Raw genomic sequence first — 288,358 nt, forward strand, 5'->3', positions numbered from 1 at the left:
ATGCTCCTCCCTTCTTAGGAGATCTTCATCATGAGCTATGTCTGGTCTGCCTTGGTAACCCAGACAGTTCATTTTCCTACGTGAAGATCCTTAATCGCATCTGTGATGTTCTGCTATAAGGGAAGGTAACATGTTTGTCCCATGTTCTTTGTCACATGGCCTTCAGAGTTGAACACAGATGGTTGGAGTTGTAAGTGTGTGTGTGTGGGGGGGTGGTAATTACTCTATGCACCAGAGAACTATTGTTCAAAAACATCAGCACCATAAAAGCCAGCAATACTAAAGATCATAAAAGACCGAGGAACCATGACAACTGGATGCACGATCTATTTTTAGGTTCCTTTCTGGAGGGAAGGAAGAGGACCCCCATCCTGACATCTACTGACCAAATGATGGTGTATTCTGATAAAGCGTTAAGATACACTTATAAATTTGATAAATGTACTTTTATGAGGTATGTCTACCAGAGACCTCTACACAGACGCTCTTAGAGTCGGCAGGAAAGACTGTGTGGCCGGCCAGCTGCTGCGCAGGGAACTTGCCCAAGTCATGCTGCCCCGAGTCTTACAGCCCTTTGTCTTCCATGCACAAAACCCCCATCCTGCTTGTCACACTTCAGTTAGCAAGAAGCAGAACTACAGAAGCAGAAAAGCAAGGTTAGTACATTTAAAGGCTTTCTTGGAACTCTAGGCTAGGTCTTGGATGGATTAGGTAAAGACCTGGTTCTGGTTCGGCAGGGGTTGTGGCCTATGTGTTGGGCTCTCAGTCCAGAACTGTGCTACTAATATAGCCTTAGTGGTGCTAAGAGCTGGGGGCCGGTTACGTTCCCAACGGTTTTATGGGCATGAGGCAAATAGTGAACTCATCTTAGGGCAGGAGTTTATCATGCCCTCAACATTAATGCCTTAACAGAATTTACTCTTTGTTTTACATAGTTAGGCACGCAGTTGAGTAGGCAGAGTCCTGTAGTGAGGGCTATGAACAGAAGGATTAATGACCCAGCAATGGAAGAAGTAGACCAGTTTACCAGGGGAACAAGAGTTGATACCAGCTGCCAGGTTAGTTTTGTGTTCTTTCCTTTTTAAAGATTACTTTTGACCATGGCCAAACTTTCTTTGATTATCCCTGACTGATCAGCCTAGAAGCAACAAGTTTTTCCCAGTGTAATGTAGGTACCTTCTCGCTTCATGAAGGGGAGGTCCAGCCCTCTGGGATTCTCAGGACAAGCTCAGCTAAGGAGTCTACTAGGGCTTTCAGAAGGGAAATAGACTCCCCACGTCCTGCTGGTTTCCCAATGATAACCTACTTCCTGTCAGTCCCTAACCTTTGTAGATATGGGATTGTATTGCCTGAGATCACAGGTAGGTTGTGAAGGTTTCCTTTCAAGGGCTGTGAAGGAGTCACCATGCCCCCAGGAAGATTTGATTTTGCAACCTCTCGGAGAACAATGATATTTGCCTGGCTCTTGGTGGCTCGGGGTGCCGTCAGAAGGTCAGGCATATTATTGGGTAGACTGGAGCCCCTTTTCTTCAATAGTGGACTCACAGCTCCAGGAACGGACTCCTTTGTGGCCCCTTTTCCAGGTTACCTTTGGATGTGATATTTTACAGAAATCTACTGGAAGGTAGATTGGGTCTCAGTGGATACATTGGCGACAAGCTCCCCTGTTTTGGTCTTTCTTTTCATACCAAGGGGCTTGGCTCTTGGGGGTGATGGGCCTTTACCATCGGGAAACAAAGAAGACCAAATACGATAATCACAGTCATAGGGGCTGTGTCATTCTATTTTTAGTACGGCGGAAGACCTGGTAATGACCCATCTAACATTTTCCCCTGTAGTCTCCTTTCGCTGGGCATCATGGACCCACTTGGTGGCACTGGTGACCTTCATTGTTTTAGGGATGATGAAGACCACAGGGTATGTATTGACTCCAGGCTCTGGGTCAGGATGCTCCTGATCTTATGTGTAAAGTTGGAACTTGTGGGCAGGATCAGGCATGGGCAAGGGTGTGGCCTCCCAAATCCTCTGATGAACGGTCTTCTGGGCTTGTTGCAGGGCCTGTAAGGACTTGAGATAGAACGGTTAGTAATCCCCACCTATGAACATCTCTTGGCTTGTGGAGGGGGAGTCTCCCAAATATAATTTCAAATGGGGTGAAACCTTCCTGATATGGGTGTACCTGGACCTTAGGCAAAGAGCAGGAGGTTGACCCAATTTTCACCAGTCTCGAGGACATATTTAGTTACGGTTCGCCCTAAGGTATTTTCCACTCTTTCCATTTGTGGCCAATAGGCCCAAAGTGGTTTCTGATTTAGGACCTTTGCCAGATTTGGGAAACTTTGGTGATGAAGGTCTGGTCATTGTCAGACCCCAGAGAGAATGGCAATCCAAACCTAGGAATCAATGTTTGGGATTTTCTTGGTGACCATTGAGGCTGTCTCCGTTTGGGTAGGGCAGGCTTCCACCCATCTATGAAGAAAAGGTATCTATGAAAATTAACAAGTATTTAAACTCAGGAACCATGCATTTTTATCTCTGTAAATTTCATTTTCCAATTATTTCTGAGGGTGCTTCCTTAGGCACAAATTCCTTCCTGGACTCTCCACCCCCTCCTTTGGGATGGGCCCAAGTGTTTCATCTGAACACAATGTCTTTGACAAAAATGTTTAGTTGAGGGATGCAATCCCTGGGCCTGAGTAACTCAGACGATTTGGATGTCCCTAGATGGGTGGCCTGATAGAGTTTGGTGGCCATCTGTCTTCTGATAGCAGCAGGCAGTATGGGTCCCTGTAAGGCAGGAGCCACCATCCATTGTCCTTCTCTTTGCTATCTTTCCCTTTCTGCCTCCTTTGTTTTTTCCAGAGACATCAGGGTTTAGGCAAGGTAGCCAAGATCTGGAGAAGCCTTTCTGGTTCAAGGGCTGCCTTCCAAGGGGCCAAGTCTGCAGACCTGTTCCTTTGCGTCCCCTTTTTGATGCTCTTGGTAGTGGACAATGATCACCTCTTTTGGCAGCCATATGGCTTTTAGCAGGGCCAGGAGCTTTTTTTTTTTTTTTTTTTTTTTTTTTTTTTGGGTTTTTCGAGACAGGGTTTCTCTGTGGTTTTGGAGCCTGTCCTGGAACTAGCTCTTGTAGACCAGGCTGGTCTCGAACTCACAGAGATCCGCCTGCCTCTGCCTCCCGAGTGCTGGGATTAAAGGCGTGCGCCACCACCGCCCGGCCAGGAGCTTTGTTTGTTTGTATTTCATTTCTGGTTAAGGTGAGGAGTCCCCTGTCTTGACAGAGGGCCCATGGACACGGGCTGTGGAAAACGCATATCAACAGTCTACATACACAGTGATGGCTTTACCATTTCCCCAGCAATGTGCCTGGATTAATGCCAGAAGCTCAGCCCTTTGTGTTGAAGTCCCTCAGCTGAGAGACTGGGCCCACATTGCCGTATCCAAGGTGACAACTATGACCCTGGCATACCTGATTCCATTCTGAACAGAACAGCTCCCGTTGGTGTTCAGTGCCTCTTCTGCTTCTCATAGCCAGACATCTGTTAGGTCAGGGCTGGTGAACTGACATACACCAGTCACTTCTAGGCAATGATGGAGGGGTTGGTTATTGTCTGGCAGTATGCTGTCTGGGTTTATGCCTGAAGTTTTACAGCATCAGATATGGGGTTTGTCTAGAAGTGTTTGATAATGAGTTATCACATGGGGTGTTTCACACCCTAAAATCTTGCTCTACCCTCCACTTGGTGACCATTGATTTTTTTTGCTTCCAGCTTTGTCTTTTCACGAAGTCACATGCCACCACACAGTACATGGCCTTTTTTTATTGACTTCATTTCCTTAGTACCATGCCACCGAGTGTCTTCTCATGGCTTGATTGATTCGAATATATATATATATATTGGCACCGGACAATCCCTCATCATCCGCTCCTGTAATCATTCATTTACTAAAAGCCATACTGGTGACTTCTGAGCCGCCCTAAGGATCTGCATGTAGGTTCTTGCATAGACATACATTCTCAGCCCATTCGAGTCTGACAGCACAAATCATCTTAGTCCCATCTGCTCTCCAATGAATCTGCGCCATTCAGCACTTCCTCATCGGTAAACGAGAGCTCCGGTTGCTCTGCATCCTAGCCAGCATTTGGTGCTGTCTCTCCTGGAGTTTGGCTGCTCCGGTGAGTGTGTAGTGGTATCTCACTGTTTTAATCTGCATTCATTTTCCTCTTGACACCAGTGTGGAACATCTTCTCATCGGCTTTTCTTTAGAGAGGTGTCTAGGTCTTTGGTTCACTTTTAAAAGCAGGTGTTTGTGATTGTTGAGTTTTAAAGGTTCTTTGCTCATCTTGGGTAGTATTCCTTAATCTGGTGTCAGTCAGAAAGATGCCCTACTCGTCTATGGCTTGTATTTTCATTCTCTTGACTGTTTTCAGAGAACAGAATTTTGTTTTCCTCACTTCCCTTTTCCTTCCTGCCCCTTCTTTTTTTGAGGTGCTGGGGCCTGACTCATGGCCTGCTGCATGCTCAGTGAGAGCCCCACCACTGACTTGGCTGGATATCCAATCCAGAAACCTCTACAGAGTTTGGGTTATCACTTCTTTCTTTCATAGACTGTGTCTTTACAGGTCGTCAGAGCTAAACTCGAGCCAGACTTTCTTCCATCTCATCTCCAGGTTTTTCTTAGTTCTGGTTTGCATTGGACATTTGATCTTTTTTTCTTTAGGATGCATCTTGGGCTGTTCCTTGTCTGTGCATGTTCACTGCATTATGTGACCTCTGCTCCCGCTGTCCAGAGATCAGCTGACTATATTTAAGTGGCTCCATGTCTGGGCTTCCTACTCGCAGACATCTTCCAGGTTCTAGTTTTGATTTCCTTCAATACTGCGTTGGCTATTTAGGGGTCTCTGGTCTCTTCCAGTGTGTCCAACCCTGTTGTGATGCATTCGGCACATGAGGGCTAATGAATGTGGTTTAACACGCAAAAAAATCACACGTTTACTGAAAACATTACTATTTTTTCTTCTAACAAGACTGCACAGTTTTTGATCACAGAGTTGGTAAATGACATTATAGAAAATGTCAATATTGGGCATGTTCAATAGACTTTAGATACAGTTAGTCGACAAGCACAGAGTAAATTATTGGATTTCTGTTAAGATTTCATCAAATCTATCACTCAGGCTGAGAAGCATTGATAATTCTGAGTTTTCCTAGCTGCAAACATGAAATATCTTAGCTTTTGGTTTTCCAGTTTCTTCCATGGGTTTCATTTCCCTCCTCTAGATCTCAGACATTTTGTTAGATCTGTGCCTATAGGCTATATTTCATTTTGAGAGATGCTTAGATGAATGGGGTTTTATTTGATTTTCAAACTCTGCTTGTTTATTGCTGGTACATAGGGAAATGGCTGACTTATGTGTATTATTAACTTGGCGTCCTGCAGTATGGCTTCCATTAAAAATACTCCCTTTCCTTCACGTATTTTTTGGAAACCTTGTCCAGCATCCTCTCTGGGCACTCCCTCTGATCCTAGAGGGCACTGACTAGCCCAAGCCGATCAGAATTAGGAAGTTTCTCTACCCTGGAGGCTGGGGCGAGAACATTAATATAAATGTTATATTATATTATAATATAATATAAATGTCACAAGGGATTGCTGATTTTTTTTTTTTTTTTTGCCACAAAAAGGTCCAACATGACCCTAATCAGTATAAAAGAGCTGGGGAGTAGCACTGAAAATTAGTGTTACAGACTGACCCACTTCCCTTCCTCCTCCTAGAGAAAGAAGCAGATGCAGGGAGGTAGAGAGAACTAATTAACACAAGTATTGAGTATGACTGTCCTCTGAACCAAGCAGCTACCATCTTGGAGTCAGCTGAGCCCAAAAGAATCATCCCAGCTGGGTTGGTTGACTGTTTACACCCACGAGAGGTGGAGGTGAGGGTGGCGGTCACAAGACCCTCCCCTGGGCATCCAGCCTGCTCCCCACTACCTGCTTAGGCAACACAGTCTCAATTGCAAGCGGCAGGGTTGATGAGGCATCAGAATATATAGGCTGGGGGAGACTAGGGAAGGGGCTTCATCAATGGAAACAAGAGGAAGCCCTCATCTCTGCTGGGTAAAGGCTTTCCAGGTGCAGTCTTTTAGGAGAGGTGTAAGCACACCTCTGTAAGCAATCCCTCACCCATACTCTGTAAGGAAGCCCAAGGCACCCGTTGATTCTCCAGTGTGAATGTTACCAGGATGGTACCCCAGTTTATCCTTCCAACTTTAGTAGAAGAAGTAAATGCTGCTTATGGTGCCCCCTGAGAAGAAATTTTAACAAGTAATATGAACAACCCCCTCCCTTTAGGAACCATTTATTTCTTCTGAAAACCTAAAACCCATCAAAGTTTGACAGAAATACAGATCTCACTGTTAGACTGAGGCTGAGGCAGGATGATTAGGACAACTGAATCTGAGACCTGAACTCATCTATGTAAGAGTGGGTGACACAGTGAGACCTTCTCAGAACAAAATCAACAACAGAGAAAGCAACCTTTGTCTGCCAGGCCTGTGCCCATGTTTGTTTGATACCATGGAAACAGTTGATAAAAAACACAGTGGTAAAGCCATGCCAGGGAAGAGATCAAAGGGCAGGCCAGGCATTTTCTTCACTGTCCAGATTATTTCAAAAACATTTTATGTGTATGGGTAAATTTTGCCTCCGAGTCTCAGGCTGCCTACCACATGTGTGCATGGTACCTGAAGAGGCCAGAAGTGAGTGTTGGATCCTCTGGAAAACTGGTGTTTCTGATAGCTAAGTCACTGTTGGGTGCTGGTTATTGAACCCAGATCTTCTGCAAGAGCAAGTGTTCCAACCACTGTGGAATCTCTCAAGCCCCAATATGTATATCATCAGTACTTCTTTTTGTGAGTGTTTATTTTCTAGTTTAGATACCCAGATGCAGAATTACTGGTTCCTCTGCAATACGTACTCTTAACCACTGAGCTATCTGTCTTGCCCTCTCAACAAAATTTTAGCCTTAAGTGAAACTCACATTATTAGGAAGGAGCACACAGAGATGTAACATAATGTAAACGCCAGAGTTAATGAGCCGAACTTAGAGTCCTGCCTCCCTTATCCCAAACACCCCAAAGTTTGTGTTTATTCAGCTACCTGTCTAGGAGCTGCTCAGCCTTCAGAGTTTTCTGTGTTCTCTACCCAACAGAAACTCCCAAAAGTTGTCCCTTCCAGAACCTGTCATTTGGAATGACTATGATCAAACCAATGTGCCAATCTTTCTGGAAAGATGGCTCTACCTGGAAAACAGGGACTGGAGTTAAGATCCCCCAGCACAGGGCAGGTGCTGTGATGGCCTACAATCCCAGCACCCAGGAGGCAGAAATAAGGGATTCCCGGAACAAACTAGCAAGTTAGACTAGTCAGAACCAGGGAGCTGGAATTGGCATGCTCTGAGTTCAACAAGAGACTGAATTGCCCCAGTAAGGTGGGAATACACCAGTGTCAACTTCAGGACTCCATGTGTATGCACATATAAGTACAAACAAGCTTGTTCACACAACATGTGAACATGTGATACCCAATTTACTGCATATGAACCCACATCAGGCTGTAGAAAAGGGGTCAAGTTCTAGATGGAGCACATGATGTCACTCTGCTAGAAGTGATCATATCCCCAGCTACTGCTACAGTTGGGTAAGTAAGGCCAAACTGACTATAATGATCTAAGGCCTTCACAGTTTGCCATGTCCCTATCCATACATTGAGGGCAAGCAAGGCTCCGTTCTGGACGTAGCTCCACACTCACAGAGATAGGAGGCAAGGGTGTGCTCGCTTTGCAAGACAGGCTGTCTGACATGCAGATGCTTGTCCTGTCTGAACACTGGCTGCAGAGAACAGGTTTGGGTATATGCAGTTGTCCGGTAACTTAACAACCAAAACTGACGCAGTTATCAGAACACTAAATCTATTCCAAAGATCAGAAAAGTCAGGGTTCGGAGGGCTTGAGAGTTGCTTGCCTTCAAACTGGATTGAGGTGAAAGGCGACTAGCAGGGAGCCTCTGCATTCCAGGATGTTACTTCTGCTACCCTGGTGGTGTTTCTTGTACTAATACACACCAGGACCGCCTCCCGACGGGAAGGGGTAGATCCTGCAGACTGGCATTCCAGCACACCTAACTCAGAAGTGTAGGTGTGCCACATAGACCAAGTAAACACAAAGAGGCAGCAACATAGTCTGGACACACGAAACGCAGCGACAATAGGAAATTACATTCCTTTAGCTCTGGCACGAACACCTTTAAAAATACATTATACTTCTGACCCACTGATTTGCAACATTTAAATTCAATGGTGGAATGCTCTAAGAAGTTTGATGATGCTATTTTAATAATTCATAGAAAACACATGTGTACACCCAATGAAGTCATCTTTATTGCATATTGCTATTTTTAAAAATGTACAGTCTCATAACACACATGACATCTTTTTTTCTTGGTTCTGTAACAACAGTCTTGCACCTAAAGACTAGGTGGTTCCAACTACTAAGCTAAGAAGATACGAGACATTTAATTAAGTTTAAAAATTATAATGCTTTTGCTTTTTGGCATTATTAAAAAAAATCTTTAAAATACATACTCAAGAGAGAAAAGTGGCTACTTACACCAGCACCAGTCTAAAAAGTAGATTTTGTTTGTTTGTAACAATGGCACATGGAATTAACTGCACACAGTTTTTAGGAAAACCAAAACTGAGAATGGCGAAGAAGGCCTACCAGGATGGCCACACCCAAGTGAGGATGACTTTAAACAGGGCAAGGGGACATGCTACAAAAACTTGCTCTCTGTGCCGAGTCTCTTCCCACAGTTCCAAAACTGAGCAGAGCCAAACTTTTCCTGCTATGAAAAGAAAAGATTCTACACAGAGGCACTTACTTAATCAGGGACAGAGAAAGCCACCATTCCTTCCCACTCCTCCTCCCCTCCCAGCTGGCCGAGCCAAGTTTCCCTCAGCAGCACCGCGGCCGTGCCGTGTTTGCAGACTGCGTGGCTCGGGGCTGGGAGGTAGCTCTGCTTTGTACCTGCGACTGCTTTACTGAAAAGCCATTCACTTCCACAGAAGGTAGAAAGTCGCTATGTTTGCAATGAAGGAAAAGGAAAAGGAAAGAGCCACGGCTCGTGACAATTCTTAGGGCACTGTTTCACAGCTTTTACACAGCGCAGATCCTCGCCATCCGCACTGAGCATCTAGTTCATGTGAATTATTTTAAATAGCACGACCCTTGTATACTATGCACATTGGTATTCTAGCGTCCCTGAAAACCCCGTTAAAATGTGAACTCCTGGACGGGCAGAGACTCTGTCTTGCTTAGCACTACAGCTCTACTATGCCTGGTACATAGTAAGTGCTTAATAAATATTTGATACTTGACTGAAAAACTCAATTTAGGGAGTAAATAATATTCTAGTGCAATAGGAAAAACTACTCTCTCCACAGGAAACCCAACCGCAAAAGGATAGGTGGAAAACACAGAGAAAACAGCAGTCCCTCCCCACACTCGAGTACAAATAAATAAAGCAAAAGAAAAAACGAGTAACAGTCCTCTTTACATATCATATAATTTAAGGATACTAAGAGTTGGCAGGTGAGTGGTAAGCATCTATATTTTATTTTCTAATGCTCATTGTTTCATTTCTCCCTGAGAGCTTTAGTTTTTTGGACTGAAGTTGTACAGGTAGCATCAGTGACACACAATTTAAAATGACAACACGTAACAGCAATCGCTTCAAATATTCTTTGAGATAAATAGATCTGAGCATCCCTGTAGATACTATTGACATTTTGTGTCCACTGTAAGTGTCCTTTATCCCAAGACATGCAGCATGGCCTACACAGGAGACAGAAGACACCCCACAAAGCACCCCATATGCCTTCATAAAGAATCTTCAGAGAGTTCTTCCACTAAGTCTTAGGTGGGAAATTTCATTTTCCAGATTTACATATCTGTATTGTTAGATCAACAAGAAGGTTCTGGCAATTCTGGTCTTTAGCCAGGATGCAGGTGGCATTATTGAGAAAGCGTGTTTTCAAAAAAGGGAAGAAGAAAGAAAGAAAGAAAGAAAGAAAGAAAGAAAGAAAGAAAGAAATCAAGAGCCCTTGGCAGGAAAATGGATGAAACGAGAGAAACCTGGCGTTTATGTTTAAACATACAGAAGAATCGTGATTGACACTCTACATGATATGAATGTGTGCAAGATGTTCTCAACAGACATCTGTGGACTGTATCCTGGCAGCAGCATCGGGACGCGAGGCTGTTCTTCCACGTTAGTCACTGATGCAGGCAGCAGGGGTCGCACCAGCAGCCACCAAACTCATCCAAATCTGTATTTCCAACTCCGTTTCTACCAGTGAAAACCGTCTCACTACACCAACCTTGGAAACCAAAATACTTCACAAGACAAGCCTTTTCTTTTTTTGACTTCCTGTTTTCTTCTGTTTCTTTTTTTTTTTTTTTTTCTTTTTTTCTTTTTTAATGTTAAGGAATGTCTGTTATCTGTTTCAGGAGAGAGTATTGTGCTTCTGAACAGCCATGGTGTTCAGGCAAAGAAAATGAGTCCCACTCAATATGAATGTATACACAGAGAGTTTCTGAGCACACACATTAACATAAACTTTTTAAGCATACACAGAGGTCCATGGACAACACGCAGACTTCTATATACATTTTCACATATATACACATACATTTACACACACACACATTCACACTTCACTCACAGGTGAGAGAAGAAATTGCCACTGTCTGGATTGCAAGGCAGTGTAAAGTTCTAGTCACGCCAAAGGCTGCTACTGCACTTTCTAGAAAAGGATGCAAGAAAATTAAAAATTCAGTTTTGTGATTGGTCGCTCCCTGCTACCGTCCGTCACCTGGTTGGAAATGCGTTTGCGGTTCCGTTTGAGTTTGGAAAGGTCTTTGTCAAATACTTCTCCCGAGCGTAAAGCTGAGACCAGGTCATCAAACTCTCCGCTTTCTTCACTGTTCTCCTTGGCCTTTCTCATCTTACGTTCCCGTTCCCGCTGTTCTTTGAGCTGCACATAGAAAGAATCCTCTTAGGGTTAAAGAGTATTTTGTTTTCAGTATAGAAGAATTCTGTGCCACATGGGAGGGAGTGAATCTCTTCCATGCATCCATGTTTCAGCCATGGCTACTAACCTGTGTGGGATGTGAGGGCTAACTGTAAAGGCAATGGACAATCAAAGAAAAAGCTCCCTTACCAATTTCTAGGTAAGTCACTATAGTTTCTCTCTTTGCATCTGAGGCAGTTCATAGGTAATTTAGGGCAATTATAAAGGACACAAATGTCCTCTTGAAATCTTATAATCATTTCTTAAAGTAATTTCTAAGGCTATCCATTCATGGGATGCTGACAGGCTTTTCCAGTCTTTGGAGTAACTGCCAAATGGCTCAAGAGAAATGTGATACGGATCTAAGCTGTCTGAGTCACTCTAGACTGCACAGGTATCCTGTCCGTGACAGTGCAGCACAGGGCTGGGGGACAAAGGGCCTGGGTCTGGGTCAGAGCTGAGTGCCGGAGCAGAGCCCCTGTCTATCCTGCGGCCCTGGCTTTGGTCCCCAGGAGCACAGAGAACAGGGCTGTGGCGAGGGCTTCTGGGAGGACCTGCGGAGTGAGCCTCCTCTCTCTCTCACCTGAGCTTCCATGCGAGCCCGTCTCTCCTCCTCCTCTTTCCTTTTCCTCATGTTCTCGTTCTCCTGTTTCGCTTCTGCCACGGCTTGAAGAAACTGATCGAAAATCCCAAAGAACTCATCTGGCTGGATTTTGCCAGCCTCTTCCCCAAAGTGCTTCACTGCTTTAGTGAACTGGAGAAAAAGATTTGGAAAAAAAAGACCTCAGTGTTCCAAGAGAACTGATTTCCGCCGTCCAACTGAATTCTCCTAAGAAGGCTGAAGCGCAGCTCTAACTGGTGGATTTAGCCAGCCTATTTACCTTCAGTTGCTGAGCGCACCTCCCCATCATTTCCCAAGCGGGAAACTGAATATCCCTGACTTCTGAAGCCATGGCCCCGTCCCATCATCTCAGCTCCACCTATGACTTCCTCCTATGACTCTGTATTAACTAAACAGCAGTAAACACGAGACGGCAGAACACTGCAGACCAGGACACCCAAGACCCAGAGACCAACAGCAAGCACAGCGGGGGTTGGAAATCTTGTGCTTTAAGCTGTCCTTTGAAGGGGTTTAATGCCATTTATTGGGGCCATATGGTGAATATGGAAAACAAATGGGACCCGGGACTTGTCAGCTGCTTTTTCTTATCCATAAATAATGCTAATATTGTCTTTAGGCTCCCCCAGCTCTAATTAGGGAACAATAACTGGCTGTGGAGTCATTCACGCCGTCCCAAGTTTCTGCCTGAGATTACTTTAGGCCAATCCTACAATGTCTCAGAAATCCATTTAACGTCTCTTCGAAGCTGACAAGTGCAAAGTTAGGGATAATTTTTAAAATTTACACAAAATATACAGAAACAAAATATTATGTGCAGCTTCTTTTCCAACCTCTTAACAGTTTCTGCTTTAGCTCTGAGGGCTTTCCTTAATAACCTGGAGAGTCTGCCATCCCAAGTTTCAGCATTAGCGTCATCAACATCACCATCAGCTCTGAGCTCCCATGCTGGGAAGGGCCCCAGGTGCTGGCCCTGTGCAGCCTAGCTCAGAGACCAGGCTCCAGAGTCAACTGAATTCTCTTTTCCTGTGCTACTCAACTGCTTCCTGATAAGACCTTCTATTTTCTTCATATTCAGATCATGGCAAGCTTGTATCATCTTTAATTCCATAGTTTCTAACTGATTTGATTTTTCTTGCATTACCTATACTGTCAAAGCTTCTGATATTTTAGTAATATTATGACATTAAAGAAGATGTTTTCCATGTTCCTATATATGACAGTTTTGACTAGGATATGCATGTTTGTACACATTTCATAATTACTTTATTATTTTAAACTTAGTTATTGTGTGTGCACACATGTAAGTGTGCAGGTACATGTGTGCCATGGTGCCCACATTGAGATGGGAGGACAGCTTTTAGAGTCACTTCTGCCCTTTGGGTGGGAGGTCATCGGGTCATCAGGTTTGCATGGAAGTGGCTTCACTCAATGAAGCAGTTCACTGGCCTATTTTAAAATATATTTTCGGCCATTTTCTCTTAATGTGGAACTAGTCTCAAAGTTTTACTTATTTGGAAATGTCCTGTTACAAAGCAGAACTCTTCAGGGAAACATAGCATCCCTCTCACTCCACATTAGAGCAGTCAACTTGATTCATGGTTTTATAAGCTGATTTCTAAAAGTTCTGGAATGAATAAACTGTCTACAGCTGAGCTTCTAAAATATTCAAGTTCATGCACTTTAAGCCATCACGGATGATCTTTTTATCTAGGAATTCTAGTGATGATGAAGTCATGTATATTTTAGCTTTAGAAATCTGAAGGAACCTTGGGCCAGATTAATGTTCCCACACACAAAATCACAGAGTTCTCTGTATGTGTGTTTCAATAAGTAAATAAAAATAACTCAGTTGATTCTGTATTTTAGCTCCTTGATGAGGTAGGTCACCTGTTAGGACTCCAGAGTAGGGATTCCCGTTTTTTACAAACACAAGAGTGAGTTTGGACCACACCCATGCTGCTTGTCCTATTCCCAATGTGCTATGCCAGAGGTGGACCCCGAATGGCAGCCGTGTGGCACATCTGTCTCCTTATTGATTTGGTGCAGCGGGAAGGTAGCACTGATATTAGCTGATGTTTGTGAACACAGCCTCTGATCTTGAGATCGGTAAACCACACAGAAGAGTTCAATCTGATCCCTACTACTCAAGCTTGAAAGAGAGACTGAAGAGAACGGAGTAGGGTGGTGGCCGAAAGCTGTGCTGTAGTTTTTGTCAACCAGACACACCTGGGAGGAGTGGAAAGTCAGCTGAGAAACTGCCTACAATAGACTGGCCTGTGGGCAAGTCTGGGGGGCCATTTTCTTGATTAATGATTGATATTGGAGGGCTCAGCCCTCTATGGGCGGTGTCACTTTGGTGGTCCTGGGTTGAGTGAGGAAGCAAGCTGTGGGGAGCAAGTCAGTAAGCAGCATTCCTCCATGTCTTCCACTTCAGCTCCTGCCTTGAGCTCCTTCCCTGACTCCCCTTCATGATGGACTGTGATTGGGGCACGTAAGCCAAATAAACCCTTTCCTCTCCAGCTGCTTTAGGTCATTTTAGCACAGCAACAACAATGCACACTCAGAGGTGGACAGTGTAGAACTCTGTGGTAGAGAATGGGCTTAATACCACCTATGAATAGTAAGATGGTACCTAAGGGAAGATTTACCAAGGGAGCAAGCTTAGAAGTCTTGGTTATTATCTAACAAAAGGTTATTAGGAAACAAATAGGAAGAATCACAAAAGAGTGTCTCACTAAAATAACATCCCTTTTTAGTGATGTTGTGAAGTAAAAGGCATCTGTTAGCCCGCTCTGGAGGCTCTGACTCAGATGAGCATCCTACACAGAGATATGTGACCTTGGTCACATCTGCTCCCCAAACTCATCACATACTCTGCTTTCAGAGATGAGTATATCAATCCAGTGGAAACCAAGGGAAAGTGCCACCATCCCAAACCTTCAAAGTCTTGCATAGGCAAAAGGTAACACAGGGCTAAGACACTAAGGGCTGCCCTGGGGATAAAAATACCACTGCTCCATGCGACAGCAGAACCTGGAAAACAGTTATCTGCTGCTGTACTTCCTTGGCTGCGATGGTCTAATACTACTCCTCCTTTCCCAAACAGGCTGCTGACTTTAAGCAGCACACGGGAGCTCGGGCCTGAAGGACCACACAAGTGCACAGGGCACAGGGAAATTTACCAGCTCCTTAGCTTCTGCCAGCAGATCTTCAACATCCGAGAAGCTGAAGCTAGCCAAAGTGATGAACTGGCTGACAACAGACACGAACTTGTCTCCAGGCTGGGGGGGCTGAGACTTCTGATATTCCAACTCCTGAAAATAGGAAGCAGATGCTGATGGAGTAGGTTTCATAAGCACATACACTTTGTCTCCTATTCCACAGGACTCAAGTTAAACAACTCAGACAGCAAACAGATCTGAAAGCTCTCATGTTATTCCACTTCCCCATCCTTCCCCTCTCCACACCAAGTTCATGCCATGTGCACAGAAATACTGAAAACAGTTACTGAATTTTCTGAGTATTATACCGGGGTGATTTCTCACTCTGGATTTAGAAGCAAGTTAACATTTAGTTCAAATCAACAGAGCCCAAACAAACAGTAGGAGCACATTGGATTCAAAGGATTTATGAAGGAAAGGCTGATGTTTTGGTGCAGAATTCTGGTGTCTTGGTTCCCCACCTCCCCACTTCTCCCAATTCTATTCACTTCCTAAACCATGGTATCTCGGTCAGCAGAACTGCAGCTACAGCATCTGGCAACGTAACCACCCTCTCCCTTCTTCCTGTCCACACCAATAGGATTTGGTGAATAGACAGGTAGGGAAATGAACCTTCTGTTACTATTCCATTTTCTCCATGGTGAGGATCACATAGATGACTGAAGTCCAGCCATTTTGAGACACACATTCTGAATAGCCACAGTACCCAGCATCACTATCCCCACTGCACAGACACACAGAACTTAGAGGAAATTAATTCTTTGCTCAAAGCCAAGGAGCTGATCAATGACAGAGGCAGAATTTGAGCTCAGTCTGCCTGCCCCAATTGTGGCAATAACTATGCTCAGCGCCACCTGACTGGCTGACGGGCACACGTTTTTCCTGCCCCGTCTGTGGCAAACACTATTCAGCAGGAGTGTTGTGCCCAAGGGCTATGGGCTCTGACTCAGCCTACCACTGGCCCTGCTCTTGATGGCAGACAACTCTGGACCTTGCTGCTTTTCACTGTGAAAGAAGGGCACTGCCCATGTGACCCTGACAATCAATGACAGGATAAGCAAAAGCCCATAACAGTTCTGACGGGAAGACATCACCACAGTTTCAGTAATTTGGCCTAGCAGAGAGAGAGAGTGTGTGTGTGTGTATTGGTGCACGGATGGTGAAGTATCTTGAAGGGTGTCATTATCCAATCACTATCTGATTTCTCTCTGATACTTCACACAGCATCACTGACTAGGACAAGGAACAATTAGGATACACAAATATTTGGATGAGTTGAGCTCTGTTGCCTACTAATGTGTCCAGTTGAAGCTAGATAGTTCAGCTGCCAGGGAAAGAGAAAGCCTACCCTAGTTGGTGGTTTTGTACACTGGATACAAGCTGGGGTCATCTGGGAAGAGGGAATCACAGTTGAGAAAATGTCCCCACTGGACTGGCCTGTAGACATGTCTTTAGGGTGTTTTCTTGACTAATGAGCAATATGAGAGGGCCTAGCTCTTTGTAGACTGTGAGACCCCTGGGCAGATGATTCTGGGTGGTGTAAGGAAGCAGGCTGAGCAAGCCATAAGGGGCAAGTCAGCAAGCAGTATTCTTCTATGGTCTCTGCTTCAGCTCCTGCCTCCAGGTTCCTGTCTTGAGTTCTTGACTCCTGCTGATGAGTTGTGGTATGGAAATATAAGTGACATAATCCTTCTCCCCCTGAGTGGCTTTTGGTCATGTATAAAGCACAGAAAGAAACCCTATGACGGCTTCTGCATCCCTTTCCTAGTAAGAGCATGGTGCTACCATGTGCCCCCCAGGAGATGCAGCGCAGCTATGCTTTAGCGAGCAAAGACACGGCACATCCCTGGGACACCACCCTGACTGGGTCTTGGTCTGTGCTAACTCAGACACAGGGCTCAAGAGTGACCACCACCTGTCTTAGGGATGGCACAACCGCCACTTGAGTCTCAAGAAAGTCTACCTGATAAGGAAAAGGTGACCAAAATGCCCTGGGAAAGCTGGGCCTTCTGAGATCTGTGGAGGGATGTCCAGGTAGTCATAACACAATTCTTTTTATCTCCCTTTAGTCCCTAACCCCTCAAAAACATGCTCCTAAATCTTATGGGGGGGAGGGAGAAAATAAACTGTTATCAGTACTGTCTTTAATGAACTCAATAGTGTCTAGGTCTGTGGTTAAAACAAGAGCAATGGGGGAGCCACGGCATTTAGTGATAAATGACTCACAAGGTATTTAGGGACGGGAAATTTCCGCTTGCCTCTGAATCAGTAACCTCACCCAGTATAGACCCAGCCAGGCGGGGCTGTGAGTGGCGGCTCTCAGCCCTGGACTTGCTCTCTGGCAGGCGGCTAAATTCATGTGGCACTCCCAAGGTGGTGTCCTAGCACAGCCCTGCTACATTCTGACTCCTCTCTGTCTTCTGACACATTCCTGTGGTTCCTTTTCATCTTCTGCACCTGGGCAGCCTCCCTCCTGTGTACCATCTCACAGCACCCTGCTTCTAAGCCATAACTGGAGTCCACCTCCTCCAGTAGGAGCACGTCCCCCAGGACATGCCAGTCGATCACAGGCCTCCGGTACATTCAGTCTCTCCAGCCCTTCCATCACGCTCCTCTTTGATCACTATGCTTATCTAGACAGGGCCCTGCTGAGGGAACTGGCCTGCAGCATCAAATGCAGGGACTCTGGGTCACTGTGACCTAGTGCCTTGGGCACAGTATGTCAGAGTGCATGTTTGGTAAAGACTCCCCAAAGAGCCAGTTCAAAAGCAACAGAGAAGTTACATCAGTCTTCAAAAAGTCAACATCAAACAGTAACAGAACATGGAAATTGAGAGGGTCTTTGAAATGGCCTCACCCGGCCCACTCGTTCTAGGGAGCCCTACTTCCCAGGTGAACCGGTGGCCCCCCAGGCCCACTTCCATTTCTGACTGTGGTCAGTCACTCAGGACATTTGGCTGCAAAGAACTAATTTGCCACACTGGTTCTTGGTGGTTATTCTATCTTATGGAACCAGGTTTATCCTGGGCAGGTCACAGGCCAAGGGGGCATGCTCAAGATCAGAAGTCCAGCAGGATGGTGAAGAGGTTGGTGGTTACCATGGGAAGCAGGATGGTGAAGAGGTTGGTGGTTACCATGGGAAGCAGGACGGTGAAGAGGTTGGTGGTTACTATGGGAAGCAGGTACTCACCATCTCTACAGCTTTCAGGCCGCTTCTCAAGGTGCTTATCTCTTTGTCCAGCTCAGTCATGCTGTTGAAAAGGGCAACATTTCAGCAGGCAGCATGAAGCTTACAGGAGTAATACACTGTGGCTCGAGAGAGTTCATGCTTGGATTGGTGTGTGTGTGTGTGTGTGTGTGTTTAGCTTAAATGTTTAGAAATCCAGGGACAGTGAGATGGCTCAGTAGGCAAAGGTACTTAGTGCCAACCAAGCTTGATTACCTCAGTTTACTCCTCAGGACCCACACAGTGAAAGGAGAGAATAGACTCCACAGTTGTTAGGACTTCCAAAGACTTGTCAAGGCACATGCTTATACACACACACACACACACACACACAAACACACACACACACAAATAAAATGGAAAAAAAAATTCTCTTTTATTCTCAGGTCCCATAAAAGGCTTATCATTAAAAAAATATGGAACTTATATGTATAATTTTTTGTACATTTTTTTCCTCAGACAGCAGGTATATTTTACAGGTTAAAAATAGAAGAAAAATGTTTCCCATGTGCACAAAAATATCTGATGCTTGAATCACAGGGCCTGTGCTTCAGCACACTGCTGCGCAGAAATGAGCAGCAGCCACACAGGGTCTCTAACGGTCTCACCCTGAGCCCCTCCAGTCCAGATGCTGCTGCTCACCACAGCTGCAGCAGAGCGGACAACACTTAGCCTCAGTCCACAGGCATTTTTCTGGGAGCTGTCCTGGCTACTTTTCATTTTCATTGCCTTCTTTGCTCTTAGTGGAGAAAGACTCTATATTTCATGCTTTTAAACATTAAAGATTAAAACTCAATTCTTACAGACAATTCCCACCATACCGAAGAACTCACCAATACTTCATTATCACAGGTTAATTTCTTGTGTTACCGACTGTTCTTCCTGCCACGTTCTATAGAGGGAGATAATTAGCCTGCTCCTTCTAGGCTGTAAATTCACTGCAAAAGGCCAGCTTAAGTACATGTGTATCAAAAAGAGGGGGAGGAAACAGCAAGGAAAGCTGCCTGTTTCCATCTCTGAATAGCACAGGATTTGTGGGGAAAGTCTGGCGACATTCCATTTTATTTTTAGCTTCTTGATTTGCATAAAGACTGCTTCCCATTAAAGGGCCGCTTGGTTCCAAGGAGTGTGTGTATCTGTGACAATGACTGGCGGCTCCCGCACATGAAGACGTCTATCTGCTTCGCCACACGTCCTCCCTAGCTCAGGGCTACCTGTGTCAACAGGGCTGCTGTTAAAAGCATTAGTGAGACTGAATCTTTGGCCTTGCATGCTATTCAAGTTCTGCCACTTGGCCACATCCGCAACCTTCATTTTACTTTTTCGTTTTGTTTTGTTTTTTGAGACAGGGTTTCTCAGTGGCTTTGGAGCCTGTCCTGGAACTAGCTCTTGTAGACCAGGCTGGCCTTGAACTCACAGAGATCCGCCTGCCTCTGCCTCCCGAGTGCTGGAATTAAAGGCGTGCACCACCACTCTCATTTTACTTTTGTTGAGCCAGTTTCGCTCAGTTGTCTAGGCCAGTCTTGACCTCCCTTTGTAGCCCAGGCGGGCACCAAACTTGCAGCCCTCCTGTCTGTCTTCTGAGTTGGAGAAGCTGGGATTACAGGTCAGAGCCAACAGGCCTGGCTGCTTATGCACTGGTTACTAAAAAAAGCAAGTTTTATAGGATGGGGTAGTGAGTATTCCAAAGGACCCTGAACAAATATACATCCTTTAACACATTTGAATAACTTGGATGTGACTCAAACTTTCTCTCATACAGTGTCCAGAGGGAAGGGAAGAGAAGGACCACTTCACGCGATCGCACTTCAAGGCGGTCCAGCTGGTCAAAGGAAGCTGTCACTGTACTTACTTGACTTTCGCTGCCTGAGGAATATCCCGCAATTCTTCATGTAAATTGAGGACCTTGGGGTACTTATTCTCCACAATAGTTATTAGATAGTGCAAAAGGGTAATGTTCCTAAAATTAAAGCAAAGGAGAACACTCAACATGATTAATCTGCGGATGATGTATATACTCACGGGCAGGAACCAAAATACATTAAGGACTGGTAGAGTGGCGTAGGAACAGTTGTTTAACCCATTAAGGAGCAGCTGTTTAGATGGCTACAAGTACTTTGCAAGGCTAGGACGGCTCGTTGTTGTAGTCACTGGTGACACTCCCTTCCAGTTCATCGGAGAGTGGTCGGACAGAAAGTCCCTATTTCAGAGCTAATGCGGGAAGCGGATTGAGACTGTGACAGCACATACAAAATGTCTCTGCAGCTGTGAGGCCACTTCTAATTTTAGCAGGTTCTTCAGCTCTTGACTGCATGACCCTTAGTAGTTCTAACAGCTGTTGCTGCATTTCCCTGTCTGGTGCGGCAGAGCTGAACCTTGACTGACCTTGATTGGGAAGGGGGACTTTGACAAAGCTATCAGGCAAAGCTGTGCTAGTCTGATCCTGCTGTCACCAGTTCTACAGCACATTACAGGTTACAGTCACCTGGGCTCCAGATGCCTGGGCCCACACCAGAGACCCATTTAACTGGGATGAGGTGGGGGCCAGGCATGGTTATTTGTTAAAATTCCCTGGCTAGTCTAGCTTAGCTGAAGAACTACTAATCTACCAATGCTGATACAGTTAGGAGTATACTAATAATTTTCAGTAGCATTTCCATAATTAGGCAGTTTGCTAATTCTCAAGGCTAAGTCACAATCTCCCACCCCACCTAGACCAAAGTGAAACAGAGCTGCCTAGCAAATTTCCATAATAATGTAGAGCATTTTCGGTACCCGTGGCTTTACCCCGACAATACAATCCTATTCCCAAGTCAAGGGCTCAGATACATTCTTCTCTTTATTTTTGTTCCTGTCAGTAATTAGGAAGCAATTTCCACCAAAGCAAAACAGAGGTTGGTATTCTAGTTGCTCAGGTGATGGAGGAAGGTCATTGGTTAAAAAAATAAAGAAACTGCTTGGCCCTCATAGGTTAGAACATAGGTGGGTGGAGTAAACAGAACAGAATGCTGGGAGGAAGAGGAAGTGAGCTCAGATGCCACGCCGCTGCTCTCCAGGGCAGACGCGATGAAGCAAGCCGTGATGAAGCAAGCCGCCAGGTCAGACATGCTGAATCTTTCCTGGTAAGACTGGTGCTACACAGATTATTAGAGATGGGTTGATCGGGATATGAGAATTAGCCAGTAAGGGCTAGAGCTAATGGGCTAAGCAGTGTTTAAAAGAATACAGTTTGTGTGTTGTTATTCTGGGGCATGAGCTAACCAGGCTACCAGGAGCTGGGGCGGCAGGAAGACAGCCCGCAGCTCCCACTACACTCAGGCCTCTATGAGCTAGCTCCATTTTATTGTTCAAGGCCTGCCTGCCCTGGACTTCTCTCCTAAGGGGTGGGGGAGGGAGGAAAATGCCAGCAACTATCACATGAATGCTATTTTCATTATTTTAGAGACATGCTTCTTTATCTAGAGAAATTTCCATGAACTCAATTGGACTGTATGTGTTTATAAGAATTAAAGCCAGTCTAGGCTTCCACATTTGTTTGCTATCCATGTAACACCGCATTTACCCAACACGACTGAACAGCCATGCGTCAGACTAGTCCTGGTGGCTACTGAACCAGCCCCTTGGTGCTGACTGCACTGCCACTTAGTTCAACTTAAGTGAACAAGCAGCTGCTCACCGGCCAACCACTCCACCAGGCAACTGTGGCTCTATATGTAGTGGAGCTACATTTGGGGACCACCTTCAGAAGCAGACTGAAGAGGGAAGAGATCAGAAATAGTTTTTATTTATTCTTCTGAAAGAGCTTGTATATGTAAATCCTGTAGTCATTTTAATAGGCAGATGACAATGTAAGTACCAAGTCATCAGAAGGCCTGGGGATGGGCAGACGTTTGATTTTGCATGTGTCTGTGTATGTGCAAGCAAGGGTTGAAGGGATGGCATCCTTTCAAAGACAGCTGCTCTTTATATGCAAATAAGAGGCTGCAGGTCCCCACTACAACAACAAGACCCATCTATGCTCAAAGAACAGCACTGTGCAGGTGGGCAGGAGCGGTGGGGGATTAAGCCACTTGACATTGCCTCAATTTTCTTATCTAACAACATGTGCTCAGTACCTTGGTCTATGTACTGACAAGCTATTGTGGCATACGTGAAAGGCTCTGAAAGAGACCGGGATGCCCATGAAAATGAGGATGGCAGGGTTTTATCTAACACAACAGAGCTCGTCACTCTGTCTCTAGGATGCAAAAACAACAGCTTAACACAGGGCTTGTTTCTTTTTTACAATGACTGAGGGCTGTTATACACCATGCTTCACTAACCCTATAGAAAATATAGGGTAAAAAGTCTCATTAGCCAGGAGTAATTGGGGAGAACAATTCGTCATGCTAAAAGGATTTGGTTCTGAGGAGCGTACCTTAGGAAGACTGTACCAGTTCCTTTGAAGCCAGTGAGAACCTCAGAGAAACAAAGCTCTTAGGAAAATCCGAGTTAATGCGCGTGATGACCCTACCTGCTAAGGACACAGGAGCTGGCACCTCAGAGCCTCTAGCCAGACTCTGTTACCTCGGCGGCAGCACTGCACACTTCCTAGGACACATTTTAATGAGCTTTGGCCGTGCAGCTGAAGATTAGCAGGCAAATGCATTCATTCATGTGGCTGTTAGCACCAGCCTGAGCCTGTCAGTGTTTTCCTTTCTCCAAAGTGTAGTTCTCTCTGTGTGTATGACTAGAGAGGTCATGAGACATCCGGAACTGGTGGGCTGGGTATTGGTTTGGGTTGTATAGAGGGCCAACAAGCTCTATCTTTATGACCAATGACTTTTCTTTAGTATATTACACTATACTTAGAAGTAAACATTTTTAGATTTATTGACTTATTTGTGTATCTATGCACGTGTGTACGCACATGTGAAATGGCATGTTGGTTTGGGTCGGAAGACAAGTTGTGGGAGTCAGTTTTCTCCTTCTGCCAGGTGGTTCCACAGACCGAGCTCAGGTCCTCAGTCTTTTTTTTTTTTTTTTTGGTTTTTCGAGACAGGGTTTCTCTGTGGTTTTGGAGCCTGTCCTGGAACTAGCTCTTGTAGACCAGGCTGGTCTCAAACTCACAGAGATCCACCTGCCTCTGCCTCCCGAGTGCTGGGATTAAAGGCGTGCGCCACCTCCGCCTGGCTCAGGTCCTCAGTCTTGTGGCAAGCATCCTTACCCACCGAAGCATCACACCAGCCCCATGAGTTATTTATTCATTTACTCATTTTAAAGACAGCCAACAATAAAAACCCTTGGCAGAGATCAGTGACCCTCAACCTATGAGTTGCAACCCTTTTGGGGGGGTTTAACAACCCTTTTACCTAAAACTATATAAGCACAGATATTTACATTATGATTCAAATATAGTAGTCGAATTATGGTTATGAAGTAGCATCAGAAATAATTTTAGGTTGGGTCACCACAATGTGAAGAACTGTATTAAGGGGTGTCAGCGTTAGGAAGGTTTACGGAGTCGCTATGCATTGATGAAGGATAAAGGACGACCCCTGGGAACTGAGGGTTGCGAGAGAAATAGGAGGGAATGGAAGAGCAGGCACGTGCCCTGAATGCCCAAGACTGTGGTGTCCGGGTAGGCACCATAAAAGTCACGTTCTATAAAACCCCCCAGGTGCGCCAAGTGCTGGAGGCCCCGCACTTACTTGTCAATACTGGATTTCGTGTCTGCAATCTTGTTGAGGCTGGAGATCTTGAATCCATATGCGTTGCCTCTTTGTCCTTTATTCATGTAATTTCCAAAAGCCAAAACCACCTCTAGGAGCTGCTTGAGGGCGCTGCTCCTGAACACCTCCTCGGAGCCAGAACGGATCGCTTTAGAGCAAAACACACCAAGTACAATGGTTACAGCCAAGCTTTCACCTATGCTTGTCCTGAACCCAATATCCTCACAGACAATGTGTGTCTCTGGTGTGTCCCTGGTCTGTGACTGAGCACTCTGAAAACATGCAAACGAGAAGCACAGGTAACAGCTAACACGTAAGAGGTCCACAGAGGACAGCAGGACTCCTCTCCTCTCTCGGCTCTTCTCAGGACTGACTCACCAGCCTTAAGCATTTAGGAATACAACACACAACATGAAACTCCACTCACTTCCAGTATTCCTTTGCCACCCTCCCTTGCCTCAGTGCGCCAATTCTGCTGATGGAGAACTGGCTGTTTGTTACACTGATGGCTTGCGGGTACTAAACCAGAGATGGGGACTCTCTGCTGCACATTCTGTAACTGTGTTCTTTAGTGCCACCCACATCGCAAATGTCTGTAAACATAACAGCCTAAAAACCTACCCTTAGACCCTAGGAAGGCACTGATGTGGGAACGCTAAACATAGGTTCAGTGCTAGGAATGGCAAGTTCGTCCCTTGGCCACATGCATGTGGTCAAAACAGTGGCCCCTGGGGAAGCTCAGGAGGTGTGCAGGAGCTCCAGGGCCTAGGCCAGGCCAAAGTGGGCCAGGTGCAGACCTTATACGACCACCCACTGGAATTTCAGCAGATTTCAGCTAAACACCACCAAAGCCATTCTGTTTACTTTGTGCACTTGGCTCAAAGTTGTACCTGGCACTTAAGACAAACACTATTTCCTGCTGAGTGCCTGGGCTTTACCTTCCACTTTGGGCTTCACTTCTGCCACACGCTCCGCAAACTTCTTTTTGAAGTACAATGATTGCAGTCTTTGCTGGTAATGATTAATCCTGTAAGAGCAAGGTGGGTTGATTAACACTCAGGATGAGAGACCATTTCTCTAGAGCCTGCATGGAGTATTTGGGTGACTGCCTGGTGCCCTTCACTTCAAACTTCGTTCCCAATACCCACAGCTCTTGTGAAAACGGAAGAGATAAAAAGGCGTGAAAATGTGAACTCTTCAGTTTCCCCCACTCCTCTCAAGACTCTTAACTTTTCATGAAGTTTGGCCTTTGGCAAGACTACAAAGACTTGCGTCTGTCATACACTCCTCGGACCCACTCCCAGACCTTTCTGTCTTGCCATCAGCTCCCTAAGCCAGTCTCCTGAAGGCAGGCAACCATAGCGCCTACAGGGTGCAGGGAACCTCTTGGTCTCTGATCTACGCCTAAACTACAAGATTCTTGCTGCTGCTAGTGGGGGTCACAGTGCCTTTGCATGAAGCTTCTGAGACATGTTTAACAAGCTCATGAGAGAAGTTTCAGTAGAGTGTCCCGAGATCAGCCCCTTCTCTAAAACCATTCTGTTTCCCCCAGTAGACCTAGGTTTGTAGTCCGGACATGCCCCTTATTAGGTGATCTTGAGAAAGGTCCACCTGAGTCTCCTTTTCCCTGAGGGTAAAAGAAGAGAAGACCTCTCTCCTGGAAGCCCCTAAGGCAGGGCTGCTAGGAAGGTTACATGCGAGAACACTTGGAAAGATCTGGGCATGCTTGAGAAGCAACAGTTATTTCCGGTGGTCACTAGCTTGTCTACACTGAGGGCTGCAGGGTGTAGCTTCAAAATTCCAAAGTTATCCTTTGTTTAACAGTAGCCTCCAACATGGCACGTTATGAGGGATAACAGAAGTAAATCTAGCCACAGCACGAATGCAGAATGAGAGCCAGCTCTAAGCTGCTGGCACAGAGGGGAAGGGGTCTGCCCCAGGGGCTACAGGATTTCAGACCCCTGGCCCTTCTCTAGCATGGAATCAGTTCATCTCTAGACCTGAAATGGCAAAGAGACGAAGCTCATACACCAAACCCAATTACAGAGCAGGGCTGCTCCAGGGGGTTCCTGGAAAAGTGTTCAGAGTACCGTGACTGATAGTGATGTTTGCCTATGTCTTATTCATTGTGGGGGCTCAATGTTGACATTGCCAGAGTCTGTCATCCCCTCCCCTCTAACTTTTTAACAAACCTGAGATGTCATGGTATTAGGATGCTGAGCTATTATCCTAAGACATCAAAGGGTTAGTGAGAAAGACCGAGAGAACTTCACAACACAATAAAGACAGAGCACATGAGCCCACGGGCCCCAAGGACAGCTGCGAAGACACTCAGACACTGGCTCACCCAGGGCAAGAACTCCCCACAAGCAAAGAACACATTCCATACAGCTCCAATTTGGAAAGATTTTAGAACTAAACCATGCTGTAACTGGGCCAAGCTGTTTATCTTGAACTGAAGTTTAGAAGTAAATTCCTTACTCAGGCAAAGGGCATCTTTCATTTCCAGGGTCTTCCAACTCACCTGCTCATCTCAAACAGGAAACGATCAGCCTTGGCCATCCTGTCCAGCTCGTGTTTATGCTCCTCTAGAAGGTCAATGTCACTTTTCTCAGGAACGAATTTCAAAAGCTAAAAGTGCAAGCATGTATTAAAGGGTTATAAAGAAATCTTGGCAGTAGGTTTTTATCCTTTCAGCTAATTTGCTACAAGATGAAACTCTAACATTTTCTGAGTTTACAAGCCCTGCTAGCTGGGGATCAAGGCATAAGGAACGGCTATTTACATGCTGACTTGATAGCAGCTTTAAGTTGGCCCAGGAAGCATTTTCTATTCTCTAGAGCCTTCCAAGTAAGAACTGTTGACATTTCCCACCAGGATGCTGAGCAGGGCCCTTGGGAGTCAACCCTCTCACCAGAAGGCCAGAAAACTGAGTCTCTGTGGAGAGAGAGTCAGCCCGCAGCCTGCATTACAGAGCACGTGCACATAATTGTCAGGGAAAGAACCCAGGTCACTGACTCCCAGAGTCCTACACATTTTTTTCCTGTTATATCATGGTGGAATGAATAATTACATTTGTTTTTTTCATTCAATTTGCTTATTTTTCTGTTCCTCTAATTCCACCTTCTTTATTGTTTCAGGTAGAGTTCAGTGAGGGAGACGGTGGGAATATTATATATTTATTTCATATTTTACTTTGGAGGATGAGAATGAGAAATGGGAGAAAAAACAACAATATGGGAAGCTGAGTTACTAGCCTGTGTGTCTGATTGCTGTTCAAAGCACACACATTTGCAGGGTTGTGTTTGTTGGGCAGATGTGCATGCAGGCTGGTTTCTAGATCAGATCCCCCCGCCCCCACAATCAAAACGAGATCCTCCCCATAACGTGATATGACTTGAGGGCCTCATTTGATAGGCTTTCAGATGTGAGCTGGAACTCACATCAACTAGACAGTTGATCTAGGAGCTGCCTGCAGAAAAGGAGAATTGGCATTACAGAGAAGAAGGCGTTGCTGGGAGGCGATACTCGACTGAGAATATGTTCAGGGCGGAGGAAAACCCGTACTCAAAGGATGAGGACAAGGGGAGGAGGAGCCTGGAAAGGAGGCAACAGAGGTTCAGTTGGAGAAGCTATGTGGAATCACATGTCTGTCTAAGACAATGCTTACTATGGAGTAAGTGGCATTCATGTCGGACATCAGCAAGAAACCAGTGAAGAAAGGAGCTGCCAAGCGTCCTCAGGCTTGGGCGACAGAGAAGCTGCAATGTCCTCAGCAATTGCAGTTTAAGGGAGGTGAAGAAGACGAACAACAGTGGACTGAGTACCAGGAAGAGAGAGACAGCAGCACTGTGTGTGCACTCACTAAAGATGAAGAGCTGAGAGGGGGAGCTAGCACCCAATCCAGATGGGCTCCTGACTAGAAGGAATGGATGTTCAGGGCATTAGGAAGGACAGCTCCCCTGCCCTAAAGGGGCAGAGGGGCGATAAATGAAAGCAGATGCCAGGTATGTTTCTAGGCATTTCTGTTTCCAGGCTCAAATGGTGACACCAAACAGGGCATAGCTTCTTGTTCTTCCACTGCACAGGGAAGGCTGTAGCACAAGGAGAAAAAAGATGAAGGGGTGTTTCTTTTCCCTTAGTTTGGGGTTTTGTCTTCTGAGCTAGGGACCTCACTTCTGGTTTAGACACCCTTCTCCCCTTTGCCAGGCTTCCCGCTGGTCTATGATTAGGGAAACACCATCACTCCATGTCTTCTGTGACTTTCAAGAGTACAGGAGGGGCATGTGGAAAGCTCAGCCCTTTGCCAAGCAGAAGCAAGTGACACACTGACGGGAGTGTTTTCCCGGGGACAGAGCTAGGGAGCACCTGGAAATGGGAATATGCATTCTGAGAAGAGAAGAGCACTGACCTCAGTCATGGCCTAAACACGGCAGCCACCAGCAGTACGTAGCATGGAATGCCTGTGGCCCTCATGTGTGCCCCATGCAAAGGTAGCACGCAGCATGGAATGCATGTGGCCCTCATGCAGGCCCCATGCAACAGCAGCATGAAAGATGAAATGCATGTGGCCTTCATGCAGTCCCTACACAAAAGCAGCATGCAGCAGGGAATGCATGTGGCCCTCATGCGAGCCCTACACAAAGGCAGCATGCAGCATGGATTGCCTGTGGAACCTCTTTGCAGGTTCCATGCAAAGGTAAAGAAAAGCTGGGATAGACATCGGTCTCGAAGAAAGGCACGTGGAAGAACACCAGGCAGAAACATTATAAAGAGGAGGGAAGGAAAGAGCGTGGGAGCGGAGCAGAGAGCAAAAAGCTCACAGAATTATCAGGAGAGACCAGGTCAAAAATGTCCTTGGCCAGATGCTGCATCAGTGGACAGACTGTCTCCCTTGTTTATTTGGAGTATGTCTTATTTGCACCGCAAGCCCTTTTGGCAGAGTTTTGCAATCCTTTCCCTCAAGGAAGAATTTTGCTGGATGCAGTTTCACAGTAAACAGATCCTGTAGAATTTTAAGCATATGGTCTTGTCATAGAGGCCAAGGCAGAAGGACCAAAGCAGCTTTGCACACAGTTCTTCACTCCTAGAAGTGACTTGAAGGTGGGGTCCCCTGGAAGCTGGGGCAGCTGTGTGGTGAGAGGAGGAAGAACAGGGATCTGGAGACACCTCTGAATTGGGGGCAGGGGTACTTTAAACTGTGCATTCACACGAAATCACAGGACACATGAGGAAAGAGTCATTAATTATTTTGAAAATTAAATAAAAAATTTAAACAGCAGCCTGATAAGTTGCTCTACTGCCAAGTGTGAGGGTCTCACTCGGGACAACTCCAGCGGCGGTTCTATCCTGTTCTGAGTCTGTTGTCTTCCATGATTTCAGTGGCAAAATGCACACAAAGACAGAAGGACAATCCACGAAGAGTGTCTCACCACTCCAGACACAAGACAGCCTAGACTCTCAGAGCTGAGTATGTACACGGTTGCTATGGTCAGCCTGTAGTCATGGTTGCTGGTACCCACAAATGACCTTCAGTGAACCTGGCTCTGACAAACACAGACCTTAGACCCGATCACTCAAAATCCAATTGTGTCCCAAGGACGAGAGACAGAAAGGAAGACTATCCTTACAGCCATTGGTTACCACAAAACTCAGACACTTTCAAGTTCTGAGGGACCAGGCAGACAGAGACAGATAAAAATTCTTGGAATATGATATAGTCAGACACACATGGCTAAGCAGAAATGCAGCAGAACAAATCACCCATTAAACTGGGTAAGATTTCTATCCAGGGACACATGATGTGAGCTACCTATGTGTACCACAGGCTAGCCCTGGAGTTGTGATTTACTGCCATTTATGACACAAGATGCCACATATGAAAGAGATATGACTTAGCTTCAGGAAACAACTCGGTCCCCATAGGGCAGGTGTGACTGTGCAGAACAGGTGTGACTGCGTAGAAAAGGTGTGACTGTGTAGAACAGGTGTGGCTGCACAGAATAGGTGTGACTGTGTAGAACAGATGTGACTGCGCAGAACAGGTGTGACTGCCTAGAACAGGTGTGACTGTGTAGAACAGGTGGCTATGATAGGGATTTAATAGAGGCTTTTGTGCTTGTGAAAATGATGAGCCAAAATGCAAATTTAGTAACTAATAGTTCTCAGAGTAGTTTTTGATCTCAGAGTACTCATGAAATCTTCAACACTCCGTTGAAACACATTTTCCTACTAACCCCAGCAGATTTTTTATGAGATATTAAGACAATAATTTAAATGAAGCTTAAGGGACAGACTCTAACATCGTGGATCCCGAGTATTTGGCAGACTTGTTCAGGATCTTGTTTTATTTTTACTTTCAAGAGTGAGATAGAGTGGGGACTGGCATGCCACATGGGAGCCTTCAGACACCAGAAAAGGGTGTTGGGTCTCCTTCAGCTGGAGTTACAGGTAACTGTGACTTAGTCACTCAATGTAGATGCTGGGAACTCAGGTCCTTAAAAGAGCAGCAAGAGCTCTTAATCTCTGAGCTATCTCTCTATCCCCATTTTACAACCTGCAAACTTCTTTCTCAACTATCATTCTGGGGAACAATGAGAGAATAAAGACCCTTTAAGGCAATGCATGGGGGTCAGGTTTGGCCTTCCCAACTCAGAGATGAGACAATAATCTATTAGTAACAACAGATTCTCTCAGTATCTTCTTGGCAGCTGATAGTATTATTTAGGCTCTGAAAGCTGTCTGGCAGCTCACCTGTTCTAACATGTCCTTGGGCAGATCCTCCTGTTCATCCATTGTTAGAATTGCCCGCTTGATTTCATCATTGGATAACTTCAACCTGGAGAAAGCATATTTTATTCTGTTAATAACATGGTTGTGATTGTTACAATTTAATACAAGACAACTCACTCCTCTACACCAGCTGCCGATTTTCAAGTATGGTTTTTCTCAAAATCTCAGCCAAGGCTTATTTCTTGACAACAGAGGGAACTAAAAAAGGATTCTGAAACAGCTTCAACATTCTTTCAGGGCTCTTTAATGTTCTGCTGACACAGGGACAAGCTGCCACGTTCTATCGTCTGCCACGGGGACAAGCTGCCATGTTCTATCACTAGTTTCCTTAGGGAAGGCTGGAGGTGGGGAAAGTGGGAATAATGGTCTTACATCCAGCACCCACAAACTGGGGGTAAGAGGAGAGAATTCAGCCTCTGACCTCACTGCATGTCAGGGGAGTTCCAGGGGTGCTGCCAGATGAAAAATAGATTTTGATACATTTGGAAACCATACACGTGCTTATAGAGTTGAGTGTATTATATATAAAATGAAGTTTGTGATCACTTCATTTTTTTTGTTTGTTCTAATTAGATAAACAGGCTCAAGGTGGCCAGTGATTTGCTCAGGGTCAGACAGGAATTGATGGTATCAGTGGCCAGTGAGATGGCTCAGCAGGCAAAAAGCAAGCAAGCTCAAGCCTGCTGATCTGAACTAAATGCCTGGAACCTGGGTAAAGGTGGAAGGGGAGAACTGACTCCACAAAGTTGTCTTCTGACCACTACAGGTGTGCCACAGACATACCATATTCGCTCCACATTACATATAAAAATGCAAGTGACGTGTCAACATCACATAGCTGCCTTACAACACAAATGCCTTCTCCTAGTTAGCACCTTACACCAAAGGACCGATGTTGAAACACGAAACTGTTTTCTGTTTTTGGTTTTATCTGCCCATAAATTCAAATGATTTATAATAATTTAATTAGGAATTTGTATTTTAAGTCAGGATAAGAAACAACTCACTTTAAAACACAACCGTGGTGAAATTTAAACATAAAGAATGTTTTTATTCAATATAAGAAGAGTCATAACTGGGGCAAAATGCTTCTCTAGGTTGGAACAACAGAATCTGGAATTGTCTGTTCTATCTGTACACATTACTGCCACATGTCTTTCTCCTCCAACCTAACACAGGTGAGGGAATGTGGGGTATTCAGAGAAACAATCCACGGAAGGCTCTCAGTGGAGTTCTTGGGCACAGCAGGGGCTCAAGGGTACTCTACAAGGCAGACCTCTATCCTGAAGAAATTCTAAAAAGTGATACTTTTTGTAACCCTAACACGCACATGCCGTGAGTAGATCATTTAAGCAGTCCTCTGTGTGGTCACTGTCACTTCCTGATTCGTATCCACGTTATTCCACCAAAGTTTCATCCTTATACATGACAGAATGAGGCCCAAGGGAACTGAAAAAGAACCGGAATATGTATCCCTATCTCCAAGGTGATTATAACTTTTGGGAGGACTGGGATATGACCAGCAAAACTCTTATGACACAAGGCACACACTCCACCCATCTCACAAACGACCTGCAAGCTGAGGGAACGGATGGAGGCCTCTCAGGCAGAAGGATAAAGACCCGGTCCTAATTAAAACTCCCGCCCTGCCACGCCAGCTACACTTGCTGCACGCACTGATGAGCCCTAAACAGAGAACAAATTTGGGGTGCTACTGTTCAAACAGCATTGTCTTCCATCTCATTCTCTCAAATCAAAATACATCATCTAGGCAAAACTACCAACTGTCCATTTGACAAATACAATTCACCTAACCCCCTACCCAAAATCTGGGCTGTGGTGCCATCTTCACCCCGTGCTGAATACAGGCAGGCTGGCCCTGGCAAAATCCTTCAGCCTGTTTCCGCCCATCCTGGGACAGTCACTGCCTCACGAGCATGCTCACCAGAATAACATGATAGAAAATCTACACCAGTGAAGTGGAACAACTGAGCTAAGCTGGTCTGAGTGAAGAAAACCAAGGAAACACAGCAGCAGCAGCACCAGCTCTTCGCCATCAAGGCGCTGGGTAGCCCTGGGTTTAGGACATTACAGGCTCTTCGTCAGTTTAAGCTCTGGTACCATAGTGCGGCCACACAAGGCAAAGGAAAGGGCAGTAACTCGAGACTAAAATTGCCACCACTAAAAACCAGCTAGCTGGAAACCACCAGAAGGTCCTTGCTTCTTATGACTTCATTGCTTCACCCCTGGGCTCGTGCGTGCATACGTGCCACAGCGCATGCGTGGAGGTCAGAGGACAGCTGTGGGTCCCCTCGCCGTGTGGGTCCCCGGGACTGAATGCTCGTTCGTAGGCTTGGAGACCCCAATGGGGCTCCAATCCAGCTCATAGAAGAAAACTAAATGAGCTCTGTGTCTTTTCACACCAGGTTGAAGAAATTATTTTGAGCCTTTCTGCTTTGCATTTAAAAACAAAGGGGTTGAAACCCAGAGTGCGAGCGAGAGTCAAAGCGCGGGGTTTGACTTTCACTAGCTGCTCTGATGGAGGGGCTTGTCTTTGAAATTGTATATATTTATGCTTATCAATTTCCAGAGGCTGTCTGGACGAAACTTTCTCTTCATGTGGCCCACAAAGAGACTTGAGACTTTAATGAACCGCACTTAGAAAATTTACCTGTTAACAGAACACCATGCACGTGGCCTGCTGAATCAGACAGAGAAACCCTACCTCGGGAGTAAGGGGAGGGGAGTGCCTGCCCTCCAGTGTGGCTCTACAGCCTTTGAAGTTCTTGGTGTCATCTGTCACCCTCAGAATGAGCCTTTAATCTCTGTAATTCAAGGACCCCGTGGATTCTAGCCCTGACGTTGCTCTAAGAGCTGGGCAGTGCTCTTGGTGTGTGGCAGGGTGACAACTTTTTTAGACATTGACTTCCACTGTTCTTCAAGGCAGGGAATAAAGCAGCCACCTTAAAATCGTATTTAACTTGGCTTGTTCTGCTCGGGGATTTAAAAACTTGCTCAGAGAATTGGACCATTCAGAGATACTTATAACAAGCTAGGGATGGAAGGCTAGGTCAGCCTCGGCTCTTTTTCAGAGGGTTTAAGGCAGACCCTCCTAGTTAATAAAGTAACTCTGTGGTTTATGACCCCCTGGTTGCCATGTCAAGAGAGGAACTGGGAAACAACAACAGCTGCACTCGGGAAGAGGTCATTTTGTAATACAGACCTGCCTCTGAGTTTCTTTTTCCCCTGGTGTGGGAGGGTCTACTCCACCCACCTATGTTCTGACCTATCAGGCCAAGCAGTTTCTTTATTAATTAACCAATGAAAGCAACAGATAGACATATGACCTTCCCACATCACTCTATTTAAAGGCATCTCTTCCTTCTGTCCCTAAGAGCTTCAAGTGACCTTGGGAAAACCTACTTAGCAGGCACAACACAGGAGTCACCTGCTTTGGGCTCTAAGCCAGGGGGTAGCAGGCTCCTTTACCTAACTTTTGTAGCTCATAAAGAAGTCATAAAGGATATCTAAAGTGGGCATATATTTGAAAATACAGCACATGGAATAAGCCAGAGCCCTTCACTGCCATAGACATTGGTATAATGATTGTTGAGAAACAAATCCCCATCGGCAAGAGAGTAGATGGACGGAGCCTTCAACACTATTGAGATTCAGAGTGATGTCTCTCTTTGTCAAGCTGTGTTGAAAGTACTCCAGACAGCAACACACAAGGTATACAGAGATATTCAGATCAAAACAAAACAACAACAACAACAACAAGTTGGGGCTGGAGAGATGGTTCAGCAGTTAAGAGCACTGGCTGCTCTTGCAGAGAACCCACGATTGCTTCTCAGCACCGGCATGGTGACTCTCAACCACTCAATCCCAGTTCAAGATCTGACACTCTTTTCTGACCTCAATGGGCACCAGGCCTGCATATGGTGCACAGACATGCATGCAGGCAAAACACTGAAACACATAAAATAAATCTTAACAACAAAAACCTTTTCCCAACTCTTCACTTAATTTTCCAATCAGGAATGGTATTTGGGTAACAATGGTAACAAAATAAATTATATGCACTATGAAGAAAATAAGCAGCCCTTGCAGTGGAGCTGTCTTAAAGCAGATACTTCATCTAACTTAAGCATGGTTCACAGAGCCCAAGTGAGGATAAACACAAAGCCCAGCCATGTCTATAGCTTCCAGCCAGAGCAGAGATGAAATGCTAACGGGGTGGCTCAAGTTACCTTACAAGTTGCATTAAAATTCAGGGATCTCATGAAGGCTCAATTTCTCTTCCACTAAAGGAAACATTTGCTCCTTAAAGTAATAGATGCCTGGCCAACAATCGGGCTTCTATGCTGTTCCAAGCCGTGGCTCTCTGTGTTCAAAGCCTCAGTGTATGGCCTGTTAAGTAACAGGACTACTCTTGGTCTTAGCGCCCTCCGAGAGAGTCACCTTACACCAGCCTCAATGCACACATAACATTTTTCTTAGTCTGCAGCTCGTCCTTTTAGCTCCCAATACCAGCACCCTTTACACCTTCCTACACCTCAACAGCATTAGTTATCTTTGCCTAACTACATACCAAAAAGCTACTCGGCAGTACGGAATGACCTAAAAACATTGCCGGAAGTTGCAATCATAATTAAGGCCCCCAATTTCCTTTTCTCATTTCAAGTTTTAAGGTCTTAAAATTTATAAGTTATAAGAAGGATTTCTGAACAAGCCTGAATTGGCTAAGTTAATATCTTGCGGAGACTTCAGATTTACATATCTTTATAAAACAAAAACACTCAAAAATGAACTCGAGTAATGTTAAAATATAAAAAGGTGACGTTACAGAGCAAAACAGGAAAGCATCAAACAGCTCCTGACTCTGTGTGAGTGCGACTTGAGGATTATACTGTCTCCACAATTAGGATATATCAATGCCTGTCAGTTCACTTCTTAGGCTTCTGGAAAGGAAACACCAAGGTTGGCATCCAGCCCGAGAGACCTCACCAGGAAAAGTAACACCAAGAAGTGTCGCTCCCCCTTTAACAGCGCTGCTTCAATGACCAGTACTTCAGTACAAAGTGAATAAGGCGAAACCACAAACGCGTGGTTCTGAGCGAGGAGAAAAGCTGGTCCTACCAGTAATGTTTATTCAGCACCAACAGTACCTCGACAGAAGGATGTTGCAATTCTGAGCTCTCCGACCATCAATCACTGACAGTTCTTTGACTTTAAGTTTGGAACTCAGTGTGTCATCTATGGCATCTGTTTCTTTCTGGAAAGAACACGAGAGAAATCCATTAGAGTCAAACAGGGACACTCAGATTTGAGACGCATACTTTTCGTCCCCATTTCTGTTCCCGCACACACAATGCTCACATACACATATGGGTTGAGCTGAGATGATGAGGCAACGCTGGGAAGGTGGTGCAACCAAAACAAAGGCTACTCTCTTCCCAACAAAGAAAATAAGTAAAGCTGACCACCCACATTTGAAAGAGCATTATTTGGAAGAACAAAATGCTTCCAAGTTGAAGTTGTTAACCATGCATAAATTATCAGTGAGGGATGCTGTCCCTTTGTTCCTCAAATCTCTATGGACAGCAGACAAGAGAACTGTCACAATGAATAAAGTTCAGCAGAGTCTTGTTATTTCTGGTCCGGTCATTTGCAGGGCCCATTCACCCCAGAACCATTTGCAATCCTTAGCAGCCAAGAAAGCTGAGCAATAAAACCCTCAAACACCTTCACGTGTAACAGGCGTTTCCAAAGGCCAAACATACCTCGTAATTCCCAAGCCTGACAGAAGGACAATGAAGAGGGGGGCTTTTTGTTCAGTTATCTGAATTAACAATCAAACACTACTTGCATATTTTATTTGCATATTCATTCATGATGGCCAGACATAACTAAGTGAAACAGGTATAAAACAATGCAAAATAAATGTGAATGTATCAAATTAATGGAAAGTTCAAGGTGAAAATAGACTAACTTGGTAAGTAGCCAACTTATTTCATTAGTAGTTAGGGACTTTTTAAAAAATGCATTATGACATTTAAAAATATAAAGAAACCAGAAAGATTTTGAACTGTATAACAGTTTAGGAAGCAAAGGCAATTTGGACAAATAATGGAGCACCATGGGGCTAAACAGCAAAGGTCTCTTGTGCTCAGATTTCAGGCATACTTCTAGACAGTCCAGTACGAGTCGAATCCCAAAGATGTATTACCCAGGTATTGAATTATACTATCTAACAAGATAACCAGGGGATTTCAAGCTTACAGTGAGCCAAGGAGTTATGTTAAGTAAGGGTTACAAAGTAGCTTACTCACCTGCTTGGAGTTATTGTTCACAAAGAACTCCTACAGCCATGGCAGAGGCATAGAAAAGCAAATCAGATACATGCAGTTCAGAAACAACAGCAGCAAACAGGGAAAGTCAGGGCAGTCAAGGAATTGGTGGTGCAGGCTAAGAGAGCAAGGAGACATTTCCTGCCTTGCAGTCACAAACACAAGTGAGCTGGGCTGAAGATACAGGGGAAGATCCCAGAACAAGACATTGTGTAAAGAAACACAGCAGATGGCATTTGTTATATACCAATTCAAGTGGTAGCAAATCAAATTCAGAAAAGAAAAGGGCTTAGAAGGACAAGTCAGGAATACAACAAGTCCTCCTTAAAACAACCACCAAGGTCCCAGTCACCACGTTGAAGTTTTACTTGAAGCAGAAGATTGTCAATTAAATTAATCAGCATGATCAAACAGTTGCTACTGCTATAGAACGTGTGTTTTCCTTTTGGTGGAAATGACCTGTCTTCTTGTATCATAAGGAAGAGTTGAGAAAAGCAAGTGGAACAACCTAAGTAAGACTAACTCGAGTACCTTAGAGGGTTCAAACCATGGCAGCAGGTGCTGTGGGAGGCATGGGGAAAAGCCCAGCACATGCCGTCAAGAAGCTGCTGGTGCAGCTATTGGTAGGCGTGACTCAGCGGTCTCTGGGCTGGTCAAGCACACAAGGCCATCAGCTTCTTCTTGAAGGAGCTTTAGAAAGTCTTAGAGTGACAATGAGAAGGAAGAGCTAATGGTATGTTACAAGAAAGCAGCAGCTTTTCTTCCGTGCTTTTACGGGGCAGGAATGCAAAGTTTTGGTGTGCAAAACACGTCGCAGCTTTCGGGCCAACTGTGTGTACACTAGCATTTGCTCAGCAGATTCCTTAAGGTCTCCCTGGTCTCGGCAGCACTGCCAAGGTTGATTTTATACAGATGAACTGTTTTGCTTAATTCTTCTAGTGGGAAGCAGAAGGCATGCTCCCCTTGGTCTGCCCACACTAGGACTACTTCTCTGGAAAGGCATTTAAGAAGTAAGTTGATAACCGCAAGAACCTTTCTTCTGCCTGATATCCCAGTTCTCTTTTGCCCTTGTTATGAGTCAGATTTTCTACTCTGAAGCTCTTTAGGATTCTTCCAGTAAAAGCAGTTTTAGGGGCAGAAGGCTATGGTAAAATGAACTCTATAAAGTCAACTTAACCAAAGGGAGAAGTACTACTTTTGATTAGATACTGCTCTTATTGTCTATTCTGCAAAAAAGAAAATTTTACGAAGCTTCTGGCAACTCGTGTTCTACGTTAAATTCATTCATACTGTTGGGAAATGACATCTGACCTCTGGTCCAACAATCTATGGAGTCATTAGCTGAGTCTATGCGGAACTGGTCTACCCATCTGTTACTATTGTGATGGTAAAAGTGATAGTGAAGTTAAATTTCCTATGCAGTACCTGATACATCTCTACGAGCCCCAAATCTAGAAGCAAACATAAGACACAATGATGTTAGCTTTAGACCTGACAAGTCACTTCCCCAGTCTGCTCTTCTGGCGGAGTGGTAGGGTAGCTGGTCTGGATCTTCCATTTGTAACCATGAGCAGCAATAAGCATGGCAGCTAATAGCTAAGTGATGCAGCTCATCTTTCCAGAGAGGCTGAGGAACACCATATGAGGGCTTGGTAACTGTTGGCCTGAAGACAACACTTCTTTGAAGACCCAGCAATCAGCATATTACCAACTAAAATCACAAACAGGATGGGTTTCACTAGGCGCAGCCCACTGGAAATAATGACACTCCCAGGTTCACTTCAAGTATGGCAAGATTCTGTTTAAAACCTTGCTCCCTCAGAAATCAAAGGGTAATATAAATGATGTTGAAATATAAGTAGGAAGTTTCTATTTGCATTTTCAGAGACCAGTGCTTGTAAACTACTATAAATGGCTTCACAAAGAAATGATGGCTCAGCCCTGCACAGGTAATGACCCTTACATGAATGGGTCTTAATCCTTTCAAGTTGAAAAATATGCTAATATTTACATACAATCTTGTACTTGATAATTCTTACCATAGAACAGGTATAGACCCTCAAACTACACTTAAACATTATGTTTGTTTCTTTATTTTTGTGTATGTGTACACACATGTGTGCGTGCGTGCGTGGGTAGACCCATGCATAGCATATGCATAGAGTAAGAAGGTAACTGAGCAAGTCTGCTCTCCCCTTCTACCATATGGGTCCCGGGTTTGAACTCAGGTCATTGGGGTTGGTAGTAAGTTACTTTACCTGTTGAACCATCTCTCCAGCACTACAGTTTTTTTTTTATTTATTTATTTTTTTTATAAAAAACCCAACAACACTAGTCACAGACTTTCTTGTCTTTAAGTTCTAACAGTTGTGATGGCTGGGAGCTGGTGCTATAGCTCAGTGGTGGAGCACTTGCTTAGTATGTATGTATGTACATATGTATGAAGGCCTAGATTCTATCTCCAGTACTGCAACGCCAAGGCAAAATGAGAAAACTGACATTGTTGAAGAAAAAATTACATTTTTTAATGTGAAAATTAGATGCAGATTAACTTAACTTTAAAAAATAAAAATAGAAAGGAAAAGTTCTTTGATCATTCATAAGGAATCTGTAGATCACCTGATTGTTCCAAATGAGACCCTGAAGGACTTACAGTACCATACTCTATCAGTAGCTGGAGAATGGAGAACAGAGCCTGGGTCCGTAGCTTTCCTTTGTTCCCTAAATCAAAGGATGGAGGCTTTGAAATGCTACACTAAGTGGTGAACATAGGCTCCTAAAAGAAGAGCTGTCCTCAGGCAAGGGCAAGGAGGAGGGAGACACTGTGAGTGGGGGCTAGAGAGCAATACTACTTTTAGGCAAATGCAGTATCTTTAGCTCATTTTCCCTCTATCCAACTGCACAGACATGAATTGATAGCATGTCAGGATGAAAATTTCCCTTTACAGATGTGAGGACATTGAACTGTATCTTAATAAAACTATTACACAGCATCCAATGTAAGGTATTAAAACCTAGTCTCTTGTGGCTGACCTGGAGATCATGTTTAATGTAGTTCCAATGAGGAAAAGGTCTTGAGATATAAGGAATTGACTTTCAAATGAACTTGCGGAATGTGCACAGGGGAATAGCCGCATGCTATTAAACTCCATTTCATGGGAGGCATAAGCTTACATAATCAGCTCTCTACACTTTTAATGCATACACTTAAAGAAAAAAACCCACTCTTCCCAGTCTGGCAGTGGTAATGAATAAACCACAGATTAGAGAACAAAGGGAAACCGAGAACTCTGCACTCTGCACCCGAGTGTCACCTGTTGGGATACCGACTACATACTAAGTCCTATTTTCAGTTTCTGTAATGTAAGAGTGTTATGTCTCTCCTAGAGCTGGGGTGAGAACTGAATAAGAAGAGAAGGACAGAAGCTCCTTGAGCACTGAATTTTAGAGTTGATATGATTAAGAACTGTTTATATCATACCCAGTGCCAGAAACATAGTCAGGTTTCAATAGTGACCACCATCTTGGTCCCTATGACAGTAACAATTTTCTCCATCTCTGCTTTATACTATAATTATATTGTGGGCCTATGAAAAGGTTGAATGCATTGAAGCATTTGAATCCATTGACACAGTTCATACATAAAGGAGACAAACTAAACACTAATTTTTAATAATAATAATTTTCAAATCAAATTGACACATTTTGTATGTACATATATAGTCAAATTTATATATTTATTTAGATTGTGTTTATATATACATGCATGTATACATTCCCAAAGTGTTATTCCTTATTTAAGTGATGCTAATTTGATACTGCTGAGTTATCTTAAAATTAGGCTCTGAGGGTCTTAGGTATTGATGTTTGTGTGTTCCTATGCCTGCCTGAAAGATTCACCTATACAAACAAGTAGCTGAAGTCCAGAATTTGACCAGTTCCACAGCTTTATAAAAAGGAAAGAGATGCCACAGAAAAAGATGGGTTCTCGGTATTGACTTGGTACTAAAAGTAACAGCAGTTTAAATGTGGCGGTAATTGCACGACGTGTTGCCATGCCTGGAATGAGCATGCGCAGGTCTTTGATGCTGCTGTTCTGGGATGAGGGAATGGTCCAGTGACAGGCATTCGAACCTATTTACTCTGATCTACATACTACAATTAAAATGCCTATAGCTTTTCATTTTCTGACTCTCAACAATGCAAATGCAATGAAACTGCTCAAGTTACCCTCATTTGAAAAATATAGCGATGGTTTATCTTTTATTTTTATAGCAGGAGGGAACATTTAAAATTCTCAAGTAGAGTGGTGTGTTGCTGGAAATGGTGATGCCCTATCCTCTTCACCAGTCTAGTCATGTTAAGAAGAACTGAAACCTTCTGGTCCATCCTGTCAGGGATGACTACTGACTACTTAAACAGTAGTGGTTGCTAGGAGACAGTTACTTGGCTACAGAGCTTTCTGCAATTGTGTCTCCCAGAACTCTTGAAAACTGTCCACATATTTGTCCCAGAGCATTTGGCAGCATCTTTCTGTACGTTCTGCTGAAAGCCAGTTAATTACGAGGCTTGTGAACTCGGATCTTTCAAGCACCTGCCTCCCTCACAAATGCAACCGACGTGCTCAGACTTGAGTTGCCTGTGTGGAATACTTGCTGCTTTCCCTCCACCTCACCCGCTTTTCTGAGTCTCCAAACCTTCACCTCAGACAGCCTGAAGTGCAAAAGAAATGGGACTAGTGCTCAGATTGGAGGATTACTTGAATTATTTGAAAATTTGCTAAAATTTTATGCCAAGATGCAGGGGTCTCCATCCAAGGACATCAGAGAGAGAGAAGAGGCACACAACAGCCAATCAGGGACAACTATGGGCAGAGTGGCTACAGGACAAGGGCTCTCAACACACCTTCATTTGTTCTTTGAACTGTTCTCCTCTGAACAACCCCTCACCTCCCTTTTCGTCACCTCCTCTTAACCTTGTGCATACAGCACTCAGCATGGCGGCTTTTTACTTATGAAGGAGCCGGCTGAGGGCTTTGGCTCTAGGCTCCATTAACACCATGGCAGGCAACTGACTTTACTTCCCTGCTCAGACGCTCGTCCTCTCTTCCAGCAGAGTCCTCTAGTGAATAACACCCCACCTCCCAGGAAGATACACCAGGAACCATCTTGAGAAGAATCCCAGTCTTGTTTCTCTCTAGCCTCTGTCCATCTCCTTGGTGCCTAGCACTTCTTTGAGACAGTCTTTCTGAGGGTCTGAGCCAAGAGAGCCAATCAGGAAGTCTTCGGTCTGTTTAAGGATGTTCCACCCTGCTCGTGATTCATGCAGGAGTCAGGCTGCCAGGGGAGCCCTCAGGAAACCCCTGTGCAGATGCCAAGCCCTTGTGTTTGTCCATCTGAATGCAGTGTGCACTGTTCACAGGTCCTCTAGTCTGGCTTAAGAATCTCTTTCTTCATACTCCCGGGCTAAATTTTCCCTGGTCTGGAACTCTGATTGATTTTGCCGTATCTTTTCTTTGTTCCCCTGAACTCTCTATATCTAGCTACCATGTCCTAACTTTTGGACTATACTTTAGACCTTTGGAGGAAGCCCTCTAGAGCAACAAGCGAGTCCATATGGATGTGACCAAGGCTCATACAAGGAAGCTACCCACGAGGCCTCATCAGTGGGTGTAGGCAGGGGCACCACACCGCATGTTCTCGCTGTCGTTATGGAGTGTTAGTAGCAGCTTTTCTGGCTCTACCGGTATCGTTGACATTTCTACACTTGTTCAGCTTGTGAAGCCCTACTAGCAAATCTATAATGTTTATGATGTTTGGTTAAAATGCCTCTGTAGATTCTATTTAGCTGCCAAATTATAGTTTTTACAAAACCCTATACTGCTAAAGAGTCCATCTGGTCCAAAAGCATTTTGGTTCTGAGACTAGCCATTTGATATTAACTCAGCCCAGAATAGTTTCAGAAACAAACACACTATTTCCCTAGGTTCACACGCACTGATGGGCCACTGGACACACACAGGGACATGTAGTCATGCTGCTTTGTAGGAACACACTAGGGGACACCAAACAGCACGAGCACTGACGTGCTCATGTGTCATGGTTCCGGCAGACGGCCCAGGGACCATGCATAAGGACACAGAACTTTGGGGCATCTGGAAGGCATGTTACCTGCTGTCTTTGGTAGGCAGAGAAAGTTCTTTCTAGGTCTTCAAGGTCTAGAATTTTGAAGACTTTGGTATCATCGATTTCGGTCCATACTGTTCCTTCCAATTTGTTCTAGAAACATCAAGTTCACAAGGTCTATGATTGGCAGTCATACAGAAAAACAGTTTTTTTTAAAGTACTACTACTATTCCAAATTTTTAATTCTACAGGATGCTTCAGTGAACTGGTTTGAAACCATGTGTAATTATTTCAGAGACATTACCGACAAGCCCAGGAGCTGGGGAGAATACAAGATGGTCAGGCTATCCAGCAGCAGGGTCACACACACACACACACACACACACACACACACACCCCATGAGGACACTGAGTTGCAGGTGCTATTCACTGACCCATTTAATGGGAGATGCGGACAAATGGCTTTACCTCGGGCAGCTTCGACCAGTTGAAGGACTTCAGCGCGTTGGTGGGCTGGGGAATGTTTTTCTTTTTGAGTGTCAGGCTTATAGGAGCACCAGGAGGTGGCAGGATTCCCCCTAAGGGAGGCGGCCCTGGGGGAGGTGGAGGACCCCCAGGAGGGAGGGGAGGTGGTGGGGGAGGAAGTGCCCCACCAGGAAGGAGTGGGGGTGGTGGGGGAGGGAGAAGAGATCCCAGGCCAGAGGAAGGAAAGGGTCCTCCTGGGGCTCCAGGTGAGGGTCCTCCGGGGACTGAAGCACAGACAGCTCTCTGGAAAGAGAAGATCAAGAAGAATCAACGAGAGAAGAAAATATATCGAATGACTTTCAGAATCTAATCTCACTAAGAAACATGTAACAGAGCACCCGTATTTCTCAGAAGGTGGGTTTCAAGGGTGGGTACGCCACACGGACTTTCCTGGGCCCTCATGCCTTTTGACACAGTGCATATTTGTGGTCTCTCTCTCTCTCTCTCTCTCTCTCTCTCTCTCTCTCTCTCTCTCTCTCTCTCTCTCTCTCTCTCTCCATGGCAGCCCTTTTCTAACAAGCTAATGTGGTTTCCTTTGTTCTTAGGACAGGACTCATGGTCAAAAGTCAACCCCAAACCACCTCTGCTGCCTAAGCCACAGAATGTTGGTGGTTCGAGTCCACTACTGAGATCAACTGAGAAACATTACAGAGCTCTTTCCTACATTCTACTTCAGGGCAACAGAGACCCCCAGGAGAAAAGGGGTAGACAGGAGGCCAGGTCTCAGCCCTCGCTCACCCTGTTGAGCTCATGGAGCTGCGCCGTGAGATCTGCCACCTGCTGCTTGACTTGCTTGTGCTCGGTCGTCTCCTTCTCAAGCTTCTCTTTCATCTTATTCAAGGTCTGCATCATTTCTTCCTTCTCTTGGGTCTTCGCGTCACATTCTCTCTCTTTCTTCTCAAGTTTCTGCTGCAGCTCATTGTGCTCTACACAAAAAAACAGGACATGAAAACGGTCCTCAGAGATGGAGCATTTCCTTTAAAACATTAAAAAAAATGGGCTGAGGATGATGAAGAGATTGTGGGTCAGTCTGCCCTAGGCATCAATGTTCTTCCCCAGGGAGGGGCAACTCAAGGGTGAAACAGTGCTCACGCTGGGAAAAGGCCTCGTACAACGAAGTTAGTAACAGACATTTTGGTAAAGACTAAAGAAGAGGCTCTAAAGTCATGGTTCTAAAAATGGAGGAAAAAAGAGTGTGAGCAACTTCTCACGGAGAATGGTATCTTAAGTATGAGTCCTGACACAGAGGTGGTCTAACAGCCATGCTAGGGGAACTGGCTATTAAGAGAAAGCCCCTTCTCACAAATTAGAAATGGGTCAGGGTGAATGAACTTTGCCAGCTTGTGTCCCGCTAGCAGGAGAGATTCTGCGCTTGCAGACAGCTGGGGGAGGCCTGGTGTGCACTCTGAAGCTGAGTGATGTCTCCCTGCCCCGTTGGAAGGCTATCAGAAGTACTTGATGCTTCTGACAATCAATTATCAAAACTAATCGAAGCCAGTGTTACTGTCTCTGTATTCAGTATCTTAAGGGTGGCAGTGCTGTTTAGGCATGAGGGCCACAGGGCCGAGAGGGCATAAAGCAGCTCTTGGCTGTTATTGCTGATTTCCCCAGGTGTGGTATCATGGAACAGAGGCATTTAATTCAGTGTAATGATGTTCATCTTGCCAGTGAATACAAGCCTGTTGGCAGGAGTGATGGGCTTCGCACAAGAGAAATGATGAAGTCTAGGCTGCAGATTTTTATTTCAAATACTTGCCCTCAATGTCTCTTTTTCTATCAACACATGCACTGGGGATACAGCCCACTGGGACTGTGCCGTGCACAGCTGGTCTCTACTTCTGAACTTGATAGCACATTCAAACCCTTACTGTCTCTTTTGGACCCTCCCTCTTCTGTGGCTCCCCAAATTGGAACTTGCAGGAAGGTGTGAGCCATTAAAAACCTTGCATTTTGTCAGCTTCCAAATAAAAGAAGACAAACCTTCAATCACAATCACTACTCCCCTGATACCTGACTTCCAGCCCACATCTAGAATAACCTATGTGCTCCACTTCCCCTCTTCTATCTCCATTTCATTCATCACTGGGAATGAAGAGATTTGGAACGTTCCTTCCCCTTTTTTGTCACTAGGCTTTGACAAATCTGGCTATGCCTCAGATTCAGTGAGAGGTCATAACATCTCAAGATCACTGTCCAAAGCCCTCTGCAAGCAGTCTATACTTGGGGGCAGGGCTTAGGTTACAATGGGCTCCCTGATGATCCTGAGGCGAGGGCAAGTCTGGGAATCGCCAGCCTGAAAACTGTCTCCCAAAGTGACATCATTTACTATCCATTCACTGAGTATTGACATCTTCCCAGAGTCTTGTGCTCCACAGACTTCTCCCTCAAATATTCTTCCACTTTTAGGTCCAACCAACTTCCTATCTCCTATCTCCTCCTTTGAAATTGTCTAAGATTCGATCTAACATTGCCAGCTGAAGCTTCCAGAAGAGAACTCATTTTACCTATAATTTCTCTTCTCTTCTGTTGTATGGTGACTTCACTCATCACCCCATTCTTCCCATCGGCCTTGAATACTTTTTCCCATGGCACCCTACCACCCAACCTGCAATGGCTTCTATCATCTGCTATGTAATTAATATGTGCCCGACACTATGCTAATTTTGTTTCTTTTCAATTTAATCTTCACAGCAACCCGTGAGTAAGGTTCATTGCCCATGCTGTGGAAGAGGGGATCACCAAAGGGGAGGAGAGGAGATGTCACTGCTCACAGGTAGGGGGCTGGAGTTCAGACTCTCACTGAGAAGCCAGCACAGTTCAAAACAACAGAGATGCTCAGGTGTCCCCTAAATGATATGGCTGGACAAGTCAAAAGCTCATGTCCTGAGTGCCCTTGACCGTAAACCCACACACTCTAGAGTGCATTCTTAACCATCTACTCACTGACTGCTCCCATCTGCTTTTGGTAGCTGGGGTAAAGAACATGTCCAAAAGCATCCTATGGGGGAAAGGGTGCATTCTATCTTATATTCCAGGTCACAATCGATGAGTGAGCTTGAAGTGCAAACCACAAAACACTGCTTGCTGGCTCTCTCAGGCTCACAATCAGCTGTGTTTCTTATACAGCTCAGGCCTACCTGCCTACGGATGGCACCACCCACAGTGGGCCGGGCCCGTCCATATCAATTTTCATCAAGAAACCACCTCAAAGACATGCCCACAGGCCAATCTGATGGAATCAACCCCCAAACTGAGTCTGCCTCAGATAATGCTGGGCTGTGTCAGGTTGGCAGCTGAAGCTGACTAGAAGGCGGATGGTGCTCTCTTTAGCTTAATCACTCTTTTTTATCTTAGTCTTAGTCAGTACTTCTCTTCTTTCCATCCATAGTGGGTTCTGGGATGTAGTATAAAGATTGTCTGAGAGCAATGTGGGTAAATATGCACAGGGGGCAAAGCGACCCTTGACTCCCCTGGTGGCTCTGAGGAAATGCAGTTGACACCTGGTTCGGAACATTGATGCTGGGTGAACGTGGCTGTATGCCACTGGCTGTGACTGAATGACTGATGGGAAGAAGAATCCATCATCCAGTACGGTGAGGAGTGGGGGAGGGTGATTTTAATTTGCTAAGATTCTGAAGGAGGAGGGAAGCTGCATGCTTCTGCAAGTGGCTGGCACCAGGAAGAACACAGCGTCTCTCCCGTCAGAGACGGAGGGATAGCAGCGAAGGCATATTCCAATACAATGGGTGGCTGGCCTGTTAAGGTGCATCACGTATTTCCACCACGGCTACTGATTTTCCACATGATGTCTCTTTCTAGGACTGGCCACCTTAGAGCCACGAAGAGAAGAGAACTGCCAATACCAAGTTGCCTGGGCTTTTGTGCTGAGTCTGAAGAAATCCCAGGCTTCTTGTTGTATTTATTCAGACCCAAGTGAAGTGCAGCTGTTGGGTGGGGGCTTGCATGCTCAGTAGCTTTTAAAGAATCTTGATCTAATGAATTCTTTTTAAAAATTATACTTTGTGTGTGTGTGTGTGTGTGTGTGTGTGTGTGTGTGTGTACTTTCCTTCTACGATGTAGGTCCCAGAGATCAAACTCAGCTGCCAGGCTTGGTGGCAGCACCTTTACCCACCGAGCTACCGTGGGGCTCTTATAAAAATGACAATAACAAAACCTCCCACGCTCTGTTTTCAACTAATGAATCTGAAACAGCAGATGCTACAATCTTTTCTAAAATACTTACGGGGATAATAAAAGGATGAAGTACCTGGGAAACAGCAAGAAAACTAAATGGTTGGATTTGAAAAAGTCGATACAAATGCCCTAAGGTGTGAAAAAGGGAAGTGAACTGAAACCGTGATGCCAACTCCCCCAAGCCCAGGCCACCTAAGCAGAACCACACCTGCCAGGGCCTTGCCGTTTACCTTTTCTCATTTTCTCTGCCTGCTCTTTCCACTGCTTAACTTCATTTTCATTAACCAACCTGTAGAATAGTTAAAGGGATACTCGTTACAAAGAACAAAACGTGTCCATTGCCAAACGTGTTCTCCTTGGGCTCACAAATAGCGCACTGCACAAAATCCTCAGTGAAACCCAGGTGTAATTTAGTCATATTTCATGTGCTTATTTGTAACTCATTTGGACCCCAGGACATTCCATCTGTTTCATCATCATTCTGATGCAGGACAAAGTGAGTATCTCGCATTGCCATCACGATCTCACAGACACCAAGATGAGAAGAGACTTACATTCTGACGACGTTCTTAATGTTAAAGTTTTCCAAAGGTGTGGAGTCGGGGTCCTGTCCTTTGTCGTTCTGGATAACTATTTGCTGTATGATTCTGTCTAGCAGCAGCCAGTACTGAACTGTGTTACCACTTCTCTTGTCTAAACGGAAAAGAGGGAGAGAGACTATCTTCAAGCTCTGTAAATTAGGGTGAGCAGTTTTCAGCTGTGGGCACCTTGTAGCCCAGGTTTGATCAAGAGGCGCTCTCCATACTCCCTTTCCACACTGTTGTGAGGCATCCATTTATTTTGAAATTAAAGTAAATTATATGTCATTTCATTCTGAGGATTTCATGACTGCCCCTGATCTGTGAGGAAACAACACTGGGAAACCACAAAGCTGAAGCTTAGGGTCCCTGGTATGCACCCAGTCTAGTTAGTGCTGTGGACAAGACAGAGCCCTTTGGATGCTGCCCTCACTCTCCACAGTGCCCACAGTCCCTGCACTCACAAGGCATCTGGAGGCAATGGTGCAGGATGGACATGAAGTGAGGGTAGGCTTCGCTGTGAGTCAGCCGCTTCCTGGTCAGCTCAAACATCTGAGTTGCACTTTTTGTGTCTATGTGAACCTAGTTTATAGGAAAAACAAATCTGAATTAGACATCAATTTCTTAATTCCCCTGACACAGGAGGAGCGCACGCCATGCAGATACAAGTGGATCCTGCTCCTTAGGTAGCAAGCACAGGGCTTTGACTCTGCTCGCAAGCTGCACTGGTCCACACCAACATAGAGCATACATTTCAAGAGGCAAACCCTATGATCTGAGTAGTCGCAGCAGAATAATTATAAGAATACATACCAGTTCAAATCTTTTGGCAAATTCTAGTTCATCTTCATTTCGGAGCATTTCAAAAAAGTCTAAATGCCTGAAAGGTAATTGAACAAAAATTAGTAAAAGTGGAACATCTCACAAACACAAGCACAATGGACTCAGCATGTTCAAGTACAGGCCCAGACACACAGTGGTGGTGTACTGACGTAATGCCATCACTGGGGTAGATACAGGAGCAGCCCCAGTTCAACCAAGCTTGGGCTGCAGAGTGAGGGCTGGTCTCAGAAACAAAGGCAGGGGATGTAGAACAATAGGGAGTAATTGCCATGTAATTAAGGCAATTAACATGTAAGGTCCTGGGCTTGACCCTTAGCCCAGCAAAAAAAAAAAAAAAAAAAAAAAAAAAAACTTAAAAAGGCCCTTCCTGATTTTTAGAGCTGTCTACAAAAGAAACATGGTAACAAAACTTGAATGCCTTTGCTTAATCATGTTCCTTCTAAGGAAAAGATAAAACAAAACAGGAGTTAAATAGATCATAGTAAGAGAAAAAAAATCGAAAACTTAGGGTGCATAGCACATAGTAGGCAATTATCAAATGAATAAATGCTTATCAAATCTAAAAAATGTCCAGATTCCACTAGCTGACTCCTTCATGGAAAAACAAGCCCACTCCTGCACACTTGACTTGCTGTTGAGTTACAGATCAGAAAATATTCGTGTCATCCACTTTTGTGTGCGTTTTGATTAACCTCCTACTCTGTGTTCTGCTCTCCAGGGATGATGCAGTCCATGAGCACAAACACGTAATGGTTAGGGGACAGGAGACACAGAGAAGAGACTAGAACTGCTCAGAAGGGGGTGCTCTGCAGAGTAAGGGAACAAGGGGTCAGAACATCTGTGAAAGGTGTTCAAAGCCAAAGAAACACTAAGTACAAGGGTCCGAGGTAAGCAGGTCTGGGCACCTCCAATGACTGTCAAGGAGAAGAGCATGCTGGGGTGTGTGGATAAGGGAGGGAGCTGCACAGCAAGCATCTGCAAGCTGGTGGGGGTGCCCTAGAAGTGGTAACAAGTGAACAGTGGTTGAATACTGGCACTCACAGAATGCCTACTAAAGTTACTAAGTGACTCACAGGCAGTTCTTAGGATAGAACTAGAGTTCAGCTGTCATCACCACTATTACCACTTTTTATAGAAATTAAAAGTAGTAAAGTTCAGAAGCAGTGTATAACTTGAGCAGAATACAGAGGAGGCAAGGCTATATATAGCAGGGCAGATTTGGGCCACAGGAAGCTCTCTGTACACCATGCTGCTTCTCTCATTGACGAAGTTTACTGGCAGGCTGTGTAAGCCCTGGTGTGACAGGCAGGCTGGAAGCAGCCCATGGCACGTCACCTGCCACTGAGTCAATAGTGGACACTGCATGGGCCCTGTCCAGCTGTAACCGTATGGCTTACCTATCTAACGTTGAATTCTCATGTTCCCTTAATTTATCTATAACAGGCTGGATTCCTAACATCAGAAATTCATAGCGAAGATGGAGTCTAAAGTCCAGACTCTCCTGAAAATAAAAGGGGCACAAAAACAAAATTTATAGCTTTTTAACTTTATATAAAGTCCCCACAGCGGCAAAGCGCTTTCTAGTGCTGTCTGTCAAACTGCAGGGCAGTTCTTACCACTCCGGCTCCTTGGCTTAGCACTGCATTGATGAAGGACATGATGGCAGTCTTGAGACTCACTTCATCCCGGTAACGCCCCGTGCTTTTGTCCAAGTCATTAATTAATGTCTGCCAATTTATAAAAATAGAAAAATAGGGTCTAAAACATTAACAACCCCACCTATGCCCATTTTAGAACTTTTTGTAATGCTTGGAATTAATTTTTAAAATCTCACTTAGTCAGAATTACACTGATTCACAGAAGCCTCCTTCATAACTCAGGACTGGGGTTATGAACACTTTGCCAGATGTGTTCACGGCAAGTGTACATAAAATAGAAAAAAAACTTGCTTTGTCTCTACCTGCTTTTTACTTTTAAGTAAAAATAAGATGATATAATCTTATTATTAACTTTGATCCTAAATAAAGAAGAATGACCTATAAAGTTTCCAGAGAACATTCCATTCAGTGGATTAAAAAAATACGGGCTATGTAATACACAGGATACAGTCACAGTTTTTTTAGTTTAGAATTTATTTTATTAAATGCATTTTTTTTATTTCATGTATGAGTATTTTGCCTGCATATAAGCATGTGCACTATATGTGTGCTTGGTGCCCACAGAGGTCAGGAGAAGTCATCAGAGCTCCTGCAACTGGAGTTCTGGATGGTTGTGAATCACCCTGTGGGCACTGAAAACTGAACCCGGGCCCTCTGTAGGAGCAACACAGACTCCAGCCCAGGGTCACAGTTTTGAGTTCAGTTTATCTTAGACCCCAGAAGGACCAACAGTGGGAAGCATAGTCTGTTTTCGGGTTCTTGAACCTCAGAGAAAGGGAGTGTTTGAAGACAAAGGTGAGGACTGGCAGGCAGGAAGGGCACTGTTTGTGTAAGAGCGGGGTGAGTGAGAAAGCCCGCGGGAAGCACCTACCTGGAAGCGGGTTCTCTCACTGGCATACTTCTGATAGTGCAGCATAGCCTGCAGAACTTTCTTGTGACCCCCAGGAACCAGGCACACGGCGCCCAGGATCTCCAGTACGGCCACCTTTGTTTTAATGTTCTCTGTGCTCAGACTCTGAGCAATTACATTAATACTCTCAGAGTGAGCCAGGACGTGGGCCCGGCCTTGAGAGTTGTTCATTAGTGCCTTTATACAACCGATGAGGGAGGTATGTATCCGAGACTCAGAGGTCTCGTAGTCCATCGTCTTCAGAAAATTGAGAATACATGACAGGCCATCCAAATCGATGAATCTAGTTACAAACCTGTCAGGAAGAGAAGCGATTAGATTCATCCCTTTGTGCTTTCGGAACCACCGTTAATAGAAAAGCCCAGGGGAAAGGAAGTCGCCTTACTTCCTGAAGAACCCAAAGGCTTACATTAATGAGGTCTTTGTAAGTCTTTGCCTCTTCCATGGCACAGACCCAATGGTCAGTCTAAGTCAGACTGTGAAAAAAAAATATCTCCAACTGAGGCAAGCTTACCTCAGCCGGTACAAAGAATCAACAGGACTAGCAGTCACTTAGGGTACGCATTTCCACCCCTCAAATTCTCTGCCATTGAGCTATAGTTCCATCCCTACGATATCTGTCCTGTGCTAGGTTAAAAGTTATTTGCTGATCTGAGTGACTGCAGCATCCAGTTCCTATGTGGTGTGTGCTGGCCCTGTGCATGGTCCATACACGTCAAAGAGCGGCATCCTTCAGTATGCTGCCTATCAGACAAATGACAGGGCTTATTGCTAGGGTGTTTATAACAAAACCCTTCTTTTACATAGCACTCTATAGGAAATCCTAATATACAAACAGATAAGAGCGAAGGTTTATTATTGTGAATTAATTTTATCAATATTTATAACCTTTGCTGTTAAGGACGGCAATTCACAATGTGTGTGTGCTATGAAAGCTGACTGGCCCACATAGAACCACCTATTTATCTGACTACGCTGGGACCTCTGATACCTCAGCTCAGAGTTCACAACAGACTGAGAAGCGAGTAGTTTGTCCCCATGGTCTGGACGACCCGTATCAAACATTTGCATAGTGCTTTTTATGCGTCAATACTTTTTTTTAAGTTTGTATTTTCTTACTCAATAAAGATAATTATTTCTATTATTATCTTAGCCATCCCACCAACCACATCACCCTTCACGCATGGCACTGGTGCTAATGAGGTGCACAGTAAGGACCTCAGCACCTCACCAACTTCTGGAGGGAAGCCTTAGTGGAAGGTGATGGTGGAAGAGGGGCAGAGTGGAAATGCTTACTAGAGAGAACTCATTCCTTGCCAGAAAGTCAACCCATCTTTATTTTTAATAATAGTTTTACTTACATATAATTCACATGCCATAAAATTAATTGATTTAAAGAGCATAAATATGGTCAAACAATAGCCTACATTTTAGGTCTCCATTTGCCAGTTGGATAAGGGTTTTTTTCTACTTAAAACAATGACAACAAAACTATTTGGGATAATGCTGATAATGAACATTTGTGCACAAGTGTTTGGGAGTCGATCTTTATTTCCCTCCTCTATATACCTAGGAGGACAGCTTTTGGGTCTTATGGTGACATTATGTTTCACACTGTGAGGAACTAGCTGCCCTGCTACATTCCCAGATGGCTCACTGACATTACCAAGAACAATGAAAAATGGTCTGGCCATCCTTGTGCTCCAGCATTCTCTCTCTCTTTCTCTCTCCTTCCTCCTTTTCTCTTTAAAAATGTCGTCTATCTTAGTCACTGTCTGCCTCTCTTTTAAAGCTAGGAAAACATTTACTAAGTACTCAGAGATAAAAGTAGCTACTCAGGGTTCAGTTACAAGTTTTTAATGTCAGAGTCCCTGGATGGTTTGAGCACTGCAGCAAACAGGAGGGAGAAAGAGAAAGAGAGGGAGGATGGAGAAGGAGAGGGAGGATGGAGAAGGAGGACGGAGAAGGAGGACAGAAAGATGGGGAAGGACAGGGAGGACAGGGAAGGACAGGGAATATGGGGAAGACAAGGAAGGAGAGGAAGGGCAAGGAAGGAGAAGACAGGCAGGCAAAGAGAGGGTGGTCATGCTGCCCCAGGCGAGCACCTCATGGGCTTTGTCCTCAGTGCCGTCTTTAGACTCTCGATGGTTTTGCTCCTCTCCTCCTCTTCTTCCTTCTCTAAAGCCAGTAGAGATTTTCTCTACAAGAGAAAACAGAAGTTGCCTTTTTATTACTGCATTTTAAATATTGTAAATAATTTCTACAAAATATCAGTGTATCTGTGATTAAGATTTAGTACCAGCAAAAACATAGAATGCCACCAAGAATTCAGTAAAGTTTCGTCTGTATTGCAAGTTAGACTTTCAAACTATAAATGACATTTTAATAAAATGTTTAGAGATTTTAGAAGAGGTTAAGTTGCACAAATGTTTGTACAATTATTGTATCGCACACTCTGATGCAGGTAACACCATTTGTATTTGACAGAGAAGGAGCTGGGCCTTTAGCTGGGAGCAATTTTCTGGCAACTAAAGGTAAAACTATTACAGGGCCAGGTGACACCCACAGCCACTTCCCCATGTGATCATTAGAACTAGCAGAAACTGGAATCAAGATGAAAGGGCTTTCTTTACATCAAATATTTTTTTAAGTACCAATTAAACTGAATCTGATACCAAGATGATCTCTACTCTCAGAGAAAATGCGAGTTCTTAATTATGACTCAATCTTACTTAGAAACTGCGGTATGGAAGGCAGGGAAGGGAGAGAGAGACCAAGACATGGCAGGAAGCAGACACACACACACACACACACACACACACACACACACACACACACACACACTGCAGAGCTTCTCCAGCTGACTGTCTAGGCAACTCCGAGGAAGCTTGAGATTTCCTACAGAACTTTCCAGGCAATGCTGATGCTGCAGAGCAAGGCTCTAGCAAGCAGATCTCAGGGCCATTAGTTATTTACTTAATGCTTGTGTGAGTGCGAAACTGTGTGCATGGATGTGGGTGGCAGGCGCCGTGAACCTAGGGGAGAATAACTGTTGAGCATCCTGCTTTGTAACACTATCATATTCTCTCTTTTTAAAAGTTATTTATTTTCATTTTTATGTGTATGGTTCTTTTACCTGCATATATGCATGCCATGTGTGTACAATACCTGAGGAAGCCAGGAAAAGGCATTTGATCCCTTGGAACTGGAATTATGTATAGTTGTGAACCACCATGTGGCTGCTGGGAATCGAACCTGGGTCCTCTGGCAGAGCAGCTAGCAGTTGCCATATTCTCATGAGAGGGTCTATCACTGTCTCTGAAGGTTGTATGTGATATGTTCTGTGTCTGTGGTGGGTACTGTTAAATGTCAATACGACAGGATTTATAATCACCTGGGAGATGGTCTCTGGGCACGCCTGTGGGAGATTGTCTTGATTATAATCACTGATAAGAGTGGGGTGGTCTCCTGGGCAGGATATCCTGGACTGTCAATGGGGAAAGCGAGCTGGGAACTGGCAGGCACTGTTCTCTGCTCCTAACTGAGGCTGTCATGTGACCAGCTGTTTCAAATCCGACTGCCTTGACTTCCCTACCCTGACAGCCTGAACCCTTGGGTTGTGAGTGACAATAAATATGTTCTATGTTAAGTTGCTTTTCTCAGAAAATGTATCATAGCAACTGGGAAAGAAGCTAAAGTACCCTCTCCTGAGTCCTTAGGTGACATAAAATCACCATAGCCACAAGGGTTATCGTCTTTTCATTTCCTTACATCCATGATCACCTAGCTGTGCCAAAACAGCCCTCCTATCCCTTGTCTAGCCCAGAAGCCTTCGTCCACCGAGGAGCTGCTGGCCCTTTCCTTCACTTGCTCTGAATGCATATTCCTGTCTCCTTGGCCTTATCAGTTACCAACTCTGTAAAAGTTGGCAAAACAGCGAGGTGGTTCCAGAGAGAGAGAAAAACTGACCCTAACCCACGGGTCTCAATGACCTAGTATTTCCTTTTATCTCAGACTCGCAAAGCATCATGGGGGACTTTACTATTATTTGCTAAATCAATAGCACCAACATGAAGTAACTGAATGTTAATTAAAACCCTGTTTGACCTTTTGATGAGAAAGAAGTGTAAAGCCTAAAACAAATGCATAAGCAAAGTCTTTTGTGGCAGCTGGGGCAGGAAGGAGTAGGATCTTCTTCTTTTTAAGTTGTTATTGTTCTGATAAAGCTGTCCTTTTGTTGGTAGTGTGCCTCAACAGCTGTCACCAGAGGATAGTAGATGAAGCAGCTATGCACAGAAATAGCCAAAGAATTCCTCCAGATCGTCACGAAAGCCATCCTGTGGAAAACTCGGTGTCTATCCAGTGAGGGGCATTCGGTCATTGTGGCAGCTGAATTCCTCTAGAGTTTCAGCAGTTATTTCGAATCTGTAGCTCCAAATCAGGCCTTTGCCCTGAGGATCACTCCTTGTTTTGGAGACTAACTTCATAAGGCCGTCCTGAACTCAAACAATACATTTTACAGTGTGTCACCGACACTAGGTGAAGATCTGTATACTTAGCACTTGAGTAGTCATGGAGAAGGCTTCTGAACACAAGAGATGGCGGTACGTCTCTGCCTTTCTTAGAGTCGGGATATTCACGAGGTGCTACAGAAAACTGCATTGGACTCCCTTTCCCGGTGCAGGGGACTCCCCCAGAACAGGAGGACCACAATCATTCCTTAATGAGAAACCATCAGATTTGGATCTGAGGTTGCATCTGTGTGACAGAAATGAACCTGCTATCCTAACGCTGCTTTTCATAGAGAGACTCAAGTGTCCGGGCTTTAGAAGTTTCCTTTGCAACTTAAAGCAGAAAAGAAAGATAAGCCGACATTTCTAGTGCCAATCTCCAAGCCACAAGTAGTATGCACTGGTGCACAAACAGGATGGGCCTTGTGATAGCCATAAGCATCTGCTCACATAATAAGCCAGCAGAAGTCAAAGTGTACCTTGGCAAGAACCTTATGGGGGAAGCTGCTGGGGTGCACACTGAGACACAGTGCACTGGACCAGAACCGCTCTGGTCTGAAACAATTCCTTAGTGTGAACTGGGTAAAATGAATGTCACCTCCCATCTTCCCCCAAAGCTCCAGTCCTAAGACCTATGAGGTCATTCTCCTGCATCATATAGTTTTTTTGACTTTTAAAAGCCAACACAAATAACTCAGAAATCCTTTAAAGAACAAAGCGTTCTCAGTATGAGGCTTACATAAAGTAACTTAACTTGTTCCACAAAAGGCTGGTTTCATAGCAAGTGTGGCTGTTCTCAACCTGGACTATTTCATGAGACTCTAGAGGCATTAAAGAAAGCAGAAGCCTTCCCTCTCCCCAAACAGCCCACACTGTAGACAGTGTCCAATCCCTGGGCCTCTTTCAGGTACCACATGTGAGATTTCAAAAGCAAGAGTGAAAGTCTATTTGCAAGATATCTTTGGGCACAGCCAGATGGTTTAAATTCCCAATTAGATGACTACTTCTCAATTTGATGACCTTGGGCAAGGTAACTTCCCTCCAGACAGACTCTGTCTATGAATAGCAGAGGCACTACATCACGACTGTCAGGATTTGAATGTACTGCCTGTCACATGAGGCACATTTACTAGTAGTAGCTGCCACTGATGATGCAGATGACAGATGATGACAAGGTGGACAAATGCCCCTTCAACAGACATCTGCCTAAATAGCCAGCCAGAATCCTGCTCCTGGGACAGTGAAGGGTTTGGAGGAACTCTGTACCAGCCCCGTCCCAGGGGAAAATGTCTCAGGGTTTCTGCCGAGTTCTGTGGGGGAGTCTCTAGCATACACGTCAACCAGAACTATGCAAGAACTAGCAGCAACCAGGATGGAGATACAGCATGCAGCACAGTTTATGCTGTTACTGGGCTCCTGCTTCTTTAAGGATGCCAAAGTTTTGAGACCTGGCTAACACATGGACAGTTGACACCCTTCTTCTTTGACCCTAGGAAAAGAATGGCTCAGGCCTAAAGGAAGAAATATTCAAGACTTTGTTAGGCGTCTGATATAGAAAGGGCAGTGAAGTCACAAATCTAATGGCCTTGTGATGTCCTGGGGAAGACTTTGGGCTAGAAACCAAACAGTTAAAGTGTAGACCACTCAATAATGCTCCAAAAAGATATCCAGGGGACAGGAGGAAGAAGGGACTTTGAAGAAGAACCACACCCTGGATTATCAAGGACCCTATACCTCAAGGATAAGCCCAGAGGTGGCAGAAAAAAAAGTCACTAAAGGACAAATTAATAAAACTTCCTAACATCTAAGGAAAGAAAAAATCCACAATATAGAGAACTCTTTCATTCAGGGCAGGGAATTCATTAACTAAGTATATCTCTTATTACACATCAAACAATGCCAACTTAATTACACCCAGAGACTGTATGCCTGACACTTCCTCTTTCCCAGTAGTCAGGAACAAGAACTCATAAACAACCTCTGCATGCAAGAAATAATAAATGGCTCCAAGTTATTACTGCTTGGGTGGATGCACAGAAAAAATCCTGGTGGTCATCAGAAATCTGCAGTTTTGCTGGCATATCCACACAGAAAGGCTGAGGTCACCTTTTCCTCATCTCTGGTGCAGTATACAGTGTATGGAATGGGGTTTGGTGGTTATTTTCTTTTCTTATGTTTTGCTGCGAGGCAAAAGCTAATGTGATTTCCTCTATAATTTATACAGCCCTAAGCACATCTACTGGGCTGTTTATTATTCAAGACAGAACAGTGAATAAGAAAGAAATGGGGAAGAAGAGGAAGAGGCTGAAAGTGAAAGACCTTCAGGGCTTAAAGAAGAGCAGGCAACACATGGATTTCGGTTGGTTTCTAATGTTTTCAGGGGAAGCATACTAAAGGGCTTGCTTGGAGTAGTAAGAAGAGAATTCTTTGCAAGGCAAGGCAGGAAAGAGGTGGAGTATTCTGGGAGCTCTCTCTTATTTGATATTATAAACTTAAAGTTGGATACAAACAATTCTTAAAATCATGGGTGTGCCTATGGAGGCAAACTGGTCAGCCTTCAAGTTTCATCAACAGCAATGTGATTAAAGCTGGTGAGACTCAAAGACAGGTGGTTTATTTTCTGTTGTGAATTTTAGCTATGATTAATAGGTGATCTTCAAGCTGACTGGAATGCTAACATCTCAGAGACAAGAATTCAGACACTGGGAATGCATTTGAACTGATAGCTTAACCCCAAAGCCATGGACCAATGCTTTCCCTACAACACATGACTACTATACTACTTCACCAAATCATTGTGACACTTTATTTTTATGGGAAAGAACCACTGTTTCCAGGGAGAAGGCAAGTTCCCAGTGAGAAAGACATTGACAGGGGCATAACATGGGGACAATCCAGTCACACGACTTTTAGATGGGTCTCCCTTCCACCACAGGGAAGGGAGACCCACCACTCTGGACACTTAGCCACAGCAACAGCAAGTTCAAGTTGAATACATGCCATGTTTCAAATGCTATTTCATCTTGTAACATTAAAATCAATCATATTTTAGTATGTGTAGATTCTATTCAAAACATGCTAGAAGAATCACTTTGCTAAGCAACATTTCAGCCTCCTTATCCCCAACACCTCAAACATGGAGTGTTGGGAATGGAGTTTGGAAAGGTAACGGCATTCAGAAGGTCTTACTCAATCAAACTCATTGTGCAACTGTGTACTCTGTACTAGCTTTTAACTGTCATGGATGTGAATTACACTTACAGCAGCCATGGAATTGAGCTGATCAATGTAGAACTCAGGCCAACTTGTTGCTCCCTTGTTTTCTTCCTGGTCCTATAAAAAAAAAAAGTCAGAAACAACAAAAACATTGCAAAGGTCCACACATAGCAATAAATCTGGTGTGCCATGCATCAGGACAGTGGTCTGCAAAGCCACCAGAATATAGAAGTTTATTTTTAATATTGGGTCATCTACTTGACTAGGATGGTCTTCCAAATCTAACAAGAAAGAGAGAGAGGGAGAGGGAGAACGAGGGAGAGAGGAAGAGAGAGAGAGAGAGAGAGAGGGAGGGAGGGAGGGAGGGAGGGAGGGAGGGAGGGAGAGACACACACACACAGGAGGATTGCTACAAATTTGCCCACTCTGGGCAACCTATAGAGTTCCAGGTTAGTCTGAAAACCATAATAAGATCCTGCCTCTACAAAGAAGTAAGCACTAAGAGTAGTTTATTTTGGTATGTGTGTGTGTGTGTGTGTGTGTGTGTGTGTGAGAGAGAGAGAGAGAGAGAGAGAGAGAGAGAGAGAGAACTAAAGTTCTAAAGTCTCAAGTATGACTAGAGGATATGTTCTAACCCATGGAGGAAAGGAGTTTAGATGGGAGTTGAGTTACATCAGGGTATAGTTATTTTTTTCCCCCTTTAGGGGCATAATGACACTGAGAAGGGCATTCTAGGTCCCATGTCACACTGAGGACTATACTGGACTTCATATCTGTATAAAATTCAAGAGTGAAGGAAATTTCCCTTAACACTGCAGACAAGGCCAGTTGGTGACCAGACTTTTTCAGCGTTTCTCAGAGTCCAGCAGACATTGAAGATTTTGAAGTAGGATTTCATTTGATGTGGCCTAAAATAGGCTACTGACATTGGGAGGAGGTAATGAATGAAAAGAATACATGCTGGTCCCAGGCACAGCTCTCCTGCTGAACTAGCTCAGAAGTTTTCGTAGAAAATAGACTGTGTTTCTGATATATATATATATAAAAAAAAAACACCAGAAACCCACTCCCAAAACACTTCAACTAGTTGTGTCTCCCAAACTAATGACCTGGAGCCAGAGCAGGCGGGGCATGGATGGATGGGGTCACTGACAAGCCTGAATGAAACCCCCAGAAACATCTGCCCACTGTAGCCTCTGTTGTAGATATATCACACTCACCCAAGAGGTACACTGTGCGCCGTTTCTACGCATCTCTGCACACCTTTGTGTCTGTGAGATGTGTGTGTCAACAGGGCTGAGAAGTTGCACAGAGGCTCCTTCTCTTCACATTCGGATAGCTCCCAATACAAGGGTTAGCCCTGTGTCCTTGGAGCAGATGCTGCCATGTGCTGCTTACGTGGCTACCACCTACTTCAGTGTTCTTAATCTCAGCAACCCATAGAGACACATGCGCACATACTGGTTCTTGGGAGAGTGATATTTAGGTAGAGCTCTTAATTTCAGTCTTGGACTTTATCTTTAAAAACCTTTCCCTCTCTCCCTGTCTCTGTAGCCCAACTTTAGAGTAATCCTCCAGTCTAAGTTTCCCAAATGCAGAGATTACACCTAACAACCCCCATCCCCCTACCCCCCACCCTTCCAAGTGGGTCTACTTAGGTGTGATAAAAAACGATAAAAATATAAATCAAAACTATTTTCAAGTTGTCATAACACGAGGGCAGGTGGTTGTCTACAGGGCCACCCGAGCAGGTAGTAAGGGATGAGGGCCAAGGAAGGTGACAGCAGTGACCCTGAGGTTGGGCTGGATTACACTCTTGGGACTTAAAACATCCAGGAAGTCTGATGAGTTTTTAGAACAGCTCTTGGTTCTCATTTAACGTCTTAATAAAAGAGCTTTGGTGGCGGCATAAATGCTGAACCCAGCTTTCCTCTTTAAAGGAGCATTAAAATTAGCAAAACCGTGCTGTTACCAATGTATTTAACAAGCCAAAACCCACAGTGATATTCAATGGTATTTGAACCTATAAAATGAAGTAGAAGGTGCCAGATCTTTCTATTCTCTCCAAACTAGGGCACATTTCCAAAGCAAACAAAAATCAAGTCCCATGTCCAAGGTTCCACAAGAGCCTGTCTGTTGTAAGCATAGTCCTGGATACAAAACAGAGATTATTTTAGAAACTGAAGACTAGTGACTAGAAAGAAGACTGTGCACTTTTGAAATGTTTTAGTAATACTAGCAGTTAGAGTAGATCTTATAGTCAAAATGGGGCTCTTTTCACTCCACATGCTTCAGTGCTGAGAAAAGCACACATGTCATGTGTGTGCATGCACTGCTGGGCACTACTGCTCTGGCAGCAGGAGGCACCGGGATTCTCAGAGCTCTTCCCTTTGGCCATGCATCTTGAGCTGCCTGTGGAGCCCTGTCCTTACAGACAGAAGTATGCAGCAGTAGCCAGATGAAACACAAGTCCGGTCAGTGCTCTCCTCTCCTTCTAGTGTGAGCAATTGTTAAAAGACTACAGCTCTCACTGAGCAATCAGAAAGAAGCTAGCCTACTCTTCTGGGGGGAGGGGCATCCTAGAAAGAGCCAGGACATCAAGGAAAAGACACTTCTGAGGCGTACAGTCTTCCTAATGACACATGTGTCCTTGTGAAGAGAAGGTATGTCCTGTGCCTCTGACATGAATTATTCTTTGGACCGCCTACCTCAGCTCTATTATCTTACTCCAGGGACGTGGGTAAGACAGTCAGGATGGTACAGATGCAGCAAATGTGACAGAAGCGACAACACCCAGCACTTACACAGCTTGTTACCAGACAGACCTTGTGCTAAACATTACATTTCCTCCGGTCTGCTTCATGATTCATATTACATGTTGTCACATCATGGAAGAGGAAAAGAGGCAAGGAAAGACTCAGCCACGCTGCTGAAGGAGTGGAAAAGAGGCACTGGGGAAAGGTCAGGGCACACTGTCCTAAGATTAGACCTAGAAGGGCTCGTGCGCCATGGACGACAAATATAAGGCAGCCTTTCAGTTTTAACCATTTCACTGTAAGAGAACTGGGATGCGGCCAGCAGAAAAAACAGTTCACCTTTCCTCAAACTTCACGGCAATTTCTGCCATGCTGATTCTAAGGTCTGATGTCCTGCCCAGACTACCTCTACTCGGCCCTCTGTACACGTTTTGAAAGGCTCCTTAGTCCCTCACCACGCCTTATGTATCCATATTTGTGCTCAGAGAACAGCTAGAAAGCTTTCCTCTAACCTTTCTGTCTGTAACCGCCCCCACCCCCACAAATACAGAGGGGATTCTCTATAAAACTTAAAATTAGCTCTAAGTCATGCAGCTCTGGACACTGGTACTGCAGACAAGCACCTTTGTCAATCACTCAGCTGGCCTTATTTTTGCCACCTTCTTTGTCAATCCCATTACAACGTTTATCTAAGCAAGAATATTAGCTTATTATGGCCTGAAAAAAAGATTTTTTTCCTGTCTTAAGATAGATTATTGTAGCACTGTAGATCAAACCCTTAACGCTAGTACTTGGGAGACTGAAACAAGAAGATCCTGAGTTTGAAGTTAGTCTGAGAACTGCAGCAAGGTCTGTTTCAAAAACAAAATAGGTCCCCCAAAATAGATTATTGACCACAGCTCATGCCACTAAGAAAAGTAGTCTTACGTAAATACAAATTCTAGATTCATATTAAATGTTCTTTCTATGCAGCCAAGGGCACCTTGCGCCCCTCACCTGGTGCAGGCATTAACCCCACAGGCTGTGTTGGTCACATGCTAACAGTACCTCTCTGTTCTGTGTTTCCTGTTACGCTTCTGTTGTGATAGGAAGAGAGAGAGAGTCCACCATTCTCAAAAATGTCTGTTTGATACAGTCAATGTTGCCAATAAAATGTTTAATGAAAATAAAAATTTAAAAAATGTTCTTTCTAGTCTACCCAAAGAAGAGACAACTCACACTAAAATTTAGTTTTGTGTTCTAGATTGCTTTAGCTGTCAACTTGACACAATCTAGAACTCTCCTGAGAACTTGAGTTGAGCAATTCCCTATTATCAAACTGGCCTGTGAAATGTCTGTGGAGATTGCCTGGGTTGTTAATTGATACCCGAGGGCTCAGCCCACCATGGGCAGTACGTTTTTTTGAGCAAGTGGTCCTGGGCTATACAAGGAAACTAGCTGAGAATGTGCTATCAGGCAGCATTCCGCTATGGTTCCTGCTGTACCTTTGTGATGGCTAACGTTACGTTTGAAGTTAAAATTACAAAAATGCCTCTAACCTGTAAGCTTCACTTGCCCCCGGACAGATAACTTCCTGGAACGCTGGGGGCTGTTGTTCATGAATGATGACAAACCGTGTGTTTTTGTGTCTGTAAACAGGCTTGGTTGCCCCAGCTGCACAGGATGTGCGCTTGATCACAGTAGGCGGGAAGTGCGGAGACTGGTGAGGTTTGCCTCGATAAGCCCCTGACTAATGTAATTCAGCACATAATCTTCAGTCCTGGTTATGGCCCTGGACGGTATCTAATAAAGCCTCTTATTTATTAAAATTTACCCAGGGTCATAGTGAATCTCTGAGCAACCCCAGACCCATCACACGCCTCTGCCTCTAAAGTGAGTTTCTGGGTCAGAGGTAAGGCTGTGTGGATGGCAGGCAAGCCGGCCTCCAAGTTCCTGCTTGAGTTCTTGCCTTGACTACCCTCACTGCAGGACTGTGATCTGTAAACCGAGACAAACCTTTCCTCCCCAAAGCTGCATTCTGCCCTGGTATGTGACACACCAGGACGAAAGCAGGTCATTTCTTCCTGGAAATTTTTACCCCCATTTAAGTTTATGGGAATTATCTTCAGGTCTGCTAGATAATTAGATCAGAAATAAGTGTCTGAATTTATTAATTTCTCTGCTTTTTTTTGTTTTTTTATAGAATATGTACATATGCCACTAACTTTTAGAGATATGGTATGATGGGAAGGCCACCAATTCAGCCACTTAAAAATGGGATTCTAGAACCTTCCTTTTTATTCACTCAGCTGGCAGTTTGGGTTAAGAGTGAATATATCTGGAGTATTTTCCTTTTCTCCGAAACAGGAGAGTGGGGTCAAAATGTTTCTGAAGTTCCTACACAACCTCCACTGTACTTAACTTCTAACACCAATAACTTGTAAAAATTTACTTTGTCCAGTGATTCAGTTGTAGAACTATTCGTTTTCAAAAGTTACTTCAACAGTCATTCAGTGGCCACCCAAGTGTTGGCTACCTTGTGATTTCTTTAATCCAGTTCTTCCTGTCTCACTGGGAGGCCTTCAGACATTAACAGCAGAGTAATGATGGCTGAGATTTCCTGCTGGACATAACTCACCTCCGAGACTTTGCCTCCAGCCTGCATCGACTATTGTTCAACCTATTGTTCTTATTGCCCTAAGTGTGTGTGTGTGTGTGGTAAAATCCAGATTCCTTAGGGGGTAAAGCCGTCCTTTCCAGTCTTACATCATCTCCAAGTGGTACATTTTCATTCAAATCTCAGGTCAGTAGGTTCTTTAGAAGATTTCTTGGAATCTTATTCCATTCTTTTTAATGCACAAGTGACCTTGTTTTAGTCAACATCAATCACCTGGCACAGAAGAATAAATTTGGCTTGGCTTCTTAGTTTCATTCACTCAGGGATAAGCACAAAGCTACATCCTTGACCCGTCTATCACTAGCACCCCCAACTTGACTGTGTTCTTCCAGACATGGAGCTGAAACATTCACTGCTTACTCACTATAAGGCTGGCTATCTGACTTTAGTTGCAAATGACGGCCTCACAATACTGTCATTGTGAGGATGTAGAAAGGCAATACAAGTCTGGAGAACACTGGAAAAAGCACACACAGAACAAGCTCAATAAATGTGCGCTATGATGATGATAATAACACTGTTTGTCTCTAGTTGTGGCCATTCTTAGTCCTTATTATTGGGACTGAAAAACAACAATAACAAAAGGAACAATAAAGATCATTTTGGCAGTAATTGTTCAAATATAAGAAGCATTTAAAATTCAATTAAATATATTTTCAGAAATGTAGCCCATACTGTACACTCACAACTGTATGGACGTGTGTCACAAAAATTTTAATTACATCACTGTATATGAATAATTAAAAGAAGGCAAGTATATGAAGAGGGGGGACATGAATATATTTCTATGCGGCAACTAAAAAAAAATGGAGTAGCATGGTCAAATTCATTGAGCTATTATTACCTAGTTAAAGGGACGAACGGATATACAATAAAATGCATTGCATCCCTCTGGCTAGCAATAGGGAAAGTCATTTACTGATAAACTTTTGCTCAGTTCTAATTTTTATCCTCTCGTGAACATGCACTATTTCCACAATTAAACAGAAGTCAGTTCAAAAGTACTGTGGATTATATCAGGTTAAGTAAGAGCCTGTATTTTCTGATGATCCCTGTGATATAAAATACATCAAGACCTTGATTCCAATGGGATTTTTCTGTCTTCTCCTTCCCTGCATTTCTCTTTCTCCAGCAACAAATATCTGCAATAGTTATCTCTCATGGACTTTCTATTTCTAAAGAGCACTTTGACCTCAATATCCACTGTGCATTTGTGATGATTTATGTACCCAAAGCACATTAAAAATTTCTATACTTCCATACTCACATAACTGAAAATTTGTGTGACATATCTATCTCTCCATCACCTACCCATCCATCCCTGTCTGTCTATTTATCTACCCATCAATCTCTGGTAGCAGCTTTGAAGTCTTTCATTTTTATAAATAAAATTCTCAGTAAGAATTACAAAATTAAGATTTAAAGTATAAGTAAATTTCACTGAAACAACCATAGGATCCTTTAGTAGGATCGTTTCACAAATGATAATAAAAAAGTGCTAGATATTAGAGCTTTCTTCAGTGTGAGATGTTCTTACTAAGTCCCAGAACAGGCTGTACAAAAGGAGAGTCAATTGTGACCACTAACCACAGGCTCAAGCAACATTTACTCAGTCATCTTAAGCCACGAGTCTGCAAGGCAGCTGTCAAAAACCCATGAGGTTCAGTGATAATATTTGTAAAGGAAAAAAAGACACACTCTTTCCCTATTTAGAATAGCTATATCATCTAGCAACATGCAATACTACGGCTGTTTCAATGGGAGTGGAGATATGTTGAAGTTTAATCAATCGAGTTTCAAGCCAAAGGATGTGTCAGTATAACTGAAGTAAATTTTATTACAATGGTCTCCATTATAGAGAAAAGGCAACTAACAACAACAACCACACCTATACTATGTGTAAGGAAAATGCCATTAGAAACCACATAGGATTAAGAAATTCTCTTATTAACAAACAAAATAGCCACCCTATTATGAAATTATCATTATTACTTCTAATTTCATGGACCCAGTTCTATAAACTAGTGAATATAGCAGATGCTAAGTAAGACCACTCTGTGTCTAAAAGTTTTAACAGAAAACACGGCAGAAAAGGAGAGAAGGATTAAGGTATTTATTCTATTAGTCTGCCTCCATGATGCAAGCATCTGAGAAAACTCAAATGAATAACAGGTCCACATGAACAGAAGGAGGAGTTGTATGGAAAGGAAGAAGCACTAGGTGCAAGGCATTGCTAATAACTTTGCTGGCTCTCTCTTCCAGGTAAAAAGAGTACCAATGCACCTTTTCAGAGCTTGCCCACATGTAGGCCAACAGCCTACCCAACTCCTTTGAAAGGCCCGACAGTTATAGCTCAGGTTGTGCACAAGAAAGACCACTGCTGCTCACTGGCCCTTGTGTGAGAGAAAAGCAGCCTAACAGAAACAGGAAAAAGATGGAAACTGACATGTTTCAGGAATATTGTATTTACAAGAAGGGGTGCTGTAGGAGGAATTCCTACCGCCAGTAGCCTTTAAGTTACCCACCCAACTTGGGTGTAGCCTCTTATACTATATATGCTGATGTAAAGTGCACCGGCCTCTCTTCCAGCTGCAGGATTCAGGTGCTGCTCCCCGTTCGAGCAGAGGACTGTAATCTGTGAGTCTACCCCTAAATAAATAACCCTCTATTATGTTCAGTTCTGAGCTAGTGTGGGATTTCTTTTAAGCGTCCGTCTTCAAAGGGGTGACCTGACTGACGAGGCCCACCACGAGTACCTTGCTGACAGGTGTGCTAGTTGGGACTTGGCTCTCAGGAGGGCTGAAGCACATCAAAATACCAACATGGTCACCAATTACCTCCCAAGCTTTCTCCTCTCCCTGAGGCTACTTTACCTCTGCAAAATCTGCTGTAGATTAGGATCGACTCATAAAGTGTTTGGAATCTGTCCAGTAACCTCAATATCTTCTAAGGAAGCATTACTTATATGTCTATAAAGTCTATTCCAATGGCAAATTCAGTGTTCTCTGAAAAAGTCCAACCCTACTTTTACAAACACCGTAACAGCTTCTGGCACTCAAGTACAGGGAACATTTTGGTAGGGACCATGGAAAGACTGTGTGAGTGAGAGGACCAGGAAGCCTGCTTTGAGATTGTGTCTCCAAGAAATGACAGTGGGCTGAACACATGATGCTGCCACAATATGGCTGCCTAAACAAGATTTGAACAGTGCAAATACCAATAGATATGCGAAAGGGAAAGGAGCAATCTCACTGTACCCCACCTCCAGACAGGGAACTACAGGCAACGGATGACTGCTGGGAGTAGGAGAACTGGTTTTTCCATGGGTTTCTTCATTACATTTCTATTGCTGTGGAGACACCATGACCAAGGCAACTTATAAAAGAAAGCATTCAATTGGGGGCTTGCTTACAGTTTCAGAGGATTAGTTCATGACCATCTTGGCAACAGGCAGGAAGGCATGGTACTGGAGCAGTAGCTGAGAGCTTACATCTCATCCACAAGACGGAGGCAAAGAGAGCAACACTGGACTTGGTGTGAGCCTTTGAGACCTCAAAGCCCTCCTATAGTGACACACCTCCTCCAAAAAGCCCACATCTTTGAATCCTTCCTAAATACTTTACCACTGGAAACTAAACATTCAAATATATGAGCTATGGGGGCCATTCTCATTCCAACCTGCACATGGAACTAGTTTCTTATGAGAATGAGGATGCTTTGTCTCTGAAACAAAATCTTAAGTTAGCAGAACAGAACATGGGTGACATGGGTGATCACTACTGTGGCTAACTGTTGGACAAGAGACTAGAGAGGGGTGAGCCACTGTGGAATGTTTTTGTCATTTTGTCTCTGCTCTCCTGTTCATGTGCCCCTTCATACACCGTGAATGTCATCCACGTCTTCTGCTTTGACTCCAGGTTTCTTTGGATCCTTAGAACTTCACTTCTTCCCTTTTCTGCTGTCTAGCAGAGGGACAAAGTCTAGCTGAGCTCAGATGAAAGATCTCATCTTCCCACAGAGGCTCTGGCTAACCTGTCCTGTATTCCAAAATAAGAGTCCTAAAGACTTCAGACCAGTCCGGATACATTTCTTCCCCTCATTCGTTCTCTAAGTTTAACAGTCTGTGTTCATATTTTTGAGAGCATAAAATGTCAGCATGAATTCCTCTCAAAGGTTTAACTGAGCTCATTAGTAAGTGAAGGAATTGGTAAAATGTTTGTCAGTTCAAAAGGAAATCCAAAGACTGGACATACGTATTTGTCATCAAGATGAAGTTAATAAAGAGATGCCATGCTCTGCTAAGAGCAATAACCAACTGCATCAGATACAATCTCAACTTCAGAGGGTGAACTCTTCTGATGTTCTATCATGTTCTTAAAAATTGCTCTGTACATATTGTGAAACAGGGCAGAGACAAGGCTCAGGACACTATAAAAGGACATTATATATTAAGCATCCCCTACCCCTTTAACTGCAGTTCAGCAGAGTAAGAGACACGTGGTTAGCACTTCCTGGTTGGAGGAGAGACACAACCTGTGAGGGCATAACACGGAAGCCACAGTGCAGGACTAATACTCTGCTGCAGGCTCCTTCTGCCCAAACTAACTAAAGGTTCAGACTTGCCCAGGATTCTTGCTGGAGAGTATCCCCCCACCAGCCGCTTCACTCTGCTGCCATGTCTGGGGTGCACGGAAGCCTCTCTTGTGAGACTACCACGTTCCTTGGCAGGAAGTCCCTGGCCCTCCAGCCTTTCCCAGAACTTTATTCTCACATATTTGTAATATTTACACCTTCCAGAACTATGCATCCAATACAGCTCTATGCTCAGTGGGTCTGGGTCCTCTGAACATAAGAGAAGACTGCCCCAGAGAAGAGCTTCTCTCGGTCTGGAGCCAATGTCGGCCACAGAAAGACACAGCTGATGCACTAGATCCCCAAAGGACCGGGCAGGTCTTCAGTCCAAATATCTGCGCAGACAGCCAAGCCCCGTAGGAACAATAACATTATTCTGCTGAATCAAGGACCTGAGCACTCAAGCAGAATTTTTTTCTATCTTTTGATGCTAGGGTTGAACCTGGGACTTACACATGCTCAGCAAGCTCCCCACTACTGAGCTACATTTCCCGTCCCCCAAGTCCTCTCCTTGTATCACATTAATAATCCACAATACTGTGTTAATCTAAGAAGACATTTGTTCTTGTCTTTTCATTATTTTTCACCAGGAATATATTTTGTGAGCTCTGTCCTGAGGCAAGCATTGTTCTAGAAGGCAACAGCCAAGTTCTTTGTTTTCCTCATCAGGATCCACAAAAGTGAGACACTGGCCCCTACTAGACCTTCTACTTGTGTTTCTAAACCTCAGAGCTGACAGATTTTTAGACGATCACCAAGTAGGCTGGAGAGACAGCTCCGTGGTTAAAAGCACTTCCTGTTCTTTCAGAGGACCTGAGTTTGGTTTCCAGCACCCATGCCAGGTGGCTCACATGTCACACACGTATACACACACACACTACAAAAACAAGTCTTTCCAAAACGAAGATCGCAAGCTCATCTTGACAATATGCTCTAAGTCTCTGCAACAAAGTCTCTGCGACAAGTGCTATCAACAACTGTACCTCCTGTATAGTTAACTCTCTCTACCACCGTGCCATCAGCAGCCCCATATAATCAACCCATGTTTTCAATAAGCCCCACTGTTTATCAAAATCTCAATAACTGGAATCCTTCCTGAAGCCCACTGGGAAGAGAGCCTTGAGACTTCCTTGATAACATAAAATCTCTCTCTCACACACACACACACTTTCTTTTTTTTCTATACATTCTTTTCTATACATGCTGGCTATATTTACTCTGGTAAAATTCATAAGAAAGTCAGATTGATATTACTTTTTAGCCAACTCCTCCAAATTTTAATCTCCTCCAAATTATGCATTCTCGAAAAGCAACAAGAGTACCCCTCTAAAGAGGTCTAGTAACCGTAAGCAACCACAAGACAAAGCAGATGCCTATATTGTTTGGACACCTCAAGTGCCCTTGGCTCCCCCGACCCCAGGTTCCTGAACAAGGCCCAGCTGATGGCACCAGGCAGAGGGCTCACAAGTCACAAGCTGCTGAATTCAGTGGGGAAACATTTCATGCTGACAGCGCTAAGAAAACAGCCCCAATCCGTACGTAAACCCGAGAGGAGGGACTTTACAGTCTATTTCCCAGACTGTGAGCCATTTGCTGTATTTATTTTCACAAGTCGTTTCTTAGGGAAAGCACTCCAGAGCGTGGAACACAGCTGAAGCTCAATAGGGAGAAGCCCAACATCTGAACCCAATTTTGGACGACAATCTCCTCTCATTTTCATGACAAAGAAAAAGAAACCTTGTGCAAATATTATTTTCAGAAGTGATGCAGGTCTGCACTCCCCTATGACACGATGGTGTACAATAATACAGAACAAAGGACTTCAGGAGAGCTTGTTAAAGCTGCGTTGACCTGTATGTCACCATGGACTGCTACAGACCCAAGCAGAACGTGGTCTGGTTGGAAAGAAGCAAGCTTGGGCACTGAGTCAGTCCTATGCAGAGCGGGAATACAGGCAGTGGTGTCTGTGGCCTTTGTGGCTACACATCCCGGGACCAGACTTACTGCTACTAGACCAGCTTTCAAGAGGTTGTCAAGCAGGCTCTGGTGTTCTGTAAGCTGCTTCTGGGAAAACAGAGGGCGTTTATGATTTCCAGTATAAAGTTTAACATGTGCTAGAAGGAGAGGGCCCTTTGGAAACAGTAATTAACTTAAGAAGCAAATCTGGGAAACAGCACAGAACGGCAAATTTTATTCAGGGAGTCCTCTGCATGGCTACAAACAACACCAATGTAGGGCTCACTGTCCCCTAGTGGAATCAGAACTGCATTTCGAAGTTTAAGCTTTTACTGGTCCTGATGTACTACTGAATTGATGATGGTGTTTTGGGGAGGGGTACTACAGAAATATAAAAAGCCTCTGTTGGAAGCTATCCCTTGGTCAGAATTTCCTATATGTGGGTAAGTGGAGAAGTAGAGTATACAAACAGAGGAGACAAAATGTCATTGCTGCACTGCAGGGCAGATCCTAAGTCTGCTCAAATCAAAAGCTGTTCTGCACTGCGAAGAATGGCAGGGAATGTAGGACCTGAAACTTGAGGGTGGAATCCGCCAGTGGATTCTCTACAGTGATCCAAAACTAGTCCACAAATCACTGGGTTCTTACAGAGGGAGCAATTTGGGGAACCCCTAATTAGAAGCTGCAAATTCTAATTTACAGGGAAGCACAAAAACCATTTTCCTTTCCAGAGGAGAGAGGATTCCGCAGCAGCAGGTGTGCCTGACCACAGGAGAAAACAAAAGAAACACATGCAGGAAAGAGCTTTCCTTTTCCTCTATCTTCCTGAGGTGCCACTTCCTGGCATTGATGTCTCTCGTGGACCTACTTCCTGGAGCTGGTGAGTCAGGCATGCGTTGAGCAGTCTGTCTTGGAATGCAGGGGCCAGAGCTCTAAGAGTCTACAGAGAAGCAGGGAGTGGCCAAATGAAAAGCATGGTGTATCCCATCTAAATCGGCCTGGAGTCTGGACCCTGGAAGAGCCTGGAGGTTAGAGCTGGCTGCATATGCCTTCATCACAGTCGCTTGAGATACCGCCAATCAATTACTTCCGTTTCTTATCGAGACTACTCATCTTTCCCCCAATCCTTCTCCAAGAGCTTCAGGCTTCTACATCCAGTTATTCAATATTAGCAATCAAGATACATTTTTCTCACTCACACTTGAACTTGTTTGTAGGCCATCCACCTACAGGTGGTGATATTTTGTTTGTAAATAAATAAAGCTGCCTGAAGATGAGAGGGTGGAGCTAGCCACTAGTGAACCATTGAGACCAGGCGGTGGTAGACACACCTGTTGACCTAGCACTTGGGATCTCATGCCTTGGGAGGCATACACCTTTAATGCCAGCACTAGGGAGATGGAGACAGGAAGTGATATGACTGGGTGGAGAGAGGAATATAAGGCAGGAGGAGACAGGAGCTCAGAACTTTGGTCTGAGCATTTAGTAGAGGTAAAAAGTCTCTCTAGTGGCTGGCTCCTTTACTTTTCTGACCTTTCAGCATTTATCCTCATATCTAACTCCAGTTTTTATTATTAAGACCAATTAGAATTCACGCTAAACTTACAGTTTTAAGGAATGTCATACAGAGGGTGTGTACTGGTCTAGCATGTCTCCTATGCTTCATGTTGCTTGGGGGTTCATTAGAGTGGTAACCAGAATTGACAGATTCATGTGGTTTCTCAGATATGAGACACAGTGGTGTCCCTTTCTGTAGAGTTACAGCTGTCACTAGGACCATTTGCTCATATTTCCTACCCAAACATACCCTAGGTTCCACAGGTTACTAGGGCAGTGTGTTCTCACTCCTAAAGAAATTCCATACCTGCAGATGCAGAAATTTAGGTATGAAAAAGAAGTGTGCACGTGTATTTCAATGTGCAAGGATGAGACGCTCCCCAGATGCCCTGAAGTCACACTTAGAATGTTGTTCCCTGAGAGCCTTGCCCTTAAGTGCTCTGTGGCACAGAGAGAGGGGCTCTAACACAGTCTCTGCATCAGACACACTGTCAACTCTGTCCTGTACCAGCGTTGTCACAGGAACCTGCTAGACAGCTAATGGTCTGGCGCACAAAGACAGCTATTCTGGGGCAGTGAGTATAACTGATCTCCTGTGTTCCATCCAAACTCAACATTCCAAGTCTTTTCTGGTGGTGGGACTGAGGCAGGAGCAATCTTCACACTGTAGGGCCGGTAGTTGCTTCTCTAGCCCATGTCTAGAGCAGAAGGAGACATCATAGGAAGTCGTTCCTCTATGCCACGTCACTTTTCCTTGGTTGCACATTCCTAAGGTATTTCTGTTATTGTTTGAATGATTGTGAGTGAACAAATACAGGGGCTCCCACCCCATCCTCTTCCAGTCTGGTGCTTTCTAGCTATGGGGAAAACTATTTGCTGAAGAAATGTATCGAGAAGCACAAGTGAGAGACAGAATCCACAGAGGAGTTGGATGTCTATTTCTATATTTCTAACACTGTGAGAACCAACTGTCACCAGACTGTAGAGTCACAACTCCCAAAGCTGAGGATGGAGTGGTCATAGGAAGCTCAGGGCTTAGGCTTGAGAGGCAGATAAATTAACCTCCTTAGGATCTTTTCCTTTCCTTCCTAACACAGAGTCTCTTGCAGCTCAGCCTGGTATCACATTCCCTATTAGCTGAGGATGACCTTTAACTTGAACTTCCTGACTTGGGCCAATTCATCCCTTCTTAGGCAATCTTAGCCCCTCTCCCCAACCCCAACCTCCATTTGCCTCTCCTGGGAAGTCATTATATTGATGCTGTGTTGGAGGAGGGCTGCTTGTTCATTTCCTGGCCACCCAGCAGCTCAGAACCAAAATAATCACACAGAAACCATATTAATTAAAACATTGCTTGGCCCATTAGCTCTAGGTTCTTATTGGCTAACTCTTACATCTTAATTTAACCCATTTCTAGTAACCTGTGTATTGCTACATGGCTGTGGCTTACTGGGTAAAGTTCCCAGCGTCTGTCTCCGTGGGGAATACATGGCTTCGCTCTGACCCTGCCCTTCTTTCTCCCAATATTCAGTTTAGTTGTCCCCACTTATCTAAGTTCCTATCAACAGGCCAAGGCAGTTTCTTTATTCACCAATGATATTCACAGCATACAGAGGGGAATCCCACATCACCACCAACTTAGTGAGTCCACTCTATCAACATAATACACTATAGCCCTGAACTCCTACAGGCAATGGCCCTTCTGCTCAACCACCCAAGTATCTGGAACTTTATATGTGAGCACTGCAATCGGTGATCTTGAACTTCCAATTCTCCTGCTGCCAGCCCCAAGTGCTGGGATTGAAGGCATGCACCACTACACTTTATGGGGGGGCTAAGGATTAGACTCATGGCTTCGAGTATTCCAGGTGAGCATTCTACCATCTCTGGGTGACAGCCCAGCCCAACTCCTCAATTCTTAAAAATCCAGAGGAGCCAAGGAGCAGGAGTAGGAGGAAGAGGAAAGGTTTTCAGAACTTTTGTAAAGAGATGGTCAAGATGAAGATTCTGGCTTTTGTTAGCAGAAGACCAAGCCAGTGGGCACATTATGTGTGCACATGCTGACCCTGCACCTCCCTGGTGGGAAGAGGCCCATGCCTCAGAGTAACTTCCTATGTTTCAAAATGGCGCCAATCAGTCAAGAGCTTGCTAAAGATAGAAACACAATTTGCCTGGGTACAGACCTGAGAGTACAAGAAGGCCTAAAGGGAGCAAGAGTAAAAGCCACACAGGGTAACTTCTTTTATAGTCAAACCAAAGAAACAGTCCCCAGTGAAGTATCCATTTTACATAGTTGAAATACTTTGGATTTTGTGTAGCTTCATGGGTATTTGAATGGAATGCTTTTTGTTTCCTGAACCTTGAATTTTTTTTTCCCAAAGAGCAATGCCTTCTACTGATTTTAATTTCAACTGAATCGCGAGACACATGGGGAAAGTGAAGCATTCAATGGCTTTTTCTGCAACAGAAACATTCAGACTTTGAGCAGTGATGGGCAGGCCATGCAAAATTCTTTCCCTTCCCTTAAGTAGTACTGCCTCTCTGGTGGTTGCTGAGACATGCACCGTGGATGGACAAATTCATGACTTAAAGAGAAAGCTATAGGAGCTTATTCATTTTCTTTCTTAAGATTTTTGGAGAAAGGTGATTGATCAAAAGCTAGAATGTCTACTCTGGTGATGGGATAGGAGTCTAACAATAATAGTGTCTGCAATGTGCGAAGCACACTTTCATCATTGCCAAGCAGCACGGAGGCCTGCCTGTTAGCTTCAGACATAATTCTGCAGAATGCAGGATTGAATTATGTCACAGCTTTGAACAAAGTCTACAGCAAAACAAGGCACTATACGTCTGGTTCCCAGTGACCGTGTAAGTTATATGGTAAGTACACACACACACACACACACACACACACACACACACACACACACCTTGGTTTCAAACCTCCCAGATAGGAGCGAAGAACTGAGGAGGAGAGGAAAAAGGACCCTGAAGCTCCAGGAAGGAAATAATGCCAGGGTTGTCATGACAACTCAAGCATTATTTGCATTTCAACATATAATTTTAATAAATTGTTATGTTCTAATAGACTAGGCTGGCCTGCATGGTTCCTGATAGGCCATTCACAGGACAGCGCTTACGTAGGAGCTGGGACAGCAGTCACCCTGGTTCTATAGATCTTACACCCTGCAGTTCATCCACTGGCTCCCTTGGCTACTGTGGGACAGTGGCAGGTCAATCACTGCTCTAGAGACCTTTCCCTGTGTCCTCTTTCATCATCTTGGGCCAGACATGCGTGTGTATTCAGCAATGTCAGTAGCCATAGTTTTAAAAGGGCATGAACTTCAAAGTCAGAGGCAGTGAGGCCAGACACAGCTGTCAGTCTCCATGATCCCTTCCCTCCGGCCCTAGGATATGTAGCTTTACCACCTGATGCAAAGACATAGCGTTTCCAAGAGTTTCTCCAGCTTCTGCTTATGAACAATCCCCTATGGAAATCCAAAACAGACTGACAGACAAGTTGTGCCTCATGGGTCCTATTTATTTTACTGAAAACTGGCTGATTCAAAATCATCTTCTGTATTTCTCAAACAAAGCAATTTTGTTTTGAAAAGCAAGACAAAGTTATTTCAAAGTAAGGCAGAGAATAAAGAACTATAGAAAAATTGTGAAATACGTATACAAAAGAAAAAAATACATCAAAGGAAATCACCCACAATCTTTCCTAACAAGCTGTCTGTCCACACGTTTGTCTACACTGCCTAAGAACTTGTGATCATACTAATTACATGGTTTTAGAGCTTGCTTTTTAACCTTGACATTAAATGCTGAGTGCTTTCTCACATCATTAAAATGTCTTGGGAAATGTCACTTTCAGATTGCTTTTAGAGATACTGCAAAGGAAATGCTCAGCCCTCTCTCCTTGCTTCTCACCGAAGAACTGTAGATCCATTCTCAACCCAATCAGGATCCCTGAATTAGAGTCCTGTTTAAACTTCATATTCAGCAATAAAGCAAGAGTGAAAGCCAATGACACCTTGTACGCATGCCCCGCTGTGCAAGGTACGAGCAAATCTCTCAGTCCCCAATGCATGCAGACAGTGGGCCCTGTGGGGAGGGACAAGCAGTCAAGGTGATTTTTAGTGGCAGAATGTGGGGCAGCTCCTCTATATCCAGTGGAATGTGGCAATGCTTTAACGGGTACCATGGCTTGACCCAGGCATACCCAACTCATACCTGTGTTCAAGTTCCCACCTCCTTGTAGCCTCTTAAAGGTCTCCTAACTAGTCAGTGACATAAGATAAGGTGAACAGCTTAAGTGACTATTTAAATAGCCTGAAGAACAAATTAGGGAGGAGAGGGGAGGGGAGGGGAGGGGAGGGAAGGGAAGAGGATCAGAGCCTGTGAACACAGCTCAGATGCCAAAAGGGCCCATTTCTGATGAAGGGTGAAAGCATGGTGTCAACGCTCTCACCGGTGGATCCAACAGTAGTCAAAGGGGTAAGGGACATCACCTGAGGCACAGCCACAGAGGTGGGTCTCCCTTTTCTGTGCCCCACAGTCTGTCAGCCGTCCTCTCCTATGGAGCTTATGACAAGATGTGACAATCATTTGATTTGATTAATATGGGCTTCTCCCAAAACCATTTGCGCTAGGGAATCTGACATACTTGTCTAACCACCACAGAATCTTGCTGAGTCTTCCTAGAGCAGACACTCTGTACCCTGGGTAACGGCACACCAACCTGGTCTTCATCACTACATTGCTTCACTGAGTCACGCACCAGGCACCCAGAGCCTTACTGCTTACGTCTTACTGCTCCGCAGCTAGGGATTGTCTATAGACTCCTCTCTCGACGGGACATAAAGACACAGGACAGACATTACCAAAGCCTGGAGGCTGGATGCTATCATGTCCCCTGTGGACCCTGCAAAGAGGTGGAAGGAGGGAAGGACAGGAAGATTGTATTTCTAGCAGGATGGCTTCTGCCACTTTCTTTAGGCCTTCATCACTTTACAATAACAAACGCCAAGTTAACCATCACAGGTTGAAAATTCAATGGCTGGAAACAAATCAAGTACTTCTATAGATGCTCAGATTGGGCATAGGGTACGGCCCAGTCCTGACAGGTGCAACACCAGGCTGGGGTTATTTTGCTGGCTCCCTTTCCCAAATCCTGACATCTAGTAGAGTAGGTGCTTGAAAAACCAATGCTTAGTCTACTGCACGGTGAGCAAACAAACTAAATGAAAGAAAACAGAATCTCACCCTCTCTATTACTCCAATCCAGTACAGAGCCTGTGGTTGGGCAAGGCACCAGCTACAGGTCAGTAGCTCGTCCTGCCTTCCAGTTCAGCTGGCTAGTTTGACAGCTATGTAGGAAGCAGAAAGTTCCTTTTGTCTTTAATTCTGTGACCCCCAGCATATGTTTCCCCTAGGTCCTATTTTGATAAAACTGTCCCCTCTCTGTACTGCAAACACTGGCTGCCCTCGCTCTCCAGCAGCTGAAAGGACAGCGACCCCTGGCCCACCACAACTTTTTTCACCATGCGCGCTTACTGAAAGGAGCACTTCCAAGAAAGCAGGGATTGATCCAATCAGAATAAACAAACCAAATAAAAGGAATAAAAAGCACGAGTCAAATTTACCTCCCCTATGTGTCCTCAAAATGTACCCAGTACCAGATTAGCAATATGCAGAGATCACAATGGCCAAACCATGGCCAGGATGGAGAAGATTCTAGAACGATTTAACTAAGTTATAGCAAGCATGCACACACATGTGCCTACACACACACACACACACACACACAGTTGGGGAAGACCATAGTGAAAATTCACCTTTTCCAAAGTGGTTCCACAAGACATATGGAAACACCACATGAAGACTCAAATCATGAGATTTGAGGCTTTAGGGGTCAGAGGTAATGCAGGCAAGATTAGGCACACCTGTGAAAGCTTGTTCTCTTTCTCAATTCTGCAGCCTCTGCACCTAACGGTCTCTACAGCCCTGTCAGCTTTGCAAATTCTGGGGAGGGATAAGAGCACTTTCTAGATAGTCAACACTGGCTGAATGACACTAAGGACAGAAGTTACAGGCCTCTTTCTATGCTTGTGGTCACCATAAAGCAGTGAATGAAACTTTATTTTCACCTCTGAAGAACTACTCCTTCCTGTTCCCAGGATTTAAAACGCATGTGAACAATAAGTCAATACAGCACGGCCAGATGCCGTCCATGGTCAGCTGGTTCATTGTTTTCAAAGCTCCAGCCTAAAATCCAAAGATTGTTAACAGACGCAGTTTCTGGCTAGAGACTGGGAAAAACCTCATTTAAACAAAAGGGTATGTTGTGATTGGAGCTAAAAAGGGAATTACCTCTACAGATAAGAACCACAAACATTTCCTATTTGAAAATACCCCCAACTCCACCAACAGGCATTTCTTTTTGGACCTTTCATGAATGTTTAAGAACTGGACAGCGGATTGCTGTGTCCACAAACCAGGATGGAGCAGCCAATGCAACAACTGTGAGAAAAGTGTTTGTATTTGCAGCAAAGCCACAACATCCATCTCTGACACCCCGGCAGCCAATCAGGCAAGAGTCCAAATCATTTCCACCCCAGAAATACTTCCACTGCCTGCATTTTGGCTTTGGAAATAAGTTTTCAACCAGAGGCTCAGATAGATGTTTCCCAAATCCCACAGTTGAGAAGCAGAGGAGCCATTGCTGGGATCTGAGTTCCGCTGCAAGGAGAGGAGGCAGCCGGCTGAGCAGTGCCTGGCCCCAGGCTCTGTTCTGGCTTTGTTTGAGTCCACGACTTCTGTTCATAGAGAGCCCGCTTATCAAAGCTCCTGTGGTCTATTTCTTTTGGGCGTGGGAGAACATCTGTGCTGCCCTGTGTTCTAATCTTGAACAACGGAGATCTGAAGCAGTCATAGGTGTAGCTTCCCTCAGCCTGAGAAACGGATGTGCTCTGGCTTACTAGGATAAGCCTGAACTGAAAGAGCTGGGTGTCAAGGGAAATACTGTGTTTTAAGGTGAAGGACGGCCTCTGTGGAGCCCATTCTAAGGGACATGGTAAGAAATGAGGTAAAGAGCATATGCTTTTGCTGGCTAGGTCTTTATGTTATTAGAGTTATCACAGGCTTCTTGATTTACTGCAGGATCCAAAATCCCCAGTTTAAGATCACAGGCACAATATAATTTTAACAATGTGAGAAGGTCCAGTCAAGAAAATCTGTAGTCAAGAGGCTGGAGAGATGGCTCCGTCAGTGAAGTGCTGTACTCACATGCACAAGGTCCATGGCATGGGCCCTCAGGACCCACATATGGGTGCTGTACCAAGAGCCCCAGCAGCAGAGAGGCAGAGACAAGAATCAGTAAGCTCCAGGTTCAGAGACAGACCTTCTCTCAGAAAATAAGACAAAGAGTAATTGAGAACAGAACTGAACATTGACACACACACTCTACAAACATCTGTAGTTGATCCATGCAGTCATTCATTTTTAAAGTAAGCCAGACCTGTAAGTCCAAGGGACTCCCCAAAACCAGTGGTGTCCCACCTGAGCTATGCCACTGCTCCTGGAAAGGAGCTAGAAATGAATGAGCAAGTCTGTGCAATGGAGCCAGGTTTGAGCAAGAAGGGCCTACTCTGTACAAAACAGGGCTCCGCACCCAGTGGCCGCATTCATAGCCATGCTCCCACGAAAGGCCAAGCATACCACACCACACACACACACACACACACACACACACACACACACACTGTAGAAGGATCCTACAAGCATGGAAATCGAAAAATGAACAGCAGCTGTAAGTCTGAGGTCATTACTGCTTTTCAGTGATTGCCTTCTCTAATGTAAGGGGCAGTAGTTTACACGATTAACTTTTAACTGCTGTCAAGGACATGATAAAACATGAGAAAGAAGAAGCCTTTCCCAGTAAGCCGCTTCCATCTGCATTTCCGCTCCCATCCTCTGGGATTTCCGTCATCCTGAACTGTGATGTTTCACGATGTAGAGGGAAGAGGAACCTACACTGGGAGAACCAGCTCGACCGTGTCCTCTGTGCGCGGTGAGATGGCTCAGTGGTAAAGCACGTGCACTTAAGCCTGAGAATCTGATTTGATCCCTTGGTCCCACATGGTGGAAGGAGAGCGCCAGCTCCCGCAGATGCTCTCAGACCATCACGGGTCCCATGGTATGCACTAAAACACAATAAAATTATTAATAGCATAAATAAGCAATTAAAGAGAAAAGATGGCCACATAAACTCAGCAGAGCAGGCCTGAACACTTCTTATTTTTATTTTAAAATTCCTTCCTAGTGCATGATACACATTGCTTCAAGCTGTGGAAGCCTTCCAACACAAGAGAGCCTTCTGGTCGGCAGGACGTGACCAAAGCGAAGGAGCAGACGAGGGGACCCACTGACTGACAAGGACACTAAGCTACTGAAGGATGAGGACTCTAGGATTATAATCGGGACTATCTGAGGATGGCTCCAGGATGATCCCGAGATGTCAGAGCTGGACAGATCTTTCAGCAAAGGCAAATCTGACACACCCCTTACCCTGTTTAACTGCATAGGTGGAAAATTAAATAAGCTTTAAAACTTGTGGTACTAGTCACAGCACCAGTGGGGGAAACGGCTGTGAGTCTAGCGCACAGTGCGAGAGGACAGTGGCAGAGGTCAGCAAGCACGGTGCCAAGTCACCTACTGTCAACGGGAGCATTGTCACGCAGACTCACTGTTTACTGAGACTCGGCAATTCTCCTTGGAGGGTCACGCTAGTGACACAGGGGCAGAGGGGCTGTGGGACAGTCAAGCGAGGAGACAGAGGCTCCAAACTGCATCTGACCACCCAATAGAAGCTTCCCTGACACTGGGTTGTTGCCATTTGTTGCTGGGTCCCTAGGTCAAGAGTGCATAATCAGGGTGTCTGCGGCACGTTAGAAGGAGGTAGCACTTTCTCTTAGGTGCCCACTCTGGCCTGGACATTTAACTCGCCTAGTTCAGATGTCAGAAGGAACAGAGGGAAACACATATGGGAATGGTCTAAGAATCTGGTGCAGGATTTAAGAAACAAGAGCATGAACTTTACTTCAGTCCTCTCCATCAGTGATGCCCAGAGCCGTGCATGCTAGAGAGAAGGGTTTTAGTGGCTTCGTTGGCCCCAGTGTCATTCCCCCATCTCCTGAGGTGGCACAGTATCAGCTTTTATTTGCAAGTGACTGCCCAGAATGAAGGTACAATCAATCCCTAACCATGAGCTTGAAGGGATGTAGCACTCCTGAAATGAGGGCCAGGGCCATGGACCAGTGGGTGAAACACTTGCCCAGATGGCCGGACTTCAGTCCCTGGAACCACAGCAGAGGAGGGGCAACTCCTAAAAGCTGTCCTGGATCTTCACACATGCACTGTGGTACACACACACAAATAACAACAACAACAACAACAACAAATTAAACTGTGTCCCTAAAAGTAGGAGTAGAGAGCATGTTCCCTTTGCCTCATTTCTCATTCTTCACTTTGGATGTGAAAGGGCTGAAGAGCATTTTAGCTATGGGGTCAATGAAGCCACACAATAGAGGCAGTAAAATGTAAGGTTTTACTACAATATGTAAACATAAAACCATGAAAACTCACCCTAATCTACATGTATACAAACTGCTATGTGAGAAGCAGGGAAGATGCTATCTATGCAATCCTTTGATATTTTAGGTCTCAGCTACACTCAGTTATAAGGAACAGGAACAGGTGCAGAGCAGCCCAGTGACCTGCTTGTAAAAATACCATCTGAGGAGCAGCTTACCTTTTTCTTCTGGCTGACTGCGGGCACAGGGAGGAGCTTACCTTTTTCTTGCTGCAGTAGATCTGCCACTTTTTCTCCGCCGGAAGTGCAAACATGGCTTCCCTGTGTTTGTCTGTGAGATCAAGTTCATCCTGAGGAGAAAAGCAAATGATTAGTCTTATAGAGGTCGATATTCCCATAGAGAGCACTGCCGGTTCCGCCAAGAGAAAACTAGCTCACCAACACATTCTTCACGCTCTGTTCTGCTGTTCTGTGACTACTAATGTAGGGTCACCTGGCATAGGACCAGGTAGCAGCATGGAAAGGTGGATAAGGCACAGCACACAGGTACCCAGGGTTTCAGCGAAATGGCTAGGCTGGACCTTTGACCTTTGCTGTTGCTAGTGCTATGCATGGTCCATTGAGCTGTAAGGGCGTTGAACCACAGGAACTCAGAATTAATCATATTAAAGATGAGAGTTTGCTGCTAACAATCTTCCAGACAAGACAGCAATTATTAAAAATGAACTCAGGCAAGCACTAGATGACTCACACATGACAGGAATGAAAATGTACCAGACACTCAATACCAACATTAACACTGACTACAGATAGAGTTCTTACTAAAGCCAAGATCTTCTCACTCTCTATAATCATTATCCAAAAACGGATTTGTAAATGGCCCACCATAATTTAGATTCTGGATGTTCCCCAAAGGTCCATGTACTAGGGATCTGTTCCCCAGGGTGGACTACTGGAAGCTAATGAACCCCTTTGAAGGTAGAGACTAGAAGAAAGATGACTTTAGGTCATTGGGGTATACCCCGAAAGGGGACTGAGGGGCCCTTTCCATTTCCTCTGTCTCCTGGCCCTAATGTGAATGGTTTTGCTTTGTCATATCTTCCTTTTATGAAAACGCTGCCTTGGTCCAGGCCCACAGCACTGAAGCCAAGGATCATGTCATGGAATCTCCCAAACTGTGGGTGGCATAAACTTTTTCTTTTTATAGGTTCATTATCTTGGATGTTTTTGTTATGGTGACAAAAACTGACTAAGGCAGCAACAGAAATCAAAGACTAGGCTTGGGTAAGAGATTCGGTACATAAGGGAGGCCAGAGCTGAGCTCTACAGTGAAGGGGAAGTACTGAGCTATACACAACATGGGAGGAAAAGCATGACCACTCTGAAGAAGGCCTGACGTGCCCGGCTAAGGAGCATAGTAGTAGTAGTTGTTGTTGTTATTGTTGTTATATGCATGGGTGTTTTGCCAGCATTTATGTCTGTGCACCACATGCAAATCTGGTGTACAGGAAGCCAGAAGAGGGTGTAAGCTCCCCTGGAACTGGAGTTAAAGACACTTTTGAGCTGCCACATGGGAGCTGGGAACTGAACACAAGAGCAGTCAGTGTTTTTCACCACTGAGCCATCACTCCAGCCCTGGGAATTTTTTGAATAATTTTTGCTTTTGGTACCATAAGCAATGAAGTTCTGTGTAAGTGCCTGGTATCATCACCATAAACCTCAACTAATATTTCCTGAGGATTTTATATGCAGGCAGGCATTTCCTATTTAGTTATCACAATGAACCTAAAGAAGGCCACTCATTGATTACATCTCCTTACAATAATAGTCTCCACTGTAAGAGAGCTGGGGAACTTAGGGTGAAGATTAGGCAAGGCACTTCCTCCAGCCTACACACCTGCTGAACAAAGCAGCTAGATTTTCAGCCCAGAGCTGTGTGACCCCGGAGTTCAGACTCTTAGCCTCTTAGGTCAGTGCTTAGAAACATTAAGCCTACAGTGGTGGAAGCTTGGGAAGTCAACTTACAGACATTCATAACTAATGAATAGCAGCACGGAGATAATGAATATGGAGTACTTAGAGAAAACATCTTGGCACTTAGCAACTCCATCTGCTGTTAATGTGATTATTGGTATCGAGTGCCTGGTTCATTTTCATTCCCACGGGGAAGGTTATCTAGTTGAGAAGAGTAGATGGCTGGGTGTGGGTTAAAGATAAAAGCTATAAATTAAGGTTCAATAAGGTTCTGATCTCTGAAGGCAAGTTCCCCTCCTGAATGGCTTGTGTGTATCTGCTGTCAGTCACACTTGGGGATACAGAAACAGATAGCTGGCTTCCTATCTTCCATCTTACACTCCCACGGCTACTTAGTCATCACAGCCCATTATCTTTGCAATGGTTTTCCCTTTGTTTCATCCACAATGGAACCACCCAAACATATGTCCTCATCACCACTCCCAGGGCCTCTGGCACAGCCCCTCACTCTTCTTCCTTGACATCCCAGTGCTGCCCACCTACAATTCTCTTCAGGCATTTTTGCTTTCAATGTGGGGTGAGCATCAGGGGGCACCTGACCTCACTAACCACCAATGTGTAGGCCATTGGGGAGGTGTGGTGTCTGCAATTCATTAGGTTTCTAAGGCTGATGCTCTGGCCTAGAAACCACGCCTGAAAATAAGCACTGTGCGCTTCCAACACCCAATCCAGAGCCTTCATCACCTCCACAATGCCTGAAAAATTATTTACTCGTTCCTCAGCTGGCCTCTCAAAGTCTTCCATTTCTCCCACCAGGATCACTTCTAATTAACTCTTTGCTACATCCCATTACCACCTGTCCCTCCAGAGCCTACCACAGGCCAGCTTCCCCTTCTGAATCCCATCAAGTCACTACTTCCTCTCCAGAGCAGGCAGATCATTCCTCTTGCAAGAACAGGCAACAGCTAAACATGCCGTAATGCCTGGCACAGGGTGGCAACTGTACAGCTGTTACTTCTCTCACTTGAACACAAATCATTGCTAGCTTATTTTAAAATGAGGTAAACAGGGAGTTACTAGACTACACACACACACACACACACACACACACACACACGCACCATACTCTAACCAAAAGAAGCTGTTGATAATGTCAACAATAAACAACCAGAGAAGGAGCGAAGAACTTGTACAGAAAATTCCATAATGAGAGAACATGTTTAAAACACCAAAATTCTGGCATACAACTTTATATATGGGAAGTAATTATCTTCCTTCCTTTTTAAGTTTCCTGTAAGTCACACCTGCTCTGAAAAACGGGAAACAGGGGTGACAAATCACTTCCCAAAAACCAGCTCAGTTAACCAAACTGCTCAACAATCTAGCTCAGGCTGGGATGCTTCTGATGCAAGGGAGCAGCGTTCTTAATGGCACTCATGTACTAACTACAGCGTAGATTTTTCTGAGAGTATGTGTGAAGAAACGTGTGAATCCTCAAACTCCAAAATTCACAGTAGGAGAGAAGCAGTGTGCGGTTTGGCTGCGGTGCAGGCATTTATTACCTATTTTAAACTGTGAGAACACAGAGCTGGGGCAGATGTCTGAGGCCAAGAGAGAATATTCGCAGAATAAAAACAAATTGCAGTAGTGTTCCCACAGAAAAATTTGATCTACAATAAGGACATGGAACACGATAAATGTATCCTGACAGTGACAGATAACGATTGCTTAACATTTCCCACGTGTCTATTAGTAACGTTTTATGTGGGTTGATTTGTTTGAATTCACAACAGCCCCACCAAGTGAGTATTATTACTAACCATTTTCTAGAAAACTGGGTCACAGAATGAATGAGCACCTTGCTCAGGCACAGAGCTAGCAAATAGTGGGGGCGGGACTTAAGTGCAATCCAACTGCAGAGTCTGTGCTCTTTCTGTGTACTTTCTATCCCACAAGCAGGTGGGTGGGCTCATGTCACAGAAACAGGCATGAAGAGGCATCCATCCAGTGTCTGCTAGAAGCAAGAGGCAGCTTCTACTGGCAGCTGTCCCGAGTGTAGGTCTGGCTTTTATCAGTTATGCATCTTGGGCAAGAGACGTGGCCTCTGACCTCCAATGCTTTCATCTGAAGACAATGATAATGCGCTCCTCTGGCCACCTCGGGAATTCATTCATGGAAGCAAAGATACTCTGTGCTGAGTATCTACTGAATGTCAGGCACTAAGGTAGGCTTCGGGAGGCTGAGGGCATCATCTGTGCATGAGGACCCAAGGGGAATCTCATGCTGAAGGAAGATCACGTGCTAAGGTTGCTGTGGGAAAGTTGGTACCATGAAGGCTTCAAGGGGTCATAGGAACTAAACAGTAGAAAGCACTGGAGACGGGAAACAGCGGCTGTGAAAGCCACTCTCACCTTGGTCTTTATCCTCAGAGTCACCAAGGGTGAAGTGTGGTGGATTCCCAGCCAAACAAGGAAACAAAGATTAAAGCAGATCATTTATACTCAGGGGTGCTGAGACACAATGTCCAGGATATAATGAGACCCTGGCCTGGCCATTCGAAAGTCTCTCTGCTCTGACTCATCCTATTTTAATGATGTGGTAAGAATGCATTATTCTAAGGGTCTATCAGCACCTTAAGAGATCCATCAGCACTGCCTACCTAGTCTAGGACCAGAGCCAGGCAACATAAAGAATGCAAGGATGTAGAAGACACCCCAGCTTCAAGGTGTTTATAGCCTCTCTGCAAAGATGACTAGGAGGCTCTCCAGTTGAGTTTCTCTGCAGGAGAAAGCACAGTTTCTAATAAGCAGTTTAGGTGCTTCCTCACAGGGCCCTGCTGACCCGCCTCATCTCACCCCCTTCACCAGCAGCACCTTCCAGCACTGCTGGTTACACTTCGCCAGCTTCTGAAACTCGGCATCTAGTGTGTTCTTTTCCAAGTGGGCTCCTCCCACTCCATCTAAGACACATGCTAGTCATCCAAATCTTCCCAAAGCAACAGCTAACCACTTCAAATGGCTGGTCTGACTTGTCCAGGGAGGGCCAGTTCCTCGGTGCTCTGAAGCACTTCTCACATGACTATGGTCTGGTTATTTCGTGTCCTAGAGGATGGTAGTTCAGTTTGTTCTGTTCCTCTCTGTAGCACGTGCCAGTACCTGAAAAAATACGATGCAGGAGGAGCACAGGAGCAGGAGGAAAAATGAAGGTGGGAGGAAAGGAAGGACAGTCGGGAAGCTGGAGGGAAGGAAAGAAAGTACACAATCGGTTTTACAGATTAAAACCTAGAGCTCGGGAGACAGTTCAGTGGGTGGAGCATTTGCCATGCAAATATACGGAACTGGTGTGAATTCCCAGAACTTATTATATAAAGCACGGCACAGAGGCCGGCAGCTGAAATCCCTGTGCTCCTACAGCGAGAGGGGTGGTAGAGGCAGCAGGATCATTGGAAGCTCACAGGTTAGCCATCCTGGTATGTGGGCAGAGGAAAAAAAAAGACCTGTCTCAAGGTGGAAGGTGAGGACATACCTTAGGACATACCCTTGACCATCACACACTCACATACAGACATGAACACCTCTCTCTCTCTCACACACACACACACACACACACCAAAATAAACTACTCTTAGTGCTTACTTCTTTGTAGAGGCAGGATCTTATTATGGTTTTCAGACTAACCTGGAACTCTATAGGTTGCCCAGAGTGGGCAAATTTGTAGCAATCCTCCTGCCTCCTATTCCCAAGTGTTGTGATTACAGGCACAAGCCACTGTGCCTGGCTTGTAAAAATCTTAAGAATACTGTTTTTGAATTCGTTTAAGTGCAAATAAGGCACTCCAGTGCTTCATGTTCCCACCTACACTTTGTGCCACGTCCTTCCAATGTGAGCAATCCTGGTTTATGTCAGGTGCTAACTCGTGGAGTTTTATTTTGCATTTTCCCAATGAACACTACTGATTAATCTAACTTCCCATGCACCGATTATCTGCTCTTACGCATTCATGTTTTGCCTATTTTTATTGAGTTGCCCATCTTAATATTATGATTTATAAAGCAGCTGGGTTGCTTTTGTCTCCTCTTATCCAGGATTTACTCTTTAGACACACTACTAGAGAAGGGGATAAATAAAACTTCAATGATGGGAGGGAAAGCAAGCAACTGGAATACAAAATAACTAAAAATCATACTGTCAATTTGTTTTACTTAAGCTCTCAGATTACCTCAAGGTAATGTTACACAAGACTTTTCATTTTGATAATTATTCCAAATACTGAAAGAGGCAACCATGGAATTGAAATCCCTACATTTTATATTTCAAATAGTACCTGTTTATAGAATGTTTTTTAGCACCTAAATCTTTACCGAGGAACTTTTGTTAGAAAAACCTGTTTTCCTCGGATAGCGACAGCTGCCTAACTACACATCTCTTAAAACTCATCAAATTGCTCTGTAATATTTCAATAAAACTTCATAAACACAAAACTCAAGTGCGCCGTTGGAGCCAAAGAAGAACAAATGGAGGTCTAGGCAGCAGAGGTGGACAGCACACTTGACACTCACTGAAGTGTTGAGTGAGCTCTAGGAGAAGCAGACTGCAAACAGGATGTGCAGAGGGACGGAAGGTGTGTCCTTCGGAGTAAGCGCCAAATCTACCATTTACACACACTGTTCGCTCAACACCACAGATCACTTCCATGAAATACCTTCACCGTTTCTTTGAAAACTTTCATAACTTCTATTAGTATAGATGACATTTGGGTCACCCTTTCTCCAAGCCCCTTAGTAATTAATTTAATAGTTAAATTGGGTTGAGGCATTGATATTAACAAGAAGTCCTTTGGAACCTTCTTGTTTCTGTTGGGCTAGAGTTGTTGGCTTTGTTACTGGCGAAAGGGATTCATGCAGTCCAGTCTCACCTCAAATTCACTATGACACCAAAGACGATTTTTAACTTTGGATCCTCCTGCCTCCACCTCTGGCGTGCTGAGATTATAGGTGGGTTTCGCCACACAGGAGTACTAGATGCTGGAGACAGAGGCCAGGGCTCTACGCATGCTAGCCAAGTACTCTGCCATCCCTACTCTACCTCTACTCAGCCCTGCGTTTGGGTTTTGTTCCTTGCAGTGGCACCGTGAGGATTCCTGGTCCTGGGGTATTGGGTTTCCCCACTAAAATTAACAAGGGCCCGTAGCCAGCGAGCTGGAACACCTAGGCTGCTTATGCATCTCAGCATCCCTTAGCCTGGATGGACTCCTCCTTGCGCTGGCCACCTCACTTTTCTTTTTCATCTTGTTCTTTTGAATGGTAATTAAAAGACAATGACTAAGTGAGTAACAAGAGAGCGCTGTGCTGACTCAGCATCACCCCTTTCTCCCTAGAAAGCCGGTTTCCTAAAAACTGAAACCCACAGACAAACATAAAAGCTCTTCTCAGGGAAGAGAGTAACCACCCTTTCATCTTCTTACAGAATATGTATTGTTTCTAATATCTTAAAGACTTTTTTAGATGAAGAAAAGAGCTTGCGGAAAGCTCAGCTGTGGGAACCACGGTTCTAGACGAAGCCGTAAGGAAACATATTATTAAGCCTCCGCTCTCACTGATCCTACACTTACACTTTGGCGTGAGCAAGTAGCGCAACAGAAAAACCCACATAAATCAGAAAACAATCGGCACGGGACACATCAATAAAAGGAAATGCATTGATTTGCTAGAGAAAGCAAGGAAAGGAATTTTGAAAGAATATACAATAAAGGTCTTGAGTAGAAAGATTAGTCCTCTGTGACAAACTGTTTTCGGGGATTTTAAGAGACTGAATGTAAGATTGTGTATAAACGTGCTGAGCAGCACTGGACAGCCCGCTGGCTCATGGAGGGCAGCAAAGCTATCCAGAGTTCCTGGCCTTGTTCAGTAGTCTATGTCTAATGAGGTCAGTCAGCTCACCCACGCGTGCACAGGAAGAGACCTTTAGACAGAGGTCAGGAGGGCATGTGTGCAGTCCCAAGCAGAGGTAGAGCATAGGAAAACAAGGAAGGAGATGCTAACACAGGCCCTTGAGGTATCCTGGTCAGCCATTCAACATTTTGTGTGTTTATTATGTTTGGGGGTTTGTTTTGTCGTGTTTTGTTTTGCTTTCTAATGGCCCTTGACAAGCTAACCTTCCCTCTGATTTACTGTAGAGTCCATAGAATTCCCAAGCCTATTACTCAACCAAGCCTCGTTTTCCTCCTACAAAACAGGCCCAACTCCCGGAGCCTAGCCCCACCCAGGCTTCCTACATTCTGGGGGGTTGGAACCTTCTCTGGATTACCTTAGTATACACCAGCATCAGCACCGCCTTCTCAGGGTGCAACCCCTTTCTCCCATCATGCAACTCCACAATACCTGAAGTAAAACCCCTAGAGAGGTCGGGAACTGGAACATGTCAGAAGACAAAGACAAGTACCTATCAAGTGGAAAAGGCTAAACTAGGAATGTGGATACTGAGGTGTGACAGCAAAAAATAAAAAAATAAATTAAAAATTTTAAAAATCACTTTTATGATGGTATGGAGGAATATACCATTAAGCTGCAGTAACTCATTAAACATAAACTCATTATGAACATCCAGCCCCACCAAGACATGCAGCCATCACACCCAAGAGTCATGACATGAGTTGCTAACATCTCTTAAAACTGCATCACAAATGACCCCGAGAACACTTTTATTCTTAGGGCGGTAGACAGAAATATGACAGTTAGATAAGATTTTAGAGAGTTTAGAGGCACACTCCTGCTCCTTTCCAGTCAAGAAGGCTGGTGAGGGTCAACGGCAGACAGCTACCCACCCGGAAAGGGTGGGCATGTACAGACAGATCCTTCTGTCTTCTCACAGCACTCTCGGTCATTCCACAGAATACCACAGGATGACTCGCCTGCTAGGTAATGTTGTGTCTGACAGACGTGTTTTCTTGTGCTACATACAAACAAGAACAGAGAGCCGGGCGGTGGTGGCGCACGCCTTTAATTCCAGCACTCGGGAGGCTGAGGCAGGTGAATCTCTGTGAGTTCGAGACCAGCCTGGTCTACAGAGCTAGTTCCAGGACAGGCTCCAAAGCCACAGAGAAACCCTGTCTCGAAAAACCAAAAAAAAAAAAAAAAAAAAAAAAAAAAAACAAAACAAACAAGAACAGAGAAACCCCACAAGCAAAGGCTGACTAACAGAACCTTTAGATTCTTACTGCTAATGCCTCAATGTCTAGTCCCTTTCTTTCCCTTCCTAGCAGACAAGACAAATTACATCTTGTTTGCTAGACAAACCCTACAGCTGAACCTATAGAGGTCTTTGACTTCTGTGGTGTGACTAGAAACTCATTAGGGTAACTTGAACAAAATTTTAATGAATTTGAAGCAGTGACAGCTTGCCAGTCCTCCAAACCAAACAACTGTTCTAAGTAGCTAAATCCTTTCCCCCGAAAACCCATTTTCAGAACTAGAATCCAGTGCAACTTCAGCTGACCACGGGGAACACAGAGCATATCTAAGTTCTAACTGAATGGAGAGACAGAGCCAGCTGCAAAGGGACAGACTGCTAAGACGCCCCAGAGTCCTGCTGGGGACTGGAGCCAGAGCTCCGGCAGGTCCCTGCTTCATGCCAGTTCTGTTCCTGGAGCCCAGCCCCTCCCACATACACTCAAGAGACTTGTTTGGCAGCTCCTCTGACACATTTCAGCACTAATTGGGTCAAAAGACAATCTAGCAGAGTCTCTTCCCACAGCACAGCTACATACTTACTTCACCACGTAATACGCACTGGAGAAGCTGAGTTCTCCATTGTGGGGCGGTGTTCATGTGGACATGTGTGCATGTGGCTGCAGGTGCTCGTCTCATCGAACCTGGAGCTCATGGATTCAGGGAGACTGGGCAGCTATGGCAGTCCACTCTGGCAGTCCACCCGTCTTTCCCAGGGTTGGGGTTCCAGGTGTACATGGCTACACCCGGCTTTCACGCTGGCATTGGAGATCTGAACTCAGATCCTCACGTTTATGCGGCAGGCACTTTATTGACTGAGCCACCACCCTAACCCTTGGCAGAGAGAGTTTAAGAGTAAAATGATTTCTTAAACCTCCTCATCTTTGTTCTTTTAATCTGCTCCCCTTCCTGCAGGCCCTTCTGATGTTCCCATAGAAACAGCCAAATGAGAAAGGCGAGTAGAAAAGACAGCAGGTGGGGGAGGGGTCAGGGGTGTACACGGATGCACAGCATCAGTCCAACCTTATTGTCACCCCTTCAAGGATGAGTCACAGAACAAATCACACACACACACACACACACACACACACACACACACTCCCTCCCTCCAATACTTAATGCACATCTCACAAACTAAACTTTAACAAGCAGTATCTATTCACACAGGCATCCAGCCAAGTATGCACTGGGAACCCTCTCTGGACTGGACACGAGTTGCAGGCCCAGGAGATGCAGGAGTTAGAAATGGCAGAGGCATGGGATGCCACCCCATTCTGCTCTTTGAAAGCGTATGGATGCATCTGCATCTCAGGTTTGACACGAAGAGCCATGCACTGAAGAATAAACTCAAGTTTACTGGTTAGGGAAGAGGAAAGGACTTTCTGGCTCCTAAATTTGGTAGCTGCCCATCTTTCCAGAAAACAACCCCTATGTTTATTTTGCTGGCTTTCAGTTACTAAGCTGAACTTTGTTCTTAAATTTTGCAATGTGCAAAAGTAAGACGCTGGCAGCTGTAGGGTGTTTTCAATAAATCCATTTAAAACTGGATAAGAGAAAAATATGCAGCTTCTAAAAGGGGGGATTTTTTTTTTCAACAAAGAAAATTCCAACTCTTCAGCCATGAGCCAGAAAAAGCAAAACTGAAGACAGAGTTGGCCACTGAGCTCCCAGTGCGTGAATCAAGAAGTTTCTCCAGCAGCGGACCTCTGGACAGGCAGGTTAGTGGGGAGGGCTCCGAATGCAGTGGTGAGTACAGCCCAGTCAATCGGAAGTGTGTGGTCACGTGTGTGTGAGGACAGGTGACGGTGCTAAAACGACTCAGACAGCATCAACATAAAGTCTCAGGAAGTTAAAAAGTTATGCGTTCAAACTAACAGATCTCTCTAGCCGTTACTAGAGCACATTTTAAAAAATAAGGTGGGGAAATAATTATAATGCTTTATTTTCATGTATGAAACTGTCAAATAACCAACATAAAACAAAATTAAGTACAAGAAAAAAATACGCTTGGAAGCTTACCCAAAGCCTACAAGTTACAGAGATCAAATTGCCCCCCTGGCCTTTTAGCCCTTAAAACTGGCTTAGTGGGGTCAAGTACAGGGTGGCAAATCAGTACAGCATCTTGACTGTGTAATTAGCAACTGGGAGCCAAAGGACAACATTAAGTGGTCAGATTTTCAATTATATCCCACAGTAAGCAGTTATGCACCACTCAAGGTCTCTTTAGGTTTTATATTAATAAAACCTAAATATATATATATATATCTCAGGACCAAAGGGATCTAAAGCCATTTTCTCACAGCAGCGTTAATACACAGGGTTTTAGTTTTTTTGTTTTTGTTTTTGTTTTGTTTCGTGTGTCACTTTCCTGTGGCCCAAGGCTCACCACCAACTCCCTATACAGTCAAAGATGACCTGCCTCTCTCTCCCCAGGTATGGGACAGGTGCCACCATCTCCAGCAACTGTTTCAATTTTAAGCGACTTCCTATTTCATTCTGTGTCCTCATGTCCTCTCACCCCATCTCTTTGATCTAACATTCGGAGATGAAAGGCAACTAAACTAACAACATCAAATCAAACATGAAATCAAAAATCTAAATCTAACAGCTTACTTTGAAAGGACTTAGAGTGATCTTGATAAGACAAAATACACACAAGATTAAAAGGAATACTCTTCACTTAAGCTTTAGAAAATCAGAGGACTGGAAAAAAGCTTACAGGTCACTTTGACTATTTTTAAGCAGACAGAGCCTAAGACAGTACAAAGAAATACATGACATCTACTGGGATAAAAATCTGCTGCCAGAATTTAGAAGCAATACAATGTTCTGTTCAAAAATCACAACAGATACAGGTACGAAAAGCTACATAGATTAACATTAGCCTGTATTATAAACCAGGGCTAGAGAAATTTGTTTCTCAAGTTCTGAATTTGAGATTGTTATTGTTCCTTTAAACTGACTGGACACTGGCATCAGTTCACACGACCTGCACAGGAGTTTCAGCACTGCACACACACGCAAGTCCCTTACCTACAGCAGTGCTTATCATCACACCTGAGCAGTTTTTGCCCAAGAACTTATCAAGTCAACTTATTTAAAAATGCAAAGTATAACTGGAAGATCTACTCAATATTTCTTTTCCTTCACTGTCAATTAATAGTGTCCTTTAACTAAGATAATTCTCTTTTGTCCCTTATGAGTTTATCATGTGAAAACAAACCTCATGGAACTAGAACAATCTTAATACCAATTCCTTCATTCAGTTCTGGTTCTTGGCTTCCAAACAACTGAATACTCTAAAGCTATTCTAGAATAGAAGTCTGATTCCCTCTTTTTAGTTACCAGAAATCCTTTATACTTTAATTAAAAAACAAAAGATCATAACTAGGACTCCTTACAACCAGAGCTTTTTTTTTCTTCTGTCAGTTAAAAATTGCATGTTCCTATTACCCAATTATCCTTTTCAACTTCCAATGGAGACAGGAACTGAATAGCTCCCATAAGAAACTTTCTATTCTTAGCCATGATTTTAGTGCAAAGACACATTTTAAGAAATAAGGAGCTAAAACATGATGAAACTTCTCATTGATTCTGACGATAACAGAAGAATTTTATTATTAAAGAGGTCTTATAATAGTCCCAGTAATAAAAGAAATTATTTCAACAGCCTGAAAAAAAAAGGTAACAATTCCCATGGCTAATAGAACAAAATCTGCAGTCTGAAAAGCTTTCTAAAAGCAAAACAAAATAAAACACACCCCCCAGTTTAAAAAGAATGACCTACATGGGAGTGTAATGCTAAAGCCCAGTTCTAGATATAGCACATTACTCATGAAATTGTTGGAAGGTCCCATGACTCCCCAAATGAAACATCCCATTGTCATTGCTCTTGTGTTCACCAGAACATGATGGAAAGACCCTATTACTGAAAACACCAGAGAGCTGGGTTATAGCACATAGGAAAATTAATTTGGTATTGACTTAGAAGCTTCCCCCCAAATAGCTAATTTTCATAGTGCCAGAAAATGCTAGGCTCCTGAGGGACAAAAGTCATCGATAGTCTTACCTATTATGGACTCTGTGAGCTACAGTAATACCCGGTCTGTAAAATATGCTCTTTGGTGCAATAGTAGCATTACAGGAGTAACCAAATGCTTTCTGATTGGATGTAGGGCCTACTACACAGAGCAGAACTTACATCTGGTACTGTGATCCTGCCCAAGAACCCTTGGCTGGGAGATCATAAGACCCTACGGGAGAACCTACTTTTATTTTTACTAAACAGACATTCATCAAACTACTTTCTAAACACACTTACCTGCATAACAATGGTATAGCTTTCAATCCTCATTAGAAAAACTTGGTTTTACAACTAATACAGGTACATAGAATGAGTAAAACTCCTGAGAATGTTCAATTCTAAATGAGACAACTATATCACACTCCTTACCCACATGGCTCAGGGAGTAGGAATAAGGATTGTAAGAGCATGACATTGGAAGGTGTTTTAGCTTTATGTTTCTGTTGCTATGATAAAAACCATAACCAAAATCAACTCATGGAAGAATGAGTTATTTCATCATACACTTCCAGGTAAGTTTCCCCATTACTGAGGAAAGTCAAAGCAGGAACAAATGCAGGAGCCATAGAGGAGTGCTGCTTGCTGGCTTGCTCAGCTGCTTTCTCATATGCTGCAGGACCACCTTGCCAAGGAGTGTTACTGTCCCCAGAGGGCTGAAACCTCCTGTATCAATCATTAGCTAAGAAAATGCTCCATAGTCTTGACTACAGACCAGGTTTATGAGGGTCTTTTCTCAATTAAAATTCCCTCTTTTCAGGTACGTCTAGGTTTGTGTCCAGTTGATAAACAACAACCAGCACAGGAGAACTACTACAAAACTATATTCTGAAATGACAGGGCTGCTGCACTCATGAACTCACGGTGATTGTGGTTGCTCACACAAGATCAAACCTGCACCAGACCTGCACAAGATCAAACCTGCACCAGACCTGCACAAGATCAAACTTGCACCAGACCTGTACAAGATCAAACCTGCACAAGATCAAACCTGCACAAGATCAAACCTGCACCAGACCTGCACACAAAATCAATCCTGAACAAGACCTACACAAGATCAAACCAGACATAATCCCAGCATAGATGGGGCAGGGGCTCAGAAGACCCATCTCTAGTTGAAGATCTTTGATAATCCAAAGCTATGGGGAAAGGAGAGTCAGTGTTCTTCAGGGAAGGAGGCTGACCATGCTGCAGCAAATGGCCCTATGGCCACACACATATAGCCAAATGAAGAGATTCATGGGGTTATAAAAAGAGTACCTGGAGCTCAGAGAAGGAGGGGGAGCAGGAGAAGCATCCAGGAAGAACTGGAAGGGGAGTGGACATGACCAAAATACATTGTACATGTGTATGAAATTCTCAAAGATGAATTAAAAAATTTGAAGATTATTTTCTGAAATTAGGTACAAATGCACAATGGTAGACAAAGGAGGAAAGATTTGAGTTATGAGTATGCCAAAGAACAGTGATGCGTTGGAAGAGAGGCTGAGGGTTTTATTCCAAGAGAACCTCCCTTGAATACTAGGTGAATATAAAGCCTTTTCTCTCAAAAACGGATGTTTGAGCCTCAGTGGCCCCTCTTTAGCTCTAGGTCACATGAGACAGGATTGTATGTTTAGAGGCCTGTCTTCACTGTTTGACCAGCAGCTCTAGAGCTTCATCAAGGACGGTGTTGTGTCGCCTTGGGCTCTAGCACAGACAGGCACTTACCACACACTTACATCAGAAAATCAGTCTGATGGTGAGTAACACATTGTCTGCTTATCCTCAAAGAAACCTATTGAAAATATTGTGATACAAGTTACTTGAGCAAGACAATTTACAGGGCTGCTGTGTCTAGTGCTTCCCAAATAAATTAGATGAGATCATCTGAGTCTAAGTGCTTCTAGAATGAACATGGGTGCTTCTGATTTTAAGGCACCAATGCTAAGTCACAGACTGCCCATATTCTTTATTTTGATCTAGGCAGAGAGTAAAAAATGGGGGGTGGAGGGAAAGAGACAGGGACGGGAGGGAGAAGGAGAAGAGAGAGAACAAGCAGGGGTAGAGACTATGGGGAGGTATGATGGTTAAATGACATAAAATACACAGTTGGCAGTAACTGATCAGATACGTCAATGATTTACTTGTCATAATCTATAGCAGTTAGAAATGACCAGGAACCCTTATTTTAGACAACACACATACACACTGTAGAATAGAACATTCTGGAGAGCAGGTAGGAAGGGATGGATGAACACAAGTGTTGACAAGATGTAAAGAAATTGGGATATACTTTGCCATCTATCTATATCTACATCTATATCTATATATCAGGTAAAATGGCTCAGCAAGGTAAAGGCTCTTGCTGCACATGCCTGATGATCTAGACTCTCAATTCATAGAAGTCACACAAAAGTGAAAACTAACTTTACATAGTTGTCTTGTGACTGTCATTAAGTGTGGCATCTGTGCCCACATACACACATCACACACACACACACACACACACAAACAAATAATTTTTAAAAAGAAACTGCAGGCTTCATAGGTTACTGGTGGTAATGAGAGCCAGGGTAGCCACTTTGGAACAGCCTGACAGCTCTCAAAGTTAAACTCTTTAAGGCCCCCGCACTTTTGCTAATATGTCTTTACCCATGAGAGCCACAAGCATATTTATATGTAAAACCTTCCATATACATGTTTATAGCAGTTTATAATATCCTTAACTGGCAAAATATAAAAACAAAATTCTAAACTATGCATCAATGTTGAAAGATTCCTAAAATATCTCTATGATAGAATGTTATTTGGCAGTAATTAGAAATGAAGAATTAGCATCCATACAATGGAGAAATTTGATATTACGTAAAGGACACCAGTTACTAAGGTCTATATGTTGTGATTCCATTTGTTCAAACTGTCTGAGAAAAGCAAATTTTCTGAGACATAAGGTAGTTTAGGGCCTGCCAGGAGACGGTGGGGCTCCGGATAGATAGGAAGTGATGATCGATGGATATGAGGATTATTTTAAGGGCAGCAAAAATGCCTACATTGATTTTGGTGGCAGTTGCAGTTTTATGGATATACTAAAGGCCACAGAACTGTGTTTTGCATAGATGAACATGGTGGACAGGTAAATGTGTTATGTGAGTTTAGGGCTGTAGGTAGGCTGATGTAACTCGACAACACCCCTTGTCCAGCAAATGCAAAGCCCTGGCTTTGATCCCCAACACCATAAAAAAAAACAAATGATATAGCCAAGTGCCTCCAATTCTAATTGCCCTGTTTATGTCAGGGAGGCTGTAGGACAAGGCACGCCTTTCTGGGTGTTTCTTTAAAGATTCAAATGCTCACCCTCCTTCCGGGTTTGTTTTATTAAAGAGATGATATGGTTGCAATACATGCTTCTGAAGAAACGTCATTTGGTATCACTTTTAAAAACGGCAGAGTGACTCAGACAGGATAAGGGAAGCAGGCCTGACAAGGACCTGCTCTGATACGCCGCTTGCCAGCAGATGCAGAGTGAAAAGGGCCAGTTGGACAGGGCTCACAGCAAGCAGATTAGTTTCCCAGAAAGGGGAAAACTGAATATTTGCTGAGAGTTTTGTCCTCAGAAAGAACCTGAATCACCTCCCATCACTCCTGCTGCACTTGGCTGTAGACTATAATGCACCTCCTAGGTGCCAACCCGCCCTCCCTCCCTCCCTTCCTCCTTCCTTCCTTCCTTCCTTTTTTCTTTCTTTCTTTCTGCACTGGAAATTGAACCTAAGCTCTCACACATGCTAATCTGTACTACTGAGCTAAATACAAAGCATTCAATTTACTTTTTTATTTTAAGGCATGGTCTCATTAAGTCGCTGAGGCTGGCTTTGAACTTATGATCCTCCTGTCCTAACCTCCCAAGTAGCTGAGAATTCAGGCCTGTAATATCAGATTCTGGTAGATGCCAGAATTTTGTGTTTGGTTTTTGTTGCTTTTTAAATTATTTTCTTTAATCTTGACAGCAATTCTCTCACTGAAAAGGTGTGAATCCTCAGAATACAGAAAAAGGAATCAAGCTCAAATTCAAATCAAACCAGCCTTGAAAGAAATTCCCCTCCATTGAAGGCAGCCAGATTGTTGACTGAGGAGCCAGGCCCTCTCTGCCATGGGTCCCTTCCCAGTACAAAGACACAGCAGGATTACTTCTACAACTGCTCAGGAAAGCCAGAGAAGAGGCTTCCAGCACTTTGAGCCCACCTCTCTAGCCTCAGGCCTCCCCTGGCAATTGGAAGGATTTGTGGTCTAAGTCCCTGAAGTCAGAGGTAGACAAAAATCCATCGTCACTCACCAGGACAGACACAAACCTCAAGATAATTTGTTTTCCAATGGTTTTGGCTTAAAGTTCTGGTTTGGCATTGGGTTTTTTTTTTTTTTTTTTTTTTTTTTTTAACAACTAGCAGCTGTAGGCAATTTTCTCACACACAATAGAGACATCAATAAGCAGAAAGTAGAATTTTCTCCCTCTTAAATACAAAGTAACAAACACTCTTCAAGATGTACACAGAGCTGCCACCACCAGCTCCTGGGTAGGTTTCAATTCAGGAATCTGACAGAGTGTCTGTGCTGGAGGGAGCACAGATGCAGATGTGCTCTTCCCGGCTCCACAATCTATAAGTGTTCGGTGGCACGCCTCTCCTCAGGTACAAGTCTGACTGTAATGCACTTTGAGCAGGAAATAAAAGCAAGCCATAAAGGCGCCATTACTGCCCTTCTCCACAGCCACCATGGCACACGATTCACAGCACCCCGCCCCCAACCATCTCAATGACCTCAGTCTTGGCCACGTGACTAGTGGTGCCAACCCCTACAAAAGAATGACACTTTCTAACTAGGCGTTCTCAAGCGGACGGACGAGGCTGGTTTCACTGATACAGCAGAAGTCAGCTGGAGAGTATGGACAGCCATTAAAATGACCTCCTGTCCTTCCTCCCTGCCCTCTGAAAGCCTTCCCTGACCATATCCCTCAACATATTCCCACAACAAGCATCTACAATGGTCCCTGCAGGGGAATTTTATGCTTGTACCTTTGGTGACGTTAGAACCTCGCGATCGATCCCCTCCACTGCTTCATCACCCTTCTGAAGGCCAAGTCTGACTTTCTTTGTGTGAGTATGATTTATTTGGGACAGGGTTTCATATATCCCAGGGTGGCCTCCAACTTGTTATGGAGCCTAGGATAACCTCGAATTTCTGGGCCTCTTGAGTCACCGTGCTCAGTTTATGCAGTGCTAGGGACTGACTCCCGGTGTCATTGTTAATCTTCATTGTCAGCTCATCAAGATTTAGGACACACCATGGGCATACAAGTCTGGGTAAGTCTGTGAGGGTGTTTTCAGAAAGATTTACCTGAGCAGGCAAGACCCACCCTAAATGGGGGCAGCAGCATTCCGTGGGCTGACACCAAGGAGGCCGCACTCTTCTGTCTCTGCTTCCTGAAGTCAGATATGTGTGACTAATGGCCGTGCCACACTCCTGCTGCCACGCCTTCCTGTCACTACGGACTAACGCCAAAGAGACTCTTCTTTCCTTAAGCTGCTGTGTCAGGTTGGTTACAGTGATGAGTCACACATCGGGGTATCTTGTATGCTAGGCAGGAACCCTACCAACTGAACCATATCCTGAGTCACCAGTGTGCGTGTATGTAGCCCAGGTTGACCTAGAGCTCACTAGGGAACCGAAGATGACCTTGAATCCCTAGTCCTCCCACTTCCATTTCTCAAGTGCTGGGATTGAAGGCATGCCCCATCACAGCTGGATTAGCTTTTTAATTTGAGATCTAAAATAAAGTTCTTCATAGCTCAGAGAATGGAGAAGGGATAAAATATTCGGTATCATAAAGTATAAACATGCAATCATAAGCTATCTCTTTTTATCCTAATCAACTCTGCTCAAAATAGGCTCATTTCTCCCCCTCAGGAGACCAAAATGCAAACCTCAGCGCCACAGACTCTTGCTGGCTCATCTTTCCGTCTCTGAATTCTCATCTGTAGCTGGAACAACACTGTCAGTCCCCTGGCAGGCAGTGACACCGCCTACTTTCTGCCCTAAGAATCAAGCAAAATCCCAGTCTAGCTTCTGCCGCAAAATGACATGGTCCAGCAACAACAAACTCCAGTAGGAAATGCTGGCCATGATCAAAGGAAGATACAGCACTGTTGTGACTTCACTAAACACCTTGAAGGGTCAGGTACTGGACCCCACTCACTATGGCCTGCTCTGGCTCAAACACTGCAGCAATCCTGAGAGGAGGTATTTCTGCTACACTTTTCAGAAACTGGGATCAGAAAGATAACGTGACCATCTATACTTAAGTAGGCACATTCAGGGTAGTGAACTGCAGTGCGGCTGCTGATCTCTATACTAGCGCTCTTTAAACTATGCCATAAAGGTAAATAATCCACGGTCTACACCATCCCATCTGAGGACAGTGACCTCTCCAGTGTGGTGGCATCCATAAAAAGGTTCCCACAGCAGCTGTCATTCCAATCCCATCATTAGTCTAAGTGATGACACTGCACTTGAGTACTAATGCCTTTCGCCGAAGTTCAAAGGCGAATTGGGAAGCAGGACTGATTTTCAAATAGCACTAATACTGCACATTGAGAGAGGAATGGGGAAACACTAAGGCATCCCAGAAGGTGTGATGCAGATGCAGGACTTATACACTTGCAGACCTGAGCAAGAACGAGGATGAATTAGAAAGAGCAAGTTAGGATAGAGTACCTACCACTATTTGAACACCCAAACTTTGAAATCCCTCTGCCTATTTGAAGCACCAATAAAACCCTTGGAGGTAAAGTCATACTACCCTTTTTAATACCCACCCACCACAGTGTGTGTGCACGCACACACACACACACAAACACACACACTTTTCCACAGCCTAGTGAGGGCAGTAAAGGCCTCAGATACAGCCAGGCCAACCCAGCCATCGCCTTTCCTCTTCTCCCCTGGTTTATCGAGAAGGGCAGCATAGACATCTGGGACTCACCACAAGTTCACTGAACATGACATCCAGCTCCTCCACAGGGGGCATGGGCAGCGCTGGCTCCATGGTCTGAAGCGCAAAGTTGCTATCATTCCGAAGCCGATAGGTGATTTCTGGGTGGTCATTGTTTCGGAAACAACAAAAGATAAACGAAATCCCTCGTCCACCTCTCTTCCTTGGCGCCATGTTTGAATTCTCTTCTATTTCTTGATGTTACTAAACTCTGAAAAGAAGACATGACATGGTTGAGTATGATAGACAAAGACAAAAAAAAAACCACTTTGAAAACTCAAACCAATGCAAAAGAGCATTTCCTGTGCTTTTTGGCAACATGTGGACTCTACAGGAAACGGAGGTCTGGCATCTAACTGGGCAAAGAACCCATGTCCTTCCAACCATTTGCTGAATGCTTCCTTGGGCCAACTATGTACAAAAGTACAGCTTCAGCCACTGAGCCCTGTAACACACTCTGGCCAGTCCAGCCGATGGACATTCTTTGTATGAAATTCCTTTTCCTCGGAAATGTCTGTGTCTGAAACTTCTCTTTGCAGCAGACAGAAACCACTTCAGAAAACAACCAATCAAAATGCAGAGTTGTGGAGTCCAATCCCAATAGACACATCTACAAAACATTCCCACACCTAAGGCCCAGGGAACATTGCAGAACAGAGACCAGAAAGACTGTAAGAACCAGAGGATCAGAAAGTTTTCTGTGAGACTGCATTTCCTAGTAGCATCAGAAGCTACACCCATAAAGTCTCACCAGCATGACTGACCAAATGTGAGCTGAACAAGGAGGACACCAATGAACAAACCAAACTGGACAGGAAAAAGCCCATGAAGCCTCAACACTACACAAAAGACCACAGGCAACTAAGTAATGCTGGGAGCGGGAGAGGTGGTCTTACCCAGGGAAGAACACGCCAATTGGTTGACTGGTGCCAAATAGCCAGCTCTGAAAACATGCATACAAGCAACAATATATGTACTCTACAGGTTACACTTTAGAATATATATGCGCATGAAAATACAGATGTGCATGCAGTAACTATTAGTGAAAAAGAAGCCAAGAATTTGAAGGAGAGTGGGAAAGGGTTTCGGAGGGAGGGAAGGGAAGGGAGACATGTTATAATTATATTATAACCTCAAAATAAACAGCAACCACCAAAAAAAATGAATGATTGTTTCTTCTTTGATCCTTAGAAAATCTCATTATCTTTTTTTTTTACAAGTTAAAGTTTTATGTTCTTTTTTCTTTCATTTATTTATTTATTTATTTATTTATTTATTTATTTGTGGGAGGGAGATTTGTGTCACAGTGCATATGTGGAGACTGGGGACAGTTTTGGGGAGTCAGTTCTGTCTTTCTAACATGAAAGTTCCTGGCACTGAAATTGAACTCAGGTCAACAGTCTTGGTGATCAGTCTCTGCTAAGCCATAGAGTCGGCCCTCAAACATCATTTAAAGTCCGACTTCAAATTCTCTGTCACCTCCCTTTAGTTGACTTAGTAATACTGAACAGACACCCAGGCATCCGTCTCTGTCCTGGCACGTGTGCAGCCCTGTTCCTTAGGCCTGCATCTCTGTCAGATAGTGACAACTCAAGCACACGGCCTAGTGTACTTTGTCTAGTGCCAGAAACAGAGGAGTCACTCTGCAAATGTTTAACATAATTGAAGTTAATGGCAAATCAAGAGCTTTAGGGATTAGGGCTTTTAAAACAGAAAGACAAGAGTCCATCGATAAGGGAAATACTGAAATAAATTATAGCAGGTTCATGCAACAGAATATTATGAATTCATTAAACAGAACAAGACATCCAAATACGAAAATTTAAAAAGTTCAAAAGCTATATAATGCATATACTTTAACCTGCATGGTTACAGGGTGTTTTCCGAATAGTAAGATTTATGAATACATGCAAAGACATTAATAGCAGTAGCCTCGAGCATAAAAAGGTTTGGGGAACTGTGCCTTTTATTTTGTACTCCCTTGAATTTTCACCATAAACGTGTTTTTAAGGCGTTGAGTACTTTTTGAAAGACAACCATATTTTGCCTTGGAATTATTTCCAAGTGATACAATCAAGGGAAAAAACAAATCTTGAAAACCCATGTCCTGAGTGCTACCACAGCACATATTAAGAGCAATCTCATCAGCAGGGGAGCAAGCACTGGGGGATGACTCAGTGAGTGGAGAGTGTCCTTCACAAGCGCAGCCTGAATTCGGAGCCCCAGCCCATATAAACGCAGTAGTGCCAACAGGTAGGTCTGTAATGCCAACGTGCCCCTACCAGGAGATGGGAAACAGACAGAAGAAGCCAGATGTTCTCCACTGGCTAGGCTAGCCTATGCAGCAAGAGACAAGGGACAAGACTCAAGCAAGGTGAAAGGTGACTTGCTGGATAGCTTTAAAGAGAATGCAAAGCCCCTCCCAGGGAACAGATTTCCCAGAGGAGACCTGTTGATTATTAAAGACAAAGCAGTTTGTCCTCCCCCACAGGGCTAGTAGGTGGCAGGCACTTCCTAAAAGGAAAAGGCCCAAGGGGGGGGGGGGGGAGACAGGCTTCTATCTCAACTTGAATTGATCTGGGGCTCAGAAAAGGTGGAATTGAGAGTCAATGGGCTACAATCATGGGAGATCCAGGCAGCTCTTTGTGAGCAGGGGATAAGGTAGAGGGAAGGAGACCCTGGCTGGCACTGCTGTCTTCAAACCACTTTCCTCTTCAGAATGCCCAGGGCAATAACATGCCCTAACAATCTCACGAAAGCTAGCCAATCATCTCCCGAGCCTCCACAATCTGCCCCATCTGCCTTTCCACCTTTCCATGGGTTACTGGACCTAAAACACACTGATTATGTGGGCTTTGACCTCAGGACCTTTGCACCAACAATGTCAGAGACTGGCATGTTTAGGTCTACGTGGGTGCAAGGCTGAATCACCATGATAAAGGCTCTAGGACTCGCTCCAGAGGCCACCTCCGATGACTGTCTACAGCAATGATGTTCAGGTCCCATCCCGGTGAGGTTCTTGCCACTGGTTGGAATTGTCCTATGTGGCTATTTTATGAAGTAGCAGCCATGATAGTAAATAGCTGAGGAATACTGAATTTTAATATTCAAGCTCATTTTAAAGGACTCTACTCCAAAAACTTTAAAACTCTGGGGCATGAAGATGAGAGTTGGGCTCTGAAGTTTGGCCTATAAGGTTTTCAGCATTTAAAGAACAATGTATTATACAGGATTGTTGTACTTAACAACAATTAGAAACACAGGCTAGAGACTAGAAACGAGTGTGTCCACATTTTAAAACAATTAGTTCTAAAGAAATTTTAGTCTTTGGTTTTGTCCTTAAGTTTTAAGAACAAAACTCACTTTATCGACACAGATCATCTGCAAACCTTACTGTAGAAATTGCCACCAATTTTTTGGTTTCCTCATCAATATTTTGGGTAAGTTTTTATACATAACTATGGCTTGCCAACACCTCTGGGATTGAGCCTTAACTGCCTGTGGGGTTAGGGAAATTGCATGCTTCCTGAGCATCTGCAACTCCAAGCCTTGGGGCATGAAGGGAGGAGGGACGTGGCCCTGCGGAGCACCCATGTTGGCTCTGAAATAAAGGCAGCTTAGACATCTAACATCTTATTGAACTAGAACATGCATTCCTTGGTCTAAGGTATAACAACACACATGCAGGACTTGGGAGTCCTTTGACAAATGTTTATCAGTACCTGCTATGTCCCATACACAGTAAGCACCTAAGGATTCAGAAATGGGAACTCAGAGCCAGGGAAGAGTAGTATATCAAATCATTAAAACAAAGGGAATATGACATGCCCTGCCAGAGAGCTCCAGGGAAATCAGGGTAAGATCTGGAAACAGTCCCTGACAGACAAGCAGACTCAGGAGGGAGCAGGAAAGCCGCTCAGGCAGAGGGGATAATGCAAGGACTAATGAGGGGAGGGGGCACAGAGGGCGTCACACGTGTGTAGCCCAAGGCAGTCTAATGCACATTCTCAATTTCCCAATGGCAAAGCCCTGGGCTCTCATTTCCTTGCTCAAGAATCTGCTAATGGTTCCCTCAGTACTAGTCTAAACTGGTTTTCAGCGCTCCAAATTGGATCTTAGTTCGATGTTCCCATCTTTTCTAGTTTGTACTAACATCCTACTTTATTCACAGGCCACATCCTATGCACCCCAATTGTCTTGTACTCCTAGCATTTTCTACCTGGGTAGTCCTTGTTCCTCGCGACTTTTGTCAGCATCCTCTCGCCCTACCAGTACTAGTCTCCTGAGCACTCAGGCAGCAAGACAAGCTGTAGTGATGGCTGCTGGAATCTGGGGCAGCATTTCTTAAAGCAGCTATCAAAACCTTAAAACAGAGTTCGAGGCCAGCCTGGTCTACAAGAGCTAGTTCCAGGACAGGCACCAAAGCTACAGAGAAACCCTGTCTCGAAAAACCACAAAAAAAAACAAAACAAAACAAAAAAAAAACCTTAAAACAGGCACACATTCTGACCCAGTATCTCTGCTCCTGGGAATATGCCTTAAATGCTCAGAGACATAACCAAAGATGTCCCCCACCATGCACACATGCACGTGCGCATACACACACACACACACACACACACACAGACAGTTCAGCAGCAGATATTTGTAAGCGGACACTCAGTGACATGCTCATAACTGTAAATATACAGTATCACACTTTTATTAAAAATTCACGCATATAAGCATGAGAAGAGTGGGAGATCTTTATCAGTATCAGCAGCAATTGGCTCTGATATGTGCAGATCACCTTGACTTTTTAAGACACAAAGCCTCTGGTACGCCCATATTGTTATAATAAAGACACACTATTTGCGTCATTAGTGAAAAGAGCTTTAAAATTTTGATGTGATTATTTGCTAGCTTTAGAAGAAGGAAGTAAGTGTGAAAAAAGGCCTATTAAAAATACTTAAGAGATGTATCAGGCCCCAAGTTCCATCCTTAGTGCTGCTAAAAGAACAAGGAGGAGGAAGAAAATATTCAACTGATTAGATATTGATTGGTGATTTGTACAACTAGTTTGCCAGACCACCTGTGAGGAATTACTAGTTGTTTTTCCTGTAATCTGCTGCAAATGGCCATTTTTATAACACAGACCACAAATATTTCAGCAACCTCAAATCACTGTGGAAGTTTCTATAATCAGCAGTTCTCAACCTCTGGGTCATGACCCCTTTGGAGGTCATATAAGAGATATCCTGTATATCAGATAATTACATAACAATTCATAACAGTAGCAAAATTACAGCTATAAAGTAGTAACTAAATAATTTTATGGTTGGGGTCCCCACAACATGACGACCTGTATCACAATGCCGCAGCATCAGGAACGTTGAGAGCCACTACTCCAGCTAGTCTCAGATCTTGTCCTCGGCATAGACAGGCAGCTGCTGCACACTAGGTCAAGGGAGTCACGACTTATCTCCTTAAACTGCACCTCTTGGTGTTGCTTTGGTACGCGTCAAAAGGGCAGGAACCACACCTCCTTGAAAGCCAGGTCACTGTCCTGCAGAGCCCATTAAGAGTAAACAAAAAGACTGTTCAGGTCAAGGTCTATGTGGTTAGGTGGAGGGTGGGTGGAGTACTTAGACTTCTGGGAAATAGAGGCAGAAAAATGAAGTAGATTGAATTCTATAAGGGGCAGCACCCAGAGGGCCTTAAGGTCCAAGGTCAGGCTTCAAGTTCCTGTTTGGCCACTTCTTCCAGGCAGGCTTGCTAACTATCTGACCAGTCTGAATTCTCATAGCATTTCATGAGGCCACGAGTCCAGCTGACAGTCATCTGTGATGCTGATCTTTCTTCCCTCCTTGAAGGCGTCAACTCTGCAAGGACAAACGCCCCAAGCATATGCTGCTTAACACCTCACGTACAAGTTGGTGACCAAACAATTTGGAAAATTTGCGTTTTCTAAGTTATTTTCATAGAAACTCAAGCTATACTACATTCTGGTTGTACTGAAGAGCCAGGGAACAGTGTTAGGACCTAAACCTCAGTCCAAAGCAGTCTTTAAATCTTGAAATACCATCCTATAAAGAGAATATGGACGTGTGACTCATTATAACATGGATGGTGAGTTACAGAGTCTACTACAGGTAAGAACCTGATGGAAATAGTTTTAGTATGGAGCATGTGACAGGCCCAGAGGTCAGGATTTCATGCTAGTTCCTCAATGGAACCCAAACTGAATAAATGCACCTTTAAGTTATCCATCATGCAAAGGGACAGCTGAGAGGTCCAACGGGAGGCCATTTCATACACATATTTGGAATGCCACTTTTCAGAGCCTCATCTCTTAGATACAGATCAAAACAGGAAGCAAAAGCAATCATCCACTTGCCGTCTCCGTCTCCGAGGCAGGAACCACTTCCACGGGCCTCCCTCCACCGCAAGGCTTCACTGACCACAGCGATCCCAACAGCTGCCTTGAGCCCTCCAAGCGCACCACACCCACTACTTCCTCCCATCACCTCCCGAAAGGTGAAGCTGGGGAAGCAGGAGACAATGAAGAAGAGAAGCTGGTGGAAGGCTTGGTTTGCTGGTAAAGAGGTGTGTTCATGCAGAAAAGTCTGGCCAGCTGGGAGCAGGGTGTGGGGTGTGCAGAGAAGACAGGCTGAAATCTGGTCCCCACCCTCTCCAACGTCAGGGTACTGCCTTAGGCAGCTACCTTTCACCTCCCAACAGAATGATTTCAGCAGTTTCTTCTCCCGGGCCCTTGGTTTTCAGGGCAGGTGTTGGAAGACCTGTGTATGACCAGACGGTAAATACTGTAGGCCTGGAGGGAATTTGATCTCGGTTACAAGTATTCAGTGATGCCATGTTCCATGAAAGCAGTCACAGGCATATGTAAACATGATGAACCCAAGTTCTAATAAAACTCCACTCTAGAAAGGGTAACAGAAATTTCATACAACTTTATAATATCCAAGGCTGGGGATATAATTTAGCCGGTGGCATGCAGCCTAACATTCCAGAACCACACAAAATAAGATCTGGTGGTGTGCATCTGTAATTCCAGCAGGAAAATCAGAAGTTCCCGGATAATTAACCATAGCATGGTGAGTTTAAGACTAGTCTCTCTCTCAAAACAAAAAACATTTTAAAAAAAACTTTAAAGGTGTTTTACCATATTCATAAACAGTATTTTTAAACTTGCTTTCAACCACCAAACATATGAAAACACTCTTAGTTCACAGACAAAAGAACAGGTGGCATGGCCATAGAGGCCCTTGGGCTGCAGGCTACAATGGCTGTCCTTCTACAGCAAATGCACCCATTTAATCTACTGAGCTCTTTCAGACAGTGCTCAGGGAAGATCCCAGCTGATAAGCAACATTTAGCTTAGCTAAGATGTAAAGGACAAAGTAGGAGCAGCCCTGCACAGTGTCAGTAGAAAGGATTCCAGGCAGGAGGAGTGTATGCATTGGGCTGGATCAGGGAGGAGACTGGCACATTTGAGTCAGAGAGAAGCCTAGGGTGTGAGTAATGGGAGACTGGAGAGGACAGAGGCCCAAACTCAAAAGGGCTCATACACTACAGTGCTGGCCCTGGTGACATGACTTTCTGCCTTCATCTCCCAACTTCTCAAACACTGCCCGAGCTTAGGCCAACACACAAGTGGACATATGCCATCGTCACACCTTGATAGTAAATTGTACTGTTGAGTGCACAACACACACAGAGGCATGAACAGATATATGCGCACACATGGAGGTCAACTTGTAGGGATTAGTTCTTTCCTTCTACCTTGGGTTCTAGGGCTGAATGCAAGTCATCAGTACCAGCAGCAAGCGCCTTTATCTGCTGAGCCCTCTCAATGGCCCACGTTTTCCTTCCTTATCTGACCATTTTCAGGGCTCACTCTGATAACACCATGTTTATGGGCCTTAAACTTTCCAGGGATGGGTACACATTCTTGCCACAACTATTGTACATACACAGAACTGAGTGTATTTATAGTCTGTTTTCCACTAGACTCGGGGACCCCGAGAACAGGGACTCGGTATTATTTAGTCCCCAACAGGCGGTATATTCTAAATGCTTGCTGAATGAAAAGCGTAAAGTGAACAGATGGTCCGACCTCTCCTCTGAATTTCGGGCATGTGACTTTGTGTTCTTCCCACAGTTGTCCGTCCTTGGATCTGTTTTTACAGCCACCAGACCATTTATTAACCAACTGAAGTACTGGGTGCTCCTGAGCCACTACTCAAGTTTTGATGCTGTCAATAGCTTCCGCAGAGGGAACTTACCCTCAGGGTGTTTGCAGTTTCCCTGGAGCAGAAAAAGCAAAAGGTCTCTGGGAAAACTAGTTGATCCCTACTTTGTCAACTAATTCACAAACAGGCTCCATGGGAAGTAGACTCACTGCAAAAACCTTTAGGTATTTCCCAAATTCCTTGCATTTAAAGAATACTTTGCTTAAGAAAATATCCTTTTACTCAGTTATCCTTATCTGAGTCGCCTCAATGTGCCAGACAGAGCTAGAGACATAGATGGAGCACCACTCTGGGAGCTCACAGTGGGACATCCTAGTGGATGACGGGGGGGGGGGGGGGGGGGGGGGGGGGGGGGGGGGGGACACGGGGGGGGGGACGACACGGACCAGCAGAGCTAGCGTTTCTCTTGACTAGAGAGAGCACCTGTGGTCCCTGAAACCAGGAACCTCTGTGTCATATTTTGGCTCCTTTTTAACGAGATCGACCTGAAAGAAAGAACTAATTCCACCATGACAGCTGGGCCCTCAACCAGAACACTTTCCTAACCTCAGCTTCTGGCACTGGGGTAGAGGAAGAAGTCACCTCTGGGACATCCCGATGCAATCCATCTATAACATTACAGATGGCTATTGCTATGCTGCGCACAAGGAAGCAATTAAAGCTACTTAAGAGTCTGGAGCAGGTGCATTTTGCTTAGCAAAGGGTAAGAAACTCAATCCATCTGTGGTCTAGCTCAGAGTCAGAGTCATTTGTACTGTTTTTTAACAAAACAAACAAAACCTCTCAACACAGCACAGGTCAGAAAACAAAAGCAAATTTTGGGAATGTATATGATGATGATTGAATTCTTTTTGAATTGGCAAGAAGTTTCAAGTCTGTAAGAACACCCTTCCTAGCGCTTTTTCTTTGATAATGCCAGTCACTGCAGAGGAGATAGGTAACACCTGCTTTCCACAAAGCAAGACACAATGAGTAACCAATGTTTGGGGAAAATGTGAGAGTTCTAACAACAAAATTGGGTTTGCATTGATTTGTACACCATTTTAATTGGTTCATCAGAGACTTCAGTCACATATTTTAAAGATGGCTGACCACACCATGGGAGAAGCACTCCCTGGCTATGTTCTCAAGGATTTTCCCTAACAGGAAAACTAGGAACAACAAAGGAAACCCTAGGCTAGATATGCTGGGGCCAAGAAAGGAACAAGAGGCACAAAGCTCCTGCTAACCACCCACTCAGCTAAGCGCCAACAGTTTCAAATGAACTCACAAGTTCAGTGGGGACCAAGTCACAGTGTTTCATAGTCAATTTTCCAGTAAAAAACCTCGACACCAAATTACAATCATTTCTGTACAACAAAGGCCTCTGAAATTTCCGAGACAAACTGAGTTTTGGCCGCATGCACAGAGAGACAAGGGCAAACTCTGTGTGGTGTGAACCTCAGGGAGAAGAGCCGGAACCTCCATTTCAGCCGCCACACCTCTTGCTTTCAGAGCTTAGGCGCACCTCACCATTTACTTCTCCAGGGGCTAATTTGGGGCCGCAGCCACACAGCTCCAGGACTCTTATCAAGAAAATGGGAAAGGGAAAGATAGTTTTCTTTGCTACTCCCTCTGGCCATCTCTCTCCTATCACATTCCTCTTGTCTAGTTTCATTTCCCAAGCACGCCAGGTGGCAAGTGCCAAAGAATCATGGGATACAGTCAAAGGTTGCAGAAGCATCTGAAAGCCTGCAGGTTTCAAAGTCCTTACAGCATGTAAACGGAAAAGGCGTGTCTCCGTGCACCGGTGGAGGGCAGCCCAGCCATTCCCACACACTTGATCCCGGAAGGGTGTTCCAACAGGGCATGTCTTGGAGTGGCTCTAGGAAAGTCACTCAGCAGTCAGTGTTCTCTCATCCCAGTAACGTCTCTGATGCAAGAGGAAAACAGGGAGGGCATCCCACTCCAGCCCCACCCCGGCAACAGGGAAAACAAATTCTAAACACCCAAAATGCCAAGGACCCCTGAAAACCAGTGCTTCTGTGTCATCCAGGACAGGTACGGGAGTGCAAAGCGGAAATCCAAATCAATGACCTTCCTTCCTTCGTTCTTTCCTAGGTGAGGGGTAAGGAGCCCAAAGGCACCCCACAAACACCTTCAGGACAGACCTGAACTCAACTAATAAATACACACTCTCAACCGTGTTTCCACGTTCCTGCCCCAGATCTTGCCACCTCTCACAAGGTGTCCTTGTCTGCTCCCCTTCACCCTCACCACCTCTCGTGGGAAGAGGAGACAAGGACACCTCTAGATTGTCACCCTGGAAACTGGCATGTCTCGTGGCATGACTCAATATTTTAACTGGAGGTTCACAGTATAAATCCCTAAAACCAATAGAACACAGTTCTTGGTGAGCACGTCTGTGCTGCTCAAATGACAGAAACCGGCGTCTGGAAGCCAGGACAACTCAATCATCTGGGAGAAAAGCCAAACCAAAAGTGTCACTGGAGCTCCCACCAGAGGAGTCAACCTCACCACAGAGCTGTGGCGCTGGGCAGCAGACCTGGGACTAGCCTGGGAGTGGAGCCCATAAACAAGCTGAAAGTGAAGACCAAAAGACGCGCAGATCATTTTCTCCTGTGGGGTGTCCGTCTTCACCGCCTCCAAAAGACCGGCTGATAAGATACCTTTAAAGGTGGAGGTTACAAAAACACACGCTAAGACTTCCTGGCTAGCTGTGTCACACCAAACCCTCAGCTGTTTAGGAGGCCAAGTTTTATTCCTTAACAAGCAAAAGGATGTAGCATCCTGATCCACCCCAGAGCTTTCAGGAAGAGCCCCGGGGCACGACCATTTGTCACTGGGGAAGGACACAAGTGTTGTAAGACACCAGCACACACTTGTTCCTTCCATGCTCTGGTATGTAGTGATGGGGTGTCCTTCTGAAGTCAGTCTTTACAATAAATTAACAGCCCTATGGGGACCGCACTCCAGGTACTTCAACTTTAAGATCACTACATACAAGCAGAGGCAGTGGTATCGGCCATGAAGACACCTGGTATTCCATGATGGTGGCTGAAAAGGAGACACTGTCCGTGTCTTTAAATTTAATACTAGAAATAATCTGGCCAATTCTCAAAGAGTAACTGAACAGATTACATATTAGACTTATTCTCTCTCCATGACTATGTTCTAAAACTTCCAAGTTTACCAGACAAAGACATGCTGGAGATCCCATTGAGGTCATAAGCCCCAGCCCCCAGAAAAGTGACTTCTGTTCCCAATCTTCAATGCGCCTAAGCCAGAAGCCACTCAATCTTATCCCTTCTCAATATTATAATCAAAGTTTATCAAAATCACATAATCTATATTTCTACAAAGGCTTTGGCAGAGAAAAATGACTACCAGCATTCTTGTGGAACATGATTCACTGGATGAAAATAGAAGAAAGATTTGCCCAGAGGCCCTTGTACCTTCATGTTTACAGAAAGCAAGTTTTAAAACTCCCTTCTTTTTAAGATCTGTTTTCACACCAAGTTGCATTAATGCATTTGCAAGGGGAGGAAACAGAAACACTAAGAAGAACAAAGATTCTTGGTTAAACTTAGCCTCCTACAAGGGTCCCATCATCCTCAGTTATGGGCAACTGAGATACTGGCAGCTCAGGAATTGTGACCTGAGTTCAAATCCTAACTTAGCCACTTACAGAACATTAGGAAAGACATTTGTATTTCCTGACTCAATTTTATCATCTAAAGAAGTGAAAGAAAGTTATGTATGTTTTTATCTCCTCTATTTTCTATAAGTAAATAAAATGCAAATTGAGTCATTTTATTATTAAAACCAAGTTAAATAAACCCTTAAACACAAAACTAAGAGAATCAGTGAGAACGAGTCTAGAGAGCAACACAGGCGATACCTACGCCCACAGAAGCTAGCGGACCTAAGGCGTAAACTCCCAAGAGGAAAACAACTGGGCGGCGCAGCTCTCACTCCCTGGCTAAAAGACTTGGTAGATCTCCTTCTCTGCAGAGAAACTGCTCACAGGCCTCGGACTGAAGGCAGCATGGATGGTGTGTGCTGCCTCCTCGCTGTGTTAGCATCTCTAAATGCTCAGGTGGTTCTCCAGGGACACACAGTGGAAATGAGATGAAAAAGTCAGAGGGAGGACTAGTATGTGGTAGCTCCTGCTTTGTGGAACCAAGCTCAGCAGCAGCTGACTGACGTCCCTGTGCATATCAGAGGAACATTCCTGGAATGAAACTGCCCTAATCTCTATAGGGCAGTTGTCCTCGCTAAACCAAGAGCTCTGGAGCTTGGTCAGCTTATCTGCTAACTGTGGGAAATTCTCTGAGGTTTCAGGGACAGTGTGGAAAAGGGCAATTAAAATAAAGCTTTGCTATGTGCTGTGAAGAAGTCAAAAGCTCATTACCCCCAGCCAACCACTTGCATACAAACTGCACACCACACCCCGCTGAGTCACGACCAGGACACTAACATTGGCAGCGTGGATCCATCCGACCCCTCCAGAGTGTCCCCAGTCACTGACCTCATCTGCGCACTACCCATTCTCTAACTCTGAAGGCATCTCCTCTGCCTTTAGAAAAGTATTTGTCGACTGTTCACCAAGACAGAAAACCGATTGTAAACCCCTACTTTCCAGAACCCGGGACCACTGGAATTCATACTTTTGCCTCAGAAAGCCCAATCTGAACACATGTGGATGTGGCCACCATGTGGGATTACGGATGTCAAAAATGTTTATGGGAAGTTACTAAGTTTTTGGTTCTTTCTGCGTTTCATGTTCAGGAGTGGGGAACATCATTTTCCAGTCTGTCTTCCTACAACCTACTGCTCAGAGGGCAACACTGTGAACTTTCTACACGCCAGCCCCGTATCTATGCTTGGGTTCCTCCTGAGATGAGCAAAATGGGGCAAGGAGCCACCCAGAAACCACATGGAGAAGACGCAGTCACAGGACAAAATCAGAACTCCCTCCCAAAGAGTCACCCTGCCCTTCACAAAAATTCCACTTGCAAATTTTACATAATAAAACTTCAAAAGAGGCTTCAATTTTATGCAAGCTTAAGTATAGAAATGGGGCAGTAAAAAGAACCCCGAGCTTCTACTCGGCCCTGTTTGGGTGTGGTGTGGCTGCAAAGGGTACCGCGCTGCTCTCCGGCAGAACTGCCAAAACCCTCAGCAGGCACAAGTGGAAGTGCTACCTTGTCATGGTCTTCAGGACTTATTTCCAAAGGTTTAATGAAATAAAGCTTTGACGTGGGCTGTCCCCAACCTTTTTTCACATTGAGAATGCCCACAAACAATTAAGGGGAAGAAAGAAAAACAAAACAAAACAAATAAACACCTCCCAAAAGTAAAATAATTAAAAAAAAAATAACTTGGGGGCAGGGAGATAAGCAAAGGGGAAGCTTTAGCTGGCCTGCTGTGGGCGGTGTCAACAGAGCTGTCAAGGGTCAGCAGCTTGACTGACAGCCTATTTTTCATGCACTTACATACACTACAACCCCCACCTAAGAACCCTCACCTCTTCCATGTTTATAGGAAGTTAACCTATAGATACATGCAGGAAAGTCAATGAATCTTGTGACAGAAAGGAAAGAGGGCTCCTGATTTGTAGCAAAGATTCATATATGTTCTGATAAATATCAGATGCCCATCCTGCACCAAAGAAATCGGGGGCGCTGGCCCTGGGGCCCAAGAGAACAACTCAGGGCCCCATAGGTGACTCTACCATACGGCTAACTTGAGAGCTAGCATTTGGACACCTTGCACCTGGGGTTACAAAGGACACACCCAGGCCATGGTCGCTGATATGAAAGAGCTAATATATGCGGGCAAAAAGACACACGCCTGATGGAAGTCAAGTAATGCCATAATGTGTGCACCACGATTTAACAGAAAAGAACTTCAGTTCTCACAAGACAGACACAGTGTTTCAACGTACAACCTTTAAACGCACTATGTATGTGGACACATAGAGATCATTCCAGAACTGCTTCAAGTATTAACAGTCACATGGCTTCAGTATTTAGCCAAGAATTTGCTCGATAATTGGCGACTATTACTTCCATGTGGCCCATGTGGTCGCTTTATGGTGCCTGTGGGAAGAGTTTCCAGTGGGTAGGGAGCTGGGAAGAACATGATAGCATTGTCAGTGAGCTGATGAACCTATAGCATGTCTGCGTTTCCTCCCCAACCCCATTAAAACTCATGTCTACACCCGAATAACCCCTTGGCCTCTCAATCGGCTCTTGTGCTGGTATTCTGGGCATACTTGAAACACAGACACTTTCACCATTTCACCATTAATATTGTGACTTACAGGTCTACCAGAGTGGCAACCCACAAACCTAAAAAATAAACGCAGTATCAAGTGTAACCGTGATGACATATAAGACACACGTTCTCAGGACTTCACCAGCTATAGGAACAAGGTAACAAAGATCCCCAAGAGGTTGGCTTTCAATTCTGTATCTCCCCAGAACGTCTCCGGCTCACAGAAGCCACAGTGGTGGAAGCTCTCCAGATGGCTCCGAGAATGCGGCAAGTGCTGTAACTTCGCATCTGGCCCCATCTCAGGCACAGCTCTATGGTAGATGGGAAATTCTAAGAATTTCAAAATGTACTCTAGAAAAGGAATCTTCAAGGTGCACCCACATGGCTGAAATGACTGATTATTGGTATGATTCTAAGATGCATTCAAACAAATTTACACACACACACACACGTGAATACCTGACCAAAAGTAGAATCTCAAGGAAGCACCACATTACACACAATACACACCTCAAAATCTCTGATGCAATAAGATGTAGACCCTGGAAGAAGGAAAGGGCAGAAGCAAGTCAAAGTCTGGTGCACATGCTCCAAGTGCAGAAGAGCTCGTGCGTGGGTTGGGTGGACTGATTAACACGTATCATCTCTTTCCATTAAACAATAAACACAGAAATAGCCAGCAGTGGCAAGAAGGAGCATGTTTTCTCAATGGAGATTCCTGTCTGTGTGCTAAATCCTCAAGAAGGTAATTATACAGCTAAACAAACACTCCTGAAACTGTGGTAACCAAACAATAAGGGAAGAAATAGCTTTACAAGATTTTAGTCATTGTAAGTGGGTTACTACACTCTTATTTTGGCCTGGACCAAAAACAAAGCAAAATAAAAACCTTTCTAAAGTCATCAAAAGGGAAACGCAGAGGAAGCTGACACTACCCAGTGTGTCCTCTCCACCCAACTCTGCAATTTTCAAAATAATTAGGTGTGAACACTAATTGCTTTATTGGGCAATTCAGTTAAGACTAGACACTAGAGACTGCCTCTCTTGCAAAATTTGTTCCAAATGAAATAACACACAAGCTCAGTTTTAAATTGCCATTCCGATGCCATTACCAAGCTTGGAGTATTTGAACAAAATTTAATATTTTACACTCCAGATTTTGAGGGATCTTATCAAATAGTCAAAAGTTATTAGTAGCTAAATACGGGAACCATAAATGCAAGAATGTTACCTCCACAGAATAGAATATACATTTAAAATAATGCTAATATACTAGAATTATATAAATATAATTTTAACTTGTCAACTATACCTTTAGTTTAAAACATGCTACATTTTTCTGGCAATTTTCTTTGATGGTCTAACTGAAATCAGAAGTCCAAGTTGCATAATAAACACGTCATATAAGAACTATAAAACAGATGTGTTTGTTCAAGATGCAAAGTTTAGCATGTGATAAAATAAACACCAAAGCCCGTCAAAAGTGACTCTCTGGAGAACGACAAAGGACCCAAAGACAAAAGGAAAGCTATTCTCTTGGGTCCCTGGTCCAAATTTTTCTTTGACATGAGACGAGTTATTTTTTCCCTCTTCAGTTATCAAATATAAATAACAGTATATCTCTGAAACTTTATAAACATTTTGTATGTTTGCATATGCTTTAAAATATTTTTTAGATTTATTTCCTCACACTTTATGTGTATAGGTGTTTCAGCTGCACTTATGTCTGTGACTAGGGGCATGCCTAGTGCTCACTGAGGCCAGAAAAGGGTGTCAGGTCCCCAGAAGTACAATGAGTCACCGTGAGGATGCTGGGAACTGAACCTGGGTCCTCTGGAACAGCATGAAGCTCTTGACTGCTGAGCCATCTCTCCAGTTTCTGTACAGGCCTTTGAATATGAGATAATGTTCAACTATAGACATAAAAGTCCTGTACACTTTAAACTACAGAATATTTATAAAAATAATTTGAAAAGACATGTAGATGGAGTCACAGGCTAAAAGAATTAGTACTGGTCTGGTATAACACCCAATCAACAGGTTCGATGCCATCTCTGTTAGAATTCCAATATTTTTTTCTTTGCATAAATAGAAAAAGCCATTCCAATAGTATATGGAATCTCAAATGACTCTGGAGGGCAAAGAACAAAACTGGGGATCTTACGCTTCCTAATTCTAAACCAGAGTGCAAAGATAAAGCAGTGTGGCACTGCCCAAAGACAGACATAGACTAGACAAAACAGCCCTGGGTGGGCCCTCGCACACTTGATCAACGCATGCTCATTAGCAAAGGAGCAAAACTCTCGATGGAAGATGACAGTCTCTTCATCAGCTAACGCAACAAGCAGGACAGCCACCTGCAGAAGACAGATGTGGGCTACTGTCTTATGTGGGATACAAAACAATTAAATACAACAGATTGGAGAACTACAGCAGGCCCAAAACTAAACTAAAATACCGTGTAGCCCTTTATGATGCTAGATTTGATAACTCTTTTTCGAGAAACAGCAGAAGCAAAACTAGACAAGAGGAATCTTGTGAACCTTGGAGTCTGTGTATGATGGGCAGTGAAGAGGCGACCTGTAGAACCTGGTAGGAAGTTAACATCCCTAATTCCTACAACTCAATACCACCACCAAAAAATCCAAAATTGGCTGTAATATAGACAATGAACTTGAATAAATATTCTGCAGCGATAACATGACTATAACAAGCTCGCCACTAACTACAGCACCAAGTTTAGAGCAATGAGTATCGTGGATACAACTGTTACATGGCTACTGCTCAGAAACAGGGACAAAACAGCAAGTACAGTGGCAAGGATGTGGCGCAACTGGACCTCCTCCACGGCAGCTGCTGGGATAAAACAATACAAAAGGAAACAGTAGGAGGCTCTAAAAATCTGATTATAACTACCACATGACCCCATGGTTCCACTGGAGGGGAAAATCCACAAAAGAAAAGCAAGGCCTCCAGCAAACAATTTCTAGCCATGTTTACAGCAGCATTATTCACAATAGCCAAGAAGTTAAGTACCCCAAAAGTCCTCAACAGGGAAACAGAAACCAATGGGCATCTACATGAACAATGGAATATTAACCAGCCTCTAAAAGGAAGGGCATCTTGTGACAAGCTACAACAGGGCTAGACCTACGGAACATCATGCTGAGTGACAGACACTGTTCACAAAATGATAAATACGGCATGATTTCAATTCTATGAGGAAGCTAAAGGAGTGAAATTCACAGAACCAGAGAGTGCAGTGGGCCTGAAGGTGGAGGAAAATGGGAATATTTTGGGCTTAGTGAATAGAGACTTCTAGTTCAACCAGATGAATAAGTGTTGGACACTGGTGTCACACTAATAGGAATATAAACATGGTAATTAAAAAATAGGTAATTTTCAATCAAGCCTCCTCAACACGTCAGGCATTTCTGATAAGCTCGGCTCTCACTATCCCCACTAGCAGAGGAACAGCCCCTACCCTTTTCCACTGCGCGACTCCCCCACTGCGCTTCCAGAACACCTTCAGTCTCTGCAATTTCCCCTCTCACTCAACATCAAAATGCTAATCCTGGGGAAGAAAACAGTTCAACAGTGAGACACAAGGACAAGCAAGGACTTTCTCCCTTTGAGCTTCTAGCCAGCTCCGACTGAAGAGGCAGAGCGAGCAAGGTCACCAGGCCACTCACTGGAAGACAGTTCCAGTTCCAGTGTCACCGTGACTGCAGTGAGAGAACTCACAGCTTCTACTCAAATTCTACAGTTCAGAACCCCTATGTCAGTGCGTCTTTGCTCCTGAAATAAAAACTGTATCTTTTTCTTCAGGGTACCCACTCCCAGGGACATTGCAGTCAAGATTAGAAATATGAAATAAGAGAATTTTTCTGCTTAAGTTTTCTGCTTAAGTCTCACCCAACAGGAACTCACTTAGTAACTGCAAAGTTGTGCTTCTTAGAAGCCAGCCCCTTAAAAAGCCAGAGAAACAGCAGACACTGCATCCTGTTGTGTGGGCCAAACATTAAACAGGCGTGCAAACACAGCCATGGGAAGTGTAAGCTAGAAAAGGCAACAGGTGGAAAGAGCTGGTCACAAACATAAAGGCAAACACTGGCAAACAATTTTTAAATAACAACCAAATAATTAACACCTAAATAAAAGACAGGTATAATTTTCAAAGACCTCAAAATAGCACAGTGGAGAAAGTTGGATTTTACATTTCAAGGAAGCACCCATTCCACTTGAAGATATGACACAGAAAAATGCGGTTCTTATTTCTTGATTTCAGTAAATATGGCAGCACCTCCTCCCTGGATCCCAATGCCTGCTATCACCTAGAAGTCCTCAGTTACCTTACCAGCACGAGTTTCCACCCCATAAAAACAATTCCCCAGGACAGTCTGTTTTCATCAGGAGTCCCTTGGTCCACAGCAAAGAGAATTTTGATAAATGCTCTCGCCTGGATGCTGGCCTTTTAGGTCACTGCTCTTAGAAACCTGGCACCGCCTTACTAGGGAGTGCCTGGTAAAAGCCAGTGGAAAATATTCTCATTAACAACTGTACCTGCTCATACTGGAAAATCAACCAGGATGGATGCCAACAGACACTCCACCAACATAAAGACAGACAGACACACACATGCGCGCACACACACACCAAACTAGTTTTTCTTCACAGGCACAATTATAGGCAGGCATGAATCATCTCCTTCCATACATACAACAAATTCCTAAACTGCAATTCAATATGAGATGATAATTTGCAATTTTTTCTTCATTTCATTCACCCTTCGTTCACTCATTTATTCAAGCAGCTAATGGGTCCTTGCTACCCTGCTCAGTCTTGCTACACAGGCGTGAAGGAGGCAGATGTAAACTTCATTCTTATAGACTTGAATTCCCAGCCACATTGAACCCTGGACTTCTTTATTCTATCCTAGCTGGCTTTCAAAGCAGAGCTGTTGGGCTCATATTTGCCCCTCAACTTCAGTAAGCAAGAATAAATATTCGATTTTATTTAAATAACAATTCATTCGTCAGTAACTTCCAGGTTCTATAAACATGTAGCACTGAGAAGTAGGGGACCCTGTGCTCTTGAGACAGGAGGGCACAGAGGTACCCAGACAATGTCTAGGATTTCAGACAAGACACTAGACTTCCCCTACAGAACACTGGATAGGAGTGTATGAAGCAACTGGACAGAAGCTGTGCTGATGATGCGAAGAGACAGGACACAGACCAGGGTAGAAAAACCCAAACCAAATGCTGAGTTGAGGGGTAAAAGGCACAGCTACGGCTAAGGAGCAGAGAAGTCATTCCAACACAGGACAATGAGTAACTGATCTGCATGCAAGGCCCTGACCAGTATGAGTAACACCATTAACCCTCAAAGGGTCCTCCATCAGGCCACTTTAGACCAAGAAGGCTCAAGAGGATCTCTCTTACCCCAGCTAACCCAGCTGCTTGTCAGGACGAGGTCCAGGACTCTCCATCGGGATTCTTTCCTGTACAAAGCGGTGCCAGCGTCTACACGAAGCAGTGGAGAGTGCTGCACCAGCCAATCTATAGGTAAATGTACAACCAGAGCTGCCTCCAAGCTTCTCTGCACACTGACCTTAAGGGTGTGATGGCACGAGCAGAGTCAGAGGTCAGAATCAAAGCGATTCCCAGCCTCCCTACTCTCAGTTCCTGTAGGTTTCAAAGTTACCATGTAATCAGAACAAGGCAGTTCTTTGAATTGTCATCTTTTGACTAAAAGTGTCAAGGAACTCTGGCCGTGTCAGCGTCCACTCAACAATTATTTACTGAGTACCTTCCACATATATTTCAAGCCTATATGTCTGGACCTCAGTTTTCTAATCTGTAAAATAAGAATTACTATCCAGGCAACAGTAGATGTTCAGATTAAGCAATAATTAAATAATAATATATTGGCTTTACTGTTAGAATCGCCATTGTCACTAATCCGTCCACTGCTACAAATGCTGCTAAGGTTTTAACAGAGAAAAAGACCAGTTTGGTTTTGGCCTGAGAATTTACACCTGAAATGTGTAATGAGAAAATCAACACTTTAGGGGGGAGCTCTTATTGTTGTCTGAGAAATGTGGTCTAGCTAGAAAAAAACAACATTGATCTAAACGGAAACTTGGGGCTGCCCCCATCCCTGCTCCTGGGGTGTTCTCTGGCCCTGTTTGAGCCTTGTTCTGAAGTCAGAGGGTTCATTCCACAAGCACCTTGCGCCTGCTTTTACTTAGGCAGTCAAGCAAGAATACAGCAATCAGAGCATCAACTCTCCATATAAAATGATTAATGTTTGGGGGGGGGGGCCGGAGGTCAGTCTGTGATCCCCAAAAGGAAGCTCTGAACCCAGGATTAGCAAGAAGGGTGCACAGAACTGTCAAAGCTAGCCCCAAGGACGCCAAAGTTATCCCTCTGAACTAAGTCCAACTCTTTCTGTCCATTGCTGGCAACCTCCTTCAAAGCTAAACAGCATACTTAGTGGAAACAGGGAAGTGGCTCCTGCTGGCACCCGGGTCTGAACAGCCGCCCATGGAATAGGATTCTCTCTAGCCCACAATTACACATAGGGAAGAAAATGGGTAATGTGTTACACAAATTCTTTGTGGAAGAATCATGAAGAAATGGGGAAGTAGGTACTTCATTTCACCCATTATGCCTATGAGTACCCACCACAGTTGGTAAGAGATCCAACTACAAACACAAAACCCCACAAAATTAACTGGTTCCAACTGCTGAAGACACAGAATTTTAGACAATTCTCCAAAACCATTTTCCTCTTCTGAAAAAATTTCATTCAAGAGAGGTTCCAATGGAAGATATTGGGGGGGGGGGTGAATCAAGAGACTCTTACGGCAGGCACAGCTGAGAGAAGAAACTACCAGCTGTCCCAACACTTTGCAGAAGGCATGCCAAAAACTCTGTAGAAACTTATAAGGTGAAAAGACTGCCAGCTTTATTGGAAAGGGCATTTATACAGCATGAGCTCAGAAGAAACTTCCATAAGCATAAGGAAAAGTTTTCTGTAAGCACATACAAAGTGAAGTGTGTGCTTCCAGAAGACCTCAGACCCTACAGGACACTGTGGGACTGGACACCAGGAACTCAGCTTTAAAGCATGCACAACCAACTGAAGGAGTTCTTCAAGTACATAAGCACACGTAAACATAGAAAGAGACAGAGAGAGGGATGGAGACACAGAGAGAAAGACACAAGTACATAAGCATGTGTAAGCGTGGGCGCGCGCACACACACACAGGGGGTGGGGGTGTCTCATTTTGTTGACCTCACACCTGTGGGAATGGCTATTCCCTCATCCATGTGACTCCATCTATGAGCTTAATCAGATGACCCACGCTTCTCTAATCAAAGTAGTAGACGCATGGTCTTGTCTTCTCCAACAACAAGGATACCCACAATCCCGTCACTCTGGGCAGAGTGACTGGCACAGAGATGGCGTGAGAAGCCAGGAAGACTTAGAGGTCTTCAGGCAGATGAATGTTACAGAGGAGAGTGTGGCTTTGCCCTTGAATCACAATAATTAAGGGCCATCTACACCTGTAATTTACAGTAGTTGCTTTTCTAGCATAAAATAGAAACTATACCCAAATGAAGCCAGTAAAGATAAAAGCAGGATGGAGCGAAGGGGAGAGGGGTGAGGTCTGTGCGCATCATTTAACTACCAGCTCCGCATGAGCTCAAGCCAGGCGCCTCCTGAATTTCCCACTGTATGATTCAGTGAACTCCTTCTCCTGGCTCTTCGGGCCAGTGTAAATGGAATTTCTGCCCCACCATCGCATCTTTAAAAAAGAAAGACACCAATTTTTGCTCCATTTGGTTAAGACAGATTAGAACCAGCACTTACTGCACATCCCAAATGTCAGAAGCCATGTGGGTCAGGCAGCTTTCATCACTTCCACCAATTCTGCAGTCATGCTAACAAGTTTGGTGTGCTGTCTATTGCTGTGACAACCATGATCGAAATCAGCTTGGAGGGGAAAGGGTTTATTTCAGTTGATAACCGTAGTTCACCACGAAGAGAAGGCAGAGCAAGAACTCAAAGGGGAGTCAGGAGGCAGGAACTGAAGTAGAACCCAGGGACGAACACTGCTTACTGACTTGCTTTCCAAGGCTTCCCCAGCATGCGTTCTTTTACCACCCAGGACCACAGGCACAGGGATGGCACCACTGCCAATGGGCCGGGACCTCACACATCAATCATTGATGAAAAAACTGCCCTGAAGACTTGCCTACAGGCAACCTAATGGGAAACATCTTCTCAATTGAGGCTCCTCTTTCCAGAAAGCTCTAGCTTATGTCAGCTGACAAAAAATAATAATAATAACCGGAATAGAGGGAGATATCATAAATTTATAATAAGGAAGAGCCTAGACTGTGGGAGTAGTGTAGAGGCAGAGCAACTGCCTAACATATGCAAAGCCTTGGGGTATGGTCCCCACAACTGGCGCTGGGATGGGGATGAGGACAGTAAGGAAAGATCCCATCCCTTTAAGCAACAGCTTTATTATTTTCTAAGGATCAACCTAGCAGTCAACCTAACCATGGAACCATAAACTCAAACACGAATGTCTCATTGTACAAAAGGTTCTAAAGGTTTTGCTGGTCACAAATGTGCATGGATAATGTAACACCCCTTTACTCAAACAGTTTCTGGTTGAGTAAATTTTGCCAGATCTTCCCAAAAGTCTTACGCCTTTCCAGGATTTACTCACTGAAGCTTAGAAATAGCAGAAGCTTCAGTATACATGGTGTTCAAAAGATTTTTTAAAGTTATTCAAAGGTGAAAATTACCTTTATTGCTAGATCAGGAATCTTTAGACAGAATACTAACTGGGCATCTTAGACAGGCTACAATATGAAAGGTTAGCCATGCGTGCCTAACTCCACAAAGGCACAGGGTTTGACAAGTACAGGGTGTGAGTCACCAAACAAGAACAGGGAGGGACAAGCAGGCAGCAAGACGAAACCTAGAGAAGGTGTCAAGAGTCTGGGATTTCCACTACCAAAGCTGCAAAATGTCACAGGGAAGGTGTCAGAGGAGGCGAGGAAGGTAAGAAACTGGAAAGGGAAGGGCACAGCAATCAAATGCTGTGCTCCACTTTGGTGTACAATTCATTAGCCACATCCCTCTCCCATCTAGAAAACAACTAAGCACAACAGCGGGAAACTAAAGACTGTGCATTACTGTCCTGTTTTTCTAACGTGGGTGTGACAGGTGGAATTAGGGACCCTTATTTGGGATTACAGACAACTGTCCTAATTACAGGTTGGATTAAGTATTTTATATAACCACTAAAATGCCCAGTGTTAAACAAAAGGCAACACTTGATTTCTTAGCAGTGTAAGTTCCATCCCTTCGGGAGGCTATTTATTTACATACTTGTTTGTTTGTTTAGATAGGGACACAGGCAACCCAGGCTGACCTTGAACTTCTTAAGTAGCAAAGAATGACCTTCAACTTCTGATCCTCCTGCCTCTACTTCCCAGGACTGGGACCACAGACAGGCAACACCCAATTTATGGAGAGCTGAGCATCAACACAGAACTATACACTCAGGCAGGCTTTCTACTACAATCTTGGGTGGAAGAGGTACAGATGCCAGGTTCTGTTTTTATTTTCCATTAGCGATAAGTAACTGTTTTTTAAAAAATTACATTTACTAGGGAGGGGAGCACATGTTTATGCATGTTTATGCACAGCAACCCACTCGTGAGGTGAGTGGAGGGAGGAATTGATTCTCTACCTCCACATGCTCTTGGGTCAACAGACTTGGTAAAAGCACCTTATTGACCCATCTCCCTGGCCCTTAAGTAACTACTTCTGAGCATTAAAGTGGCTCCACAAGATTCTCCAGTTCAAAGTAGCAGAGCAGAGACAAGAATGTGAGGGATTTTCCCACAGTAGTCTATACACCAGTACCCACTGTAGAATGATTGAACAGCGGGGAGCTGAGTGTCCTTGACACAAGGCTCTGATGGAAGAAACATCAGGCAGAACATCCTTGCAATGGACGGCTTCTCTATGCCATCACATATTCTTGTGGTGGAGCGGTGCATTATATGTTCGAGATGTATCTACTGGGGCAAAGCGCACTCACATGAAGACAGACAGCCTCGGTGTTGCTGGGGTAGTTACTGCTTCAGTCCATCTAACAAGCAGCCCAATGGCCCCAGCTGGAAACAAGGAACTGCACAGGTCACACTCGTGCCCTTGGAGCTTCTCAGCATGGAGAAAGGGAAGAGAATGGCCTGCAGGTAACCACAGAGGAAAGAGAAACTGAGAGCCTGACGTCGAGGCTGTCCACATAGGGTGATGACAACAAAAGAAACCACACTGGACTTCAGTCCTTACAGACCTCCCAGAGGGAGCCACAGGGATGGACACAGCAGCAACTCACAGAAGAGGAATTAAGTACGAGAGGTTCAGAGTAAAGGGGGCACATCCAACTAGGATGATCTCAGAAGGCTTTGGAAAAGACGAAACATGAGGGGTGCTTAGAGACTGCTTAGGCCTCAGTGAGGCAGAAAGAACGGGAACTGGAAAGAGCAGCTGCCTGCCCCTTACAGCAGACATAGCCTGAGAAAGACTTCTACCTGGGGATCTCCAAAATGTCCCCTCATCCACAAGGTCAGAAAGGCAGAAGGGAGAGGAGGAAGAGGAACAACTGCAAAAAGACGTCTGAGATGCTCATCTTACCAAGGCCAGGAACAGTAACATGAACCCTTGAGTCTGTAGATTTGTCTCTAAAAAGCCATACATTCACTGATAAGAAGATCTTAGTAGACCAGGCCCGCGGTCGCTCACGCCTTTAATCCCAGCACTTAGGAGGCAAAGGCAGGCAGATCTCTGAGTTTGAGGTAGATTGGTCTACAAGAGCTAGTTCTAGGGCAGTTAGGGTTGTTACACAGACAAACACTGTCTTTTGGGGTGGGGGGGATCTTAGTAAGTACCTGCACTCACTGTCACTGACATCTTCACGAGTCATTCTAGAAACCAGTAACTTTCCAGAAATTATCTCCTCAATTCTGCACCATTTGATCAGTGCCTGTTCTTTTCTTCTGTGACAGCCTATGCTCCACCACCTGTGAGAAGTCTCTCTTTGGGGATGTGTCTATACGTTTACATACAGTTTGTGTTTCTCATTCTCTCCAAGTAGAGCAGGAATAGACACAGCTACTCAGTTGTAAACCAGGTAAACTGGGCCTCAAGTTCTGCAAACCCACATCCTTCTCACAACCCAGAACACACAGGTTAAGTGGGATGGAGAACATGCAGGGTGGGCAAACTTGGGCTAAACTGGCCACTCTTCCAACAATAGTCACTAATAAAGTCTTACTGGATCACAGCCAGGCCACTGTGTGCATTGAGTGGTTGGTTGCCACAGAGGTATTTTTTTCCTCTCAAGCCTAATACCCTTGCTATTTAGCAGCTTATAGAAAAAGTTTGTCGACTTCTGTTGTACATTAAAAACATGAAAGCAGAGAAGTTTGAGGAAATCTTAAAAAACCACTTATAAAGTACTCCATTGGCTTAACAATCATATACTGGACACCTTCTGGTTCTGCTCTAGACAGCGATCCAGCAGGGAGTCAGACAGAATGAGCCCTTGTTAAAGGAGACAAAATGACTGCTCGAAATTTCAGATGGAAAGAGCAGGCTATTTAGAGAGTGGCAGGATGCTGGAGGGGTAGATAGATAGTGCCTTTTCAGAAGATGCGAAGTCATGAAGATCACACTTGGGAAGATCCATAGGAAATGCAGGATGAGAAGCAGCCAGGCAAAAACACACAGAAAGACTGTTAGAGCCGGAGACCAAAGGCTTGAGGAGAAGGAAAGCTAGATGCGCCCATAAACAAAGGCAGCAAAGGTACCTGAAACCCTCGAACAAACCACGGACAGGAAAAAGGAGTGTGATGCAAGACCAAAGGCACGGGCAAGGGCCAGGCCGTGTGGTGATGACAGAAAAAATTTCCCACTTAAAGGTTAGACTGTAGCTAATTTCAGACAGTGCTTACTTAGCATGAGCAAGGCCCCAAGTTTGATCCCCAACACCGGAAGAAAGCAACTTCTCATCTTTCAGTCTCAGCTGATTAAAAATCCTACTGGACAGAAAACTAACATTCTGCTTTAACTTCTTTCCCTCAATCTGCTGAAAACTACCTGGAACTGCCAACACCCGGAAGCTCGAAGAGAGCCCTGCTAGAGGGAGGCAATAGCCCTACCCTGACCGGCATCACAAAGGAGAGGGAGATTGAGTGAAGACGTTCTCACAGTAAAGGCATAAATTGATCATTTAAATTGGATTCTTTTCATGAAAGAGAATCTCCCCCATTAAACCTAATTAAGACATTTTCCTAAGCCGTGGGGCTACTCATTCAATGAAGCAAGGTCTGTCTCTACCCCACCCCACGTACCAGCTGCATGCACGCATGGTCCACTCAACTCTTTCAAAGCAGCTGGCTCAGAGATCAGCCTGCTTTGGCTGGAAGGAAGTGTCCCTGAAGGCCCCAGGGACATGTCATAGGGCTCAGCTGGCCACATTCAAACTAAATGTAAGAGCTCTCAGGGAGACAATGTCAACATGCTGGTGACTAGCCACCCACTCAGTCTCCTTCAATAATGTCCTTTTCCTTTTTAGGAGACTTATCAATCAGAAAGGACAACTTCCCATCTTTAGATTCAATAAAGGAAATCAAGGTTATTGGGAAGAAGCCCAAGCAGAGTTGCTTTGACTAAACTCGGATTTCCCAGTGAGCAAGCGGTCTAACTTTACAAAGACCAGTGGCTGTGAGGGGTTCTAGGGGTAAGATAACCACTGACCTGAACCAAAGCTTCCGAACCCTGCGTCTGCACAGCAAGCAGTGCTAGGCCCGGTGTGATGAGACACCGGGTAGAGGCAGATTCTTGCTGGTTACAGAAAACTCTTCTGGCAAAGATGCTGGAAAGCTGACCTGGAAGTAACAGTGCAGCTTCCCCACATTCTTGCCTGGAGAGAGGAGAGTACTGGCTCCTGGTGCCTTAGGGTTTCCATTGCTGTGGTAAAATTCCATGACCAAGAGCTACTTGGGAGGGAAGGGTATCTATCTTTCAGCTTACCCTTCCACATCACAGTCCACCAGTGAAGGGAGCAGAGGCAGGAACCTGGGGGCAGGAACTGATGCAGAAACCATGGAGACACGTTTCTTACCAGCTTGCTCCTGATGGCTTCCTTCAAATAGCTTAGAACTTCAAAAGTAAGATGTTTGAGAGACACAGGCATTCAGCCCACTCCCCTGAGCTACCTACTGGAAATACGCTAGCAGCTGATGTCTGTAAAGTGCATACTGTGTGACCAGCACTGAGTTCTGACTGCAAGCCTGTCGTATGCTTTTTATTGTTTTGATTTTGTTTTTTTTCAAGAGAGGGTTTCTTTGTGTAGCCCAGGCTGTCCTGAACTAGCTCTATGGAACAGGCTGGCCTCAGACTCACAGAGATCTACCTGCCTTTGCCTCTGCCTCTACCATACTGCACCTCTAAGCTGCAGTGGTTCCCCCTCCCAGTAACACTGGTCTCCGGGTTACCCAAGTCACTCCTGCAGCTGACCGAGGCTATTCACACCAGTTCAGCCTCCCTGTGGCCAGGGAGACTCACCTCTAAGGACCTGGGAAGAACCTCTGTCCCAACACCTGCTCTTTTGTGAAGGAACTGGGAAATGACGATTTGCCCTGAGGTTGGCTCCATCTACACCACAACTGAAAATCTATTTGCAGGGTAAAAGTCAATTAACACAGGGCTGGAATTTAAAAACAAGGAAGGTGGACTGCTTTGGTTGACCGGTGCTGTTATCTGCCCATATTACCATTCCATTACCTCAAACATCCTACTATTAAAATGGGTGGCAGTGTTAGAAATCAAATTTTTTATTCAACTCAATTGCTAATTATAGGTGGAAAAGCACCCAGGGCAGTTTATGGGGATGGAATCATTGCCCAGAGTCACATATCCCTAAAGGGTCTCTGAGGGCTTGCTCAGAAGAAAATCTAACCCACAACATGGGATTAAGCCTCCTTCTGTTTCATTTCTATCAAGGGATATAATTAAGCAAATTTTACATACCTCTTACTACGATTTTAGGACTAAAGACTACACATTGGTGACCACCTATCTCTTAGTAGGTAAAGAAATGGAGAACTCTTTCTATGAGCTATACTTCAAATAAATAAATCCACGAAGGGCCAGGTTCCAAGTAAATGTGGATCTTCTCTTTAATTTTATTCTTAGCTCTGTCCCCTCACCACCCCCATAAGCAGCTATGTAGAAGGGAGTTTTTAAGTCAAGGTTTTTATAGACTTTTGCAGATTTCACTGTGTCATGAAGTAACATGACTAAACAGTTGTCATGTATGTTAGGCTATACAGGGAGGTGCTTAAGGTAGAAAGGGGCTTCTAAAACTTTCTCCATTTGTGACTGTATTTCACTAAGACGTTTTCTGTGAGACCCAAAGTATATACGACATGAGTACACAAACCAAATATCTGCTGATAATAAATTATAAAGAAATTTATTTTAAAGTAGTTCTTTGGTACACATATAATTTTTAGCATTTATTCAGAATGAGAGTAAATTTGAATACCAGTGAAACTGGGCTAATCAACAGCTAATCAACACATCAGCCTGCAAGCCTCTAAATGTAACAGAAAACACACTATCAAAAGCATCATCAGGCAGGTAGACACTATCGGGTTAGGATAGGAACTAGCCTGCTGGGGTTTCAAACTGCACCAAAACACTCAGAAACAGAGAGAAATCCTCAAGGTCAGCCCACTAAATGTTTTGATACAACTGTGAGAGGACACTGTTAAGGTTGAGCTCCCACAGGTTTCAACAGCCTAGACCACACCAAAATGGAGTCACTCCTGCTAACAATCCCATAATCATATTAAGCATAGGAAGCAGATAAAGGCCCAAACAGACCAGTTTTTCCAGAAAGTGGGATCTGCCTGAATCAGTATAATAAGGAAGTCCCCGATGCTTTACAAAACAGGAACCTGCAATGAGCTGATGTCAACCAGTCTGTTTCCTATTGCTCTGTCTCCTTATTCATATATTGCACGAGATCCTCTTTTAGGCTATTAACTAATGAGCTCTCATTCTATTGTGTAGAATGTATACTGTCCAATTTATGAGGGAAAAAGCAATTAGATCTATAACTGAATTTGTTATGAGTTTGTATTTTGGTACTACACAACTTCAGTACTTACTGCTAACTGGAGCTGTACATTCACCATTCAATCTTCATAGGAAAGGTTACTTTTCTGATATTTTTAAACAAGCTTTCTTGAGGCAAAAGGATAGTCCATCCTACCAATGGGCTGGTACTAGTGACCAGGAGAAACAAATTCCTGAAACGAGACACAAGTCCAAAATAAAGAAACCTTTTGATCTCCAACATATGGTCAACACAGGATGTCTAACACAGTTGCCAGGAGACGACACACAATTTATTCAGAGGATGAACTGATGTGTGTGGCGTGTGCCGACTTGCAGGTAGTTCTGGTACAGAGAAGACAGAGAAGAAGAAGGAAAAGTCATCGGGCATAGTACACAGATATGACCTTGGCCCCCAAGGGAAAAATTCTGAGCAATGAAACCCAAAATAGGAATGCAACCTAAAAATAGCCCTCTGCTTCGGCAGAGGCATCTTCCTCTCAGCATCCATTCCAAATGTGTGGGAGGGACAAACATCTGAACTAAGTGAATTTCCAGATTTCATCAACAGCCACGTAATGCTTGGAACCCTCTTCAGCCAACAGTAAGAAGACAATTGCCTCTTCCATTTAGGTTTTTCCTTTTCTTTTTTTCTTTTGTAAGTTTAGTGGGAAGCCAGCACAAAAACGGACAAGGATAGCTAAATTTTATGAGAAGCCGACATTATCTCCTGGTAAAACATCTCAAAGTCTAACTTAGGTCAAAGACATTAGATCTTGGGATCTTGTCAGTGAAAAACAGTGATGGTTTTTCCATAAAGATGAGTATAACACAATGTTGATATTGGGATTATATTTTTCCACCACGCCAGGAATTTAGAAGATTTCATTATTACTGCTAAGGTTCTTTTTGTTCCTGTTCCATTAAATTTTAGATTGCAAGAAAAAAACAACTTGTGGATTAAACACAATTCTATCATTTCTTTTGAAAAGGTGCCTATTAATTCCTCTGCTCTAGGTCCTAAGTTACCTTCAGCTACACCGTAAAGCTTCTCCCCAGAGGCAGATGCAAGGTTCCCTTCTTTCTTTTCTGCACTATTTGAAATCAAACAACTCCAGTGATACCCCAGGAATCAAAGCAGACAAAGATAACAAGGATCTACAACTCTAAGGTGTTTGGGTCCTTGGGTTAAGAAGGAAGAGACAGAAGCAGAGGACAGTGGAAATGATTCAGAGAGCCCCACTGGGACAGACTGCCCCCTGGAACAGGGAAGCCCATATATACTGACTATACATACATCCTCCATGTCTAGCGCTGACATAAGTACATCCTCCTTCACTCACCCCTACCCTCAAGATGAAATTTAGTGGAAGAGCTTTCAGTGTGAGCAGCTTCTAGGCACTGGAAGAAGTCAAGTGGACCAAGGGGAATCAGAGATCATGTCGGGGAGGCATGGAGGGACTCCAGGTCTATGTGGGAAGCTTCCCTGAAGCTTTACAGGACGGACAAACACTACAGGAACGCTGGGTGTCAGAACAAACTGAATTTTCAAATTCCACTCCTAATCCCTGGCCATCCAAACAAGATCTTTAGAACCATCATACAAACAGATCCTGCATTCTCACAGCCAGCTGTCTGGGTTAAAGTGGATACAATGAAAGCCGGGTGGTGGTAGCTCACACCTTTAATCCTAGCACTTGGGAGGCAGAGCCAGGACTACACAGAGAAACCCTGTCTCGAACAAACAAACAAACAAAGTGTATACAATGAGTAGAAGGGAGCCTCCCCAGATGGCCTTTGAGGAGCCCTAGAGGGTGCTTCTCCTCTTCTCCCTGCAGCCTACTTTCAGAAGTAAGGAACTGCGACAAGGCAGCGAAAAGGTGCCTCACACCCTCCTTGTGCACAGGAAAACCCTTTTCTGCCAAGAGTCATCTTATGAAAGAACGACAAAAAGTACATCACACCTTTTATATTAAAATGCTGCTCTCTCCAGGATCCCTGCTCAAATGCAAACGCATTTCTGTAGTGAGGGTCATCCTATGAAAGAATGACAATATCCATACATAACAAAAGCAGAAGCTGAAATTGAAACACAAGATTTTAAAGATCTATATTAGCTCAGTTCTGGAAAGATCAACGTTTTAATATAAAATGGTGGTTTGTTTTACTGCTAATCCTACAGACTTATGCTATATCAACTGAAATTGCAAAGTTGAGGCTCGGGAGATGGCTTCATCTCATGCCTCCCACACGGGCCTGAAAGCCTGTGTTCAGCTATGTACCACCCATATAAAACATTCAGGCGTGGATGGCGTGCATCTACAACTCCAGTGCTTGGGGAAGGGACGAGTTCTCCAACCAACTGGTGAGTTACAGGTTCAGGGACAGAGTCTGCATCAAAAACAAGTAGGCGATAGACTAAGGACATCAAGACATCTGATGTTGACACATGGCCTCCTTGCACATACTCATATGCACATGACCACATACATACACGATGTACATATAATCATATGGAGGAGGGGTTATAAAAAGAACCTGACAGAAATAGGGATCTTATAGCAAAATAGAAACCATATCTGTCTAACCACCTCCCCAGAAGGAGGGCATTTATCACGTGCCTATGTAACCAGAGTTGGGCAGGGCCAGTCCTGTGGAGCTTCTCACTATCCTTTAGGATGTTATAGGGAGCTATTCAGTGCCATGGCCCACTCCCAGATTCTAAGGAAAGACCCTTCTGATGTACTTTCAGAATATAACCCAGATTTATCAACTTCAACAGTTCCGCCAGTAACAAAAAGTTAAGGAGACTCTCACACTGAGGGTAAGCAAGGCCAAATTCGTGTCTGGTTTCAGAGAACTAAGAATCCAGCTGAAACATACTGGTTTGGTCTCCTTAGCATTCTGACTTCACAGGGAATTGTCCGGCATTTTCTTGTCACATCCTCTCCTCCCCTGATCCTACCCAAAATGTGCTAATGTTAAGCAGAGATTTAAGATGGGCCAAATACACTTTCTCCCTGGAACACTAAATCCTCAGAACCACCCATGCTCTCCAGCCTTCCTTGCAGTAAGGCTCTTCATACAGAGGAAGAAATCAACTCCACAGAAGTAGGCGGAGAGCAACGCCTAGCTACACTCTGGGGGCCCCACGGAACACTATAACAAAATCACTTAACTGAAAAAAATGTCCTGAAGTCCAGACACAAACTACTTGAAAGCAACAGAAAGTACCAAGTTGACCATTTAAATGTTTTAAGAAAGTCACTGTTAGGTAACTACAAAACCTCTAGCAATGTGACTGCTCACACACTGTGACACCTTGGTTGCTGGTAGTTGCCCAGTGCCTTGAGAACTGGGTTTCATAACATACCAATAAGACAGTTCAATGAAGATAACAAAATCCATAAGTATGCATGGGCAACTTACTATTTTTAAGAAGCAGGGGTTCCACAATTCAAAGTACTGTGCAAATTGACTCTGTTGGAAGGGACTCTGGCCAGCTCAACTGTGGTGAGTATGGCTCTGGCAGGCCTTGCCCTTCTCCCTGCTTCCCTCTGCCTTGCTGAAAACCATTAGAGTACATTCCTAAAGCTAGCCAAGATCTTTTCCCTTATTTGGCCACTTCCTCCCCCTGAGGCTGACAACCAAGGTCCAGTTATCAAAGTATTGAAGCCCAGCAATCAAAAGTCCCCTTTGACTCACCTAATTAACATGATTAATTAAAATTAAACACCTCATCCTAAGGGAGTTTCCCTTTGTACTTTTAAAAGCTGTGTGCCACACCTGTCTCCTCTCTATCCAAAGGCGGTCCTTTGTCCTCCCCTGGGGACAAACACCCCTGTCCCTGGTTCCCTCCTCTTCTCCATCTCCTGTCTTTGTCTCTTATTCCCTGACCTCTGTCCCTGGGGCAAACACAGCTCCTTCAGGCTGAGAACTTGGGCGAGAAGTTCCGAACTTTTCCTTTTGGAGGACAGCTTCTCCTTTCACCTTCAGAGAGCCCTCTGGGCAGTTGGGAAAGCCAGGCAACAAAACACTCATTTTACAAGAGGAAACTATATCAAACCTTCCACAGAATCAGAGGAGGCAATGGTAAAACTTGTCCAAGAACATGCTAAAATCAAGCCCTCTGCCACCAGAACTTGTACTAAAAGGCAACCCCATCTCCACCAAATCCAGAACCCTCAAACCCACAAGACCATTACGAGGTGATGGAAGAAATAGAGCTGTATAGGGCAGGGGAAAGATGGGACAGAGAAGAGAAGGAGGCCCAAAAGGCCACTTTGACTAGAGGGGGTAAGACTATTTTATCAAAGTGGCCTAATGGCCCACAGTCATCTTTGGCTTTAGCTTAGGAACTATTAGTAATCAATAGATTGACAGTAAACAGCCCACTCCCCGGAGGCTATTACAACACATACCTTACAAGATAGCTTTTCGGTGGAAACGTATGACTTATGTTCTCCACGCCAGGTTCCAGTAGACTATTTGGTGAAGGCCTGCTCTCTGCCTCATGAAATGCTCACTCTGCTCCCAAGGCGGAGGCGCAATGCAACTCCCTGGGGCCTGCTGGGACTCTCCCCAGACAGGGCACCAGGAGACCGATGTTATTATGCCCAACTTGCCAAACCAATCAACAGCTAGTGAGCTTGCTTAGGGAGCAGAGGTGAGGGGCAACTTATGGGAACACGGATGACTCAAAGGCAGCTGCCTCGCCAAAAGCCCACACCAACGTGGAAGCACACACCAAGGAAGAAGCCCCTCCCCTCAGCAACTGTCACTGCCCTCCCTGGGAGGTAGCAGCTTTTGGAATCTGCAGGTGTGAGTGTTTCACTTTGGAGGAGATCAGGGCGCACAGGCTTCTTTCAAAACTGCGAAATCTGAGAGGACCGTAACATTCATCTAACACACCCCAACCCCTAAATTCACGCCCTTTGCTTTTTTTTTCTTTTTTCACATCCTTTTCACACACAAAATAAATGCATTCTTCCCAAGAGTCTCAAAGGGTTAACCTGGTCCCACAGCAACTCAAATGCCTCAGGGCAGAGTCTCACCTCAGTGTCGTGGAACTCAAAATGGGGGTGAGACTCAAGGTCCACTCCAGACTGGGGGAAATCGGCCTCTAGCTGAGTCTACCCAATCAAACAAGTTCTGTGTGTCTAAGCTCTGCTGATGGAAAACAGAAAGTGAAGGCCAGAGAACCACCTCTGGCAGGGGAACAGCCAATCAGAAGCCTCACTGCAGTGCAAGGGCAGCAGAGCCAGCCAGGACTAGAAAGGTGCCAAGGCTCCATTCACACCGTTATCTACATTCAGCCTGCCTATCTGACAAACCTTGGATAATGACAAGAAATCACCACAGTCTTAGCCAAGTAGTGATTACAGCTGTAGTAGTAAATGTGGTTTCACTGCCTGAGAACATGTTACGTCTTCCGGTACCTTGCTGCAGCTACAGATTGGGCAAAGGCCTTTTTCTCCAAACTGTCCTCCAGGCCCACAAAAGTGCATCAGCTTGCCTCTGCTGTCCCACTTGGTGACGGAGCAACCCCCCAGGCCCACATTAGAAGTGAGCTCCCTGGGATCTTAAGGGTCTTCCTGTCCATGAGGTATCACACTGTTCCACTACATTATTGATGGTATAATGCCGATTGGCCCTAGTGAGCAAGAAGTGTGGTCACTCGGATTTATTGATAATAAATAGCATGTCATAAGTTACATAAGAGGCATTCAGCAAGAAGTCCAGATTGCCCCACTCCTTCTGCCTCCCTTGTTCTTAGGCCTTCCGACTCAGGCTAACTCACACCACCAACTTTCCTGGTTCTCTGGCTTCTAGGTAGCATAAATCTATTATGTAGCTGACTGTTTCCTGTTAGTTGGGTTTTTCTGGAGAACCCAAACTAATCAGTGCTGATGGAGGTGATACTAGATATGACTAATGAAGAAATTGTAAGGTATTATCTAAAAACCAAGCAAAAGTTATTCTTAGCATAAAACAGAGCAAATAAAAAAAATGAACCACACAGTGAGTATGTTTGTTGTAGCATCAGTCAGCCAGGAAGAAAACATGGGGCAAGAACCAGGATACTCAGTAGAGGCTTCCCCACAGGGGTGGGCCAAGAACTGGCTTCAGCACTATGGGAAAGTTCTTCCAGCCCTTGGGAAAAGACTACTGGGGGAAAGGGCAGGCAAAAAGGCAGCTAACCCATACGACCTCACCTATGAGGTCTCTGGACATCAGCTAGCGATGAAGTGGGGACAGGAGTGTGGATGCCCCTTCAGCCTCTTCTGCTTGGCTGTGGAGCAGGGCCAACTCTGGAGAGGAATCCGGATAGAATTTCAGTGTTTGCACCATCACCGGCAGACAGCATGAGAAAGTCTACAGGTAGGAATTCCCAGGCCAATGAAACTGAAAGAATTTCACATAGACAAGAAAGCACTGTTTTCTTACTAGAAGCTTCCTTTGTGTGCATGTGTCATAGGGGTTTTACACACAGTTCCAATCGTTGGACATCAAACGCCCAAAAGTGTTTAATAATCTGGCAATCATGTGTGGAAAGTTGGGGAAAGGAGATATTTGTGCCCAATTCTTTTTATATATTTATAAATTCATATTTTATAGTAAATAAGATAGTTAGTAAATATCCAGACTTAAAAATACCTTCAAAGAACTAGAAGCCAACAAAAATGCATTAAAGACAAAATGAAATCTAATTTTCAAAAAAGACAAAGTTGATGCAAGATGAAATTCATACGTGTGTACCATTAGAAAGTAGAGCAATAGTGATAATCTGATTTCATCATACTATTAATTATTTCATACCACTCTAATGGGAAAGACTGGTAGATAAAACTTATTTATACACATGCTAATCAAGCTAAGATGGAGTTGTAACACAACTAAACCATCTTAACTTGGAAATATTCAGAAGTCAAGATGCATTTCAAACTCATTTAAATCCAGCATTTGGAAGATGGAGGCATGACAATTAGGAGTTCAAGATCATTCTTAGTTACGTGGCAAGTTCAAGGCCAGAGTATACGACAAATGAGATTCTGTCTCAAAAAAAACAAAATGGCAAAAAGTATATGGTACCCTGCTAAACCCAATAATAAAGTGAAACGAATCACAAATTGATACCTCTAAGTCAGAAACCATTAGTGCACTGTTTCTGAATCTTTAACTTGCATTTGAACCTATGAGCAAGTCTCAGCAGTGAATGGTACAGGAAAAAAAAACAAAATTAAGGAAAGGCTGCCTACTGAAATGCATAAAATTTCATGAAAATACATGAAATACATAAAAAATACTAGCAAAGTGGTGTATACATACTTACGTGTACACACACACACACACACAAATAATATCTGTTTTAAAGAAAAGGAAAATTGAGCAAAATGGCATGTCCATTGCTGTCCTCATTGTAGGCTGGGAAGGGCGGCCTTGGCTTTCCAGGACCCAGCCTCACATAGGTAAACTTGTGTGTTCCTGTGATTACTGTCTCACTATAGCCGTGTTTTACCCGGTTCCTAGCTAGAGTAGCTGTGGTGGAAGATTGTGGAATCTTTGAGATGCAGGCCCTGGGTAGTGGGTCACTGTGTTGATTTAAGGCTGATAAGCCAGCTCTGTTTCCAGTCCTGTCCTCTACTGCCTGGTCAGCCTCCACCATGACCAGTCCTTTTACATTCCTGCTGACACAGACTGAGCCTCCCCACCCCCATGCATTCTCCACCATGATACCACAAGCCAAAATAACTCTTTCTTCTCCACCCGCCTCTTCTGGATCTTTTGAGACATATTCTCATGTTGTCCAGGTTACGAATTCACTCCGTAGCTGAGGCTGAGCACAAATGTCTGATCCTCCTTCCTCCACCTCCTGAGTGGGATCATAGGTGTCTCCACCCTCAGAATGTTTCCTTTCTTAAGTTGCTTTTTTCGGGTATTTGGTCAGAGCACTGAGAAAAAGCACCTTCTTCACAAGTGAGCACACAACCAGCATTGCCCAGCAGAACTTCCAGGGTGGTGAAAATGCTTTCTCCCTGCACATGCAATATAGCAAGCAGCTGCTAGGCCACCTCTGGATAATGAAGACCTGTGGGCTGGTGCCTGAGAAGCTGAACTGCTGATTAGTTAGAACCTCAATAGGCTCAGAGGGAATTTTCTGTGGTGGAACTGTGTGCAGACAATCGCTCACACAGCACTGAAGACGGAGCTGTTTGTAATGCCCGATGCCAGACAACTCTAAGTCCTTCTGCTGTCAGAACAAAAAGGCCCCATCCCCACAAGAACCTGCCCTCTTCAGACAATTTTTTTTCTCCCAAGATCAGGTCAAATACAATGGAAGACAAAGAGTGTGTTTCGAACGTATCTGTTGAAAAATAATGCCCACTAATCTCAGGGGATGTGAGAAAGTATTATCTACTTTTAATTAGGCCACAAACAAGCCTGTGTGCGTGTGTGTGTATCATATGTACATACAATACATTTAAGAGCCAATTACTTAGTTTTCCAATTGAAGTAACCAAGCTGAATGCACCAATTACTATGGAAACCACACAACAGAAAACACATCAGCTGTTAGGTCCAATAGTAATTTAACTCTTTGTATTTGGTTTGAAATTGATGTACTAAACTGATAGATATAATAAAGGGGAAATCTCCAAGGGTTTGATTGGCAGGCCGCTGCTCCACACTAACTCTACAATGCAGCAGGATACTGGTCTGAAAGTGCTGAAGGAGACAACCGAACAAGTGGGCCTGAGAGCGGCAACGAGTGGAGAGGAGACTGGAACCGCTGTCTTCTCTTGATCCGAGGCATTTTGGAGATGAACGGGGAGGCAGTGGAGGTAGGACCGAGCAGGGATCGAATGGAAGAGAGGTGGTCAAAAGAGGGATGGGAGGGCTTGGAGTCCATCACTCCCCGTCCAGGCCATACTTGTGAAGCAAGCTCCACCCACAGGAGAGGGACCAGCTCAAACCAGGTGTGAAAGTTAAGGCTGTGAGAGAAGCCAGGAGGGCTCTGCCCTCGGACAGCAAACCAAACAAACCATCTTTCAGAAAGCCTTGCATGAATAAAAACGGAGAGGCATGCCAGAAAGGCTGACTTCCCAGGCCGTGCTTCTCAGTTACACTGCCATTCCGGCAGGGCAAATGACCTATGGCTTCCTGCCAACATGTGTCCAGACTAATCAACCGTGGCCGGCAGACAGTAGGAGTTATCACATCTGTGAACCAGAAACAACATTTCTTGGTGCCCCCCTTCAGGCCTACCCGCCTGGTCGGCTGTGCAGGGCACGGGAGCAGGGGGTTGCTTGCTGCTGGGGTACGGAGCATTGCCGACAACCTTGCCTTTGCCTGTTTACCACCACGGTGACCTACGAGAGGTCCTGTTATCCTGAGTTGACACAGGACAGTTCAACGCCCTCGGCTTGCAGGTGCTGCTGCCTGCAGGAAAGCATACACCACAGCTGGCCCGCCGACAGTCAAAGTCAGCTGACCAGCATCCAGCCACTGCTTCTTTCCCAAACACCCACTGAACAGACCTTGATTCAGCTCTTGGGTTACGTTTTGGTGGAGAATGGCAAGAGGAGGCATCAAGAGAGTGAGCCTAGAAAATGATTCCTGACATAAACCAAGCCATGTTCTGTGGAGCTTTAATAACTCAGGGGTCTTTATGTGTGTTCAAATTCTCCATGTCTAGCTTCAAAAAAGATAAAGCTTCACACACACACCCCATTCTGGGGAGAGAGAAAAAAAAAGAGGAAAATAAAATTGCTGGTAATGTCATACCCAGTCAAACAGGAAGGTCCTTGGGCTCAGGGCTGAAAGTTTCCAGAGCTACAACTGAGCCAATCAGAAAAGCATCCGACTTTCATTTGCTTCAATTCCTCCAAAATTATCATCCAGAACCCTACCCCTCAGCCACACAGACAAGAGGAAATACTCAATAAACAACAAAAACACTGTGTTCGAGAATCATCTGAGATGTGGAGGAATCTTCATTCACTACTGGTGAGAATAAAAAGTAGTGAGGCAAACTTTATAGGACAGTTTGGCAGTTCCCCAAAATGTAAAACAGACTCCACATGATCCCCCTCCTCCATACTTAGATTCTTACCCAAGAGAACCGAAAACATATGTTCACACAAAGCTTAAACAAATGCTGATAGCAACATTAGTCAAAGAACCAGAGCAGAAGTACCCAGATGTGCACAAATAAACAAGGTACGCTACATCCATAAAATGGACTAGAACTTTGTAATAATAGCTAAACATGGTGGCACACACCTTTAATCCTGGCATTCAGGAGAAAGGAACAGGCAGATCTCTCAGTTCAAGGCTAGTTTGGTCTATGTGAGTTCCAAATCAGAACTCACACAGTGAGTGTGGAATAATCTTTTTGTACACTGGGAGATGTGTCATTCTGGTTGGTTTAATAAACAGCTGAACAGTCAATAGCAAAGCAAGATTTTCAGGGATACAGGACACCGGGAAGAAGGAGGAGGGAGTCGCCAGTGAGACGGAGAGGAAGCAGCATGGACAGGACAAAATAAAGGTAACCAAGTCACATGGAAACATGGATGAAAGGAGATGGGTTAGGTTATAAGAGCTAGCGGGCCAAGCTTCAACTATCGACCAAGCTTTCGTAACTAATATAGGTCTCCATGTCGTGATTTGGAAGCTGGCAGGTGGGACAGATGAACATTCCCTATATATGATCCTCTCTCACAAAATAAATAAAATAAACAAAATAATCAACAAACAAACATTTTTTTAAAAAATGAAGTACTGACACATGCCAGGCCATGGATAAACTTTCAAAAATGTAAGATGAAAAGGCTAGTAACAAAGAGCCCATATTCCATGACTCCATTTATTAAAACTGGCCTGAACTGGTCAATTGATATAGATAGAACGCATATTAGTGAGCCTGGCATGGGTCTGGGGCAAATCTGCTAAACTGGGTCACCGGATATGAAGCTGAAACTCTTACCTTAAGGCAACATGTTGCTTGACAAGTTAACAGAAAAGACTCTCTACAAGTGAGATGGCCACCTTGACTGCCAAGGCTGTCAAGGACCAAGGGGGCAGCAGTGCCCAGCTCCACCAAGAATCTAAACAGAAAGCTTTTACTACCATCCCACACGACTTCAAAAGAAGGTAAACTAACCAGCAGCCGCAGAGAGGAGCTCCCCCCTCCGCTCCCCACCGCCACACACACACCTTCTGAAGAGCAGCCACCTAACAGCACTCTTGTAAACCCTGACCAGACATCTGGGGTCCTCCTGGATCGTGCACAGGCCCAGTCTCCTGAGGTAAACAACCCAAGCAATAGGGTGAGCGTCCCAGGAATATCTGGCTTTGTGCTAGCATGCCAGGAAGGAAAGACAGTCCAAAATACATTAGGACTCCTAAAGTCCTGTGGCAGCATCACTTCCTGACTGCAGTACAGAGTTCCTGAGTCCTGAAATCACCCAGGAAAGAAATGAACAACTGAGCTTGAAATCAAGACAAGACCAAGTTATGTCAAGCACAATGGGGAAGGCATGCCACACCGGGGAGATGGTACAAGCTCTTCACTATTTTAAAAGAAACTAGAAGATTTTCTTTAAAGTAACAATAAGCTTCACCACCATCCACTTACCCTAAGCAATGAAAGAAGAGCACTCCAGACAAGATAGACATTCACGAGTAGGTACGCACACCCTGTAACCCTTGACACAGCAAAGAAATAGGTTGGAGTTCCCTGACATTCTGAGATAGACAATTTTTCTTATTAAGTACTTGCTGCTCTCACAGCTGGAGTGAGGGTCAGTTTACATCCCCCTGTAGTCTTAGGAACAGCAGCAGGTAAGGCAAGAAATAGTGGCTGCAACTCTGATAATTCTGGCTTCAAGGCTATATAATAGGGTAACCCCTAAATCCTCCAGTTACTACATTCAACCAGAGAGGATTATCAGCCGGTTCTAATGCTGTTGCTTCTTCTTTCTTTTTCTTTCTTTCTTTCTTTCTTTCTTTCTTTCTTTCTTTCTTTCTTTCTTCCTTCCTTCCTTTCTTTCTTTCTTTTTTAAAGTCTTGCTGTGAAATCCTTCACATACACGAAATTTCACAGAAGCCCCAATATAAATATAGAAAAAAGATAGATGGATAATAGATAAGACAGACAGACAGACAGACATTTAAAGCCGACAAGCAGCTTTATGCTGGACTCCAGGGGGGAAGGAAGGGTCTCTCTAGAACTGCCTCCTAGACAGCACAGGCAACGAAAACACTGACCTTATCTCTGAAATGGAAATGTCAGCTGCTTTTAGTCCAACACTCTTTAGAATTGTAACTGAAACCAAGGAAAAATGAACAAGTGGTAAAAAGCAATGGTTCCTAATCCCAGTCCTAGGGGATGGTGGAAGAGGAGACATTAATTAAGAAACATTACAAGAAGTTCTGCATTCATATGTATAAAAATATCTCCTACACAGAAGAATGCTTATTTTTCCAAATAAATTTATATGCTGTATTATAGACTTCATGGCCATGTGGGAATCTAACTTTTTTTAATTAAAAAAGAATTATCCTACTCTAAAAGATTGGGAATGGTTAATAAAAATAAACAATATTCTACTTGGATTAAATGGGGTAAGTTGATTCCTAAATTCTAATTAACAGCTTTAAAAAAAAAACCTTTAGAATTTGCCACTTCTAATGCCAAATCATGGAACTCACTGGCCTACTTGCTGTGGCTCAGAATGTGCTTAGAGAAGGGCTCTGAGGCCTCTCAAGGCTGGGGAGGAATGTCATGTCTGGCAAGCAGGGGTCACAAGGGCTATAAGGGCACTAGAAAGTGGAGAAGCGCCATGTGTCTCTCATGTCTGACATGCCAGGCAATGTCCAGCAACCATCCGAGACTGAAGGGCCAGTAGTGACCCAAGCTCTGACTCACTCTCCCCACACTGCGACACCTGAGAAAGCCGCCTACAGCATCAGCAGTAACACAGCTCTGAAGCTCCCTCTTTCTTGTGTTGGTTTCCTCACAAGAGCGCTCTGTTAAACATTTAAAAAAAAAAAAAAAAAAAACAGCCTCACTTTAAAAGAACTTACGCCTTTCAACCACAGAGTGCCAAATTATGGTTTTATTATTCCCTTCTATACTATGTCACTTGCTATTTTTAAGCCTGAATATTTAAAATGTTCCATCAATAGAAAAAAAAACAAGCTATATGTTTGAGACCTTTGATAAACACAAACAAAATAACAACTATCCACCTCTTTTAAAATGTATGATGTGGTATTCTCAAAACTGTGTCAAGCTTGATTCAATGAAGACAGTCCTTTAAAAAACTAAGCCTATACAAAGTTACAAAATATGACTCCAGCTATAAATTCTATCTTAACACTCTGTTTTGTTTTTTGTTTTTAAGACACCGTTTCTCTGTGTAGCCCTGGCTGTCCTGGAACTCACTCGGTAGACCAGGCTGGACTTAAAACTCAGAGATCCTCCTACCCCTGCCTTCCGAGTTCTGGGATTAAAGACATGTTAACACCACCACCCGGCATTACCTTAAGTTTTATAATAAGAATTAACAGGGGATATTTGAATGGAAAATTGGCAGACGAGTGTTTTATATCTCTTTTGTCAACAAGTGCATACAATCGTAAGCTTATATTAGAATAAAACCTACTTTCTTGTGCTACCCCATTCCTCCAAACAAGGAAAGCCTGTGGTCAACAGAAGTATGCTTGCCTGGCATGAGCCAGTACAGGACCTTAGGCTCAATCTTTACCCCATTCCCCTCCCCAGAAAAAAAAAGTAAGAGAGAGACACACGTAGAGGGAGGGAGGGAGGAAGAGAGAGAGGAAGAGATTGAGATTTCTATTCTGAGTAAGAAAAAAATAATTGTTCAATCTACAATTTTACCACGCACAGAAAAAAAAAGACAAACATTATTTCATCCCATACTTGAGCTGTTTACAAGACTCAACTTTGGCAGGTCAGGAGAACATAGAAATGAAAGGTAAAACATTCTGTGGTCCACCCAACGGCGGTTGTGTTTATTCACAGGATGTGAGTGTGATGTTTATCTGTTTTTTCACTTCAGCATTTGGTAATCTTGAGAACTCTGCGGCTCGCCTGGGATGTGAGTGGGGAATGGATTGGTTAGGGACAAAGATCTGCCCCACCTTCCCTGGGTCCTGTCCCCCTGATTACCAAGAAGATGTTTTACTGTTTCAGGAGGAACATGCATACTAGTTCTTAATCCAAAGAATATTCAGGTAACAACCACTGTGCCGGTCAATGCACACCTCCCAAAGCCATAGTGTGTGTGTGTGTGTGTGTGTGTGTGAGAGAGAGAGAGAGAGAGAGAGAGAGAGAGAGAGAGAGAATGTACATGCTTTAATTCTTTTTAACAGAAACAGAATAAAGTCAAATAACAGTATCTAATCTGTTATAATCTAACAGTAATACTGAAAAAACAAGTCCGGGTCCCTGTGGTTGGAAGAAGACATATTCCTGCTCGTCTTCAGGTAGGAGGAAACCCCTTCCCCCTGGGGTACTGACTTAGGATGTATTGACAGAAAGGTCATTCAACGCTGATGGCTGCAGGACCTTGTGACATTTGGTGCTGAAATGCAACATGGCAGATCTTTAGCGACCCACGTGAGTATCTGCTTTACAACACCGTTTCTAAACAAAGTGTAGCAGGGTAACATTTCTTTTTATCACATAAACCATTGTAATATAAACTTCTCCCTCTCTCCTCATAATATTTGGATTATTTCATTGTTCTGCCTCCTATTTGTCCAGAAGAGTACAGTCCAATGGAAAAACTATATGTCATCCCCTAGCTTGCCATGCCTTCAGAACAGCCTTTTGTGGCCATCCTCCACGACAGAAAACTGCTGACAACAAGAAACCAAGGCAGCCTCCAGGAAACGCATATTGGTGATAGAGTGCCAGGAGCTGGCCTGCTACCCTTCAGATAAAGGGAAGGAGTGTGTGAGAATGACTAATTATAGAAACCCTTCATCACTGGAAAACAGTTCAGGTCTTTTATGAGTATGCAGACATCTTGTAGGTATCCTTCCCATGGATTTCAGGATTACTCTTTGCATTTATGAGAAGTTAAAAATTAATCTCTTTTGTGATCAGCTTTAAAACATTGAGATTTGCTGGGCCTCCTGGCACAGGAGTATAATCTCAGCTACCTGGGGACCGAGGCGAGAGGACCACAAGGTCACAGTGCCTGGACGGTCTCAACAAATTAAACACAAAAGTGACTTAAGATCTAGCTCAGTGGAAGGCACGAGGCTCGGGGTTCAACTCCCAACCCAAAATGACTTTTTAAGCAGCTTTATTTTTAATTAAATAGGCAAATTAGTAAATAGATAAATGGGTAAATCTGGGAAAGGAAAAATATAAATGACTTAGGAAAGTTTTATTTAACAAAAACTTTATATGGAAATTAAAATACAATGTAGACTTGTTTGACGGTTGTTAACTGCAGACAGCTCTGAGATACCCATGTGCTGTAGGCAACAGCAGCAATTTCACACCCTACTGTTATCAACAGATAATACCTTCCTGAAAAATAGTTCTGCAGGAATTTAAAATATTCAAACCCTTGAACCTTTTGCTCCATTTCTAAAAGTTTGTTCTGAGAAATTTAACTAAAGGTTGAAACAAATTAATTTGAATGAGAAACACCATGCAACCAGGGATGGTGATCCCAGCTCTAAGAAGGCAATGGGAGGAGGAGTGCCTGAGTTCAAGCCCAGCCAGGACTGTTCAGGGAGACCTTGTCTCAAGAAAGCAAGGACACCAGGCGTGCTACAGACAGAGGAAACTACCACCTCAAAAGTTTCCTTTCCAAGCACAGGAAACGTATTTCTGACCTCTACTTGGAGGAGAGACCCTGAAGAGCGCAGACAGTCACAAAAACATGACTGCCTCTAAATGTATGTGTTTTCATTTGTTCTTGACTCTCTTGTTTTGTTTTGCTGTGACAGGGTCTCCTGTAGTCAAAGGCTCAGGACCCCTGCTCTCCCTGCCTCTGGCTTCCACTTATTGGAACGACAAGTGGATGCCAGAACAATTGGCTTTGGTTTTTGTTTTTTCCACTTTTTATCACAGTGAGCCTACATTAATTTTATAACAAAAATTAAAAGTAATTTTCCCACTTAGTCTCAGACTAACTTTGAAAACTTCCCATGTTAAACTAAGAAACATTTGTCAAAGAAGGGGCTACTGTTAGGAAGAAAAGAAAAACTTTATTAAGTAGACAAGAATTACTGGGCACTTTCTCAGGGAGAGTGGATTGTGGTCTAACACATCCTCCCAGAGTTACTTCTGACTTTTTTGTTTTAAATGAGACCAGTGGTCTCCAAACATGATCTTTTTTTTTAACTTTTTATTTATTCTTTGTGTCTTTCACATCACGCATCTCCATCCCATCCATTCCCTGTCCCTTAGTATCCTCCCTCTGCCTTTGTGACCTCCCCAGCCCCCAAATAAAATTAAATTAAAGAGAAAAAGGAAAGAAAAAAAAATCAATCTCATCATGAAAGCTGTGATGTGACACAATGAGTCCCACAGTAAGCCCCTTTATCCATACACCTTTACTTACAGGGTTATTGGTCTGGCTCAAGGCCTCTGGTTTCTGCTACACTATTGATGCTGGGTCCTCACAGGATCCTCTTAGATATCCTACTATTGCTCTGTGTCCTGGAGATCCTGCAGAACCAGTCCCTTTCATGTGCTCTAGCAGACCACAGATGGGGTGGACATATGGGTGGGCCAACCCATGACCCTGGTTCTGGGCCTGGGTAGTTGCAGGGTGGGTCAGTCCACCAGCTCTCCTATCCTCACCACCAGGATGAGCTCTCCTGCATTGCCCTGGTGAGTTCACTCCTTGCAGCGATGAGCAGGGGAGGGGCCAGCTCTCCTGTTTACACATCCTCAGAGTACTTCTCCCACACCTTCAGGGCCAGCTCTACTGTGTTGCCCAGGCATGGTATAGGGGCCACTCTCCAGAGGCAGCTGATGAGAGGCAGGGACAGCTCTCCCACTCTTATGACCTCAGGGCCAGCTCTCTCTCCTGCCTCAGGAGTTGATGGGTGTGGCGTGGGGGTGATGAGGGGTGGGGGAATGGACACGGACGCATTTCTCCTCTGCCCATGCCACCACAAGACAGGTGAGTAATGGGGACAGCTCTCCCATGCTCATATAACTTCGGGGTCCAAGTATATTCTTAGAGACTGACAGACCTTCTCACTGTTTGTGAGCTCAAAATTAATAACAATACAAGGCCACTATTTGTAATTGTAATTTCCTTCTCTAAACAAAGACCCATAGAACTTTCTAGAACTTTCAGTGCTCATGATTAAGTCATCACTCAGATGATATCATGAAATGGATTCCATTATTGGTATCTTAAAGAAAATAACTGCATGGTTTAAAAGACTGTCTATTCTAACAAGATTTTTATATTACAAAAGCAAATCTATTTAAAGTCTTCGATTTTTAATAGGGTCAAAGACTCTTAAAACTGAAAATCTTTTTTTTTTTTTTTTTTTGGTTTTTCGAGACAGGGTTTCTCTGTGGTTTTGGAGCCTGTCCTGGAACCAGCTCTTGTAGACCAGGCTGGACTTGAACTCACAGAGATTCGCCTGCCTCTGCCTCCCGAGTGCTGGGACTAAAGGCGTGCGCCACCAACGCCCGGCAAAACTGAAAATCTTGAGAATCTACCGAACCAGGCAATTTCACAGCTCTGGGGGACAGAAATTGACTTACAAAAAGACATAGTAACACAATGGGTCCTATCCATAGCATTTTACTTTAGGCTATTAACCAGTTTTGTATATACTAGCAAATATACTTCAGCATTTCTGAATGGACAGATGGGCATACACTTGTTTATCCAATGGTCTGTGACCTGCTCCTAACATCTTACTGGCTTCCCCATTAATCTGTAAGCGAAACAAAATTATTAACATGTGTTTTCAATTTTGTGAATCAAATTCTTCTTTAGCTCTTTGGAAATTGTTCTTTCTCACTAGCTAAGTACAAGTAGATCTAATTTGAGAGGCCATAACACTAATAAAAATTAAGGAGAGAAACTAATTAGATCATAAATTAAATTATGTTTTTAAATAAGTGTTATCTATGACAATGAGTTTTATTCATCCAACAAACAGGTGCAGTTAAAATTCTACTTTTTTCCTAGTGTACTATTTTGAAACTGAAGATAGTACAAAGTGAATTATCAAAAACTTAGGAACCAAGACTTCACCTCACCAAGCGGCACTCCCTATGATGAGGTGCTGCCCTGATAAACCCTTTAAAGAAGAATGCTGTATGTTGAAATGCACTGGCTATGCAGAGCCTACAAGTGCCATGACTGAGTAACAAACACACCAGAGAATGCAGGTTGTGCCTGATCCTTTGCGGGCTCAGGATCTCTGGTTCATGTCTACTACACGCCATGAGCAGAAAACAGAACAGCACATCTTGCTAGCCTGGAAAAAGATCAACATCCAAAGTTCAAAGTACACTTTCTACTAAATGTGTATTGATTTTACACTATCACAGAGTCAAAACTTTGCACATCAAGTCATCACGAGGCTGGGATGGTCTCTCTTCCTTACTGGTTCCTTCCTTGAAGCGGTTTGATTTAAGCAAGTTTCTGCAGTTAACGGCTTACATTCCAGTAGTGCTAATCTTTATTACTACTTTTCTGAAAAATATTTATTGGAATAAGAGTAGAACGATGTCAGTATCTTATTTTATAGATGAAATAGCCAGACGCACAAAAACTTAGGCAACCTTACAGGCACTGGGAGAAGCGGGGATCACTCTGGGATCACTCTGGGTTCTGCGTCATCATGGAATGTAAAAGCTTTCCTCTCCTTCCTCCTTCCCTCCATCCCTCCTCCCCCTCAGGCTCTGTGTCTCCCCTGTGCTGGGCCTTGCAAGCATTCACATATTAGCACACTGGGAGTGTGCTACAAACTGAGATGCTGCCAAGTTAGATTAGTCTAAAAGGTGCTTGTCTTCTGAATTATTAGCCGCATTTTTATACAGTAAGAAACTTTTTTTAAGTTTATAAAGTTCTCCTTAAAGACCCTACCTTTAAATATTCATGATTACAGATGAAACACTAAACATATATACATACATGTGTGTGTGTGTGCGTGTGTGCATAATTTCAACTAGTCATGGGACAGCAAACATAATTTTCCTAAAATGAGTCCACAGTTTTCTAAGGCAGTGTCCTGCAGTCTCCTTTCCAGCACAATTCAGCCATCACTTACACTGCCATACCCATTTGTTTACATATTATCTGTGGCACTTTGGCACTGCAATGGTAGTTACCCAGCTGCCAAGGCCAACACAGGCTAAGAAGCCTAAAATATGCACTAGCTGCCCTTTACGGGAGCTTTCTGTTCTCTAGTCTAAGCTCTTCTCTACCTCAGCTCACAGTCATTTTCTTCCTAAATGAAGTTTAAATTGCATTGCCTCATCTTCCAGTTATTGCCATATAAAATGAGTCCATTAACATAAATGCACGATTTTAAAAGTATGTGTCATATCCCTGAGAACAAAGGACGTGTGTTCGCAGAACTTACAGATATACAAGAGCAAGCAATGCCACAGTTAATTTTAAAAAGCAACAATTTTATGACTGCATCATTCAAGACCCAGCTCCTTTGCAGAACTCAAATCTGAAGTCTTTTCTGCTAGAAGACTTTCTATTCCCTTATAAAGAAGCTAAAGTCTATTAATAAAAAAAAAATCATTTGGGCCAAACAAATACCTAACCAAATGGAAAAAATAGAAATACCTTCTACCTCCCCGTTACAGACTGTCTGGAAGATTCTTAACTGATCCATACACCATCTGCATAGAAACAGTCCACTGCCCTTTAAAGTAAGAAAGTAAGAACCTGGGGGAAGGAGGAGGGGCCTGGTGAGTTTGCTTTCCTCCTCCACGCACTCACTTCTCTAAATGTCTGTTTACACATGCACCTCTAAGTGATGCCCCACACTGCTCAGCAAGCAGCTTTCCCACTTCTACAGTGAACAGATGGCTCAAGACATCAATTATTTTCATTTTAACCAATTGACAAGAACTAGAGGTAACAGAAACAGACTGAACCACAAGTTCCAGACATGGAAATTCTGTAGAAGAGCTAATGAAGTTCTCACAAGTGGCAAAATAAAAAACCACATGAGGCTTAGACATGGATACACACACACCCTGCTTGTTTGACTCCAGAGTTGAATAAATATTTCAAAGAGAGAAAAACTTTAAACTGACTAAATGTTTGCCGATTTTTAAGAATTAATATGCATTATCTTAAGTATAACTTTAGATGTGATAATGGATGTTAGTTGTTTTTAAAGACTCATGTGAATGGTAGAGGTGGGTCAGTTGGAAACACCACCCTTGTTGCATGCAAGCATGTAGACCTGAGTTTGGATCCCCAATGTCCACATAAAAGCCAGGTGTGGCAACACACACTTGAAACCACATCACTGAGAAAGCAAAGGCAGATCTCTGGAGCTCACTGGTCAACCAGCCTAGCCAAATTGGTGAGTTCAGTGAATGACCTTGTGTCCCAAAAATCAGGTAAAGATTAAGATACCTGGCATTGGCTTCTGGCCTCCATATACATCAGCATGGCCACTGTGTGTATGTGGGGGAGAGGGGTTGTCTTGAACTCTTAGACATGTATTCTAAAATACAAAACTATTTACAGATGTTATAATTTGATATATAGAATTTCTGTTGAGCTGAGGTCTTGAGGGTAGAGATAGAAGATTAACCTTGAGTTGGTAGCTAAGCTGTGCCTACGTGGAAGACTGGCAAACCACCTATACTAACTTTTCTGTGTGGGCATGCGTGTGTGAAAAACTGCTTTAGTGTCTTTTATCTTCCTGCTCATCCCACTTGAAACAAGAGAAGCAATGGGAAGCGCAGCTCTGAAAGAGAAGCATCTGAGAAAGCAGAGAAGGTCTAGAAGTCAGTCATCCATGCTGGAGGCTTCTGAATTGTATGTTTCCACTTTTATAATATTAAAGAGTATAGTGCCATCATTTCTGCTAGCCAAAAACAGAACTTACTAAGTCCACAGGCCTCCTTTCCATAACTCCAGAGATGGAAGCTGTGAACATGAATAGCTGTCACTATCACAATGGTGCTAAATTTCATGGTCCAAAGAGATTCTCCATGATGGGCCTGACCTAATCACTGAGCCCTTTTTCTATCAATATTTTGGCTAGTTATTGCATTTTTAAGAAAAAAAAAAAGGAAGGAAGGAAGGGAAAGAAAGAAAGAAAGAAAGAAAGAAAGAAAGAAAGAAAGAAAGAAAGAAAGAAAAGAAAGGAAGGAAAAAAAGAAAGGAGTCGGAGAAGTTTGCCCCTGATGGCATGCATAGAAGAAAGCAAGCAACTTCCCAGTGAATTATCAAGGTGGGCCTGCATGCCATGGAACATAAGAGGACCAGAACTAGCCAGTGGTCCTTGGTTCTTTAACACAGGAAAATATACTGTGCCAATAACCAGTGAGCTTAGAAGAGGGTACTAAACCCCACCTGAAAACATCAGCCCTGCCTGACCTAGACACTCCTGATGAGTGCTGGGTTAAGCCACTAACCTTGCACTAAGTTATTAGGCAGCAGCAAAACCAACATGCCTCGAGGACATCTTGAAGCTGGGCAGCACCAATCTCTCAAGAGCTACCTCTGCGCATGGACCCTATTCCAGTGGCACGGAGTAACTCCCCAAACACCTTGTCATTTTTTAATGTGCAGTTGCTCAAAGGGTCATGAATTCAAATTTAAGAAACCTTGAGCTTCATGATCTCTGACAAATGAAATATATCTTATCGATAAACACAGCATTATGGGTTAGAGTTCCTACCTGAATGGTTTTTATAGTGGGAAATTTCCACGGAGGAAAACTCTTGCAGAATTCTCAGACAGAACAAATTTAAAGCAAATGTCACTAAAGTAAATACATCACCAACTTCATCATTGCAGTGGGTGAGAAACAGACAATGACTAGAAGATACAGACCAGGTCCACTACAGCAAAAATGTCTTCCTAGCAGTCTTTCATATTTCAGATGATCTATAAATGTTCAGAAGCTACCAGTTATTTGTCTCCATGGTATGTATCTGCTTAGAGGAATTAAGATACATTCAACAACTGCAACATTAAGTAGTACCCCTGAGCTCTCTGAGGTTCTCCCCACATGACTGCTTCTAGTTTGCCTTTTTTTATACATTTTTTAATTGATATTTATTGAGCTCTACATTTTTCTCTGCTCCCCTCCCTGCCTCTTCCCTTCTCCCCTCAATCTAGTTTGCCTTTTAAAGACCTTCACTGTAATAGACTTTGCATTCCCTGAAATGTCCTAGCTCGGTGGTTTTTGCTGTACTAATAAATCATGTAACTATTACTATTCTCAGACCATCTCATCATCCTCCAGAAGAAGCCTCATGCTCTTTTTAGCTGTCATTCTTCCTTCAAGTAACATGTCATGCTAACAAACCTCGAAATCTCCTTAGAAAATCCTGGCCATGCAAGTCTCAATCACCATTTGTGGAAGAACTGCAAGCATAAAAAACACTGAAAAACCTGATTTTAGATTAAAGACTAAAGTCTCCTATAAACATTTGTGGTGGGATCATCTTTTGTACACTGTGAAGGTGTGTCACTCTGACTGGGTTACTAAAGAACTGAATGGCCAATAGCTAGGCAGGGGAGGACAGGTGGGGTTCCCAGCAGAGAGAGGAAGTCAGAGGGGTGAATCTAGGCTCATAGGAGATGCCCAAAACAAGCATACAGCATAGAGAGGCTTTAAAAAAAAAGCCATGTGGCAGAACATAGACTTAAAAATATGTATTGATTAAGTTATAAGAGCTAGTTGGGGATAAGTCTAAGCTAAGGCCGAGCTTTCATAGCTAATAAGAAGTCTCTATGTCAGTTTTTGCAGGCTGGCAGTCCTATAAAAGAAGTCAGTCTACAAACATTGTCGTGGCCATTCCTTCGAAATGATGGAAATGTAGGCCAGACAGATGGTTCAGCAGGTAAGGGCACTGATAGTGTAAGAGAGGACCAACTCCTGCAAGCTGTACTATGACCTTCACACATGACACATAACCACACATACACACAAAATAAGTAAGTGAATGTGGAAATAAGTAAAAAGGAGAGCTGGAAAAGTTCCAAGCAGGCACAACATGAGACTTCTCAGAGTGGAGACAACCCTCCCGCTTAGGAAATGCGCTCCCTCCACACAAGGTCGTCGGTTTATTTTAGAAATCTTAGGTTTGAATAAGTAGAGCAAGACTTCTGTATTACAAAAATAAGATCATAAAAAGCCACAGCCAACACCAAAGACATGTTCTACATGAGAGAAGGATGTTTTCAGGTGTGGCTTCTACAGTTTATAATGGGGCCCATAAATTATTATACATATTATTCCTAAAAGTTAATTGTGTTCTTGTCTCTGCTAGGCTTGCTTAGGAATCTGAATCTGAAAATTATCTTTTTAAAAGTCACTTGAGGGCTAGGGAGATGGCTCAGTGGGTTAAATTGCTTGCCATCAAGCCTGACAGCCTGAATTTGATCCCTGGGAGCCACAATATGCAAGAACTAACTCCTAATGTGTACCATGGCACACACATGCATGTGCCCCCCATACACAGAGACACAATCAATCAATCAATGCTCCCCGACACACACACTTGGTTCTTAGCTCTTCCATGGAGATGTGGTGCTGGGAAGACACCAGCTCAGGAAGCAGAGCCAGATTGCCTTGCTCTGTGGAGCCAGAGTCAGCTAGGAAGCCCCCAGAGCCCGAGCAAGCTGCAAAATTACTTAGCGCCTTTCGAGATTACTTCTGAGCCTCTTCTAGAACAGAGGCGAGGAAGTACACTCGTGACTACTCTCCTGCCCAGTTTTATTTCTCCTGCTCCATGTTAGGCACTTGTGACCAGGTGGTTTCTGTTACCTTTTCCTATAACAATGGATTAAAGTGTACACAGAATCCTCCCCGGGAAACATCTTGGGGAAAAGATAACTTCCATGTACTTACAAGATTTTCAGTTACATCTGCCAAGATACCATAAAGCTCCAAGTTTAATAGAAGCAATGGGTCCAACATATCACACGATATGCACCACACCACCCACAAAAAGAACCTTCCTCACATATGCAAAATTCTAAATAAAAAAAATTCACAACATTCATACAAAACGAATGTGAAACTCTTAAAGTTAGACTTTTAACCAGACAGACAGACAGACAGCCTGGCACACAGCATGGCACACAGTAGACCCGCACTTCCCAAACCCAGGATCCTCCTATTTCTCATATTTTCATGTTAGGACTACCTGGGGTGAATGTGACTGTCCTGGAGTTGGGACCCTAGGTATCCTGAGTCAGTCTCCCAATGCACCTCTTTCTCAAATCAGCTGCAGGAAATTCTAATGCCTAGCTGAGGTAGAAAACTAAAAGAACGGACACAGTAGACTTTGAGGAGGGTACAGAAGATCTCAAAAATCCCACCTAGCCCTGACAAGGAGCTATGGTTGACTTGTTTTTGATTCTGTGTGTGGTCTGTGTGTATTATATACATACTTATTCATTGGGGTATGTACACCTGTGCATGCATAGGTAGGTGTGTGTGTGTGTGTGTAGGCAGAGGTCAAGGTCACTTGCCCTTCTACCTTGCTCTCCGCCTCATTATTTTAAGAGCAGGTCTCTCACTACATCTAGAGTGCACCTATCTCCATTTCCCCAGTTGTGACCACAGGTGACAACACTGTGTCTGCCGTGTTAGGTGGGTGTAGCTATTCAGACTCAGATCCCCAGGCTTGCCGGACATGCCCATCATCCACTGAGCCTTCTCCCTAAGCCCTGGCTTACTGTCTAACGGAGAGCCTGCCCCTCACACACTGTCTTCACCTTAGCTGCTCCACAGCGGATCTTGGGTCAGTTCATGAAAACCTGACAGCATTTTCACTTTGTGCTCTGAATGACAGGTTTAGGAGGTGCCACAGCCCAAGCTGGACAGTCTCATCTGAGGAAGAAAATGATAAAAAGAATATCGCTGTGTTAATTCTTTCCAGGGCTCCTCCTACCCTGTGAAGAGCTGCAGTGGCTAAAGGCTAAAGTCTTCTTTAAAGCACGTTGGCCTTTGACAATGATGACAGCACTGGCTTCTCCTTTCTCCAAAGCCTTATCTTCCTTACCCAGAGATAATGTAACTGACCTACAAACCCAGGCCATGGGCTTCAAAGCCATTTACTTATTGGCTCTGGTGGGCTTCCCCTAACACCACACCAGTGTCTCACAGGGTCCCCTGTTGTGCTTAAGGACATAGCCTTAAAATGTGGCTGGTTTCCCAGGCTGTGGTCATGGAAGAATGGAGAAATGACCCCAATGGGGCTAATCCGCTGACCTTTACTTGACTTTAACCAACTGCACAAATAAATAAAACCAGCAGGGGCAGTTCCATTCCCAAATGAAATCAATGTATCCCTAAACATGAAAGCCTGCTTCAAAGTTGAAAGCTCTCGGACCATCTAAAATCTGGCAACTCTTGCTCCACAAGGGCAAGTTTATCCTCTAGGAGGTACTTGACTGGCCATGTCCGAAGACATTTGGGGCTGTGCTGCAACAGTGAAGAAGGGGTGCTGAGGGCAAGTGCTGGGTACATGGGAGGTGTGCTGCTGAACAGGGCACAGAACAGACCTCCCCCGCAACCGCATTAGCCAGGCCAGTCTAAGGTGTGCTTAGGTTGAGACACAAGGGATCAGAGAAGAAGACAGGACCATTGCCAGAACACTACTAGATAAACCTCTGAAGAAACTCATCTCAGTGCCAGTGAGATGGCTCACAGCTAAGAGCTGTCTGCCACCAAGATGGCTTGCAGGTAAGTGCTACCTGCCACTAGACTGACGGCCTGCTTTCAGGCCCCAGGACTCACACGATGGAAGAAGAGGGCTGACTCTCAAAAACTGACCTCTGACCGCCATGTGTACACAATCACATGAGGAAGTTTGCATTTAAGTTCATTCTCTCCTCTCTCCCCCAGATCCCTCTCCAGTTAGCTTCAGCTGTCAACACGACAGCCCGGAGTTAGAGAGGGACTCTTAATTAGGGGATTAGAGTCTCGATTGGCTTGTGAGCATGTCTGTGGGGGCATTTTCTTGGTTGATAACTGATGTAGGCAACCCAGCCTACCAGCCCACCATGTGCAGCACCTCCTCTAGCCAGATGGTCTAGGTTTAATAGAAAACAGGCTGAGCACTAGCAGGAGAGGGCAAACCAGGAAGCAGCACTCCCCATGGTTTCTGCTCCAGTGCCTATCTTGAGTTCCTGCCTGACTTCCCTCAAAGACACACTATGGCATGGAATTAGAAGATGAAACAAACCCGTTCTTTCCCAAGTTGTTTTTGGTCATGATGGTTATCACGGCAACAGGTGACAAACCAAAACACACACACAATAAACAATGTAAAGACACTTTTAAAAGAGTTACACGTTTAACATCATCAAGGCCAAGGAAGTAAAGAGATATCACCGTATAGTAAATGGCCATGCATGAGACACGAGCGCGTGGTGAGATCTGTGATGATCAGAGAATAGATGCTCAAGCCCTTCCATGCTGAAGAGCTCTGCTGGGCTGGGAACACAGCCTCGTTGACAGAGTGCTTGTCTAGCATGCACAAAGCCTTGCGTTGATCCCCAGCACCGTGCCAAGCAGGAGAGGTAGCATACCTCAGTAATCCAGGATTTCTGAGGTAGAGAAAGGATGAAACTCAAAGCCATATTTGTCTACATAGGCATCTCAGGCCAGCTTGGGACACAGGAAGCAACCTCCTCAGAAGGCAGAAAAATACTTCTGGCTAAAACGTCCACAGGCAGCAGCACTGCTGGCCTTACTCTCGCTTAAAGAGAGTACCAATTTAAACAGAATGGACTATCACCCAAAGACACTGCCTAGTCTCATCCTTTATAGCCTAAGGAATTTCCTGTGGTTAAGAGCTTGGCATTCGCCCCAGAGGAGTGGGCTCTGTCCAGCATGGAACAGGATAGGATCTCAGGTCCATGTCCCAGGGCAAAAGGCAGGATGGGAAACTGAACAGGCAAGCCCAACAGATGTTATTAAACCAATATTACACAGTGCCATAGAAATTAGGTCATTACTGTTCTGCTGACACTCCACTCCTAACAGTGTATAATTTCCTCCCAGGAGGGTTCCATGTGAACATGCTGTTGTACAAATGAGGAAAAGGAGGCCCAAGAACTGTAAAGGATTCACTGGGATCACCCAAATCTGAATGCCACACCAGTTGGCATTTTTTTTTTTTTTACTGTGTGACAGCAAAGCACAAGGAAGGTAAAAAGATTCCATTCAAGGTATCAAACATTCATACTGAATTCCTGCCAAATATAAGCCATATATAGATGCTAAATTTAAACCCACTTCTAGTTATCTGTTTCCTTTGGCCCCTATAGGTGGATCCCTGAGTATGCACATTGCATACTCTCTGTTGGGAGCCCTGGTATGTCTGTCCCAGAGTGTGTGAATCTCCAGGAAGGCAGCATATCCCTGAGAATGTGCGTGCTGCTCTCTGTTAGAGGAATTCCTGGCCCAAGAACACAGTGTAAATAAAGGCAATCCAGAGGGAAACCGGTGATAAGATAAGTGAAATCCAGTAACTCCTGGTCCTCCCTCCACCTACTTCCCTCGTCTTGCTCTAGCAGAAAAACAACCTGGGCACCAGTGGGAGAGCTGCAATGTGAGCTGTGCTCCCAGAGGCCACTCAGCTCCCTGTTCTGGGCTGCACAGCCATGTGAAGGCAGCCCCATGTCCTTCAGAATAGGACAGTTGTGGCCCAGAAGGAAACTGGATGGATGGATGGATGGATGGATGGATGGATGGATGGATGGATGGATGGATACAGACATAGGTATATGACAGACAGACAGACAGACAGACAGACAGATAGCTTGGTTTTAATTTTCACTCAGCCCTTGACAGAAAGTGTCACAGGCAAAGCAGTTCCACAGACCTGGAGTTCTACGGTCACAAGTGTTACCTACTCACAGAATCTGAAGCCTTAACTGGGTCACAGAGTCTTTCTAGTTCAATCTAGTGTTTATTCTTCATTTCAAAAACAAAAAACCAGGGCTGTAGAGATGGCTCAGCAGTTAAGAACACTTGTTGCTCTTGCAGAGGACCCAGCACCCACATGACAGTTCCCTACCATCTGTAACTCCAGTTACAGGGGATCTGACGCCCTCTGAACTCCAGAGGCATCTATACATACATGGTGCACATCAACACATGCAGGCACACATAAACAAATTCACTGGTTCTTATTAAAAGTACAAAAGGATAAAAGCAGGCCTGTCCGTTTAATCCTCAAAGAACACGCTGCAGTCAGCCTCAGTCATTGGCTTCAATTTCAAGCATTATTTATTCTTCATCCTTCCTGACTTTTAGCTCACTTACCACTGAGTGCTAAGCAATGCAGGGAGCACTCTGGTACAAATAAGATTGCCACATACAAAACAGGATGGGGGAATAAAACAGAAGTTATTGTTCAATTTGGGGGAGGGGGCACCATCATCTAGAATCAAAAGCCACTAATATTGAATTAACTATAGCCATTAATCAATGTCTTTTTTTTTTTTGTCTTTTTTTTTTTTTTTTTAAGTTTAAATGCTGGCCTTGAACATGAACAGATCACTCTTTTATAGAATTCTCTATATCCTTCTTTCCCTGTGTCCAGGGATGGAACTCAGGGCTTCAGGCTTCTGGCAGGCACTTTACCCACTGAGCCACCTCACCGGTCCAGTCTTTTAAAAAATATTTCTCAACAACAGTTTGTAGTAAGTTCTCAGGATCCAGGAGGGCCCTTCCCATGGCAAAGCTGCAGTGTGTCTAACATTTCACTGCTTAGCTGTGTCAAGCTGCTTCAGCACGAGTATCTAAGTCTAGGCACACAGGGACAGCCTAGCTCACCTGGTAAATGCCGCTAAGCACAGCTCCTCTCTTGTACAGGTCTGCAGGAGCTTTACGGGACAGCAGGTGTGACGGGCAACTTCTACAGGCCCAGGAAATTCAGGGGGAAGGGAAAGCCTAGAAGCGGCACCAAAACATACTGTTAATACCTGTCGTTCCCTGGGAAAGGAAAAATACAGACTGCGGCCCTTGGCAAACTTTTAATGAGCCATCTCTAGTTCTGACCCAATTTGTGCAAGAGGACAACTAACATAATTCCTTGGCAAACCACTGGCAACCCTTGCCTCTAGCTTACAGGGTCTGTAGAAACTAAACGCTGTCAGTTCATTTTATAATATGACACTTCCTTTTGCCCCTGGCAGTGATGGTTGTGCTGTGAAGGGCTGTGATGTACTGTGTAGTCTTAGTCTCCTTTGTAGCCAAAAGTATGAACACACACACACAGACACACACACACACACACACCATGACTAGAGTTACAGGTGCACAGCTCAAAAATAAGGTGAATCTAACTATATTCTAGACCTGGCCTGACCTCTCTAACGACAAAAGCCTCGCGTACAGCTAGACTTTAATAAGAGCCCATTTTTAAAATATAAAAGATGGGCATCTGCTTCCCTCCAGCAAAGCGCAAAGCTAAGACCTGGGCAATCTATGTTTGGAAGTTTAAATTCCAAGCGTCCATCAGACAGGCGGTGTTGCCATCTGCACTGCAAGTATTTTCTTCTGAAGGGAAAGGGACAAACACCAACTTAATAGGTGACCCTAATTGCATGCCTGGCAGGAATACAAGTAACTTTCAATGCCAAACCTAGGGCAGTTTATAGAAGGAATGAGCTCAGGTTCTTGCTAAAGGTGAATGACATACTTAAGAAATACAGCAAGATGGATGGGGCGGGGGAGCTTCCCGAGTCTGGCAAAGGAGTATTATGTTTCAGTAGCCTAATGGCAAACAGGCTTCGTGCTTGCATTTTCTCTTCCTGGCAATCTCTGCATTACAGTGCAGCTTCCCCATTACTCCCCTAAATTGCCAAGTTTCTCCTGTAGTCAATTGTCTACATCAAATATCGTCAATGTTGCACAATACTGAGTTCGATGCCAAGAGAGAACGTCAGGAAGTCACACTAACTACACTGGAAGTGAAACACACTTCCCTAGTTTTCCACATTTAATTCACAATGGTAGCTGTGGTTTAAGAACTACAGCTGTTTACTTGGCTCTGAATTTGCTACATTATAATGAGTCTCCCTTTTGAGGCGGGGGAGCGGGAAAGGGTTATTTTAATGCCTAAGGATGTTAAATATCAGATTGCATGCTTAACTACTGCTCAAGTTTTTATTATTTTTTGTTAAAAGAGCTTTCAAAGTTTACCTTAAAAGGGAAGGAAACAGAGATATTAAAGTAGGCCTCTGTTGCCCTTTACTAGGTGAAAAGCCTGTTCCCAGATGAAGAACTCAAGCCAGTGAAAAATTATTCTCACAAATAGGGTCTAAAGCTGGACAATCTCCAAAAAATATTTAAATATCTTATATAAAAATATTTCCTTTTTTCAGATACTTTGTCTACATGAAATATACATGTTTTATGAAATATAGCAAAAAAAGGAAGCTCAAAAGCTTTGTCATTCAAATACTAAGTGTGGTATTGAATGTTGTAGCTCAGCTGACAAAGTGCCTCTCGGGCATGCAGAAAGGCCTTGTTCAGACCCGGCTGAACCAGGTATAAACCAACTGGAGAAGCACAGGCCTCTAGCAAAGCACTTAGGAGACAGGCAAGAGAATCAAAATCTCAAGCCTGCCCTCCCCTGTAGAAATTTAAGGACAGCCTGGGATACATGAGACCTTGTATCAAAAACTGGGGACATAGGTGAGGGGGTGGACACAGGAACCTTGTTGCTATGCTCTGAGGATTCAACAAACTCAATCCATTCTTAGACAACGAAAGCAAACTCCCTTGTTGATGCTCTGTTCTCTGCTCCTGAGACAGCGGGAAGGATCCCAGAAACAAAAAAGCAGACAATATCTTTCTCTGCCGTCTGCAAGGTGGAATATAGGTCACTGAGATCAGCTGCCATCTCATCTTCATCCGTCCTCCTTTCAATGGGGATGCTAATGAGCTGAGGACAGGGTCTCTGAGGCAATATACATAGAAGACAGTGCGCTCACTAGGTAACTTCAAAATCGATAGAGCCGTCTCATCTCAGCCTGCCTAGCCGCTCTGCCAACAGACTTGCTCACAAGTCTCAAACAGAAACGAAGGACAGCTGAAATGGTACCTGTGCAATCCTTTGAGCGCCTAAAAAAGGATGCTGTGAGTGTTTAACTTAGATACTAACTGGGAAGCTTTCTTGCATTGCCGAGTTAGCACCAGAATAAGTGACAGCCATTATCATCCTTGGCCAAAGGGGGACAGGGGGCAGGGACACTTTCATTTCAACTGAAGTGTCCTGTAGAGAAAATAAGTTTGGCAACCAAAATTGGCAAAGTTTTGTCTTGGTTTGTTTCCTGAATTATGAGAATAGAGACTTAAGACTTGGAAGCACAAAACTATAGGTTGCTAGGAAAGATTCCCACCCCAGCGACAAGCTCTGTAGACCATTTTCTGAATCAAACACCTGAAACTCTCAGTGGTACTGAGCTTTGTGGGAAAGACTTGTTCCCTCTGATGTTGCTATAACTTTGAAGTGTTTTCACAGAAGAACCTAAGAGTCTCAAGCTAAAGCTGTACTCTAAATATTTACAAAGTGAAACTGTTTCAGTCTTAACTGTGTTTTGTTTTTAAACACCTGTTTGTCCCGAGAACCATATTACCAACACTAAAGGCAGCTTTTTAAACAAAGTAGCTCAAACCATCCACAAGCACATTCTCAACACTCAGAACTATCTGCCAAGGACAGAGAGATGGGATTCACATTCCACTCAGGGATGTGACTGAAACACCATGCGCTCTATTCCCCTGCTCAAGATGGTGCACACTCCAGACCACAGGATTTGCCCCCTGCATCACAACACCTTTCCTGACACCAGACAGATGTCCTCTCCTCAGAAGGGCCTGGAACAGACCCTGCTTCTAGAACAACTCTGCCCCAGATGACAAAAGACTGCTGTCTCCCAGCAACTCCAGGAGCCGCTGGTGAACTGACAAAAGCTTCTAGCTATCTTTGCCTTCGGTTTTCTCCTCAGCTTCCCACCATACACCTTCTGGGAAAATTATCTGGGCCAAGGAGAGTACAACTAATAAAAGTATCTAGTTTAGAGTACTAAGAAATTATAGCAAGAAAAACAATAGCCTATGTAGGTGAATGTATTCCAAAAGCAATTATAAAATAACAAAATATATCATCTTTACACTCATGGAAAAGAACTGCAGCAAGATATGTTGACAAAAAACAGCAGGGGAATTATTACAACAAGTTATATAACTATCAGGAGACAGAATACAGACCCTGGATTTCTAATCCTCCTTAATATTCATTTAACAAGTGCTTATTCCACATTCTGGAAAGACGGAGGAAACAAAGGGCCTGCCTTCAAAAAGCTTAGCACAGAGAATCAAAGATGAATATGTTAATAAATGAAGGGCATTTTCCCATTATGATAATTCCTAGGACAAATATAAAAATACATACATATATACATAATAAATAAATGACCTCTGCTGGTGCCTTCTCACAGGGATGTAACCACCTACTTAAGACAAGGTGTTGAGTGTTAACCACGGGGCACAACAGCCCACACATTAACCCGCACATGAATGCCCTTGCATAGACACTCCTGTATACACCACCCCCCATTTCTGAGAGATAATTCACTTGTAATAAGGAGCAAGCAGGTGATGGGAAACAAACATCTTAGAATTTATTGCCTTCATCAAGAGTCGCAAACCACAAAATCTACACAACTAATTGTGACTATGTACATAAAAGTCCAGTGATTAAGATAATAGTAGTATAAAGTATATCATAAACTTAAAAATATTACTTTATTTAAAAATAGCTGCCTTGTCCGTTTTTAACAGTACCCCAAGGATCTTGGTTTTGGGGTCAGCAACACAAACAATGCTACAATGTCAGAGCCAGGTTTACACCTTGTGTTATTTGGAGGAGGGGTCATTTTCAGAATTGCAAGGCTTTAAACTTAGAATCAAAGTTAGGAATTCTTTGAACTCGCCTGTCCACACTAGCAATGAGAGGGCAGGTGCCCCCAGGGATAATAGGTTAACCCATGACAGGGTAGCACACAGAGAGCTGGCACAGGACTTAGGGCTCCTAGCTTCAGCATCCAGAGCTTCACTTTTAAAGACCTTCAGCAGCTGGCGTTTAGATTTTATGAAAATTATTGTGACAACTGTGTTCCCACACTTCAACTTCAGTTATTAATTGTCCTGTCATTTTCAGGTAACGGCACCTCAGGCTAGTTCCTGACCAGCAGGCCTGGACAGAGTGACCTGGTTAGGAAAACCACCTCCAACACTATTAACTATGATAATGGTGGAAAGAAAGATACAGTTCGCTTGATGGAGGAAAGACATCTTCCAAATTTAGTTTGCCCTAAGACAAAAGCCCCAGACAATTCCTTTTGAGATGGTGTATCGGCACGAGGGAGGAAGAGTCCAAGAACGGTGTCCAAGCTGTGTAGGAGAGAATAGGTGGTGTCCCAGAGATGCCAGAGGGTGAGGAAGAGGGAGCAGCTGGGCCTAGGGCAAACATTTGACCACACCCCCGGCCACGCCCTCCCAGCTGCCCGCAGAGCCACAACGAATTGAAACACCAGTGTGAGCTGTTAAGATTCCGAAGGCAGAAGTCGCCATGGCAACCGGATTCGTCTTGCAGGCAAACTATGCTTCAATTCACTACGTCCGGCTCGAATCTCAAGAAACTACCAATTCAAAGGAGGCAAAACGGTCACGGGTAGCATTTGCTATGGATGCTCTATGGAGGTTGAAGGTGGGAGACAGGGACTGGAGAGCAAAAAAAAATCTATTCCTGAGCACAGTAAAACATGTTATGGGGAGGGGACACAACGCCCCAAACCTTGCCAGTAAGCAACGTGCAAAAGACCTTAGAAGGGTTTGATGAATGTGTGAGTAAACGAACGAATGAAGCTGACGGAGAAAAGGAAGAGAAAATCCAGAGGACTTTAGAGTTGTCGGACCGGGCCTCGCCTCGCTCTAGTCTCCAGTCAGGAGACAAGCCGATCACAAACAGCTGGTTTAGGGCACAGTTGGATAAACCCGATTATCCAGCCTCCTGCCCCCACAGGGAACCTTATCATTAGGTTATCTGCCACCCCGTCACCCCCAGGGTTCTAAGGAGGGCGTTTAAGCCCCCGCCCAGGTGTCCTTTGCAGGGCTCGATTCGGCAGAGCCAAGACTGAGATGCGCCCTCCAAAGCAGGACGCGGGGAACCCGGTCGGATCCCCGGGAGGCGTATCTCCCCGCGCCGCAGCCAGCCGCCGGCTCGCGGCCTCCGCAACGCCAGGCTTCCCTCTTCTCTGAGCACACAGTAAGCACGGACACTGCCTGGATTACAGTCACTGCCTCCGTTTTAAAGAGTACGGCTTGACAGGAAGGTGCCAGGGATGGTGGGGGACCCGCGGCCACCGCAGTGCCCACGATCTTACAGAGCCAGCGGCCCAGGAACGCCACCCGCTGCCGCAGCTCCTGCAGCCCTGGTCCCGGGGAAAGCTCGGCCGGGAGGAGAGCTATACCCAGCCGGTTCCACTGCCACAGAGCGCAGAGGAAAGAAAGGAGGGAGGGACCCCATCCTCGGGGACGCCTTCCTTCAGGCTCGCCTCGCTCCGTGCGGCGCTGCAGCCATTTTCCAAAGCCTAGTTTGGCAGCCCGTAGCAGTCTCGGTCCCGTTCCCACCCAAATCCAACCTGAAGGACGAGTTTAATATTTACCTACTGGCCCGGGAGCTCCGGGAAGCAGCCTGAGGGAGCGCCGCCAACAGCGCGAGGAACCAGCACGCCCACCCCGCGCCACGGTGCGTAGCCGCTAATGAATGAGTAGGGCGGGCGAGCCGAAGCGTCCCCTCACCTGAGCAGCTGCTGCATGCTGAAAAGGCCGCTCTGCGTTCCCGGTACAATGGGATCCGGTTAAACAGTTCTCTTCACAGCCGCTCGTAGGTTACCAACTCGCAGGTGACATCACCCACGCCTCGTCTGATAGGATACAATGTGGCATCCACTGCGCATGGACGCCCTGACTGGACCCTTAGGATTCAGGGAGTTGTAGTCTCCATCCTGCAGACAGAGGCGAAATAGCCTTGTCATCCTCGCCATAGAGAACTACAGTTCCCAAGGTGCCTCTCTTACCCACTGTGCCCGCCCCTCCCCGCCCCTCCAGACCCGCCCCCTCCCCGCCCCTCCAGTCGAGCAGTACCCGCGGTGGTCGTTCAGAAGCCTAGCAGCGAACTGCTTGGCCGAGAGGGAGGGGCACCCAGCGGCCGTGCCCTTTGACTTGACCTCTGTTCTGCGGACTAGCGGGTAGGCTGCAGGACCAAGGGACGTCCTGAGCTCGCGCACACCTACTGGGCACTTCTGGTCGACTGGGCTCTCCTGCCCCCAGCTAGGAAGGGTCCATAAAAGCCTTTCTCTGCCTTCACTACTCAAAGCCACTAATTCACAGGACTCCGGGGGTTCTGGGTTGAATACCGAGCGGGTTTTCCCCCATCCCCAGGGATCAAGCAAAGCCAGCCGTGGAAGGGAGGAATCCCCTTGCAGCACACTCGCTTCAATTCACCTTCCTTCTCTCTTACCTTCTCCCCCTTTTTAAACCGAGACCGAGTAGCCAAGAAGAAAGCCGGGAACAGCGTAGTCGGCTGATCTGACAGAAAAACTGGCGGCTGTCACTAATGGAAGTGCAGTGCAATTAATAGAAGACAGAGACAGTCACCACAACCCAGCGTCCGCGAGCCTGCTGCTGTGGAGATAGTACTATCGCACAGCCATGCTTTTGTTCATCCCTGAAGGGACTTCCCGCTTTAGTGGCTCTCAACTCTTCCGAAGACAGCATGCATGTCTAAAAATTTTAGTTAATTATGCATTCACAAAATTGAAAATCCGCAACCCTCCCGCCACCGTCGCTCCCCACACGTTTTCTTCTAAAAATACAAAAATGTTAAAGACCTTAAAGCAAACAGTGTCCTATAAGGGTTGCCCCCGATCTTCAGACACTAAATGCATATTCAAATGGCATGGAATTCTGACCCTTCTGGCAGATTTTGGTTTTAATACATAAAAGTTTTCATGGTCGTTATCAAGTTCAATGAATACCAAACATGAAAATTTAACGGGGCGGGGGAGGGGACAAATATCTGGGTGTCTTTTTACATAAAAAAAAATGCATTTATTCAACTTTCAGTGGTACTGCTGTGATCAACTCACATGCCCACTTCACTAACAAAGTTAAGATTTCACATCTCAGGAAATGAAGACTGACAATTAAAATTTCCAACAACTCTTCACTTAATTGCTGGTAGACTATCACCACTCATCTCCCCTTTTCATCTCGAAACAATAAGGTTCAAGTGAAATACATTCTTGGAGCTGGATGAGGCCGTGGAGGAGAGGGGAAGTGTTCTTGAAAGAGGAGGATTACTGCTGAATTCCCATTTCCTTTTGACAAGCCTGTTCCGTACACACCAGACTATTTTCCTCCACCGAAGCAGGATAACGCTGTTGCTCTTCTGATCTACTTGGTCTATCTCAAATATTATCTTAAATGGAACCCAGGCAACACAAATGTTCCCTTAGCCATCAGACCAAGGGAGCAAGCAGTGATGCTCTAGCTAATGGGTAGACTTAATGTATTGCACAGTTCGCTGTGGGAAGATATTCAGAAAGAAACCCGACCTGGGATGATTCTAAAGGCTCCTCCAGTCTTATAAATGTGGAAAGCTTTTAGGTGGAAACATAGGCAGTGAGCTTGAAATTTACTGAGTCAATAAATTGAATGTGGAGCCTTTCTATCAGGCAAGGTTTACCCTTGTAGATGAAAGCATGCTGTTAAAAGATGCTCAGAGAAAAAAAATTCTAGAAGAAATTGCCTTTCAGCAAGCTCTCTTGGCTCTCAGCAATAAAGAAAAGGAATAGACTCTTACCCAAAGCAAAAGGATCCATTCTCTGTAACAGAATGCTACAGGGTGTGGCGTGTGGCATAGCTGATCTCCACATATATAAGGAGAGTCTGCACAAAAGACAAAACAAGGAAGTGTGTGTGTGTGTGCACGAGCGCACGCGCGTGTATGTGTGTGTGAGAGAGAGATTTCTATCAATCAACTCTAAATATAGATAACAGAGAGACAGCATGGTGTTTGAAAATGGTTTTCTGTGAGAGGTGAGGATTTAAACTGATCTCTGCACACTGTTGCATTGGTAACCAAGGGAAACAAGATAGCTCTTTAGCATCAGAAATGCCATCTGTAGACCTGAAATCAGTGGAAGCTTAAACATTTCCATGATGGCATAGAGGATCTCATATTCACACACACACACACGCGCACACACACACACACACACGTGCACACACACTCGTTGTATATGTCTATATTGAATTCTTTCTGTGAGACTCAGTCTCAAAAACAATGAAAAGCCCTCATTCTTTCTAGCTTAATCTATACTCCAAGTCAAAAAGATTTCTTTACTTCCTCCCTATCATTTTTAAACAACTGATCCTCTCCTAGAATTATCGTACAAAGACTCCACATCCCCCAACAAACACGGCTATTAATTAGGAACACTTGGAGCCATCGAGAATAGACTTGACTCTATGAAGAGGGTGAGAGACAAAGGCATCATGGAGCATGTTGCTGATGTTTCAAAGTAACATCTCCAGTCTCTGGTTACAAGGTTTTACTTCAGGGAGGGAATAAGACACCAACAGAGAATGGGAACGTTTATCACCTTACATGTGTTGCCATGTAACAGCTTGGTATTTCACAGCAGTTCCGGCTTTATGCTGAGCCTGGGTTTGGGATTGGGCCATTTTACTGTTTTCAGCCCTGCAACTTTGCTTACCTGAATAACTTATTCTCCCTGAGCCCCGGTTTCCTCACTTGTACAATAGAATTAGTAAGAATGTTTTGGGGTACAAGATGAGGCATGTAGGAACACTCTTCTGAGGGGGAAGCAGAGTTGGGTGTTAAAGATGTTTTAAAATCCACTTGAGCATGAGGGTTAAGAGAAAGGCAGGCTCTCGGAAGAAAGTAGGACACACCTGAAAGCAGGGGCCCGGGTTTCATGAAGAGCAGCAGAAACTAAGGCTTACTCAGATGTGAGTGCAACATCCTCAATAGAGTTGCCACAGGCTATTGGCTGCCGTCCACAAAGTGATAAGGGCCTATTGCCGAAGACACAACACTTACGCGTCTCATTGAACACAGAGAAGTCAAGCTGCTGTCTAAGGAGAATCTTCACATCAACTGATTAATGTTCACAGATCTGGAGGGTGCTCTGCATGCTACCGGGGGGGGGGGGAAATGCAAGCACCAACCCACCTACAAACCCCTCTGTCTCTGGTGATGACCTGCCCACAGGCTGTGCTGCTGCAATGACGGCATAAACATCGTCAGAGTGACCGACCACTGTCTGAGTGGATTTAAGTCCCACGCCGTGAGATGAAACCCATGCCTGAAACTGCTCAGGTGGCCATGAGCCTGAAACTAGATAGGCCAGAGTCCAAAGGAAAACCAAACTGTTATTCCGCTAATGGCACATAGCAATAAAATGACTCCTAATGACTAATGTTATTCTGTTAAAGGAACAAAGCAATAAAATGAGTCCTATACCTACAGATCAGTGTCTCACCCAGCCATTATCCTCCTCCTACAGTTGATAGAAAATAATGCAAAGACCCACAACTGGACAAGAGAGTGAGAGACCTTGGAACACTCAGTCCGGAATGGGCTGTCCTCTCTGAAACCCCTCCCCTCAGGGCCGGGAAACTCTGTGAAGGAGGAAGCAGAAAGATTGTAAGAGCCAGAGGGGATGGGTGACACCAAGGAAACAGTGTCTTCCAGACACAAGAGGAAGAAGACAACGTGGACTCTCGGGGACTGTGGCAGCACGGAGAGGCCCGGCACAGGTCCAAGCCAAGCCAAGCTCCAGGACTGAGACGGAGAAGTGGACGTGACCTCCCAACTCTAACCAAGAAACTTTCTGTATTTGACACCAGCTTGCAAGGGAAAATTGGTTTTCTCCCATAGGGTCTCACTGGGGACACAAACCGCATTTAAGGGCAGACCCCTTGCCTGACAGTTGATGGCCAGGACCAAACAAATTCAATAGTATTTTGTATACTTTTCGTCTCATATTGCTTTGTTTGGGCACTTTGACCTTACTGGTCTTTTGCTTATGTATTATGGTTTCCAAATTTGTGTTTTTATGGTGTGTGTGTGTGTGTGTGTGTGCGCGCGCGCACGCTTCTCTACATGTATATATATTTTATCTATTTCTCATGGGTTTTTCTTTGTTATTTTTTGTTTGGTTGTTTGATCGTTTTCTAAAGATAGACTTCATGGAGTTGAAAGATATGGGAGGAGATGAAGGAAGGGAAACTGACAGAAATATATTGTATGAAATAAATTATTTTCTATAAAAAAAGAGGGGTGCTAAAAAAACACTTCTGAAACTGAGAACTGTAAGAACTTAGTTCTTACAGTCAACTGCAGTTTTCTATGCTGAACCTAATGTTGAACTCGTTTGAGTCAGTTCTTATTCATGACAACACATGATTGGGAATTATATTATATGTACACCCTACCTTACCCTCAGCCACAAGTAGGCAAAGAGAACTTGGAAGGAAAAAAGAGAGCGAGAACTCAGCAGTGGAATGGCACTGATCCTTGGCCCATTCTTAGAGGGACTTCTTCGTCCAGGGGGCCCAGATGCCCTCGGTCTCAGGTGGAGCCTTCCCCAGGCTTCCCAGCTGGAGAGGCACTTCTGAGACAGGAGGCAGAAGGAAGGGAGAGCTTCACCCTCTCTCCTCATCCCCGGAGAAGCTCTGGATGACATTTCCGTAGGAAGTCATGGTGTTTCCCTTGTTAAAGTTCCAGCTTCGTCTAGGCCACCCTGGCCTGGACTAACAATAGTTTTCTCCTTCTGTTCCTCCAGTCTAGGAATGAGGATGGTCTCCTGCTGATGATCTCTTGGCTCCATTTTAGCCGTCTGAGGTCTTTTGTTACAGTTCACTGTTCCATAATTGCTCTAGTTTTTGGAAGGACAATTGTTCTAATAAAACGCTAATGTTCTCACGTCTTAGCTGAAGTTCCTCTGGAAACAGACAACAGAAACTTTCTATGGGTAGCTTATGTAAGAAGAACTTATATAGCGATGTTTATCCAAAGGAACAGGAACTAGCTCCTTCTTGGGCCTATGCAATGGGGGTTTCCAGACCGTCCCCAGTAGCCTCATCTCCGTGCCTTTTCGTCCCACGTGTAGGATTCCTGAGTGGGGCTGGTTGCCCAGTCTCAGGGCAGTTATCCCTAGCTTACTACCCACAGCCATGGCCTTCAAGATGTGGATCCTTGGAGCAACAATGTTGTCATCATCTCTGAGCTTATGAGGTATAGAAATGCCACCGCCAGCCACCACTGCCCTTCACAAGCACTCCACCTGCTTCTGACGGCCATGATTTTACTTTCACACCTCGCCTATGGCGAGGAGATGGTGTGAGTCCGATGTGACAACTCAGGGCCTGTCTCTGTGTGTCTGGGAGCCTTCCCAGAAGGCCAGCAGCACGGTAAACCTCGTGATAACTTCAAGTGACATTGTGTAATAAAGCTGGTAAACCTGTCAGGCTCTTTATGGTAAAGTGTGCTTCCTCTCGAGGGAAGAGGACTTCGTAATGTTCTGAGCCAAAAACTCAATTTAGCCTCCTGAAAGGTATTTGGAAAATATTCATCTCACTGAGAATGGAGAACTAGAAAGGCTGAAGGACAGAACAAGGGGAATGTAATCATATGGAAAGGCAGGACCAGTTGTAGCGATACCGTCAGGCATAGTAAGAGGGAGGAGAAAATAGCTTAGGCAGCCAAAGCCCCGTGATCAGTCTCTGAATGGTCCCAGGACATTTGGGGAGACACCTGCCCCCCCCCTACGCCCTTCATATATCTCAGCTTCTCCCTTTGGCCAGCTGCTTCTTAACTGGCTGACCCATCTATAAAACCAATACTGCTTAAGTTTTTGGCACCTGACCTTGTATGACTACTTTAAATTAATTAAAATTGACTAAAGGGACTAGAGAGACTGCTCAGTGGTTACAAGTGCTGATTGCTTTTCCAGAGGACCCAGGTTCAATTCCTAGCACGCACATAGAAGACCCTTTGAAACGCCAGTCCCAGGAGATCTGATGCCATCTTGTGGCCACTGCAGGCATTGCATGCCTGTGGTGCACAGATATACATGCAGGCAAAACACACATATATAAATAAATGTTAAGATTGTTCCTTGAAGCCGGGCAGTGGTGGCACAAGCCTTTAATTTCAGCACTTGAGAGGCAGAGGCAGGCGGATCTCTGTTAGTTCGAGGCCAGTCTGATCTACAAGAGCTAGTTCCAGGACAGGCTTCAAAGCTACAGAGAAACCCTGTCTCGAAAAATCAAAAACCAAACCAAACCAACCAACCAAACAAAAACTGTTCCTCAGCTAAATAAAAAATAAATAAATAAATAAATAAATAAATAAATAAATAAATAAATAAATAAATAAATAAATAATCATGCTTTCATGTTCTCAGTCACCACATGAGGCCAGTGGCTACTATACTGGACCTAACATGTTTTCTCATTGTTTCTAAAGTGGATAGCACTGCTTTACAGCCCTCTATCCACAAATTTTTAATCTTATCACACTAAAATTCACCTTTCCCTTGCTCTTTCTGGATAGACAGAAGGGAATGGAGAGGGGAGGAAAATAAAAAATCCAGCTTATCTCCCCCCCATCCTTTGGTTTTTCGAGACAGGGTTTCTCTGTAGCTTTGGAGCCTGTCCTGGAACTCACTCTGTAGACTAGGCTCCAGGTTGGCCTTGAACTCACAGAGATCTGCCTGCCTCTGTCTCCCAAGGACTGGGATTAAAGGCATGCACCATTACTGCCCAGCCAGTTTATCATTTTAAGATATACCATGTGTGAATCACTAGCCAGTAAATCACTAAAAAGACACAGAACTCCAAAGGAAAATGGCCAGTGATTTTGTGCAGGAAACACACACACATACATGCCACACACACATGCCTGTATGCTATACATATTCAGAGGTACTCAAGCTTATGAGGAATTATAAAGACCCGAATTGGAGAAGACGCAAGGCAAACTGACATCATAAAGGAGCAGCTTAGATATGCCCCATAAAGCTTCATTTGAAAACAATGGGCCGTCTTACAAGACGTAGTAACCAAGCCCTGCTATCCAGAAATGAAAATTGAAAATTAACAAGTGATCTTCATACGAAAACTGTGGTTCAACTTTCTAAAGTGATATTGAATGAAGGCTATATATTAATATGATTGGATTTAAATAAAACGATAAAAAGAAGTAAAGCTATCTTCAGAGAGTGCATAGTGCAGGGAGCATGAAGGAGGACTCTGGGATGCTGAAACTTTTCAAGCTTGTCATTTGAGGGCTGTTTGTGTCTTGTAAAAATTCCTTACGCTGTACACTTACGGCTTATCCACATTTATGTATGTACCTTATATGAAAATAAAACACTGCACAAAGTAAAACTAAGCCAGATTACTCTAAGACTGTTCCCTCAGGAAATTACTTTGTGGAAAAGATAGCTATAGGGGCATGCCTGTAACCCCAGGCCTTGAAAGACTCAACCAGAATCCCAGGTTCAAAGCCTGTCTGAGATACAGCAAGACCTTGTCAAGGAGAGGGAGGAGGAGGTAGTAGGAGAAGAATGAGAGGGGCACAAGGGGAACAAAGAGGGACAAGAGCAAGAAGAACAGAAAAACAAGAAAATTACTTCATGTGCAGAGTCCAAGAGAACCTGTAAGTCTTGCCACCAGGAAAATAAAGTCCCCCAAATTCCAGACAGTGTGAGAGATTGTCTCAGGGAAATCTACAGGACTGCCATGTATAGGAATGATTTTTCAAGACTCTTGATCCTCACTTTCATACTCTTTGCTGTAGAACTTCAGACACTCGGGACTTGAGTGACTTTGGCCTTATGGGACCTCAGCCAGGGGAGGTAGCCAAGTAGGCAAATAGCATCCTTGTATTTATTGTACCTAAGCCTTCCAAAAGCCAGCACCTGTGGCGTTCTGTGACCTCCACAGGACTTGCCCTTACAGCAGCTGAGACTTACTCAGATGCCTCTGGCCTTCCTGGCCCAGATGCCCTTGGTTCTGAGTCCCTCGGAACTCACCCTCTTCAATCACCCCTGTCACCATAATTTTGTACACAGTTCCCAAGTTTCTGCAGAAGATGATCTCGGTTCTTGTCCCTGGAGATAACAATGGTGTTTTAGAAAATGCTTGAAATAAAGATTGCCCATTACATATTTCCTGTGTACAAAAAATATTTTATGTATTATGAGATCCATGTTCATCGGGTTTTCCTAATTTTGATAGTTAATTGTGTTCTTTGCAGAGAATTTAGAAAGCACTGCTATTTAAGCTTTAAGCCTCCAAATCAGGAAGAAATATGTCCTCTCCCCTCCGTTCCTGTCATGGAATTTAACATTATTAGTTCTTGATCCTACATGGCATCTTAGTATGTGAAGGTCATCTCTTATAAACTATTTCTAACTCTCAGACATTATCAATACTTTTGGTATGTATCATACATTAACTTTTTTGTCTTTTTTTTTTTTTCGTTTTTTAAGGTAAGGTCTCATGTAGCCCAGGTAGCCTTGAGCTCAACATGTAGCCAAGAATGACCATGAACTCCTGATCCTCCTTCTCCTACCTCCTAAATGCAGGGGTCACAGACATGCTCCACTGTATCAAGCTATGCTTTGTCCTCCGAAGTAGAGATGCAGAGTAGCAACAACAAAGTATTTTTTCCATTTAAAGCTCTGTTGCCCGAATACTCAGATATTCGCTACATTACTTACAGATGTTAAGGTTGCTCTGCCCCATTACCTTCCATGTGTGTTCAGCATCCTCCCTGAAAGAGCTATGTCCCAGAAGAAACATCAGCTGAGACAAGTTATAATGTGGTTGAGCAGCTGAGAGAACAGTTGGGAAGGAACAGATGCCCAGGAGAAAGGGAAGAACTCCTTATACTGCCTAGTTTCATGGTCTTCTCGACCCTACGGGTGTATTAGTCTGCTACGGTGGGAAACAAAACATCATGTAATATTGCCACACACAGTCAACGCCTGTCTACAGATAGCTGCTCCTGAGGGCATGAGGAACGGTTAAGGTTTCGCCCTTTCTCATTGGTTTGTTGCTGGCTATATCCTCTATTTGTCTCATCCTACTGTCTTCTATGCATGTATTTCTGTCCCTGTGGCCAAGTTCACTCCTTTTATAATGATTCTAGTTGTATAAGATGAGGCCATTTTTTTTCCTAAGATCGGGGACAGAATTTAACCTGCGACATTCAATAAACCCAAATCACGATGGTATAATAATCACACAGACATTCGAGCCGTAGAGTCTTATCAGGTTGATGCGATCGAAAATCAGAAAACAGCCACCTAAAACTTCTCATAAATAACACAAAGGGAAAATATTTGCACAGCGCACCCAGATGATGTGGAAGCTGGACGTTGGGTGGGAAGGGTTTGAAGGCGGAGGTCTCCCCTCCAGGTACAGTCCTGCCACCCCTGGTCAGGAATCCTCAGATGGAGCTCAGCTGAACTTCTAATGGTGAAAAGTCCCTGGCTGTACATTTTAAACAAACCATTCCAAGTTAGCTTTCCAAACATCCCCTGCCGAGGGTGTCATACAGTTTTCATTTTCTTTTTCTCTTTAAGCATCTAGCCTCCGCAGGAGTTCTTTAACCCTAACGTGGACAGTCTGTGTGAAGCAGAACTTGGCATCAAGTTAAAGATAGGCTGAGCTTCCAGAGGAGAGAAAGAATTCTGTTTACTTTTGTTTTGGTTTTTGTAATTCTCTTTGCTGGGAATTATCCTGGCAGATGTGTTCAGATTTGTCCAGAAATATTACAGTGTGCAGGATTTGTATGAGAGCCATGTTTCATAGCGGGTCACACTACTAGCATTCAGGCACTGGATTTGAAGATTAAAGGCGACTTTAGTCCTGTCCTACATGAGAACCCGATGACGGGAAATTTCTCATGGAAAAGCCACACTTTAATACAATATGTCACAGCATATTATCATCGTGAGAGTATTTTCTCTTCACCAAACTGTGATTGTAACCTTTCCTCCTGGGATTGTCTATGCCCTCTCCCTGTGTCTCAAGCTCCTAAAATAATATTTTGGATTGTCAGAAGACTAGCCATCCAGAGAAAGAGGAAGGGGCGGGCATTGGAATGCTTTATTCTGTCTCTGTCTGCTACAAGTGACAGGTTTTCTTCTCTGGGATTTATGTTATTGTTTTAGAAAATTACTCTCATTTAAATCTAAACATGGTTAAATCAAGCAAAATACAACCTCATTAGTTTTTGCATATGTGAACTGGTGATTTGGAATAACAGGGTCATCTCCCTCTTGACTTCTGCATGTACGTTAACTACATCTGAAGCTGTGCTACCTTTGGCGACGAGCTTACCGGCATTGGAGAGTCTGGTAGCTTTGAGTAAGGTCAACACTAGGGTGGGAATTTCCCAAGAAAACCCAGCTAGTTCAGAGATGAGGATGGAGTTTTAAAGAAAGTTTGGTTGTGTCCTGGATTCAGTAGTGACAGATCCTATCCAGCCATCATTTCAGGAAGTCTTTCCCAACACAGATCCCTACTTAATGTAATGGTAAGAGTCCCCCGTTCAAATGAGGTTGGTGTGCCACTGGTTTATTGTGGCACTGGCCCATGAAGAGCTGTTGTCAAATTTCAGGAGGTTTGTGAACCAGTTTCTATGGAAAATCAAAATTGAAAATTAAACAAATAATCAAGTAGTAACATATACCTGTAATCCCAGTACCCAAGAGGCAGAGGCAAGAAGATTGAAAGTTTGAGTCCAGCTTATGCTAAATAGTAAGACCACATCTTAAATGGAAATCATGGAAGGGAAATATCTTTGGTAGAATGTTTGCATGGGCCTAGGATTAAATTCCCAGTTTTGTGATGATGATGATGATGATGGTGGTGGTGGTGGTGGTGGTGGTGGTGGTGGTGGTGGTGGTGGTGGTGGTGACAAGCAAGGAGAAAGCTCACTAGTAAAGTCTTGTGTTCTAGTTTGTTCTCTGTTGCTGTGATAAACACCAGGACCCAAAGCAACTCGGGAAGGAAAGAGTTTATTTCAATTTGCAAGTTACAGATCTTTACTGAGAGTAGCTAAGGCAGGAAATCAAGGCAGGAAGATGGAGCAGAAACCATGGAGACTGATAGGCTTGCTGTCAGGCGTCCACTCGACTAGCTCTCCTATATGGCTCAGGACCCTTTTCCAGGTATGGCACTGCCCAAGTGAACTGGACCTGACCACATCAATAATCAGTCAAGACAGTTCCTCAGTCATGGCCACGGGCAACCCCTCAACTAATGTTCTCTCTTTCCCAGGTCTTCATTGTGTTGATTATAAAAACTAACCAGTACCCCTTGTAAGCACAAAGACTTAAGCTCAATCCTTAGGACTTACGTTTAAAACAAAACAAAGAACAACAACAAAAAATTGTATGGGCTTGTAGCGCAGTCCTAGCGAGGTGTGAAATCATGCTGATTCCTGGGTCTTGCTGGCCAGGCAGTCTAGCTTACTTGGTGAGTTCCAGACTAGAGAGAGACTCTGTCTCAAACCAAACCAAACCACACAAAAACCAGGTGGAAAGGTCCTGAGAAACAATACCAGGCCTTGTCCACTGGCCTCCTTACACATGTATACACTCATACACACACACATACACACACACCTGCATGCATGTGAACACAGGCACGCACACACACTAATAATGATGATGATAACAATTCCATCTATCAAAATCAGAAGTAACAAATACTTCAAAATTGCTGCTTGACCATTGTTACTGTATTAAATGTTACTGATATTTTTGCCATTCCTTCTGAATCAGAAATGATGGTAGTCTCCCAGAGCTAGTCACCTCTACGCTCAGTGACATTACATTGGTTGTACAGACTCTATCATGATTGGGACAGTTACATCACAGAAATCTACAAGATTACACAGAAATGTTACAAGTCAGGGTTCCCCTCAGCTCCAATGCTTAGCATTCCTGGCCTCTGCCTCCCCAAGATTCTAACGAAGAGTGTAAACCTCATCTTACTGCTATGCCGTTATCTGCATTTTTCTCTTATGACTTCATTTTGCCGTTGATGTGTAAAAACGGAGATTCCAAGAGTGTGTCGCTGTGCGTGACACATGTAGATAGAAGTAAGGGTGGCGTTAGATTACGTACCAAGAGAGCCCAGTTCCTCACTGCATTTGGAAGGTCAAGGTTTTCTTACGGGAAAAGGGAGTCTGTAGTGATAGGTTAGCGGAGGCTGCTAAGATTTCAAACTAGCCATCGAGATCAGCGTGGGCGTGATGTAGGTGGGTATCAGACTGGATAAGGAACAAATTCTGAAATAACTATAGCTTGCTGAGCTGTGTGCTCGCACAGCAGCTTAGAAAATGGCTCCCCATGCTCAACTGAGAAATGTTTCATTCGCATACAAAGAGTGACCAAGAGCGTGAAGAGTTTTATCAGGCAAAATGCTTCCACATAAGGGACTGTTTCTTACCCTGGGGCAGGCTAATTACCTTGAGGAATAAAACAACTTTACAAGAAGCTGTAGTCTATTAGAGGATGCAGTTATAGCATCTGTTTATCTATTGGTGAACCTATCAATTTATCTATCATCCATTTTAGTTTCTATCCTAAAATTGATTGTCTCCCCAAAATCCATTTTGAGCCCATTTCCCTGTTTGTATTATTTTTCTTCTTTCTTTAAAAATAAAAAAATATCAATGTTATAAGTGGCAGTCAAGTTCCCAGATTAGAATGGAAAAGCAAATACATCCCCTAACAGAATAGAGATGATTTGGCTACCTTGGGAGTCCTTTGGCAGGAACAGGTCTGTCTTTGAAGGAATGAAAGAGAGGTCAAGGGGAAGACTTAGGTTGACCCTCACTTGAGACAATAGATGGCACCCAGGGGGACTTCAGTCAGGTGACGTTGGCCTTCATCACCTCTCTCACCTGTCTTATGCTCATTTTCTAAGCACTTGGTAATGTCAGCACGGTTGGCATTAAAGCCAAGGAAATGGCGCCTTGGTCCTTGTGTTTTGGCTTCACAGCCCCATTCCTGTCGCTCTTAGAGACTCACTGTCATAGCACTGGGCGTCCTCCACTGCAGCCGCCTGCAGGCCAGTACACATCCAGGTTTTCAAAATTGCTTGCTCCCTCCCTTTAAGTCATATCTCATCCATCCGTCCTTCCAACACAGCTCATCTTAGGTGCAACTGAACAATTTATACAAATATTAGAATGACAAATGTATACTTTTCCAGAACCATTTGATTATTTTAGGAATGTTGCAGACACAAATTGTCTTTAACTGGCAATATGACAGAAGATTTTCAAACCTTCTCAGACTTCCATAGCTGTTAGGGCAGGTCATCTTCATATCCATGCTGTCACTGTGTTATTTTATTCTCTTCTGTTCCTTTCTTTGCTCTTCCGTGTAATGTCCACGTCTTTGCTACTGATTTTATTTGCTTAATATTGTGTTCATGTGTGCAAGTGTTTGTGTGTGTGTGATGTAAATGTGGGGGCATGTGTGCTATAGCAGTCAAAGCATCTCTTTGTGGCATGGGTTCACTTCTTTCCCCTTACAAGGATTCTGAAGATTGAGCTCAGGTTGCCAGGCTTGCTTGACAGGCATCTTCACCAGTTGAACCTTGTTCTTTTTGTCTTTTGTTTATTATTATTATTATTATTATTATTATTATTAGTAGTAGTAGTAGTAGTAGTAGTAGTAATAATTTTATTGTGCTTCAGCATTTTGCCTACAAGCATGTATGTGTACCAGATGTGTGTTTGGTGTCTAGGAGGTCACAATAAGAGTGTTGGATCCCCTGGAACTGGAGTTACTAATGGTTGTAAACTACTTTGTGGTTGCTGGGAACAGAACCTCAGTCCTCTGGAAGAACAAACATTCCATCTCTTCAGCCCCATATGAATGTCATTTTCATATTTTTTGTGGTTGTATCATTTTCTAGACTCGACACTCTAGGATAGAACTATTGGGTCCTCTGCAATAAGGACTCAATCACTGACAAACCATTTTTTGGCCCTTAGCCTCATTTTTTTTTTTTTTTGAAACAAGATCTCACTGTGTAAGCCAGGCTGGCCTGGAACTTGAGGATCTGCTCTTGTCTTAGACTCCCGAACCCCAGAATTACAGACGTGTGCCTCTCTCATCCGGCCGTTAGACTTCTAAGTGCTCTTTTGTAACGAAATATGTTGAGATTCTGCTAAACATTGCAAATGAAATATTGTGATTTTCCCAGAATGTTATACTATGGTGTTTATCTTTTTATTACATTTTGTTTTACGAAAATAAAATGAAAGTTCACAAAGCATTTTGGGGGAAAGAATATTGGAATAGAGAAAAGTAAAGGATTCCTAGAGTCACACTTTTAGAGACTTGCCTAATCCTTCAAAATGTGTTCGTGAGGTTTTTTCTTTTTCTCTTTCTCTCTCTCTCTCTCTCTCTCTCAACAAATTCCTCCCTTTGACCCAAAGGTTTTCTATAACTGACCAAAGCTGGATTTTAGCTAATCTTTGTTTTGATAATAACCCACTGGTACAAGCAACCGCAGAGGAAGAAGTATTTCAAAATTAAATATTATAATCTCATAAGCCTTTTTAGGCTTATATGTTAAAATCCCCATGTTCCCCACAAAGATTTTCTTTTGTAGGCGTTGGAAAGCTTCTGGCCACAAAGGATGGATTAAATCAAATTGTGTATGTACAATCGCTGGAGGTAGATTACAGATGTATGCATTATGTATAAAGTTAAACATACCAAGAGTTCTAACAGGTTCTAGTACTGCCCAGTTCAGATCCTGTCTTACTGGGCTCTACAATCTATATTCAGTTAGCGGAACACAATCCCCAGGGGAGTCTGAAGTTCACAGCCATTCCTAGCTACATAGCAAGCTAGAGGCTAAACCTGAGATATATAAGACCAAATCTAAAATAAGTAAATAAATAAGTCTATATTCACATCTCAATTTTTTCTGTCCAAATTTCCCTTCATAGACGAAGGTTTTTCCTTGTGGCGAATATTGAATGCATATTTTATTTATGACTCTAACTCCATTGCTCCCTTTTCTTTAAGAAAATGCACTTCTTGAAGTTTTCTGCGAAGCAGAGCGCCTCTGATACTGCGTTTCCTTTAGCAGCATTGTTCGGGGATAGCCAGAACTCTATTGTCTTCTCAAGGTCAGCCTTCACTCTTTAGTAATGTGTTCACCCATGAGTGATGACAGCCCATCTACAAACACAAACACTAATGAAAATACATAAACACTGATGGACAGCCACCAGGTGTAGCCAGCAGAAGGGAGCTGGCATTGATGGGCTTCAACGGAATCTAGAGGTATTTGCTCCACAGTGGCCAAGCCGCCACGCAAATCATAGGACGGAACGTAGCCCCGACCTTGGGGAATTGAGAGACTAAGAACAAAATGAGAGCCCCTCTCATTATGCCACAAGGAACTCCAACAGAGAACTCCCTTAGCCCCCTCAGGGAAAGTTAGAGAGAAGTATTTTGAAAATGAAAACTGTCCTGTTTAAAATAGATCAAAAGACAATAGCTATTTGCTTGGCGGCACCTGCTTACGTTCCATTCTTCGAGCATGACTCTCTGATCTAGAAATGGAAGATAAGTCGATGCCTGTGGACTCAAGCCTTCGGAGGAGCGATATCTGAAACAGTGCAAAGGGGGCAAGGGGGCAGTTGTTGGGCAGCGGACACTAGGTTGAGGTTAGGCGCTAAGAGCTAGTGCGCCGGAGCAGAGTGGAGACAGACAGACATGCTGTGAGTCACCAAAGGCTGGAGCGAAAGGATTTTCACTACCAAGAGTTCACACAGGGCCTGGGGAGATGGCTCAGAGGGTAAAGGACTTGCTCAACAAGACTGACAGCTGGGTTTAACCCACATAGAGGTGGAAAGAGAGGACCAAGTCTACAATGCTCTCCTCTGATGTACCCACCCCAGACACACATCATGCATATGTAATAATTAAAATAAGGAATTTCTCTTTAAAGGAAAGGACTGATGTATGTTTGAGGAGATACCAACACAGCCTGTACATACAGGCAAACATTATGTGGTAGGCCATTAATGTGCAAATAGTTTATGTGTTTATAGATTTAATTTTTCTCAAAAGCTAAGGTTGGGGCTGGAGAGATGGCTCAGTAGCTGCTCTTGCGGAGGTTTCAAGCTCAGGTCTCAGCACCCACAAAGCAGCTCACAACTGTCTGTTGAGCTTACACCTCCCACTCTAGGGGATCCAACCCCCTTTTCTAGGCTCAACAGGTACTGGGTATATTGATATACTTATATACACACAGAAAAAGCACTCATGCACATAAAATAGGAATAAAAATCTTAAAAGCTAATATTGCAGCTGATTTCTCTAGTTTCAACAAATATCTAAAGATTGTCCTAATATTAAACTGATTTTGTTTTAAAATAGACATGATTAAATTAAGCTAATAATTTAATTTGAAAACATGCATACAGGAAAATTCAACTTTAACATTTTAATTAGCCATATACATGATATTATTTTAACATACAATTTAAGAATTAATTAGTAGATAATTTGCACTTTTTATACAAAGTCTTCAATATATTTTACACTTATAACATATCTCACTTCAGACTAACGTTATTAAGGGATCAATAAATACATGAGGCCAGTATTGCCTTGAGGAACGGGACTAATCTAGAATATTCAACTCAGAGGGTACTTTGTATACTACAACTCACACTTATTGAAGATTTGAAGTATTTCACGGTTCCTTTTCCACCTGCCATAGCCAGATACTGGTGGCAGAGAGGAAGGGACCAGTTTCTTTACTCCTAAAATTTTTTAGTCTTCCAAGGAATGGTCAGGCAACACTTGCTATCATCAAAGGAATTTAGGGACTCAAAGGGGTCTTTGTCAAAGGCAGGCTTTCTCTGTGATGAATCAGAAGCATTCTTTGCATTCTGGGGAATCTGATTTATGTTCTCTCAGGCTCATCATCCATTCGGGAGGCCTGGGCCTGGCTGTCTGCACCGTCCTCTCTGTGGTTTGGATTGAGAGGAATTCTCCAATCCATACTTCCCTTTCTCCATGGGACCTCATGAAATAATGTGCTCTGAGAGCTTTTCCTCCCCCTCTAATCTTCTTTAAAAGGCCAAGGCTCTTCCTCAAGAGAGGAAGCCAGAACAGTAGACTCCATCTCTCCCATTGCCAAGACAGCTCGCAGGCACCATTGCGCACCACGCTTTGCGGTCTGCTGAGGTCGGCACCGTAAGGAGGAGCCAGCATTTACGAGATAGTGCGGGTGTCTGACGGCTACTTTCTGACAAAAGAGTCCACATTTCCGGATACGAAGGGATCTGTGAGGGTGCCGAGACCTGGGGCCAGGCCTTGTGGGGAGCTCCAGTTTTCAAAATAATCAATTAGTTAATTCATCATATGTATTTCCCGAGACAGCATCTTGGGAATTCATGCCGTCTTGAACACGAGTATCCTGGATATTGTTGGTAAATTTGGTTTTTGTTTGTGAGTGTAACACAGTCTAGAAAGAGGAAACTCAGCTGCGCAAATGCCTCCATCAGACCGGCCTGTAGACAAGTTTGTTGGGCATTTTCTTGACTAATGATGGATGCGGGAGAGCCCAAACCACTGTGGGCGGTGCCCCTCCTGGGCAGGTGGTCTTGAGTGAGCAAGCCATTGAGCGGCATTCCTCTGCGGCCTCCCTCTGCGGCCTCTGCATCAGTTCCGACCTGTGGATTCCTGGCTTGAGTTCCTGCCCTAGCTTCCCTCAACCGGCTGGGAAATGAAATAAAAACTTTTCCCTGTTAAAGTCTTTATCACAGCAATAGAAACCTAACGGGACACTGTATTCTCTGTAACACAGGCATCCTTGAATTTATGATTATCCTACCTTAGCTTCCCAAGTGCCAGGATTGGAGGTGTGCACTGCTGTGCCCACTGGAGCAACTTCTCCTCCTCCTCCTCCTCCTCCTCCTCCTCCTCCTCCTCCTCCTCCTCCTCCTCCTCTTCCTCCTTCTCCTTCTCCTCCTATTACTCCTCCTCCTCTTCCTTCTCTTCTTCCTTCTCCTCCTTCTTCTCCTACTCTTCCTTCTCCTCCTCCTTCTCTTTTTCTTCATCTCCCACTTCTTATCATCAACAGCAGCATTAATTATTTGAAACAGGGTCTCACTGTGTAGCCCAGGTTGGCCTGGAATTCACTGTGCTGAGAGCCTGCCCTCAGACTCCTAGAGATCCACCTGCCTCTGGCTCCTAGGATTAAAGGTTTGGGCCAACACACCTGACGTGGAGGCTCATGTTTAACACAGATTTCTGCTGATTCTGAGCCAAGCGGCCTCCCTATTTACAGTTCAGGAATACTGGTGAGGATTGGAGGCCGGGTTCCCACATGTGGTGCCTGTAACTTTGTGCCTGGCCTTGTATTTTACCACAAACTTGTGTTGAGTTTCTTTTCCCATTGGAGGACTCACCTGGACAGCATGAAATTCAGTCTGCTTGTGGGAAGGAAGAGCCTCTAGTGAGTGTTTCTGAAACGAGAGCAGTGTGTGTACTAAGTGGAAACACCGAGCACCAGTCAGAGAGGCAAGCTTTGCTCCTGACCTTTCTTTTCTTTTTTTTTTTTTTAAAAATATTTATTTATTATGTATACAATACTCTGTCTGTGTGTATGCCTGCTGGCCAGAAGAGGGCACCAAACCTCATTATAGATGGTTGTGAGCCACCATGTGGTTGCTGGGAATTGAACTCAGGACCTTTGGAAGAGCAGGCAATGCTCTTAACCTCTGAGCCATCTCTCCAGACCTTTCTTTTCTATGCGTACTCGAGTTCTTATTTTGCTCATTAACTTGAACTTTATTTTTCATTGCTAAAACTCTCTTCACGTAAGTTAGAAAATAATACAGAGAAACAGGAAGTTACCCATAAACTAATTCCTCAGAAATGCTCACTTTTGAATGATCCCCTAACATAACCGTTGTTTGTATCTGCCTTTCTTAAACTTTAATAATTACCTCAAGTTTTACTGTAAGCTTACACACGTCTGTCTCTATTTTGCCTTTTAAATTGTTCATGTGCATGTGTGTAGGCATGTGCATGTGTGTGCATGTGTGTATGTAGGCATGTTTATGTGGAAGTCAGAGGGTGGCTTTCCAGACTGGTTGGCACTCTACACCTCACTGAGGCAGGGTGATCTTGCTGTCTGCTGTGGTGCTGTGTGCTCCAGGCTAGCTGGCCTAGAACCTTCTGCTGCTACTTCTCATCTTGTCTTTGGATCCCTGGGGTTACAGATGCATCCCACTGCGTCTGTTTGTTGTTGTAACGTGGAGTGAGCTCTGATCATCAGGTTGAGAGGCAAGTAGCTTCTTTGTAACCTGCTGCCCTCATTAGTATCCCCTGTCATCTTGGCAATGCCTAGAATCACCACAGAGTCTCAATTAAAGAACTATTTTTTTTATCTTGTTGGCTGTTGGTCTGTGCGTGAAGGGTTGTTTTAGTTGTTAAGCAATGTGGGAAGGTCTATGCTACTATGGGTGGTATAACAGGTGGTCCTGGGCTGAATGAAGGCTCTGAATATGAGCCTAAGCCACCTAGAGAGAGAGCCAGAATTTTAGGTTTTCTTCTTTAGTCTCCTAGCTAAGTTCCTGCACTGACTTCATTCCGTGATGTGCTATAACCTTGGTGTGTAAGCCAAATAAACCCTTTCCTCCCCTAAGCTGCTTTGGGTCAGAGGCTTTATTACAGGAGCAGTAGGGAAGCCAGGACTCCTACTGAGCCAGAGCCCTTGCCCCCATGTTGTTTTAGCTAAAGGTTTCCTAAGGTATAATTGAAATAACCCTCTGTTTTAGAACTTTTAAGACTTTTTCTCGCTTTAGAGATGCTGCAGAGTTAAGCCAAGGCCTGGAACATGTTAAAAGTGTGCTCAGTAACACTGAGCCCCAAACCTTATATTATCTGTTTGTACAATACTGTGTTAAAACATTTAGAAACACCTTGTACTGTTTTACAGAAATAATATTGTTCTACTTACACCATGCTGTAATTTGCTCTCCTTATTCAGTGATTGATGTGGGATTCCCCTCTGAATGCTGTGAATATGTTTTATTACCATTAGTTAATAAAGAAACTGCTTCAGTCTATGGCAGGCCAGAATATAGCCAGGCTGGAAGATTTATACAGAGAAAGTAGATGGAATCAAGGAGACGCCATGTAGCTGCTGAAGGAGACAGATGCTGCAACCTTACATGGTAAGCCACAGCCTTGTGGCTATACACAGAATAATAGAAATGGGTTAATTTAGCTAGCTAGGAATACACATAAGCTATTGTCCAAGCAGTGTTGTAATTAATATAGTTTTTGTGTGACTATTCGGGTTTGAGTAGTTAGGAAACGAATGAGCAGTCCCCTTCTACAAGCGATGTTTTTAAATCTATCGTCATTCAGTTATCTATAAGTCAATCTCTTCCCCTGACATTGTGACTTTACTATCTCTTATTTGCTAATTTCCTATGTATGGAAAATTTAACCTGCCCTTCTTCCACAATGGATTTATATATATTACAAGTGATATGCAGACATGCATGCCCTTTTAAAGACACCCTTTAAAAAAAACTCCTTTATTTTATTTTCTGTATGTGAAAGTTTGTTTGCCTATATGTCTATGTCCCACATGTGTGTTTGGTGTCCCTGAAGGTCAGAAGAAGGCATTGAATCCCCATGAACTTGTAGATCTACAAGAAAAAGTGCTCTTCACCACTGAGACATCTCTCTAACCTCAGTGTGCATGTCATTTGTCTTTCTCTTTGTGAATGCATGCTTTCCTAAATACCCAATGACAGGACAAAAGTATTGGGTAAAAGAGTTGAATACAGCAATTGAAAAATAGATGGTATATTTATCTTTCAATCTGTGTATGTAGCTTTCTGTCAGCAGTATAAATCATCCATATCTCATTTCCAGAGTTCCAAAGCTTTCTATTGGAAAAATAAAGTTGTTGACTTCTAGATAAAAGATACCATATTATTTTACATTATTGGATTCGTAATGGGGCTAAGTGAGTTTCTCAATTTTTATTAACTAAATATATACTCCTTTCTATATATAATTTTCTAATTTTAATCTTAGAAATAGTTCCTTTGTGGCTAAAGACTACATTTTAAAGGTTTCAGAAAATGTTTAGAAATTTCCATTAAAAAAATTTGTAACTATTTTTATCCTGTAAAACCATGATAAATGACCTATTTTCCATGTTATCCCAAAGCTCTGATTACTCATTTTAATCTTATTATTACAAATTGATCAGAGTAGTGAAAGTGTATGCTGTTTGTTTTTTTCATATTTACTGGCAAAATTAGTTTTTTATCTATTTATAATACAGTCATACTTTCTTTATAGATCACACTTTATATTAGCAACATTTAAAAATTATTTTATTTTCATCTTTAATTATGTTTGCATGTGCATGTATGTGTGTGGTTATGTATAGCTGTGAATGCAGTACCTGTGGAGGCCAGAAGAGGGTACGGGATCATGTGGAGCTAGAATTGTAGGCACTTGAGGGCTGGCTAGCATGGGTACTGCAAACCAATGCAAGAACAGTATTGCTCTTAACTTCTGAGCTGTCTCTTCAGCTCCTGCAATACTTCAAATAATAATTTATCTTTAGTGTGCATGCATGTATGAGTGCAGGTGTGAACGCATGTGTGAGAGTATGCATTGGAGGCTAGAAGACAACCTTCAGGAGTTGGCTCTCTCCTTCCATTGTGCATTCTGGGCTTCCAACTCAGGTTGTCTGGCTGAGGCTGCAATCACCTTTACGCTGTGTGCCACCTCCTTAGCCAATCTTAACAACTCTTATTATGTTGAGAAGTCCTTTTTCTACTTGCTATGTCCTCCTTCTATATACTACTTTGTTCTACTTGCTTAGTATGTCACATAATTTGCATATATCTTCCCATTTTATTCCTCTTTTAGTTCTGTTAATGTCTATTTTATTATATGTGACCAGCATATAGCTTCATATTTAGTACTTAAATGTTGGCATATTTGCCCCAGCAATCCATTCAGGTTAGGTTAACTCTATCACTGAACTATTGTCCCATAGTTACTAATTCTTTTGAGAAAAGGTCTGATTAATACACCCAGACTGACCTTGAGCCTGATCTAGAGTCCAGGAAGACCTTCGGCTTGCCATCCTTCTGCCATCAGCTTCCAACAACTGGGATTGCAGATCTGTGTTTACATGCTTGGCTTAATAATAACTCTTCTTTCTTTTCTCAAAAAGAATGTCCATTATGGAAAACTTTAAAATACAAATAAATTAAAAGACTAAATAATGGTCATGTAGTTTTGTCAACTAGAGATAATTATCAACATTTCATGTCTGTTTCCCCAGTTTATGCCCAGGCTTCTGTAAAGTTTGTAACAGAAGCTAATGTATTGTTTGAGGCGTAAGTGACAGCATCTAATGAATCTTAATTATAACATTTGCATGATACTACTTTTAAGAATTTACCATCATTTGTTTAGCCAATCTCTTAATTTTGAACATCTAAATTCTTTTTAAATATGATGACTTTTGCCAGAATACCTGGTTTTTGGACAGGGCAAGTGATATTCCACACCATAGTCCTTTCTCAAAGATAGAAAGTAGGCTGTCTTCAACAAGTGCCAGTTCACGCCCCAAACTGAGAGTGTGCCTCAGTACTGACATATTGAATGGCCTAACTTTGTGCTTCTGAGTAGTAAGGTAAGGGTTTGGAGTTGTAGCATTTGCTGCTCTTTCCCCACGTCCTCAGTCACCATGCACCCGAGTCTACCCAAGGGTCACAATCAAATTGCATGTGCTTTCTGTCTTCCAGTAATCTCACCCGAGCCTTCCCAAGGGTCACAATCAAATCACATGTGCTTTCTGTCTTCCAGTAATCTTTCTGATCCTGTGATTCAGAGAACAATGTTCTAACTCCAGGGCACATGAGAATTACCAGAAAGGTCTAGCCAAAGTCTGTTCCAGCCCCATGACTTCTGATCCAGCAGGTTCTGGTGGCACCCGAGGGTTTGCCTCGCTGACGACTTTCCAGATGCTGCAGATGCCGCTGGGCCTGGGGACCAGGCTTTGAGAATCAGTGGCTCAGACTTTCTCCCCGCAAACTATCGCACTGCAGTCACTTCCCAGCTTAAGTCCTTTTATGGTTTCCTCCTGTCTCCAGGACAAAGTCCAGACTTCTTGGCAAGACACTCGAGTCTTTTATGCTCTGACCTTGAGCTGTTTTTCTCCAGATCCACTCATCAGGATTCCGCTGACTCCTCGGCTCTTTACTGCAGGATGCTGACCTGTTTGCACATTGCCAACAGGTTCTTCGCCTTCTGTGAAGGGCAGGAAGAGGATGGTACGCGAGAAAGAAGCCATCATCTATTTTCCCTGGACTCCTTGCTTCTGGTATTTCACAATGGTGTCATCCCTAAGATCCATACAGACTGGGCTCTTCCCTGCAGTTACAGTACTTACTGAGTTCTGGCCATTTTTTCTTTTATTAGTACTATCAGGCCAATGGATCACAATGACCTAAGATGTTACTGGTTCTAGGCAAGGGCTCACACTTCTGTAGATGATCTATTATATTGTCAATCAAGTTTCTCCTCTTCAGTTGCTTTGCTCTTGCTGCCAAGACTCTGGCTGATTCAGGCCTTCATTTTCCTTCCTGGTCCCATTTGCACTAACCTTCTAGCTATATCACATGCAGGGCACGCGCCTCCCAAACACCAGGGAGTTCACAGGCCAAGCCCTTTCATCTTTCTTTATGCGAAACTCTTCTCTCCACGCTTTAATACACAGATCAAATGTCAGTTTCTCTGTAAAGCTGGCCCACTTCTCATCCAAACATGCCCCTCGTTTCCGGTACTCACGGACAATACACTTTTATTGAGAAATGTCACACAGAACTTAAAATTCGCATGCTTTTTTTTTTTGTTTTTTTGTTTTTGATTTTTCGAGACAGGGTTTCTCCGTAGCTTTTTGGTTCCTGTCCTGGAACTAGCTCTTTTAGACCAGGCTGGACTAAAATTCGCATGCTTAAAGTGGCTTTTAGCTACCCGCTTATTGCTGTGGTCTAATTTGGCAGCATTTGGTAAGTCCCATCCCCATTAGCTCTCGCTGCTAACTTTCTGTTATCCTTACCCCAACTGCAACCCCCAATCTACTTTCTTTCTCTGGGCTTTGACTATCGTAGACGTTTTATGGAAAGAGAGATCTTACAATATGTGACATTTTGTGACTGACTTTATTTACTCAACATAGTATTTTCAAGGTCCACCATCCGTGCTGCACCAAGTCTCAACACTTTAGATGTTCTGGCATGTGTTTATCCTCTCACTGGTTGATGGACATCACGGTGGTTTCCACTTCGGAACTATAATGAACGTCGTCGGTATAAACACTTGTGTACGGTTTTCGTCTCGACAGATGTTTTCATTTATGTTGTGTAAATACCTAGGAGCGGAATTTCTGGGTCAGATAGCAGCTCCATTGAAATGTTTGAGGAACTGCCACAGCTCCCCAGAGTGGCTGTACCAGTTTCCATCACCCCCATCCCAACAGTGTACAAAAGCTCCAGTGTTTCCACATCCTGCCCCACAGTTGTTATTGTCTGTTTCTAAAATTAGAGCGATGCTGCTTCGTGAGATGGGGTATTGAGTTATGGGTTTCATTTGTAGTTCCTTGATGACTGGAGAAGGTCAAACATCTTTTCATGTGTTTATTGACCATTTAGACGTCTTCTCTGGAGAAATGTCTAGCCAAGAGTTCTTTACACAGTCCAGATACAAGTCCCTCGTCAGCCCTAGGCGATTCACAATTCCTCTCCTTCCAACGGCTGGCTTGTCATTTCACTTTCTTGATGACATCCTTTGAAGTGCAAAGCTATTTCATCTCAATGACGTCAAACTTACCTAGTTTTTCTTTGGTTGTTTTGCTGCTGTGGTGGTAACTAAGAAGCCTTGCTTAACCTAAGACATTAGTCTTCTGGGATGCCATAGCAAACTACCAGAGGCTTAAACAACACAGAAGTATTTTTCCTCAGTTCTAAAGGCCAGGTCAAGATGCTAGAGCAGAGTTGGGTTTGGATTATGACGCTTCTTTTTGGCATTTAGGTGGCATGGCTGTCTCACTCTGTTCTCACATGGCCCAAGTGTGCAGAAAGTTATCTCTGGAGGCTCTTTCTTGTACAGAATAGTTTCAGATATGGGCCCCACCCTGCAAGCTCATTGATTTCATTTTTTTTCCTTAAAGGCTTTGCTCCAAATGCAGTCAGAGGAGGAATTACAGCTTGTAATGGTTAGTGTTAGTTATCAATCTGACAGATTCTGGCATCCTGTAGGACACAAGACTCCGGCACACCTGTGAGAGATTATCAAGCTTAGGTTGCTCTCTGAGCATGCCTATTGTGCGTTATCCCAATTCGGTTAATTGACATGGGAAGAGTGATGCTATTCCTTGGGCTGAGATTTTAGGGGGGATTTCAAGGGTAACACAAAGCAATAAAGTCTCACTTCTGTGCCTTCTGGGAGTTTTACAGTTTGAAGTATTACATTAAGATCTTTCATCACTTTTTAGTTAATTTTTGTGTATGGTATGTGATAGAAGTCCAATTTCATTCTTTGCTTGTAAATATGCATTTGTTCCAATATCATTTGCTAACATGACTTTTTTTTTCCCCAGGGTCTCAGTGTATAGCCCTGACTGTCCTGAAACTTGCCATGTAGAACAGGCTGGCCTCAAACTCATAGAGATCCACTTGCCTCTGACTCATGAATGCTGAGATCAAAGGCACTCGATGCAATGCCCCAGCAGATGACAGTTTTTGAATTGACTTGTTACCTTTTCTGAAAATCAACTGAACACAGAGTTAAGGAGTTCTGGGACTTTTCTATGTAATGTTACCATGGCTCTTACTGCACCCTCTTCATTTAGTACAACGTAAACGTGTCAGGTTGCAGAATTGGACCCTTCTGATAAGAAAGGAAGAGTGTGATGCTCAACACAGGCAGTACTCAACACATACATGTTTTCATAGTTGTGCCTCTTTACCCGCAGCTGTTATTTTCCTGAGCACATTCCAATATGATAGATGAAGGAAGCAGTATGGGACCCCTTGGTGCCTCACCTAGCCTGGGCCTTATTAGGGCACTGATTATGGACCTAAAGTCACATGCAACTTTGCAGGCCTAAATGTTAGAAGCAACGCTTCAGACGTTCAGGAAAGTTCTAGAACTTGGGTTTTTCCCCAGGCTGTATTTCCATGTAGCTGGAGCAGCGCGCGCTCATCCACAGAATGGAGCTCAGGGGCGTTTGTGTTCCGTTGTTTTCTGAGGTTAAAATGCAAATGATCTTTGGAAAAGATCATCATTACTTATTACCATAAACCAGTTTACCCAATTAAAAGGTAGTAGGAATTATAGGGAAGGAAATGCAGACAGGCAGTTTTCGTAGGTGAATTGGGGGCAGGAAATACCTTCAGCACTTGGATTATCTATGCAGGACAAGTGTGCAGCAATGCACAAGCACTTCCTGGTGTTAGATCCTTGAAAATCATTTGCCTAAATAAGGATTTAGAAGGAGTTGGAGGGGAAAGGAAGGCACCCATTTACCAGTTTTATCAAAGGCCAGGCCACTTTGGAACAGGCAAAAACCAAAGTCATTATAGGAGATTTGGTTATTTAGTTAAAATAAGACTGTGTGCTTGAGAAATACTTGATTGTCAATCTAATCAAAATGAACACAATGGCTTGTTTTATGTGTCAACTTGACCGGGCCTTCTGGTTCAGTTACTTGGTTAAATACTGTCATGCGTGTATCTGAAAGGGTATATTTAGAAAATGTCCATGTTTGACTTGGTAAAGGAAGTAAAATGCATTGCCGTCTACAGTGTTTGAATGAGGCAGAGCTCACACTCTATTCCCGTGGGACCGCTCAGACTCTAGAATTCTGTGAGTCATTTCTTTACAATGTGTATGTGTGGTTGGGGGAGGGGGTATCTTGTTGGTTCTAGTTCCCTGGGAAGCCTCACTAAGCTAGAGGCAATGACAAAATTTAAATCAGACATAGATAGAAGCATGATTAAAAGGATCCAGAGGCCTATATCATAAATGGAAACAAGAATACAATTTTAACTCAGCCCAGAGCTATTTAGTTTTCAGATTCAGGTACTGTACACCAAGACAAACAAAATCTGCTTTCTGGATTTGCCCTTCAAGATCATTTCTACGATGCTGTCTTCTGGACAAGGCATGGCCATCGCATTCGGGAACTCAGAGCAGTTACAGTTACCTGCACAAGACCTGCATAATATCAAACAATAAGCACTGCTGACATTCCAATAGCCATCGTGAACTGCACTCAGTGGTGACCTAGAGGGGAAATGAGACGACATGAAAGGGGGAGGGGAAATGTTGAGAGTGTCTTCAGACAGTGGGAGTGGGGAGTTGGGGCTGCATACAAACAAAATAGATATTTATATGGATGAAATTTTCAGAGAATACTTAAAGACATTCTTTACAGATAAATAAAAGAATCCAGCCTTTCACCAGACGATCATTTCCTTACTCCTAAGACTCACTATAAGTACACAGTAGTTTGAATGTTACTTAACTTTTAGTATCTTGCTGGTTCTCTCATTAAACCACGAGTTAAATAGACGTTTTCATGAGCCTACTTTGTATTCATTTGAGAGCTATGATTCTGTGTCCTTGAAGGCTGTTCTTTAACACACACATACACCAGAAAGAACCCCGCACTCCTTGGTCATATAACATTGTGCATGGGGGACAGCAGTTTTCCTCTCTAGACTGGTGAAAAGGAATGTAGTCTTATCTTTGCACTTTTACCACCATCCCCCTTTCCCATAGGATCTCCTGCTTATCTCCCTGTCAGCTATCTGGGCCTTGGGCATAGTCCTCACCTGTAGATACTTAAGGAAATATGAGGATCTATGTTATTGGAATGGGCTTCACTCAGTTTTGCCCTAATGTAAGATTATTTTATCTCTTTAGATTGTTTCTCTTTCTCAGCTCTTGCAGCTGTGATTCTAAAATTTTAACTTCCAAAGGCACGTGATGATTAGCTTTGGAAAGAATGACTGCACGGCCGGGCGGTGGTGGCGCCTGCCTTTAATCCCAGCATTTGGGAGGCAGAAGCAGAGGCAGGTGGATCTCTGTGAGTTTGAGGCCAGTCTGGTCTACAAGAGCTAGTTCCAGGACAGGCTCCAAAGCTACAGAGAAACCCTGTCTCAAAAAACAAACAAACAAACAAAGACTGTATGTACTTTATCTGCATTTCTCCATTTAGTCAGAGACCTCAGCCAACTGTCTCATAGGAATGGGTGTATTTGTGTCCTCACAATAATGCTATGTCATTGTTTTATGACTCTTTCTATTGTGCAAAGATCAGAAAAAACTGATAAAATATTCAGCAAGTATTGATAAGCCAAAGAACAATCTTCATATTTATATGTCCATCCAGAGCAGAAAGGTAAATGGCAGGGGATCAAAATTGATTAGCAAGGAAGAAGGTTTAGCATGTACCTGGCCCAGTGCTAAGGAGCTACTTTTTATCCTTAGAGTCATTTCTCAAAAAAAAAAAAAAAAAAAAATCCATTAATTTATAGTAAGAAACTGAGCCCTAGAGAGATTAAGTAATTCATCTAAGATCACAATTTCGTGTTAGGATTAGGTCTTTCTGAACCCCAAGCTTGTGCTTTGGTGTTCTCTGGAGGGTCAAATAGTTAGCATTCCCCAGGTAGTCGTGACGCACGCCTTTAATCCCAGCACTTGGGAAGCAGAGCGAGGTAGAACTCTGTGAGTTATGGGCCAGCCTGGTCTACAAATAGTTCCAAGACAGCCAGGGCTGTTACACAGAGAAACCCTGTCTGAAAAGAACAACAACAAAAAAGTAATATTCAATTCTAGAGGACAGTTGGTACCCAGCACACCAACTCCCCCTTCTTTGCAGTGAGAAGTTTATGTCTGAGGCCAGGCTTTCTATAGAGCCAGTTTCAGTAAGACACTGGTCATTGAAGTCCTTGACATGGATTCGTTTCCATCCTGGGAAGTGTCTGAGTGTTCAGGGCATAGTAACTTATAATGCCAACTTTGTAGCTTTTATTTATTTACTGTTCTTTCTTTTTTTTTTATTTTCAAGACAAGGTCTCACCATGTAGCCTTAGATAGCCTGAAACTGCTGTGTAGACCAGGCTGGCTTCAAAATCACAGCAAATCACCAGTCGGCCTCCTCAGTGGGATTAAAGGAGTGCTCACAACCAGCACCAACTTTGCTTTTCAGGAGCACAGTTCTGAGCTGCAGGGACCAATAGACACACCTTCTTTTGTCTAAGGCTGCATTCAGTGGCATCTGCTCATCTTAATTCGCGCTGATAAGTACCATCGAACTAGTCTACAAACTGACTAAAGTTAAAAAAAAAGACGAAGCATTGTCTGTAGCTGTACCTCTTTAACTGCTGATACTATTTTCCTGAGCTTATTCCAATATAGCAGATGAAGGAAGCAGAATAAGACCCCTTGGTGTCTCATCTCACCTGGGCCTTAGTGGGCATTGGCCAGGGAGCCAAACTCACGTGCAACTTTGCAGGCCTTAGTGTTATAAGTAATACATGCGGGAAAGTTCTAGAACTTGGGTTTTTTCTCAAACTGTATCTCCATGTAGCTGGACCAGAGCTCTCATCCATAGATGCAATGGAACTCAGGAGCATTTGTCTTGAGAGTCATATTTTTTAATATTTTTTATTCCCACATTATAGGGCTTTTGGTCCAACTTATTTTTAAATGGATTGCAGTTAAGATCTTTGCTAACTAAGTGACATCATGCATGTTCCCACATCTAATTAATGAATCATTACCTTATACATTATAAAAATTATACATAATAATTTTTCCCAACCATTAATTATTCAGCTTTTCCCTCAGGCATGAAACGGGGTTTATTTCAGGGCTTCTTAAAGATATTCTTTGGACAGAGTAAGTCATAAAAGCTCAAATGTATTCATTCCCTTTTCAAATTGTGAATTTAATCCACCACAAAACATTCTGACTTCATAAAGAAAGGGAACATGTTAAAAGCAAGTGCTATGAACATAATACTTCCTCTGGGCACATAGGCTAGCCAAAACACCAAACTACCTTTTTAAAGAAACGCTTTCAGAGTGACTAGCTTGTCATTCACCTGAGGGTTCATGTATAAAAACACCCCACTCCCAGTAAAGTAAAGGATAACCACGCTATAATCTACAGACCCAGAGGGGCTAAGGAACAAGGAGGGCCCAACGTGGGGATGCAAGGATCTCCCCGGGAAGGGGAAATAGAAGAGAGCTTGTGGGTGGACTGGGGGCATGTGAGGATGGAGGGATCCGGTTGAGGTGCGTGGAGGGGAGTGTACTGAAAGAGATGACTGGAAAAGGGGAGAATTTCAGGGTTATGTAGAAACCTGATGCAGGGAACTCTCACAAATCTCCAAGATGAGGCCAGCTAAGACTCCTAATAACAGTGGATAAGGAGTCTGAACTGGCTGTTTCCTGTGATCAGATTGTGGACTACCCCAATTGCTACCAGAGAGTCTTAACTGATGCCAACAGATGCAGAGACCCACAGCCAAACATTAGCTTGAGCTAGGGGAATCCTGCTGAAGACAGAGAGGAAGGAATGTAAAAGCCAGAGGGGTCAAGGACATCACAAGAAAACCCACAGAAAGACCCAACCTGGCTCATAGGAACACACAGAGTCTGAATCAACAACCAGGGAGCCTGCATGGGACTGACCTGGGCCCTCTGCATATGGCGACAGTTGTGTAGGTTGGTCTACTTGTGAGATACCTATCAACAGGAGCAGGGGCTGTCCTAACACTTATACCTGGCTCTTGGGAACCTATTCCTGATACTGGATTGCCTTGGCCAACCTTAATACAGGGGAGAAGGGGGGTGGTGTTTAGTCTTACTACAATTTGATATGTCATGCTTTGTTGATACCCATGGGAGGCCTGCTCCTTTCTGAACAGAAACAGAGGAGGAGTGGACTGGAGAGGGGGAGTGGGAGGAAAGAAGGGAGGGAAAATGTGACTGGGATGTTAAATAAATAAATTAGATTTAAAAATAATATGTCCTGTGATGCAATTGCATGTCTAGTGTCTCAAGAAGGAGATTTCTGGAGGAGTGGTCTGCCATCTCCCTCAGCTGGGAGATGAGCTACCCATTCTGTCACTGGAACGCTGGGAGAATGTGCTATGAGGATTGTGAATGAGTCTCGGATAGGGTTTACCAGGGTCCCTTTATGTAGGAGCAATGCTACTGCCCGAATGTGGTCGTCCTCCCCATCCCTTCTTCAATTTGAACATGCTGCACTCGTTTGCTGTTGGAATAAACGAGATGAAATAGAATGTTTACAAACTGCTGCCCGGTGCATTTCCTGTGCTTGGTGCCCCTCCCACGTTGCTCTCATCCTCTCTGTTTGTGCAGAAGTCGATACTTGAAAACTCATCTGTTCTCTTTCAGTCTAGATGTAGAAGTCACACTCCACCCCTGCCTACCTCAGAAAGGTTAGGCTGAATTTATGCCCAGTCAATGGCAAGACTTGACTCGATCCCCGCCTATGGAGGGGCACTTCTCACAAGACTCATGGCTGCTGCAGGCCGGGCTCTTTCTTTGACAGCAGAATGCAGAGTGAGCTGAGTGTCCTGAGCCACAATGGACATGGGCATCTTCTTATTTTCTCTAACAGGCAGGTGGCCTAAATGCAGCCTGTCTCTGTCTTTTTGTTCCTCTAGATATTGGTATGTCCACCTCGAGCTACACACTTGTCCCTTGAGGCTTTGGGGTGAAATAGGGTGCAGAAAGAGGAAGGGAAATCTTACATGTGGAACAAAGTCACTTGAAAGCAGTCGCATCAGCCCGGGTCTTTGATTTTGTGTGTTTGTGTCTTAAATGCTGGTTACTATAGCTACTGCAAGCTATGAATACAAAGGAGTCGGGCAGGGGCTTTTGCAGAGACCCGTGTACCATTTGGTTATTTTTTTTAGAGCTTTGCTTGCACTGAATGTCAAGTCAAGGACCACCTACTTAACCCATGATTAAGCTGAGATTGAAAATGCAGCTCTAATTAGGCACCTGACAATGATTCTCAGAACGAGTCCCAGATTGAGCTTTCCAGTTTTCCACGGCCGTGGAAGCGTGCACAGAGCAGAACTAATCAGGAGGAAAACCTCAGAAGCACCCTGTAAGCTCATTTGCATCGCCACCTATTCAGTCTCAGATGCTCCATGCCAGGTTTATTAATTTGAATTAACAATGGCTAGCAATCACCCTTTATACCTCTTAAGTGATTAGATGAACATTTTCCCATGTCATTAGGCATTGCAAAGGTTTGAACATAAGCTGTGGTGTAGCAGGGAGGAGGAACAAAGGCCAGACAAGCTGAAAAGCAGCCTGTACAACCTTTGGGTATATCTGTATTTTATAACTTCTCTTCTATGGCCAACCCACTGTCTTAAAAGCTACCACAAACTCCTAGCTCTCTTTCCAGTGAATTACACTGCTCTATGACCAGAGGCCATACTCTGCAAGAGCTATATTCTCGCTTTCCTAAACCTGTACTGCCAAACTGAATGACAGGGGCAATTGTCAAAGACCTCAATTTTCATAGAAAAGCAAAAAGGCAAGCGGCCTCTCTGGCCCTGATGGAAATGATTACCAATTTAGGAGTTCCCACAGAGAATCCGCTCTCCATGATGCATGGAAAGATTTCCAGAATATAATCTAATAATAGCAAAATAAATAGAAATTCTAAATAAATACTCCAATGAACCCATTGCCACATCAGTAGTGGAAACCCAGAGTGCTGGCCCTATCTGAGATTTGCTGTGACCCAGAGCATGTCCGAGCTATGCACCCAATCTTAATGACATCATATTGAGATGTGGAAAGACATGGTGCTTTTCCACAGAGAAGAACTGCACCCGAAAGGATGTGGCTCGCCTGTGATTCCTTGCACAGAGATGAGTTGCACATAGATCCTAGCTGAGGTTTGTTCTCCCTTCTGTCTCTTGTCATGTTTTGCCGCTCTGTGTACTATTTCTTTTTCCACTGTAACTCTTATTGTGTTTCCCTGTATCTCATCATGCCTACCATGATGATCAAAAGTTACTATTTTCCAAATAATTAAAATCCATGCAAGGATACGTACTAATGATGGAAAAATGGAAACCATGTTCCAGAAATCATGGAGGTGGGTCATCTTTCTATCTGTTGTTTCATTGGTTAAGTAATAAAGAAACTGCCTTGGCCCCTTTAATAGGACAGAAAATTAGGTAGGCGGAGTAGACAGAACAGAATGCTGGGAGAAAAAAGCCGAGTCAGGAGTCGCCATGATTCTCCCACTCCAGACAGACGCAGGTTAAGATCTTTCCTGGTAAGCCAGCTCGTGGTACTACACAGAATATTAGAAATGGGTTAGATCAATATGTAAGAGCTAGCCAATAAGAGACTGGAACTAATGGGCCAGGCAGTGATTAAAAGAATACAGTTTCCGTGTAATTATTTCGGGTAAAGCTAGCCGGGTGGTGGAACGCAGCCCTGCCGCTCTTATTACTACACAGAAAAAAAGAGAACAAACCCAACTCTATTTTTATCATTTGCCATTTTTAATTTTGAAACAGTCTTGCTCTGAAGCCCTGGATTCCATATTCACAATGTTGCCCAGGTTGACCTTGAACTTGGAACTGTCTTGCTGTGTCAACTTTCCATTGCGGGGAGCACAAGCAGGTGCTATCATGCCCATCTTTCATTTCCATCTTAGCGATGCTCTTTTAGATATTTTTGTTACCATATTCATAGTGTACATAAAACGAACATGTAGTTCCATTTTTTTCATAAAAATGAGACTGTCCCACATATAATTTTGTACTTTATGTTTTACAAATATAGATGGCTAATATGTAAATGTATTAATAAATGGCCTTCTGAAGCTTTTTTTTTTTTTTTTTTTTAGTGATTTTAGGTGGCCTGTTTGGAAACGGACTCTCACTATGTGTTTCAGGCAGGCCTTGAATTGAGTTCCTCCTGCCTTTGTCTCCCAAGTGCTGAGGCGGCGAGTGGGCACGGACACTCCTGGGTACAGCTTCACACTAAGTGACTAAATGGTGATCTATAACATTGAATGCAACATCTAACTAATTCTCTCTCTCTTTCTTTGTGTGTGTGTGTGTGTGTGTGTGCATGCATGTGTGTGCTTGCATGTGTGTGTATGGAACACACATGCATACGAGGGTTAGAGAATGTTCTTGGGTATCTTTTTAAACTTCTTCTCCACCTTATATTTTGAGACAGGGTCTCTCAGTGAGCCAGAGACTGGCTAACCAATGAGCCCCAAGGAGTCTCTTGGCTCCACCTTCCAGGCACTGGGCTTAGAGGTACAGGCAGCCACTTAAGACTCTTTAAGTGGGTGCTGGAGATCTAAATTTAGGTCTTGATGTTTGCCCAACAAGCAATTGGCTAACTCAGGTTAACTAGTTCCTTGTGGGTTGTATACTCATTTTGTCTCTAATTTTTCTATGTAGTGGAAATATTGATACTTGCGTTTTTTTTTTTAAATATTTGTTTATTATGTATACAATATTCTGTCTGTGTGTATGCCTGCAGGCTAGAAAAGGGCACCAGACCTCATTACAAATGGTTGTGAGGCACCATGTGGTTGCCGGGAATTGAACTCAGGACCTTTGGAAGAGCAGGCAATGCTCTTAACCTCTGAGCCATCTCTCCAGCCCGATACTTGCGTTTTTATTATCAACATTTGCACACATTCTTAAATACAAATACATGGTTATTGGTTGGCCAGTGTTAGTCTAGTGGTGTTTCTAAGTCTAGTAAACTGTATAGCATCAGGGTCACACTCTGGAGGCTCTCTCCTTTCTCTACTCTGTGGTACATCACAGAGAGTTGAACATGATCTTGTATTTTACAGCCACCTCGTTTCCCCGGGCAGTTAGGAATTTAGCCTCTGCTAGAGATGGGAGAAGGCTGAAAGCTCTGACTGAATAAAATATTTTTATTAATGGAAAAGTCCAGCCCTGTTCCTTGTGGTGAATGCTCAACAAAACTGTTCTCTAGGCACCAAAGTGACAGAAAAAAACGCTACTCGTACAAAAAGATGAATTGGGGGAGTCAAGTGTCAAAGTCAGATCATCTTCTAAGAAGGTACATGGAGAAGGAAGCCCTTCCCATGAGAGACTGCCATCGGGTCCTGAAATCCAACCATTCGCGGGACACCTCGGGTCCTTCTGAAAGCTGCAGATCTCCTTGATCTTTCTGCCTGCGGTGTTTCAGAGATGTTTACAGTAACGGTAACCCAAGACTCTCCTTTCAGGAAAGGAATAAGCTGTAACCTGACCCCAGAAAGCTTTCTGCTCTGGGCTTTTAAAACAGTGAGGAGAAGGGTTGTCCCCACCCCCACCCCCATGGCCTCTCTCCAAGAAGGGAATGAAGATGGCAAATGCATTTGGTTGCTTTCTAAGGGAACCCCAGGCACTGCAGTGGGCAGTCCCCTACTGTTGTCTCATTGCTTTTTCCCAATCTCATGGAAGGCTCATTAGTGTCCAGTTTTATGGAAGAAAAAAACCTGCAATTCAGAGAGTGAGAAAACCTTACTGTTAATTACGTAATTCGCTAGTGACAGACTGGCTATGAACACAGTGTTGTCAGACTTCAAATCCCTTATGTTTTCTTCTAGACTTATACATTTGAAAAAGCTTCCCTAGGACTGCATTGCCCAGATCGGGATAATTGTTCTTTGCTATAAAGCACATGCCTTGACTAGCTAGGCAAGTATGAGCTCGTGAGTGGGGAATCCTGCCTTTTGTCTCAGTAGCAATCCTCAGATTCTGAACACAAGGTTTAGGATTCCCGGCCTGGCTGAAAATTCACCTGTACCAGTGACTGCAAAGACAGGTCTCATCCCCTCTGTACTTTGGAAGGGGAGCAAGATGGGACCCTTCAACTAGAGTCTGTTTATTGCTCAGCCGAGGCAAGGGTAATAGGTTTGGTTGGTTCCATAACTGGGTAGGGCAGACCCTCATTTTCTATTGCTAGAGAGAGCTGAGAGATGCTACATAAAATTCTGGTTTAAAAGGGTGTCAGATAATAGTGAAATATTGTTTCAATGCCTGTAGTAGGAGGTTACTTCTTCATCCCGGCCACCCAGAAGCGAAATAACGGCACAGAAACTGTATTAATTAAATCACTGTTTGGCCCATTAGTTCTAACTTCTTATTGGCTAACTCTTGCATCTTAATTTAACCCATCTCCATTAATCTGTGTATCACCACGTGGCTGTGCCTTACCGGCAAAGATTCGGCATGTCTGTCTCTGGCAGCTCCATGCCTTCTCTCTGACTCCGCCTTCTTTTTCCCAGCATTCAGTTTTGTTTTCCCCACCTAGCTCTGTTCCGCCCTGCTCTGCTATAGGCTCAAAGCAGTTTCTTTATTAACCAATGGTATTCACAGCATACTGAGGGGAGTCCCACATCAAATGCATATTCCAGAATTTTATTCAAGTGATGATAACTTGATGGGTAAAACGATGATGGAAATAACAAAACATGGCAATAGAATAGCTTTTCCTTAGCTCTCATCATGGGCGTTACATGTCTTGTTACTGTGACGAAATTCCCTGACCTTAAACACCTTAAGGAAAGAAGGGTACTATCCATCAAGGTGAAGGAGACTCAAAGCAGTGTAATCATACTGTGTCTGCTCTCAGGGGCAAACAGAGCAAACCAGTTCTCGATTTGACTTTCCCTTTTCATTCAACCCAGGACCTTAGTTAGACCCAAAGAATGGTGCTGCCCACAGTTAAAGATGGTCTTCCCAGGTTCATTGACCTAATCGAAATATCCCTCATGGGCATGCCCACAAATAGAGAAGGTCGTCTCTTAAGTGACACATTGACAGTTGACATTAAGCATCACATGATGAGGTAGATAGTCTCTAAATGTTTTACATATATTCCGGTACCAATCAGGGTGCTGCAGCTTATTTCAATCACCAAAAATTGGTTCAAAACTAATAAGGTAACAGTTCACCTCTCTAAAAAGCTCCTCCAAATTCAGATGCTAACTTTGCTTTTGAGGATCTAGGCTGCCCACACCTCTTAATGACTTGCTACAAACTTGGAGGTTTCCATGACCCTTTCTGGTTTGATACCATAATTTTATTATAAAGAATACAAATCAGGACTAAGAAAATGAAGAGACATGCAGGACTGACTGGTAGGGTTTCAAGTGGGGAAGTCCCGTGAAACCAGGTGTGGAATTCTCCGGGCACATCAATGTACTCACCGTCCAGGAAGACCACTGAGCCCTGGTGTCATGACCTACGGAGTCATTGAAGCTGAGTCCATGACTGAATTCAATCTTGAGCCCCATCCCCTCCCAAGAGGTCAGAAGGTTGGGCTGATAACCGCTGAACTCAAAGGCCTGCCCTCTGATACATGACTAGCTTTCCTCACAGCCATCCTCCATCTTCGGCCTCTACATTACTATAAACTCATGTATGACCTGGGGGAGGGGCTCATGTATATAAAGATACCTCAATCTCTTGGGATATTCCAAAGATTTTAGGTAAATCCTGCATTTTCATAAAGTAAATATTATTTTAATTTTCTCCTCAAAGTATACTCTGAAGTTAAAAAAAAAGTTACAGTTAAGAAAATCAGTGCTTTCAGGGTCCAGAGATATAAGCATGTGTTCTGAACCTTCTGATCCTTAACTATTATGGGAGAGAATGTTGGTAGGTCCAGTATTCTTTGCCCATTGACCAGGGATGCTGTTAAATTGTACTGTCCATCCATTGATAGAATGCTATTTCCCAGAAACACAAGCAAATGTGCTACACAGAGTTTCTAGAGATGTCCTTGCTCATGAGACAGTAGCCTGCCTTCTACTTTCTCATTCCTTGTTCCTTTAAGCTGGAATAGGAGCTGGTGCCAGTGGTGGGTATATCATCAGTCCTGAGGTGACGTGTGTTTACACAGAGTGGGCATGTGCAAAACCAAAGCAATACGGCTTTGGAACAGAGCCACCCACTTAGCGCAGGACATTCACCTCTCCGTGGGCAGAATTGAGAGAAAGAAAAATATTTCCATCTTCTCAAAGGCTGTGTTCTAACCACTGTTACTAATGGGAAGGTGTTGTTGTCGGCTAATAGCATTGCTAGTCATAGGCACGACACTCATCAGTTCAGCTTTACATGTTGCTCCTTAACCAGCTTTAGGATCAACACAGTCGCTAGAGCAGTGATTCTCAACGTGTGGGTCGCATCCCCTTTGGGGTTTACATATCTGATGTTTACATTACAATTTATAACATAAGCAAAATTACAGTCAGGAAGTAGCAATAATGTCATTTTATGGTTGGGGGTCACCACAACACGAGGAACTATATTACAGAGTCACAGCATTAGGAAGGTTGAGGACCACTGCTCTGGAGTAACAGTGGTTATTGCTTCTATTCTCCTCTCTTTGCATCTTGAAATGTTTGGGTGCTGACTTGCTCATCTATAGGATGAGGCTCTTATTCTTCCGTAACACTGGACGTCTGTCAGAAGATAGTCGAGTTCTTCTGACAAAGGTCACGACAGGAGATTGGGGAGACTGCCATAAATCGTCCTCTTACAATAATTCAGACTAACACTCAAAAGGCTGCCTTGCTGAACGCTCAATTTTATGGAATGTCTTTGAACTGAGCTTGACCTGAAGCTAAGCTGAGCCAGTTTTGTGACTCTTGTTCTTGGTGTTGATGTTTGCCTGGAACCAGCATCAAGGTCCCTTTGCTTTTATTTATTTTCTATAGATTCAAGCATGTTTAAAACTCGACTTTAGCTCAGCGTCAATATGTTGTTGGAAGAAAAAGAAATGGAATGGACATCAGATCAAAATCATATACTTGCACCTTTAATCCCAGCACGTGGGAGGCAAAGGCAGGCGGATCTCTGTGAGTTCAAGGCTAACCTGGTCTACAAGAGTTAGTTCCAGGACAGGCTCCAAAGCTACAGAGAAACCCTGTCTCAAAAACAACAACAACAACAACAAATCATGTACTTGCAAAGCCTGCAATGACAACAGCAACACACTCTTCAACCAAGAAACAAGCACTTTGATTTTGAAGTTAAACAGCATTCTGCTTGCCTCTCAGAAGTTCTGTGCATTCAATATAGATTTTAGCGGCATGTTATAGCTGCGTGCGTGCATGTGTATGTGTGTGCATGTATGTGTTCATATATGTACATGTGTGTACAAGTGCTCGAACATGTGCACTCATAGAGGCCAGAGGAAGACATCAGGTGTTGTGGTCTATCATTCTCTGCTTTGTTCCCTTGAGACAGGGTCTCCAGAATCTGCAGTTAGGCCAACCATTAGCAAGCCCTATGATCCTCCTGCTGCCAACCCACAAATAGCTCCGAGGTTATGGGCACGAGTGCAGCTGAGTTCAGCATTTTGTGAGTGCTTAGATTTGAACTCAGGTCTCTATGCTTGTGTAGCAAGCATTGAGCTATCTTTCCAGTGGGGCTGCTTTTTGACAGCTAGAGACCTAGACACATTTACAAGACTGGCCTCTGCTTCTTAAGAAGTATTTTTAAAAGAGGAATCCTGTGTGTATGGTGCACACTTGTTCACATGTGTGTGCAGGTGTGTTCAGGTGTGTGTGTAAATGTATATATGTGGAGACCAGAAGTGGACATTGTGTATCTTTCTCAATCATATTCTACTTTTATTTACTGAGACAATATCTCCTACTGAACCCAGAACTAAACAGCTTGCTTTGGATCCCCCCATCCTCACCTCCGGAATACAGGGATTCGGGGTAGCCTAATCTGGCTCCCCAACAGCTTTCTGAGGATGCTATGAATCTAAACTCCAGTCCTCACAACTAGGTGGCGAGTGCTTTATCCATGGAGTCATTTCCCCAGCCCCCAAGAAATCTTTTGAGGAAGTGGTTAATTTATGTTTACTTGGAACCTAGAGATGACGGTTATTTATACTGCCTGGGACTCTCAAGCTACCTGTGATATTTAAAAACAAAAATTCTTATATGTGTAAGAGAAGATGAAGTGGAGTTAAAGATCAAAGTTTTCTCACCTTCTGTTTGGGTTTCATAGAGCACTTTCATGGTGGGAGATGAAAGACAGGGTCTCCCTGGGGTCCACTCATAAGCCCTTCAAAGCACTGTGTTTACATTTGCAAGGCTGAGAGTAAAGAGCCAGAGAACTGTGAATTGGAAGGTATCAATCAACAAGAAGAGGAAAGGCATCTATTCAAAACTGAAGTGGACAACCCACAAATTCATGTGTGCTTTGGAAACTTGGTGCCCAGTGTAGCATAGGAGGGAGACGGGGCTTAACAGACAGTAAATTGTTACAAGAAGAGGCGGCCCCTTGTTTGTCCCAACTGCCTGACTAGCTTACACCTGAAATAACCACACAGAAATTGTATTAATTAAATCACTGCCTGGCCTGTTATCGCTAGCCTCTTATTGGCTAACTCTCACATCTTGATTTAACCCATTTCTATTAATCTGTATATCACCACGAGGTCGTGGTTTACTGGGAAAGATTCAGCATGTCTGACCTGGCAGCTCCATGGCGGTTCTCTGACTCTGCTTTCTTCCTCCCAGATTCAGTTCTGTCTTCTCTGCCTACCTAAGTTTTGCCCTATCAGGCCAAGCATTTTCTTTATTAATTAACCAATGAAAGCAACATATAAACAGAAGGACCTCCTACACCAGTGAATGGGCATGGAGGCTCCATCCTGATAATCAGCTTATCATGTTGTCTCAAAAGAATGCCACTCATTGCTAGAGTAGAGTCCGTAAAATGTAGCTCATTCTCTCTTCCTCTCTCTCTTGCTGGCTCCTTCTTGTCTTCCCATTTTCTGCTATGCTGTAATTCAGTTCATCAGAGTTAAGCAACTGCCAGGGGCATATCTTTGGACTCCTCAGACTCAGAACCATTATGGAAATAAACTTCTCTTCTGGGTAAGTTGCCTAGTCTCGGGTAACAAGTAACAACAACAGCAACAACAAAAAATGACAAAGACACTCCCATTTATACGTCATGTGGAAGTAGCCATGAAGAGGGCCGCTGAAAACCTTACTCATATTCTCTCTCTTTCTCTCTTTCTCTGTATTCTATCTGTGTCTGCCTGTCTGCCCCCCACCCTCTCTCTCTCTCTCTCTCTCTCTCTCTCTCTCTCTCTCTCTCTCTCTCTCTCTCTCTGTCTCAGGTAGCACAGGCTGGCCTTGCTATGTAGCTGAGGATGATCTTGGACTCCTTCCTAATCCTCTTGCCTCCTCCTGCCTAATGCTGCTATTCTTATTATTACAGGTCCATACTACAATGTCTGGCCAAACACATTCTTCTTCTATAATGTAACATTAAAATGAATGACTTTAATCAATCACAGTATTTAAATTCCCGAGTAAAGCAAGTATTTTGAAGTGGAGTGGGAACAGTGATAATGGCAGCATCTTACACATCTAACTTCATGGATACTTGGTGACAGTGATGACCTGAGACTCTAAGTGAAGCCCTAATAGGCTTCACACACAGAGGGCACAAGCTCAGTGCAGTGTTGCACAAATGTCAGACGAGAAGGCAGCAATCAAGACTCCTTATCCAGATCATCTTATCCAGTGTCGGGCAGAGCCAGAGGGCCAACAATTCCTGGCTTTGCCTCTTGCTACAAAACACCTTCTCCTTGGTACCAACAACAGACTGCAGGGGCTGGGAGACTAACATCCATAGAATATGTGCTTAGCCTGCTCAAGGCCTTGTGTTCAACCCTAGTACCTACCATCCCTCCCCCAAAGGAAAACAAGCTACCTGTAGCAATGCAGAAAAATCAGGAGATGGGTTTACATTCGGAATTATGAACATAGCGTGAAAACATGATTAAGACACTACTGCTGAGCCACAGATCAGAGTGACCCTGAGTATTTAGACCTGATCACAGTGCTGAGCAGGTTCCTGGGCCCACGCTACTGTGAATCACCCAGGAACTGGATCCCTGCAGCCATATAAGGTCCTGTAGATGCCATGGGGATGTTGGGGGTCATGAACTGGCAGCTGATCCTAGTCTGGGTATCCTGCATCGGTGGCAAGTTTAAGAAGGATGACTAAATAGCCAATCCTCCACCAGTCTCTGTGGCTTCACACCGCAGGGTACCTGAGGAACAACACACCTAGGTCTATAGCATGGACACTTTAGCACCAGGGGGAAGGCTCTATGTGACAGACACTTGACATATCTTGATGCCTGCCTCATTAAACACCATTCTCATCCTTGCAAACAAACAAATGAGCAGGTAAGTAGGATATAGCAAATGTTGGTTTCATGCAGTCTGGTGAATGTGTGTGTTTTGTGTATGTGTGTGTGTGCAGGTGCACCCAGGTGTATACTGTACATGTGTGCATGAGAATGAATGTGTGCACATATAATTGTGCACATATGTGTATATGTGTGCGATACGTGTGTGTGTGTATGTGTTGGGACAGAACAACCTTATACATGCTAAGCACATGCTTCACTACTGAGCTCCGTCCCCAGTCCAGGCTAGTTGTTCCTAATAGTTGTCATTTCTGTTAACAAGAGCTGACTTAAGGAAACTGAGAAGAAGCATCGTCTTTGTGAGCAGTGCCACAATGGTGGCCTGTCCTTATAAAGTGGCAAATGAAATGGACAAAAACACCCGATAGGACATTTTCAGTAACTGTTTCAGAAGACCAAATGGTTTATTTGGGCTCGCTCTACTGCAATGACTTTAGCTCTTCCGTTACTGTAGGTGCGAGCTTAGTCATCCTGCAACCCACACATTCCCTTGGAGTTTCCCACCTACGGCTGCTCTACAGAGAACTTGCCTATAAATAGCTGGAAGGCACCTGTGCTTAGAAAACGCCCCGCCACCACAGCATACTACATATTTACAAGTAAAGTTCTGACGCAAGTTCTAGTACAATTGAGAACAAACCATTTGAAAACTGTTCCTCTAGACCTCTGTGGGCGATGTCCTTGGACGGGAGTATATCAACATCATCAATTATTTATTGGACCCCACAGGTGTTGCTTCTGCACAGGGCCCTGCACATGCTCTCTTGTGATTAAAAAGAGTTAGAAGCTCCTTCTGCCAGTGACAATTGTAAAAGTTCCTTTGGGAGCTGAGCTCTGAAAGTCTCTTTACATACTTACATCTGTTGGTAACCTATAGTGCAGTGGTCTATACATAACCCTTTGAGATACCCTGGTCTTGTGGATTGAAAAATAGGTCACAGTGACGCTATGAACGACCACCAGCAACAGCAATGTCATGATCTGGGAACACCATGCAGACGATGTTATGAGAGCAAACTTGGGAAGCAATTGCAGGAATAGGCCAAGGCTAATCTAACCATGGTGAGGAGGGTGAGGAGGAGCCAGGAATGACCTGGAGTTCTGGGCCACAATCTCTGTGAACTAGGCAGCTAGGGCAACAGGCAGAGGTTGGAGCCTGAATGGAAGAATGCTTGTTATGGGTTGAATTATGTTACTTCCAAAACTATATTGAATTCCCAGGCCTCAGCATCTTAGAATATGGCCTTATTTGGAAGCATGGTTTATGCAGAGATTAAAATAAAGTCATTATTATGAATTCAATCTAACCAGCATTGCACAAAAGGGCATTGGAACACAGAAACACAGCCGTACAGAGGGAAGAGTCTGAGCAGGCACAGGCAAGAAGATTGTTTGGGATTATCATGGTGTGCTCAGAAGCTGTGGAGCATCAATACTTTAGAAGATTCCAAAAAATGGGTGTACAAGTGTAAAGATTGGAGATTGGATCCCTGGAGTGTGCTAAAATGCTGGGCAGGTGTAGTGAGCTCTGAAACCCTGGGCAGGTGTAGTGAGCCCTGAAATGCTGTCTCAATATCAATCCCTGTCTCAATATCTCTTGTAGAGTGTGTTGGAGGAAAACATCCAATATCAGCACCTCGTATCCACACATTTGTACACATGTACACATACTCACGAAAACAAACACACACATACCCCCTCCCCCATAGAAACCCAAAAGCTAAAGGAAGCCAAAGAAGTTCTTTGCTCAAGTTGTTGGAGGAAGCAGTCCTGTCAAGACCTCCATTTCAAGGATTGGTTTGGGAGGCTGTAATCCCCTTGTTGCTAAGCCATCCTGCTCATGGCAGTTTGTCACTGCAGTTTTTCATATTAGGACACATTAGGGCAGATTAGCTCACACACTTCCCTTTGCCACCAGCAGGTCTTCAGCCCAAGACCTTCTGCCAGATGAAATGTACAGATGAAGTCTTTCTCTCCAGCTTTACTTCCCTCCTTTGCCTTCCTTGTTCCCCAAGCTGTCTTTCTCTTGCTTCCATTTCTCTTAGATGAGAGTTCAAATCCCACCTCATGGTGGTGGCCTTTTCTCAGCTGGTCCTGTCCATATCTCCAGCCTCCTCTCTATTGACTTATCTCCCATGTTTCTTATTCTTCAGACCTCATATTCTTCCCTACCAGACTAACATTAAGATATTGGGCTTATGGCATGTGTTCTTTCCTTTTGACATTCAAGATGCCAAATGACCTCATTAGGAGTGGAGTGGTGTCCTCAAGGCCAAATGTAAAGACTCTCAAGTGGAACTGAAACATCTTAAAATCCTTTCTTCCTAGTATCAGGCTTGGTTGGTTGTTAATAATCCCAACTATTCTAAGTAGAAAGATGCAAAGCCAATAGCCATGCTTAGCTGCCATGAGAAAGGCTGACGAGTTACTCCTTATCTTCCTTTGGTGTCAGTTCTTCCTGCTGCTCACAGAGAGCACTGCTGTCACTACCTTCTCTTCACCAGCTGCTGCTTTCTTTCTCCAGAATGAAACCTGTGGAGGAAGGATTTCATTGATCTCTAAAGATCCTGCATAAGCTTTTGGGTGTTTTATGAGTGGATTGGCCTTCAACATGACCATTCAGTATCCCAGGAAATTAGTACCATTAGTTAATAACAATAGTTGAATTTTAAAAAGACATTAAATTAGAAAGGGATTGGGAGGGAGAGGAAATGTAGCTGAATGACACTCAGTGAAAACAGAGTTAGAGGAAGAATTTCTGTTGATCTTGAAAGAAGAGGAAGGCTTACTAATTAATGCACACTCCTGATAGTTCCATTGCTAGATGACCAACAACACCAAATACCTTAAGGAGTTTTTGAAATTAATAAGACATGGAGATATGTGAGGGTTTTCAAAAGTTTAATAGGTTGGTCAAATAATGGAGGTGGAGGACAGAGGACAAGGGCATCATATACACATAAATTTAGCATCCATGCCCCAGATCATTGATAGATATCTGTGTATCCCCAGGAGGTTTTTTAGTCCCTCTGTATATTCCTTAAGAAGTCAGGGTCTGCCTTTAAAAAAAAAAACCAAAAAAACAAACAAAACAAAACAAAACCATTCTTTTGATGGGATGGAGGATTTTTATCTTCTAGATTAAAGATTAAGAGATTCAATATTATGCCAATTAGTTTTAACGGTCAATGCATCAATGCAACACAACCTAGCATTACCTGGGAAGCAAGTTTTTTTTTTTTTTTTTGGTTTTTCGAGACAGGGTTTCTCTGTGGTTTTGGAGCCTGTCCTGGAACTAGCTCTGTAGACCAGGCTGGTCTCGAACTCACAGAGATCCGCCTGCCTCTGCCTCCCAAGTGCTGGGATTAAAGGCGTGCGCCACCACCGCCCGGCTCTGGGAAGCAAGTTTTAATGAGGAATTATCTGGATCAGGTTGGCCTGAGGGAATAAGGGATTGTCTTAATTACCGTTTGATGTAGGAAGACCAGCCCACTATGGGCAGCACCTTTCCCAAGGCAGGGAGTACTAACAGTTTAAGAAAGGAGAAAGTGAGCTGCAAGAAAAAAAGCAAGTAAGTCTGCATGCATTTAATATCTTAGTACATTAGCATTTCCTGTTCACCATCTAATACGTAAAACAAGCTAGAGAATTGGAATGTAGCTCCTCAGCTATAGTGTTTCCTACCATGTGTAAGGCCCTGGATTCAACCCCTGGCATCACAAAGGAAAAACAAATAGCTTAAACAATCCCTGTTATCAACTACTAGTGATAAAAGAAAAATGCAAAGAAAATTACTTGAGAAATTTTAGAGAAATGTATATTCTCACTCGATATCGACCAAAGTGAAATTTGATATAATTGCTCTTAAAAACTAATAAAGAATGCACACCAAGACTCATCATGATTTTTCTCCTTTCATTCAATAAATATGCTTAGTTTCTTTCATTTAAATGACGTAATAAAATATAAATATCTATGTTTAAACATATGTATATATCTTTATATTAAAATATACACATATTTATGTATAAAGACCCAAAATATTATTTTTATATTTTAATGTATTTTTTGTATCAAAATCTCATTATGTAGACCAGGCAGTCTTTGAATTTTTCATCCTCCTGTCTCAGCTTCCTGAATGCTGTGATTGTAGGCAAGAGCACCGTGCCTAACTCTAAAGATGTTTCACATAGCTTGCTTCATAATGGCAAAAAGTTGAAAACAACCTCAACATTTAGCCAGAGAGGACTGATTAAAGAACTAATATCATGACCATTCAACAGAATAATGATCAAGACAAAAGTCTTCAACAGTCATTTGTTTTATAGTGCTGATGTTTTCTGGTGAACGAATAGTGGCGGTTTCACAATACCATGAGCAGTATGCTTGCAATTTCCTAATTGTTTTCTGGAATATGCTTTTCAGTGGTGTTTCACATACACATATATATACATGGCACCCCTGAAAGGAAACAAACCAAATTTCAAAAGATGATTTTTTTATACTTATGAATGAATTTCCTTTATCTTAATTTTTCTGTGTTTTTTTTTTCCATGCTGAAATGTGAAATAAAGAAAAAATATAATGACTTCTTGGAAATTTACCCTGTTACCTCTGGGTGGTCTGGTCTATCCATTCGTCTCCAGCTAGGGCCGACCAGTGTTCTTTATTACACGCGGTCATTCCCACCTCACTTGCACAAAGCATGTTACAAATGATTTTCCTCTCTGATTTCTATAGACAAAGGGTTGAAAAACTGCAGGGAAAGGAGAGGCAATGAGGAAACAGGGCAAAAGCAAGCTACGTGTTGTTGGCAGGGCCTTAAAGAAAATTCGACTCTGGTTTTAAAACCCCGAACTTGAACGCCTCCACCGCACTCTGCTCTATTGTTCAAGCCCATTTGGCTGTCTCATGTCTTCTCATCAGCTGGGATCTGGCCTTTGCATAATTGGAACGCGAATGAAAAGTTGGTTTCTCCTGCTGTCTCAGCCTCTGTTGCTGAAGCCTTCTCTAAGACCTCCAAATGAAATGTTTTCCCAATTTTAAAGAGCCCTCCTCCCTTTCTGAGACTGTGAGCTGCCTGGAGCTGGGCTTCCTTCATGTAGCTAGCTGCTCTATCTGCAGTCAATGTTAACTTCGTGAACTTGTTCATGTAGACTCATTACACAGTTTATTATCTATTTTTAGATTATGTAATTTTCTGGTGACTAGATATTGCTAGTTGGAGGTATTGTAAGATTTATTGATTTAGTGCTTGCTTCAGATAAAAATGATAAAACAAGGCCCTCCTTAAAAAAATTCCAGACAACAATTCTGTCACACGGGGAGAGCTAGTAAGAACAGAGACATCCTATCTGTGGTAGAAAAAAGAATTAGTGTTGGAAGCAGGAGCATTTGTCCATTCTTTGTCTGATTTAATCTCTGTCTTGCTCATAATTCAAGTTGTACCTTTCACTTTCTCAGAGATCCAGCATCTCAATTTAAAGCAGAATAATATATGCCTTCCACAGAAAACACATGATTGGGTCAAAAGCCCAGTCAAAGTGAAGCTAACTCAAAGTAATACAGATACCTTGCAAGTTCAATCAGTTTCTTACAGGAATATATTAAATGGCAAGGTGTCATTAAATGACTAATATTTTCATTAAAGACAATAAACTTATATTTGTATAAAACTCGTATTGGAAGCTGAACAATAAATGAAGTGTGTCTGATTAATCAACTATTAACTTCTCCAAAGTCCCTTTAGGCATTACCATGAAAAGTGACATTGATGTCATAGATGGGTGCATTTGATGTGAATTCAAGTTATATGCCTCTAAAATAGTATGACTTACAAATTAAGTTTGCAATTTTAAAGACTGTTAATGTTTTAATTAAGCTTAAGAATTAAAGTATGTCTTAATGACACAGGTTCCACACATGTTTAAATTAAAATGGCTCTCTATGAAGGATGTGCAAATCTCTGAAGAGTTTACTGGGAAAGCAGATTTATGTAAATGAGCACTACACTGCCAGCGTTGACCATTTAACTCTGCCAGGTGCAATTTGGGGGTTACTAGGAGCCAATAGTGCTGGCAAAAGTTCCTCTACTTAAATAAAAGTTCTTTGATGCATAAAATTTGTGTTAAAAATTGGTCACAGATAACATGGTTTCAAAACTGCTGAGTCCTGTGCATTATTGACATTCTCTCTGGGCATGTAGAGGCTCACTGCAGCTGGTAAATAGGAGCATATTCTGCCCGTTCCCATCAGGGTTGGTTCTCAATGACATGAGTCTTAAAACAATGTAGGAATGGAAAAGTCAAGGTCTCGGAACATATGTAATGTGTTTCTGTCTTACAAGAGTGGTTCGGGGATATTAAAGCCCTGTTAGTTGCTCATTATCTACAGAACTCTTATTTTGGGACTTTGAATTTAAATAACCACATAGGGGGGCTATGGAGATGGCTCAGAGGTTAAGAGCATTGGCTGCTCTTCCAGAGGTCTGAGTTCACCTCCCAGCAACCACGTGGTGGATCACAACCATCTATAATGAGATCTAGTGTGTTCTTCTGGCCTGCAGGCATACATGCAGGCAGAACACTGTATACATAATCAATCAATCAATCTTAAATAGCCACATGGGGTGAAGCAATACCAACAGTTTGAATCTAGCTAAGTAAATAGTGCTGGACTTTTAGGTACAAAACCCATGTCTTTTCGCATGAGTCTTTTGTTTGCTTTGTTTCAAGTCATAGTCCCTAGGCCACGCTGATGTGGAACTTGCTACACAGAAGGGTATAACCTTCTGGTTGCCCATCTTGCACCCCCAGGGTGGGGCATCAACAGGCCTGTGTCACCTTGCCTGCTTATGCCATGCTGGGGATCAAATCCAAGGCTTAGAGTATGTTAGGCAAACACGCCACTGACTGAGCTCCATTCCCAGCCTACCTATATCTTTTAATAGCCATAGTAAGACATCGACAACCTTTTTCCATTATGAAAGCTGCTCATTCTCAGTCCCAGAGGACTGAATAACACGAAGAGTCACCATATTCACTCTGAAATGACATTGACTCTAAAATGACATTGACTTCCATTGCCTGGTATCCTTGCTAAGAGCTTCTTAATGGCTAAGTGCAAAGAGCGACATCAGAACCTCTCTTACTTGGCGTCTCCCTGTGGTTTTCTGCTTGAAACCCTCCCCATTGGTCCTAGGTTCAGCTCTCTCCAGGCCCCTCCATCACTCTCAGAGCTCTGCTTTTGCTGGCTGCTCGCCTTCTACCCAAGCCTTTTAAAAATGTTATTTTGTCTGTTTTTCTTTTCTATTTTTATGTGTATAAGTGTTGTGTCCTTCTGTAGGTAAGTGCCACACGCGGGTACAGTGCCAAACAGTCCAGAAGAGGGCTTCTAATCCCTGGAACTGGAGGTTGCAGCCACGTTGGCACCACCATGTGGGTGCTGGGAACCCCAAATGGGTCTTCTGCTAGGGCGGCAGGTGGTCTTGACTGCTAAGCTCTCTCTCCAGGTCCTCATTTCAATCTCTTGACATTTTGTCAACAGGTGGACGGTTTTGTCTGCTACACAGATGATTGGTTATTGGGGTGTGAGGTTGGGATGCAAAGCTTTTAGCTAAGACACTGCCCAACAAAATGTACTTTGTAGAGAAGAAAATCGTTTTCAGATAAATGGAGCGAGCAGAGAGCATCCATCATCCTGATCACGTGAACCGCCACCCCGTCTTTCCAGTCAGGGCACACGCACTGCAGAAGACTTCTGGAGGTCAGAAAAATTCATATTCTTATTTATAAATTTCAACAAGCCTTCACAGTTTCGCAGAGAACCCTAAGTAGTTTTTGAGTCACAAGTTCTTCTTTTCTTATTCTGTTGCCAAGAAGATCTCTTGTAGATAGCTCTCAGCCATTAATCATTTCAAGTATCCCAGGCCTGGAGCATCCGGAGCTGTGCAGTTCATCACCTGAACATAATCTCCAAGCTCCTGACACCACTCCTCCAGCCGATGCCGCTTTGACCTCTTCTTTGATGTCCAGAAATTGGTGTCTCCCTGTGTATATTCTCAATGATTCCTTGTTTTCATCGGACACAGGGTGGGGGGTGGCTATAATGTCTTTGTAGACCAATTGCATTTCTTTTTAGTAATAATTTTTATTTGTGGAATAGTGTGAGGCACAGTCCTTTAATGCATCAAACTTAGAGTGAAAAAACCAACAACGCCAGAATTTTTAGAGGATGTCTCTTTCATCCCCCTGCCTCCACGCAGTTGTCACGGGCTTTTCTCTTTGAGCGAACTGGATGATTGATCTGGTTCCACCACAGCAGAGTAGGGAATAGTTTAGCGCACAAAAGGCTCAATAGAAGAGCAAGATAGGATTGGCTTTAGTCAAAGAGAAGGCCATGCACGTTCTGTCAAAGCTAACAGATGCCAGGGGTAGGTGTGCAGAGACTATGGAGTCTGGACACGATTCCCCAGGGTGGGCTGGAATGCCAGCCACTCACGGTTCTGTCAGAATCAAGTGACTGAGAGAAATGGGCTCCAGGCTTCCTCTCTGCAGATGCTGGTCTGTGTTCAAACAGGAATGATTAGCACTCTGTTCTCTCTCAGGTACGTTGTCATTCAGGAAAGAACATAAGGACTATATTGACCATTGAGTTACAGCTTCAAAAGCAGCAAGTGTTCTGTGGAAAAAATCGGTTTCGTGGGGGAAAGCAGGCCATTCTGGAAAAATGATGATGCTAACGGCCCCTGAAACGCAGTGTACAAGGCAGCAGCAAATTCGCCAGCCAGATGGGAGCAGTCAAGGGAACTGATTGTTTAACAAAGGTCTCCGTGGTGTCAAGTTTGTTCTCTCTGACTGGGCCTCTGGTACCTGAGGCCGAGGGCTTTTATGCCCATCTTGCAACATTTGCCATCTGCCTGAGCCTGTGTTTTTAGAGTTAATTTATTTCATATTTCATTAGACCGGAAAGAAACCTTAGAGATCATGTGGCCTTTTGGTGGCAATTAATATGCTTTAAACAGCCAGGCACCAGGGTGTGTGTAAGAAAGAGGCAGACAGAGATAGACAGAGACACAGAGAGACAGAGGGTGGGGGTGGGAGGACAGCAGGACACACACAGTGCGCATGTCTGCATGTGCCCAGGGCCAGATCAGACCCATTGGACAGAGCTTTTCCATTGCTTAGGTCTTTAACTGTCTTATTTTATAGAGGGTGAAACAGTCTACACACAGACTGATATCTGAACTGGGAATAAAATCTTCCTTCCATTCTAGAAGAATTACTTTAAAAACAATAAAAAAAATAAACTGGAAAATTATGAATTGTGTAACTGCTTTCACAGCTTTGTCTCCTTTTTTTTTCGTGTCTTAGGAACCAGATGACAAGAAACAGGGACAAAACCAAGGGAGCTGTCAGTGAGGAGCAGCCCCTCCCTTCATGGCCTCGTTTTTCAACACCCAACGTAGGCTCATTTCTTTACTCCGCGCCTGCTATGGGGTGGCCTCTTTGAATAGCGGAGGAAGTTCTCCGTTCCTTGAACTCCTTTGGGTAGGGAACATTAAGTGATGTAATTGGTGTTTGGAAATATTAGTGTTTAATTAGTATCCAAGAAATGGCAAGCATTTCTGGACCATTGTTTAGAAGAAAGCAGCTTTACAGAAATGATACCCCCTTCCAGAAAACCTCTCTGTTTCCCTGTGGCCTGCTGTCAGCACTCTGCACACAGGACATGCTGTTTGACTTCCTGACCTTATCAGCTTCGCTCTTTGTAGTTCCAGATCTGTGACAGCAGTGTGGTTACCCTCCTGCCCTGCCTGAGGTTCTCCCTGCCCACCGCTCCAACTCCCCCTTGGCAGAGGTCTTCTGGTCCTGTCTAGTGGTGGCTAAGGAGGCTGGGCATCACTGGGGAACTCCCTCTGAAACTTCTGATGGGGACAACCATCAGATAGTGAAGACCCTCTGGGATGGTGTCCTCCAGTGTGTGTGTATGTCTCCACTTCCTTAAAGAATGCTTCTGAAGTGCTGCCCCTGTGACTCTGACTGAGGTCCTGCTTAAGGAACCTCTGCTCAGACCCTAACCCCATGTCTGCCTATTTGCTGTTTCTCTCCTCTGACTGCATGGGCTGAGAAGAGCTGGGGAGCTGTCACACTACAGGCTGCTGTCCACCTCGAGAGCTTTGTGGTCCCTGACCTCAGCTGGGAGCTGGATGTTGTCCATGTGTCCGCCAAGTGTCTTCACTGACTGACCCTGCCCACTCTTTGATAATTACTTCAAATCCTTCGTGCGTCCTGGTTTCTCTTTCCTCTCAGTTTCAACAGGCGAGTTTTCCTCCTTGAACACATCACAGGTTTATTTTCATGATAGAATAGAAATTCTCCACCTTTTGCAATACTGTCCGCAAGCCTACTTGTGGGGTGTCCATTGTTCTCACCCTGTTTGGCTGAGGAGGCACAACTTCTACCTGAAGCTCACCCTTCCCTGTGCTCTCTGGCTCTTCTCTCTCCTTCCCTGATCCAGGAAGTTCAATTTAGAATTTCAAAGATCTATATATATTCTTTCATTATTCTATGGATTTGGCCCATTTTACACTGTTGGCTGCTGCTGCTACGTGTACTCGTGTGTGTTTGTGAGGGTCAGGGGTCAACATGGACTCCCCTCCTCAATTTCCCTTCATCTTATTGTTTGAGACAGGCTCTTTCTGAACCTAGAACTTGCCAGTGAGTCCCCAAAATCTTACCTCTACCTCCTACACACTGGGGCTGCAGGTGTAGTCCACTGTGCAAGGCTTTTTATGTGGGTGTGGCGGATCTGAACTCAGATTTTCATGCTTGCATGGCAAACTCTTTGACCAAGCCATCTCCCGGCCCCTCGTTCTCTCCTACTGTCAACATCACACCATCATTTACATATCCGCGTCAGTGTAATTGTTACAGAAACGCGCATGTGTAAAAACCGCTTTCCGAGACAAGAGTCTCGCTTTAGTGTCTCCGCTGGCTTTGAACTTAAGGTCTTTCTGCCCCAGCCTCCTCAGGACTGGGAAGACAGATGTGTGCCTGTCTGCAGGCATAGCGTTATTTTTAAAAACACTTCTTGTTCTGATTTTTTCTGTTAATAATTATTTGACCATTTGGCTCAGGGTTTCTCAGTGTTGATACATTCACTCTGTTTGGCGGAGGAAGCACGACTTCTACCTGAAGCTAACCCTTCCCATTCACATGTGGGGCTAGATGATTCTTCCCCGTGAGTGTCCTGGGCAGCATCCTTGGCCTCCGCCCACAAGATGTCAGCCACTCTCATCTTTTAGGTATGCCAACCAGGAAAGACTGAAGATGTACTTTTTCCTGCCTGGTTGAGAACCACCGTCTCCTCAGGAGTGCTTAGTCTCTTTGTCTCCTGTTTCACCTCTGCTTTCTCTCTTGTCTTCCCCTTCTTTCACCTCTGGTGGAGTGGCTGAGGCTACGGGGGATTTTATGTGTAATCTTGGCAGCCTGTGAGAAACCTCCGGTATGCAAATACTTACTTTGCTGCCAGCTCCTACAAGACTGTGACTGGGGTGCCCGCTTCCTGATGAGTCTCTGGGACTCAGAGACATTTTCTGACAAAGGCTGTCTGACCCTCCACAAGCATACTGTTGGGGACAGTTGTTCTCTTGGGCCAGGGCAGTTTAATTCTTTCCGCGTCTATTCAAACCCTGGGGCCATTTGGAGGCTCCCTAGGTGTGATACCCTGTTCCCAAGCCCCTGCCCGGAAGTATTTTTGTGGAGCTCACTCCAGGTTATAAAGAGGGACCATGGAAGCTCAACTTTCTCAGTACTGCAGACTGGAAGACTCCTGATGTCCTGCCCTCTCATCTCTCCTTTTGAGTTCCCATCATCTTTTCCTAGAGTTTTGGACCAAGAGCAAGTAATGTTTGGAAACTTTTCACCAAGGCCTCCGTTGTATCTTGCATCTCTTTCTTGCTCCTACCCTTGAATTTTCTGTTTTGTTTTTTGGGGTGGTGGATAGTGGGGCAGGAGGAGCCAATGGGACTTTTGCTTTATTCTGAAACTGTATATTCTTTCACTCCTCCAGAATCAACCCCACTCCAACCACCCCGCAATCATAGGTAGAACTCATTTTGAAGTTCAATTCAAATCTCTGAGCTCTGCCCTTAGAACATTCTTTTGTTCTTCCTGGGTTTTTTTTTTTTTTTTTTTTTTTTATCTTTCCCATTCACAGGGCAATGGGCCCCAGCCCCAGCCTTAACATTCAGCATAAATGTTAGAATGACTGGGAAATAAAATGAAATTACCAAAGGGGAAAGATATAAAATACAAAATGTCTGATTGTTGAACTTCCAGGCTCCTTTTTGCCAAAGACTTGCAAGGCTCACCAAGAATTCGCCTCTCCTGGACCTTAATCTCTTTGGAGGTAGAGGCTAAGGCCAGCCTCCAATGGCAGATGGGAATACTAGGGTCACAAATCGTTTAACACTCTCCCCCTCCTCCAAACCCAGGAGTGGATCTTGCCATTGAGCAGTTCCAACAGTCCAGGAATCAGGGTTGAGAGGTACCGCTGCTGGAGAATTTGCTGTCTGTGTGGACACAGCCAATAAAAACTGAAAGGGAGGGTAACATGCATGTATATGTGTTTGAAAAGTTATTGGCAACGTCTGGCTGTTTCACTGCCAGTAACGATCACTCGTTTTTTTCCTCTATAATTCTATTCAACTTTGTGCTGGACTGGTTCAAATAGGAAGCCGACGCGATGTCTACCAAAAATCATTCTAATCTCCAAGTTCCATAAAACAATATATGACACTCATATAACTCAGGCTCCTGGAACGAAGCTCGTTACAACCAAAGCACTTCCAATTTTATTTTTAGAAACTGGTTCATGTGTTTTACATGGAATTAGGCTCAGTTCACTTCTGTCTCAGTTGGGGGAGAGGGTTGTTTTAAATCGTAGCCGGTGGGTAAAGAGTAATTTGTTTCTAATCTGCATTTTTTTTTTTTGCTTTGAAGAGACCATCGGCTTTATTAATAAAAAAAATGCCATTTTGCTTCCCTCGAGGAGCGACAGCCTGCAAAATCTCTCCTTGACAATCAGACAAAACCAATGCTATGACATAGATTTTATCTTACAATGAGCCGACCTGACAGGGAGTCACGGTTCTGAAGAGACACAGTGATGCCAGGCCTGACAGCATGCTGCTTCGTGGGTCCTGCCTGCTGAGTTGAAAGCCCTTCTGACCTCTAAGCAGCCTTTGAAAACAATTTACAGCCCAGCTGGTGCCTGAACCCCAAAACAACTGTCCACAGACAAAAATAAATACACGGATGAAAGAGAGGGAGAAAACGCAAAATAACGAGGGGTACATATTGATCATTGTGGGGGTGTTGAGAGTTTATTCTAGTTAAAGAGATGACACATCTCAGAGAATTATTTTTTTTCTGATAGTGTGTGGTGAGTGTGAATGAATGTGTGTGGAAGCCAGATCCGGATCATCCTTGCGTGTTGTTCTACAAGCCACTTACCTTGTCTTTTGGGACAGTTTTTCCCTGGAACACGGGGTTCTCTGATTTGTGGGGCTCTCTGACATCGCTAAGCTGGCTCTGGTCAGTGAACCCTGAAGATCCTTTGGTCTCTGGATCCCTAGAGCTTAAATATAGGTCAAGAATCCCGTACCCTGCTTTTACTATGGGTTCTGGCATTAACCTCAGGTCCCATGCTTGTTCAGCAAGCACTTTACCAGCTGAGACCTCTCCTCAGCCCTGCAATTAATTTTCAAAAGGTTAAGAGGCAGTTAATGATAGATTTCAAGGCCTTACTAGAAAAAAAAAAGAAGTCCCCTAAATATATTTGCATGGGAGGTATTTTGAAAACTATCTCTTGAAAGACAGGCTAAACACTGACTATCATATTCACTTTGAGTGTGGAGATCAGATAACAAGTAAATCTTCGGTCAATCCCTCACACTCTGGAACGGACTCAGGAAAAACAGGAAGGCGAATTTAGACAAAGCCACAAAGAGGAGCGATGTGGGCCGATGGATGACACTCTCTGAAGTACAACTGCCAAGGAGGTTTCTCTGCAAACCTCAAGCCTCCTGTATTAGCTGACCGACCCTCAGTGCGTGGTGCCCATTGATCGCTCCAAGTCTAAGTGTGTGATTATAGCGTGCTTCCAAAAATGGGTTTTGTCTGGTGTGTGTGTGTGTGTGTGTGTGTGTGTGTGTGTGGTGCTGGGGATGGAACTAAGGTCTGACACTTGCCAGGTAAGTACTCTACCACCATGATACGGCCCCAACCCTTTGAAGATGTTTTAACTGCTCTTATCAGAGTCCTTAGGAAAGAGGTATGTGCAGTATTTGAAGGTCTGTCATGGCAAGTGGCCCTGCCTGTCAGGCCAGCCTAATGAATCTATGTGACAAAGGATGCAATGACTCCGGTAAGTTCCATAAACCTTGTCACCTCTCCTTATCAAATTTGACCTCAGCTTGATTCAGGGCCCCAGCCTCACGTTTGAAAGAACAGACTCAGAGAAAGGTAGGAGTCAGCAGGGCCCAGAATCTGTCTGGGCTAGGTGAAGATGGTCTTTATCAGCACATCTCCCTGGAGTATTGCAATGTCCTCAGGTATCCACTGACTGGAGGGAAGCCTGTGTGTTGTCAGGGGTAAACCCGTCAGTGGGACCAATCAATGCAGGGCTGGTGTCTTGACTGCTGCCTTTCTCTTACCCTGGGAGCACCGTCATCTGACTTTGTTGAAACAGAAATTGGAACAGCTTCCTTAGGCTCCAGAATGGTGATCTATGACTCAAGGGGCTTCCTCCTGAAACACAAATGGGCTGACCCATTGGTTCTTGCCGGAAGGCTCCAGCTTCCCTACGTATTCCAGGCACCTTTAGTTTGATTACCGTATTCCTAGATACGGTCTCAAACGCGAGTGGAGAGTCCAATTCATGCTTCCAGAACCCAGAGCCCAGCCTTCTGTGCTTCTCTGAAGACAGCAGGCTAGCCAGTTGCTCATCTTGGAGGCTTGCTTAGGAAAGAGGTCTTAATTCCGGAGATAATCAAAGGAGCGATGGCTCTCTGCTGAGACTCAGACCCAGGTGCAGCCACTCACTGCTGTATGGGGGAACTGTTGATAGAAACCCACGCCCAGGCATTTGCAATGTCCAACCCCCACAGTGAATTTCACACGGGGGTTTTAAATAAAGATTCCTCTGTCAGTTGAAAGCTGTGGAAGCCTGCATCAGCAGTGAGGAACGGAACATATTTGGGGATAATTTTATTTCTGGGGTTCTTAAGCCTTATTTTCCTACTTCTCAAATCAAACGCTATGCTAATATCCATTTTGTTAGTTAAATAAATTAACCTGTAATGGCAATAATCATTAATATATGAACAAAATCCATTTGTACGTGTATTTACCGTATTAAGTTTTTGTTGCTGTTTATTTATGATAATATATCTCCCCTCTGTTGGCTGTTTTACTCCACTAAAGGCACTGAACAATTGGCTTTTCTAGTTTATTGAAGAAGCTTTTTTTTTAAAAAAAAAAAAAAAGGAAAAAAGGAGTACTGAAATCCTAGTATTTTATTCTTTTGAAGATTTTTTTTTTAATTTGAATGAATTTTGGGGAAAGCAAGAATTTTATTCTCATTTACAAGAGGACAGGCTGTAGGTAGCTCGACCCCTCCCCTTCCTGGCCTTCCTGTCGAGCTCCTGTTTCCATGTCCAAAGCATCATAAATAACGAATGAAGTAAAAGGCTGTCTAAACACTGGGGCTCAATTTCCATAAACGCTCCCGTTAAAAATGCATGACTGGTATGCAGTTTTAATTTTAGCCACGGTGTAGTTTCTGTTTGTGGTCAGTTTTCTTGGCAAGCCCTGTCTCAGCAGTTAACCTTTGAAGCCCACTGAAGCTGAAAAGCAGGCGTCTGTGGGGATAGGTGCAGGTGGCAGCAGCTGCTACCGTCCAGATTTGGGTCTCTCTCTCTCAACAGCGTTCGCTTCTGTGCTCGCAGAAATGAACTCTGGGAAAAGGATCTCAAACCGGAGCCGTCGGAGAGGAGTGAGCGAGCGGAAGGTGTGGACTGACTGCTCCCCTTTGCCCTGTAAACACAGTAAAATGATACGACAGGCAGCCAGCCGCCCCTCCTACTCCTGCAATGTGGTTTCCACCGTCGATGAGAGTGTGCCAGAGATGCTGGCCTCCGCGACTTTCCTGGACCCGAGCATATGCGGTGCTCCAGAAGCGACTTGGGTTGAATAGTAACTGAACAAGAGCCTCCTTCGTAGAGAAAAAAAGACCCAAGACAGGCCATTAGTAAGTATGCCACATATGGTCTGCGACGGGGCTAGAACTGTGGGGAAGGAAGGCAATGAGAGCCCCACTCCTCTTCTGTTCTTTTTCTTTTTTTTCTTTTCAAATTGTTGGTTACACTTTGTTTGTTTGTTTGTTACCTGTGAATAGGATTCTGGGGTCTCCGTAGGAAATAGCCTGTTGACAAACACACCTCTGCAGACCTGCAAGCCTTGGCCAGTGCCATGACAAGGCCCCAGAGTCCAGAGCTACGAGGCTGCTCAACAAACAACAACAAAAAAAAAAAAACCAATGAGTAATGTCCCAGGGAGAAGGGCTAATTCTTTGTCATCATCACCACGAACATACAGTGCTGAGACAGTTCAAGTCAAACAAACAAAAGAGCAAAGTGAACTTCGCACAATAAACTAAAGATGAAGAGAGATCTATCTGTCGGATGGGATTGATCTACTTGGTGTCCAAGAGGCAAACGACTTAGAAACATACAATTAAATTGGAACCAGAGTTCCAAGTGCAGGTATCCTGTTGATTTTTATGAATAGTTTTTCTGATCTGTACCCAAATCTTCTTAAGGCCCCAGGTCCTTTACTTCAGCTTCCTGCTCAGAACTTTCAGCAGAAAATTTGCTAGGACAGCTTGATACGAGACTGTTGACTGATGTTTTTTAAAAGAAAAACAATGTTTTGGTCAATGTTCATATTTTGAGGGTTACTATGGGTGAAATGTTCAATGCATAATAGGAAGTGTCAATAACCTCGCTCAGTAGTTTTCAAAAAAAAAAAAAAAAGACCTCAGCTTGTCAGCTTCGTGGTCCAGACACTCTGAGAGATGTTTGGAAAAGCAATACTGCCACCTTCTGGTAGAGTCGTGTCATGGAGCTCTCTTCCACCTGGAATTTGTGTTTCTGTGGGAGTAGATTTAATTTGATTTGAAACTTTGAAAACTTTAAGTCTAGACAATGGCTCAGACAATTTTATTAAAGTCCATAAAGAGCTTGAAGACAGAGGGCCCTTAACTGGCTCTGTTGTTAGAGAGGGATGTCATTTGGATATCAGTGATCTTAGCTGAGGTCTTCTTGGTGTTGTTTTTCAGCTAGTACTTTCCTGATACACAAGACTCTGTTTATCGTGTCCTGTGAAGGTCTGGGACTCACTGTGTACCTGAGGATGACCTTGAACTTGATTCTTCTGCTCACTCCTCTCAGTCTGGGATTGCAGGTGCGCTCCACACGCCTGGGTTATTTGAAGTTGGGACTGAGCCTGAGATTTGTTTAAGCCAGGCAAGCGCTCTGCCAACTGGGAGACACCTCCCGTCCACTTTCTTAGAACATTCGAATAGATTTTTAATATGGCCCATGTCCTAGGAGACGGTGAGGATTCTGCCACTAAGATTGCTGAGATGCCAGGGCTGTCCCTTACTTCTCTGAACTTCAACTGCCAGACATTGTTCCAAGTGAGTCGGGGGGGGGGGGGGGGGGACTGCTGACAGGGTTTTCCTTTTTTGTCCAGAGGAGAGGAGAGAGAAAGCCATGGAGAGGAAGGTGGCTCTGAACCTGCTCTTGTGAAAGATCAGAAACCTCTGTTTTTGTTTTTTGTTTTTTTGGTTTTTTGGTTTTTTTTGGCCCAAGAACCTCAACACTGAACAGAAAATCCAGCCAAAATGAGACCTCACCGGCTATGTCGAACGGCTCTGCTACTTCTATCTGCAGCAGCAAAGGGCCGTCCTCTACCACTGCCTGAAAGAGCCTCCTGCAACAAACAGTTCAGCCAGCTTGAACTGTCAAAGTGCTGCTTTAGCTCCTGCCCAAGCACGGTACAGGCAAGAGACAGGGTGGGAGAAGAAGCAGAGGCTGTTGGCCTGGGTGAGAAGAAAACTGCTGGACGGGGGCTCTCCCCACTCCAAGACTGCCTAGCCTTCAAGCAGGGGCCAATGCTCTTACTACCTTGGTGGAAAACAAGACATCTTAGCAGTGCTGATAACATATGACAGAGATGCAATGCATCTCACTGCTGGTCTTCTTGACTGCCCTGCATTCACAAGATGGGGTCCTCTACAGAGCCAGTAGGAGGAAGGACAGACCAGAGCACCTGATCCTCAGGAACAAATGCATCTCCATCACTTTCACGGGTTAGCTCGGAAGACAAAGGCATTCTGGCTGAACTGGAAGAAGCTGCAAAAAGCCACGACTACAGATAGGGTGGGAACTGAAGACATCTGTGAGACAGCATCTTGGGTTCAAAGTCTCTGCCTGTCATTGCCAAGCTGGAAAGGGCAGAAGCCAGCAAAGTAGCCACCAAGCTGGTTTAACTGCATACCAATCAGTTTCCTCTACATAAGCAAAATCTGCTCTTCCGTAGGACTAAAAAGGACAACGAATATTCTCTCCTTAGCATTGGGTATGTTGGGAAAATGGGGGAGAGTGTGGTTAAAAACCATCACAGATACGTTATACAGTGATGGAGAATACAGGGAAGCCAGTTGGTCACAAAGCTGCCTAAGCAACAGACAGGTGGATGGGAATTTTATTTTTATATAATTCCTTTCAGCTGGGGTTGATTCCAAGTGACTCGTTTTCTGGAAAGCCACGCGGGACCATTGTTTTTCACCCAGGGACTTCTTCCATAGAGATCCAGGAACACAGTCAGGCTATAGAGGAAAGAGGTTCAGCAGGCAGAGGCGCTTGCCACCAAGCCAGACAACGTGAGTTCAATCCTCAGGACATAGACGATGGAAAGAAAGAACAGACTTGTGCAAGCTGCCATCTGATCATGGTGTGCGCACATTCGTGTAAACACACTCATACACACACACACGAGAGCTAAATATAGTTCAAAAGAAATAAAGATGGGAATAAATGAAAATATATTTGTTTTTATATTTCATTTAAAATATTTAAAATTTAAAACACCTTGCTGGCCTATAAGTAAATTTCCATTTGCCACCCGTACCACACTTGATCCAAACTCTGTGGCGGTCTCTCCTCAGGAAACGGAAGTGCTCACGGGAAAATAACATTTCTTTTCTTCTACTTGATCCATGCAGGGAGACCTGGAAGACACTGGAATAAACACACAGGGTGAATATGTTTTCAGAGTCGTGCTGTGGCCTCTGAGGATTATCTATAAGAACATGTTTCTTAATCATTGACTAGGCTGTTTTTAGTTCTGTAGCTATTAACATTAGCGTGTAGAAAACTGATAGCAGTAGGAACATGCCTATGGACTTACACATAAACTAAGGGCCAAGGAAGGGTAAACCAGCTTCTTTTCCACTTTGACTATAAGAAAAGCACCACATTGGTTCCCATCTGCCCACTCATTGCAGAATTCCTTGTCTGTAGAGGCTACCGCTGCCTATCTATGACTTCTGCTGTTCTCCATCTGCTGGGATGGAAGCTTACTTTCAAAACCACCAAGCAATTGACATTTATTTAATGGGATTTCACATGGAGTGGTTAGGATAGGCTTTGACCCTGTTTTCAAAATTACATTGTAGAGCTAATTCATTTTGTGTGTGGGTGCATGCACACGCACGTGTGTGTGCATGTGTACATGTGTGTCTCTGTGTGCCTGTGTGTTTGTGAGTGTACATGTGCCAAAAGCTGCATGTGGAGGTGAAAGGTGATCAGGGGACAACTTGCTATCCTGCCTTGTGGGACACAAGACTGAACTCATAGCATCAAGGCTGGTGTCAAGCTTCTTTGTCTGCTGAGTAGTCTCGTAGGTCCCGATGGAATCTTATTTGAGGGTGTTATTTTCCCTGTTCTCTCACTTAAGAGTTTAATGTAAGCTTAACACGAACAGGTGAATCACGATTAGACTGTTTTCATCTCAAAGACCCTTTAGCAATAGTAAAAAGAAGCCAAGAGAATCAATGTGGAACCTTGTTCTGTTTGGGGCTTTGAGAAGAAGTCATACCAGAAGTAAGCCAATGTCTAGAACCTTGGCCCTCTCCGAAGTAGAGAAGCAGATGAGACCGAGTACTGGACGTCTCTCAGGGTGGTCTCCCCTTGGCTGGCTCAATGCTTACCTACTGGTCCTGCCTCTTCACAAGCGCTAGGACTGTTCTGGAAGGACCGTCAGGGTCTACATATTACTCTGGACTGTCTCTGAGTCTGAACTATTGTGTGGGACATCAGTACTCATTTGACTTCAGATTGGGTCTGTTCTGCTCATGTTCCAGCTTTCTCCTGACTAGGACTCCTGTGGGCTCTTGTGATATTGAGGTTTCTGTCTCCTTGACAACAAAGCAGAGCAGCTAAAAAGGTGGACCACATAGACTAATGCATATCGTGCCTGGAATGTCACAGTTGCTGAGAAGTCTTAACTAGGTTTTGACTGTTGTGTACATTTTCCTGACTTTGTTTTGTTATTGATGTTTAGCTTCAGATATCCAGTAGAGGGCATGAAAGGAGCTGGTTTTGTTTGGCTTACTGCAGACTACAGAAGGGCTTGAGCAGTGAGACCGCAAAACGGAAGGCACAAATTCTGCCAGTTCTGAGACGGGGGAAAAAAGCTAATTATTTTCAAACATTCACTTGCAATATATTCCAATTTTTTGCTGCTTTTTTATTTCTAGCCTCTGCTTAAAACACTCAGCTCATTCCTCTTATTTATTTATTTATAGAAGAAAAAAACTGTCTTTTTTCATTTTGCATACCAATCCCAGTTCCCACTCCCTCCCCTCCTCCCATTCCCTCCACCCATCCCCCTCATCCACTCCTCAGAGAGGATAAGGCACATTGCTCCAAGGAAGGACCAAGGCCCTCCCCTCTATACCCAGGCTGAGCGAGTTTTCTTTACATGAGTTCATGAAACACACAGGCAGCTTTAAGTAAATCAGTGACCTGTTCGCAGATTGATTGGGCTCCGTGTTGGTGGCTGTTCTGCTGCTGTGACAAAACCCCATGACCAAGGCGACTCCTCGAAGAAAGCACTTCTCACGAGCCCAGAGGGATACGGGGTCTGCTGTGGCAGGAAAGCAAGGCAGCAAATGAAAGACTTAAAGACTTGGAGCAGGAGCCGAGGACTCACATGTCAGACCACAAGCAGGAAACACACGGGGAATGGCTGAGTCCTTAAATCCTCAAGAGCTGCCTGAAGTGGCTGCTACTTCTGACAAAGCCATCCTTCTAAGTTTCCCCAGCAGTACCACCCACTGGGGATCTGGTATTCAAATGTCAGAGATTGTGGGCACATCCTTCCAACCACTACAAGGACAAACCTGGAGAGACACGGACATAGGCGCACGCCATTGTGCCCACAATGAAGCCAGCCTCCTTCTGGGGAAACCTTCAAACCATTGCTCTTCCCTCGGTGGAACCTCACCATCCTCTGGGATTTCAGTCAGGCTTAGGGTGCAGGCTGAGAAGATTTCACCCTCAGCTTAGAGGCTAAGCGTGACTGAGGACTGGCTTAGCAGTTACAAGGTAAGAACTGACAAGACACACGTGTCTATGTTTTCTATTTATACATCTATATAGATGTGTCTAGTTTCCCTCTTTTTTGGTGTGATCTTGAGCCCCGCATACACTAGCACAACATCCAACAGGTGTCTACAATGCACGACTCTCTCTACTTAAGCACTCGAAACACAGCTTCCACCTTACAGCCACCCTACAAAGATGGCCGTAAGGGCGGCCAAGTGCCAGGCAGCATTTCTTCATGGATCCCTCTCGCTTCCACGTGTCGTAGGAACAAAGCATCAGTTGTCTTTTGTTCTGGCCTCTGTCTTCGGAGCGTGTTCACATAGTAATCTGACTTGGTAAAAGGGAGAACATGTCTGCTTCTGGAGCAAAGGCAGCATGCGCGCTATCCATCACAGTAAGATTTAAGATTCTTGAATAGAGAGTTTCTCTTCTAAATAGCAATTCATTGCTCCATCCAACCTGACAGCAAGGGGAACCGATGCCACTATGCCACACTTCTGTTGATTGCAATGTGATTACTGTAACAAAGTCTTTAGTCTCTGCCTCTTGTCAGCATTCATGACATTGTGACAAGCCACCAGTTTAGATGTCAAGAAGGACAAACATCAGACTTATCACAGTTCTTGAAACTATCTATAAGAGCTTTTAATGCAGATTCTGGCTTCTCCCCCTTAGTCCAAGTGCAATGACAGCAGAAGAGGTTAAGTGGCTTGACTAGGAATCAGGTCGTGGCTGGAGCCTTGAGTTCTCCTTCTGGCCCTCTGCTCTTGTTTTCAGACTGTGACCCTTGGCCCAATATAAAGAAAACTCAGAGAGAATACAGTTTGATCAGGATGGTTAGACGTTCTGTCATGCTAAGAGAATGTTTTCTATTGGAACATCAGGACTTGAGCAAAGTTATCGTCAGGCTGATTCGTTTATTTGCTTTATCCTGAAGAGAATGTTGGACTTTTCTTCCTTGGGGGTGTTTTCATGGAAAATGCAAGTCAATTGATTGCACTGAAGCCATGAGACAGAAGATAAAATAAAAACAACCTCAGCAACTGACAAGCCTTGGGAAGGACATGTGTGCTGAGCTGGTCCATTACACAGAAACCCTTCCTCATGTTGCTGTCTAAGGGGCTAGAATCACAGATAGACAGTGTGAGTTTAAGGGAGATAGAGATAAGGCTGTAAAACCAGGAGGTAGATGTGAGAACATAACTCCACCCAGAACACTACTTCCTTATAATGTAGCTGTTGAGGACATTTGGTCAACAAATGAAGAAGAAAAGTGAAGGAGTGAAGACAGCTGGAGAGCATTAAGCAATCACTAAAACCAAGACAACAGAGGTCGGAATGGCTTCTCAGAAACAGAACCCTTGATTTAAAGTCCTGTCAGGGAACTTGGCTTTATTCTGGACACGGCTCCTACTTAAGTCCCAGTCAATAAAATACATGCATTTACTTCATTTTAAAGAGTCTCTATGCCAGGAAACATTCCCTGGAAGGACAAACAAAATCCTTCTGCAGGACAGTTGGTCGATTGTAACTAGTTCAGAAAGCAGCTTTGCAGTAAAGCCCAAGATGACCAGGGGGCTACAAAAGGTTGCTCTGTTCTTAAATGGCTTCCAGTTCAATAAGGGGAACAGACATATAAACAAATAATGACAGTAGAGAGAGGTGTGGCTGAGACATTTATGAGCTGTAGCAGAAAGCCTCGGAGAGCATCGCTTCCATCTCAGGGTAGACGAATAGCTTACCTCGTTTTCTTCATGTACTGAGAACTCATAGTCCTTGCCTGGTTTATTCTTTCCATTTGATCAAAAGTGACCTAGTCCTCCATCTTTAAAATACAGATTTTTTTTCTTCATTTTACCTCACGAAGGAAACAATTTAAATGCCACATTAATTTTGGCTACTGGGAGTAACGAAATGACATGGGAATACACGTCTCTTGAAATCCTGTGTTAAATTCTTTGGGTTCTATGTCCAAACGTGGGATTGTTGGGTAATATGGTGGTTCTAGTTTTAAATTTTCAGAGAGTTTCCATGGAACTTTCCATTGTTCCTGCACCATCCCACAGTAACAGGGTGTGTGTTTTCAACTTCTCCATGTCATTGACAATGTGTTTACTCCTTTTCTCAATAACGGTCATCCTAACAGGTGATAGGCAACATCCTACGGGAGTTTTGATGCCCATCAAGATTCACTATCAGTGATGTTGAATGTGTTTTCCTATGTCTGTTAGCCACTTGTAGATCTTCTTTGAAGAAATATCTATTTGAGCCCTTTGCACATTTTAAAGAACAATTTGTTTTATTTTCTCTTGGTGTTCAGGTATGGGAGTTCCTTACATATTCCATGAATGAACCCTTCAACTGAAGATGCTTGGCACACGTTTTCATTATCCCACAAGTTGCCTTCTCATTAATCATTGTCTTTGCTGTGAAGAAGCCTTGAATCATCCCAGGTTTTTCTTCTTACCCACGCTTCCGGGGTCATGTGCAAAAACGAGAGCAGTGTCAAGAACTTTCTCCCTGTGTCTTCTTCTAGAAAGTTTGCGATTTTAGTCTTATTGTCAGTCTTTCAATCATTTTGAGTCAGTTTTATGTATGATGTAGGAGAGAGAGGCAATTTACTTTAACTGTTCAATTTATGTAACATCTCTATGCCAGTACCATACTGTTTATATCCCTTCAGTGTCTGTAAGAAATTCTGAGATAAAAAGTTGAGTAACTTCCAGCTTTGGTCGTGTGGCTAGTCAGTGTGGTCGTGTGGAGAGTGCGTAGGGATTTTAAGATGGGATGAGTTCAAAAGTAGATTGCTTATTTAACACAAGGAAGGTCCTTAGTTTGACCCCTAGCAATACACACACATACACACACACACACAGCTAACGCCATTGGAATTTTGATAGGGATTACATTAAATCTTTGAATTAATTCAGTAGTATTGCTGTCTCAACATTATTAAGTCTTCCAATCCACAAATGAAGGATTTCTACTGATTTGAGTCTTTAATTTCTTCCAGCAGTATTTTGTATTTTCTATTGTATTATTCTGTCATTTGAAGAATGCTCAGGTATGGAGGTCATCTAGTATATAACTTTTCATAATTAACTTTCAAAATACAGAGAGTTCTTTTGGAGACAGTTGTGTTACTCACCAGGGTTTGTTTGTTTATATTGCTGAATAGTCCTTCCTGGAATGAAAGTACCACATTGTAACTGTTACCTGCTGAAGGTATTTGATTTGCTTCTGTTTGGGGCTCAGATCTAAGCTTTTCCCCCACTTTCAAGCAGGATAGCTTCCAGGTCTGCAAAATCTAGAGCTACCTGGTGTAAATATCTACCAACTGGGCGTGTGAAACATCTGGCAACATCAGCTGTTTAACACAGACTTCGTTTATGCCCCACTCCTCCCCCCCCACTTGGAGTATAAATGATACTTCTTTGCCTCCATTTGGTGACAATTCTGACAGCAACTGTTCTGGGTTTGCTTTGATTGACTATGGCAGGAGCGTTCATTGCGCCAACTCTGCATGGTTCCCTTGCTGGAAACACCTGCTCATCTCTGATTTCCCATGGATGCCGCTTCTGTATCTCCTCAAAGCTTGGTCGAGCCTCTACTAATGTGAACCTTTCCTTCTGGTCCCTGAAGTCTGTTTCAGGTAAGGAGTACACCAAATTTCTCACCTCAAGGAATCATTTCCTCTAAAAACCACACCACTCTCAAATGAGGGCATCAATTCTCTAGGTTTTTGTTTTGTTTTGTTTTTGACAGTGCTGCTTAAAATCTATTGTGTTTAAGTACTCTATGCAAAACACCATAGATGACAGCAGATGCTGTCAGAGGGAGCTCCTGAAATATTCAAGACGCTTTTGGGTTTTTATTTCTGCACAGACTTAGTTTGAGAGGCCTAGTGTGCTGTTTTGACATGTGCATGTGTGTGGAATTGCCGAGTCTATCACCGATTGTTTCTTTGTGCTGAGACCATTTAAAATCCCCCCTTTTGCTCTTTTTTTCTACTGCATATTGCAGGCAAAACTATGGGAGATTTGGGTTAAGGCAGAGCTAGAAAGAACTAATCTATCAGTATCATGCAACAGTTAGAAATGGCAGATTTGGTATTGACAGAATGAGGTGGGTGGGTAAAGGAAGACACAAAAAGACTCCTGAATTTCGGCTTGGTGCATTCATCGAGCCAGAGATCCCTACAGAAGGAACAGATTACTTAGTATGTGGAGACTTAGTGGGAGGACTTTGAGCTCTATTCAGCAGATAGGAGAAAATGTCAGTCCACAGTTGTTTATACATTTTCAACCTTTAGAAAAAAGGTCAGGCCAACATATAAAAATTTTGCTGTTAACAATGGTTTCCAGGGCCATGAGAATCATAATTAGGAAGAATAGGATGATTTTTTAGAGTTGTTTACATTAAATTCAAAAGTTAAAGGCCAGTTGGGTGGTGAATCAGAAACAATGCTTTTAGTTATATATAATTAGGGAAACCCAGACTTACTCGAACAACAAAAGGTAATGTAGTAGGAACTGCAGGATGGCTGTGGTTCCAAGCCAGTGAGAGACCCTGTCTCAAATAAAGATGTCAGAGGAATGGCACTTTATGTGATGGACTAGCCCAGGGAGAGTGTAGGCTTCAGGGTTGATTAGATTCAGTAGTTGAGCAATGCCATCAATTTCCACATTTCTTTCCACGACTGGGTACTGCTTTTATAAGGTACGAGCTTCCTTTTAGGCTGACTCCCTTATGAAGCTATAAGGTGGCCGTCTTTACTCTCCATGATACATAGAACAAAAAAGAATTTGTTTATTATTTCCTGAAAAACTGTTTTATTTTTCCTTAAAAGTTTCAAGAAAAACCTTTCTTTCTTCTTTCTTTTTTTGCTGGGTAAAACTGGGCCACATACTCATATCTGACCCTAATTTTGGTATCCTCAGAATGAGATTATATTGACTGACACATATGGAGAGAGGAGTCTAGTCCCTCTTTGCTCGTTGGGTGTGGCAGTGAATCCTGAGGCCCACAGGTTTGAACAACACCAGTTGAAATGTATCAAAATAAGGTAGCCTGAATTTGGGAGAAACAATTGCAACTGACCTATCAGAACCAAGAAGAAAAATGGATGGAGAAGCTGACAGTCAAGAACAAATGAGAAGAGCACCGCATCATCTTCAAGTTCAGAATGGGAGCCATGGATGACTAGGAGCTCCTACTGACTGGCCGGGCAAAAGGAGAGAAAGGGAGTGTGAGCTAGGATTGCTGGTTTCGAGGGGCTACAGTGCAGAGCAGAGGGAAATGGGGAGGAGACAGGGTGTAAGCATCTTTTTGAGGAAGGAGGATGGGAGGGATGCAATCTGCGGTGGAGAAGGCATTTGCTTGAATGCTGGTGTGTTCGCTTTAAGTATAGAAATGGGTGTATTTAAGTTATTATTAAAATAATCTACTACAGAGAGGTCAGCTCTTTATGAGCAGTAGAACAGCACACTTGTGAATATATCCCAGTACAGATTGTGTTGCTGGACCAGCATTCCTTGACAAACTGTCTAGGATGACAGGGGGCTCCTTTCTTGTGAGAAGGATTATTAGGCAATGTTGCCTTCCTGGAGATGCCCTGCAGTACTGGTTTTCCTGTTTACACATCTTTCTTCAATGAGAGTCAGTTTCTCTGCGGTGCAGTAAGGTGACTGGAGTTCACCACACTTGGTCACTTATTTTATAAAGTAACTAAAACTTTAAAGCTTCCCAAATCAAAGAACTAATTTATCATCATCATCATCAGCATCATCATCATCATCATCATCATCATCATCATCATTAGTGTGTGTGTGTGTGTGTGTGTGTGTGTGTGTGTGTAGCTAACAGTGGAGGCCAGAACAGGGAGTCAGTTCCTTGGGGCTGGAATCACAGGTATACATGAGCCACCTGATGTGGGTAGTGGGATCCTAGTAACTCTGGTCTACATGACAGAGCAGCAGGCTCACAGCTGATAAGCCATTTCTTCAGCCACAGAAAATGATGCATATTTAGGAAAGAAATACCAATGTCCCTGAATTTTTCATTACATATTAAATATATATGAATTATCCTACCATAACCTAGGAATATATAAAACGATTATAAGTCAGTTAAAAATGGTCCTCAACTGCTCTTGTTAAAGTCACAGGAAAGGACAAAGAATTTGCAGACTTCGGGAAATACCTAAGAAGAAAAATTAAAATGAAGAGCCCTGGGATCCCAGCTTGACATTCAGAAATGAGCTGGACAATGGAAAGAAAGCAGACAATGGGTAGAAACCTCCTAGAGGTTGAAAATGGCGACCAAGGAAACAGGGATTTAGGTAGAGAAGGAGAGAGGGATAGGAAGAAACACAAGTCTCTAAATTAATGGATTTTAAACATCCCTCTGTGTGTGTGTGTGTGAGAGAGAGAGAGAGAGAGAGAGAGAGAGAGAGAGAGAGAGAGAGAGAAGGAGAGAGAAAGGGGAGAGGATGAGGAAGAGAGAGAGAGAAGGGGGAGAGGAAGAGAGAAAGGGAGAGAGGGAGAGAGAGAAGGGGGAGGAATAAGGAGAATATAGATGTGTGTGTGTGTGTGTGTGTGTGTGAGGGGCACACACATGCCACAGTTTAAGAGCGGAGGTCAGAAGACAGCCTCTGGAACCACTCCCCATTGTCTGAGGCAGAGCATCTTACTCACCGGCCATACACACCAGGCTAGCTGGCAGACAGTTTCTGGGGAGTCTCCTGTCTCTGTGTTTGCCGTAGGAGTACTGGGGCACTAGCACATCCAGCTTTGTGTGGGTTCTGGGAATCTGAATTCAGATCCTCACATTTACCCGGCAAGCATCTTACCTTCTGGGCATGTCCCCAGAGTAAACGAGAAAGTCTTGGAAGGAGAAATTTTTAGCTGTTAACACCATGCTGTGTGAGACTTTTGCAGTGACTTCTCCAGTGAGGTGCTGGTGGCAAAGGTTGATCGGAGATAGCAAAATTTGAACTCAGAGACCTTATATCTCTCTGGATATTGAAGTCTCTTGAGATGATGGTAGTAGACAGATAAAGAGATGTCAAGGATGTGACCAAGGCTGGCACTGAATAACGGTCATGGAGACATCACTGGATTAGGCTCCAGAGGTAAGTAAGTCCCTGTCTCGGTCACTATGCCTATAACTCTGGGCAAGATGCCAATTGCCTCCAAGGTTTGTTTGCTCATAGGGAATTCCTTAGAAGGAATTGTTGGACTAGGCTCCCCCAATCCCTAGGTAAGAAGATGCCCCTCTTCCACCATCTGGTTATTGTAACCCTTTGCAGCCTGAGTTCGCCACACCTCTCCCCTCAATTCTTGGCAGGCCGTCAAACCACAAATAGGAACACGAAACCAAAACAACAGCTTTGCTGCTGACGAAGCTGGGCTGGAGGCTGTGGGCTTAGAGCAGAGTTGGAAAAGCAGTGCCTGTGTCCTGGGCCCGTGTGCTCTGAGCTGTGCTGGCTGGCCTCATCTTGGCAACGCAGATGGATGAGCACTGGCCTTTCCCTGCATGGCAGGCCCTCACCCAGAACTCTGGTAGAGAAAGAAAGAGACCACGCATGGGCATTGATTGCCGACACACTGAGCCTTCCCCAAGACAAGTGAGGTCCCCTGTCAAGTTTTAATCATTCTTCCTCTCTGGGACAGCAAATGAAGGCAAGAAAAGCAAAAAGTTTCTTTCTAATGTCGTCTATTTAGTTTGAGTGCTGCCTTGTTCTGAAGCAGGGGCTTGGGGAGAAGAAGAAATATCCCCCCCTTTATAACACCCAAGCTGACAACCAAAAGGACACAATCTCATATTTCTGCAGTTGCACATATGTGTGAGACACACGCAGAGTTAACATGGAGAGAAAGTTCCCTGCATGATGACAGGGTTCCAAGAGCATTTTCCCAAGGTTTGCCAAATGTTCCATTAGTAACTTGGATTCAAATCAGAATCACCAGGTTTCTAGGCAACATCACCAGAGACAGGAAACAGGCCCCCAGTTACTAAAATAAGTTAAAACAAACAGATCTCTTGCCTCCCTTGCTCTCCACCCAGTTCAGCTGAGGTGTGGGTCTCCTCGCTAGTGGCCCACGTTTGCTGATGTGAACAGATGCGACACTTATGATAAAAGCCAGGCTGAGAGTTAGTGAGGAAAATGCAGACCTGAGCCATGCAGTCCCGGCTTTCGGGCTCCTGATTCTTTTCCAGAGAATTGTGTCAGCTGATACCTTGTTACTTCTCCTTCTGAGACTTTGTTTACTGGACTGGCCTGAAAACAGTTAGCCAAATGGAGCCCAGAACCAAGAATGCTGACAGCTTCGTTTGAACTCAAGAGAATCCTGTACGGACTCTACAGGACTGGCAAACTCTGGCCAGCCTTCATAGCAATACTTAGGGGTGGCAGGAAAGTTTCATTCCACGCAGACTTCTTCCTTGCTTAAGTTTCTAGAAGTCCGGGACTGGTCTGAACCAGTTGAAACCGGTCTGAACCAGTCTAAACTGGTCTGAACTGGTCGGGAACCGGTTGGAACCAGTCGAGGCAGGTCTGAACTGGTCCGAACTGCTCTGAACTGGTTGGAACTGGTCTAGACCAGTCTGGACTGGTCTGAACCAGCTGGAACCTGTCAGGACCAGTCGGAACCTGTCTAAACCCATCTGACCTGGCTGCAACTGGTCTGGACCAGTCTAAGCCAGTCTAAATCTGTTGGAACTGGCTGGAACCGGTCTGAGCCAGCTGGAACTGCCCTAAACTGGCTGAAACTGGTCTGAACTGGTCTAGGCCAGTCTGAACTGCCCGGAACCGGTCCAGGTCGGTTGGAATTGGTCTGAACCAGGTGGAACTGGTCGTGACTGGTCAGAACCAGTCTAAGCTGTCTGGAACCGGTCTAAACTGGTCAGAACCGGCCTAAACCGGCCTAGGCCAGTTTGAGCCGGTTGGAACTGGTCTGAACCAGTCTAGGCTGGTCTGAACTGTTCTGAACTGGTCTGAACCAATCTAAATCGGTCTAAGCCAGCTGGGACCATCTGAACCAGCTGGAACCGTTCAGAGCTGGTCTGAACTGGTCTAAGCCGGTCTGAACTGGTCTAGGCCAGTCTGAACCGGTTGGAACCAGTCTGGACCAGTCTGAACTGGCGGGAACCTGTCTGAACTGGCTGGAACCAGTCAGAACTGGTCAAAACCAGCTGGGACCAGTCTGAATCGGTCTGAGCCGGCTTGGACCGACATGAACCGGCTGGGATCGATCTGAACTGGCTGGAACCGGTCAGGACTGGTCATAACTGGTCTAAACCAGTCTGTACCGGTTGGGGCCGGTTGGAACCAGTCTGAACAGGTCTAAACCAGCCTGAACCGGCTGGAACCGGTCAGAGCCAATCAGAACCTGTCAGGACTGATCTAGGCCAGTCTGAAAGGGTCTGAACTGGTCTAGGCAGGTCAGAGCTGGTCTGAACTGGTTGGAACCGGTCTAGGTCGGTCTGAACTGGTCTGAACCGGCTGGAGCCGGTCTGAGTCAGTCGGAACCAGTCTGAACCAGTATAGGCTGGCCTTAACTGGTTGGGACCAGTCTGAACTGATCAGAACCAGTCTGGACTGGTCTGAACCAGTCTGGACCAGTTGCGACCAGTTGAAACCGGTCCAAACCAGTCTAGGCTGATCTGGACCGTTCTAGGCCAGTCAGAACTGGCCGGAACCGGTCTGGGCCGGTCTGGGCAGGTCTGAACCAGTCTAAACCAGTCTGAACTGGTCTGAAGCAGTCTAGGCCAGCCAGAACTGGTCGGAACCAGTCTCAACCGGTCGGAACTGTTCTTGGCTAGTCTGAACCAGTCAAGACCGGTCTGAACCAGTGTAAGCCTATCTGAACGGGTCGAAACCGGTCTGAACCAGTCTGAATTGGTTGAAATCGGCATGAACCGGTCTGGACTGGTCTGGTCCAGTCAAAGAAGGTCTGAACTGGCCTAGACCGGTCTAAGCCGGTCTGTACCGGTCATGACCAGTCTGGTCCAGTCTGGACCAGTCTGGTCCAGTCTGAACCAGCCTAGACCAGTCTGAACCAGTCTGAACCTGTCGAGACTGGTCTGAATCGGTCTGCACTGGTCTGGTCTGGTCTGGACCAGTCTTCTACCTGGGTGATATCTTGTCCATGCATTTACTTCTAGATCATTCTAAGTTGGGTAGGCTATTGAAGGTCATCTAGCTAGCATTCGTCAGACGCACAACAGTGCTGTGACATCTGTGAACTCACAGCTGTGTGTGTGCCCACACCTGCCAAGGTCAAGCAAGCAGAATTCTAGCAGTGTTGGGAGAGGGACATATGAAGTCTCAACCTAGCTGAGGAGCTGTTGGCCACTGATGGGCTCTGGGGAGGAAGAGTCAGTTCTCTTCTCAGATGTGGCCTCTGAGAGATTACCCGTACCCTGGTCCTTGTCTGTGCACATACAGATAGCACTACGTGAGCACAGCGTGGACTTTGGTTCTTTTGAAAGAAAACATGAAATGGGGAAGGAAAAGGGGTGGTGGGAGGATGGGGAGTAAATTGGAGGGGAGGAAATGGGTGGTGGATTTGATCAGAACATATTATATACATGTATGAAATTCTCAAACAATGATAAAAACATGTAAATACTGTGCCTTAAAATGAAACTCAAAATGCTCACATGTAAAACAAAATAGTTCCAATAAAACTTTATTAACAAAACCCCCTATCATTTAAAGTTTCATAGAAAGCACATGGAACAGTAACAACCATTGTGACTTTGGCATATTTCTTCCATTTCCCTTTTCTGTTCCAAGTTCCTCATCACAGGCTGGAAAGGAACCTTTTCTTAGATGCTGGGTAACCTGAACACAGGAAGCCATACAAGGGGAAGAACTGTCAGACACACCCAAGAGGTCCTGGACTTTGCACTTATTAATGTAACCGGATGGCGGGGTTTCTATAGGGAGAAGTGCTTGTTGAGTCAAGGGTACTTGGCTATTTGGGTGGTTATGAGGCGGTCTATGAAAGACACCATTAATTTTCTCCAATATCAGCTCTATTCTTAGAACTATTAGACTTTTCACCAGATCTCCATGAAAGGAAGCCTGCTGTGTACTTAGATGGGATTATGAGAGAGACTTAAGTCCTGGCCCAGGGTGGTGTTGCTGTGTACAACTTTAGACTCATGTCACTTTTATTTCCTTTTCTCTTGTCCCTTAATTTTTCTATTTTTGAAATTAAAATATGATTGCATCTTTCCCCCGTCTCTTTTCTCCCTCCAATCTTTCACATGTATCCCCTGTTCTCTCTTAGATGTATGACCTTTACTTCTCTGTGTGTGTGTGTGTATGTGTATATAAATACAACCTGATCAGCTCACATAATATTACTTGTATGCATATGATTTCAGGCCTGACCGTTGGTATTGGATAACCTACTGGAAGATGAGTTCCCAGGGAAGACCAATTACCCTCTCTTCAGAATTCCTTGGTTGCCTGTAGTGGAGGCTCCATGAGACTCCTGTCCACTTTTTAAACACTTACATGTAGAAGTGTTATGCCTGCATCCATGTGTATTTACTGTGTGTACGTTTATGCCCTTGGAGGTTAAAAGAAGATGTTGGATCCCCTGGAGTTGGAGTTACGCATGGTCGTGAACTTTCTGATGTGGGTACCAGGAGCTGAGGTCAGGTCCTCCAGAGAAGGAGCAAGTGTTCTTAGCCACAAAGCCATCTCCTCAGTCCCTGAATTTGTGTCTTTCAAGTGCAAGAAGTGTGCCTGACTCCATATTTGTCCTACCTGGCTTCCACCGAGGGTGGGATGCTGGCTGGCTATGAACCGTGGGATGACCTAAGCCTTCTAGAAATGCTGTCAAAACCAGATTGGCACTTGAGTCCTTTCAAACTTTACAAATCAAGTCTTCTAAACCATCATGCATCACTTATTCCGGACCGACATACAGGAGTAAATAATTTTCTCCCTAACTCATTTATGGCACTGTTATTATGGATAGCTGAAAAGGAACTCCAATTTATGCATGTAAAATTGTATCTTTATGTAGATTGGCATGCTGTGAGTCTATAAATGCATAGGAATTAAATTAATTTTCCTGTAAATTTATGGTGAGAAACAAATGTATTGGCTTAAGCAGTTTATTATTATGAATTTAATGAACTAATTAGGAGTTTATTCCCAAAGTGAGAGATGTAATATGTACTTATACAGGTTTTAAGAAAACCCTTTATACATATTCTTTCAAATAGGCGTTTGAAAAAATAGTTTATTTCTACTTTTTTTTTAATAAATGCAAGGTTTGACTTCTCAAGCACTTTAACTGATGGCTTGGAAGATATCTTTTCCAAACAGAAACATTTATTTTTCAAAATTCAGAGACCTTCAAATGCCATTTAAAAGACCAAATGGTTTATATTAAATCTACACATTTGGAGTCCCAAGCTGAGAGTTCTTTTGGAACGCCCAAGAATGAATTTGAAAACCAAACAACAAGAACAAACAAATGTTAAATATAAATTCTTAGAAACAATAGCACATAAGAAAGCATGAAGCTCTTCTTATTTAACTCCAAAATTTAAAAATCAACCCTTTTCTGACTTGTTTTGTGCAAACAGACCCCGTGCCAAGTGCACGCCTGAGGCAGCTGCTTGGCATTAGGCTGGGTCAGTTTCACTTTTCTGCTGAAGAACTTTGGCTGATCCCCCAGGTTCCACTGGAAGTCCCCACAGCTTCTCATCTGAGATTTTTAAACCAAGGACTTTGTGGCTTTTGTCACACGGTAAGAGGCAGAAACCCACTGAGTTCTGCTTCAACTATTACCTCCAATCTCAAGTTTACCCACAAAAGCGAACAGCCAAAAGGATCTTTGGTTCATCAATTTTTATTCTTGGGGAATCTATAACCTTTGGAGGCACAGCATGTCCACTTGGGTATGGAAAGGTGTCTTCTAGAATCCTTTGCCTCCACATTCACAAAGAGGTGAGAACATGATTAGACAGTGATTCAGACTAGAGGCTGGCTTGCCTGGGTGTCTTGCAGAGAGGGCACCAGTGAAATGGGAAGAAAGTCTTCAAATTCAGGCTATGCAGTTAGGATTCCACTCTACAGAGATCAAGGTCTCCTTACAGCAGCATTTCTAGCCTCTGGGTCCGCTTGAGAAGCTGAGTCAGCAGTAGTAGACAGGCAACCGGTCAAATGAACTCAGAAATTATGCATTATTTATTATATGGCCCTAATTAGCCAGGGTCATAAACAGAAGTGTTTGTATTTCATTGTATGGTAAGATATATTGAAATCTTTACGTTTATATTTCTTTTCTTTTAAAAATCATAGGGTTTTTAAATTAATTTATTTATTATCTATACACTTTCCGAAGAGGGCACCAGACCTCATTACAGATGTTGTGAGCCACCACGTGGTTGTTGGGAATTGAACTCAGGACCTCTGTAAGAGCAGCCAGTGCTCTTAGCCTCTGAGCCATTTCTCCAGCCCGACCTATGTTTGTATTTCATCTTAGCATCTATCTTTTCTTTATTTAAAATCACGCCTAGCAGATTTGGTTGCAAGAAACGCAACACAGCCTAAGACCTGGGTTAGACAGGCGGCAGGCACTCAGGTGTTTTTTAAAAGTCATCTTGGAGATGAGCAACAAAAGACACATCAGTGAGAGTTCTGCCTTCTTTCCTTCTGTCAGATGTTATCAAGGAGGGTCAAAACCAAAGCACACTGGTTAGTAAAGGTAATCCCAATGGGAACACAATCACATGCAAGTCTCTTTTACATGACACCATAGCTTTCCTACACATCTATAGATTGGCCAAATTTCCAATCAGTACTTCATTAACTAACACATAAGCTGCTCTTCCTTGAGAACGTGTTTGGAGGTTCCACCAGGGGACCAAAGGCTGGCCCTCCTCTACTCAGGGAAGGCCATCCTCTTCAACTGGCAGGCAGCTTTGAGAGACAGATGACAGATGGAGAGGACAACTGCCTAGTCGTCCAGATCGGCTGATCGGTCCCGGTGATCAATGGGGTAACAGGTGTCACATTCAGATCATCCTCATGTCTGGTTCTTTCTGGATACATTTGGAATACAGCTAGCTTGTTCCAGATCCAAAGCTGAGAATGTCATCAGAGAGCACTGGACCTATGCAAGAGCTCTCTTAACTTTATAGTCACCTGCTTACGTGACACCCTTGTAAATGTATTTGTATTAGTGACCCAGTATGTGACCCCAAAGGTGATCTATTTTCTTCAAGAGAGTCACCGAGATCAGTGCTAGATACTAAAAAAGGCTATTTGTGTCTCCTCGGGTGGATGGTATGGGCTTCTACCAGAGGAAGAATAGAATGAACAAGAGTTAAAACCGGATGTTCTTGTCTACATCAAAGACTCCTGCTTTGATCAAACCCATCTTTTCTGGATTCTATAAATAATCCTTCTTAGGGACATAAAGCCATATTAGACCCCACCATGCACAAATGTGATGGAATTGTGAAATGGAGCTCCTTGGGAAAGACACGCCCATGTTGAAGAATCTGCAGACAGATTGACTGATTAGAATACCCCATTTGTGGAGAGTTGAAATGTTGCCAATAGAGAACCAAAATTACCTTAGGCTATCTTCAGTTCCCTTAGTAATCATCCATCACCCGCCTCCATGTCTCAACTATCATCCTTTTGACTATTCGGTAATATATTGCCTTAGAACACTAGCTTCTACTAAGTCAAAAGACAAGCATGTCGTTAGATAGCATCTAAAATCTACGGCACAGAGTTCGCTTTCTATATTTATTCTCACCTCTATGATGTATTCAGTAAGCATTGATTTATAACTTTACTTTGTGATTATAGATGTCCCTGTGACAGTTTCCACTGCAGAATACACCATTCAGGACACACCGGATCCACATTCCTAAGCCATAGTCACTTCTATTTAACTCAGAATAAGCTCTCCTATTGCCTTCGCCAGGCAGAAGAGTGGGAAATTGTGGTCGCAATTTGTTTCTATGTGATATTTTTTTCATTTTCTGTTAATAGTTTTATTATAAACTTCACTCTGGAAAACCTAAAATTTTAATTAAAGTAGACACACATCAAGGCTCATGTGCACAATCACAAAATACATAATTGCTAATCATTTACTTCCCAGCCTTCTGATCATATGTCCGCAATCTTGATCATGCTGTTTAAATATCACCTCCCTTCTTGCAGATTCATTAATGAGAGATTTCCTGGTTTTATCAGTTTGATTACATTTCAGATGAGGGATGAAATTAGTTAAGAAAGCTAGTTTGTCATCTGAGTCTATAATTTCTATGCTGCATTGATGCAAACTGCACCCAAAAAGGAAATAAGAGTAACACTCATATTGCTTCTGATTGTGTGTTCTGCTGGCCTCGGTATAAAGAATTCTATGCAGCTGCATTTTCCTGCAACATGGGCTCCGTTGCAGGTGCAGTAGACATAGACTGCATTACAAAGATAGTTTGGCTTCTTGTCACATGAGCCCAGTGAGAAACTCTAGCTGGTGGAGGGTCCAACCAGGGTACCTAAAGGACCCTACCTTCAGACTATGGATCCCCATTCAGTGGCCCAGTTAACAAGGATGTGCTGGCTTGTCTTAGGTAAACTTGACACAAGCTGGAATTATCTAAAAGAGGAACCTCAAGTGAGAAAATGCCTCTGTAAAATTCAGCTGTAAGGCATTTTCTTTTTTTTTTTTTTTTTTTTTTTTGGTTTTTCGAGACAGGGTTTCTCTGTAGCTTTGGTGCCTGTCCCGGAACTAGCTCTTGTAGACCAGGCTGGCCTTGAACTCACAGAGATCCGCCTGCCTCTGCCTCCCGAGTGCTGGGAAGGCATTTTCTTAAAGCAATCCCTTCTTTTAGTTGCTTGCGAGTCAAGAGAAACTCCGAATTTCATGTGGTGAGTTTAGGTATTGACTCCAAATGGGCAAGAACTCCTCAGGCAGAGTGGCCTTGACTTGCCAAGGTGTTTACAATATTAACCATATGCAACTAAGGGAACTTGGCTAATGCCACAAAGAACTGTGAGACCTTCCTTCCTTCCTTCCTTCCTTCCTTCCTTCCTTCCTTCCTTCCTTCCTTCCTTCCTTCTTCGTTTTCTCCCTCCATCCCTCCCCCTCCGTTGCTCCCTCTCCCTCTCTACTTCCTTCCCTCTCACCTTCCTTCCTCCCCCATCTCTTTCTTTGTCTTCTTTTCTTCTCCCTCTCCCTCCTTCCTCCACTCTTTTATTTTTACTTTTTGTTCTTTATGTTTTGGAGGATGATAGAGTATTTTTGAACTTAGTAGTCACGGACATAGAACAGCCACATTTAATTAAATCAGCAGTTATTGTTTACATATGTGCGTATGTTTTATGTTTTTACAACACAACCCTAAATTCACAACTTGGGGAAATAAAATTTAAAATAATTTTGTGCTACAGGATAGTAAACGTTGACATGTAAAAATTAAGAATATTAAATAATGGGGATTGGCTTGTTCGACAACACAGAGAATGTTACTCAAGTTTAAGTCTATGCTAAGTGGCAATTTTCCCCATTTCTTTTCCTTTTCCTTATAAACATTGAAGCAAAATCCACTAAAGCCATTTCTAAAACTCTAATAGGTGATGCTTAATTTTCCACATCATGGTTCATGGTTCCCCAGTGTCTTGAAGACAGCAGAGAATTTTCTTATATCATCCTTACCAGCAATTCTCCCGCAATATGACAGCATTGCCATGGTGTTCTCAAGCGCTTCTCACTTTCCTGGTCACATTGTCATTTTCTTGAAGGAAATTCCTAGGTATAAACTGGTTGGATCTTACAGTTCACTTTGTGTGCTGCTGGGGTTTTTGTAACAAAATAGTAATCTCCCCAAATAAGAAAAAAAAAAAAACCATCGATAGTACACACAAGGAATAGTCATGGGATGGAGATAATAAATTCCTGTCTTGTCCATCAGGTTTCAGAACAATTTCTTCCAAAATGCCTAGTGGCCAGATCGTCCGTGTCATATATACTTGACTAGGGATCATGCAAATCATCATATTCTTGAGCTTTGCAGATAATGTATCATAATGTCCATTTCCAGGACTTTGGAAACACCTTTAGGATGCAGAACCTGAAGAAGTGATGATTACTAACTGGTTTTGTTCTTGTGTATACTGGTTTACCTTGTACACATCCTTAATAAACTTTTGCTGAACATATAACAAAAGGCATATATGTATGTGTTACATACATCTATATGGATATCTATAAATAATATATATGTATAATGCATGTTTAAGTGTAGGTATTATATATCTTGTTCTTTCTGTATTACTGTATATTTAATATGTTAGTCACTACTCTGATGTGCACCTTGTTTCTGGTGTTTGAGATATAGTCTTGAGTCTACTGACTTGTTTAACCTTATTAACAAATATAAATTCTGTATGAAACGGTGCGTGTTAGAATACCATGCTGAAGTAGTTGTCGAATTTTTAAAACTCTTAGGTCAAGAGTAGACTATTCAGACCAAAGTAACTCTAATGCTGTCTTTGGAAAACAGGAGTATTGTCCAATGAAAGAATGGTTACAGAATATTATAATTTAAGTACAGTTTTACAGGCACTTTATTTGCTTCTCTGAATCAACCTACAAGCACCTAAGGTTTCTAGGGGGAATTTTTTGTGGATTCAAGACTTTTAATCACAGACCCTGGGCCCTTTTATCTCACAGCGCTCTGGACCCTGGTAAGGAAAAAACTATTTAAAGCCACAGATTCTAGGGCGTTCCTCCAGCATGTAAGATTAGAAGAAGCTGTTTGGAAAATCATTAGCGCATAGTGGGGCCAAGTGAGACACAGATGAAGGGTGAGCAGCCCATTCCTGACAATCCAGTCATCCCAGGAAGGGATTCTATAAAGACAAGACCAGCCATACCCTGGTTCTTCCTGCCACCAGGAAATGGGTCTTTCATGAGCTTATGGACCAGGTTGTATTTAGCAATGACTTTTCCAGTGGATGCTGGTGATGGAGACAGGACCCTTCTCTGGATTCACGCTGGCTGGTTTGAGAGTGATATTACACGACCAGTTTGCTGTCTGTAGCCATCAGCTTTTGTAATTATGCCTAGGGTCAAAGATTTGGCTATTTCACGGTGATCGTCTTTCAAAGTCTGTATGTGGTCACAGTTGTATGTGTATCACAGACTTTAGAGATATACGCTGTAGTGTCTAAACAAATTTCCCACATGGGGTTCAATCAGTGAACCGGATAACAGAAAAAAAAAAAAAGAAAGAGAAAGAAAACCTATCAGAAACAGACTGTTCTGCATTTGCCGCCAACCCACAAATTCAAACAGAAAGCGGTTACCACAGAACAAAAGCCTCAGTACCAATTTCCCCTTGTTCTAAGCATTTCTTAGATGTTCACAGATATATACTAAATGCCCCTTCATTTATTCTGATATTTTGCAACCCTTTTTGATTCTGCCACAGATGTGTTTGTCGGTAGTTGGTTTGCACATCTCTAAACTTGATCACAAGTCTCTATTTTCAAAATTCTGGGGCAATAACAAAGCGTATAGAACTTCTATGTTTGAAATAGTTTTCAAGTAAAACAAATTGACAAAAAATTGAGACTTTCTAGGCTAAAGCTTTTTCTGTACTGAGGTTACTTAACTATCAGCTATATAACACATGACATTGAGAAACTACTGAGAATCCTATAGTCCTGCATAATAATTATAATAGGCACATGATATAAGTGCTACAACTTAATAAAATATCTATGTAACACTTTTGTGTATTGGTTATGTCTGCAAAATATCCAATAGACAAAACGCTGGCCATGGCTTCGGAAGATTTCAGTCCATCGTTGCAGGGGAGGAGAGGTGGCCACTCAGTGGTAGCAGGTGTGAAAAATAGGCTTGCCCAAGTCACAGAAGACCAGGAAGCTGGGAGAACTTCGATCAGAGGCAGAGGGGGATACAGACCTTCCCAGGTCTGCCCCCAGTGATCTACCGCCACCTTACAGACCATACCTCCTAAAAGTTCTATAGTCTTCAATGTAGTACTATAGGCTGAGAACAGTGTACAAAGTCTATTCAAACCACGATATCCACATAAATAGCTACAACCTATATGAAAAGCCCTTGGCATAATGCCTGTCTTCTGTGAGGTGCTATGGAGAAAAGCTTAGGTACTGCTAATATTGGCTTGGTGATCTACCCCCCGCCCCCGCACATCCTGTGTAACTGCATTCTCCGTGGACAAATATCTTTTATCCTTCTTCTGTTGCATCATCAGCATCTCCCACGGTACTAACAGGGGCATCTGCTAAATGAATGAATGATGGGCAAGCGTGTGATGTTGTAAATACTTGGATTGTGCCACAAAAAAGCATGCAATCGGTTAATAAAACAAAGAGTTATGAATGGAACTTTTGGCTACTAGAAAGGAAACACAGACACTGGAGGCACCAGACTGGCCCGGGATCGAAGATGATTGGCTTATGAATTGGTATCCTGAACTTGCAGGTGGTGCTTGCCCGCTGCATCCTTTCAGACAGACAGCTGGACTCACCGTTAAGGGAGGGGGATTAGATAACAAAGTTTCAGATATAGTGAAGAGAAAACAGAAGGGGACACTTCAAATATGAGACGTGACGAAATGCTACAAGAGTGAGACAGAAAGGAACAAGGTCAGCCAGGGAGTTTCACAGTGGAGGCGGATCAACAGAAAACACTAGGAAGTAACTGAGAATGGAGGGAGGCACCGTGAGAGCTACGTGTGGAAAGTCTGTGTAAAGGGTGAATGTCACGTTAGTAGACTGTCCCCTCCCTCCCTTACTCTCTTCCTTCCTCCACTTCCCTTCTCCCCTCCTCCCTCAATACTTTAGTTTTTTTAAGAAATAATTCAGATTTATATGTTCCTATTCTTCATTCTTCTGCTAGCAGAGATCCTCATCTACAGAGGGACGGATGGCCAAGGAAGGGTTCAGTTCATATTCATCACCTTAAACACCATGGGGTTCGAGGACTGTGTGATGCAGGTAAGTCTACGGATGCTACCCAGAGAAGAAACCTAGCACCAGTCACAAAATCAACAGCATTCAGTTTCATCAACATTTTTATTCCATTTATTTATCTATTTGCTTATTTAACTGTCGTGTGTGCACACGCATGTGCACATGTGACGCTCTGACATAAACGCAGAAGTCAGAGGACAAACTGTGGGAGTCGTGTTCTCCTTCTACTCTGTGGGTCCTGGGGACTGAACCGAGGTTATCAGATTCTCTGGCCAGTGCCTTTATCAAGGATCCTCCCAACAGTTCAACGATTCTTTAAATACAAATATAACTATAGATACTGCAGTAATTTACTGAAGAAGGGTGGAGGCCAAAAATATTTTGAAAATCCTAATCAGTTGCTAACTCAGGCAAAAACTAAATTAATAATAAACCATAAGAATATTTAGGGATTATTCCATGGCTCTGTTGCTTTTAGGCCTGTGGGAAGGCAGAATGACCATGGGTAAGGGTCATGGCAGGAAAAAGCTCTTCCTCAGGGCAGCCATTAAGCAGAGAGGCAGACAGAGGAGACTGGGACGATAAATACCTTTCCAGGGAAATCTCTGGGGATTTTCTTCCTTCCGATAGCTCCATGGCCTCTAGTTAGCACCAGTTACCACAACGTACGCTGGTTACCAAGACCACGCAATCAGCGCTAGTTAGCAAGACCACCCAATAAGGCCATCCTATTAAGACTCAAGCAGAGGTACCGTGATCTGAGCACTTCTCAGTGATTGGCTCTGTCAGCTGGGGACAAAGCCTTTCTGTGGTAAAGTCACATCCTAATGCTAGCACCAATCGTGGCTCATCTTTTCACTTTATCTTAAACAGAAGCTCGTGGTTGAACTTGTGTTTTCTTTTCAATAGTTATTTGTATTGATGTTTATGAGTACAATGTATGCCAGGGCCTGTGGAAGTCAGGAGAGGGTGTCAGATGTCCCAGAGCTGGACCCGTAGGTGGCTGTGAGCCACCAGTGTGGATGCTGGAAATGACCTAGGTCTTCTATAGAGCAGCAAGCAAGCACTCTTGAGGGCTAATCCGTGGCTCCAGTCCTTGTTTTATTTATTTATTTTTATCTTTAAAAAGTCTTTCTTAGCTATATTATTTTAATATTTTTTGATTCACATACTTAGTTAATCAAGAGCATAAGCTGTGTGACTGTTTCAAACACAGCAAGTAACATGAATGAAATACAGTCAACGTCTCAATGACCATGAATCACAGTGATGAGTACCAGATGCAGATTAATGAGTACCTAGTTTGTACTGTTGAAAACATCCAGTGGTAATTGTTCAAACATAGTAGGAAAGACATCATTTAGGACCCTTGTGAAGGTACAAGGGCCACTGCAAGGGGACTTAAAGTGGGGGAAAGAGTGGGACTGAGGGCCCAAACTGCATTGCCAAGGACAGCACAGAACTAAGGAGCATGTGTGGGTGTCAGTGAGCGGGACATTACTAAGGGGGAGTGTGGCTAAAGCCACCTAGCAGGGTTCTTCCTGAAGAGGGAGCAGGCCGATCGGAATCACCTGGTTGTGGCGAAAATCAGGAGCCTGGTTAGACCCCCAGGAAAGGGTGTCTGACTCAACACGTCCCAGGATTCTTTGCTAAAGCTGGATTTTTATGAGGAAATGCCAAGGTGAGAGGAGAAAGGTCAGAAGGCTGACTAAAGTTTAGTCAAGCAAAGAATCCTTGTCAGTGCCGCGCTGTAAATATTTTGAACAGCAAAAGTTGAAAAGGTTGACTGACCGCAGACTAAGTGCTCTGTGCACACCATGTAATCAACCCGGCACAATAACTAGAATATCACCACTGTATAGACATGCAATAACATAATAATTTACCAAAGTAACTTGCAAATTGGATATTCAACGTTCACACAGTAATGTCTCTAAGCCACGACTACTGTAGATATTGTAAGAAAAGCACAAGATAATGCAGATGAATTTGGTATCTTCGTTTTGAAGCCCTGCTAGGCACAGAACACTGACTTGTATCACCTGGTGCCGTCATCTCAGTGTGGTCTCTGCATCTTAGTAAGAAAGTGCCATATCGAAGAGCGAAGAGCTGTGGAGTCGGAGGAACTGGATGCTGGTTGGAGAGAACTAGAGATTGCGTGGACAGAAGACAGCTGTGATTTAGTCATGGTGGCTGAAGATGTCATGGTGGGAACCGACGAGGAAGGGTGGTACCCAAGTGTTGGAGCCCAGCTGGAGATGACATGAGGCTCAGTACATTTAGTGGCCACAGCTGGGAGCTGCAATCGTTAAGTGGAAGCCACAGGGGAAACAAAATGCATACTAGACGAGGCTCAGGGTAAGGCTTCAGGAGAAAGGACATTCAGGGGATCCCATGGTGCTGCGGCCCCGTGGGTCACAGGATAGAGTCTAGGGTTAGCTGATAGGTGTGTGTTATAAGGGGCAGGGAGAACAAGGGCCTGCCCGAGGGCCCCCAGTGGAACTGTCAGAGTGGGGGTGGGGGTGGTGAGAGGTCAGTCAGGCCCCAACGGCCCCTCCAGTTCTAAAAGCTGAAATGACGAATGGATTGGGCCAAGTGTTATGGAAAAGCCACAGCCTTTGTGTTTTGGTGTGACCTGAAGTTCGGGTTCTGGACAGTGTCTGCCTTGCTTTGGGGCTTTCTTCTTTCGGGAAGAAGAGAGCTTTAACACAGAGGACCCACACTTAAGAAGTCCTGGGGAAAACAGGTTTGTAAAAAAGAAAACGACATGGGGAGAAAGTTTTATCGTATGTTTTTAAGGTAAACTACATGGTGACGGATGAGGTCTCTATAGAGATAAAAAGTAGGTTACTATGGAGAAGAAAATTAGCATGTTTATAGATCACATGACTGCTCTTTTTGTTTCTTTGGCATGACAGTGAAAATATATTCGTTTCATATGAATTTCAAACATGGCTTTTCATTTTGTGCGTTCCCCAGGTTGTTTATAGAGGTCCAGGCTTGTTCATTTTATGTGTCTGCTGCTGGGGATCCTGATCTGTAGCCACCGTTTCCTTTGTTCCTCTCCAACCTCGGGTCACCACTGAGCTAATCTCTATCACACACACACACACACACACACACACGTGTGCACGCAAAGAGAGAAACAGAGCATGAAATATTTTATTTTCTGTAGCTGATTATTTACTTTAGCCTAACGTCCTCCAGGCTCATCCTCGTCTCTATTGTGGCAAATAGCAAGACTGAATTCTTTTTTAAGTCTGAATAACACTCCATTGTAAATATGTTGCAAATTTTAGCCATGTGTCCATCAGCAGACACATTCTTTCCCCATCGTAGGTACTCTGGAAAACCCAGCAGTGAGCATGGGGCTGCAGATAGCTGTAGCAGGTAGGGATTTCCGTTCCTCTGTGCATACTCCCAGAAGAGAGGCCTGGTGAGTATATCCACGAGTCATGCTGTTGACTTAGAGAGGGGTGGACTCCACGCTGCGATAGTTGTACCAAGCTACATTTCTAGCAATAGCACAGACCGGTCCCCTTCCCTCTACCCTCCCTAACAATTGGGGTTTTGTTTTTTGTTAGTGTTTGTTTGTTTTGCATTGCCGTTTTGTGACAATAAATATCCAGCTAGGGATAAAGTGGTGATCTCACAACCATTTGGTTTGCATTTACCCCCATGATGCCAAGAGACATTTATAGGCCTGTTTGTGTGACATTGGTACCTTTTAGGAAAATGCCTGGCCAGGTCTTTTGTCCGTTAAGAATTCAGAGTAGTTATTTTTCTAGTTGTAGGAGTTATTTACAAATTCTGGGCAACAGTCCTTTATCAGTCATGTAATTGGCAAATACTTTCCTGGATCTGTGAGGTGCTGTTGACTGTTGCCCTTGGCATACAGAAATGTTTTCATTTTATATTGTCCCATTTATTTATTTTTGCTTCTGTGGTCTGAGCTTTGGTGGAATGTCCTAGAGAAATGTCACTAAGGTCAATGACAGAACTTTGTCCGTTTTCACTTTTTGGGAGCACGAGAGTGTTTCTGGTCTTCCCTTTGGGTCTTTATTGATTCCTGGTTAGTTTGTGAAGTAGGCTACCTGTCCAGTTCCGTTCTTTAGCTTCCAAGATCCCATTTCCCTCACAGCACACACTGAAACATCCCCTTGCTCCTCTGTCCTCATAGTTCCCTTCTCAGGATTCCTGACTTCATGTTTGGATTCATTTCTGGATTTCCACTAGTTTGTATGTCTGTTTTTAATGCCAGTACCATGTTGTTTTGATTACTATAGTTTTGTGAGATAGTTACAAAACAAGAGGTGAGTTGTCCCCAACTTTGTGGCAAATGACAAGGTTTTAATGTTTTTTTTTTCTCAGAATTGTTTGACTACTATGGCTTGTTTATATTTCCTTATGAATATTAAGAAACTTTTTCTATGAATGCTATTGGGATTTTGCTTGGATTAAATTTAAAATTACTTTGAATGGTATAACAATACTATGAGTTTGTGATATCTTCTAGTCCATTTGTGTTTCCATCAATTCATTTTAATTAGTGTTTTATAGATCTTTGGTTTTCTTACTATTTTTTGATGCTATAAAAATGAGATTATTTTTCTTGACCCAATATCTCCCTCTCCTTTCTTACTTTCTGAGGTAGAATACATGTAGCCCAGGCTGGCCCCTTACTTGCTATTACACCAAGGAAAGTTATGCTACTGGGAATCAAACCCAGGGCTTCTTGCATGAATGCTTCACTCAGACAGAGGGGGATAATCCTGCAGCAATACAGGAGTGTTCCCCACAATCTCTCCAGCATAAGTTGTCATCAGTGTTTTTGATCAAAGACCTCAACCTAAAGCCAACCACACTGAACCTCATAAAAGAGAAAGTGGGAAGTACACTTGAACACACTGGCACAGGAGACCACTTCCTAAATATAACCCCAGGAGCACAGACACTGAAAGAAACAATTAATAAATGGGTCCTCCTGAAACGGAGAAGCTTCTATAAAGCAAAGGACATGGTCAACAAGACAAAACAGCAGCCTACAGAATGGGAAAAGATCTTCACCAACCCCACATCAGACAGAGGTCTGATCTCCAAAATATACAAAGAACTCAAGAAATTGGTCATCAAAAGAACAAATAATCCAATAGAAAAATGGAGTACAGACCTAAACAGAGAACTCTCAACAGAGAAATCTAAAGTGGCTGAAAGACACTTAAGGAAATGCTTAACATCCTTAGCCATCAGAGGAATGCAAATCAAAACAACTCTGAGATTCCATCTTAAACCTGTAAGAATGGCCAAGATCAAGTCCAATACTTCTTTGTTGATTTATTTTACTGGTGGAACTGTTCACCATCAAAAAGGGGCCACAAAGCTTCTGATTACCTTGCCATTCTTCTCTCCTTAGTGATTCTTCCCATTATATCCTCATATACTCCAGTGTTGAATGTGTTTATATCCTCTTAATGCATTGACTCCTTTATTGTTGAGTAGCGGCCTTATTTATGCATATTTTTACTTCAAGACAACTTTATTAGACACAAACATAGTCACCTGGTCTCTTTTGGTCAACATTAACCTGAAACATTTTTATCCCATTCATCTTGGAATCCCTAGTAAGAAGACCTTTAAAAGCAGGCTTGTTGTAAGTAAGGCCACTTGTTGGTTCCCAGCTGCTCTGCCCCAAACTAATCACACAGAAACTATATTATTTAAAACACTGCTTGGCCCATTAGTTCTAGCTTCTTATTGGCTAACACTTACATGTTAATTTAACCCATTTCTAGTAATCTGTTTATCACCACATGGCTGTGGCTTACTGGGTAAATTTCGGTCCTGTGTCTGTCTCTGGCGGGGCTACATGGCTTCTCTCCGCTCTGCCTTCCTTCTCCCAGCATTCAGTTTAGTTTTCCCCGCCTAGCTAAGTTCTGCCCTGCTATAGATCCAAAACAGTCATTTATAAACCAATGATATCCACATCACAGGCTCTCCAGTTCGAATTGAAAACTGTACCAAGCATGACTGGCTTGGGGTGGGAAGGGTGCTGAGTTCTTTTCTGCAACTCCTATCTGACAGTTCATGGACTGGGTCCCAGGACATGGTGGGCAGGGTGGCTTCCCCTTATGCAACTGCCAGTCAAAGCCTTATGTCTGCTCGTGGTCAGGGCTGAAAGATCATACATAGAATTTTGGCCTGGAGCTGGGCTCCTCAGCTCAGTTCTTCTACCCTACTAATCCTCGGGGGGGGGGGGGGGTCCATTGTTTCCTCCTCTTCCTGTGTCAGGCCTTGTTCCCTGACAGTTGGGTCTGTGTTGGCCTGAGGGCGAGATGCTGTAGAGCTTTGTAGACCTATGAAGGGCTCATTCTTCCTGGACACCCATCCATCGCGCCTTCTTTGTCCCATCCAAAGCTCAACAGTGCCGAAGAGGAATATAATTTGTGTGATATCCCCTTTGTCCTTGGGACTGCTGCAGGAGCAAATGATACCCCGAAGAAGGAGTAAGCACCACAATACATATTTGTTCTTGATGAGCTCTGTCGGCCCCTCTGGCTCCTGTCTGCGCCGTTCTTCCTGCTCTGGGTCCCAGCATGCTGCACTGAGCCCACTCCTCTCCTGGGCTCTCATCGGGTTTTGGCTTGGCAAATGGGAACCTGTGGTAGCAGATTGGGGGGAGGGGAAAGAGGAACCTCACAGTGCTTGAGTCTTCAGCCTCACAATGCTGGGTCACTAAGCACCAGCTGTATTGTTTTAGGGTAGCATCTACCAATGGTCCTCTCTTACAACTGCAGTCACAGCCACAACCACACCTGTTACAGCCACAACTGCAATCACTGTAACCACAAGCACACCAGGCTGCAAACATGACTGTTACCACTGCAACCACAATCACAGCTCTTAACTATCAATGCTTTTTCTGGGATTATAATGTTACCCTCACCTCCCTCTCTTTGCCCCTGAAGTGGTAATTGCTCCCTTTTTTTTTATTTTTTAATTTTTTTGATGTTGGGACACTTCCAGCTCTTTAAATGGTTCCCTTCTACAAGTCTGTATATAGTTCCTCTTACCAAACGGCCCTCCATTATCTTAGCTGAGTGCAGCCTCCCATTGTGACACTGTCTGTTCATCACCACCACATTGTATGTGTTCTGTATAATGACTCTCCTAACACCACTGATGTGCAAACTGAAGGTAACTAACTTGTCTAAGTTTATTCGGTTAAGACTATAGTTAACAGGTTGGGCTACTTAACAAAATAAATATGTTGCTTAGCCAGACTCGAACTGCAATGTGGAAGGCTTATTTGAGTAGTTGTGTTTTTGGAGCAAAGAAGAAAATTAGGATTGTCTAAGCAAAATAAAATAAAATAAAATAACATAAAATATTAGTCACATCAATGGAAGCATCCAGATTTTGGAATGACCTCATTATTTTCTGAAGAATAAGAGACTAAGAGGCTGTGTGTGTATGTGTGTGTGCATGCATGCGTGTGCGTGAGTGTGAAAGACTGGGCAATATGTGTGAGGAATTACAAGTGCAGTAGGTAAGAGTGACTAAAGCTTTAAGCTCCATTTCTATCACATCTACCACATTACACCTGCTTCTCATGTAAGTAATAACGATGCTATGACATCAGATTACAGCGCCCTTGAGAAAATACTCAGAAGGCTCTTAAGTGTCCTTACCTTGTTCACAGAAAATGCCCATCATGGTTAATGTCCATTGTCAGCTGGGCTAGGTTTAAAATCACCCAGGAAGCCCAGCTCTGGATGAGTCCCTAAGGGTGTTTCCAGAGATGCTCGTTAAGATGGAGGGAAGAGGGATCCTGAACATGGGCAGCAGCTACCCGTGAACAGGAGGGTACAAAGGAACGGAGGAGAAAGCCAGCTGAGCCCCAGAGTTCCCTTTCCTCCGCAACATGGTCTACCAGGATGGGAAGTGTTATCATCACATTCTTGCCGTGGTGAATTCAAAGTAAGTCTTCTTTTAAAGTTGCTTTTGTAGGAGTTAGGCACACTGGTGAGAAAATGAACATACCGCCTCTTGTCCAATGAAGGAAAGCAGGAAGCTTTGGTCTTGACAGCTCTTCCTTCCTCTCTCCAGTTGGCAGACAGACAGTGGCTTTCTTTAGACAACGATCATCAACAGGTGGAGCTGATGTCTTGGTTTGCATCTCTGTTGCTGTGATTAAAAAACGTGAGCAAAACCACACTAGGAGGAAACGTCCGTTTCAGGTTACTGGGCATTAGGGGAAGCTGAGGCAAAATTCAACTCCAGAACTGGAGCCAGGTGCTAAGGTAGAGATCACAGTGGAAGGCTGCTGACTGGCTTGCTCCCCATGGCTTGGTCAAGTTGCTTTCGTAGACAACCTAGGACTATCTGCTCAGGTGTGGGACTTCCCAGAGTGGCCTGCGCCTCCCACATCAGTTAGCAATCAAGAAAATAAATGCCCCCTAGACAGGCCTTCAGATTAATCCGATGGAAGCCGTTCTTCAGTCGAGGGTCCTTCTCCCAAGATGACTCGTGTCAAGTTGACCATGACCAACCAACATGGTTGATGAGTTTATAACAGAAGAAAATAAGGAGACATGAAATATAAGAAGAACCTGTAATATTTGTGGTTCTATTTAACATGGGACTAGAAACAAGAGAAGAGAGAGCATTGTGCTTGACGCTATTTACTGGTCCAAATTCAACTTGATTGAAAAATCCACAATTTTTCCCTCTTTTGAAACTTTAACTGTGACAAACTTAATTTAATGAAAGTTATTCTTTCCACTCTTGCTATAGAAATCATGCCCTTATTATTGAGAGTGTTCAGTCACAGGAGACACTTGTTGGGGGCATTTCATCACTGAGAAACAATGACGTCACCTCTGAACCACAGCCCGTATGGAAACCACCAAGGTGAAAATGCTCTGCCATCTTCTTGCCGGACATTCTCTCTGGCCAAGCCTTTACCTCTTGAGGTTGTCTGGTCTAAAGAAGCCATGCTGATCCTTAAAAGACCAAACTAGAGCCGAGAAAAAAGGAAAGTCACTTCTAGCAAAGACACACTCGGTTGGGCAAATGTTCTAAGAGTAGTTGTGGCATTACAGACCTTTCCGTTTGGGGCTTTTACAGGACAGTGGAGCCCCGAGGCCCTTCCGTCTCTGGAGCACCTTAGTTTATTTGTGGGCTAGGGAGATGGCTCGGTGGGTAGAGTGTTTGCTGTGTACGTGTGAGGGTCTGCTTGTATCCCCAGCATTCATGTACGAGCAAGGCACAGAGGTCCAACCTGTGATCCCAGCGATGGGTACCCAGAGGAAAGGATTTCCTGAACTCACTGGCTACCTAGTCTTATGCGAGGGTATCACAAAAACCAAGTGGAAAGTGACAGACAGAGCCACCTGATATTAATCTGTGGCTTCTGCATGTACATACATGTGTGTGATCATGTGCATACATACATATACCACACACAAATTTAAATAAATAAATATATATCAATTTTTATTTATTTTTTCTCATCCAATACATCCTGATTGCAGCTTCTCCCCTCTTCCACTCCTCCCAGTTCTCTGCTACCTCCTGTCTCCCCTAAATCCACTCTCCGCAGCTTCCCCACCCCAGAAAAGCACTAGATACAATAAAACCAGGCAAGAGCCCTCAGAATGAGGTTATTTTAATGTCACAATATAGCTTTGGTGCTTGTAGTATAAGATATGTAATTAGCAAATGAGTAGCTTTTAGTGAAGCAAAGTACGGTATAGTTATGCTTTAGGAGAGATAATTTCAAGACTCACAAAGTCATTTAGTCATGAAACAAATGGATCTGAGATGTCAACCATACGATGCTGGTCTTTGTCCTTTGATATTATCCGTATGTTCCATCTGGAGTTCTGCAGTGGAGACCGTCCACAAATCTAGGCTGTGGGTAAACAGTTCTTTGGGTCTCCATTCAGATAGAGGACAGGGGTAGGCCTGATACACTTGGTTCATTGAGACATTTAAGAAACAGGCCACAGACCTAATGAAAGATGGCACTTCCAAGACGTTCTTGCCTCTACCACTGGGTCTCCTCCCAGTACCATTAGTTTACACACACACACACACACACACACACACACACACACACCGTTTCAGTGTTTATAGAGGACGCGTCGTGGATCTCTGTTTCCAGTAAGGATTAGCAGTAGTGCTCAGATGTCACCAGATGTCACGATCCGCTCTGGGAACTTCTGTAATGGTGAGCAATGGACCCTTCTCTGAGAGCCCTGGACCTTGAAACTTAGGGTCATACAGACTTGAGTCCAAGTTCTGTTACCCCCAAGACTAGTTATCCACTACCCCCAAATAGTTAAGCAGCATGGGGATGCATCACTAATTGTTCTGCGCCTTCGGCTCAGGTGTGGTAGGAATAACAATAGCCCTCTCCTTAGAATGGAGATCCAGCGAGTTGGCACATGGCTAACGTTCACCTGCTGCCTAATGGACATATTCAACATTTGCTCTTTTTTTTTGTTCCTACTCAAATTTCCAACAATGGAGATCTATGTAGAAGTTATAAAAACATTTAAAGCAAGTCTTTCGATCTACCTTTTGGTCTATCTAAGTGTTCCTATTGTTTTAACCACTCTGGCAGGCTCTGAGAGGCACCAGGACCCTCGTGCAGTGCTCACACGTGGCCTGCAGATGTCACTATGAACTCGGTTGATGGAGCCAGCGACTCATTGTGTTCTATGGGATGATTAAATATGAAAGCACAGGAAGGGGCAAGGCTTCTCGCTTTCATATTAAATCATCCTATAGAACACAATGACCAGTCTTTGGTTTTTAAAAGGAAATAAGTGTAGTTCGGTCTTCCACTTTGGACGATGTAGCACTACAAACTTAGTATGGAAAATATAAAAACACATGACTCTGGGTTTCCTGTTCTGAGCCTGTTGGATCCCTTTCCCACAGATGAAAACAAAATGTGATAAATTTAACAAGAAATAAAAATATTGCTTATGTTAGTACAGTTTCTGCTATGTTGATCCTCGGAAATCATTCAAGGACACGAGAGACTGTGCCCGCGTTCTTCCCATCCCATACCTATGCAGAGCGTTTTTAGAGTCATCTCAATTAGAATGCCTCCATGGCTGTCAAACTATGAAAGAGTGAATTATTTTAAAAGGTGGTATAGGTGTTTCTATAGAAACAGCGTGAGGGATTTTGATGCTGGAGGCATTGGTATTCATTCAATAAATATTTAGTCAGCACCTAGTGCTCAAGGAGCAAAATAGCGTGTCCGAGGTTAATAGGAGCTGCAGATCAAAAGAACGAAGAAAAGGAGGAGAAGAAAGGGGAAACATTAAAATACAAATTTAATATGTACTGCATTCAGAAGAGATACTGGCTAAAGATGTGAAATGAGGCCTGTGTTGGAGGTATGTATCAGCCCAGGACACTCCGGGCAGAGGGACCACTGCACGTGTTCACATGTCATCCCTGCCCAGGTGCCATGCTAACGTCCCTGTCATTCCAGCGTCATCCCAGTGTCTGTGCTGCTGAAATGGGCATGTCAATCACCCTCTGCAGTGTTTGGTTTTTCAGTTTACCTTCTGGCCTAGTGTCCATCCTGAATTTCTTTCTTGATCTCTCTGTAGGTTCTTTGCTGTTGTTTGGTTTGGGAGAAACCGATTGTCCAGCAGCCCATGTGTTAGAAATATTCTGTGTTGCCCTCTCACTGGATTTCCTTTGCTCTCCCATTGGAGATCAGCAGGCTCTAACTGTTTCTGAGTTCTCCACTCTCTCCCTCTCTCCCTTGATCTAGCTGTTTATTCTTTTTTCAGTTATTTTGGTGACGACAGCTTTACAGAACATCTTTGAGTGTTAGATTTTATCATCATTATCACCATTATCATTATTAGTAGTTTTATTAGTAGTACTATTATCAGTTTTCCTGGAACTTTTGTTTTCCCATAAGGACTACAGAATAAAGCTGTCAGCGTCCATAACCTAGCTTAGTGGGGTTTTTGACCAGGATTGCAATTAAACATGTAACTCTTCTGGTCCCAGAGTTGTGATTATTTTTAGCTTCACAATGGTGCAAATGTGTTACACACACACAAAACAATGTACTGTAGCTGGCTTGTTTCCATTCTTTAGTCTTTGGGGGCCTGTGACCCAGTGCCCAAATAAACACACTGAGACTTATTCTTACCCATGAATGCCCGGTCTTAGCTTGACTTGTTTCTAGCCAGCTTTCTTAAATTATCCCACTTATCTTTTGCCTCTGGGCTTCCACCTTTCTTTATTCTATATTCCTTTCTTCCCTTCTTACTCCATGGCTGACTGTGTGACTGAGTGACTGGCCCCTGATGTCCTCCTCTCTTCCTTTTCCTCCTTCCCTCCTTCTTCTTTCATCTCTTATTCTCTCTGCCTGGCAGCTCCACCTGTTTCCCTCTCCTTCCTAGCTATTGGCTATTCATCTCTTTATTAGACCAGTCAGGTGTTTTAGACAGGCAGAGTAACACAGCCTTAGAGAGTTAAACAAATACAACATGAGCCAATGCAGCACATATATTCCACAGTAATATACTCTGATTTTTGTTCTGTCCTAGGCTAGGGATAGAGTATAGTGCTTGCTCACGAACCTAGAAAGCAGCAGTCACAGAACCCAGTCAGCCACATGATCATCAGGGCAAATAATCCACACTCTACAACATATGTACTGCATTGCTAAGGGATGGTGCTTGGTAGTTTAAGTGTATCAAATTATCAAATGCATTTCAGTTCATGATAACTTTTATTTATGATGTGTGTACTGGGATATAATCCCCTTGCAAATCAATAAACATCTGTAGCTGAAAAAAACTGCTCCCCCCACCCCTGATGTTGAAGATCACACCCAGGCTCTTACAGAGCTTAGGCAAGCTTGTCTGTCTCTGAGCTACACATACCGCCCAGCCCTTGGTTTTCTTTAGGCAGGGTCACTACATACTTGAGGCTAGCTCTGAACCTGTGATCTTTCTGCATGGTGTGCTTATACGTGTCAGCCACCATTTCCGGCATAAGAATGGCCGTTTATCAATATGAACTCTTCCTACCACACACGCAGAAATGGGCTACCTCTCCGCTATGATCTTCCTTGATGTTTTGCTCCATAATCTGTTTTCCTCGTCCAGACCTTGTGCTAATTGTGCTGGGGTTACAACCCAGATTTCCAGTTACTTGTGTCTGTGTTTTCTACCATAACAAAGTCAATGTTATATTGAAATGCAGCTTTTGTTTTGCTTCTAGTGAAAGACTTTGTACCATCGAGATTTTCATTCTTGTCTCTCAAAAGCTGACGGAGCAGAACGGAGGGCTTCCCTGTGCCGGGCTCTCTACGAACCGCTTGCCATGCCTCACTGATGGGTGGGATAGATGGCAGAGGGATTTGAATAAGCTACAGACACGGTTAAAATGAAACAAAACAACTTAGACTCCACAGGTTCCATAAGGCTCAGAGTTGGGACTTTTGAAAGGTGGGTGTGGCTGAAGAGGTCAGAGTGTCACCACCATCCACACCCCCACTGGGTCACTTTGTTTGGAAGTGTCTACGTCTCTTTTTATCTTCATACGTGGAAAAGTTTGTTCTAACTTTGACTTACTTCATGTGCAGAATTCTTCAACTCTAACCTATGTGCCCTGGCCATGTGACAGATATGATGGATTACGATGGCAAGTGAGATCCTTATTCAAATGAGGTGCATTTGTTTCTGTTAAGGTGGTTCCGTCTACAGACACGAAACATCCACATAACACCTACTAGTGCCCTTGGCACCTGGTTTGTGGCAGCTCTGACTGGGTTCCAGTTTCTGGCGCCCTTTCAAGATTTCTCACTTGCTGTGTCTTGAGGAAAACACTCCTTCTGTTCTGCATGCATGGACCTGTGTCCACACCATGTTATGATAGTAAAATCCTAGTTACTGTGTTTAATTGACCTCTGAGATGAGATCTTCATTATGAAAAAAACATTTTTCAGAAATTTAGGTTTGAGAAGCTTTCATACACTAAGATATATGGTGTTTTACTGAAGCTTCTAGAAAGATCTGAGGGTGGGCAGAGCAACAGGGAGACGAAAGAACTGAGAAAGTGGTGGTAACTGTTGAGGTTGAGTGGCAGGCAGAAGGGACCCTGTGCTAAAGTCTTTCCTTTCTCTGTCTGAACATTTCATACCAATCCAAGGAGAGACTCTTTAAAAACCAGCAGAACTTGGACAGGAAAAAGGCCTTAGTTTGTAAAGAGCTTGCCTCACAGACACGGGGACCTGAGTTTGATGCCCAGAATTTGAATAACGAAGAAGGTGCAGTCACAAATTTCTCATGCCAGCACTGGAAGATGAGACAGGAGGATCCCTGAGGCTCACTGGCCAGCTAATCTAGGCTAACGGAAGAGCTCCATGCTTCTCAAAGGAGGTGGACAGTATTCTTGAGGATGACATTTAAGGGTGTCCTGGACTCCACACCTATGTGCACACATCCACTTGCACACAGGAGTGCACACGCGCGCACACACACACTCATGAAACGGTAGCAGAAATTCTTTCTTTTTTTTTCCTTTTTTTGGATTTTTCGAGACAGGGTTTCTCTGTAGCTTTTGGTTCCTGTCCTGGAACTAGCTCTTGTAGACCAGGCTGGCCTCGAACTCACAGAGATCCGCCTGCCTCTGCCTCCCAAGTGCTGGGATTAAAGGCGTGCGCCACCACAGCCCGGCAGAAATTCTTGAAATACTTGTCGTTAGTGTTTGCTGTGTGTAGAGCTTCCCTGGCCCTTCTGGGAGAATCAAGTAATGTCAGGGTGTCGGCCTCAAGGGTAGCTTACGATGAAAACGAGAGAGGAGCGGATGGGTGAACACTGGTTTGAGGACTTCAGTGACCTACAGACTTGCTGAGTGAAATCCCCATGAGACTGGAGGACGACATGAGCAGTCACTACTGACCAGCGGTGACAGTTACTGCTCTACATCAGATGCTGGGCTCTGCCTTACATGTGATGTCACACTGAGTCTCCCTGAAGCGCTGTTCATGAGACATCACACTGATCTTCCCGAACAGATGCTAGTGTGCTTATTTTACAGGGGAAAAGCAACTGAGAGAGGGCAACAGCCCACCCAGGCTCACCCTCTCTAAAGGACGAAGCCACATTCTGGACTAATACAGTCTCTCAACAGAGTTGGAATCAATTGACATTCTGTTTGTCTTAAAGACCCCTCCCCCCACTAAAAGAAGTGAGCGTGAGTAAGTGAACTGGAAATGCCAGTGGGAATTTCATCTCTGAACCAGGGTCAAGTGGTAGACAAGCATGCGACTGTCATTCTGGGACTCTGGGTGTCGTACACTGAGGGAAGAGCAGGGCTAGACTAAGCTCAGAGAAATGAGGTACCTGCCTGGGGTGTGGAACCTTAAAGAGACGTGCCAAATCATCCAACAGTCAAGATACATATTTTAATAACACATCTAAGAGTGAAAACCAAAGTTGTTACGAATAAAATGTCAAAGCCTTAAGTACAAGTTTGTCCTCCATCACTCTAAAGTCTGGTACAAGAAGAAAAATTAGCAAAGCTGTTCTCTCCTTTATTTAAAAGGTTGATCTTTTGTTCATTATAAATTTTTGAAGCTATTTTTTAAAAAAAATTCTCTCTCTCTCTCTCTGTGTGTGTGTGTGTCTGTGTGTGTGTGTATACATATGTGCCTTAGTACAGGTGTGCATACGCCAGTATGGATTTGTAGAAATCAGATGACAACTCTTAGAATTGTTTCTCTTCTGCAACCTTACAGGATCTGGGAATCAAACTCAGGTTGTCAGTCTAGTGTTAAAGTCCATCTTTCCACTGAGGCATCTCACCAGCCCTGCTTTTTATTTTTAACCAAGATATGATGTATTCCTGAAGATTTTGGCCCCCCTCCAGACCACTTACATTTTGTGCCAAGAGACTGGACAGAAGTACCAGGCATAAAAGAGTTTATGATTAGGAGAGGTGCATAGGCTCAGCAGGCTTTCTTCCTCTCATGCCCAAAGTTATTCCGAAGAATGCCAGGATATGCACGACCCAAAACAAAGACCCAAAGCCCAATCGTTTTGGGTACACGATTTCTAATACTTATCAAGGAAATACTTATTAAGCTGGTGGTCTGGGCACAGCAGGGAGTCGCTTCTGGGAAGCTGTGGTTTGGACTGACGCATTTACATTGTTGAAACTCAGAGCTTCTGTTGCTGCAATGATTCTGAAATCCAGTGCTCCTCTAATGCCTCTGTAAACATCTCTCACCTGAGAACCTTGACAAATGCAGAAACTAACTCTGGTGTGTGCTTGAGGTGAGGCAAATACCCCCATGTGCTACTGCTGCTGGTGGTGGTGGTGATGATGATGATGATGATGCTATGGCAATCACACTAGAGAGCAAGATATAAAAGTATAGTTTATAGAAACATGTATTTTACAAAGGTGTCCCAGGTGAATGAATACAAACACTGCATGGGTCACAGTTGACAACCTCTATTCTAGCTCTTTGGATGTCTCTTGGACTCTGTCCATTCTGCTAAACAGAAGGGACGCTTGACTCTCTGAGAGCCTTGTGCTGTCTCCAGAAACCCCAAGAACCCTTGCTCATCTGAAGTGAAGACGACAAAGATGAGGGAAGAAAGGAATGGGGTAAGAGGGGTGGAGGGAAAGGATCACTTATACCCTTGGGGCTTTTCCCATCTCAATCAACCAACAGACTATGCTTCAGACAACATTTTCACACAGGGATTCATCTATATTGGGCATTTGCTGATAAAGCATAGTCTTGATTTTTAAACTATTAATGATTTTTTTTCCTGGTGATTGTTGTAGAATGGTTTCATATTCCAAATAAATGGTGCTATGGAGCTGATAAGATTGGAAAGAAAATTTAACAGGATCAGGGATAAAACAGCTTTCGTAGCATGTGACAGGAACGGTGACATAGAAGAGCTAGTCAACAAAGGGACTCCATAGGAAGAAAAAGACTGTCTTTCTCATATGCCAGAGTCGGCAGTCAAGGCCAGGATGAGTTATTAGGATGGGCTTTTAGATGGTTGCTTTGGCCTCTCCTAAAACATTTCTCTCATTTGCAAGAGTAGCAGAGGTTCATAGCATGAAGGCATCCATTTGTCTGTCTGTCTCATTGGCCACTGTCTTAGTTACTTTTTCTATTGCTGTGATAAAATGTCATGACCACAGAACTTATAAAAGCAAGTGTTTAATTGGTTTTATATTTCCATAGGGTTAGAGTCCATGAGGGCAGAGGGAAACCATGGTAACAAGAACAGCTGAGAGTTCATTCCTTAAACCTCAAGCAGGAGGCAGAGTGCACACTGGAAACGGTGTCAGTCTTTTGAAACCTCAAAGCCACACCCAGCAACATGCCTCCTTCAACAAGACCACACCTCCTAATCCTTCCCAAACAGTTTCACTAACTGGGAACCAAGTATTCAAACATATGAGCCAATGGGGACCTTTCTCATTCAAACCACCACAGCTACTTAGTTGGCCTATTAGCTAAGTTGGGAGTGAGGCTGAGATGAAACAGAAACATATCGGTACCATATCTGGAATATATGTTTCCTAAACAAATTCTGTGTCAGCATAGCCATCTGTACTAACCAGGTTATTATAGTCACTTCTCTTGAGTTTTTCAATAAGAATTTTGTATAGTTTTGTTTACTATAGATACAAATGCATAACTAAGAAAACATTGACATACAGACTATTCAGACAATAGAACTTAACTCATATTCCCTATAAATAAAGGCAATAATTCCTAATCAGAATTATTAGAAGCTACATTAAAGAAAGATAAAACCCTCTGTTGTCATTCTGAAAAATGACCCTTGGCTGAATGCTATCTGATAATAAAATGCTGATGTAAAAAAATAATGAAGACATTTGATCAAGCAGGGAACAATGTAGAAAAAGACTACTCACTGGTTTCCCAGCCACCCACACTTGAATCTATGTTAATTACAACACTGTTTGGCCAATAGGTCTTACATCTTAAATTAACCCATTTCTATTATTCTGTATATTCTATGAGGCTGTAGCCTACCCATAAGGTTCCAGTGTCCTTCTCCTTTGGCAGCTACATGGTGTCTCTCTGACTCCACTTTCTTTTTCTTTGCATTCAGTTTAGTTTTCTCTGCCTAACTCTATTCTGCCCTACCATAAGCCAAAGCGACTTATTTATTAACCAATGGTAATAAAACATATTCATAGCGTAAAAAGAGGAATCCCACATCAGAACAACTCTTAAGATCTCCATGGTAATGTGAAAAGAAATTTATAAAAATCTGTTTTTAAAAAGTCAGTAGGAGAGCCAACTAAAAAGAATGTACTGCTCTTGAAGACCAGAAGAATTCAGCTTCCAGCACCAACTTTGGTGGGCACAACTGCCTATAACTCCAATCCCATGGGATCCATTGCTTTCTTCTGGACTCTGGGGGTATTTATGCATAACAGCCACCCCTAGACATACATATATGCCCATAATTTAAACAATAATATACAAATCTTTAAAACAAACTAATTTTCCTCATACCAAAGGTGATTTAAGACATGCATTCATCTTTATTCCAATGCTTAATTCCATAAATTAATGAATGAAGAATAAAGAATATAGACCAGTGGCAGAAAAGAGATTCTTCCACAATGGAAGGATAACAAGTGAGTGAATGAGTGATGCCTAAAGAATCGTGAGGGGAAACCAGTCTATGTATCTTGCAGTCCTGGAGTCAGCCTTGGCGACTAGGCTCAGACTCCACAGTGTGAGACCCACACAAGAGGCAGAGCTACAAGGGGAGGCAATAGTTGATGGTGTATATGCAGAGTTTATATAACCCCCAAGCCTGCTCCAACCTAACACCAGTAGCCACTAAATATGTCCCCAGAGGAACGTGGAGCCCCAGAAGTAAAGCTGCTCACTGTCTGCCAATAGAGGTTTTCAAAATGCCCCATTTCCCTCTGGTCACCTGACAGCCAACTCTCAAGTGTGCGAGGATTTTTTTGCTGTTCCTAAGTATTACAGCACTTTTGCAGTTAGTCTCTAGTGGTCAGTTTATCTTGTCAACTTGACAAACTCTAGAATCACCCAGAAAGACAGCCTCAATGAGGGATTGTCTAGATTAGGCTGGTGTCTTTGTCAACATTCTAGCACTGTGAAGAGACACCAGGACCATGGAAACTCTCATAAAAGAAAGCATTTAATTGGCACTTGCTTGCAGTTTCTGAGGTTTAGCCCATTATCAGCAAGATGGGAAGTGTGGTGGCACACAGGCAGACATGGTGCTGGAGAAAGGGCTGAGAGTCCTACATCTGGATCCTCGGGCTGCAGGAAGAGACACTGGACCCAGCTTGAGCATTTGAAACCCCAAAACCCACCCCTAGTGACATACTTCCTCCAGCAAGGCCACACCTACTCCCACAAGGCCACACCCCTAAACCCTGTCAAGCAGTACCACTCCCCAATGATCAAGCTTTCAAATATATAAGCCTAAGGGGGCTGTTTCTATTCAAACAACCACAGTTGAAGGGGTTTTCTTAATTGGCTTGATTGAGGTGGGAAGATCCTCCCCAAATGCAGTTGTGTCAACACAGACTCTGGGTTGACCAGTTGCTGCTGTGTGTAATAGAAACAACTTTGCCATTGAATTGTTAGGAGGGAATGCCCAAGGTACAGCGCCAAACAGTGTGATGTTTCTAAAGTTTTTGAGTTCCGGGTGCTTTAAAAGGATCCCAGAGAGTGGCGTTCAGGACTTTGAGGCCATCTGTGTGAATTTCGATTCTATAGTTCATCACTTTCATTAATTCACATCATTTCTCCAGATGATGGCACTGGGACAAGGTCTCTGCCCGTCTGCTGCCCATTGTGGGGGAAAACAAAGGAGGGAACATTTTGGATGGTAGTCATGTCCACACATGAAGATTCTTGTAAACAAGCAACAAAGAGCCTTGAACTTTAAAATTAGAATGGCCTCATTTACTCCACTGTGAGCAAAAGCAGATGGTTCATTGAAAAAAAAAACTTAGGACCAATGCAAACAATTGAACATTGGTTGGGCAGAAATATTCCTGTACGTTTTAAAACACAAAAGTCATATAACACACCTAGTAAAATGATTCTATTGAGAACAACAACAACAAAGAAATCTCAGAGCTCCACGTAAGTGCCACACACTGACCAAAGCAGTGTAGAAAGAACCAAGATTCGTTAAAGTAACAAAAAGGGAAGCACAAAGTCCCCGTGAGCCAAATGGAAACACGATTTGTAGTGTTGAAGCCCAGGATCAAGAGCTTTGTGAGAGGGGACCCTGAATGCAAGGCCTTGTGGGGACCAAGAAACAGAAATGCCTACCCCACAGTTGTCCAATGCTATTGTCTGCTTTTCTTTGTTTTCCCAGTAAGGTTTCCTGGTCCCATTGCTTTCAAAGAATCAAGTACTACTCATGGGTAGAGGGCTACTGTCATTTTCTGAAAGTCCACTTCCTCTTTTGGAAACACAACAATGTTTAGCTTCATGGAACATCCTTGTGTGGCACAGGGAGCCCGGAACAAAGAACAAGCATCTATGAGCTAGTATCTGTGGATGAAGGCTGGACCATATGGGGTTATAGCTAACAAAGAAGGGGATCAAATAATTATGCATATGCAGTGATGGGAATAATAGTTTTTTGCTCTGTCTGATTCTTACCCTAACTCCTAGGTGAGAGCTGAGTAAACATTGCCACAGAGATGAGTAGGAATCTTTACCTTGTGAAAGTAAAAGAAAGGTGTGTGCTGAAAGGTGTGTGCTGAAAGGTGTGAGCTGTGAAAGGTGTGTGCTGAAAGGACAAACTGTTTAGAGAAGAGACATTGGGATGAGAGAGGAAAAGCTTCCTGGGATTCTTTTTAGTCCTCTACGATGCTCTGGGATCGATCCACAAATGGCTCTGGCCCCCTGCACCTGCGTTAGAAGAATCATGAGCTCAAAAAGAGAACACCTGGAGGTGCAGCCTAGTGCTTAGTAACTTTGAGGACTTTAACATGTCTAACTTTGCTTTAGGCTTCAGCTACTACATTTAAATTTTTATTCTCTGATGATTTCATACATGTACTTAACGCATTTTGGTCATTGTCACTTAACCCCAGTTATCTTCCTCCCACTCCCAATGATTTCTCTCTTTCCACTATGTTTCTCAGACAGGAGCTGCTAGAGGTAGAAGGGCATAAGTGTGGGGAGCGGATGGTGGAGAAGAATGGGAAAGGGGATCAATGAAAGCAAATTAGATTTGAAAGTGCCACAATGAACCCCAATACACTAACTAAAAAAATAAAAATATTTTTAAAACAAATAGCTATGTATCTGAGACCTCAAACCACTACTCCGTATTCTCTGAGGCTGGATATATAAACACTCAGTGGCTGAACCATATACATCTAAAGACAGTCACCTTCAGTTTCTACAACAGCCAGCTTGGAAAGACAAACCACAAGGCCCTCAGCCAGAGTCTATGAGTAACTTCCCGCTTCTCTGCTGTCTGCCCAACTTCTAGCTCAGGATCAACCTGAGCAAGTTCATTCAGCTCTTCAGAAGTAATCACATAGCTTGCACTTAGCCTGCTTTCAGCTTCATGGTGCTGAAGCCCTCCACCGGCATACATGAAGCCCCCTTGTTTCTTCACTGCCAAGCTTTTCTGCCTCCCTTGCCAACCTCGGCATCTCCGCTCAGTGGTTAGTGACTTCTTGGCTATGCGGCAAGCCCTGACAAAATAGTCTCCATATGTTCCCCTTAGAGCTGTCTTCATTTATTTCCACGGTTCTTATTGGTTGGCCAAGAGGTTTATTTTATTAGTGGAAACAAACAAGAATGTATCATCTGGTATTCAGGTTTTAGATGCAGACCGTTTGGGGAGTTGTTTGGGAAAGACAGCTGCTCCGTACCTGGAGATGTCTGGGTCTGTTGGAAAACTCGTCCCCCCTGGGACTGAGATGAGGGAAAGGAGAGGCTCTCACAGAAGAGCAGATCACTCAGTTCCTGCTGGTTCGGTATCCAGGCAACCTGGAATTAATTTCAAAGGACTGTTATACAAATATACTTGAAGCACTAAACCTGATGTACTTTGTCGAAGTTGGGCAGGGGAGAGCAGAACAGACTCCAATGTCCCCTTCCAATGTCATGACCCCAGTGACCCCAGTGACCTAGCCTCTTCCCACTAGCACCGCCTCTCAAAGGTTCTGCCACCTGCCTGTTTGCTGAGGACAAAGCCTTTAACGTGCAGGCCTTTGGGAACATTCTGGATCAAATGCTAGCATGGAATAGCACCACTTCTGACCAGGAACCTCCTTCTCTGGTACTGCAATGTGGCAATGGGCAGGTTGTTTGGGAGGGGGCTGTATTCTCTATAGCCTTTCCCCACAAGTAGCTGGTTAAGAAAACCAGTGAAAGACCAGATGATGTTACTAGCAGTACACACTCTGCAGCCTCAGATGTTCTGCTAATGCATGTGCTGCAACTCAACATCCAACACTGTCCTTCCTATCAAAAGCTAAAGACTGCACCTAAGGAATGGTCATGGCATTTCTCAAGAGTGAGGGGAAGGATTTGCCTAGGAGATATTTTATGATCCAAAGGAGAAATTTGTCATCTAGAAGACATAAGAATGGTTCCAGTCAACTGAAAGTGAAGGCACTGAGCTGGTGGTTATGCTATTCACATTTCATTAAGGTAAGGGCAGAAAAGGGGACCAGACTGCAGTGTTATGTGACAGTTCCTGGCTGCCAGAGAAGTGCGATTAGTGCTTCACAGTGGAGCCCTACTGGGCTTTGTAGAGTCCCTGCGATGGCTGTAGTGGTCATGGGACACAATTCTCTAGTTGGCGCTGGTCTTATCGTCTGAGTCCAGCATGCCCACTTCTCTCAGCCTCTTTATTTCTTCCTTTACCTTCCCCTGGCCTCTGGTGGGCCAGCTCAGACACTCCCATTTCACTCATGTGTGTCACGCTTTGCTTGTGTTTTGAAGAGTCACCCCAATTGCACATCTGTTCAGTCCCATGTCCCGTAAGTGTTACAAAGCCAACAAGTTCTTACATGGCCAGGTTTACCCTCTCTACAAGTTGATCAAACACCCTCAGACTCTGCTTCCAGATGTAGACCAACGAGTTTCTGTAATTTCTTGGTTCTAAAGCGTGTTTTCTTCCTACTTAGACCTAAGCTGTCCCCTGACAGTTTTTTCAGAGACTTAACTCTGGTAATTGACCTGGCAGCCAAGAGAGGAGATGGGTTACTCCTGTGTAGAGTGCCTATTCCTCGTGGAGAGGAAGAAGTTTCTGTGGCATTCCAGCAGAGCACACGTGCATGGCCGTTCTAGGTAAAGTTGATTGCTGCACCAGCCCAAGGAGCACGGTGGTGGAGAGAATGCCAAAATCTTTAGAAGTGTGCATGCAGATAGCCTACCCCAGGCTTTGAGATGCTCTTTTGGATACCAGATTTTGCATGATCTACCTGCCTGGCAGAGCGCTCAAGGTCCTGTGCTACTGAGTGCTAAATTTTCTGCCCCTTATTTAACTATTCCTAGCAGGGATTCTCATAACCTACACAGAGATCCTTTGTCTCTCATATTTACCCATTAATTGTGACACACAAATATCTCTTTGTCAATGTACCCATATGGATTTTGACATCTATACCCGTAGCTATACTTAAGTAGATACTTAGACAATTCATACTTAAAATACTTTAAAAGATCACATTTGAACAACGCCAAAGATTAACTTTCCTAATTTTTTCCAGAAGGATGCTGGTACCAACAAATTCTTTGGCTCTTTATTTATTTAATGTACCATTTTATACCAGTAACAAAAATACTGAAAAAGAAATCGGGAAAATAGTCCTATTCACAGTGGCTTCAGGAAAAGTTAGGAATAAACACAACCAGGGAAATTAAAGACAGCAACAATGAATATTAGAACACTAAAACATAAAAAGGACTTTAGAAAACACAAGGCTCACTCATGCCAATGGATCTGCAGAATTAATAACTTGAAAATTACCAAAGGTGATCTATCAATTCAAGGCAATCGCCATCAAAATTTCAATGACATTCTTCGCAAAAATAGAAAAAAGTTTCCTAAAATTCATATGGAAACAGAAAGGACTTTGGATAGTCAAAGCAACCCTGAGCAAAAAGAACCATGGTGGAATTAACAACATATCCATAGCAACAAAAACACAGGACACTAGCATGAGACAGACAAGCAGACCAGGAGTAGGGAAGACAAACACCTACTCGACCACAGCCGCCTGGCTTTTCATAAAGACGCCAAAATATACATGAGAGAAAACCAGCCGTTCAGTTAATGGTGCTACAAAAACTGGATATCCACTTGAAGAAGATGGAAGGTAGAACTCTCTTGCTTACCTTATACAAACAACAGCTCAAAGCAGACCAAAGATCCTAATGTATAACCCAAAATGAAGAATCTGTGTTAGAAAAATGCAGGGCATAGGCAAGGACTTTCTGCGTAGGATTCTAATAACCTGGGAAATGAAACTGAGGGCTGACAAATGGGAGGGTCGAAGTTAGAAAGCTTCTGCACAGCAAAGGGAACCACTAAGTGAGTGGAAAGACACCCTACGGAATGGTAGAAAATCTACACTAGCTATACACAGAACAGAAGATTAATATCTAGAGGATATAAAGGACTCAAAAAACTAAATACCAAAAACAGGAAAGAAAAAGAAAAACAGAAGTCAATCAACAAACAGGCTAATAAGAGGGCTGGAGAGATAGACAGCTCAGCAGTTATTAAGAGTACTTACTGTTCTTGCAGAGGGCTTGGGTTTGGTTCTCAGCATCCACATATGGAGTCACAATCATCCATGATTCCCATTCCAGAAGATATGGTACCCTCTTCTGGCCTCCACAGGCACAAGATATGCAAGCGGTATGCATGTGGGCAAAACACTCATGCACATAAAACAAAAATAAATCTTTTTTTAAAGATAAAAGTAAATGGACTAATATAAGACACTTCTCAAAAGATAGACATTGCCATTAATCATTAAAAAATTGCTCAATATTCTTAGCCATCAGAGGAATTCAAATTAAAGCCACATTGAAATTCCATCTTATTCTAGCAAGAATGGCAATTAAGACAACATTACATAATGCTAGAGAGAATCCTTATACACTTTGGCCAGGATGGCAAATTAGCTCAACTAATATGGAAATAACTATGAGCATTCCTCAAAACCTAAAACAAGAACAACCATATGACCCAGCTGTACCACTCACAGGTATGTATCTGAAGGACTTCAAGTTATTGTTACCACAGAGACATGTTTATCCATGCTCAGTCACAATAGACAAATTATACTATTTAGCAATAGTTAATTATATTTTATTATATTATTATAATAAACAAATTATAGTTATAATAATATTATTATCAGTTGACAGAGACATGGATAAAGAAAGTGATATATATGTATACACACAGCTGAATTTTTTTTTTAATATTTATTTATTATATTATGTGTATAGCATTCCTTCCACTTGTGCCTGCAAGCCAGAAGGGGGCGCCAGGTCTCATTATAGATGGCTGTAAGCCACCATGTGGTTGCTGGGAATTGAACTCAGGACCTCTGGAAGAGCAGTCAGTGCTCTTAACCTCTGAGCCATCTCTCCAGCCCCCACATAGCTGAATTTTATGTGACTATAAAAAACAATGAAATTATATTGATGACTAGAGATCATCACACTAAGGAAGATCACCCAGGTTCAGAAAGACAATTATCATGTTTTCTCTCATTCTTGTATTCTAGGTTTTATATAGATATATAAAATCATCTCCATCTATACAGATAAATATATACCATAAGACATAAAGGCAGAAATAAGACTGTTTAGTGGAAAGAAACAGATTAATACATGGAGGGAGAAAGGACAAAGGGGAGAGTATCAGGGCACAAATATGGTCAAAGTATATGACATTCTTAAAAGAAAATGCCTTTATATAACACATCCCTATGTATAATAAAAATACACCAATAAAAAACAAAATTAACAAATATATATTTATCTCTTTTGTATGAGAGATCTAAAAATGCAGAAAAATTTAGGAAGCATTAGAAGATTAACCACAGTGAGCACAAGAAATAGATAGCAATGAAAACAATCACAGAGTTTTATGTAAATGTATATGCATTTACATAATGATGGGGAAAAATGGAACACAGCTTTCAAAATATGGTATTTACATGCTACTGTGAATCCAGACGGGGGTGGTGGGGAAGGTTGAAAAAACAAAGCTGTGATTTGTATTACATGTATTTTCAAATGCTAATGCAAAATGGAAACCAGTACATTCCAATCAAACAGAACCCACATAAGAGGCTTATGGAGAAGCAACTGATCAATTTCCTTTCCTCTGTTCTAATTGGAGACATTCCGAGGGCCTGTGAAAACCCTCTACAGTTTTGATTGACAAGGTCTTACACGTGTTGTTTCTTAAGGCCTTGCCTCTCTCTCCTCCAGCTTTTCTTTCGGCTGTTAGAAGGTAGTTCCCACATTAGAGAGAGGGGCCGTCAAGGCCAGGCCATGGGGGATCCAAATTGATAGCACAATTGAGTGAATTAGGGGCTGATTGTCTTTCACATGATTTGAAACTGGAGATGGGAAGCAAATCACATGAAATAATTAGATGCCGACCTTTCTAGTACCATTTTCTTTCCATTCCCTAATACCTAGAAACTCGTCTTCGTATTCTTTTAGAATCAGATTCTACACTCCGAATCTGAATCGTATTTAGAATGATACATTCTTATGGGAAAATACAATTTAAATGCAAATGTTACGATTATCTCCCATGTCTTTAAGAACATCTAGAGGTCGAACGATTCCCTTGCTCTCTGAAAATTATTATTTGGAAAACCACCTAACTTTACTGTTTTCTTTCCTTTCAGTGCTGGGGACTGAACCCAGGGTCCTTCATTAATGAGGTCATGTATTTGTGACCCCAACTGCTAAGACGTCTCTAAAACACATAGAATACCAAACCATTTAGAGACAGACTCCCATTTTAACAAAAACACAGCCTGTCTCATTGTGCCATTTAACTTCATTTCTGAATTCTCAAAGTTGTATGGTTTCACTGTTTTTCTAATTAAAAACTCCTGAAAAAAACTCTTGGAAGAAGGAAGAAAACCCTGGAAAGCCTATCATCCTAGCCAACGACTGTGGCTTCTGCAATTCCCTCGTGTCTTCTATTATTTTTTCTGATGGCAGCTGTTTGTGTGAAGAGGCATAACAGAAATAGCCTGGACCCTGGGGAGGGAGAGGAAGACTGTGGTGAACACTCTGGGGTGTGACAACGGCTGCAGTTTATCTGACCTGTGCTTATTAGAGTATGAAATAAAGGGGAAAGGCAGGTTAATCTGATATTAAATCATTTAATAGTCATCTACGGGCCCACCTGAGGGAAGAGACTCCAGGCAGAGGAGAGATGCAGCTGACGGTGGAGGGCCCCGAGGAAGAGGAGAGGTGGAGCTCAAAGGGAAGTTAGTGCATGTAAGAGAATTGTGCCCATGGAGGATTTAACAAGAGTCCCAGGCTCGGAAAAGTATGTGTTCAGAAAAGCCAGAGAAGACTTGAAGGCTTCTCATTACCAGATGATTCCTGGAGGTTTTTGGTTTGGTTTGGTTTTTGTTTGGTTGTTTGTTGGTTGGTTGGTTTTTCTGTTCTATTTTTCTTTTTTGAGACAGGGTTTCTCTGTGTCTGTGTTGCCCTGGCTACCCTGGAACTCCCTCTGTAAACCAGGCTGGCCTCAAACTCACAGAGATCCACCTGCCTCTGCCTCTGCCTCTGCCTCTGCTGGGATTAAAGGTGTGCGCCACCCCTGTCTAGCTTGTGAAGATTTTACACAACACTGAGGCTAAACTGACCTCTTAGAGCTAAGAAGTACAACTGGATGCACAATGTTAAAGTTAAGGAAACAGAAGTCGTAAGCCAGGTGATAATTTCATTTTTAAAAAAATCCCACACGAAATCTAAATATAGATATGAAAAGCATAGGAAAACACATTAGAATCATTTGGGATCCAGTTAGGAGGTCTAACGACCTCACCACTTGTTGCTAAAATTCTGGAAGTAGAGCAGAGAGAACAAGGAGGCAGCAAGATCGAACAGAGTACATGGGAATGTCTCGGCGTGGTGGGAAGAGTTCAACCCAAGCAGAATAAGTACAGTGTAAGCTGCATTAGAGCAGATAATGGTTAAGTTGGTATAAGAAAAAAAGGGAAAAAAAACAGAAAAGGATAAAAACAGACAGAAGGGGGAGACCATTACCTCGAAGGGTCAGCAATAGCACAGACTGTTGACTTATGAGTGGAAGTGGCAGAAGTCAGACCCAAAGTAAAATGTTGAAAGAAAAGAACAACCGATTTAGAAGCCTGTGCCACCAGGCTTTATGGGCTTTCTCTGTGTGTGTATGCAGTGTGTACCCAGACCTCATGTGTGCAAGGCAGTCACTACCACTGAGCCTCATAAACATCCCCAGCTCTTAAGAGTCATTCACTGAATAATGTGTTGGATTGATGGGGCACATATAAAGATTACAATGGAGAGAAGACTTCCTTCTGCAGCATGGCATCGATGTTACACAAGGCATTACTTGTGTTTGTGTTAATGCCTGTGCAAATAAAATTATTGCCTTGCTAATCCCATCAAAGTATATCTCATATTTATGATACACCACATATAACAGCTTCATAGTCTCATGTTTTCAGGATCTCTTCTTTTTTATTTGTTTATTTATTGGGGGGCCCTGCCACAGCACACATGTGGAAATCACAGGACAAGTTGCGGAAGTTGTTTCTCTTTCCATCTTATGAGTTCTAGGGATCAAACTCAGGCCCCCAGGCTTGGTAGCAAATGCCTTGTTTGCTAAGTCAGTGGTTCTCAACCTGTGGGTGGCAACAATCAGAAACCATCTATTCTAAGAGTCTTAGGAAACCCCAGTCATAATTTATTTTCACTGCTATTTCATGACTGTGATTTTGCTACTGAGTGGCGTCTCAGTTCATAAGACCATCAGAAAAATGTGTTTTCCGATGGTCACGACCCACAGGTTGAGAAGCACCGCTCTAAGTCATCGTGTGAGCCATGTTTTCTTCACTTCTTAATTGCAGCAAGACTGTATCCCATGGTGCTCACATGTCTCTTAGCGTTATCCCTGCTCTTGAGCATCATATGACCGTAGCTTAAGAAGAATTATACTTTATCCTAAGCTTTGATCAGTGATCACTATGGCAGCAGCAAGGAGAGACGTGTATAGTGACGGAAACATGAATACAGAAAAAACAGACTTAAAGGGGCTTTCACCTTTATCTTATCTTTCAAAGAGCTCTGTTAGCATTTCTGTGAATTCTTTACATCTTGTTCCCGATCTGTTTCAAGATCTCTCCAACTCAGAGAGGGCATCGTCTTCAAAGGCAAGAGCACTTATACTGGTGAATATGTCACACATCCCTTCCATGGAAGTCCAGATTCCTGAGGACATGAAGACAAGGTGGTAATGACATACATGAAAGTGTCCCAGTCTCAATAAAAAAGTTTTCCAAAGAGAATCTTTTTTCTAAAATTCATTTGAAAAAGAAACACAATGTTAGTGGTTACAGCATTAGGCAGGGACATTCGAACAAATCATTGTTTATGTAAATAGCAAAGTTTCTCTCCATTCCTTCACTACTCAAAGATTTAAACCACCAAAGGGATTCTCCCTTGGATGATGTTGTCACTGGGTTTATGTCCAGACTTTATCACTTCCTCATCCCTTGCTGTCGTTTATATCTTGTCTTGTTCTTTTCTATTCCTACAGTCTACCAGGATTCTATGGTAGACATTGTTATCTACAAAGTGCATGTCTGAGAACCAGGAAAGTTAGAAATATCACAAAAAACATTGAACATTTCTTTAAGTGTTTCTCAGCCATTAGAGATTTCTATATTGAGAATTCTTTGTTTAGATCTATACCCCACTTTCAACTGGAGTATTTGTTTTTTTTTTTTTTTTTTTGATGTCTACTTGCTTGGGTTTTTAATATATTTTGGATATTAGCCCTCTATTGGATGTAGAGTTGCTGAAAATCTTTTCCCATTCTGTAGGCAGCTATGTTGTCCTATTGATAGTGTACTTTGCCTTACAGAGTGATTTATGTTGTGGAATAATTATTTTTATACTGTGAAAATGTATCACTCTGATTGATTTAATAAAAAGCTGAATGGTCAATAGGTAGGCAGGATTTTCAGACACAGAGAAAGTAGGGAAGAAAAGGGTCAGAAACACCAGGACACAGAGCAAGCAGCATGGGCATTAAAGATAACCGGGCTATGTAAAATAACATAGATTAAATGATATGGGTTAATTTAAGTCATAAGAGCTAGTTAGAAATAAATCTAAGCTATCAGCCAAGCTTTCATAACTAATAATAAGTCTCTGCGTCATGATTTGAGAGATAGCTGGTGGAATAGAGAAAGATTCGTATATTGCACCCAACGTCTGACCATATATTTCCACATAAGACCTGAGAAAGCTAAAAAGAAAAAAAAGGCTCTCTGGTAGGCTCAGTGTACAGAGACCACCTGCAGGCTGGAGCCAGCCACCAGCACCATGCACCAGTGCCATGCACTAAGCTAAGCTGCACCGGCGGCTGACCTAGCAGCTTAAGATTTGTCTCACACAATCAGAGAAAACTGCAGATGCTGAATAAAGACAGATCCAGATGGGAAAAAAAATTCTAAACAATTACAGTATGTTTAAAAAATGTATGTGGACTTAAAAAAGAAAAGAAAATGGGTATAGACAGTCATAAAAATAAATAGTTTATAAATAATAAGACAAAGTCTTTAAAGAGAGCCTAAAATAACATAAAAAGGATAAGTCATATAAAGATGGAAAATACACAGAGAGTCTGGATCCTATATGGTGTCTTGCTGACTTTAAATTTTTGATTGCCAATGAGAAAACAATAGTTGCTAAGAGACATTAGGTTATGGAAACTGCTAAATTAAACCAACCTATATATTTCTATATATTTTTAAATGTCTTAACTTCAAAATGGAAGTCATAAAATGTATTATACCAGGGAAGAGGTTTTGCTTTTGTTTCCACAGGAAATAAAAGGCTGTGGATTCCTTCCAGGTAAATAGAGATCAGATTTGACTGGGGGAGACCTCCTGTTTGTCTTGGCTACAGACATGGGGGAGGAACCAAGAAAGACTGCAGGACATTAAGATGCTCCCTTTGCAAGGGAACAGCTCAAAGATGAGATGAGATATGATACATCTTATTGGCTACAGCGTCCTCATGACCTATTATCCATGCCATCCTTTCATATGGCATGGATAGAGATTTATATTATAGCTTGGTTATACAGTCCAAACAGACTTATAAAGATGTCAGGTATCTTTTACCTGCTTAAACATAGAACAAAATTCATCTTTAACTGACTTGTGCACACCACACTGAAACTAGACAGCAGCATGCTCTCTCAGGACTTGAACATTATTGATGCACAATTGATGTGGGAGTCCCCTCTGTGTGCTGTGATTACAATGAATGAATAAAGAAACTGCTTTGGACCTATATCAAGGCAGAACTTAGGTAGGCAGGGAAAGCTAGGCTGAATGCTTGGAGGAAGAAGGGCAGAGTCAGAGAGCTGCTATAGAGCTGCCTCCAGAGTCAGACATGCCAAAACTTTGCCAGTGAGCCATTGCCATGTAGTGATACACAGATTACTAGAAATGGGATAAATTAAGATGTATGAGTTAGCCAATAAGAAGCTAGAGCTAATGGGCCAAACAGTGATTTAATTAATACAGTTTCTGTGTGATTATTTCGTGGCTGGGCAGCTAAGAGTGACCAAGCAGCCTCCATACTACACACAATTAATAAAAACTCAGAGAGAGAAATTGGGGTTCAACCTGAAGGTCAGAAAAGCAAAACAGTCAGTCATAGACTCCTACCTCTATCTCAGTCTAAAATGGTGATCCTGCCTCCAAGAATCTCAGAATGAGACAGAGAGTGAGAGTTGTCTCCTCCCATTTTATAATCCTCTCTAGGGCTAGGATTAAGGGCATGCACCACTGGGATTAAAGGCATGCACTACCCGGTTTCTATGGCAAACTAGTGTGACTATTGGTATTAAAGGTGTGTGCTACTACTGCCTAGTCTGTAAGGCTAACCAGTGGGGAGCTGTTTTACTCTGTGATCTTCAGGCAAGGTTTATTTATTAAAATACAAATAAAATGCCACTACACATTATCTTAATTTTTTAGGGTCCCCCAAAGATGTAATTGCCTCAGACAACAGCAAACAGTTTGGAGAACATGACATCCGTATTGTCAAGAGATAGGTTGGTGGGTTTTGCTTATTTGATGGGTTATGGATGTTTGTCATCATTTGGGGTATTTGTTACAAATTGTTACTGGTCATGGTCGGGGAGAAAGCTAAACAAAGGATATTAGATTCAGAGATTTCTTTCTAAAATGAAATAGGGGGAATATAACATAGCAATGATGAGATTAAAAAGTGGATTGAACAACCACTAGTTTCAAATATTTTACATTGGTATGGATTTTTGTATATCAATACAAATTTAAAGTTATTTTTGTTATACTGAACGTATGTTTCTGCTCTTGTTTGGAGTATTTGAATCTACTTTTAAACAACTACTAGTCTTAAATATTTTACATTGGTATGAACTTTGGTATAATGATACAAATCTAAAGTTTTTTTTATACTGACTATATGTTTCTACTCTTGTTTGGGTTATGCTTATACAGCTCATTTAAAAAGAAAATGTATAATTAAGAAATACAAGTCAGTAGTTAGTCAACTACAATAACCAAATTTGTAATCATACTAGGTATGTTTTCAAAGTTAAATAGACATATTTTAGATAGGATAGGCAATTTTCAAACATCTCAAAGACATATAAAATATGACATTTAAAGTGTTTTAATAATATAAGGCCTTTCATGACAGTGAGACACATTTGCTCCTGGTAGCACCAATCTACTTCAAAAAAGGATGCTGGGCATTGAAGAATCTCCTTTTGGAACTTGCTTTCATTGTGGCAAAGCTAGCCTTTTGGGCAAGAAATTACCCTTGTCTTGGCTGCTGACAGTACACTGTACAAACTGGACAAGCTGGTCATAAAAGTATAAGACTGCTGAACTTTGTTTGCCAAGACAAGGAAGGTCAATCCTTCAAAATTCCTGCTTCACAGTAAAGTCTGTCAGATATTCTAGGTGTAGGCTGAAGGTGAATGCCCCAACATTACAGAGGAACTTTGAGGTGACTGACTGTCTAGGCAGTCAGATGTCTCTGTTATTTCTCATAACTGTGGCAGTTGCTTTCTGAGCACTTTGTTTACTCAGGTGATAGCATATCCTTCTTGGGTCTTTTATGGAATTGAGAGTAGGTAGCTATAGTCACAGTTTTTCTTAGTTATGATATAGAAGGTAAATTAGGCTCAGAACTTTGGACTCATCAAGACAGGGTAAATAAAGGGATATTTTCTTCAGTACACAAATGTACTGGACATTATAAATGTAATTCTTACCTAATAATTGTTCTTATTGTTTATAGTTTTATTATGTTAGAGTTAAAACCTTTCCTTGTTGTGGAGTAATCTTTTTGCACACTGTGAAAATGTGCCATTGTGATTGGCTTAATAAAAAGTTAAATTGCCCATAGCGAGGCATAGAAGAAGCAGGAAAGAAGAAGGACAGAGACTTCAGGATGCAGAGCAAGCAGTATGGGCATTACAAAGTAAAGGTAACCAAGCTATGTAAAAGACTGTAGATTAAATGATATGAGTTAATTTAAGTTATAAGAGCGAGTTAGGAACAAGCCTAAGCTATCAGCCAAGATTTTATAACTAATAATCTCTGTGTCATGATTTCGGAGCTGACTGATGGAGAGAGGAAGACTCGCTACATATGTGTGCTCTCTTGGATTGAACAGGTAGAGTTGCTCTGTGTATATCTCAGGTTTATTTCTTAATATTTATCACCGAATTTTATTTTTCAATAAATGACAAAAAACCCTAATAGAAAAATATATCAGTTCCATGCCCACACATTTGTCAAGAAAAAATCAAAGCATGTTTTCAGACAGAAATCTTTTTTAAAAAATTATAAAAGCTTCATATAAAATAGTGAGTTTCTGGAATACACCACAGATATTACTAAAAATGAATGAAGAAAAAGTCTATATATTATTCTGGAACAGTTAGCTACTTTTACAGAAACAATATTAAATTAGGTACTGCCTCACATGTTACACCAGACACACACACACACGCAAGCACATGTGTGTGAGTGTACACACACGCACATTCCAGATGTGTTGATGATGTAAGCCCACAAACCTCGAAACCGTAAAGCTTTTAAAAGGTTCAAGTAATGAAGGTTTAAGCTAAAGTCCCAGAACTTGGAGCAAGTTGATATCTGAACAAAGAAAATTAAATCATAATACCTACTAAATTCATATCATTTTTTGGTGCCCCTTTCTGACAGAACAGTATGAGAAAAATCAAGAGTGACGTCAGTAATGTTCTGCGTTCGTCCCTTCTCTGACTTTGCTCTCCCTCCTTGTCACCTGCCACTTTCCCCCGTGGGATCTCCTTCGTGCTCTGGTCTTCCGGGTCTGCCCACAGTTAGAGTGAACTGTCTGTCATCTCATGGAGCTTCACTGGCTTGCCTCACCTTCGCCATGCAGACTGGAAGCCTGGTGACTAAAAACCCCAGACCTCAGACCTCGACTCTCACCTCCAGAGAGTGCTCAACATTCTTGGACCATCTTAGAAGGGTTTGGGGTTATTTTGTTTTTCTGTTTATTTGCTTCAGAAAATCCACGTCATACTGACAGCTCCCAGTGAGAGCTAAAATATGAAAGCCAACGATGGGATGCCCTTCTGAACTTTGGTGATTTTCTGCTTTTCAAAGACTAGCATCAGGGTGAAAAGAATTCAAATCGTTTCCACTTTCTCCACAGATGCCAGATGTAACAACACAAAACCAAATCCCAAAATGCCATGCAGATTGTTAACCTCTAGACAGTTATACAAAAGAAAATAAGTCCCGAGCAGTCACAGGAACAGAAAACAATTCTCCTCTACTCGCGAGCATCACCTTTCTTACTTATGGAAAATGATGAACTGTGCTTTCGCAGAGATGGGGAAATAAGGGAGGGTCAGAGTTGGCCAAATAAACCCTTTACTCCAGCCTCCTTAGAGTGAACTTGCTATAGAGTCATAACGGACAGATGGCCAGCAAACACCGTTTTCTATCTATTAATCATTATCATAGTTTTTATTTAAGTTTCTGCCCAAAACAACAACTTCTCAACAAACAGCTTTCATAACTAATACCAATCTTCTTCATGCAGGAGATTCCCGTTGGTCAGTTTCATAGGATTTTTCCGCAGCATTTACTAGAAAAGGAAAGTTTTGTTGAGTGAATTTAAAACATGTGATAAGGAACCAATCTGGAGCCTGAGTCTTGGTGAGGTGTTCCTGGAAACTGATCTGTGAGACACGAGACTGGATCCTTTTCTCTGAACTGTAAGGAGAAACTGAAAATGGGCCTCTTGGCTGGGTAATTAATCCTTTGCTGTGAAGAGACAGGAGTCAGCTGTTCCGAAAAAGATGCAGGTCTCACATGCTCAGGGATACAGAGCCAACGCAGGTTCCAGGTTCTTATGAACACGAGTGGTCTAACCTTAGACCAATCCTGGTGGCTATGTCAGCCTCTGCACAGGGTGGCTGCAGTGTCCCCATACGTGAAGAGCTATCCTTGTGTCAAGGCATGCCAGCAGAATGAGGCAATGGTAGACCCGGCAGTTACCCACATGGTAGAGCTGTACCACACTCAGGGCACTGCGAGTCCCCTTGTTTCAGACG

The 288,358-nt window shown here is 43.7% G+C and overlaps 1 protein-coding gene and 1 pseudogene across 3 annotated transcripts; one reads left to right on the forward strand and one right to left on the reverse strand.

The window, feature by feature from the left end:
* Nucleotides 1-8,422: 8,422 nt before the first annotated feature.
* On the reverse strand, nucleotides 8,423-168,000 carry Daam1 (dishevelled associated activator of morphogenesis 1). 3 transcript variants are annotated; one of them, XM_057782290.1, is made up of 26 exons: nucleotides 167,901-168,000; nucleotides 103,057-103,276; nucleotides 83,022-83,111; nucleotides 59,655-59,726; nucleotides 53,988-54,082; nucleotides 51,844-52,177; nucleotides 50,931-51,041; nucleotides 50,712-50,815; nucleotides 49,285-49,351; nucleotides 48,936-49,053; nucleotides 48,448-48,586; nucleotides 48,124-48,182; nucleotides 44,438-44,625; nucleotides 43,643-43,942; nucleotides 43,220-43,327; nucleotides 37,032-37,061; nucleotides 35,868-35,974; nucleotides 30,661-30,745; nucleotides 26,432-26,538; nucleotides 24,846-24,934; nucleotides 23,887-24,055; nucleotides 20,049-20,156; nucleotides 18,161-18,221; nucleotides 14,932-15,063; nucleotides 11,711-11,881; nucleotides 8,423-11,091 (listed from the first exon to the last, which is right to left on the reverse strand). In XM_057782290.1, the coding sequence occupies exons 2-26, from the start codon at nucleotides 103,237-103,239 to the stop codon at nucleotides 10,882-10,884; spliced, it is 3,237 nt and encodes a 1,078-aa protein (XP_057638273.1). In that variant the 5' UTR covers nucleotides 103,240-103,276; nucleotides 167,901-168,000; the 3' UTR covers nucleotides 8,423-10,881. The 3 variants fall into 3 exon arrangements, with proteins under 3 accessions (XP_057638273.1, XP_057638271.1, XP_057638274.1); XM_057782288.1 differs by having other exon boundaries at nucleotides 167,765-167,988; XM_057782291.1 differs by lacking the exon at nucleotides 37,032-37,061 and having other exon boundaries at nucleotides 167,765-167,988.
* A 41,879-nt stretch (nucleotides 168,001-209,879) lies between these two features.
* On the forward strand, nucleotides 209,880-210,419 carry LOC130882274 (cytochrome b-c1 complex subunit 10-like; annotated as a pseudogene).
* Nucleotides 210,420-288,358: the final 77,939 nt, after the last annotated feature.

Source organism: Chionomys nivalis, chromosome 10 (genome assembly GCF_950005125.1).
Source record: "Chionomys nivalis chromosome 10, mChiNiv1.1, whole genome shotgun sequence".
Classification (NCBI taxonomy): Eukaryota; Metazoa; Chordata; class Mammalia; order Rodentia; family Cricetidae; genus Chionomys; species Chionomys nivalis.

Bases quoted from the DNA above. Each gene is read 5' to 3' on its own strand.
- Daam1 (XM_057782290.1), bottom strand. From the start codon at position 103,239: ATGGCGCCAAGGAAGAGAGGTGGACGAGGGATTTCGTTTATCTTTTGT. The intron at 83,112-103,056 runs GTGAGTCCCAGA...TTTTCTCCTCAG, and splicing joins TCATGTTCAGTGAACTTGTG to GATGAACTTGATCTCACAGA. The intron at 50,816-50,930 runs GTAAGAACTGCC...TTTTATTTTCAG, and splicing joins TAAGCCAAGGAGCCGGAGTG to GAGAGTCTGGACTTTAGACT.